This window comes from Ambystoma mexicanum, chromosome 4q, assembly GCF_040938575.1.
Source record: "Ambystoma mexicanum isolate Mex_15411 chromosome 4q, UKY_AmexF1_1, whole genome shotgun sequence".
Taxonomy (NCBI): domain Eukaryota; kingdom Metazoa; phylum Chordata; class Amphibia; order Caudata; family Ambystomatidae; genus Ambystoma; species Ambystoma mexicanum.
This window is the reverse complement of record NC_090928.1, coordinates 1,220,483-1,508,840: the sequence shown is the minus strand read 5'-3', so window position 1 is coordinate 1,508,840 and position 288,358 is coordinate 1,220,483.

Below are 288,358 nucleotides of genomic sequence, written 5' to 3'. Positions count from 1 at the left end.
TCCTGAGACCCTTCCTATAGCATGAGATGTGATATCTCAATGCTTATACCAAACCTGAGACCCTTCCTATAGCATGAGATGTGATATCCAACTTCTTCCCATTCCAATCCTGAGACCCTTCCTATAACATGAGATGTGATGTCTCAATGCTTCTAATACCAAACCTGAGACCGTTCCTATAGCTTGAGATGTGATATCCAACTCCTTCCCATTCCAATCCTGAGACCCTTCCTATAGCATGAGATGTGATATCTCAAGGCCTCTAATACCAAACCTGAGATCCTTCCTCTAATATGAAATGTGATATCCAACTCCTTCCCCTTCCAAACCTGAGAGCCTTCCTATAGCATGAGATATGATATCCAAGTCCTTCCCATTCCAATCCTGAGACCCTTCCTATATCATGAGATGGGATATCTCAATGCTTCTAATACCAAACCTGAGACCCTTCCTATAACATGAGATGGGAATATCCAACTCCTTCCCATTCCAATCCTGAGACCCTTCCGATAGCAGAGATGTGATATCTCAATGCTTATACCAAACCTGAGATCCTTCATATAACATGAGATGTGATATCCAACTCCTTCCCATTCCAATCCTGAGACACTTCCTATAGCATGAGATGTGATATCTCACTGCTTATACCAAACCTGAGACCCTTCCTACAGAATGAGATGTGATATCCAACTCCTTCCCATTCCAATCCTGAGACCCTTCCTATAGCATGAGATGTGATATCTCAATGCTTCTAATATCAAACTTGAGACCCTCCCTATAGCATGAGATGTGATACCCAAGTCCTTAGCCATTCCAATCCTGAGACACTTCCTATAGCATGAGATGTGATATCTCAATGCTTCTAATACCAAACCTGAGACTCTTCCTATAACATGAGATGGGATATCCAACTCCTTCCCATTCCAATCCTGAGACCCTTCCAATAGCAGAGATGTGATATCTCAATGCTTATACCAAACCTAAGACCCTTCCTATGGCATGAGATGTGATATCCAACTCCTTCCCATTCCAATCCCGAGACCCTTCCTATAGCATGAGATGTGATATCTCGATGCTTATACCAAATCTGAGACCCTTCCTATAGCATGAGATGTGATATCCAACTCCTTCCCATTCCAATCCTGAGGCCCTTCCTATAGCATGAGATGTGATGTCTCAATGCTTCTAATACCAAACCTGAGATCCTTCCTATAACATGAGATGTGATATCCAACTCCTTCCCATTCCAATCCTGAGACCCTTCCTATAGCATGAGATGTGATGTCTCAATGCTTCTAATACCAAACCTGAGAACCTTCCTACAGCATGCGATGTGATATCTCAATGCTTCTAATACCAAACCTGAGACCAGTCCTATAACATGAGATGTGATATCCAACTTCTTCCCATTCCAATCCTGAGACCCTTCCTATAACATGAGATGTGATGTCTCAATGCTTCTAATACCAAACCTGAGATCTTTCCTATAACATGAGATGTAATATCCAACTCCATCCCATTCCAATCCTGAGACCCTTCCTATAGCATGAGATGTGCTATCTCAATGCTTATACCAAACCTGAGACCCTTCCTAAAGCTTGAGATGTGATATCCAACTCCTTCCCATTCCAATCCTGAGACCCTTCCTATAGCATGATATGTGATATCTCAATGCCTCTAATACCAAACCTGAGATCCTTCCTCTAACATGAAATGTGATATCGAACTCCTTCCTTTTCCAAACCTGAGAGCCTACCTATAGCATGAGATGTGATATCTAAGTCCTTCCCATTCCAATCCTTAGACCCTTCCTACAGCATGCAATATGATATCTCAATGATTCTAATAACAAACCTGAGACCCGTCCTATAACATGAGATGTGATATCCAACTCCTTCCCGTTTCAAACCTGAGACCCTTCCTATAGTATGAGATGTGATATCCAACTTCTTCCCATTCCAATCCTGAGACCCTTCCTATAACATGAGATGTGATATCTCAAGGCCTCTAATACCAAACCTGAGATCCTTCCTCTAATATGAAATGTGATATCCAACTCCTTCCCCTTCCAAACCTGAGAGCCTTCCTATAGCATGAGATATGATATCCAAGTCCTTCCCATTCCAATCCTGAGACCCTTCCTATATCATGAGATGGGATATCTCAATGCTTCTAATACCAAACCTGAGACCCTTCCTATAACATGAGATGGGAATATCCAACTCCTTCCCATTCCAATCCTGAGACCCTTCCGATAGCAGAGATGTGATATCTCAATGCTTATACCAAACCTGAGATCCTTCCTATAACATGAGATGTGATATCCAACTCCTTCCCATTCCAATCCTGAGACACTTCCTATAGCATGAGATGTGATATCTCACTGCTTATACCAAACCTGAGACCCTTCCTACAGAATGAGATGTGATATCCAACTCCTTCCCATTCCAATCCTGAGACCCTTCCTATAGCATGAGATGTGATATCTCAATGCTTCTAATATCAAACTTGAGACCCTCCCTATAGCATGAGATGTGATACCCAAGTCCTTAGCCATTCCAATCCTGAGACACTTCCTATAGCATGAGATGTGATATCTCAATGCTTCTAATACCAAACCTGAGACTCTTCCTATAACATGAGATGGGATATCCAACTCCTTCCCATTCCAATCCTGAGACCCTTCCAATAGCAGAGATGTGATATCTCAATGCTTATACCAAACCTAAGACCCTTCCTATGGCATGAGATGTGATATCCAACTCCTTCCCATTCCAATCCCGAGACCCTTCCTATAGCATGAGATGTGATATCTCGATGCTTATACCAAATCTGAGACCCTTCCTATAGCATGAGATGTGATATCCAACTCCTTCCCATTCCAATCCTGAGGCCCTTCCTATAGCATGAGATGTGATGTCTCAATGCTTCTAATACCAAACCTGAGATCCTTCCTACAACATGAGATGTGATATCCAACTCCTTCCCATTCCAATCCTGAGACCCTTCCTATAGCATGAGATGTGATGTCTCAATGCTTCTAATACCAAACCTGAGAACCTTCCTACAGCATGCGATGTGATATCTCAATGCTTCTAATACCAAACCTGAGACCAGTCCTATAACATGAGATGTGATATCCAACTTCTTCCCATTCCAATCCTGAGACCCTTCCTATAACATGAGATGTGATGTCTCAATGCTTCTAATACCAAACCTGAGATCTTTCCTATAACATGAGATGTAATATCCAACTCCATCCCATTCCAATCCTGAGACCCTTCCTATAGCATGAGATGTGCTATCTCAATGCTTATACCAAACCTGAGACCCTTCCTAAAGCTTGAGATGTGATATCCAACTCCTTCCCATTCCAATCCTGAGACCCTTCCTATAGCATGATATGTGATATCTCAATGCCTCTAATACCAAACCTGAGATCCTTCCTCTAACATGAAATGTGATATCGAACTCCTTCCCTTTCCAAACCTGAGAGCCTACCTATAGCATGAGATGTGATATCCAAGTCCTTCCCATTCCAATCCTTAGACCCTTCCTACAGCATGCAATATGATATCTCAATGATTCTAATAACAAACCTGAGACCCGTCCTATAACATGAGATGTGATATCCAACTCCTTCCCGTTTCAAACCTGAGACCCTTCCTATAGTATGAGATGTGATATCCAACTTCTTCCCATTCCAATCCTGAGACCCTTCCTATAACATGAGATGTGATGTCTCAATGCTTCTAATACCAAACCTGAGATCTTTCCTATAACATGAGATGTAATATCCAACTCCTTCCCATTCCAATCCTGAGACACTTCCTATAGCATGAGATGTGCTATCTCAATGCTTATACCAAACCTGAGACCCTTCCTAAAGCTTGAGATGTGATATCCAACTCCTTCCCATTCCAATCCTGAGACCCTTCCTATAGCATGAGATGTGATATCTCAATGCTTCTAATATCAAACTTGAGACCCTCCCTATAGCATGAGATGTGATACCCAAGTCCTTCCCATTCCAATCCTGAGACACTTCCTATAGCATGAGATGTGATGTATCAATGCTTCTAATACCAAACCTGAGATCCTTCCTATAACATGAGATGTGATATCCAACTCCTTCCCATTCCAATCCCGGGACCCTTCCTATAGCATGAGATGTGATATCTCGATGTTTATACCAAACCTGAGATCCTTCCTCTAACATGAAATGTGATATCCAACTCCTTCCCTTTCCAAACATGAGAGCCTACCTATAGCATGAGATGTGATATCCAAGTCCTTCCCATTCCAATCCTTAGACCCTTCCTACAGCATGCAATATGATATCTCAATGATTCTAATAACAAACCTGAGACCCATCCTATAACATGAGATGGGATATCCAACTCCTTCCCATTCCAATCCTGAGACACTTCCGATAGCAGAGATGTGATATCTCAATGCTTATACCAAACCTGAGACCCTTCCTATAACATGAGATGTGATATCCAACTCCTTCCCGGTCCAAACCTGAGACCCTTACTATAGCATATGTGATATCCAACTCCTTCCCATTCCAAACATGAGACCCTTCCTATAGCAAGAATGTAATATCCAACTCCTTCCCATTCCAATCCTGAGACCATTCCTATAGCATGAGATGTGATATCTCAATGCTTCTAATACCAAACCTGAGATCCTTCCTATAACATGAGATGTGATATCCAACTCCTTCCCATTCCAATCCTGAGACCCTTCCTATAGCATGAGATGTGATGTCTCAATGCTTCTAATACCAAACCTGAGAACCTTCCTACAGCATGCGATGTGATATCTCAATGCTTCTAATACCAAACCTGAGACCAGTCCTATAACATGAGATTGGATATCCAACTCCTTCCCCTTCCAAACCTGAGACCCTTCCTATAGCATGAGATGTGATATCCAACTTCTTCCCATTCCAATCCTGAGACCCTTCCTATAACATGAGATGTGATGTTTCAATGCTTCTAATACCAAACCTGAGATCTTTCCTATAACATGAGATGTAATATCCAACTCCTTCCCATTCCAATCCTGAGACCCTTCCTATAGCATGAGATGTGATATCTCAATGCTTCTAATATCAAACTTGAGACCCTCCCTATAGCATGAGATGTGACACCCAAGTCCTTCCCATTCCAATCCTGAGACACTTCCTATAGCATGAGATGTGATATCTCAATGCTTATACCAAACCTGAGACCCTTCCTATAGCATGAGATGTGATATCCAACTCCTTCCCATTCCAATCCTGAGATCCTTCCTATAGCATGAGATGTGATGTCTCAATGCTTCTAATACCAAACCTGAGATCCTTCCTATAACATGAGATGTGATATCCAACTCCTTCCCATTCCAATCCTGAGACCCTTCCAATAGCAGAGATGTGATATCTCAATGCTTATACCAAACCTAAGACCCTTCCTATGGCATGAGATGTGATATCCAACTCCTTCCCATTCCAATCCCGAGACCCTTCCTATAGCATGAGATGTGATATCTCGATGCTTATACCAAATCTGAGACCCTTCCTATAGCATGAGATGTGATATCCAACTCCTTCCCATTCCAATACTGAGGCCCTTCCTATAGCATGAGATGTGATGTCTCAATGCTTCTAATACCAAACCTGAGATCCTTCCTATAACATGAGATGTGATATCCAACTCCTTCCCATTCCAATCCTGAGACCCTTCCTATAGCATGAGATGTGATGTCTCAATGCTTCTAATACCAAACCTGAGAACCTTCCTACAGCATGCGATGTGATATCTCAATGCTTCTAATACCAAACCTGAGACCCGTCCTATAACATGAGATGTGATATCCAACTCCTTCCCGTTTCAAACCTGAGACCCTTCCTATAACATGAGATGTGATATCCAATTCCTTCCCGTTTCAAACCTGAGACCCTTCCTATAGCATATGTGATATCCAACTCCTTCCCATTCTAAACATGAGACCCTTCCTATAGCAAGAATGTAATATCCAACTCCTTCCCATTCCAATCCTGAGACCATTCCTATAGCATGAGATGTGATATCTCAATGCTTCTAATACCAAACCTGAGATCCTTCCTATGACATGAGATGTGATATCCAATTCCTCCCCATTCCAAACCTGAGAACCTTCCTACAGCATGCGATGTGATATCTCAATGCTTCTAATACCAAACCTGAGACCAGTCCTATAACATGAGATTGGATATCCAACTCCTTCCCCTTCCAAACCTGAGACCCTTCCTATAGCATGAGATGTGATATCCAACTTCTTCCCATTCCAATCCTGAGACCCTTCCTATAACATGAGATGTGATGTCTCAATGCTTCTAATACCAAACCTGAGATCTTTCCTATAACATGAGATGTGATATCCAACTCCTTCCCATTCCAATCCTGAGACCCTTCCTATAGCATGAGATGTGCTATCTCAATGCTTTTCCCAAACCTGAGACCCTTCCTAAAGCTTGAGATGTGATATCCAACTCCTTCCCATTCCAATCCTGAGACCCTTCCTATAGCATGAGATGTGATATCTCAATGCCTCTAATACCAAACCTGAGATCCTTCCTATAACATGAGATGTGATATCCAACTCCTTCCCATTCCAATCCTGAGACCCTTCCTATAGCATGAGATGTGATATCTCAATGCTTCTAATACCAAACCTGAGACCAGTCCTATAACATGAGATTGGATATCCAACTCCTTCCCCTTCCAAACCTGAGACCCTTCCTATAGCATGAGATGTGATATCCAACTCCTTCCCATTCCAATCCTGAGGCCCTTCCTATAGCATGAGATGTGATGTCTCAATGCTTCTAATACCAAACCTGAGATCCTTCCTATAACATGAGATGTGATATCCAACTCCTTCCCATTCCAATCCTGAGACCCTTCCTATAGCATGAGATGTGATGTCTCAATGCTTCTAATACCAAACCTGAGAACCTTCCTACAGCATGCGATGTGATATCTCAATGCTTCTAATACCAAACCTGAGACCCGTCCTATAACATGAGATGTGATATCCAACTCCTTCCCGTTTCAAACCTGAGACCCTTCCTATAACATGAGATGTGATATCCAACTCCTTCCCGTTTCAAACCTGAGACCCTTCCTATAGCATATGTGATATCCAACTCCTTCCCATTCTAAACATGAGACCCTTCCTATAGCAAGAATGTAATATCCAACTCCTTCCCATTCCAATCCTGAGACCATTCCTATAGCATGAGATGTGATATCTCAATGCTTCTAATACCAAACCTGAGATCCTTCCTATGACATGAGATGTGATATCCAATTCCTCCCCATTCCAAACCTGAGAACCTTCCTACAGCATGCGATGTGATATCTCAATGCTTCTAATACCAAACCTGAGACCAGTCCTATAACATGAGATTGGATATCCAACTCCTTCCCCTTCCAAACCTGAGACCCTTCCTATAACATGAGATGTGATGTCTCAATGCTTCTAATACCAAACCTGAGATCTTTCCTATAACATGAGATGTGATATCCAACTCCTTCCCATTCCAATCCTGAGACCCTTCCTATAGCATGAGATGTGCTATCTCAATGCTTATACCAAACCTGAGACCCTTCCTATAGCATGAAATGTGATATCCAACTCCTTCCCTTTCCAAACATGAGAGCCTACCTATAGCATGAGATGTGATATCCAAGTCCTTCCCATTCCAATCCTTAGACCCTTCCTACAGCATGCAATATGATATCTCAATGATTCTAATAACAAACCTGAGACCCATCCTATAACATGAGATGGGATATCCAACTCCTTCCCATTCCAATCCTGAGACACTTCCGATAGCAGAGATGTGATATCTCAATGCTTATACCAAACCTGAGACCCTTCCTATAACATGAGATGTGATATCCAACTCCTTCCCGGTCCAAACCTGAGACCCTTACTATAGCATATGTGATATCCAACTCCTTCCCATTCCAAACATGAGACCCTTCCTATAGCAAGAATGTAATATCCAACTCCTTCCCATTCCAATCCTGAGACCATTCCTATAGCATGAGATGTGATATCTCAATGCTTCTAATACCAAACCTGAGATCCTTCCTATAACATGAGATGTGATATCCAACTCCTTCCCATTCCAATTCTGAGACCCTTCCTATAGCATGAGATGTGATGTCTCAATGCTTCTAATACCAAACCTATGAACCTTCCTACAGCATGCGATGTGATATCTCAATGCTTCTAATACCAAACCTGAGACCAGTCCTATAACATGAGATTGGATATCCAACTCCTTCCCCTTCCAAACCTGAGACCCTTCCTATAGCATGAGATGTGATATCCAACTTCTTCCCATTCCAATCCTGAGACCCTTCCTATAACATGAGATGTGATGTCTCAATGCTTCTAATACCAAACCTGAGATCTTTCCTATAACATGAGATGTAATATCCAACTCCTTCCCATTCCAATCCTGAGACCCTTCCTATAGCATGAGATGTGCTATCTCAATGCTTATACCAAACCTGAGACCCTTCCTAAAGCTTGAGATGTGATATCCAACTCCTTCCCATTCCAATCCTGAGACCCTTCCTATAGCATGAGATGTGATATCTCAATGCTTCTAATATCAAACTTGAGACCCTCCCTATAGCATGAGATGTGACACCCAAGTCCTTCCCATTCCAATCCTGAGACACTTCCTATAGCATGAGATGTGATATCTCAATGCTTATACCAAACCTGAGACCCTTCCTATAGCATGAGATGTGATATCCAACTCCTTCCCATTCCAATCCTGAGACCCTTCCTATAGCATGAGATGTGATGTCTCAATGCTTCTAATACCAAACCTGAGATCCTTCCTATAACATGAGATGTGATATCCAACTCCTTCCCATTCCAATCCTGAGACCCTTCCAATAGCAGAGATGTGATATCTCAATGCTTATACCAAACCTAAGACCCTTCCTATGGCATGAGATGTGATATCCAACTCCTTCCCATTCCAATCCCGAGACCCTTCCTATAGCATGAGATGTGATATCTCGATGCATATACCAAATCTGAGACCCTTCCTATAGCATGAGATGTGATATCCAACTCCTTCCCATTCCAATCCTGAGGCCGTTCCTATAGCATGAGATGTGATGTCTCAATGCTTCTAATACCAAACCTGAGATCCTTCCTATAACATGAGATGTGATATCCAACTCCTTCCCATTCCAATCCTGAGACCCTTCCTATAGCATGAGATGTGATGTCTCAATGCTTCTAATACCAAACCTGAGAACCTTCCTACAGCATGCGATGTGATATCTCAATGCTTCTAATACCAAACCTGAGACCCGTCCTATAACATGAGATGTGATATCCAACTCCTTCCCGTTTCAAACCTGAGACCCTTCCTATAACATGAGATGTGATATCCAACTCCTTCCCGTTTCAAACCTGAGACCATTCCTATAGCATATGTGATATCCAACTCCTTCCCATTCCAATCCTGAGACCATTCCTATAGCATGAGATGTGATATCTCAATGCTTCTAATACCAAACCTGAGATCCTTCCTATGACATGAGATGTGATATCCAATTCCTCCCCATTCCAAACCTGAGAACCTTCCTACAGCATGCGATGTGATATCTCAATGCTTCTAATACCAAACCTGCCAGTCCTATAACATGAGATTGGATATCCAACTCCTTCCCCTTCCAAACCTGAGACCCTTCCTATAGCATGAGATGTGATATCCAACTTCTTCCCATTCCAATCCTGAGACCCTTCCTATAACATGAGATGTGATGTCTCAATGCTTCTAATACCAAACCTGAGATCTTTCCTATAACATGAGATGTGATATCCGACTCCTTCCCATTCCAATCCTGAGACCCTTCCTATAGCATGAGATGTGCTATCTCAATGCTTATACCAAACCTGAGACCCTTCCTAAAGCTTGAGATGTGATATCCAACTCCTTCCCATTCCAATCCTGAGACCCTTCCTATAACATGAAATGTGATATCCAACTCCTTCCCATTCCAACCTGAGACCCTTCCTATAGCATGAGATGGGATATCCAACTCCTTCCAAATCCAATACTGATACCCTTCCAATAGCATGAGATGTGATATCCCAATGCTTCTACCAAACCTGAGAACCATACTATGGCATGAGATGTGATATCAAACTCCTTCCCATTCCAATCCTGAGACTCTTCCTATAGCTTGAGATGTGATATCCGAAATCCTTCCCATTCCAATTCTGAGACCCTTCCTATACGATGAGACTTGATATCTCAATGCTTCTAATACCAAACCTGAGACCCGTCCTATAACATGAGATGTGATATCCAAATCTTTCCCCTTCCAAACCTTAGACCCTTCCTTTATCATGAGATGTGATATCCAACTCCTTCCCATTCCGATCCTGAGACCCTTCCGATATCATGAGATTTGTTATCTCAATGCTTCTTATATCAAAATTGAGACCCGCCTATAACATGAGATGTGATATCCAAATCTTTCCCCTTCCAAACCTTAGACCCTTCCTTTATCATGAGATGGGATATCCAACTCCTTCCCATTCCAATCCTGAGACCCTTCCGATAGCAGAGATGTGATATCTCAATGCTTATACCAATCCTGAGACCCTTCCTATGGCCTGAGATGTCATATACAACTCCTTCCCAATCCAATCCTGAGACCCTTCCTATAGCATGAGATGTGATATCTCAATGCTTATACCAAATCTGAGACCCTTCCTATAGCATGAGATGTGATATCCAACTCCTTCCCATTCCAATCCTGAGACCCTTCCTATAGCATGAGATGTGATGTCTCAATGCTTCTAATACCAAACCTGAGATCCTTCCTATAACATGAGATGTGATATCCAACTCCTTCCCATTCCAATCCTGAGACCCTTCCTATAGCATGAGATGTGATGTCTCAATGCTTCTAATACCAAACCTGAGAACCTTCCTACAGCATGGAATGTGATATCTCAATGCTTCTAATACCAAACCTGAGACCAGTCCTATAACATGAGATTGGATATCCAACTCCTTCCCCTTCCAAACCTGAGACCCTTCCTATAGCATGAGATGTGATATCCAACTTCTTCCCATTCCAATCCTGAGACCCTTCCTATAACATGAGATGTGATGTCTCAATGCTTCTAATACCAAACCTGAGAACCTTCCTACAGCATGCGATGTGATATCTCAATGCTTCTAATACCAAACCTGAGACCCGTCCTATAACATGAGATGTGATATCCAACTCCTTCCCGTTTCAAACCTGAGACCCTTCCTATAACATGAGATGTGATATCCAACTCCTTCCCGTTTCAAACCTGAGACCCTTCCTATAGCATATGTGATATCCAACTCCTTCCCATTCCAAACATGAGACCCTTCCTATAGCAAGAATGTAATATCCAACTCCTTCCCATTCCAATCCTGAGACCATTCCTATAGCATGAGATGTGATATCTCAATGCTTCTAATACCAAACCTGAGATCCTTCCTATGACATGAGATGTGATATCCAATTCCTCCCAATTCCAAACCTGAGAACCTTCCTACAGCATGCGATGTGATATCTCAATGCTTCTAATACCAAACCTGAGACCAGTCCTATAACATGAGATTGGATATCCAACTCCTTCCCCTTCCAAACCTGAGACCCTTCCTATAGCATGAGATGTGATATCCAACTTCTTTCCATTCCAATCCTGAGACCCTTCCTATAACATGAGATGTGATGTCTCAATGCTTCTAATACCAAACCTGAGATCTTTCCTATAACATGAGATGTGATATCCGACTTCTTCCCATTCCAATCCTGAGACCCTTCCTATAGCATGAGATGTGCTATCTCAATGCTTATACCAAACCTGAGACCCTTCCTAAAGCTTGAGATGTGATATCCAACTCCTTCCCATTCCAATCCTGAGACCCTTCCTATAACATGAAATGTGATATCCAACTCCTTCCCATTCCAACCTGATACCCTTCCTATAGCATGAGATGGGATATCCAACTCCTTCCAAATCCAATACTGATACCCTTCCAATAGCATGAGATGTGATATCCCAATGCTTCTACCAAACCTGACAACCATACTATGGCATGAGATGTGATATCAAACTCCTTCCCATTCCAATCCTGAGACTCTTCCTATAGCATGAGATGTGATATCTCAATGCTTATACCAAATCTGAGACCCTTCCTATAGCATGAGATGTGATATCCAACTCCTTCCCATTCCAATCCTGAGACCCTTCCTATAGCATGAGATGTGATGTCTCAATGCTTCTAATACCAAACCTGAGATCCTTCCTATAACATGAGATGTGATATCCAACTCCTTCCCATTCCAATCCTGAGACCCTTCCTATAGCATGAGATGTGATGTCTCAATGCTTCTAATACCAAACCTGAGATCCTTCCTATGACATGAGATGTGATATCCAATTCCTCCCCATTCCAAACCTGAGAACCTTCCTACAGCATGCGATGTGATATCTCAATGCTTCTAATACCAAACCTGCCAGTCCTATAACATGAGATTGGATATCCAACTCCTTCCCCTTCCAAACCTGAGACCCTTCCTATAGCATGAGATGTGATATCCAACTTCTTCCCATTCCAATCCTGAGACCCTTCCTATAACATGAGATGTGATGTCTCAATGCTTCTAATACCAAACCTGAGATCTTTCCTATAACATGAGATGTGATATCCGACTCCTTCCCATTCCAATCCTGAGACCCTTCCTATAGCATGAGATGTGCTATCTCAATGCTTATACCAAACCTGAGACCCTTCCTAAAGCTTGAGATGTGATATCCAACTCCTTCCCATTCCAATCCTGAGACCCTTCCTATAACATGAAATGTGATATCCAACTCCTTCCCATTCCAACCTGAGACCCTTCCTATAGCATGAGATGGGATATCCAACTCCTTCCAAATCCAATACTGATACCCTTCCAATAGCATGAGATGTGATATCCCAATGCTTCTACCAAACCTGAGAACCATACTATGGCATGAGATGTGATATCAAACTCCTTCCCATTCCAATCCTGAGACTCTTCCTATAGCTTGAGATGTGATATCCGAAATCCTTCCCATTCCAATTCTGAGACCCTTCCTATACGATGAGACTTGATATCTCAATGCTTCTAATACCAAACCTGAGACCCGTCCTATAACATGAGATGTGATATCCAAATCTTTCCCCTTCCAAACCTTAGACCCTTCCTTTATCATGAGATGTGATATCCAACTCCTTCCCATTCCGATCCTGAGACCCTTCCGATATCATGAGATTTGTTATCTCAATGCTTCTTATATCAAAATTGAGACCCGCCTATAACATGAGATGTGATATCCAAATCTTTCCCCTTCCAAACCTTAGACCCGTCCTTTATCATGAGATGGGATATCCAACTCCTTCCCATTCCAATCCTGAGACCCTTCCGATAGCAGAGATGTGATATCTCAATGCTTATACCAATCCTGAGACCCTTCCTATGGCCTGAGATGTCATATACAACTCCTTCCCAATCCAATCCTGAGACCCTTCCTATAGCATGAGATGTGATATCTCAATGCTTATACCAAATCTGAGACCCTTCCTATAGCATGAGATGTGATATCCAACTCCTTCCCATTCCAATCCTGAGACCCTTCCTATAGCATGAGATGTGATGTCTCAATGCTTCTAATACCAAACCTGAGATCCTTCCTATAACATGAGATGTGATATCCAACTCCTTCCCATTCCAATCCTGAGACCCTTCCTATAGCATGAGATGTGATGTCTCAATGCTTCTAATACCAAACCTGAGAACCTTCCTACAGCATGGAATGTGATATCTCAATGCTTCTAATACCAAACCTGAGACCAGTCCTATAACATGAGATTGGATATCCAACTCCTTCCCCTTCCAAACCTGAGACCCTTCCTATAGCATGAGATGTGATATCCAACTTCTTCCCATTCCAATCCTGAGACCCTTCCTATAACATGAGATGTGATGTCTCAATGCTTCTAATACCAAACCTGAGAACCTTCCTACAGCATGCGATGTGATATCTCAATGCTTCTAATACCAAACCTGAGACCCGTCCTATAACATGAGATGTGATATCCAACTCCTTCCTGTTTCAAACCTGAGACCCTTCCTATAACATGAGATGTGATATCCAACTCCTTCCCGTTTCAAACCTGAGACCCTTCCTATAGCATATGTGATATCCAACTCCTTCCCATTCCAAACATGAGACCCTTCCTATAGCAAGAATGTAATATCCAACTCCTTCCCATTCCAATCCTGAGACCATTCCTATAGCATGAGATGTGATATCTCAATGCTTCTAATACCAAACCTGAGATCCTTCCTATGACATGAGATGTGATATCCAATTCCTCCCAATTCCAAACCTGAGAACCTTCCTACAGCATGCGATGTGATATCTCAATGCTTCTAATACCAAACCTGAGACCAGTCCTATAACATGAGATTGGATATCCAACTCCTTCCCCTTCCAAACCTGAGACCCTTCCTATAGCATGAGATGTGATATCCAACTTCTTTCCATTCCAATCCTGAGACCCTTCCTATAACATGAGATGTGATGTCTCAATGCTTCTAATACCAAACCTGAGATCTTTCCTATAACATGAGATGTGATATCCGACTTCTTCCCATTCCAATCCTGAGACCCTTCCTATAGCATGAGATGTGCTATCTCAATGCTTATACCAAACCTGAGACCCTTCCTAAAGCTTGAGATGTGATATCCAACTCCTTCCCATTCCAATCCTGAGACCCTTCCTATAACATGAAATGTGATATCCAACTCCTTCCCATTCCAACCTGAGACCCTTCCTATAGCATGAGATGGGATATCCAACTCCTTCCAAATCCAATACTGATACCCTTCCAATAGCATGAGATGTGATATCCCAATGCTTCTACCAAACCTGACAACCATACTATGGCATGAGATGTGATATCAAACTCCTTCCCATTCCAATCCTGAGACTCTTCCTATAGCATGAGATGTGATATCTCAATGCTTATACCAAATCTGAGACCCTTCCTATAGCATGAGATGTGATATCCAACTCCTTCCCATTCCAATCCTGAGACCCTTCCTATAGCATGAGATGTGATGTCTCAATGCTTCTAATACCAAACCTGAGATCCTTCCTATAACATGAGATGTGATATCCAACTCCTTCCCATTCCAATCCTGAGACCCTTCCTATAGCATGAGATGTGATGTCTCAATGCTTCTAATACCAAACCTGAGAACCTTCCTACAGCATGCGATGTGATATCTCAATGCTTCTAATACCAAACCTGAGACCAGTCCTATAACATGAGATTGGATATCCAACTCCTTCCCCTTCCAAACCTGAGACCCTTCCTATAGCATGAGATGTGATATCCAACTTCTTCCCATTCCAATCCTGAGACCCTTCCTATAACATGAGATGTGATGTCTCAATGCTTCTAATACCAAACCTGAGATCTTTCCTATAACATGAGATATAATATCCAACTCCTTCCCATTCCAATCCTGAGACCCTTCCTATAGCATGAGATGTGCTATCTCAATGCTTATACCAAAACTGAGACCCTTCCTAAAGCTTGAGATGTGATATCCAACTCCTTCCCATTCCAATCCTGAGACCCTTCCTATAGCATGAGATGTGATATCTCAATGCTTCTAATATCAAACTTGAGACCCTCCCTATAGCATGAGATGTGATACCCAAGTCCTTCCCATTCCAATCCTGAGACACTTCCTATAGCATGAGATGTGATGTCTCAATGCTTCTAATACCAAACCTGAGATCCTTCCTATAACATGAGATGTGATATCCAACTCCTTCCCATTCCAATCCCGGGACCCTTCCTATAGCATGAGATGTGATATCTCGATGTTTATACCAAACCTGAGACCCTTCCTATAGCATGAGATGTGATATCCAACTCCTTCCCATTCCAATCCTGAGACCCTTCCTATAGCATGAGATGTGATATCTCAATGCCTCTAATACCAAACCTGAGATCCTTCCTCTAACATGAAATGTGATATCCAACTCCTTCCCTTTCCAAACATGAGAGCCTACCTATAGCATGAGATGTGATATCCAAGTCCTTCCCATTCCAATCCTTAGACCCTTCCTACAGCATGCAATATGATATCTCAATGATTCTAATAACAAACCTGAGACCCATCCTATAACATGAGATGGGATATCAAACTCCTTCCCATTCCAATCCTGAGACACTTCCGATAGCAGAGATGTGATATCTCAATGCTTATACCAAACCTGAGACCCTTCCTATAACATGAGATGTGATATCCAACTCCTTCCTGGTCCCAACCTGAGACCCTTACTATAGCATATGTGATATCCAACTCCTTCCCATTCCAAACATGAGACCCTTCCTATAGCAAGAATGTAATATCCAACTCCTTCCCATTCCAATCCTGAGACCATTCCTATAGCATGAGATGTGATATCTCAATGCTTCTAATACCAAACCTGAGATCCTTCCTATGACATGAGATGTGATATCCAATTCCTCCCCATTCCAAACCTGAGAACCTTCCTACAGCATGCGATGTGATATCTCAATGCTTCTAATACCAAACCCGAGACCAGTCCTATAACATGAGATTGGATATCCAACTCCTTCCCCTTCCAAACCTGAGACCCTTCCTATAGCATGAGATGTGATATCCAACTTCTTCCCATTCCATTCCTGAGACCCTTCCTATAACATGAGATGCAATGTCTCAATGCTTCTAATACCAAACCTGAGATCTTTCCTATAACATGAGATGTGATATCCAACTCCTTCCCATTCCAATCTTGAGACCCTTCCTATAGCATGAGATGTGATATCTCAATGCTTATAACAAACCTGAGACCCTTCCTATAGCTTGAGATGTGATATCCAACTCCTTCCCATTCCAATCCTGAGACCCTTCCTATAGCATGAGATGTGATATCTCAAGGCCTCTAATACCAAACCTGAGATCCTTCCTCTAACATGAAATGTGATATCCAACTCCTTCCCTTTCCAAACATGAGAGCCTACCTATAGTGAGATGTGATATCCAAGTCCTTCCCATTCCAATCCTTAGACCCTTCCTACAGCATGCAATATGATATCTCAATGATTCTAATAACAAACCTGAGACCCTTCCTATAGCATGAGATGTGATATCCAACTTCTTCCCATTCCATTCCTGAGACCCTTCCTATAACATAAGATGCGATGTCTCAATGCTTCTAATACCAAACCTGAGATCTTTCCTATAACATGAGATGTGATATCCAACTCCTTCCCATTCCAATCCTGAGACCCTTCCTATAGCATGAAATGTGATATCTCAATGCTTATACCAAACCTGAGACCCTTCCTATAGCTTGAGATGTGATATCCAACTCCTTCCCATTCCAATCCTGAGACCCTTCCTATAGCATGAGATGTGATATCTCAAGGCCTCTAATACCAAACCTGAGATCCTTCCTCTAACATGAAATGTGATATCCAACTCCTTCCCTTTCCAAACATGAGAGCCTACCTATAGTGAGATGTGATATCCAAGTCCTTCCCATTCCAATCCTTAGACCCTTCCTACAGCATGCAATATGATATCTCAATGATTCTAATAACAAACCTGAGACCCATCCTATAACATGAGATGGGATATCCAACTCCTTCCCATTCCAATCCTGAGACACTTCTGATAGCAGAGATGTGATATCTCAATGCTTATACCAAACCTGAGACCCTTCCTATAACATGAGATGTGATATCCAACTCCTTCCCGGTCCAAACCTGAGACCCTTACTATAGCATATGTGATATCCAACTCCTTCCCATTCCAAACATGAGACCCTTCCTATAGCAAGAATGTAATATCCAACTCCTTCCCATTCCAATCCTGAGACCAGTCCTATAGCATGAGATGTGATATCTCAATGCTTCTAATACCAAACCTGAGATCCTTCCTATAACATGAGATGTGATATCCAACTCCTTCCCATTCCAATCCTGAGACCCTTCCTATAGCATGAGATGTGATGTCTCAATGCTTCTAATACCAAACCTGAGAACCTTCCTACAGCATGCGATGTGATATCTCAATGCTTCTAATACCAAACCTGAGACCAGTCCTATAACATGAGATTGGATATCCAACTCCTTCCCCTTCCAAACCTGAGACCCTTCCTATAGCATGAGATGTGATATCCAACTTCTTCCCATTCCAATCCTGAGACCCTTCCTATAACATGAGATGTGATGTCTCAATGCTTCTAATACCAAACCTGAGATCTTTCCTATAACATGAGATGTAATATCCAACTCCTTCCCATTCCAATCCTGAGACCCTTCCTATAGCATGAGATGTGCTATCTCAATGCTTATACCAAACCTGAGACCCTTCCTAAAGCTTGAGATGTGATATCCAACTCCTTCCCATTCCAATCCTGAGACCCTTCCTATAGCATGAGATGTGATGTCTCAATGCTTCTAATACCAAACCTGAGATCCTTCCTATAACATGAGATGTGATATCCAACTCCTTCCCATTCCAATCCTGAGACCCTTCCAATAGCAGAGATGTGATATCTCAATGCTTATACCAAACCTAAGACCCTTCCTATGGCATGAGATGTGATATCCAACTCCTTCCCATTCCAATCCCGAGACCCTTCCTATAGCATGAGATGTGATATCTCGATGCATATACCAAATCTGAGACCCTTCCTATAGCATGAGATGTGATATCCAACTCCTTCCTATAGCATGAGATGTGATGTCTCAATGCTTCTAATACCAAACCTGAGATCCTTCCTATAACATGAGATGTGATATCCAACTCCTTCCCATTCCAATCCTGAGACCCTTCCTATAGCATGAGATGTGATGTCTCAATGCTTCTAATACCAAACCTGAGAACCTTCCTACAGCATGCGATGTGATATCTCAATGCTTCTTCTACCAAACCTGAGACCCGTCCTATAACATGAGATGTGATATCCAACTCCTTCCCGTTTCAAACCTGAGACCCTTCCTATAACATGAGATGTGATATCCAACTCCTTCCCGTTTCAAACCTGAGACCCTTCCTATAGCATATGTGATATCCAACTCCTTCCCATTCCAAACATGAGACCCTTCCTATAGCAAGAATGTAATATCCAACTCCTTCCCATTCCAATCCTGGGACCATTCCTATAGCATGAGATGTGATATCTCAATGCTTCTAATACCAAACCTGAGATCCTTCCTATGACATGAGATGTGATATCCAATTCCTCCCCATTCCAAACCTGAGAACCTTCCTACAGCATGCGATGTGATATCTCAATGCTTCTAATACCAAACCTGAGACCAGTCCTATAACATGAGATTGGATATCCAACTCCTTCCCCTTCCAAACCTGAGACCCTTCCTATAGCATGAGATGTGATATCCAACTTCTTCCCATTCCAATCCTGAGACCCTTCCTATAACATGAGATGTGATGTCTCAATGCTTCTAATACCAAACCTGAGATCTTTCCTATAACATGAGATGTGATATCCAACTCCTTCCCATTCCAATCCTGAGACCCTTCCTATAGCATGAGATGTGCTATCTCAATGCTTATACCAAACCTGAGACCCTTCCTAAAGCTTGAGATGTGATATCCAACTCCTTCCCATTCCAATCCTGAGACCCTTCCTATAACATGAAATGTGATATCCAACTCCTTCCCATTCCAACCTGAGACCCTTCCTATAGCATGAGATGGGATATCCAACTCCTTCCAAATCCAATACTGATACCCTTCCAATAGCATGAGATGTGATATCCCAATGCTTCTACCAAACCTGAGAACCATACTATGGCATGAGATGTGATATCAAACTCCTTCCCATTCCAATCCTGAGACTCTTCCTATAGCTTGAGATGTGATATCCGAAATCCTTCCCATTCCAATTCTGAGACCCTTCCTATACGATGAGACTTGATATCTCAATGCTTCTAATACCAAACCTGAGACCCGTCCTATAACATGAGATATGATATCCAAATCTTTCCCCTTCCAAACCTTAGACCCTTCCTTTATCATGAGATGTGATATCCAACTCCTTCCCATTCCGATCCTGAGACCCTTCCGATATCATGAGATTTGTTATCTCAATGCTTCTTATATCAAAATTGAGACCCGCCTATAACATGAGATGTGATATCCAAATCTTTCCCCTTCCAAACCTTAGACCCTTCCTTTATCATGAGATGGGATATCCAACTCCTTCCCATTCCAATCCTGAGACCCTTCCGATAGCAGAGATGTGATATCTCAATGCTTATACCAATCCTGAGACCCTTCCTATGGCCTGAGATGTCATATACAACTCCTTCCCAATCCAATCCTGAGACCCTTCCTTTAGCATGAGATGTGATATCTCAATGCTTATACCAAATCTGAGACCCTTCCTATAGCATGAGATGTGATATCCAACTCCTTCACATTCCAATCCTGAGACCCTTCCTATAGCATGAGATGTGATGTCTCAATGCTTCTAATACCAAACCTGAGATCCTTCGTATAACATGAGATGTGATATCCAACTCCTTCCCATTCCAATCCTGAGACCCTTCCTATAGCATGAGATGTGATGTCTCAATGCTTCTAATACCAAACCTGAGAACCTTCCTACAGCATGCGATGTGATATCTCAATGCTTCTAATACCAAACCTGAGACCAGTCCTATAACATGAGATTGGATATCCAACTCCTTCCCCTTCCAAACCTGAGACCCTTCCTATAGCATGAGATGTGATATCCAACTTCTTCCCATTCCAATCCTGAGACCCTTCCTATAACATGAGATGTGATGTCTCAATGCTTCTAATACCAAACCTGAGATCTTTCCTATAACATGAGATGTAATATCCAACTCCTTCCCATTCCAATCCTGAGACCCTTCCTATAGCATGAGATGTGCTATCTCAATGCTTATACCAAACCTGAGACCCTTCCTAAAGCTTGAGATGTGATATCCAACTCCTTCCCATTCCAATCCTGAGACCCTTCCTATAGCATGAGATGTGATATCTCAATGCTTCTAATATCAAACTTGAGACCCTCCCTATAGCATGAGATGTGATACCCAAGTCCTTCCCATTCCAATCCTGAGACACTTCCTATAGCATGAGATGTGATGTCTCAATGCTTCTAATACCAAACCTGAGATCCTTCCTATAACATGAGATGTGATATCCAACTCCTTCCCATTCCAATCCCGGGACCCTTCCTATAGCATGAGATGTGATATCTCGATGTTTATACCAAACATGAGACCCTTCCTATAGCATGAGATGTGATATCCAACTCCTTCCCATTCCAATCCTGAGACCCTTCCTATAGCATGAGATGTGATATCTCAATGCCTCTAATACCAAACCTGAGATCCTTCCTCTAACATGAAATGTGATATCCAACTCCTTCCCTTTCCAAACATGAGAGCCTACCTATAGCATGAGATGTGATATCCAAGTCCTTCCCATTCCAATCCTTAGACCCTTCCTACAGCATGCAATACGATATCTCAATGATTCTAATAACAAACCTGAGACCCATCCTATAACATGAGATGGGATATCAAACTCCTTCCCATTCCAATCCTGAGACACTTCCGATAGCAGAGATGTGATATCTCAATGCTTATACCAAACCTGAGACCCTTCCTATAACATGAGATGTGATATCCAACTCCTTCCTGGTCCCAACCTGAGACCCTTACTATAGCATATGTGATATCCAACTCCTTCCCATTCCAAACATGAGACCCTTCCTATAGCAAGAATGTAATATCCAACTCCTTCCCATTCCAATCCTGAGACCATTCCTATAGCATGAGATGTGATATCTCAATGCTTCTAATACCAAACCTGAGATCCTTCCTATGACATGAGATGTGATATCCAATTCCTCCCCATTCCAAACCTGAGAACCTTCCTACAGCATGCGATGTGATATCTGAATGCTTCTAATACCAAACCCGAGACCAGTCCTATAACATGAGATTGGATATCCAACTCCTTCCCCTTCCAAACCTGAGACCCTTCCTATAGCATGAGATGTGATATCCAACTTCTTCCCATTCCATTCCTGAGACCCTTCCTATAACATGAGATGCGATGTCTCAATGCTTCTAATACCAAACCTGAGATATTTCCTATAACATGAGATGTGATATCCAACTCCTTCCCATTCCAATCCTAAGACCCTTCCTATAGCATGAGATGTGATATCTCAATGCTTATACCAAACCTGAGACCCTTCCTATAGCGTGAGATGTGATATCCAACTCCTTCCCATTCCAATCCTGAGACCCTTCCTATAGCATGAGATGTGATATCTCAATGCCTCTAATACCAAACCTGAGATCCTTCCTCTAACATGAAATGTGATATCCAACTCCTTCCCCTTCCAAACCTGAGAGCCTTCCTATAGCATGAGATATGATATCCAAGTCCTTCCCATCCAATCCTGAGACCCTTCCTATAACATGAAATGTGATATCCAACTCCTTCCCATTCCAACCTGAGACCCTTACTATAGCATGAGATGGGATATCCAACTCCTTCCAAATCCAATGCTGATACCCTTCCGATAGCATGAGATGTGATATCCCAATGCTTCTACCAAACCTGAGACCCATACTATGGCATGAGATGTGATATCAAACTCCTTCCCATTCCAATCCTGAGACCCTACCTATAGCTTGAGATGTGATATCCAACTCCTTCCCATTCCAATTCTGAGACCCTTCCTATACCATGAAACTTGATATCTCAATGCTTCTAATACAAAACCTGAGACCCGTCCTATAACATGAGATGTGATATCCAAATCCTTCCCCTTCCAAACCTTAGACCCTTCCTTTATCATGAGATGTGATATCCAATTCCTTCCCATTCCAATCCTGACACCCTTCCGATATCATGAGATTTGTTATCTCAATACTTCTAATATCAAACTTGAGACCCTCCCTATAGCATGAGATGTGACATCCAAGTCCTTTCCATTCCAATCCTGAGACTCTTCCTATAGCATGAGATGTGATATCTCAATGCTTCTAATACCAAACCTGAGACCCTTCCTATAACATGAGATGGGATATCCAACTCCTTCCCATTCCAATCCTGAGAGACCCTTCCGATAGCAGAGATGTGATATCTCAATGCTTATACCAAACCTGAGACCCTTCCTATGGCCTGATTTGTCATATACAACTCCTTCCCATTCCAATCCTGAGACCCTTCCTATAGCATGAGATGTGATATCTCAATGCTTATACCAAATCCGAGACCCTTCCTATATCATGAGATGTGATATCCAACTCCTTCCCATTCCAATCCTGAGACCCTTCCTATAGCATGAGATGTGATGTCTCAATGCTTCTAATACCAAACCTGAGATCCTTCCTATAATATGAGATGTGATATCCAACCCCTTCCCATTCCAATCCTGAGACCCTTATGATAGCATGAGATGTGCTATCTCAATGCCTCTAATACCAAACCTGAGATACTTCTGATAGCATGAGATGTGATATCTCAATGCTTCTAGTACCAAACCTGAGATCCTTCCTATAACATGAGATGTGATTTTTCAAATCCTTCCACTTCCAAACCTGAGACCCTCCCTTTAGCATGAGATGTGATATCCAACTCCTTCCCATTCCAATCCTGAGACCCTTCTGATAGCATGAGATGTGATATTTCAATGCCTCTAATACCAAACCTGAGATCCTACCTCTAACATGAAATGTGATATCCATCTCCTTCCCTTTCCAAACATGAGACCCTGCCTATAGCATGAGATGTGATATCAAAAGTCCTTCCCATTCCAATCCTGAGACCCTTCCTATAGCATGTGATGTGATATCTCAATGCTTATACCAAACCTGAGACCCTTCCTATGGCATGAGATGTCATATACAACTCCTTCCCATTCCAATCCTGAGACCCTTCCTATAGCATGAGATGTGATATCTCAATGCTTATACCAAACCTGAGACCCTTCCTATAGCATGAGATGTGATATCCAACTTCTTCCCATTCCAATCCTGAGACCCTTCCTATAACATGAGATGTGATGTCTCAATGCTTCTAATACCAAACCTGAGACCCTTCCTATAACATGAGATGGGATATCCAACTCCTTCCCATTCCAATCCTGAGACCCTTCCGATAGTAGAGATGTGATATCTCAATGCTTATACCAAACCTGAGACCCTTCCTATGGCCTGAGATGTCATATACAACTCCTTCCCATTCCAATCCTGAGACCGTTCCTATAGCATGAGATGTGATATCTCAATGCTTATACCAAATCTGAGACCCTTCCTATAGCATGAGATGTGATATCCAACTCCTTCCCATTCCAATCCTGAGACCCTTCCTATAGCATGAGATGCGATGTCTCAATGCTTCTAATACCAAACCTGAGATCCTTCCTATAACATGAGATGTGATATCCAACTCCTTCCCATTCCAATCCTGAGACCCTTATGATAGCATGAGATGTGATATCTCAATGCCTCTAATACCAAACCTGAGATACTTCCGATAGCATGAGATGTGATATCTCAATGCTTCTAATACCAAACCTGAGATCCTTCCTATAACATGAGATGTGATTTCCAAATCCTTCCCCTTCCAAACCTGAGACCCTCCCTTTAGCATGAGATGTGATATCCAACTCCTTCCCATTCCAATCCTGAGACCCTTCTGATAGCATGAGATGTGATATTTCAGTGCCTCTAATACCAAACCTGAGATCCTACCTCTAACATGAAATGTGATATCCATCTCCTTCGCTTTCCAAACCTGAGACCCTGCTTACAGCATGAGATGTGATATCCAAGTCCTTCCCATTACAATCCTGAGACCCTTCCTATAGCATGTGATGTGATATCTCAATGCTTATACCAAACCTGAGACCCTTCCTATGGCATGAGATGTCATATACAACTCCTTCCCATTCCAATCCTGAGACCCTTCCTATAGCATGAGATGTGATATCTCAATGCTTATACCAAACCTGAGACCCTTCCTATAGCATGAGATGTGATATCCAACTTCTTCCCATTCCAATCCTGAGACCCTTCCTATAACATGAGATGTGATGTCTCAATGCTTCTAATACCAAACCTGAGATCTTTCCTATAACATGAGATGTGATATCCAACTCCTTCCAATTCCAATCCTGAGACCCTTCCTATAGCATGAGATGTGATATCACAATGCTTATACCAAACCTGAGACCGTTCCTATAGCTTGAGATGTGATATCCAACTCCTTCCCATTCCAATCCTGAGACCCTTCCTATAGCATGAGATGTGATATCTCAAGGCCTCTAATACCAAACCTGAGATCGTTCCTCTAACATGAAATGTGATATCCAACTCCTTCCCCTTCCAAACCTGAGAGCCTTCCTATAGCATGAGATATGATAGCCAAGTCCTTCCAATTCCAATCCTGAGACCCTTCCTATAACATGAAATGTGATATCCAACTCCTTCCCATTCCAACCTGAGACCCTTCCTATAGCATGAGATGGGATATCACAATGCTTCTAATACCAAACCTGAGACTCTTCCTATAACATGAGATGGGATATCCAACTCCTTCCCATTCCAATCCTGAGACCCTTCCGATAGCAGAGATGTGATATCTCAATGCTTATACCAAACCTGAGACCGTTCCTATGGCCTGAGATGTGATATCCAACTGCTTCCCATTCCAATCCTGAGACCCTTCCTATAGCATGAGATGTGATATCTCAATGCTTATACCAAATCTGAGACCCTTCCTATAGCATGAGATGTGATATCCAACTTCTTCCCATTCCAATCCTGAGACCCTTCCTATAACATGAGATGTGATGTCTCAATGCTTCTAATACCAAACCTGAGATCTTTCCTATAACATGAGATGTGATATCCAACTCCTTCCCATTCCAATCCTGAGACCCTTCCTATAGCATGAGATGTGATATCTCAATGCTTATACCAAACCTGAGACCCTTCCTATAGCATGAGATGTGATATCCAACTTCTTCCCATTCCAATCCTGAGACCCTTCCTATAACATGAGATGTGATGTCTCAATGCTTCTAATACCAAACCTGAGACCCTTCCTATAACATGAGATGGGATATCCAACTCCTTCCCATTCCAATCCTGAGACCCTTCCGATAGTAGAGATGTGATATCTCAATGCTTATACCAAACCTGAGACCCTTCCTATGGCCTGAGATGTCATATACAACTCCTTCCCATTCCAATCCTGAGACCGTTCCTATAGCATGAGATGTGATATCTCAATGCTTATACCAAATCTGAGACCCTTCCTATAGCATGAGATGTGATATCCAACTCCTTCCCATTCCAATCCTGAGACCCTTCCTATAGCATGAGATGCGATGTCTCAATGCTTCTAATACCAAACCTGAGATCCTTCCTATAACATGAGATGTGATATCCAACTCCTTCCCATTCCAATCCTGAGACCCTTATGATAGCATGAGATGTGATATCTCAATGCCTCTAATACCAAACCTGAGATACTTCCGATAGCATGAGATGTGATATCTCAATGCTTCTAATACCAAACCTGAGATCCTTCCTATAACATGAGATGTGATTTCCAAATCCTTCCCCTTCCAAACCTGAGACCCTCCCTTTAGCATGAGATGTGATATCCAACTCCTTCCCATTCCAATCCTGAGACCCTTCTGATAGCATGAGATGTGATATTTCAGTGCCTCTAATACCAAACCTGAGATCCTACCTCTAACATGAAATGTGATATCCATCTCCTTCCCTTTCCAAACCTGAGACCCTGCTTACAGCATGAGATGTGATATCCAAGTCCTTCCCATTACAATCCTGAGACCCTTCCTATAGCATGTGATGTGATATCTCAATGCTTATACCAAACCTGAGACCCTTCCTATGGCATGAGATGTCATATACAACTCCTTCCCATTCCAATCCTGAGACCCTTCCTATAGCATGAGATGTGATATCTCAATGCTTATACCAAACCTGAGACCCTTCCTATAGCATGAGATGTGATATCCAACTTCTTCCCATTCCAATCCTGAGACCCTTCCTATAACATGAGATGTGATGTCTCAATGCTTCTAATACCAAACCTGAGATCTTTCCTATAACATGAGATGTGATATCCAACTCCTTCCAATTCCAATCCTGAGACCCTTCCTATAGCATGAGATGTGATATCACAATGCTTATACCAAACCTGAGACCGTTCCTATAGCTTGAGATGTGATATCCAACTCCTTCCCATTCCAATCCTGAGACCCTTCCTATAGCATGAGATGTGATATCTCAAGGCCTCTAATACCAAACCTGAGATCGTTCCTCTAACATGAAATGTGATATCCAACTCCTTCCCCTTCCAAACCTGAGAGCCTTCCTATAGCATGAGATATGATAGCCAAGTCCTTCCAATTCCAATCCTGAGACCCTTCCTATAACATGAAATGTGATATCCAACTCCTTCCCATTCCAACCTGAGACCCTTCCTATAGCATGAGATGGGATATCACAATGCTTCTAATACCAAACCTGAGACTCTTCCTATAACATGAGATGGGATATCCAACTCCTTCCCATTCCAATCCTGAGACCCTTCCGATAGCAGAGATGTGATATCTCAATGCTTATACCAAACCTGAGACCGTTCCTATGGCCTGAGATGTGATATCCAACTGCTTCCCATTCCAATCCTGAGACCCTTCCTATAGCATGAGATGTGATATCTCAATGCTTATACCAAATCTGAGACCCTTCCTATAGCATGAGATGTGATATCCAACTTCTTCCCATTCCAATCCTGAGACCCTTCCTATAACATGAGATGTGATGTCTCAATGCTTCTAATACCAAACCTGAGATCTTTCCTATAACATGAGATGTGATATCCAACTCCTTCCCATTCCAATCCTGAGACCCTTCCTATAGCATGAGATGTGATATCTCAATGCTTATACCAAACCTGAGACCCTTCCTAAGGCCTGAGATGTCATATACAACTCCTTCCCATTCCAATCCTGAGACCCTTCCTATAGCATGAGATGTGATATCTCAAGGCCTCTAATACCAAACCTGAGATCGTTCCTCTAACATGAAATGTGATATCCAACTCCTTCCCCTTCCAAACCTGAGAGCCTTCCTATAGCATGAGATATGATAGCCAAGTCCTTCCAATTCCAATCCTGAGACCCTTCCTATAACATGAAATGTGATATCCAACTCCTTCCCATTCCAACCTGAGACCCTTCCTATAGCATGAGATGGGATATCTCACTGCTTCTAATACCAAACCCGAGACTCTTCCTATAACATGAGATGGGATATCCAACTCCTTCCCATTCCAATCCTGAGACCCTTCCGATAGCAGAGATGTGATATCTCAATGCTTATACCAAACCTGAGACCCTTCCTATGGCCTGAGATGTGATATCCAACTGCTTCCCATTCCAATCCTGAGACCCTTCCTATAGCATGAGATGTGATATCTCAATGCTTATACCAAATCTGAGACCCTTCCTATAGCATGAGATGTGATATCCAACTCCTTCCCATTCCAATCCTGAGACCCTTCCTATAGCATGAGATGTGATGTCTCAATGCTTCTAATACCAAACCTGAGATCCTTCCTATAACATGAGATGTGATTTCCAAATCCTTCCCCTTCCAAACCTGAGACCCTCCCTTTAGCATGAGATGTGATATCCAACTCCTTCCCATTCCAATCCTGAGACCCTTCTGATAGCATGAGATGTGATATCTCAATGCCTCTAATACCAAACCTGAGATCCTACCTCTAACATGAAATGTGATATCCATCTCCTTCCCTTTCCAAACCTGAGACCCTGTCTATAGCATGAGATGTCATATACAACTCCTTCCATTCAATCCTGAGACCCTTCCTATAGCATGAGATGTGATATCTCAATGCTTATACCAAACCTGAGACCCTTCCTATAGCATGAGATGTGATATCCAACTTCTTCCCATTCCAATCCTGAGACCCTTCCTATAACATGAGATGTGATGTCGCAATGCTTCTAATACCAAACCTGAGATCTTTCCTATAACATGAGATGTGATATCCAACTCCTTCCCATTCCAATCCTGAGACCCTTCCTATAGCATGAGATGTGATATCACAATGCTTATACCAAACCTGAGACCGTTCCTATAGCTTGAGATGTGATATCCAACTCCTTCCCATTCCAATCCTGAGACCCTTCCTATAGCATGAGATGTGATATCTCAAGGCCTCTAATACCAAACCTGAGATCGTTCCTCTAACATGAAATGTGATATCCAACTCCTTCCCCTTCCAAACCTGAGAGCCTTCCTATAACATGAGATGTGATATCCAACTCCTTCCCATTCCAATCCTGAGACCCTTATGATGGCATGAGATGTGATATCTCAATGCCTCTAATACCAAACCTGAGATACATCCGATAGCATGAGATGTGATATCTCAATGCTTCTAATACCAAACCTGAGATCCTACCTCTAACATGAAATGTGATATCCATCTCCTTCCCTTTCCAAACCTGAGACCCTGCCTATTGCATGAGATGTGATATCCAAGTCCTTTCCATTCCAATCCTGAGACCCTTCCTATAGCATGTGATGTGATATCTCAATGCTTATACCAAACCTGAGACCCTTCCTATGGCATGAGATGTCATATACAACTCCTTCCCATTCCAAACCTGAGACCCTTCCTATAGCATGAGATGTGATATCTCAATGCTTATACCAAACCTGAGACCCTTCCTATAGCATGAGATGTGATATCCAACTCCTCCCCATTCCAATCCTGAGACCCTTCCTATAGCATGAGATGTGATATCACAATGCTTATACCAAACCTGAGACCGTTCCTATAGCTTGAGATGTGATATCCAACTCCTTCCCATTCCAATCCTGAGACCCTTCCTATAGCATGAGATGTGATATCTCAAGGCCTCTAATACCAAACCTGAGATCGTTCCTCTAACATGAAATGTGATATCCAACTCCTTCCCCTTCCAAACCTGAGAGCCTTCCTATAGCATGAGATATGATAGCCAAGTCCTTCCAATTCCAATCCTGAGACCCTTCCTATAACATGAAATGTGATATCCAACTCCTTCCCATTCCAACCTGAGACCCTCCCTATAGCATGAGATGGGATATCTCAATGCTTCTAATACCAAACCTGAGACTCTTCCTATAACATGAGATGGGATATCCAACTCATTCCCATTCCAATCCTGAGACCCTTCCGATAGCAGAGATGTGATATCTCAATGCTTATACCAAACCTGAGACCCTTCCTATGGCCTGAGATGTCATATACAACTCCTTCCCATTCCAATCCTGAGACCCTTCCTATAGCATGAGATGTGATATCTCAATGCTTATACCAAATCTGAGACCCTTCCTATAGCATGAGATGTGATATCCAACTCCTTCCCATTCCAATCCTGAGACCCTTCCTATAGCATGAGATGTGATGTCTCAATGCTTCTAATACCAAACCTGATATCCTTCCTATAACATGAGATGTGATATCCAACTCCTTCCCATTCCAATCCTGAGACCCTTATGATAGCATGAGATGTGATATCTCAATGCCTCTAATACCAAACCTGAGATACTTCCGATAGCATGAGATGTGATATCTCAATGCTTCTAATACCAAACCTGAGATCCTTCCTATAACATGAGATGTGATTTCCAAATCCTCCCGCTTCCAAACCTGAGACCCTCCCTTTAGCATGAGATGTGATATCCAACTCCTTCCCATTCCAATCCTGAAACCCTTCTGATAGCATAAGATGTGATATCTCAATGCCTCTAATTCCAAACCTGAGATCCTACCTCTAACATGAAATGTGATATCCATCTCCTTCCCATTCCAATCCCGAGACCCTTCCTATAGCATGAGATGTGATATCTCAATGCTTATACCAAACCTGAGACCCTTCCTATAGCATGAGATGTGATATCCAACTCCTTCCCATTCCAATCCTGAGACTCTTCCTAAAGCATGAGATGTGATATCTCAATGCCTCTAATACCAAACCTGAGATCCTTCCTCTAACGTGAAATGTGATATCCAACTCCTTCCCTTTCCAAACCTGAGAGCCTACCTATAGCATGAGATGTGATATCACAATGCTTATACCAAACCTGAGACCGTTCCTATAGCTTGAGATGTGATATCCAACTCCTTCCCATTCCAATCCTGAGACCCTTCCTATAGCATGAGATGTGATATCTCAAGGCCTCTAATACCAAACCTGAGATCGTTCCTCTAACATGAAATGTGATATCCAACTCCTTCCCCTTCCAAACCTGAGAGCCTTCCTATAACATGAGATGTGGCATCCAAGTCCTCCCCATTCCAATCCTGAGACCCTTCCTATAGCATGAGATGTGATATCTCAATGCTTCTAATACCAAACCTGAGACCCTTCCTATAACATGATTTGGGATATCCAACTCCTTCCCATTCCAATCCTGAGACCCTTCCGATAGCAGAGATGTGATATCTCAATGCTTATACCAAACCTGAGACCCTTCCTATGGCCTGAGATGTCATATGCAACTCCTTCCCATTCCAATCCTGAGACCCTTCCTATAGCATTAGATGTGATATCTCAATGCTTATACCAAATCTGAGACCCTTCCTATAGCATGAGATGTGATATCCAACTTCTTCCCATTCCAATCCTGAGACCCTTCCTATAGCATGAGATGTGATGTCTCAATTCTTCTAATACCAAACCTGAGATCCTTCCTATAACATGAGATGTGATATCCAACTCCTTCCCATTCCAATCCTGAGACCCTTATGATAGCATGAGATGTGATATCTCAATGCCTCTAATACCAAACCTGAGATACTTCTGATAGCATGAGATGTGATATCTCAATGCTTCTAATACCAAACCTGAGATCCTTCCTATAACATGAGATGTAATTTCCAAATCCTTCCACTTCCAAACCTGAGACCCTCCCTTTAGCATGAGATGTGATATCCAACTCCTTCCCATTCCAATCCTGAGACCCTTCTGATAGCATGAGATGTGATATTTCAATGCCTCTAATACCAAACCTGAGATCCTACCTCTAACATGAAATGTGATATCCATCTCCTTCCCTTTCTAAACCTGAGACCCTGCCTATAGCATGAGATGTGATATCCAAGTCCTTCCCATTCCAATCCTGAGACCCTTCCTATAGCATGTGATGTGATATCTCAATGCTTATACCAAACCTGAGACCCTTCCTATGGCATGAGATGTCATATACAACTCCTTCCCATTCCAATCCTGAGACCCTTCCTATAGCATGTGATGTGATATCTCAATGCTTATACCAAACCTGAGACCCTTCCTATAGCATGAGATGTGATGTCCAACTTCTTCCCATTCCAATCCTGAGACTCTTCCTATAACATGAGATGTGATGTCTCAATGCTTCTAATACCAAACCTGAGACCCTTCCTATAACATGAGATGGGATATCCAACTCCTTCCCATTCCAATCCTGAGACCCTTCCGATAGCAGAGATGTGATATCTCAATGCTTTTACCAAACCTGAGACCCTTCCTATGGCCTGAGATGTCATATACAACTCCTTCCCATTCCAATCCTGAGACCCTTCCTATAGCATGAGATGTGATATCTCAATGCTTATACCAAATCTGAGACACTTCCTATAGCATGAGATGTGATATCCAACTCCTTCCCATTCCAATCCTGACACCCTTCCTATAGCATGAGATGTGATGTCTCAATGCTTCTAATACCAAACCTGAGATCCTTCCTATAACATGAGTTGTGATATCCAACTCCTTCCCATTCCAATCCTGAGACCCTTATGATAGCATGAGATGTGATATCTCAATGCCTCTAATACCAAACCTGAGATACTTCCGATAGCATGAGATGTGATATCTCAATGCTTCTAATACCAAACCTGAGATCCTTCCTATAACATGAGATGTGATTTCCAAATCCTTCCCCTTCCAAACCTGAGACCCTCCCTTTAGCATGAGATGTGATATCAAACTCCTTCCCATTCCAATCCTGAGACCCATCTGATAGCATGAGATGTGATATTTCAATGCCTCTAATACCAAACCTGAGATCCTACCTCTAACATGAAATGTGATATCCATCTCCTTCCCTTTCCAAACCTGAGACCCTGCCTATAGCATGAGATGTGATATCCAAGTACTTTCCATTCCAATCCTGAGACCCTTCCTATAGCATGTGATGTGATATCTCAATTCTTATACCAAACCTGAGACCCTTCCTATGGCATGAGATGTCATATACAACTCCTTCCCATTCCAATCCTGAGACCCTTCCTGTAGCATGAGATGTGATATCTCAATGCTTATACCAAACCTGAGACCCTTCCTATAGCATGAGATGTGATATCCAACTTCTTCCCATTCCAATCCTGAGACCCTTCCTATAACATGAGATGTGATGTCGCAATGCTTCTAATACCAAACCTGAGATCTTTCCTATAACATGAGATGTGATATCCAACTCCTTCCCATTCCAATCCTGAGACCCTTCCTATAGCATGAGATGTGATATCACAATGCTTATACCAAACCTGAGACCGTTCCTATAGCTTGAGATGTGATATCCAACTCCTTCCCATTCCAATCCTGAGACCCTTCCTATAGCATGAGATGTGATATCTCAAGGCCTCTAATACCAAACCTGAGATCGTTCCTCTAACATGAAATGTGATATCCAACTCCTTCCCCTTCCAAACCTGAGAGCCTTCCTATAACATGAGATGTGATATCCAACTCCTTCCCATTCCAATCCTGAGACCCTTATGATGGCATGAGATGTGATATCTCAATGCCTCTAATACCAAACCTGAGATACATCCGATAGCATGAGATGTGATATCTCAATGCTTCTAATACCAAACCTGAGATCCTACCTCTAACATGAAATGTGATATCCATCTCCTTCCCTTTCCAAACCTGAGACCCTGCCTATTGCATGAGATGTGATATCCAAGTCCTTTCCATTCCAATCCTGAGACCCTTCCTATAGCATGTGATGTGATATCTCAATGCTTATACCAAACCTGAGACCCTTCCTATGGCATGAGATGTCATATACAACTCCTTCCCATTCCAAACCTGAGACCCTTCCTATAGCATGAGATGTGATATCTCAATGCTTATACCAAACCTGAGACCCTTCCTATAGCATGAGATGTGATATCCAACTCCTCCCCATTCCAATCCTGAGACCCTTCCTATAGCATGAGATGTGATATCACAATGCTTATACCAAACCTGAGACTGTTCCTATAGCTTGAGATGTGATATCCAACTCCTTCCCATTCCAATCCTGAGACCCTTCCTATAGCATGAGATGTGATATCTCAAGGCCTCTAATACCAAACCTGAGATCGTTCCTCTAACATGAAATGTGATATCCAACTCCTTCCCCTTCCAAACCTGAGAGCCTTCCTATAGCATGAGATATGATAGCCAAGTCCTTCCAATTCCAATCCTGAGACCCTTCCTATAACATGAAATGTGATATCCAACTCCTTCCCATTCCAACCTGAGACCCTCCCTATAGCATGAGATGGGATATCTCAATGCTTCTAATACCAAACCTGAGACTCTTCCTATAACATGAGATGGGATATCCAACTCATTCCCATTCCAATCCTGAGACCCTTCCGATAGCAGAGATGTGATATCTCAATGCTTATACCAAACCTGAGACCCTTCCTATGGCCTGAGATGTCATATACAACTCCTTCCCATTCCAATCCTGAGACCCTTCCTATAGCATGAGATGTGATATCTCAATGCTTATACCAAATCTGAGACCCTTCCTATAGCATGAGATGTGATATCCAACTCCTTCCCATTCCAATCCTGAGACCCTTCCTATAGCATGAGATGTGATGTCTCAATGCTTCTAATACCAAACCTGATATCCTTCCTATAACATGAGATGTGATATCCAACTCCTTCCCATTCCAATCCTGAGACCCTTATGATAGCATGAGATGTGATATCTCAATGCCTCTAATACCAAACCTGAGATACTTCCGATAGCATGAGATGTGATGTCTCAATTCTTCTAATACCAAACCTGAGATCCTTCCTATAACATGAGATGTGATATCCAACTCCTTCCCATTCCAATCCTGAGACCCTTATGATAGCATGAGATGTGATATCTCAATGCCTCTAATACCAAACCTGAGATACTTCTGATAGCATGAGATGTGATATCTCAATGCTTCTAATACCAAACCTGAGATCCTTCCTATAACATGAGATGTAATTTCCAAATCCTTCCACTTCCAAACCTGAGACCCTCCCTTTAGCATGAGATGTGATATCCAACTCCTTCCCATTCCAATCCTGAGACCCTTCTGATAGCATGAGATGTGATATTTCAATGCCTCTAATACCAAACCTGAGATCCTACCTCTAACATGAAATGTGATATCCATCTCCTTCCCTTTCTAAACCTGAGACCCTGCCTATAGCATGAGATGTGATATCCAAGTCCTTCCCATTCCAATCCTGAGACCCTTCCTATAGCATGTGATGTGATATCTCAATGCTTATACCAAACCTGAGACCCTTCCTATGGCATGAGATGTCATATACAACTCCTTCCCATTCCAATCCTGAGACCCTTCCTATAGCATGTGATGTGATATCTCAATGCTTATACCAAACCTGAGACCCTTCCTATAGCATGAGATGTGATGTCCAACTTCTTCCCATTCCAATCCTGAGACTCTTCCTATAACATGAGATGTGATGTCTCAATGCTTCTAATACCAAACCTGAGACCCTTCCTATAACATGAGATGGGATATCCAACTCCTTCCCATTCCAATCCTGAGACCCTTCCGATAGCAGAGATGTGATATCTCAATGCTTTTACCAAACCTGAGACCCTTCCTATGGCCTGAGATGTCATATACAACTCCTTCCCATTCCAATCCTGAGACCCTTCCTATAGCATGAGATGTGATATCTCAATGCTTATACCAAATCTGAGACACTTCCTATAGCATGAGATGTGATATCCAACTCCTTCCCATTCCAATCCTGACACCCTTCCTATAGCATGAGATGTGATGTCTCAATGCTTCTAATACCAAACCTGAGATCCTTCCTATAACATGAGTTGTGATATCCAACTCCTTCCCATTCCAATCCTGAGACCCTTATGATAGCATGAGATGTGATATCTCAATGCCTCTAATACCAAACCTGAGATACTTCCGATAGCATGAGATGTGATATCTCAATGCTTCTAATACCAAACCTGAGATCCTTCCTATAACATGAGATGTGATTTCCAAATCCTTCCCCTTCCAAACCTGAGACCCTCCCTTTAGCATGAGATGTGATATCAAACTCCTTCCCATTCCAATCCTGAGACCCATCTGATAGCATGAGATGTGATATTTCAATGCCTCTAATACCAAACCTGAGATCCTACCTCTAACATGAAATGTGATATCCATCTCCTTCCCTTTCCAAACCTGAGACCCTGCCTATAGCATGAGATGTGATATCCAAGTACTTTCCATTCCAATCCTGAGACCCTTCCTATAGCATGTGATGTGATATCTCAATTCTTATACCAAACCTGAGACCCTTCCTATGGCATGAGATGTCATATACAACTCCTTCCCATTCCAATCCTGAGACCCTTCCTGTAGCATGAGATGTGATATCTCAATGCTTATACCAAACCTGAGACCCTTCCTATAGCATGAGATGTGATATCCAACTTCTTCCCATTCCAATCCTGAGACCCTTCCTATAACATGAGATGTGATGTCGCAATGCTTCTAATACCAAACCTGAGATCTTTCCTATAACATGAGATGTGATATCCAACTCCTTCCCATTCCAATCCTGAGACCCTTCCTATAGCATGAGATGTGATATCACAATGCTTATACCAAACCTGAGACCGTTCCTATAGCTTGAGATGTGATATCCAACTCCTTCCCATTCCAATCCTGAGACCCTTCCTATAGCATGAGATGTGATATCTCAAGGCCTCTAATACCAAACCTGAGATCGTTCCTCTAACATGAAATGTGATATCCAACTCCTTCCCCTTCCAAACCTGAGAGCCTTCCTATAACATGAGATGTGATATCCAACTCCTTCCCATTCCAATCCTGAGACCCTTATGATGGCATGAGATGTGATATCTCAATGCCTCTAATACCAAACCTGAGATACATCCGATAGCATGAGATGTGATATCTCAATGCTTCTAATACCAAACCTGAGATCCTACCTCTAACATGAAATGTGATATCCATCTCCTTCCCTTTCCAAACCTGAGACCCTGCCTATTGCATGAGATGTGATATCCAAGTCCTTTCCATTCCAATCCTGATACCCTTCCTATAGCATGTGATGTGATATCTCAATGCTTATACCAAACCTGAGACCCTTCCTATGGCATGAGATGTCATATACAACTCCTTCCCATTCCAAACCTGAGACCCTTCCTATAGCATGAGATGTGATATCTCAATGCTTATACCAAACCTGAGACCCTTCCTATAGCATGAGATGTGATATCCAACTCCTCCCCATTCCAATCCTGAGACCCTTCCTATAGCATGAGATGTGATATCACAATGCTTATACCAAACCTGAGACCGTTCCTATAGCTTGAGATGTGATATCCAACTCCTTCCCATTCCAATCCTGAGACCCTTCCTATAGCATGAGATGTGATATCTCAAGGCCTCTAATACCAAACCTGAGATCGTTCCTCTAACATGAAATGTGATATCCAACTCCTTCCCCTTCCAAACCTGAGAGCCTTCCTATAGCATGAGATATGATAGCCAAGTCCTTCCAATTCCAATCCTGAGACCCTTCCTATAACATGAAATGTGATATCCAACTCCTTCCCATTCCAACCTGAGACCCTCCCTATAGCATGAGATGGGATATCTCAATGCTTCTAATACCAAACCTGAGACTCTTCCTATAACATGAGATGGGATATCCAACTCATTCCCATTCCAATCCTGAGACCCTTCCGATAGCAGAGATGTGATATCTCAATGCTTATACCAAACCTGAGACCCTTCCTATGGCCTGAGATGTCATATACAACTCCTTCCCATTCCAATCCTGAGACCCTTCCTATAGCATGAGATGTGATATCTCAATGCTTATACCAAATCTGAGACCCTTCCTATAGCATGAGATGTGATATCCAACTCCTTCCCATTCCAATCCTGAGACCCTTCCTATAGCATGAGATGTGATGTCTCAATGCTTCTAATACCAAACCTGATATCCTTCCTATAACATGAGATGTGATATCCAACTCCTTCCCATTCCAATCCTGAGACCCTTATGATAGCATGAGATGTGATATCTCAATGCCTCTAATACCAAACCTGAGATACTTCCGATAGCATGAGATGTGATATCTCAATGCTTCTAATACCAAACCTGAGATCCTTCCTATAACATGAGATGTGATTTCCAAATCCTCCCGCTTCCAAACCTGAGACCCTCCCTTTAGCATGAGATGTGATATCCAACTCCTTCCCATTCCAATCCTGAAACCCTTCTGATAGCATAAGATATGATATCTCAATGCCTCTAATTCCAAACCTGAGATCCTACCTCTAACATGAAATGTGATATCCATCTCCTTCCCATTCCAATCCCGAGACCCTTCCTATAGCATGAGATGTGATATCTCAATGCTTATACCAAACCTGAGACCCTTCCTATAGCATGAGATGTGATATCCAACTCCTTCCCATTCCAATCCTGAGACTCTTCCTAAAGCATGAGATGTGATATCTCAATGCCTCTAATACCAAACCTGAGATCCTTCCTCTAACGTGAAATGTGATATCCAACTCCTTCCCTTTCCAAACCTGAGAGCCTACCTATAGCATGAGATGTGATATCACAATGCTTATACCAAACCTGAGACCGTTCCTATAGCTTGAGATGTGATATCCAACTCCTTCCCATTCCAATCCTGAGACCCTTCCTATAGCATGAGATGTGATATCTCAAGGCCTCTAATACCAAACCTGAGATCGTTCCTCTAACATGAAATGTGATATCCAACTCCTTCCCCTTCCAAACCTGAGAGCCTTCCTATAACATGAGATGTGGCATCCAAGTCCTCCCCATTCCAATCCTGAGACCCTTCCTATAGCATGAGATGTGATATCTCAATGCTTCTAATACCAAACCTGAGACCCTTCCTATAACATGATTTGGGATATCCAACTCCTTCCCATTCCAATCCTGAGACCCTTCCGATAGCAGAGATGTGATATCTCAATGCTTATACCAAACCTGAGACCCTTCCTATGGCCTGAGATGTCATATGCAACTCCTTCCCATTCCAATCCTGAGACCCTTCCTATAGCATTAGATGTGATATCTCAATGCTTATACCAAATCTGAGACCCTTCCTATAGCATGAGATGTGATATCCAACTTCTTCCCATTCCAATCCTGAGACCCTTCCTATAGCATGAGATGTGATGTCTCAATTCTTCTAATACCAAACCTGAGATCCTTCCTATAACATGAGATGTGATATCCAACTCCTTCCCATTCCAATCCTGAGACCCTTATGATAGCATGAGATGTGATATCTCAATGCCTCTAATACCAAACCTGAGATACTTCTGATAGCATGAGATGTGATATCTCAATGCTTCTAATACCAAACCTGAGATCCTTCCTATAACATGAGATGTAATTTCCAAATCCTTCCACTTCCAAACCTGAGACCCTCCCTTTAGCATGAGATGTGATATCCAACTCCTTCCCATTCCAATCCTGAGACCCTTCTGATAGCATGAGATGTGATATTTCAATGCCTCTAATACCAAACCTGAGATCCTACCTCTAACATGAAATGTGATATCCATCTCCTTCCCTTTCTAAACCTGAGACCCTGCCTATAGCATGAGATGTGATATCCAAGTCCTTCCCATTCCAATCCTGAGACCCTTCCTATAGCATGTGATGTGATATCTCAATGCTTATACCAAACCTGAGACCCTTCCTATGGCATGAGATGTCATATACAACTCCTTCCCATTCCAATCCTGAGACCCTTCCTATAGCATGTGATGTGATATCTCAATGCTTATACCAAACCTGAGACCCTTCCTATAGCATGAGATGTGATGTCCAACTTCTTCCCATTCCAATCCTGAGACTCTTCCTATAACATGAGATGTGATGTCTCAATGCTTCTAATACCAAACCTGAGACCCTTCCTATAACATGAGATGGGATATCCAACTCCTTCCCATTCCAATCCTGAGACCCTTCCGATAGCAGAGATGTGATATCTCAATGCTTTTACCAAACCTGAGACCCTTCCTATGGCCTGAGATGTCATATACAACTCCTTCCCATTCCAATCCTGAGACCCTTCCTATAGCATGAGATGTGATATCTCAATGCTTATACCAAATCTGAGACACTTCCTATAGCATGAGATGTGATATCCAACTCCTTCCCATTCCAATCCTGACACCCTTCCTATAGCATGAGATGTGATGTCTCAATGCTTCTAATACCAAACCTGAGATCCTTCCTATAACATGAGTTGTGATATCCAACTCCTTCCCATTCCAATCCTGAGACCCTTATGATAGCATGAGATGTGATATCTCAATGCCTCTAATACCAAACCTGAGATACTTCCGATAGCATGAGATGTGATATCTCAATGCTTCTAATACCAAACCTGAGATCCTTCCTATAACATGAGATGTGATTTCCAAATCCTTCCCCTTCCAAACCTGAGACCCTCCCTTTAGCATGAGATGTGATATCAAACTCCTTCCCATTCCAATCCTGAGACCCATCTGATAGCATGAGATGTGATATTTCAATGCCTCTAATACCAAACCTGAGATCCTACCTCTAACATGAAATGTGATATCCATCTCCTTCCCTTTCCAAACCTGAGACCCTGCCTATAGCATGAGATGTGATATCCAAGTACTTTCCATTCCAATCCTGAGACCCTTCCTATAGCATGTGATGTGATATCTCAATTCTTATACCAAACCTGAGACCCTTCCTATGGCATGAGATGTCATATACAACTCCTTCCCATTCCAATCCTGAGACCCTTCCTGTAGCATGAGATGTGATATCTCAATGCTTATACCAAACCTGAGACCCTTCCTATAGCATGAGATGTGATATCCAACTTCTTCCCATTCCAATCCTGAGACCCTTCCTATAACATGAGATGTGATGTCGCAATGCTTCTAATACCAAACCTGAGATCTTTCCTATAACATGAGATGTGATATCCAACTCCTTCCCATTCCAATCCTGAGACCCTTCCTATAGCATGAGATGTGATATCACAATGCTTATACCAAACCTGAGACCGTTCCTATAGCTTGAGATGTGATATCCAACTCCTTCCCATTCCAATCCTGAGACCCTTCCTATAGCATGAGATGTGATATCTCAAGGCCTCTAATACCAAACCTGAGATCGTTCCTCTAACATGAAATGTGATATCCAACTCCTTCCCCTTCCAAACCTGAGAGCCTTCCTATAACATGAGATGTGATATCCAACTCCTTCCCATTCCAATCCTGAGACCCTTATGATAGCATGAGATGTGATATCTCAATGCCTCTAATACCAAACCTGAGATACTTCCGATAGCATGAGATGTGATATCTCAATGCTTCTAATACCAAACCTGAGATCCTTCCTATAACATGAGATGTGATTTCCAAATCCTTCCCCTTCCAAACCTGAGACCCTCCCTTTATCATGAGATGTGATATCCAACTCCTTCCCATTCCAATCCTGAGACCCTTCTGATAGCATGAGATGTGATATTTCAATGCCTCTAATACCAAACCTGAGATCCTACCCCTAACATGAAATGTGATATCCATCTCCTTCCCTTTCCAAACCTGAGACCCTGCCTATAGCATGAGATGTGATATCCAAGTCCTTTCCATTCCAATCCTGAGACCCTTCCTATAGCATGTGATGTGATATCTCAATGCTTATACCAAACCTGAGACCCTTCCTATGGCATGAAATGTCATATACAACTCCTTCCCATTCCAAACCTGAGACCCTTCCTATAGCATGAGATGTGATATCTCAATGCTTATACCAAACCTGAGACCCTTCCTATAGCATGAGATGTGATATCTCAATGCCTCTAATACCAAACCTGAGATCCTTCCTCTAACTTGAAATGTGATATCCAACTCCTTCCCTTTCCAAACCTGAGAGCCTACCTATAGCATGAGATGTGATATCACAATGCTTATACCAAACCTGAGACCGTTCCTATAGCTTGAGATGTGATATCCAACTCCTTCCCATTCTAATCCTGAGACCCTTCCTATAGCATGAGATGTGATATCTCAAGGCCTCTAATACCAAACCTGAGATCGTTCCTCTAACATGAAATGTGATATCCAACTCCTTCCCCTTCCAAACCTGAGAGCCTTCCTATAACATGAGATGTGGCATCCAAGTCCTCCCCATTCCAATCCTGAGACCCTTCCTATAGCATGAGATGTGATATCTCAATGCTTCTAATACCAATCCTGAGACCCTTCCTATAGCAAGAGATGTGATATCCAACTCCTTCCCCTTCCAAACTTGAGACCCTCCCTATAACATCAGATGTGACATCCAAGTCCTCCCCATTCCAATCCTGAGACCCTTCCTATAGCATGAGATGTGATATCTCAATGCTTCTAATACCAAACCTGAGACCCTTCCTCTAACATGATTTGGGATATCCAACTCCTTCCCATTCCAATCCTGAGACCCTTCCGATAGCAGAGATGTGATATCTCAATGCTTATACCAAACCTGAGACCCTTCCTATGGCCTGAGATGTCATATGCAACTCCTTCCCATTCCAATCCTGAGACCCTTCCTATAGCATTAGATGTGATATCTCAATGCTTATACCAAATCTGAGACCCTTCCTATAGCATGAGATGTGATATCCAACTTCTTCCCATTCCAATCCTGAGACCCTTCCTATAGCATGAGATGTGATGTCTCAATTCTTCTAATACCAAACTTGAGATCCTTCCTATAACATGAGATGTGATATCCAACTCCTTCCCATTCCAATCCTGAGACCCTTATGATAGCATGAGATGTGATATCTCAATGCCTCTAACACCAAACCTGAGATACTTCTGATAGCATGAGATGTGATATCTCAATGCTTCTAATACCAAACCTGAGATCCTTCCTATAACATGAGATGTGATTTCCAAATCCTTCCACTTCCAAACCTGAGACCCTCCCTTTAGCATGAGATGTGATATCCAACTCCTTCCCATTCCAATCCTGAGACCCTTCTGATAGCATGAGATGTGATATTGCAATGCCTCTAATATCAAACCTGAGATCCTACCTCTAACATGAAATGTGATATCCATCTCCTTCCCTTTCCAAACCTGAGACCCTGCCTATAGCATGAAATGTGATATCCAAGTCCTTCCCATTCCAATCCTGAGACCCTTCCTATAGCATGAGATGTGATATCCAACTCCTTCCCATTCCAATCCTGAGACCCTTCCTATAGCATGAGATGTGAGGTCTCAATGCTTCTAATACCAAACCTGAGATCCTTCCTATAACATGAGATGTGATATCCAACTCCTTCCCATTCCAATCCTGAGACCCTTGTGATAGCATGAGATGTGATATCTCAATGCCTCTAATACCAAACCTGAGATACTTCCGATAGCATGAGATGTGATATCTCAATGCTTCTAATACCAAACCTGAGATCCTTCCTATAATATGAGATGTGATTTCCAAATCCTTCCCCTTCCAAACCTGAGACCCTCCCTTTAGCATGAGATGTGATATCCAACTCCTTCCCATTCCAATCCTGAGACCCATCTGATAGCATGAGATGTGATATTTCAATGCCTCTAATACCAAACCTGAGATCCTACCTCTAACATGAAATGTGATATCCATCTCCTTCCCTTTCCAAACCTGAGACCCTGCCTATAGCATGAGATGTGATATCCAAGTCCTTTCCATTCCAATCCTGAGACCCTTCCTATAGCATGTGATGTGATATCTCAATGCTTATACCAAACCTGAGACCCTTCCTATGGCATGAGATGTCATATACAACTCCTTCCCATTCCAATCCTGAGACCCTTCCTATAGCATGAGATGTGATATCTCAATGCTTATACCAAACCTGAGACCCTTCCTATAGCATGAGATGTGATATCCAACTTCTTCCCATTCCAATCCTGACACCCTTCCTATAACATGAGATGTGATGTCGCAATGCTTGAATGGGAAGGAGTTGTATATGACATCTCATGCCATAGGAAGGGTCTCAGGTTTGGTATAAGAATTGAGATATCACATCACATGCTATAGGAAGGGTCTCAGGATTGGAATGGAAAGGACTTGGATATCACATCTCATGCTATAGGCAGGGTCTCAGGTTTGGAAAGGGAAGGAGATGGATATCACATTTCATGTTAGAGGTAGGATCTCAGGTTTGGTATTAGAGGCATTGAAATATCACATCTCATGCTATCAGATGGGTCTCAGGATTGGAATGGGAAGGAGTTTGATATCACATCTCATGCTAAAGGGAGGGTCTCAGCTTTCGAAGGGGAAGGATTTGGAAATCACATCTCATGTTATAGGAAGGATCTCAGGTTTGGTATTAGAAGCATTGAGATATCACATCTCATGCTATCGGAAGTATCTCAGGTTTGGTATTAGAGGCATTGAGATATCACATCTCATGCTATCATAAGGGTCTCAGGATTGGAATGGGAAGGAGTTGGATATCACATCTCATGTTATAGGAAGGATCTCAGGTTTGGTATTAGAAGCATTGAAACATCACATCTCAAGCTATAGGAAGGGTGTCAGGATTGGAATGGGAAGGAGTTGGATATCACATCTCATGCTATAGGAAGGGTCTCAGATTTGGTATAAGCATTGAGATATCACATCTCATGCTATAGGAAGGGTCTCAGGATTGGAATGGGAAGGAGTTGTATATGACATCTCAGGCCATGGGAAGGGTCTCAGGTTTGGTAAAAGCATTGAGATATCACATCTCTGCTATCGGAAGGGTCTCAGGATTGGAATGGGAAGGAGTTCGATATCCCATCTCATGTTATAGGAAGGGTCTCAGGTTTGGTATTAGAAGCATTGAGACATCACATCTCATGTTATAGGAAGGGTCTCAGGATTGGAATGGGAAGAAGTTGGATATCACATCTCATGCTATAGGAAGGGTCTCAGGTTTGGTATAAGCATTGAGATATCACATCTCATGCTATAGGAAGGGTCTCAGGATTGGAATGGGAAGGAGTTGTATATGACATCTCATGCCACAGGAAGGGTCTCAGGTTTGGTATAAGCATTGAGATATCACATCACATGCTATAGGAAGGGTCTCAGGATTGGAATGGGAAGGACTTGGATATCACATCTCATGCTATAGGCAGGGTCTCAGGTTTGGAAAGGGAAGGAGATGGATATCACATTTCATGTTAGAGGTAGGATCTCAGGTTTGGTATTAGAGGCATTGAAATATCACATCTCATGCTATCAGAAGGGTCTCAGGATTGGAATGGGAAGGAGTTGGATATCACATCTCATGCTAAAAGGAGGGTCTCAGGTTTGGAAGTGGAAGGATTTGGAAATCACATCTCATGTTGTAGGAAGGATCTCAGGTTTGGTATTAGAAGCATTGAGATATCACATCTCATGCTATCAGAAGTATCTCAGGTTTGGTATTAGAGGCATTGAGATATCACATCTCATGCTATCATAAGGGTCTCAGGATTGGAATGGGAAGGAGTTGGATATCACATCTCATGTTATAGGAAGGATCTCTGGTTTGGTATTAGAAGAATTGAGACATCACATCTCATGCTATAGGAAGGGTCTCAGGATTGGAATGGGAAGAAGTTGGATATCACATCTCATGCTATAGGAAGGGTCTCAGATTTGGTATAAGCATTGAGATATCACATCTAATGCTATAGGAAGGGTCTCAGGATTGGAATGGGAAGGAGTTGCATATGACATCTCAGGCCATAGGAAGGGTCTCAGGTTTGGTATAAGCATTGAGATATCACATCTCTGCTATCGGAAGGGTCTCAGGATTGGAATGGGAAGGAGTTGGATATCCCAAATCATGTTATAGGAAGGGTCTCAGGTTTGGTATTAGAAGCATTGAGATATCACATCTCATGCTATAGGAAGGGTCTCAGGATTGGAATGGGGAGGACTTGGATGTCACATCTCATGTTATAGGAAGGCTCTCAGGTTTGGAAGGGGAAGGAGTTGGATATCACATTTCATGTTAGAGGAACGATCTCAGGTTTGGTATTAGAGGCCTTGAGATATCACATCTCATGCTATAGGAAGGGTCTCAGGATTGGAATGGGAAGGAGTTGGATATCACATCTCAAGCTATAGGAACGGTCTCAGGTTTGGTATAAGCATTGTGATATCACATCTCATGCTATAGGAAGGGTCTCAGGATTGGAATGGGAAGGAGTTGGATATCACATCTCATGTTATAGGAAAGATCTCAGGTTTGGTATTAGAAGCATTGCGACATCACATCTCATGTTATAGGAAGGGTCTCAGGATTGGAATGGGAAGAAGTTGGATATCACATCTCATGCTATAGGAAGGGTCTCAGGTTTGGTATAAGCATTGAGATATCACATCTCATGCTATAGGAAGGGTCTCAGGATTGGAATGGGAAGGAGTTGTATATGACATCTCATGCCATAGGAAGGGTCTCAGGTTTGGTATAAGCATTGAGATATCACATCACATGCTATAGGAAGGGTCTCAGGATTGGAATGGAAAGGACTTGGATATCACATCTCATGCTATAGGCAGGGTCTCAGGTTTGGAAAGGGAAGGAGATGGATATCACATTTCATGTTAGAGGTAGGATCTCAGGTTTGGTATTAGAGGCATTGAAATATCACATCTCATGCTATCAGATGGGTCTCAGGATTGGAATGGGAAGGAGTTGGATATCACATCTCATGCTAAAGGGAGGGTCTCAGGTTTGGAAGGGGAAGGATTTGGAAATCACATCTCATGTTATAGGAAGGATCTCAGGTTTGGTATTAGAAGCATTGAGATATCACATCTCATGCTATCGGAAGTATCTCAGGTTTGGTATTAGAGGCATTGAGATATCACATCTCATGCTATCATAAGGGTCTCAGGATTGGAATGGGAAGGAGTTGGATATCACATCTCATGTTATAGGAAGGATCTCAGGTTTGGTATTAGAAGCATTGAGACATCACATCTCATGCTATAGGAAGGGTCTCAGGATTGGAATGGGAAGGAGTTGGATATCACATCTCATGCTATGGGAAGGGTCTCAGATTTGGTATAAGCATTGAGATATCACATCACATGCTATAGGAAGGGTCTCAGGATTGGAATGGGAAGGACTTGGATATCACATTTCATGCTATAGGCAGGGTCTCAGGTTTGGAAAGGGAAGGAGATGGATATCACATTTCATGTTAGAGGTAGGATCTCAGGTTTGGTATTAAAGGCATTGAAATATCACATCTCATGCTATCAGAAGGGTCTCAGGATTGGAATGGGAAGGAGTTGGATATCACATCTCATGCTAAAGGGAGGGTCTCAGGTTTGGAAGTGGAAGGATTTGGAAATCACATCTCATGTTATAGGAAGGATCTCAGGTTTGGTATTAGAAGCATTGAGATATCACATCTCATGCTATCAGAAGTATCTCAGGTTTGGTGTTAGAGGCATTGAGATATCACATCTCATGCTATCATAAGGGTCTCAGGATTGGAATGGGAAGGAGTTGGATATCACATCTCATGTTATAGGAAGGATCTCAGGTTTGGTATTAGAAGAATTGAGACATCACATCTCATGCTATAGGAAGGGTCTCAGGATTGGAATGGGAAGAAGTTGGATATCACATCTCATGCTATAGGAAGGGTCTCAGATTTGGTATAAGCATTGAGATATCACATCTAATGCTATAGGAAGGGTCTCAGGATTGGAATGGGAAGGAGTTGCATATGACATCTCAGGCCATAGGAAGGGTCTCAGGTTTGGTATAAGCATTGAGATATCACATCTCTGCTATCGGAAGGGTCTCAGGATTGGAATGGGAAGGAGTTGGATATCCCAAATCATGTTATAGGAAGGGTCTCAGGTTTGGTATTAGAAGCATTGAGATATCATATCGCATGCTATAGGAAGGGTCTCAGGATTGGAATGGGGAGGACTTGGATGTCACATCTGATGTTATAGGGAGGGTCTCAAGTTTGATATTAGAAGCATTGAGATAACAAATCTCATGATATCGGAAGGGTCTCAGGATTGGAATGGGAAGGAATTGGATATCACATCTCATGATAAAGGAAGGGTCTAAGGTTTGGAACTGGAAATATTTGGATATCACATCTCATGTTATAGGACGGGTCTCAGGTTTGGTATTAGAAGCATTGAGATATCAAGTCTCATGGTATAGGAAGGGTCTCAGAATTGGAATGGGAAGGAGTTGGATATCACATCTCAAGCTATAGGTAGGGTCTCAGGATTGGAATGGGAAGGAGTTTGATATCACATCTCATGCCATAGTATGGGTCTCAGGTTTTGTAGAAGCATTGGGATATCACATCTCATGCTATCGGAAGGGTATCAGTATTGGATTTGGAAGGAGTTGGATATCTCATCTCATGGTATAGGAAGGGTCTCAGGTTGGAATGGGAAGGAATTGGATATCACATTTCATGTTATAGGAAGGCTCTCAGGTTTGGAAGGGGAAGGAGTTGGATATCACATTTCATGTCAGAGGAAGGATCTCAGGTTTGGTATTAGAGGCCTTGAGATATCACACCTCATGCTATAGGAAGGGTCTCAGGATTGGAATGGGAAGGAGTTGGATATCACATCTCAAGCTATAGGAAGGGTCTCAGGTTTGGTATAAGCATTGAGATATCACATCTCATGCTATAGGAAGGGTCTCAGGATTGGAATGTGAAGGAGTTGGATATCACATCTCATGTTATAGGAATGATCTCATGTTTGGTATTAGAAGCATTGAGACATCACATCTCATGTTATAGGAAGGGTCTCAGGATTGGAATGGGAAGAAGTTGGATATCACATCTCATGCTATAGGAAGAGTCTCAGGTTTGGAAGGGGAAGGAGTTGGATATCCAATCTCATGTTATAGGACTGGTCTCGGGTTTGGTATTAGAAGCATTGAGATATCACATCGCATGCTGTAGGAAGGTTCTCAGGTTTGGAATGGGGAGGAATTGGATATCACATCTCATGTTCATAGGAAGGATCTCAGGTTTGGTATTAGAAGCATTGAGATATCACATCTCATGCTATAGGAATGGTCTCAGGATTGGAATGGGAAGGAGTTGGATATTACACTCTTGCTATAGGAAGGGTCTCATGTTTGGAATGGGAAGGAGTTGGATATCACATATGCTATAGGAAGGGTCTCAGGTTTGGACCGGGAAGGAGTTGGATATCACATCTCATGTTATAGGAAGGGTCTCAGGTTTGGTATAAGCATTGAGATATCACATCTCTGCTATCGGAAGTGTCTCAGGATTGCAATGGGAAGGAGTTGGATATCCCATCTCATGTTATAGGACGGGTCTCAGGTTTGTTATTAGAATCATTGAGATATCATATTGCATGCTGTAGGAAGGGTCTAAGGATTGGAATGGGAAGGACTTGGATATCACATCTCATGCTATAGGTAGGCTCTCAGGTTTGGAAAGGGAAGGAGTTGGATATCACATTTCACGTTAGAGGAAAGATCTCAGGTTTGGTATTAGAGGCATTGAGATATCACATCTCATGCTATAGGAAGAGTCTCAGGATTGGAATGGGAAGGAGTTGGATATCACATCTCATGCTATAGGAAGGGTCTCAGGTTTGGTATAAGCATTGAGATATCACATCTCATGCTATAGGAAGGGTCTCGGGATTGGAATGGGAAGGAGTTGGATATCACATCTCATGTTATAGGAAGGATCTCAGGTTTGGTATTAGAAGCATTGAGACATCACATCTCATGCTATAGGAAGGGTCTCAGGATTGGAATGCGAAGGAGTTGGATATCACATCTCATGCTATAGGAAGGGTCTCAGGATTGGAATGGGAAGGAGTTGTATATGACATCTCATGCCATAGGAAGGGTCTTACGTTTGGTATAAGCATTGAGATATCACATCTCTGCTATCGGAAGGGTCTCAGGATTGGAATGGGAAGGAGTTGGATATCCCATCTCATGTTATAGGAAGAGTCTCAGGTTTGGTATTAGAAGCATTGAGACATCACATCGCATGCTGTAGGAAGGGTCTCAGGATTGGAATGGGAAGGACTTGGGTATCACATCTCATGCTATAGGGAGGGTCTCAAGTTTGATATTAGAAGCATTGAGATATCACATCTCATGCTATAGGAAGGGTCTCAGGATTGGAATGGGAAGGAGTTGGATATCACATCTCATGCTATAGGAAGGGTCTCAGGTTTGGTATAAGCAGTGAGATATCACATCTCATGCTATAGGAAGTGTCTCAGGATTGGAATGGGAAGGAGTTGGATATCACATCTCATGTTATAGGAAGGATCTCACTTTTGGTATAAGCATTGAGATATCACATCTCTGCTATCGGAAGGGTCTCAGGATTGGAATGGGAAGGAGTTGGATATTCCCATCTCATGTTATAGGAAGGGTCTCAGGTAGGTTTGGTATTAGAAGCATTGAGATATCACATCTCATGCTATAGGAAGGGTCTCAGGATTGGAATGGGAAGGACTTGGATATCACATCTCATGCTATAGGGAGGGTCTCATGTTTGATATTAGAAGCATTGAGATATCACATCTCATGATATCGGAAGAGTCTCAGGATTGGAATGGGAAGGAGTTGGATATAACATCTCATGATAAAGGAAGGGTCTAAGGTTTGGAAGGGGAAGGATTTGGATATCACATCTCATGTTATAGGACGGGTCTCAGGTTTGGTATTAGAAGCATTGAGATATCAAGTCTCATTGTATAGGAAGGGTCTCAGAATTGGAATGGGAAGGAGTTGGATATCACATCTCAAGCTATAGGAAGGGTCTCAGGATTGGAATGGGAAGGAGTTTGATATCACATCTCATGCCATAGTATGGGTCTCAGGTTTGGTAGAAGCATTGGGATATCACATCTCATGCTATCGGAAGGGTATCAGGATTGGATTTGGAAGGAGTTGGATATCCCATCTCATGCTATAGGAAGGGTCTCAGGTTGGAATGGGAAGGGGTTGGATATCACATCTCATGTTATAGGAAGGGTCTCAGGATTGGAATGGGAAGGAGTTGGATATTACATTCTTGCTATAGGAAGGGTCTCATGTTTGGAATGGGAAGGAGTTGGATATCACATCTCATGCTATAGGAAGGGTCTCAGGTTTGGAATAGGCATTGAGATATCACATCTCTGCTATCGGAAGTGTCTCAGGATTGGAATGGGAAGGAGTTGGATATCACATCTCATGTTATAGGACGGGTCTCAGGTTTGTTATTAGAATCATTGAGATATCATATTGTATGCTGTAGGAAGGGTCTAAGGATTGGAATGGGAAGGTCTTGGATATCACATCTCATGCTATAGGTAGGCTCTCAGGTTTGGAAAGGGAAGGAGTTGGATATCACATTTCATGTTAGAGGAAGGATCTCAGGTTTGGTATTAGAGGCATTGAGATATCACATCTCATGCTATAGGAAGGGTCTCAGGATTGGAATGGGAAGGAGTTGGATATCACATCTCATGCTATAGGAAGGGTCTCATGTTTGCAATGGGAAGGAGTTGGATATCACATATGCTATAGGAAGGGTCTCAGGTTTGGAACGGGAAGGAGTTGGATATCACATCTCATGCTATAGGAAGGGTCTCAGATTTGGAATAAGCATTGAGATATCACATCTCTGCTATCGGAAGTGTCTCAGGATTGGAATAGGAAGGAGTTGGATATCATATCTCATGTTATAGGACGGGTCTCAGGTTTGTTATTAGAATCATTGAGATATCATATTGTATGCTGTAGGAAGGGTCTAAGGATTGGAATGGGAAGGTCTTGGATATCACATCTCATGCTATAGGTAGGCTCTCAGGTTTGGAAAGGGAAGGAGTAGGATATCACATTTCATGTTAGAGGAAGGATCTCAGATTTGGTATTAGAGGCATTGAGATATCACATCTCATGCTATAGGAAGGGTCTCAGGATTGGAATGGGAAGGAGTTGGATATCACATCTCATGCTATAGGAAGGGTCTCAGGTTTGGTATAAACATTGAGATATCACATCTCATGCTATAGGAAGGGTCTCAGGATTGGAATGGGAAGGAGTTGGATATCACATCTGATGTTATAGGAAGGATCTCAGGTTTGGTATTAGAAGCATTGAGACATCACATCTCATGCTATAGGAAGGGTCTCAGGATTGAAATGGGAAGGAGTTGGATATCACATCTCATGCTATAGGAAGGGTCTCAGGTTTGGTATAAGCATTGAGATATCACATCTCATGCTATAGGAAGGGTCTCAGGTTTGGTATTAGAAGCATTGAGATATCACATCTCATGCTATAGGAATGGTCTCAGGATTGGAATGGTAAGGAGTTTGATATCACATCTCATGCCATGTATGGTTCTCAGGTTTGGTATAAGCATTGAGATATCACATCTCATGCTATAGGAAGGGTCTCAGGATTGGAATGGGAAGGAGTTGTATATGACATCTCATGCCATAGGAAGGGTCTCAGGTTTGGTATAAGCATTGAGATATCACACCTCTGCTATCGGAAGGGTCTCAGGATTGGAATGGGAAGGAGTTGAATATCCCATCTCATGTTATAGGAAGAGTCTCAGGTTTGGTATTAGAAGCATTGAGATATCACATCTCATGCTATAGGAAGTGTCTCAGGATTGGAATGGGAAGGAGTTTGATATCACATCTCATGCCATGTATGGGTCTCAGGTTTTGTAGAAGCATTGGGATATCACATCTCATGCTATCGGAAGGGTATCAGGATTGGATTTGGAAGGATTTGGATATCACATTTAATGTTATAGGAAGGATCTCAGGTTTGGTATTAGAAGCATTGAGATATCACATCTCATGCTATCGGAAGGATCTCAGGTTTGGTATTATAGGCATTGAGATATCATATCTCATGCTATCAGAAGGGTCTCAGGATTGGAATGGGAAGGAGTCGGATATCACATCTCATGCTAAAGGGAGGGTCTCAGGTTTGGAAGTGGAAGGATTTGGATATCACATCTCATGTTATAGGAAGGATCTCAGGTTTGGTATTAGAAGCATTGAGATATCACATCTCATGCTATAGGAAGGGTCTCAGGATTGGAATGGGAAGGAGTTGGATATCACATCTCAAGCTATAGGAAGGTTCTCAGGATTGGAATGAGAAGGAGTTGGATATCACATCTCATGCTATAGGAAGGGTCTCAGGTCTGGAATCGGAAGGAGTTGTATATGACATTTCATGCCATAGGAAGGGTCTCAGGTTTGGTATAAGCATTGAGATATCACATCTCTGCTATTGGAAGGGTCTCAGGATTGGAATGGGAAGGAGTTGGATATCCCATCTCATTATAGGAAGGGTCTCAGGTTTGGTATTAGAAGCATTGAGATATCACATCTCATGGTATAGGACGGGTCTCAGGATTGGAATGGGAAGGACATGGATATCACATCTCTTGTTATAGGAAGGGTCTCAGGTTTGGTATTAGAAGCATTGAGATATCATATCTCATGCTATAGGAAGGGTCTCAGGATTGGAATGGGAAGGACTTGGATATCCCATCTCATGTTATAGGAAGGGTCCCAGGTTTGGTATTAGAAGCATTGAGATATCACATCTCATGCTATAGGAAGGGTCTCAGAATTGGAATGGGGAGGAGTTGGATATCACATCTCAAGCTATAGGAAGGGTCTCAGGATTGGAATGGGAAGGACTTGGATATCACATCTCATGCTATAGGAAGGCTCTCAGGTTTGGAAGGGGAAGGAGTTGGATATCACATTTCATGTTAGAGGTAGGATCTCAGGTTTGGTATTAGAGGCATTGAGATATCACATCTCATGCTATCAGAAGGATCTCAGGATTGGAATGGGAAGGAGTTGATTATCACATCTCATGCTAAAGGGAGGGTCTCAGGTTTGGAAGGGGAAGGATTTGGATATTACATCTCGTGTTATAGGAATGATCTCAGGTTTGGTATTAGAAGCATTGAGATATCACATCTCATGCTATCGGAAGGATCTCAGGTTTGGTGTTAGAAGCATTGAGATATCAAATCTCATGCTATAGGAAGGGTCTCAGGATTGGAATGGGAAGGAGTTGGATATCACATCTCATGCTATAGGAAGGGTCTCAGGATTGGAATGGGAAGGAGTTGTATATGACATCTCATGCCACAGGAAGGGTCTCAGGTTTGGTATAAGCATTGAGATATCACATCTCTGCTATCGGAAGGGTCTCAGGATTGGAATGGGAAGGAGTTGGATATCCCATCTTATGTTATAGGAAGGGTCTCAGATTTGGTATTAGAAGCATTGAGATATCACATCTCATGCTATCAGAAGGGTCTCAGGATTGGAATGGGAAGGAGTCGGATATCACATCTCATGCTAAACGGAGGGTCTCAGGTTTGGTATTAGAAGCATTGAGATATCACATCTCATGTTATAGGAAGAATCTCAGGTTTGGTATTAGAGGCATTGAGATATCACATCTCATGCTATCAGAAGGGTCTCAGGATTGGTATGGGAAGGAGTCGGATATCACATCTCATGCTAAAGGAAGGGTCTCAGGTTTGGTATTAGAAGCATTGAGATATCACATCTCATGTTATAGGAAGAATCTCTGGTTTGGTATTAGAGGCATTGAGATATCACATCTCATGCTATAGGAAGGGTCTCAGGATTGGAATGGGAAGGAGTTGGATATCACATCTCATGCTAAAGGAAGGGTCTCAGTTTTGGTAGAAGCATTGAGATATCACATCTCATGGTATAGGAAGGGTCTCAGTATTGGAATGGGAAGGAGTTGGATATCACATCTCATCTAATAGGAAGGATCTCAGGATTGGAATGGGAAGGATTTGGATGTCACATCTCTTGCTATAGGAAGGGTCTCAGTTTTTTTATTAGAAACATTGAGATATCACATCTCATGCTATAGGAAGGGTTTCAGGATTGGAATGGGAAGGATTTGTATATCACATCTCATGCTAAAGGAAGGGTCTCAGGTTTGGAAGGGGAAGGATTTGGATATCATATCTCATGTTATAGGACGGGTCGCAGGTTTGGTATTAGAAGCTTTGAGATATCACATCTCATGCTATAGGAAGGTCTCAGGATTGGAATGGGAAGGAGTTGGATATCCCTTCTCATGCTATAGGAAGGTTCTCAGGTTGGAATGGGAAGGAGTTGGATATCACATCTCATGTTATAGGAAGGGTCTCAGGATTGGAATGGGAAGGATTTGGATATCACATCTCTTGCTATAGGAAGGGTCTCAGGTTTTTTATTAGAAACATTGAGATATCACATCTCATGCTATAGGAAGGGTTTCAGGATTGGAATGGGAAGGATTTGGATATCACATCTCATGCTAAAGGAAGGGTCTCAGGTTTGGAAGGGGAAGGATTTGGATATCATATCTCATGTTATAGGACGGGTCCCAGGTTTGGTATTAGAAGCTTTGAGATATCACATCTCATGCTATAGGAAGGGTCTCAGGATTGGAATGGGAAGGAGTTGGATATCACATCTCATGCTAAAGGAAGGGACTCAGGTTTGATAGAAGCATTGAGATATCACATCTCATGCTATAGGAAGGGTCTCAGGATTGGAATGGGAAGGAGTTGGATATCACATCTCATGCCATAGGAAGGGTCTCAGGTTTGGTACAAGCATTGAGATATCACATCTCTGCTATCGGAAGGGTCTCAGGATAGGAATGGGAAGGAGTTGGATATCACATCTCAAGCTATCTCAGGATTGGAATGGGAAGGAGTTTGATATCACATCTCAAGCTATAGGAAGGTTCTCAGGTTTGGAAGGGGAAGGATTTGGATCTCACATCTCATGTTTTAGGACGGGTCTCAGGTTTGGTATTAGAAGCATTGAGATATCACATCTCATGGTATAGGAAGGGTCTCAGGATTGGAATGGGAAGGAGTTGGATATCACATCTCAAGCTATCACAGGATTGGAATGGGAAGGAGTTTGATATCACATCTCAAGCTATAGGAAGGGTCTCAGGTTTGGAAAGGGAAGGATTTGGATTTCACATCTCATGTTATAGGATGGTTCTCATGTTTGGTTTTAGAAGCATTGAGATATCACATCTAATGCTATCGGAAGGGTCTCAGGTTTGGAAAGGGAAGGATTTGGATTTCACATATGTTATTGGATGGTTCTCAGGTTTGGTTTTAGAAGCATTAAGATATCACATCTCATGCTATAGGAAGGGTCTCAGGTTTTGGAATGGGAAGGAGTTGGATACACATCTCATGTTATAGGAAGGATCTCAGGTTTGGTATTAGAAAAATTGTGATATCACATATCATGCTATAGGAAGGGTCTCAGGATTGGTATAAGCATTGAGATATCACACCTCTGCTATCGGAAGGGTCTCAGGATTGGAATGGGAAGGAGTTGGATATCCCATCTTATGTTATAGGAAGGGTCTCAGGTTTGGTGTTAGAAGCATTGAGATATCACATCTCATGCTATCAGAAGGGTCTCAGGATTGGAATGGGAAGGAGTCGGATATCACATCTCATGCTAAAGGGAGGGTCTCAGGTTTGGTATTAGAAGCAATAGAGATATCACATCTCATGTTATAGGAAGAATCTCTGGTTTGGTATTAGAGGCATTGAGATATCACATCTCATGCTATCAGAAGGGTCTCAGGATTGGAATGGGAAGGAGTCGGATATCACATCTCATGCTAAAGGGAGGGTCTCAGGTTTGGTATTAGAAGCATTGAGATATCACATCTCATGTTATAGGAAGAATCTCAGGTTTGGTATTAGAGGCATTGATATATCACATCTCATGTTATAGGAAGGGTCTCAGGATTGGAATGGGAAGGATTTGGATATCACATCTCTTGCTATAGGAAGACTCTCAGGTTTTTTATTAGAAACATTGAGATATCACATCTCATGCTATAGGAAGGGTTTCAGGATTGGAATGGGAAGGATTTGGATATCACATCTCATGCTAAAGGAAGGGTCTCAGGTTTGGAAGGGGAAGGATTTGGATATCATATCTCATGTTATAGGATGGGTCCCAGGTTTGGTATTAGAAGCTTTGAAATATCACATCTCATGCTATAGGAAGGGTCTCAGGATTGGAATGGGAAGGAGTTGGATATCACATCTCATGCTAAAGGAAGGGACTCAGGTTTGATAGAAGCATTGAGATATCACATCTCATGCTATAGGAAGTGTCTCAGGATTGGAATGGGAAGGAGTTGGATATCACATCTCATGTCATAGGAAGGGTCTCAGGTTTGGTCCAAGCATTGAGATATCACATCTCTGCTATCGGAAGGGTCTCAGGATAGGAATGGGAAGGACTTAGATATCACATCCCATGCTATAGGGAGGGTCTCAGGTTTGGAAAGGGAAGGATTTGGATTTCACATCTCATGTTATAGGATGGTTCTCATGTTTGGTTTTAGAAGCATTGAGATATCACATGTAATGCTATCGGAAGGGTCTCAGGTTTGGAAAGGGAAGGATTTGGATTTCACATATGTTATTGGATGGTTCTCAGGTTTGGTTTTAGAAGCATTAAGATATCACATCTCAAGCTATAGGAAGGGTCTCAGGTTTGGAATGGGAAGGAGGTGGATACACATCTCATGTTATAGGAAGGATCTCAGGTTTGGTATTAGAAAAATTGTGATATCACATATCATGCTATAGGAAGGGTCTCAGGATTGGAATGGGAAGGAGTTGGATATCACATCTCATGCTAAAGGAAAGATCTCAGGCTTGGAAGGGGAAGGATTTGGATCTCACATCTCATGTTTTAGGACGGGTGTCAGGTTTGGTATTAGAAGCATTGAGATATCACATCTCATGGTATAGGAAGGGTCTCAGGATTGGAATGGGAAGGAGTTGGATATCACATCTCAAGCTATCTCAGGATTGGAATGGGAAGGAGTTTGATATCACATCTCATGCAATCGGAAGGGTCTCAGGTTTGGAATGGGAAGGAGTTGGATATCACATCTCATGTTATAGGAAGGATCTCAGGTTTATTATTAGAAGCATTGAGATATCACATCTCATGCTATAGGAAGGGTCTCAGGATTGGAATCGGAAGGAGTTGTATTTGACATCTCATGCCATAGGAAGGGTCTCAGGTTTGGTATAAGCATTGAGATATCACATCTCTGCTATCGGCAGGGTCTCAGGATTGGAATGGGAAGGAGTTGGATATCCCATCTCATTATAGGAAGGGTCTCAGGTTTGGTATTAGAAGCATTGAGATATCACATCTCATGCTATAGGAAGGGTCTCAGGATTGGAATGGGAAGGACTTGAATATCACATCTCATGTTATAGCAAGGGTCTCAGGTTTGGTATTAGAAGCATTGAGATATCACATCTCATGCTATAGGAAGGGTCTCAGGATTGGAATGGGAATGACTTGGATATCATATCTCATGATAAAGGAAGGGTCTAAGGTTTGGAAGGGGAAGGATTTGGATATCACATCTCATGTTATAGGACCGGTCTCAGGTTTGGTATTAGAAGCATTGAGATATCAAGTCCCATGGTATAGGACGGGTCTCAGAATTGGAATGGGAAGGAGTTGGATATCACATCTCAAGCTATAGGAAGGGTGTCAGGATTGGAATGGGAAGGAGTTTGATATCACATCTCATGCCATGGTATGGGTCTCAGGTTTTGTAGAAGCATTGGGATATCACATCTCATGCTATCGGAAGGGTATCAGGATTGGATTTGGAAGGAGTTGGATATCCCATCTCATGCTATAGGAAGGGTCTCAGGTTGGAATGGGAAGGAATTGGATATCACATCTCATGTTATAGGAAGGGTATCAGGATTGGAATGGGAAGGACTTGGATAACACATCTCATGCTATAGGAAGGCTATCAGGTTTGGAAGGGGAAGGAGTTGCATATCAAATTTCATTTTAGAGGTAGGATCTCAGGTTTGGTATTAGAGGCATTGAGATATCACATCTCATGCTATAGGAAGGGTCTCACGATTGGAATGGGAAGGATTTGGATATCACATCTCATGCTATAGGAAGGGTCTCAGGTTTGGTATAAGCATTGAGATATCAAATCTCATGCTATAGAAACGGTCTCAAGATTGCAATGGGAAGGAGTTGGATATCACATCTCATGTTATAGGAAGGATCTCAGATTTGGTATTAGAAGCATTGAGACATCACATCTCATGCTATAGGAAGGGTCTCAGGATTGGAATGGGAAGGAGTTGGATATCACATCTCATGTTATAGGAAGGGTCTCAGGATTGGAATGGGAAGCACTTCGATATCACATCTCATGTTATAGGAAGGCTCCCAGGTTTAGAAGGGGAAGGAGCTGGATATCACATTTCATGTTAGAGGTAGGATCTCAGGTTTGGTATTAGAGGCATTGAGATATAACATCTCATGCTATCAGAAGGGTCTCAGGATTGGAATGGGAAGGAGTTGGATATCACATCTCATGCTAAAGGGAGGGTCTCAGGTTTGGAAGGGGAAGGATTTGGATATCACAACTCATGCTATAGGAAGGGTCTCAGGATTGGAATGGGAAGGATTTGGATATCACATCTCATGCTATAGGAAGGGTGTCAGGTTTGGTATAAGCATTGAGATATCACATCTCATGCTATAGGAAGGGTCTCAGGATTGGAATGGGAAGGAGTTGGATATCACATTTCATGCTATAGGTAGGCTCTCAGTTTTGGAAAGGGAAGGTTTTGGATATCACATCTCATGCTATAGGAAGGGTCTCACGATTGGAATGGGAAGGATTTGGATATCACATCTCATGCTATAGGAAGGGTCTCAGGATTGGAATGGGAAGGAGTTGGATATCACATCTCATGCTATAGGAAGGGTCTCAGGAATGGAATGGGGAGGAGTTTTATATGACATCTCATGCCATAGGAAGGATCTCAGGTTTGGTATTAGAAGCATTGAGACATCACATCTCATGTTATAGGAAGGGACTCAGGATTGGAATGGGAAGGAGTTGGATATCACATCTCATGCTATAGGAGGGGTCTCAGGTTTTGTATAAGCATTGAGATATCACATCTCATGCTATAGGAAGGGTCTCAGGATTGGAATGGGAAGGAGTTGTATATGACATCTCATGCCATAGGAAGGGTCTCAGGTTTGGTATCAGCATTGAGATATCACATCTCTGCTATCGGAAGGGTCTCAGGATTGGAATGGGAAGGAGTTGGATATCCCATCTTATGTTATAGGAAGGGTCTCAGGTTTGGTATTAGAAGCATTGAGATATCACATCTCATGCTATAGGAAGGGTCTCAGGATTGGAATGGGAAGGACTTGAATATCCCATCTCATGCTATAGGGAGGCTCTCACGTTTGGAAAGGGAAGGAGTTGGATATCACATTTCATGTTAGAGGTAGGATCTCAGGTTTGGTATTAGAGGCATTGAATATCACATCTCATGCTATCAGAAGGGTCTCAGGATTGGAATGGGAAGGAGTTGGATATCACATCTCATGCTAAAGGAAGGGTCTCAGTTTTGGTAGAAGCATTGAGATATCACATCTCATGGTATAGGAAGGGTCTCAGTATTGGAATGGGAAGGAGTTGGATATCACATCTCATCCAATAGGAAGGATCTCAGGATTGGAATGGGAAGGATTTGGATGTCACATCTCTTGCTATAGGAAGGGTCTCAGTTTTTTTATTAGAAACATTGAGATATCACATCTCATGCTATAGGAAGGGTTTCAGGATTGGAATGGGAAGGATTTGTATATCACATCTCATGCTAAAGGAAGGGTCTCAGGTTTGGAAGGGGAAGGATTTGGATATCATATCTCATGTTATAGGACGGGTCGCAGGTTTGGTATTAGAAGCTTTGAGATATCACATCTCATGCTATAGGAAGGTCTCAGGATTGGAATGGGAAGGAGTTGGATATCCCTTCTCATGCTATAGGAAGGTTCTCAGGTTGGAATGGGAAGGAGATGGATATCACATCTCATGTTATAGGAAGGGTCTCAGGATTGGAATGGGAAGGATTTGGATATCACATCTCTTGCTATAGGAAGGGTCTCAGGTTTTTTATTAGAAACATTGAGATATCACATCTCATGCTATAGGAAGGGTTTCAGGATTGGAATGGGAAGGATTTGGATATCACATCTCATGCTAAAGGAAGGGTCTCAGGTTTGGAAGGGGAAGGATTTGGATATCATATCTCATGTTATAGGACGGGTCCCAGGTTTGGTATTAGAAGCTTTGAGATATCACATCTCATGCTATAGGAAGGGTCTCAGGATTGGAATGGGAAGGAGTTGGATATCACATCTCATGCTAAAGGAAGGGACTCAGGTTTGATAGAAGCATTGAGATATCACATCTCATGCTATAGGAAGGGTCTCAGGATTGGAATGGGAAGGAGTTGGATATCACATCTCATGCCATAGGAAGGGTCTCAGGTTTGGTACAAGCATTGAGATATCACATCTCTGCTATCGGAAGGGTCTCAGGATAGGAATGGGAAGGAGTTGGATATCACATCTCAAGCTATCTCAGGATTGGAATGGGAAGGAGTTTGATATCACATCTCAAGCTATAGGAAGGTTCTCAGGTTTGGAAGGGGAAGGATTTGGATCTCACATCTCATGTTTTAGGACGGGTCTCAGGTTTGGTATTAGAAGCATTGAGATATCACATCTCATGGTATAGGAAGGGTCTCATGATTGGAATGGGAAGGAGTTGGATATCACATCTCAAGCTATCACAGGATTGGAATGGGAAGGAGTTTGATATCACATCTCAAGCTATAGGAAGGGTCTCAGGTTTGGAAAGGGAAGGATTTGGATTTCACATCTCATGTTATAGGATGGTTCTCATGTTTGGTTTTAGAAGCATTGAGATATCACATCTAATGCTATCGGAAGGGTCTCAGGTTTGGAAAGGGAAGGATTTGGATTTCACATATGTTATTGGATGGTTCTCAGGTTTGGTTTTAGAAGCATTAAGATATCACATCTCATGCTATAGGAAGGGTCTCAGGTTTTGGAATGGGAAGGAGTTGGATACACATCTCATGTTATAGGAAGGATCTCAGGTTTGGTATTAGAAAAATTGTGATATCACATATCATGCTATAGGAAGGGTCTCAGGATTGGTATAAGCATTGAGATATCACACCTCTGCTATCGGAAGGGTCTCAGGATTGGAATGGGAAGGAGTTGGATATCCCATCTTATGTTATAGGAAGGGTCTCAGGTTTGGTGTTAGAAGCATTGAGATATCACATCTCATGCTATCAGAAGGGTCTCAGGATTGGAATGGGAAGGAGTCGGATATCACATCTCATGCTAAAGGGAGGGTCTCAGGTTTGGTATTAGAAGCAATAGAGATATCACATCTCATGTTATAGGAAGAATCTCTGGTTTGGTATTAGAGGCATTGAGATATCACATCTCATGCTATCAGAAGGGTCTCAGGATTGGAATGGGAAGGAGTCGGATATCACATCTCATGCTAAAGGGAGGGTCTCAGGTTTGGTATTAGAAGCATTGAGATATCACATCTCATGTTATAGGAAGAATCTCAGGTTTGGTATTAGAGGCATTGATATATCACATCTCATGTTATAGGAAGGGTCTCAGGATTGGAATGGGAAGGATTTGGATATCACATCTCTTGCTATAGGAAGACTCTCAGGTTTTTTATTAGAAACATTGAGATATCACATCTCATGCTATAGGAAGGGTTTCAGGATTGGAATGGGAAGGATTTGGATATCACATCTCATGCTAAAGGAAGGGTCTCAGGTTTGGAAGGGGAAGGATTTGGATATCATATCTCATGTTATAGGATGGGTCCCAGGTTTGGTATTAGAAGCTTTGAAATATCACATCTCATGCTATAGGAAGGGTCTCAGGATTGGAATGGGAAGGAGTTGGATATCACATCTCATGCTAAAGGAAGGGACTCAGGTTTGATAGAAGCATTGAGATATCACATCTCATGCTATAGGAAGTGTCTCAGCTTTGGAATGGGAAGGAGTTGGATATCACATCTCATGTCATAGGAAGGGTCTCAGGTTTGGTCCAAGCATTGAGATATCACATCTCTGCTATCGGAAGGGTCTCAGGATAGGAATGGGAAGGACTTAGATATCACATCCCATGCTATAGGGAGGGTCTCAGGTTTGGAAAGGGAAGGATTTGGATTTCACATCTCATGTTATAGGATGGTTCTCATGTTTGGTTTTAGAAGCATTGAGATATCACATGTAATGCTATCGGAAGGGTCTCAGGTTTGGAAAGGGAAGGATTTGGATTTCACATATGTTATTGGATGGTTCTCAGGTTTGGTTTTAGAAGCATTAAGATATCACATCTCAAGCTATAGGAAGGGTCTCAGGTTTGGAATGGGAAGGAGGTGGATACACATCTCATGTTATAGGAAGGATCTCAGGTTTGGTATTAGAAAAATTGTGATATCACATATCATGCTATAGGAAGGGTCTCAGGATTGGAATGGGAAGGAGTTGGATATCACATCTCATGCTAAAGGAAAGATCTCAGGCTTGGAAGGGGAAGGATTTGGATCTCACATCTCATGTTTTAGGACGGGTGTCAGGTTTGGTATTAGAAGCATTGAGATATCACATCTCATGGTATAGGAAGGGTCTCAGGATTGGAATGGGAAGGAGTTGGATATCACATCTCAAGCTATCTCAGGATTGGAATGGGAAGGAGTTTGATATCACATCTCATGCAATCGGAAGGGTCTCAGGTTTGGAATGGGAAGGAGTTGGATATCACATCTCATGTTATAGGAAGGATCTCAGGTTTATTATTAGAAGCATTGAGATATCACATCTCATGCTATAGGAAGGGTCTCAGGATTGGAATCGGAAGGAGTTGTATTTGACATCTCATGCCATAGGAAGGGTCTCAGGTTTGGTATAAGCATTGAGATATCACATCTCTGCTATCGGCAGGGTCTCAGGATTGGAATGGGAAGGAGTTGGATATCCCATCTCATTATAGGAAGGGTCTCAGGTTTGGTATTAGAAGCATTGAGATATCACATCTCATGCTATAGGAAGGGTCTCAGGATTGGAATGGGAAGGACTTGAATATCACATCTCATGTTATAGCAAGGGTCTCAGGTTTGGTATTAGAAGCATTGAGATATCACATCTCATGCTATAGGAAGGGTCTCAGGATTGGAATGGGAATGACTTGGATATCATATCTCATGATAAAGGAAGGGTCTAAGGTTTGGAAGGGGAAGGATTTGGATATCACATCTCATGTTATAGGACCGGTCTCAGGTTTGGTATTAGAAGCATTGAGATATCAAGTCCCATGGTATAGGACGGGTCTCAGAATTGGAATGGGAAGGAGTTGGATATCACATCTCAAGCTATAGGAAGGGTGTCAGGATTGGAATGGGAAGGAGTTTGATATCACATCTCATGCCATGGTATGGGTCTCAGGTTTTGTAGAAGCATTGGGATATCACATCTCATGCTATCGGAAGGGTATCAGGATTGGATTTGGAAGGAGTTGGATATCCCATCTCATGCTATAGGAAGGGTCTCAGGTTGGAATGGGAAGGAATTGGATATCACATCTCATGTTATAGGAAGGGTATCAGGATTGGAATGGGAAGGACTTGGATAACACATCTCATGCTATAGGAAGGCTATCAGGTTTGGAAGGGGAAGGAGTTGCATATCAAATTTCATTTTAGAGGTAGGATCTCAGGTTTGGTATTAGAGGCATTGAGATATCACATCTCATGCTATAGGAAGGGTCTCACGATTGGAATGGGAAGGATTTGGATATCACATCTCATGCTATAGGAAGGGTCTCAGGTTTGGTATAAGCATTGAGATATCAAATCTCATGCTATAGAAACGGTCTCAAGATTGCAATGGGAAGGAGTTGGATATCACATCTCATGTTATAGGAAGGATCTCAGATTTGGTATTAGAAGCATTGAGACATCACATCTCATGCTATAGGAAGGGTCTCAGGATTGGAATGGGAAGGAGTTGGATATCACATCTCATGTTATAGGAAGGGTCTCAGGATTGGAATGGGAAGCACTTCGATATCACATCTCATGTTATAGGAAGGCTCCCAGGTTTAGAAGGGGAAGGAGCTGGATATCACATTTCATGTTAGAGGTAGGATCTCAGGTTTGGTATTAGAGGCATTGAGATATAACATCTCATGCTATCAGAAGGGTCTCAGGATTGGAATGGGAAGGAGTTGGATATCACATCTCATGCTAAAGGGAGGGTCTCAGGTTTGGAAGGGGAAGGATTTGGATATCACATCTCATGCTATAGGAAGGGTCTCAGGATTGGAATGGGAAGGATTTGGATATCACATCTCATGCTATAGGAAGGGTGTCAGGTTTGGTATAAGCATTGAGATATCACATCTCATGCTATAGGAAGGGTCTCAGGATTGGAATGGGAAGGAGTTGGATATCACATTTCATGCTATAGGTAGGCTCTCAGTTTTGGAAAGGGAAGGTTTTGGATATCACATCTCATGCTATAGGAAGGGTCTCACGATTGGAATGGGAAGGATTTGGATATCACATCTCATGCTATAGGAAGGGTCTCAGGATTGGAATGGGAAGGAGTTGGATATCACATCTCATGCTATAGGAAGGGTCTCAGGAATGGAATGGGGAGGAGTTTTATATGACATCTCATGCCATAGGAAGGATCTCAGGTTTGGTATTAGAAGCATTGAGACATCACATCTCATGTTATAGGAAGGGACTCAGGATTGGAATGGGAAGGAGTTGGATATCACATCTCATGCTATAGGAAGGGTCTCAGGTTTTGTATAAGCATTGAGATATCACATCTCATGCTATAGGAAGGGTCTCAGGATTGGAATGGGAAGGAGTTGTATATGACATCTCATGCCATAGGAAGGGTCTCAGGTTTGGTATCAGCATTGAGATATCACATCTCTGCTATCGGAAGGGTCTCAGGATTGGAATGGGAAGGAGTTGGATATCCCATCTTATGTTATAGGAAGGGTCTCAGGTTTGGTATTAGAAGCATTGAGATATCACATCTCATGCTATAGGAAGGGTCTCAGGATTGGAATGGGAAGGACTTGAATATCCCATCTCATGCTATAGGGAGGCTCTCACGTTTGGAAAGGGAAGGAGTTGGATATCACATTTCATGTTAGAGGTAGGATCTCAGGTTTGGTATTAGAGGCATTGAATATCACATCTCATGCTATCAGAAGGGTCTCAGGATTGGAATGGGAAGGAGTTGGATATCACATCTCATGCTAAAGGAAGGGTCTCAGTTTTGGTAGAAGCATTGAGATATCACATCTCATGGTATAGGAAGGGTCTCAGTATTGGAATGGGAAGGAGTTGGATATCACATCTCATCCAATAGGAAGGATCTCAGGATTGGAATGGGAAGGATTTGGATGTCACATCTCTTGCTATAGGAAGGGTCTCAGTTTTTTTATTAGAAACATTGAGATATCACATCTCATGCTATAGGAAGGGTTTCAGGATTGGAATGGGAAGGATTTGTATATCACATCTCATGCTAAAGGAAGGGTCTCAGGTTTGGAAGGGGAAGGATTTGGATATCATATCTCATGTTATAGGACGGGTCGCAGGTTTGGTATTAGAAGCTTTGAGATATCACATCTCATGCTATAGGAAGGTCTCAGGATTGGAATGGGAAGGAGTTGGATATCCCTTCTCATGCTATAGGAAGGTTCTCAGGTTGGAATGGGAAGGAGATGGATATCACATCTCATGTTATAGGAAGGGTCTCAGGATTGGAATGGGAAGGATTTGGATATCACATCTCTTGCTATAGGAAGGGTCTCAGGTTTTTTATTAGAAACATTGAGATATCACATCTCATGCTATAGGAAGGGTTTCAGGATTGGAATGGGAAGGATTTGGATATCACATCTCATGCTAAAGGAAGGGTCTCAGGTTTGGAAGGGGAAGGATTTGGATATCATATCTCATGTTATAGGACGGGTCCCAGGTTTGGTATTAGAAGCTTTGAGATATCACATCTCATGCTATAGGAAGGGTCTCAGGATTGGAATGGGAAGGAGTTGGATATCACATCTCATGCTAAAGGAAGGGACTCAGGTTTGATAGAAGCATTGAGATATCACATCTCATGCTATAGGAAGGGTCTCAGGATTGGAATGGGAAGGAGTTGGATATCACATCTCATGCCATAGGAAGGGTCTCAGGTTTGGTACAAGCATTGAGATATCACATCTCTGCTATCGGAAGGGTCTCAGGATAGGAATGGGAAGGAGTTGGATATCACATCTCAAGCTATCTCAGGATTGGAATGGGAAGGAGTTTGATATCACATCTCAAGCTATAGGAAGGTTCTCAGGTTTGGAAGGGGAAGGATTTGGATCTCACATCTCATGTTTTAGGACGGGTCTCAGGTTTGGTATTAGAAGCATTGAGATATCACATCTCATGGTATAGGAAGGGTCTCAGGATTGGAATGGGAAGGAGTTGGATATCACATCTCAAGCTATCACAGGATTGGAATGGGAAGGAGTTTGATATCACATCTCAAGCTATAGGAAGGGTCTCAGGTTTGGAAAGGGAAGGATTTGGATTTCACATCTCATGTTATAGGATGGTTCTCATGTTTGGTTTTAGAAGCATTGGGATATCACATCTAATGCTATCGGAAGGGTCTCAGGTTTGGAAAGGGAAGGATTTGGATTTCACATATGTTATTGGATGGTTCTCAGGTTTGGTTTTAGAAGCATTAAGATATCACATCTCATGCTATAGGAAGGGTCTCAGGTTTTGGAATGGGAAGGAGTTGGATACACATCTCATGTTATAGGAAGGATCTCAGGTTTGGTATTAGAAAAATTGTGATATCACATATCATGCTATAGGAAGGGTCTCAGGATTGGTATAAGCATTGAGATATCACATCTCTGCTATCGGAAGGGTCTCAGGATTGGAATGGGAAGGAGTTGGATATCCCATCTTATGTTATAGGAAGGGTCTCAGGTTTGGTGTTAGAAGCATTGAGATATCACATCTCATGCTATCAGAAGGGTCTCAGGATTGGAATGGGAAGGAGTCGGATATCACATCTCATGCTAAAGGGAGGGTCTCAGGTTTGGTATTAGAAGCATTGAGATATCACATCTAATGTTATAGGAAGAATCTCTGGTTTGGTATTAGAGGCATTGAGATATCACATCTCATGCTATCAGAAGGGTCTCAGGATTGGAATGGGAAGGAGTCGGATATCACATCTCATGCTAAAGGGAGGGTCTCAGGTTTGGTATTAGAAGCATTGAGATATCACATCTCATGTTATAGGAAGAATCTCAGGTTTGGTATTAGAGGCATTGATATATCACATCTCATGTTATAGGAAGGGTCTCAGGATTGGAATGGGAAGGATTTGGATATCACATCTCTTGCTATAGGAAGAGTCTCAGGTTTTTTATTAGAAACATTGAGATATCACATCTCATGCTATAGGAAGGGTTTCAGGATTGGAATGGGAAGGATTTGGATATCACATCTCATGCTAAAGGAAGGGTCTCAGGTTTGGAAGGGGAAGGATTTGGATATCATATCTCATGTTATAGGACGGGTCCCAGGTTTGGTATTAGAAGCTTTGAAATATCACATCTCATGCTATAGGAAGGGTCTCAGGATTGGAATGGGAAGGAGTTGGATATCACATCTCATGCTAAAGGAAGGGACTCAGGTTTGATAGAAGCATTGAGATATCACATCTCATGCTATAGGAAGTGTCTCAGGATTGGAATGGGAAGGAGTTGGATATCACATCTCATGTCATAGGAAGGGTCTCAGGTTTGGTCCAAGCATTGAGATATCACATCTCTGCTATCGGAAGGGTCTCAGGATAGGAATGGGAAGGACTTAGATATCACATCCCATGCTATAGGGAGGGTCTCAGGTTTGGAAAGGGAAGGATTTGGATTTCACATCTCATGTTATAGGATGGTTCTCATGTTTGGTTTTAGAAGCATTGAGATATCACATGTAATGCTATCGGAAGGGTCTCAGGTTTGGAAAGGGAAGGATTTGGATTTCACATATGTTATTGGATGGTTCTCAGGTTTGGTTTTAGAAGCATTAAGATATCACATCTCAGGCTCTAGGAAGGGTCTCAGGTTTGGAATGGGAAGGAGGTGGATACACATCTCATGTTATAGGAAGGGTGTCAGGTTTGGTATTAGAAGCATTGAGATATCACATCTCATGGTATAGGAAGGGTCTCAGGATTGGAATGGGAAGGAGTTGGATATCACATCTCAAGCTATCTCAGGATTGGAATGGGAAGGAGTTTGATATCACATCTCATGCAATCGGAAGGGTCTCAGGTTTGGAATGGGAAGGAGTTGGATATCACATCTCATGTTATAGGAAGGATCTCAGGTTTATTATTAGAAGCATTGAGATATCACATCTCATGCTATAGGAAGGGTCTCAGGATTGGAATCGGAAGGAGTTGTATTTGACATCTCATGCCATAGGAAGGGTCTCAGGTTTGGTATAAGCATTGAGATATCACATCTCTGCTATCGGAAGGGTCTCAGGATTGGAATGGGAAGGAGTTGGATATCCCATCTCATTATAGGAAGGGTCTCAGGTTTGGTATTAGAAGCAATGAGATATCACATCTCATGCTATAGGAAGGGTCTCAGGATTGGAATGGGAAGGACTTGAATATCACATCTCATGTTATAGCAAGGGTCTCAGGTTTGGTATTAGAAGCATTGAGATATCACATCTCATGCTATAGGAAGGGTCTCAGGATTGGAATGGGAACGACTTGGATATCATATCTCATGATAAAGGAAGGGTCTAAGGTTTGGAAGGGGAAGGATTTGGATATCACATCTCATGTTATAGGACCGGTCTCAGGTTTGGTATTAGAAGCATTGAGATATCAAGTCCCATGGTATAGGACGGGTCTCAGAATTGGAATGGGAAGGAGTTGGATATCACATCTCAAGCTATAGGAAGGGTGTCAGGATTGGAATGGGAAGGAGTTTGATATCACATCTCATGCCATGGTATGGGTCTCAGGTTTTGTAGAAGCATTGGGATATCACATCTCATGCTATCGGAAGGGTATCAGGATTGGATTTGGAAGGAGTTGGATATCCCATCTCATGCTATAGGAAGGGTCTCAGGTTGGAATGGGAAGGAATTGGATATCACATCTCATGTTATAGGAAGGGTATCAGGATTGGAATGGGAAGGACTTGGATAACACATCTCATGCTATAGGAAGGCTATCAGGTTTGGAAGGGGAAGGAGTTGCATATCAAATTTCATTTTAGAGGTAGGATCTCAGGTTTGGTATTAGAGGCATTGAGATATCACATCTCATGCTATAGGAAGGGTCTCACGATTGGAATGGGAAGGATTTGGATATCACATCTCATGCTATAGGAAGGGTCTCAGGTTTGGTATAAGCATTGAGATATCACATCTCATGCTATAGAAACGGTCTCAAGATTGCAATGGGAAGGAGTTGGATATCACATCTCATGTTATAGGAAGGATCTCAGATTTGGTATTAGAAGCATTGAGACATCACATCTCATGCTATAGGAATGGTCTCAGGATTGGAATGGGAAGGAGTTGGATATCACATCTCATGTTATAGGAAGGGTCGCAGGATTGGAATGGGAAGCACTTCGATATCACATCTCATGTTATAGAAAGGCTCCCAGGTTTAGAAGGGGAAGGAGTTGGATATCACATTTCATGTTAGAGGTAGGATCTCAGGTTTGGTATTAGAGGCATTGAGATATAACATCTCATGCTATCAGAAGGGTCTCAGGATTGGAATGGGAAGGAGTTGGATATCACATCTCATGCTAAAGGGAGGGTCTCAGGTTTGGAAGGGGAAGGATTTGGATATCACATCTCATGCTATAGGAAGGGTCTCAGGATTGGAATGGGAAGGATTTGGATATCACATCTCATGCTATAGGAAGGGTGTCAGGTTTGGTATAAGCATTGAGATATCACATCTCATGCTATAGGAAGGGTCTCAGGATTGGAATGGGAAGGAGTTGGATATCACATTTCATGCTATAGGTAGGCTCTCAGTTTTGGAAAGGGAAGGTTTTGGATATCACATCTCATGCTATAGGAAGGGTCTCACGATTGGAATGGGAAGGATTTGGATATCACATCTCATGCTATAGGAAGGGTCTCAGGATTGGAATGGGAAGGAGTTGGATATCACATCTCATGCTATAGGAAGGGTCTCAGGAATGGAATGGGGAGGAGTTTTATATGACATCTCATGCCATAGGAAGGATCTCAGGTTTGGTATTAGAAGCATTGAGACATCACATCTCATGTTATAGGAAGGGACTCAGGATTGGAATGGGAAGGAGTTGGATATCACATCTCATGCTATAGGAAGGGTCTCAGGTTTTGTATAAGCATTGAGATATCACATCTCATGCTATAGGAAGGGTCTCAGGATTGGAATGGGAAGGAGTTGTATATGACATCTCATGCCATAGGAAGGGTCTCAGGTTTGGTATCAGCATTGAGATATCACATCTCTGCTATCGGAAGGGTCTCAGGATTGGAATGGGAAGGAGTTGGATATCCCATCTTATGTTATAGGAAGGGTCTCAGGTTTGGTATTAGAAGCATTGAGATATCACATCTCATGCTATAGGAAGGGTCTCAGGATTGGAATGGGAAGGACTTGAATATCCCATCTCATGCTATAGGGAGGCTCTCACGTTTGGAAAGGGAAGGAGTTGGATATCACATTTCATGTTAGAGGTAGGATCTCAGGTTTGGTATTAGAGGCATTGAATATCACATCTCATGCTATCAGAAGGGTCTCAGGATTGGAATGGGAAGGAGTTGGATATCACATCTCATGCTAAAGGGAGGGTCTCAGGTTTGGAAGGGGAAGGATTTTGATATCACATCTCATGTTATAGGAAGGATCTCAGGTTTGGTATTAGAGGGATTGAGATATCACATCTCATGCTATCGGAAGGGTATCAGGATTGGATTTGGAAGTAGTTGGATATCCCATCTCATGCTATAGGAAGGGTCTCAGGTTGGAATGGGAAGGAGTTGGATATCACATCTCATGTTATAGGAAGGGTCTCAGGATTGGAATGGGAAATACTTCGATATCACATCTCATGCTATAGGAAGGCTCTCAGGTTTGCAAGGGGAAGGAGTTGGATATCACATTTCATGTTAGAGGTAGGATCTCAGGTTTGGTATTAGAGGCATTGAGATATCACATCTCATGCTATCAGAAATGTCTCAGGATTGGAATGGGAAGGAGTTGGATATCACATCTCATGCTAAAGGGAGGGTCTCTGGTTTGGAAGGGGAAGGATTTGGATATCACATCTCATGTTATAGGAAGGATCTCAGGTTTGGTATTAGAAGCATTGAGATATCACATCTCTGCTATCGGAAGTTTCTCAGGATTGAAATGGGAAGGAGTTGGATATCCCATCTCATGTTATAGGACGGGTCTCAGGTTTGGTAATAGAATCATTGAGATATCACATCTCATGCTGTAGGAAGTGTCTAAGGATTGGAATGGGAAGGACTTGGATATCACATCTCATGCTATAGGTAGACTCTCAGGTTTGGAAAGCGAAGGAGTGGGATATCACATTTCATGTTCAAGGAAGGATCTCAGGTTTGGTATTAGAGGCATTGAGATATCACATCTCATGCTATAGGAAGGGTCTCAGGATTGGAATGGGAAGGATTTGGATATCACATCTCATGCTATAGGAAGGGTCTCAGGTTTGGTATAAGCATTGAGATATCACATCTCATGCTATAGGAAGGGTCTCAGGATTGGAATGGGAAGGAGTTGGATATCACATCTCATGCTATAGGTAGGCTCTCAGGTTTGGAAAGGGAAGGATTTGGATATCACATTTCATGTTAGAGGAAGGATCTCAGGTTTGGTATTAGAGGCATTGAGATATCACATCTCATGCTATAGGAAGGGTCTCACGATTGGAATGGGAAGGATTTGGATATCACATCTCATGCTATAGGAAGGGTCTCAGGTTTGGTATAAGCATTGAAATATCACATCCCATGCTATAGGAAGGGTCTCAGGATTGGAATGGAAGGAGTTGGATATCACATCTCATGTTATAGGAATGATCTCAGATTTGGTATTAGAAGCATTGAGACATCACATCTCATGCTATAGGAAGGGTCTCAGAATTGGAATGGGAAGGAGTTGGATATCACATCTCATGTTATAGGAAGGGTCTCAGGATTGGAATGGGAAGGACTTCGATATCACATCTCGTGTTATAGGAAGGCTCCCAGGTTTGGAAGGGGAAGGAGTTGGATATCACATTTCATGTTAGAGGTAGAATCTCAGGTTTGGTATTAGAGGCATTGAGATATAACATCTCATGCTATCAGAAGGGTCTCAGGATTGGAATGGGAAGGAGTTGGATATCACATCTCATGCTAAAGGGAGGGTCTCAGGTTTGGATGGGGAAGGATTTAAATATCACATCTCGTATTATAGGAAGGATCTCAGGTTTGGTATTAGAAGAATTGAAATATCACATCTCATGCTATCGGAAGGATCTCAGGTTTGGTATTAGAAGCATTGAGATATCACATCTCATGCTATCAGAACGGTCTCAGGATTGGAATGGGAAGGAGTTGGATATCACATCTCATGCTAAAGGGAGGGTCTCTGGTTTGGAAGGGGAAGGATTTGGTTATCACATCTCATGTTATAGGAAGGATCTCAGGTTTGTTATTAGAAGCATTGAGATATCACATCTCATGCTATAGGACGGGTCTCAGGATTGGAATGGGAAGGAGTTGGATATCTTATCTCATGCTATAGGAAGGGTCTCAGGAATGGAATGGGAAGGAGTTGGATATCACATCTCATGTTATAGGAAGGATCTCATGTTTGGTATTAGAAGCATTGAGATATCACATCTCATGCTATAGGAAGGGTCTCAGGAATGGAATGGGAAGGACTTGGATATCACATCTCATGTTATAGGAAGGGTCTCAGGTTTGGTATAAGCATTGAGATATCACATCTCATGCTATAGGAAGGGTCTCAGGATTGGAATGGGAAGGAGTTGTATATGACATCTCATGCCATAGGAAGGGTCTCAGGTTTGGTATAAGCATTGAGATATCACATCTCATGCTATAGGAAGGGTCTCAGGATTGGAATGGGAAGGAGTTGTATATGACATCTCATGCCATAGGAAGGGTCTCAGGTTTGGTATAAGCATTGAGATATCACATCTCTGCTATCGGAAGGGTCTCAGGATTGGAATGGGAAGGACTAGGATATCACATCTCATGCTATAGGAAGGGTCTCAGGATTGGAATGGGAAGGACTTGGATATCACATCTCATGTTATAGGAAGGGTCTCAGGTTTGGTATTAGAAGCATTGAGATATCACATCTCATGCTATAGGAAGGGTCTCAGGAATGGAATGGGAAGGACTTGGATATCACATCTCATGATAAAGGAAGGGTCTAAGGTTTGGAAGGGGAAGAATTTGGATATCACATCTCATGTTATAGGACGGGTCTCAGGTTTGGTATTAGAAGCATTGTGATATCACATCTCATGCTATAGGAAGTGTCTCAGGATTGGAATGGGAAGGAGTTGGATATCACATCTCATGCTATAGGAAGGGTTTCAGGTTTGGTAGAAGCATTGAGATATCACATCTCATGCTATAGGAAGAGTCTCAGGTTTGGGAAGGGAAGGATTTGGATTTCACATCTCATGTTATAGGATGGTTCTCATGTTTGGTTTTTGAAGCATTGAGATATCACATCTCATGCTATCGGAAGGGTCTCAGGTTTGGAATGGGAAGGAGTTGGATATCACATCTCATGTTATAGGAAGGATCTCATGTTTGGTATTAGAAGCATTGAGATATCACATCTCATGCTATAGGAAGGGTCTCCGGATTGGAATGTGAAGGATTTGGATATTACATCTCATGCTAAAGGAAGGGTCTCAGGTTTGGAATGGGAAGGAGTTGGATATGACATCTCTTGTTATAGGGAGGGTCTCAGGATTTGAATGGCAAGGAGTTGGATATCACATCTCATGCCATAGGAAGGGTCTCAGGTTTGGTATAAGCATTGAGATATCACATCTCTGCTATCGGAAGGGTCTCAGGATTGGATTGGGAAGGAGTTGGATATCCCTTCTCATGCTATAGGAAGGGTCTCAGGTTGGAATGGGAAGGAGTTGGATATCACATCTCATGTTATAGGAAGGGTCTCAGGATTGGAATGGGAAGGATTTGGATATCGCATCTCTTGCTATAGGAAGGGTCTCAGGTTTTTTATTAGAAACATTGAGATATCACATCTCATGCTATAGGAAGGGTTTTAGGATTGGAATGGGAAGTATTTGGATATCACATCTCATGCTAAAGGAAGGGTCTCAGGTTTGGAAGGGGAAGGATTTGGATATCATATCTCATGTTATAGGACGGGACCCAGGTTTGGTATTAGAAGCATTGAGATATCACATCTCATGGTATAGGAAGGGTCTCAGGGTTGGAATGGGAAGGAGTTGGATATCACATCTCATCCAATAGGAAGGGTCTCAGGTTTGGAATGGGAAGGAATTGGATATCACATCTCATGTTATAGGAAGGGTCTCAGGTTTGGTAGAAGCGTTGAGATATCACATCTCTGCTATCGGAAGGGTCTAAGGATTGGATTGGGAAGGAGTTGGATATCCCTTCTCATGCTATAGGAAGGGTCTCAGGATTTGAATGGCAAGGAGTTGGATATCACATATCATGCCATAGGAAGGGTCTCAGGTTTGGCATAAGAAGGAGTTGGATATCCCATCTCATGCTATAGGAAGGGTCTCAGGTTGGAATGGGAAGGAGTTGGATATGACATCTCATGTTATAGGAAGGGTCTCAGGATTGGAATGGGAAGGACTTGGATATCACATCTCATGCTGTAGGAAGGCTCTCAGGTTTGGAAAGGGAAGGAATTGGATATCACATTTCATGTTAGAGGTAGGATCTCAGGTTTGGTATTAGAGGCATTGAGATATCACATCTCATTCTATCAGAAGGGTATCAGGATTGGAATGGGAAGGAGTTGGATATCACATCTCATGCTAAAGGGAGGGTCTCAGGTTCGGAAGGGGAAGGATTTGGATATCACATCTCATGTTATAGGAAGGATCTCAGGTTTGGTATTAGAAGCATTGAGATATCACATCTCATGCTATCGGAAGGATCTCAGGTTTGGTATTAGAAGCATTGAGATATCACATCTCATGCTATAGGAAGGGTCTCAGGAATGGAATGGGAAGGAGTTGGATATCACATCTCATGTTATAGGAAGGATCTCATGTTTGGTATTAGAAGCATTGAGACATCACATCTCATGTTATAGGAAGGGTATCAGGATTGGAATGGGAAGGAGTTGGATATCACATCTCATGCTATAGGAAGGGTCTCAGGTTTGGTATAAACATTGAGATATCACATCTCATGCTATAGGAAGGGTCTCAGGATTGGAATGGGAAGGAGTTGTATATGACATCTCATGCCATAGGAAGGGTCTCAGGTTTGGTATAAGCATTGAGATATCACATCTCTGCTATCGGAAGGGTCTCAGGATTGGAATGGGAAGGACTAGGATATCACATCTCATGCTATAGGAAGGGTCTCAGGATTGGAATGGGAAGGACTTGGATATCACATCTCATGTTATAGGAAGGGTCTCAGGTTTGGTATTAGAAGCATTGAGATATCACATCTCATGCTATAGGAAGGGTCTCAGGAATGGAATGGGAAGGACTTGGATATCACATCTCATGATAAAGGAAGGGTCTAAGGTTTGGAAGGGGAAGGATTTGGATATCACATCTCATGTTATAGGACGGGTCTCAGGTTTGGTATTAGAAGCATTGTGATATCACATCTCATGCTATAGGAAGTGTCTCAGGATTGGAATGGGAAGGAGTTGGATATCACATCTCATGCTATAGGAAGGGTTTCAGGTTTGGTAGAAGCATTGAGATATCACATCTCATGCTATAGGAAGAGTCTCAGGTTTGGGAAGGGAAGGATTTGGATTTCACATCTCATGTTATAGGATGGTTCTCATGTTTGGTTTTTGAAGCATTGAGATATCACATCTCATGCTATAGGAAGGGTCTCCGGATTGGAATGTGAAGGATTTGGATATTACATCTCATGCTAAAGGAAGGGTCTCAGGTTTGGAATGGGAAGGAGTTGGATATGACATCTCTTGTTATAGGGAGGGTCTCAGGATTTGAATGGCAAGGAGTTGGATATCACATCTCATGCCATAGGAAGGGTCTCAGGTTTGGTATAAGCATTGAGATATCACATCTCTGCTATCGGAAGGGTCTCAGGATTGGATTGGGAAGGAGTTGGATATCCCTTCTCATGCTATAGGAAGGGTCTCAGGTTGGAATGGGAAGGAGTTGGATATCACATCTCATGTTATAGGAAGGGTCTCAGGATTGGAATGGGAAGGATTTGGATATCGCATCTCTTGCTATAGGAAGGGTCTCAGGTTTTTTATTAGAAACATTGAGATATCACATCTCATGCTATAGGAAGGGTTTTAGGATTGGAATGGGAAGTATTTGGATATCACATCTCATGCTAAAGGAAGGGTCTCAGGTTTGGAAGGGGAAGGATTTGGATATCATATCTCATGTTATAGGACGGGACCCAGGTTTGGTATTAGAAGCATTGAGATATCACATCTCATGGTATAGGAAGGGTCTCAGGGTTGGAATGGGAAGGAGTTGGATATCACATCTCATCCAATAGGAAGGGTCTCAGGTTTGGAATGGGAAGGAATTGGATATCACATCTCATGTTATAGGAAGGGTCTCAGGTTTGGTAGAAGCGTTGAGATATCACATCTCTGCTATCGGAAGGGTCTAAGGATTGGATTGGGAAGGAGTTGGATATCCCTTCTCATGCTATAGGAAGGGTCTCAGGATTTGAATGGCAAGGAGTTGGATATCACATATCATGCCATAGGAAGGGTCTCAGGTTTGGCATAAGAAGGAGTTGGATATCCCATCTCATGCTATAGGAAGGGTCTCAGGTTGGAATGGGAAGGAGTTGGATATGACATCTCATGTTATAGGAAGGGTCTCAGGATTGGAATGGGAAGGACTTGGATATCACATCTCATGCTGTAGGAAGGCTCTCAGGTTTGGAAAGGGAAGGAATTGGATATCACATTTCATGTTAGAGGTAGGATCTCAGGTTTGGTATTAGAGGCATTGAGATATCACATCTCATTCTATCAGAAGGGTATCAGGATTGGAATGGGAAGGAGTTGGATATCACATCTCATGCTAAAGGGAGGGTCTCAGGTTCGGAAGGGGAAGGATTTGGATATCACATCTCATGTTATAGGAAGGATCTCAGGTTTGGTATTAGAAGCATTGAGATATCACATCTCATGCTATCGGAAGGATCTCAGGTTTGGTATTAGAAGCATTGAGATATCACATCTCATGCTATAGGAAGGGTCTCAGGATTGGAATGGGAAGGAGTTGGATATCACATCTCATGTTATAGGAAGGATCTCAGGTTTGGTATTAGAAGCATTGAGATATCACATCTCATGCTATAGGACTGGTCTCAGGATTGGAATGGGAAGGAGTTGCATATCACATCTCATGCTAAAGGAAGGGTCTCAGTTTTGGTAGAAGCATTGAGATTTCACATATCATGCTATAGGAAGGGTCTCAGGATTGGAATGGGAAGGAGTTGGATATCACATCTCATGCTATAGGAAGGGTCTCAGGTTTGGTATAAGCATTGAGATATCACATCTCTGCTATCGGAAGGGTCTCAGGATTGGAATGGGAAGGACTTAGATATCACATCTCATGCTATAGGGAGGGTCTCAGTATTGATATTAGAAGCATTGAGATATCACATCTCAAGCTATCGGAAGGGTCTCAGGATTGGAATGGGAAGGAGTTGGATATCACATCTCATGCTATAGGAAGGGTCTCAGGTTAGGAAGGGGAAGTTGTTGGATATCACATTTCATGTTAGAGGAAGGATCTCAGGTTTGGTATTAGAAGCCTTGAGATATCACATCTCATGCTATAGGAAGGGTCTCAGGATTGGAATGGGAAGGAGTTGGATATCACATCTCAAGCTATAGGAAGGGTCTCAGGTTTGGTATAAGCATTGAGATATCACATCTCATGCTATAGGAAGGGTCTTAGGATTGGAATGGGAAGGAGTTGGATATCACATCTCATGTTATAGGAAAGATCTCAGGTTTGGTATTAGAAGCATTGAGACATCACATCTCATGTTATAGGAAGGGTCTTAGGATTGGAATGGGAAGAAGTTGGATATCACATTTCATGCTATAGGAAGGGTCTCAGGTTTGGTATAAGCATTGAGATATCACATCTCATGCTATAGGAAGGGTCTCAGGATTGGAATGGGAAGGAGTTGTATATGAGATCTCATGCCATAGGAAGGGTCTCAGGTTTGGTATACGCATTGAGATATCACATCACATGCTATAGGAAGGGTCTCAGGATTGGAATGGGAAGGACTTGAATATCACATCTCATGCTATAGGCAGGGTCTCAGGTTTGGAAAGGGAAGGAGATGGATATCACATTTCATGTTAGAGGTAGGATCTCAGGTTTGGTATTAGAGGCATTGCGATATCACATCTCATGCTATCAGAAGGGTCTCAGGATTGGAATGGGAAGGAGTTGTATATCACATCTCATGCTAAAGGGAGGGTCTCAGGTTTGGAAGGGGAAGGATTTGGAAATCACATCTCATGTTATAGGAAGGATCTCAGGTTTGGTATTAAAAGCATTGAGATATCACATCTCATGCTATCGGAAGTATCTCAGGTTTGGTATTAGAGGCATTGAGATATCACATCTCATGCTATCATAAGGGTCTCAGGATTGGAATGGGAAGGAGTTGGATATCACATCTCATGTTATAGGAAGGATCTCAGGTTTGGTATTAGAAGCATTGAGATATCACATCTCATGCTATAGGAAGGGTCTCAGGATTGGAATGGGAAGGAGTTGGATATCACATTTTATGCTATAGGAAGGGTCTCAGATTTGGTATAAGCATTGAGATATCACATCTCATGCTATAGGAAGGGTCTCAGGATTGGAATGGGAAGGAGTTGGATATCACTTCTCATGCTATAGGAAGGGTCTCAGGTTTGGAACAGGAAGGAGTTAGATATCACATCTCATGCTATAGGAAGAGTCTCAGGTTTGGTATAAGCATTGAGATATCACATCTCTGCTATCGGAGGTGTCTCAGGATTGGGATGGGAAGGAATTGGATATCACATCTCATGCTAAAGGAAGGGTATCATGTTTGGAACGGGAAGGAGTTGGATATCCCATCTCATGTTATAGGACAGGTCTCAGGTTTGATATTAGAAGCATTGAGATATCACATCTCTGCTATTGGAAGGGTCTCAGGATTGGAATGGGAAGGACTTGGATATCAGAATTCATGTTATAGGAAGGGTCTCAGGTTTGGTATTAGAAGCATTGAGATATCACATCTCATGCTATAGGAAGGGTCTCAGGATTGAAATGGGAAGGACTTGGATATCACATCTCATGTTATAGGAAGGGTCTCAGGTTTGGTATTAGAAGCATTGAGATATCACATCTCATGCTATAGGAAGGGTCTCAGGAATGGAATGGGAAGGACTTGGATATCACATCTCATGATAAAGGAAGGGTCTAAGGTTTGGAAGGGGAAGGATTTGGATATCACATCTCATGTTATTGGACCGGTCTCAGGTTTGATATTAGAAGCATTGAGATATCAAGTCTCATGGTATAGGACGGGAGTTTGATATCACATCTCATGCCATGGTATGGGTCTCAGGTTTTGTAGAAGCATTGGGATATCATATCTCATGCTATCGGAAGGGTATCAGGATTGGATTTGGAAGGAGTTGGATATCCCATCTCATGCTATAGGAAGGGTCTCAGGTTGGAATGGGAAGGAGTTGGATATGACATCTCATGCTAAAGGAAGGGTCTCAGTTTTGGTAGAAGCATTGAGATTTCACATCTCATGCTATAGGAAGGGTCTCAGGATTGGAATGGGAAGGAGTTGGATATCACATCTCATGCTATAGGAAGGGTCTTAGGTTTGGTATAAGCATTGAGATATCACATCTCTGCTATCGGAAGGGTCTCAGGATTGGAATGGGAAGGACTTAGATATCACATCTCATGCTATAGGGAGGGTCTCAGTATTGATATTAGAAGCATTGAGATATCACATCTCAAGCTATCGGAAGGGTCTCAGGATTGGAATGGGAAGCAGTTGGATATCACATCTCATGCTATAGGATGGGTCTCAGGTTAGGAAGGGGAAGGAGTTGGATATCACATTTCATGTTAGAGGAAGGATCTCAGGTTTGGTATTAGAAGCCTTGAGATATCACATCTCATGCTATAGGAAGGGTCTCAGGATTGGAATGGGAAGGAGTTGGATATCACATCTCAAGCTATAGGAAGGGTCTCAGGTTTGGTATAAGCATTGAGATATCACATCTCATGCTATAGGAAGGGTCTCAGGATTGGAATGGGAAGGAGTTGGATATCACATCTCATGTTATAGGAAAGATCTCAGGTTTGGTATTAGAAGCATTGAGACATCACATCTCATGTTATAGGAAGGGTCTTAGGATTGGAATGGGAAGAAGTTGGATATCACATCTCATGCTATAGGAAGGGTCTCAGGTTTGGTATAAGCATTGAGATATCACATCTCATGCTATAGGAAGGGTCTCAGGATTGGAATGGGAAGGAGTTGTATATGACATCTCATGCCATAGGAAGGGTCTCAGGTTTGGTATACGCATTGAGATATCACATCACATGCTATAGGAAGGGTCTCAGGATTGGAATGGGAAGGACTTGAATATCACATCTCATGCTATAGGCAGGGTCTCAGGTTTGGAAAGGGAAGTAGATGGATATCACATTTCATGTTAGAGGTAGGATCTCAGGTTTGGTATTAGAGGCATTGCGATATCACATCTCATGCTATCAGAAGGGTCTCAGGATTGGAATGGGAAGGAGTTGTATATCACATCTCATGCTAAAGGGAGGGTCTCAGGTTTGGAAGGGGAAGGATTTGGAAATCACATCTCATGTTATAGGAAGGATCTCAGGTTTGGTATTAAAAGCATTGAGATATCACATCTCATGCTATCGGAAATATCTCAGGTTTGGTATTAGAGGCATTGAGATATCACATCTCATGCTATCATAAGGGTCTCAGGATTGGAATGGGAAGGAGTTGGATATCACATCTCATGTTATAGGAAGGATCTCAGGTTTGGTATTAGAAGCATTGAGATATCACATCTCATGCTATAGGAAGGGTCTCAGGATTGGAATGGGAAGGAGTTGGATATCACATCTTATGCTATAGGAAGGGTCTCAGATTTGGTATAAGCATTGAGATATCACATCTCATGCTATAGGAAGGGTCTCAGGATTGGAATGGGAAGGAGTTGGATATCACATCTCATGCTATAGGAAGGGTCTCAGGTTTGGAACGGGAAGGAGTTAGATATCACATCTCATGTTATAGGAAGAGTCTCAGGTTTGGTATAAGCATTGAGAAATCACATCTCTGCTATCGGAGGTGTCTCAGGATTGGGATGGGAAGGGATTGGATATCACATCTCATGCTATAGGAAGGGTATCAGGTTTGGAACGGGAAGGAGTTGGATATCCCATCTCATGTTATAGGACAGGTCTCAGGTTTGATATTAGAAGCATTGAGATATCACATCTCTGCTATTGGAAGGGTCTCAGGATTGGAATGGGAAGGACTTGGATATCAGAATTCATGTTATAGGAAGGGTCTCAGGTTTGGTATTAGAAGCATTGAGATATCACATCTCATGCTATAGGAAGGGTCTCAGGATTGAAATGGGAAGGGCTTGGATATCACATCTCATGTTATAGGAAGGGTCTCAGGTTTGGTATTAGAAGCATTGAGATATCACATCTCATGCTATAGGAAGGGTCTCAGGAATGGAATGGGAAGGACTTGGATATCACATCTCATGATAAAGGAAGGGTCTAAGGTTTGGAAGGGGAAGGATTTGGATATCACATCTCATGTTATTGGACCGGTCTCAGTTTTGGTATTAGAAGCATTGAGATATCAAGTCTCATGGTATAGGACGGGAGTTTGATATCACATCTCATGCCATGGTATGGGTCTCAGGTTTTGTAGAAGCATTTGGATATCACATCTCATGCTATCGGAAGGGTATCAGGATTGGATTTGGAAGGAGTTGGATATCCCATCTCATGCTATAGGAAGGGTCTCAGGTTGGAATGGGAAGGAGTTGGATATGACATCTCATGTTATAGGAAGGGTCTCAGGATTGGAATGGGAAGGACTTGGATATCACATCTCATGCTGTAGGAAGACTCTCAGGTTTGGAAAGGGAAGGAGTTGGATATCACATTTCATGTTAGAGGTAGGATCTCAGGTTTGGTATTAGAGGCATTGAGATATCACATCTCATGCTATCAGAAGGGTATCAGGATTGGAATGGGAAGGAGTTGGATATCACATCTCATGCTAAAGGGAGGGTCTCAGGTTCGGAAGGGGAAGGATTTGGATATCACATCTCATGTTATAGGAAGGATCTCAGGTTTGGTATTAGAAGCATTGAGATATCACATCTCATGCTATCGGAAGGATCTCAGGTTTGGTATTAGAAGCATTGAGATATCACATCTCATGCTATAGGAAGGGTCTCAGGATTGGAAAGGGAAGGAGTTGGATATCACATCTCATGTTATAGGAAGGATCTCAGGTTTGGTATTAGAAGCATTGAGATATCACATCTCATGCTATAGGACTGGTCTCAGGATTGGAATGGGAAGGAGTTGGATATCACATCTCATGCTAAAGGAAGGGTCTCAGTTTTGGTAGAAGCATTGAGATTTCACATATCATGCTATAGGAAGGGTCTCAGGATTGGAATGGGAAGGAGTTGGATATCACATCTCATGCTATAGGAAGGGTCTCAGGTTTGGTATAAGCATTGAGATATCACATCTCTGCTATCTGAAGGGTCTCAGGATTGGAATGGGAAGGACTTAGATATCACATCTCATGCTATAGGGAGGGTCTCAGTATTGATATTAGAAGCATTGAGATATCACATCTCAAGCTATCGGAAGGGTCTTAGGATTGGAATGGGAAGGAGTTGGATATCACATCTCATGTTATAGGAAGAGTCTCATGCTAAGACCTGATAGACCCTTCCTATAACATGAGATGGGAATATCCAACTCCTTCCCATTCCAATCCTGAGACCCTTCCGATAGCAGAGATGTGATATCTCAATGCTTATACCAAACCTGAGACCCTTCCTATAGCATGAGATGTGATATCCAACTCCTTCCCATTCCAATACTGAGACCTTTCCTATAGCATGAGATGTGATATCTCAATGCTTCTAATATCAAACTTGAGACCCTCCCTATAGCATGAGATGTGATATCCAAGTCCTTCCCATTCCAATCCTGAGACACTTCCTATAGCATGAGATGTGATATCTCAATGCTTCTAATACCAAACCTGAGACTCTTCCTATAACATGAGATGGGATATCCAACTCCTTCCCATTCCAATCCTGAGACCCTTCCGAAAGCAGAGATGTGATATCTCAATGCTTATACCAAACCTGAGACCCTTCCTATGGCATGAGATGTCATATACAGATCCTTCCCATTCCAATCCTGAGACCCTTCCTATAGCATGAGATGTGATATCTCAATGCTTATACCAAACCTAAAACCCTTCCTATAGCATGAGATGTGATATCCAACTCCTTCCCATTCCAATCCTGAGACCCTTCCTATAGCACGAGATGTGATTTCCAATGGCTCTAATACCAAACCTGAGATCCTTCCTCTAACATGAAATGTGATATCCAACTCCTTCCCTTTCCAAACCTGAGAGCCTACCTATAGCATGAGATGTGATATCCAAGTCCTTCCCATTCCAATCCTTAGACCCTTCCTACAGCATGCAATATGATATCTCAATGATTCTAATAACAAACCTGAGACCCGTCCTATAACATGAGATGTGATATCCAACTCCTTCCCATTCCAATCCTGAGACACTTCCGATAGCAGAGATGTGATATCTCAATGCTTATACCAAACCTGAGACCCTTCCTATAACATGAGATGTGATATCCAATTCCTTCCCATTCCAAACCTGAGACCCTTCCTACAGCATGTGATGTGATATCTCAATGCTTCTAATACCAAACCTGAGACCAGTCCTATAACATGAGATGGGATATCCAACTCCTTCCCGTTCCAAACCTGAGACCCTTCCTATAGCATGAGATGTGATATCCAACTCCTTCCCATCCCAATCCTGAGACACTTCCGATTGCAGAGATGTGATATCTCAATGCTTATACCAAATCTGAGACTCTTCCTATAACATGAGATGTGATATCCAACTCCTTCCCATTCCAAACCTGAGATCCTTCCTATAGCATGAGATGTGATATCCAACTCCTTCCCATTCCAATCCTGAGACCCTTATGATAGCATGAGATGTGATATCTCAATGCCTCTAATACCAAATCTGAGTTTCTTCCGATAGCATAAGATGTGATATCTCAATGCTTCTTATACCAAACCTGAGATCCTTCCTATAACATGAGATGTGATATCCAAATCCTTCCTCTTCCAAACCTGAGACCTTCCCTTTAGCATGAGATGTGATATCCAAGTCTTCCCATTCCAATCCTGAGACCCTTCCTATAGCATGTGATGTGATATCTCAATGCTTATACCAAACCTGAGACCCTTCCTATGGCATGAGATGTCATATACAACTCCTTCCCATTCCAATCCTGAGCCCTTCCTATATCATGAGATGTGATATCTCAATGCTTATACAAACCTGAGACTCTTCCTATAGCATGAGATGTGATATCCAACTTCTTCCCATTCCAATCCTGAGACCCTTCCTATAACATGAGATGTGATGTCTCAATGCTTCTAATACCAAACCTGAGATCTTTCCTATAACATGAGATGTGATATCCAACTCCTTCCCATTCCAATCCTGAGACCCTTCCTATAGCATGTGATGTGATATCTCAATGCTTATACCAAACCTGAGACCCTTCCTATAGCTTGAGATGTGACATCCAACTCCTTCCCATTCCAATCCTGAGACCCTTCCTATAGCATGAGATATGATATCGCAATACTTCTAAAGATGTGATATCCAACTCCTTCCCCTTCCAAACCTGAGACCCTCCCTTTAGCATGAGATGTGATATCCAACTCCTTCCCATTCCAATCCTAAGACCCTTCTGATAGCATGAGATGTGATATCTCAATGCTTCTAATACCAAACCTGAGATCCTTCCGATAGCATGAGATGTGATATCTCAATGCTTCTAATACCAAACCTGAGATACTTCCGATAGCATGAGATGTGATATCTCAATGCTTCTAATACCAAACCTGAGGCTCTTCCTATAACATGAGATGGGATATCCAACTCCTTCCCATTCCAATCCTGAGACCCTTCCTATAGCATGAGATGTGATATCCCAATGCTTATACCAAACCTAAAACCCTTCCTATAGCATGAGATGTGATATCCAACTCCTTCCCATTCCAATCCTGAGACCCTTCCTATAGCATGAGATGTGATATCCAATGGCTCTAATGCCAAACCTGAGATCCTTCCTCTAACATGAAATGTGATATCCAACTCCTTCCCTTTCCAAACCTGAGAGCCTACCTATAGCATGAGATGTGATATCCAAGTCCTTCCCATTCCAATCCTTAGACCCTTCCTACAGCATGCAATATGATATCTCAATGATTCTAATAACAAACCTGAGACCCGTCCTATAACATGAGATGTGATATCCAACTCCTTCCCATTCCAATCCTGAGACACTTCCGATAGCAGAGATGTGATATCTCAATGCTTATACCAAACCTGAGACCCTTCCTATAACATGAGATGTGATATCCAATTCCTTCCCATTCCAAACCTGAGACCCTTCCTACAGCATGTGATGTGATATCTCAATGCTTCTAATACCGAACCTGAGACCAGTCCTATAACATGAGATGGGATATCCAACTCCTTCCCGTTCCAAACCTGAGACCCTTCCTATAGCATGAGATGTGATATCCAACTCCTTCCCATCCCAATCCTGAGACACTTCCGATTGCAGAGATGTGATATCTCAATGCTTATACCAAATCTGAGACTCTTCCTATAACATGAGATGTGATATCCAACTTATTCCCGTTCCAAACCTGAGATCCTTCCTATAGCATGAGATGTGATATCCAACTCCTTCCCATTCCAATCCTGAGACCCTTATGATAGCATGAGATGTGATATCTCAATGCCTCTAATACCAAATCTGAGATTCTTCCGATAGCATGAGATGTGATATCTCAATGCTTCTTATACCAAACCTGAGATCCTTCCTATAACATGAGATGTGATATCCAATTCCTTCCCCTTCCAAACCTGAGACCTTCCCTTTAGCATGAGATGTGATATCCAAGTCCTTCCCATTCCAATCCTGAGACCTTCCAATAGCATGTGATGTGATATCTCAATGCTTATACCAAACCTGAGACCCTTCCTATGGCATGAGATGTCATATACAACTCCTTTCCATTCCAATCCTGAGCCCTTCCTATATCATGAGATGTGATATCTCAATGCTTATACCAAACCTGAGACTCTTCCTATAGCATGAGATGTGATATCCAACTTCTTCCCATTCCAATCCTGAGACCCTTCCTATAACATGAGATGTGATGTCTCAATGCTTCTAATACCAAACCTGAGATCTTTCCTATTACATGAGATGTGATATCCAACTCCTTCCCATTCCAATCCTGAAACCCTTCCTATAGCATGTGATGTGATATCTCAATGCTTATACCAAACCTGAGACCCTTCCTATAGCTTGAGATGTGATATCCAACTCCTTCCCATTCCAATCCTGAGACCCTTCCTATAGCATGAGATGTGATATCTCAATACTTCTAAAGATGTGATATCCAACTCCTTCCCCTTCCAAACCTGAGACCCTCCCTTTAGCATGAGATGTGATATCCAACTCCTTCCCATTCCAATCCTAAGACCCTTCTGATAGCATGAGATGTGATATCTCAATGCTTCTAACACCAAACCTGAGATACTTCCGATAGCATGAGATGTGATATCTCAATGCTTCTAATACCAAACCTGAGATCCTTCCTATAACATGAGATGTGATATCCAAATCCTTCCCCTTCCAAACCTGAGACCCTCCCTTTAGCATGAGATGTGATATCCAACTCCTTCCCATTCCAATCCTAAGACCCTTCTGATAGCATGAGATGTGATATCTCAATGCTTCTAATACCAAACCTGAGATACTTCCGATAGCATGAGATGTGATATCTCAATGCTTCTAATACCAAACCTCAGATCCTTCCGATAGCATGAGATGTGATATCTCAATGCTTCTAATACCAAACCTGAAATACTTCCGATAGCATGAGATGTGATATCTCAATGCTTCTAATACCAAACCTGAGATCCTTCCTATAACATGAGATGTGATATCCAAATCCTTCCCCTTCCAAACCTGAGACCCTACCTTTAGCATGAGATGTGATATCCAACTCCTTCCCATTCCAATCCTGAGACCCTTCTGATAGCATGAGATGTGATATCCAAGTCCTTCCCATTCCAATCCTGAGACCCTTCCTATAGCATGTGATGTGATATCTCAATGCTTATACCAAACCTGAGACCCTTCCTATGGCATGAGATGTCATATACAACTCCTTCCCATTCCAATCCTGAGACCCTTCCTATAGCATGAGATGTGATATCCAACTTCTTCCCATTCTAATCCTGAGACCCTCCCTATAACATGAGATGTGATGTCTCAACGCTTCTAATACCAAACCTGAAATCTTTCCTATAACATGAGATGTGATATCCAACTCCTTCCCATTCCAATCCTGAGACCCTTCCTATAGCATGAGATGTGATATCTCAATGCATATACCAAACCTGAGACCCTTCCTATAGCGTGAGATGTGATATCCAACTCCATCCAATTCCAATCCTGAGACCCTTCCTATAGCATGAGATGTGATATCTCAATACTTCTAATACCAAACCTGAGATCCTTCCGATAACATAAGATGTGATATCCAAATCCTTCCCCTTCCAAACCTGAGACCCTCCCTTTAGCATGAGATGTGATATCCAACTCCTTCCCATTCCAATCCTAAGACCCTTCCGATAGCATGAGATGTGATATCTCAATGCTTCTAATACCAAACCTGAGATCCTTCCTATAACATGAGATGTGATATCCAAATCCTTCCCCTTCCAAACCTGAGACCCTCCCTTTAGCATGAGATGTGATATCCAACTCCTTCCCATTCCAATCCTGAGACCCTTCTGATAGCATGAGATGTGATATCTCAATGCCTCTAATACCAAACCTGAGATCCTACCTCTAACATGAAATGTGATATCCAACTCTTTCCCCTTCCAAACCTGAGAGCCTACCTATAGCATGAGATGTGATATCCAAGTCCTTCCCATTCCAATCCTGAGACCCTTCCTATAACATGAGATGTGATATCCAACTCCTTCCCATTCCAACCTGAGACCCTTCCTGTAGCATGAGATGGGATATCCAACTCCTTCCAAATCCAATCCTGATAACCTTCCGATAGCATGAGATGTGATATCCCAATGCTTCTACCAAACCTGAGACCCATACTATGGCATGAGATGTGATATCAAACTCCTTCCCATTCCAAACCTGAGACCCTTCCTACAGCATGTGATGTGATATCTCAATGCTTCTAATACCAAACCTGAGACCAGTCCTATAACATGAGATGGGATATCCAACTCCTTCCCGTTCCAAACCTGAGACCCTTCCTATAGCATGAGATGTGATATCCAACTCCTTCCCATCCCAATCCTGAGACACTTCCGATTGCAGAGATGTGATATCTCAATGCTTATACCAAATCTGAGACTCTTCCTATAACATGAGATGTGATATCCAACTCCTTCCCGTTCCAAACCTGAGATCCTTCCTATAGCATGAGATGTGATATCCAACTTCTTCCCATTCCAATCCTGAGACCCTTATGATAGCATGAGATGTGATATCTCAATGCCTCTAATACCAAATCTGAGATTCTTCCGATAGCATGAGATGTGATATCTCAATGCTTCTTATACCAAACCTGAGATCCTTCCTATAACATGAGATGTGATATCCAAATCCTTCCCCTTCCAAACCTGAGACCTTCCCTTTAGCATGAGATGTGATATCCAAGTCCTTCCCATTCCAATCCTGAGACCTTCCTATAGCATGTGATGTGATATCTCAATGCTTATACCAAACCTGAGACCCTTCCTATGGCATGAGATGTCATATACAACTCCTTCCCATTCCAATCCTGAGCCCTTCCTATATCATGAGATGTGATGTCTCAATGCTTCTAATACCAAACCTGAGATCTTTCCTATAACATGAGATGTGATATCCAACTCCTTCCCATTCCAATCCTGAAACCCTTCCTATAGCATGTGATGTGATATCTCAATGCTTATACCAAACCTGAGACCCTTCCTATAGCTTGAGATGTGATATCCAACTCCTTCCCATTCCAATCCTGAGACCCTTCCTATAGCATGAGATGTGATATCTCAATACTTCTAAAGATGTGATATCCAACTCCTTCCCCTTCCAAACCTGAGACCCTCCCTTTAGCATGAGATGTGATATCCAACTCCTTCCCATTCCAATCCTAAGACCCTTCTGATAGCATGAGATGTGATATCTCAATGCTTCTAATACCAAACCTGAGATACTTCCGATAGCATGAGATGTGATATCTCAATGCTTCTAATACCAAACCTCAGATCCTTCCGATAGCATGAGATGTGATATCTCAATGCTTCTAATACCAAACCTGAGATACTTCCGATAGCATGAGATGTGATATCTCAATGCTTCTAATACCAAACCTGAGATCCTTCCTATAACATGAGATGTGATATCCAAATCCTTCCCCTTCCAAACCTGAGACCCTACCTTTAGCATGAGATGTGATATCCAACTCCTTCCCATTCCAATCCTGAGACCCTTCTGATAGCATGAGATGTGATATCCAAGTCCTTCCCATTCCAATCCTGAGACCCTTCCTATAGCATGTGATGTGATATCTCAATGCTTATACCAAACCTGAGACCCTTCCTATGGCATGAGATGTCATATACAACTCCTTCCCATTCCAATCCTGAGACCCTTCCTATAGCATGAGATGTGTTATCCAACTTCTTCCCATTCTAATCCTGAGACCCTCCCTATAACATGAGATGTGATGTCTCAACGCTTCCAATACCAAACCTGAAATCTTTCCTATAACATGAGATGTGATATCCAACTCCTTCCCATTCCAATCCTGAGACCCTTCCTATAGCATGAGATGTGATATCTCAATGCATATACCAAACCTGAGACCCTTCCTATAGCGTGAGATGTGATATCCAACTCCATCCCATTCCAATCCTGAGACCCTTCCTATAGCATGAGATGTGATATCTCAATACTTCTAATACCAAACCTGAGATCCTTCCGATAACATAAGATGTGATATCCAAATCCTTCCCCTTCCAAACCTGAGACCCTCCCTTTAGCATGAGATGTGATATCCAACTCCTTCCCATTCCAATCCTAAGACCCTTCTGATAGCATGAGATGTGATATCTCAATGCTTCTAATACCAAACCTGAGATCCTTCCAATAGCATGAGATGTGATATCCAACTCCTTCCCATTCCAATCCTGAGATCCTTCCTATAACATGAGATGTGATATCCAACTTCTTCCCATTCCAATCCTGAGACAGTTCCTATAGCATGAGATGTGATATCTCACTGCTTATACCAAACCTGAGACCCTTCCTATAGCATGAGATGTGATATCCAACTCCTTCCCATTCCAATCCTGAGATCCTTCCTATAACATGAGATGTGATATCCAACTTCTTCCCATTCCAATCCTGAGACAGTTCCTATAGCATGAGATGTGATATCTCACTGCTTATACCAAACCTGAGACTCTTCCTATAACATGAGATGGGATATCCAACTCCTTCCCATTCCAATCCTGAGACCCTTCCGATAGCAGAGATGTGATATCTCAATGCTTATACCAAACCTGAGACCCTTCCTACGGCATGAGATGTCATATACAACTCCTTCCCATTCCAATCCTGAGACCCTTCCTATAGCATGAGATGTGATATCTAAATGCTTATACCAAACCTGAGACCCTTATAGCATGAGATGTGATATCCAACTCCTTCCCATTCCAATCCTGAGACCCTTCCTATAGCATGAGATGTGATCTCTCAACGCTTCTAATACCAAACCTGAGATCCTTCCTAAAACATGAGATGTGATATCCAACTCCTTCCATTCCAATCCTGAGACCCTTCCTATAGCATGAGATGTGATATCCAACTCCTTCCCATTCCAATCCTGAGACCCTTCTGATAGCATGAGATGTGATATCTCAATGCCTCTAATACCAAACCTGAGATCCTACCTCTAACATGAAATGTGATATCCAACTCTTTCCCCTTCCAAACCTGAGAGCCTACCTATAGCATGAGATGTGATATCCAAGTCCTTCCCATTCCAATCCTGAGACCCTTCCTATAACATGAGATGTGATATCCAACTCCTTCCCATTCTAACCTGAGACCCTTCCTGTAGCATGAGATGGGATATCCAACTCCTTCCAAATCCAATCCTGATAACCTTCCGATAGCATGAGATGTGATATCCCAATGCTTCTACCAAACCTGAGACCCATACTATGGCATGAGATGTGATATCAAACTCCTTCCCATTCCAATCCTGAGACCCTTCCTATAGAATGAGATGTGATATCCAACTCCTTCCCATTCCAATTCTGAGACCCTTCCTATACCATGAGACTTGATATCTCAATGCTTCTAATACCAAACCTGAGACCCGTCCTATAACATGAGATGTGATATCCAAATCCTTCCCCTTCCAAACCTTAGACCCTTCCTTTATCATGAGATGTGATATCCAACTCCTTCCCATTCCAATCCTGAGACCCTCCCTATAGCATGAGATGTGATATCCAAGTCCTTCCCATTCCAATCCTGAGACCCTTCCTATAGCATGAGATGTGATATATCAATGCTTCTAATACCAAACCTGAGACCCTTCCTATAACATGAGATGGGAATATCCAACTCCTTCCCATTCCAATCCTGAGACCCTTCCGATAACAGAGATGTGATATATCAATGCTTATACCAAACCTGAGATCCTTCCTATAACATGAGATGTGATATCCAACTTCTTCCCATTCCAATCCTGAGACAGTTCCTATAGCATGAGATGTGATATCTCAATGCTTCTAATACCAAACCTGAGACTCTTCCTATAACATGAGATGGGATATCCAACTCCTTCCCATTCCAATCCTGAGACCCTTCCGATAGCAGAGATGTGATATCTCAATGCTTATACCAAACCTGAGACCCTTCCTACGGCATGAGATGTCATATACAACTCCTTCCCATTCCAATCCTGAGACCCTTCCTATAGCATGAGATGTGATATCTAAATGCTTATACCAAACCTGAGACCCTTCATATAGCATGAGATGTGATATCCAACTCCTTCCCATTCCAATCCTTAGACCCTTCCTATAGCATGAGATGTGATCTCTCAATGCTTCTAATACCAAACCTGAGATCCTTCCTAAAACATGAGATGTGATATCCAACTCCTTCCATTCCAATCCTGAGACCCTTCCTATAGCATGAGATGTGATATCTCAATGCTTCTAATATCAAACTTAAGACCCTCCCTATAGCATGAGATGTGATATCCAAGTCCTTCCCATTCCAATCCTGAGACCATTCCTATAGCATGAGATGTGATATCTCAATACTTCTAATACCAAACCTGAGATCCTTCCGATAACATGAGATGTGATATCCAAATCCTTCCCCTTCCAAACCTGAGACCCTACCTTTAGCATGAAATGTGATATCCAACTCCTTCCGATTCCAATCCTGAGACCATTCTGATAGCATGAGATGTGATATCTCAATGCTTCTAATACCAAACCTGAGATCCTTCCGATAGCATGAGATGTGATATCTCAATGCTTCTAATACCAAACCTGAGATCCTTCCTATAACATGAGATGTGATATCCAAATCCTTCCCCTTCCAAACCTGAGACCCTCCCTTTAGCATGAGATGTGATATCCAACTCCTTCCCATTCCAATCCTGAGACCCTTCTGATAGCATGAGATGTGATATCTCAATGCCTCTAATACCAAACCTGAGATCCTACCTCTAACATGAAATGTGATATCCAACTCTTTCCCCTTCCAAACCTGAGAGCCTTCCTATAGCATGAGATGTGATATCCAAGTCCTTCCCATTCCAATCCTGAGACCCTTCCTATAACATGAGATGTGATATCCAACTCCTTCCCATTCCAACCTGAGACCCTTCCTATAGCATGAGATGGGATATCCAACTCCTTGGAATTCCAATCCTGATACCCTTCCGATAGCATGAGATGTGATATCCCAATGCTTATACCAAACCTGAGACCCATACTATTGCATGAGATGTGATATCAAACTCCTTCCCATTCCAATCCTGAGACCCTTCCTATAGCTTGAGATGTGATATCCAACTCCTTCTCATTCCAATTCTGAGACCCTTCCTATACCATGAGACTTGATATCTCAGTGCTTCTAATACCAAACCTGAGACCCGTCCTATAACATGAGATGTGATATCCAAATCCTTCCCCTTCCAAACCTTAGACCCTTCCTTTATCATGAGATGTGATATCCAACTCCTTCCCATTCCAATCCTGAGACCCTTCCGATATCATGAGATGTGATATCTCAATGCTTCTAATATCAAACCTGAGACCCTCCCTATAGCATGAGATGTGATATCCAAGTCCTTCCCATTCCAATCCTGAGACCCTTCCTATAGCATGAGATGTGATATTTCAATGCTTCTAATACCAAACCTGAGACCCTTCCTATAACATGAGATGGGACTATCCAACTCCTTCCCATTCCAATCCTGAGACCCTTCCGATAGAAGAGATGTGATATCTCAATGCTTATACCAAACCTGAGATCCTTCCTATAGCATGAGATGTGATATCCTACTCCTTCCCATTCCAATCCTGAGACCCTTCCTATAGCATGAGATGTGATATCTCAATGCTTCTAATACCAAACCTGAGACTCTTCCTATAACATGAGACGGGATATCCAACTCCTTCCCATTCTAATCCTGAGACCCTTCCGATAGCAGAGATGTGATATCTCAAAGCTTATACCAAACCTGAGACCCTTCCTATGGCTTGAGATGTCATATACAACTCCTTCCCATTCCAATCCTGAGACCCTTCCGATAGCATGAGATGTGATATCTCAATGCTTATACCAAACCTGAGACCATTCCTATAGCATCAGATGTGATATCCAACTCCTTCCCATTCCAATCCTGAGACCATTCCTATAGCATGAGATGTGATGTCTCAATGCTTCTAATACCAAACCTGAGATCCTTCGTTTAACATGAGATGTGATATCCAACTCCTTCCATTCCAATCCTGAGACCCTTCCTATAGCATGAGATGTGATATCTCAATGCTTATACCAAACCTGAGACCCTTCCTATAGCATGAGATGTGATATCCAAGTCCTTCCCATTCCAATCCTGAGACCCTTCCTATAACATGAGATGTGATATCCAACTCCTTCCCATTCCAACCTGCGACCCTTCCTGTAGCATGAGATGGGATATCCAACTCCTTCCAAATCCAATCCTGATAACCTTCCGATAGCATGAGATGTGATATCCCAATGCTTCTACCAAACCTGAGACCCATACTATGGCATGAGATGTGATATCAAACTCCTTCCCATTCCAATCCTGAGACCCTTCCTATAGAATGAGATGTGATATCCAACTCCTTCCCATTCCAATTCTGAGACCCTTCCTATACCATGAGACTTGATATCTCAATGCTTCTAATACCAAACCTGAGACCCGTCCTATAACATGAGATGTGATATCCAAATCCTTCCCCTTCCAAACCTTAGACCCTTCCTTTATCATGAGATGTGATATCCAACTCCTTCCCATTCCAATCCTGAGACCCTCCCTATAGCATGAGATGTGATATCCAAGTCCTTCCCATTCCAATCCTGAGACCCTTCCTATAGCATGAGATGTGATATCTCAATGCTTCTAATACCAAACCTGAGACCCTTCCTATAACATGAGATGGGAATATCCAACTCCTTCCCATTCCAATCCTGAGACCCTTCCGATAACAGAGATGTGATATCTCAATGCTTATACCAAACCTGAGATCCTTCCTATAACATGAGATGTGATATCCAACTTCTTCCCATTCCAATCCTGAGACAGTTCCTATAGCATGAGATGTGATATCTCACTGCTTATACCAAACCTGAGACCCTTCCTATAGCATGAGATGTGATATCCAACTCCTTCCCATTCCAATCCTGAGACCCTTCCTATAGCATGAGATGTGATATCTCAATGCTTCTAATACCAAACCTGAGACTCTTCCTATAACATGAGATGGGATATCCAACTCCTTCCCATTCCAATCCTGAGACCCTTCCGATAGCAGAGATGTGATATCTCAATGCTTATACCAAACCTGAGACCCTTCCTACGGCATGAGATGTCATATACAACTCCTTCCCATTCCAATCCTGAGACCCTTCCTATAGCATGAGATGTGATATCTAAATGCTTATACCAAACCTGAGACCCTTCATATAGCATGAGATGTGATATCCAACTCCTTCCCATTCCAATCCTGAGACCCTTCCTATAGCATGAGATGTGATCTCTCAATGCTTCTAATACCAAACCTGAGATCCTTCCTAAAACATGAGATGTGATATCCAACTCCTTCCATTCCAATCCTGAGACCCTTCCTATAGCATGAGATGTGATATCCAACTCCTTCCCATTCCAATGCTGAGACCCTTCTGATAGCATGAGATGTGATATCTCAATGCCTCTAATACCAAACCTGAGATCCTACCTCTAACATGAAATGTGATATCCAACTCTTTCCCCTTCCAAACCTGAGAGCCTACCTATAGCATGAGATGTGATATCCAAGTCCTTCCCATTCCAATCCTGAGACCCTTCCTATAACATGAGATGTGATATCCAACTCCTTCCCATTCCAACCTGAGACCCTTCCTGTAGCATGAGATGGGATATCCAACTCCTTCCAAATCCAATCCTGATAACCTTCCGATAGCATGAGATGTGATATCCCAATGCTTCTACCAAACCTGAGACCCATACTATGGCATGAGATGTGATATCAAACTCCTTCCCATTCCAATCCTGAGACCCTTCCTATAGAATGAGATGTGATATCCAACTCCTTCCCATTCCAATTCTGAGACCCTTCCTATACCATGAGACTTGATATCTCAATGCTTCTAATACCAAACCTGAGACCCGTCCTATAACATGAGATGTGATATCCAAATCCTTCCCCTTCCAAACCTTAGACCCTTCCTTTATCATGAGATGTGATATCCAACTCCTTCCCATTCCAATCCTGAGACCCTCCCTATAGCATGAGATGTGATATCCAAGTCCTTCCCATTCCAATCCTGAGACCCTTCCTATAGCATGAGATGTGATATCTCAATGCTTCTAATACTAAACCTGAGACCCTTCCTATAACATGAGATGGGAATATCCAACTCCTTCCCATTCCAATCCTGAGACCCTTCCGATAACAGAGATGTGATATATCAATGCTTATACCAAACCTGAGATCCTTCCTATAACATGAGATGTGATATCCAACTTCTTCCCATTCCAATCCTGAGACAGTTCCTATAGCATGAGATGTGATATCTCAATGCTTCTAATACCAAACCTGAGACTCTTCCTATAACATGAGATGGGATATCCAACTCCTTCCCATTCCAATCCTGAGACCCTTCCGATAGCAGAGATGTGATATCTCAATGCTTATACCAAACCTGAGACCCTTCCTACGGCATGAGATGTCATATACAACTCCTTCCCATTCCAATCCTGAGACCCTTCCTATAGCATGAGATGTGATATCTAAATGCTTATACCAAACCTGAGACTCTTCATATAGCATGAGATGTGATATCCAACTCCTTCCCATTCCAATCCTGAGACCCTTCCTATAGCATGAGATGTGATCTCTCAATGCTTCTAATACCAAACCTGAGATCCTTCCTAAAACATGAGATGTGATATCCAACTCCTTCCATTCCAATCCTGAGACCCTTCCTATAGCATGAGATGTGATATCTCAATGCTTCTAATATCAAACTTAAGACCCTCCCTATAGCATGAGATGTGATATCCAAGTCCTTCCCATTCCAATCCTGAGACCATTCCTATAGCATGAGATGTGATATCTCAATACTTCTAATACCAAACCTGAGATCCTTCCGATAACATGAGATGTGATATCCAAATCCTTCCCCTTCCAAACCTGAGACCCTACCTTTAGCATGAGATGTGATATCCAACTCCTTCCGATTCCAATCCTGAGACCATTCTGATAGCATGAGATGTGATATCTCAATGCTTCTAATACCAAACCTGAGATCCTTCCGATAGCATGAGATGTGATATCTCAATGCTTCTAATACCAAACCTGAGATCCTTCCTATAACATGAGATGTGATATCCAAATCCTTCCCCTTCCAAACCTGAGACCCTCCCTTTAGCATGAGATGTGATATCCAACTCCTTCCCATTCCAATCCTGAGACCCTTCTGATAGCATGAGATGTGATATCTCAAAGCCTCTAATACCAAACCTGAGATCCTACCTCTAACATGAAATGTGATATCCAACTCTTTCCCCTTCCAAACCTGAGAGCCTTCCTATAGCATGAGATGTGATATCCAAGTCCTTCCCATTCCAATCCTGAGACCCTTCCTATAACATGAGATGTGATATCCAACTCCTTCCCATTCCAACCTGAGACCCTTCCTATAGCATGAGATGGGATATCCAACTCCTTGGAATTCCAATCCTGATACCCTTCCGATAGCATGAGATGTGATATCCCAATGCTTATACCAAACCTGAGACCCATACTATTGCATGAGATGTGATATCAAACTCCTTCCCATTCCAATCCTGAGACCCTTCCTATAGCTTGAGATGTGATATCCAACTCCTTCTCATTCCAATTCTGAGACCCTTCCTATACCATGAGACTTGATATCTCAGTGCTTCTAATACCAAACCTGAGACCCGTCCTATAACATGAGATGTGATATCCAAATCCTTCCCCTTCCAAACCTTAGACCCTTCCTTTATCATGAGATGTGATATCCAACTCCTTCCCATTCCAATCCTGAGACCCTTCCGATATCATGAGATGTGATATCTCAATGCTTCTAATATCAAACCTGAGACCCTCCCTATAGCATGAGATGTGATATCCAAGTCCTTCCCATTCCAATCCTGAGACCCTTCCTATAGCATGAGATGTGATATTTCAATGCTTCTAATACCAAACCTGAGACCCTTCCTATAACATGAGATGGGACTATCCAACTCCTTCCCATTCCAATCCTGAGACCCTTCCGATAGAAGAGATGTGATATCTCAATGCTTATACCAAACCTGAGATCCTTCCTATAGCATGAGATGTGATATCCTACTCCTTCCCATTCCAATCCTGAGACCCTTCCTATAGCATGAGATGTGATATCTCAATGCTTCTAATACCAAACCTGAGACTCTTCCTATAACATGAGACGGGATATCCAACTCCTTCCCATTCTAATCCTGAGACCCTTCCGATAGCAGAGATGTGATATCTCAAAGCTTATACCAAACCTGAGACCCTTCCTATGGCTTGAGATGTCATATACAACTCCTTCCCATTCCAATCCTGAGACCCTTCCGATAGCATGAGATGTGATATCTCAATGCTTATACCAAACCTGAGACCATTCCTATAGCATCAGATGTGATATCCAACTCCTTCCCATTCCAATCCTGAGACCCTTCCTATAGCATGAGATGTGATGTCTCAATGCTTCTAATACCAAACCTGAGATCCTTCGTTTAACATGAGATGTGATATCCAACTCCTTCCATTCCAATCCTGAGACCCTTCCTATAGCATGAGATGTGATATCTCAATGCTTATACCAAACCTGAGACCCTTCCTATAGCATGAGATGTGATATCCAACTCCTTCCCATTCCAATCCTGAGACCCTTCCTATAGCATGAGATGTGATATCTCAATGCCTCTAATACCAAACCTGAGATCCTTCCTCTAACATGAAATGTGATATCCAACTCCTTCCCTTTCCAAACCTGAGAGCCTATCCATAGCATGAGATGTGATATCCAAGTCCTTCCCATTCCAATCCTTAGACCCTTCCTACAGCATGCAATATGATATCTCAATGATTCTAATAACAATCCTGGACCCGTCCTACAACATGAGATGGGATATCCAAGTCCTTGCCGTCCCAATCCTGAGACACTTCCGATTGCAGAGATGTGATATCTCAATGCTTATACCAAACCTGAGACTCTTCCTATAACGTGAGATGTGATATCTGTTAGGAAAGATTTAATAATTGTAGGTAATTTTCCTTCCATGTGGCAACCCCTAAACTTTTTGCTGTTGTTTTTCACCTTGTTCTCGACTTTGCCAGAGAAGTGCAGCCTTCTGCCGCACTCCTCTGGGCTTTCGCTCCTTTCTTACGGGGAAACTGACATGCCCTTAAGACAGTCAGTACCGGGAAACGCTGTTTTCCGTAGTTTCTTTTATCATGTTGCGGCTTTCGTGCCATATGACGCAAGAGGGCACTGTAAGCTAAGTTGCTGCTCTCTTGGGATTCTAGCCTTCTACAGGCCCTAGATACTCTTTCAGGATTGTAACTGATCGGTGCAAGTGATTCATGGACGGGAATGGTGGCAGCGATCGTTTCTTGTGTTTTGAGCTCCTTTTGGCGTTCTAAGCACGTTTCTCGCACTTAACCCAAAATGGTGGCCTAGCTCCCAAAATGGCCAGACCACGAGGCTCCTTTGTCCTGTCCGCTGACCGTCTTGCTCCCTTCACCTTCTCCAGGTCAAGCCGACCCGGGGCCTTCCTTATTTGGGCATGTACTTTTCCTGCGAAACACGGATGCTTTCGCGGGCTTCTACATGTCTTGTGTGTGCCTCCAGTATGTGGGCTGGGATGTCTGGTCCCGTGTGAATGCCTGGGACCACCGTGGTCCGTGATAGGTCCACGAATGGTGTGAGTGTTGATGAGCGGATCTCCCATTGGGTCCCCACCGTTTTGGCGCGAAGGGAACCGTGGATAAGAGGGGGCTGGAAACACCACTACCATGTCGATCTCCTGAGTTCTCACGAACGAAGGAATACAGGAGCCAAGTATCCTGCAACCAAGAGGCTGAACCGAGGAATCGCTGGTGACCCGCTGAAGGACTGCTCCTCTGCACTGCTGTCACCTTGTGAAACCCTTTTCACCTTTGATCGAACCAGAAGGCCTGTACTAGTACTTCGACCCTTGGAATAGTGGGGACAGCTATTCTCGGCATCTTCACCATCTCCTGCTAGTAAGCCTTCGGAAGCGTCTCTGGGCCATCCAGCAGACTGACCAGCCTACACAGGAGTCTTGCTCTGTAACCGCCACCAGGTTGTGTAGTATATCGAGTCCTTGTCACTCTCACACGATTTGTACACTTGGCGTTCCCAGGTCTGAAGTGAGTAGTGTACATTTGGCTCAGATACACACCGCCGCTCCGTTGCCCTGCTGTGGTAACAAACTGTGCGGGTTCCTTCGTTTGGGACGTCTTTTACTCAACTCTGCTGCTGCAGACTCAACACGACGACGAGACGTCCCCTGCTCTTCTGAACCTGCCAGCGACTGAAACTGACGCGGAGAAGCCTGGGTCTGCTTGCATCGGGGTCTGGTGAGTAGCATAGCTAGGAACTGGTCGCCCTCCTGCAGGAGCCCATAGCTTTTCCCCGCTGTGTCAAAACAGCATGCCTTTCCGTACTCGCGCTCTGCTTCTGCCCACAGTGGAGGCTGTGCTTGAGTCGAGGAACACTGTTGTTCTTCGTTTGTGCACTAAACTGAACTGCCTGATCTCCCTCGAAGAGACTCCCCTTTTGCCCGTTGGCACCAGCGTGTGCAGGTACTTTTGAGCACAAGGCTCCACTCTTCGTAGGGCTCGGACTTCCTTTTAGTTAGGTGCCTCTGAAGGCGGACTGGGTCTAAGCATTATTTCGCACTGCCTGTTTTCCTTCCCTTTTAGGTGGACTACACATTTCGTGCATCTAACGCTTGAGACTTGTTTGTATTTGTATATATATTGTATTGGTATGGTATGTGTTGGTTTACTAGAGTTGTATTGTGATTTCTCGCTACGGTCATTGTTTTAAAGGCCTTGGAATAAATGTGTATATATTTTTAATATAGCACCTGTTTGGAGTAGTTTGTAAGTGTCCTTGCTTTGTGTGCTCATTGCAGGCTTTCAGTCACCCTCACCCCTCTTGAGACCTAGTCTTGACCGCCGCGATCGCTACCTTGATTGGTCTGGCTTGTCCAGAGGTTACCCTGTTCCAAGTAATTAGGTTGGCCTTCTGAACTTCTGCGCCACCAGGACAGAGTTCAGAAATCCGTCTTGACAAATTGGTGTACAGCGGTGGATACGACTGAAGGTATCCAGTGTTGCGCACGAACTAAGGCATTTCAAGTTATTCCTACCAGGACACGTAGTGAATTGTTGTAGTATAACTTTAAAAAGGCCATAGTCCTATCTAACAGTATGGAAACAAATACCTTGTTAACTTTAAATGCTTCCAAATCAGAAACATTGAAAAAAATGTGTGCGGAGAGAGGTGTTTCCTCTCAAGGCACGAAATTGGATATGATCCAAAGAATCGTGGCGTGGCAAGAAGCGCAGCTTGACGCTATAACTTCTGAGGACAGTGCGGAAGGAGGTGGGGCTGCTCTCACTGTTAGAACCGACGTTTCTGCCGCTGCACTGATCCACCGCGACCACGAGGACAGGGAGGATGAGATGTCTAATGTTTCCTCTGCCAGTGTTGATGGGGAGGCTATGCTTGAATTCAAGAAGCAAGAGCTGCGGTTTAGGCAGAAGGAGCTTGAATTCAGCATAGCCAAACTAAAAATCGAACAGTCAGAAAAACAGAAAGACAGGGATCACCAGTTGGAACTGGCCAAGCTTCAGGTTGCAAATGGGTCCAAGGGTCCTGGACATGGGTCTGGGGCCTCCTCTCATCCACGGTTTCCGAAAGATCTGGTCATTGTGTATGAGGAAAGGAATGACATTATGGACTGGATGAATGCGTTTGAGTATGCATGCGAAGTTCAACAAGTTGACAATGCTGATAAGATTGCCTGGTTACTCAGCAGACTGCCCCATTCTGGCTGTAGTGCCATTATGGAAATGTCGAAGGCTGAGCAAGCTGATTTCGCAATGTTAAAGCAAACTCTCATTTTAAAGTTTGGGAAGACTCCGGCCCAATATTTGAAACGATTCATAGAGTATAAGAAAAAGGAAGGTGGTACTTGGGTATCTTATGTCACTGAATCCTTGAAAAACTTAACTGGCTGGGTCGAAGGTTATAAGGTTTCTACCTTCGAAGGCATGATAAATCTTGTCATGCTGGAACACATTTTTGCATCTTCTTCCCCGGAGCTTAAGCAGCATTTGGCCGATTCAAAGGAGATAGATCCTAAGAAGCTGGCCATTGCAGCAGACTTATGGGTGTCACATCGAGTGTCCCATAAGGACAAAACTCATCCTGGTAAGCAGGAGGAAGGGAAAAAGTCCAAAGATAAGGAGGGTGGAGAATCTGATAAATCTTCTTCTCAAAAAGGCCACAAAAAGAAAAATAAGGGTAAGACACAAGAGAACTCACAGGGTAGTGGAGGTCAGCCTCCGAAACAGAACTCTGGTTACAATAAGCCTCCCTATGTAAACAGACCCAATGGATCTTGTTTTGCTTGTGGAGCAACTGACCACGTGAAGGGGGATCCCCGGTGTAAGGTTTGACCTTTGGGGGTCCACTCCGCTAATCTGGCCTTCTCCTCCTACGAGGAAGAAGAGATTACAGGAGCATCCTTCTCCTCAGACTCATTTCCCAGCGGGATAGAGGCTGAGGTAGTTTTAGTTTCCCTGGGTTCCTGGGAGCCTAAAGTCGCAGAGGCTTATGCTAGGATTACAGATAATACCAAGCACTACTTTAAAGACAGTGTGCTGATCAATGGAGTAGATACTCCAGCTCTTAGGGATAGTGGGTGCAGTCGAACTGTAGTGGATTCTACCTTGGTAGACTCAGAGGAAGTTGCCAGAGCTACTCTGATGCCCACTAAGTTGGCTGACGGCCCACTCCGTATGTTCCCAGTAATACCTGTAAATCTTACTTTAAATGGTACAGCAGTCAGGATTCCAGTGAGCATTCAGAGAAACGTCCCGGGAAAGGTCTTGTTAGGTAATGATCTCAGAGCTTTAGGGCTCGTAGGAGACACTGCCGAAAGACCCTACACACGGTCTCAAGCACGGGCAGCATTGGCCAAGACCAATACGCCGCCCCAGCCGAAGGGGAAACCCAAGGCGAAAGGAGTCAACAAGTCAAGACGAGGGAAAGAGAATATTCCCCCGAGCTCGCCTACCACTGCGGTGGAGGAAGTTGGTCAATCGCCCGGGCCTGACGAGGAGGTGGCGATGCCTGAAGTATTTGACCCCAACGACCATCCTGAACTAAAAGACTTGTTAGTTGAAGGAGGTCCTGATAGGGATGAATTCAGTAAAGGCCAACGTGAGTGCCCATCTCTGGAAGGCCTAAGGAGACAGGCCTGCTCCCAGCTTGAGGGTGAACCTCCTGGGACGCATAGGATTTATTGGGAAGGTGGACTCCTGTATAGTGAGCCCACAGAGTCTACAGAAGGAGACCATAGGAGGTTGGTGGTTCCCCTTGCTGTTAGGCCCTTCCTCCTGCAGTTGGCGCATGAAGTGCTCCTTGCTGGTCACCTTGGTATTAAGAGGAGCAAGCAAAGGTTATCCATGCACTTCTACTGGCCCAAGATGGGGGTGCAAGTAGAAAGTCACTGCAGGAGTTGTGCCTCCTGCCAGTTATCTGGTAAGGTTGGCTCGACAATCCAAGCTCCGTTGGTACCGCTCCCAGTTGTGGGGGTACCATTTGAAAGGGTAGGGATGGACATCGTTGGTCCCCTTGACCCGCAAACATCCTCGGGCAATAGGTTTATCCTGGTGCTGGTCGACCATGCAACCAGATATCCTGAGGCCATCCCATTGAAAACTGTAACTGCCAAGTCAGTTGCAAAAGCTTTACTTGGCATATTTACTAGGGTTGGCTTCCCTAAAGAAGTTGTGTCAGATCGTGGCAGCAACTTTATGTCGAAGTATATGCAGGCTATGTGGAAAGAATGTGGGGTCACCTACAAGTTCTCTTCTGCATACCACCCCCAGACCAATGGTCTGGTGGAACGTTTCAACAGAACGTTAAAAAGCATGATTGGGGCTCTGGAGAAGCTTCAGAGAAGACAATGGGATCTTCTTTTACCATGCTTACTGTTTGCCTACCGAGAGGTACCACAGGAGGGTGTTGGCTTCAGCCCCTTCAAACTTCTGTTTGGTCATCCTGTACGGGGACCCTTAGCCATAGTCAAAGAGGGATGGGAGATGCCCACTCCCCCTGTTACTACCAACGTAGTTGATTATGTGCTAGGGCTCAGAAAACGGATGGTACTTCTGATGGGCTTGGCTAGTGATAAATTGAAGGCAGGACAAGCACTGGTGAAACATTGGTACGACAAGAAAGCTACCCTCATCAACTTTACACCTGGTCAGAAAGTCCTGATCATGAATCCCATAAGGCCTTGAGCTTTACAGGACAAATGGTCAGGCCCTTACACAGTGGTGGAGCCCCTGGGTGAGGTTAACTATTTAGTGGACCCTGGAAGGCCTGGACAGGCTCCAAAAGTGTTTCACGTGAATAGGCTGAAGGCTTTCGTCCCAAGAGTCGAAATCGCAGCACTGTTACTGGCTTCAGATGTTGAGGAAGAGGAGTCTGAACCTCTCCCCGACCTGTTCCAAAGCGGTCCTTCAGATAGCTCCTTTGAGGGTGTCCGAGGGGCCCCTCACCTGACTTCTGATCAGCAGGCTGAGGTGAAAAGTTTGCTTAGGCAGTTTTCCCCCCTGTTTTCACAGTCGCCTGGTTTGACACCTTGGTGCTGTAAGGATATTTAGCAAACAGCACAGAGTACAGCGCTACTGCACAAGTAACAAAATTTTTTTTGCAGCACCACCACCACAAGGGTGCGGTGCATTGCTATATGGGTTAGCAGATTAACAAGGAAAGACAGACTATTCAGTCAAAAACGATTTTAACATATAAGATGCAAATCTATTTTTACAGTTAAAAGCACACGTACTCATTTAAAAATGCACACTATTTTTCACCTGAAATGCCTATATTGCTAGAGACACATTTGAAAATTAACAGCTAACCTATTAACCATTAACCTGACTAATAAAACCTTATTTTAATATAACCCACTAATAAAATGTGTTCTCCACTGCAGAATTAGGCATACTCTGAAAACCATTTAAATGTGTGTGCAGATTTTTTCTCTTCTCTTCTCTGCCTGATTCTCCGTGTTTTTGTGCACAGTAACTGCAGGAAGGAGGAAGTCAGATTTGCAACAATTGCAAATGTATAAGCGAAGCTATTGTTGAAGAGTAGGAGGATGAGAGATGATGGATTTCATTGGGACACGTCATACAGAGGGCTGAGAGGAAAGTTTTAGTGGGCAGTATCAGGGAAAAAGACAGGCAGACATCTTTCTGCACTACTGGGGAGAGGACCTGGCTGTGGGGTCCTGACTGAATGCAGATTCCTGTGTCCTGCTGCAGTCGAGATTGGGGAGAGCTGAAAGAAAAACCTTTCCACTGGCTGAGGCATTCCTATCTGAAAAAGCTGAGAATTCCAGGCAATGACCCCGGCTTGAGAAGGCAAGCGTTCCTTTTTGCTGGAGTTAATCCAAGAGAGCCACATTCACAAAGAGAACAACTAAAAAGATAAGGTAATGAGAAGTGTGGGAGCTGAGTGTGTACGGTAATATGCAGTCAGTGTAGGATTCCTGTGCGTGTCTTAATCAAATACCAATGTTGCAATTTGAGTTCTGTTCTCCGCCACGCTCTTAGCAGTGTGTCATAGACAATGCTTTGACTGTACCATTTTATTTATTTCTGTAAAGAATGAGATCGTGTCTAAATGCAGCTTTTATAATACAGAAAATATTTGAAAACAGACGGGTGTTTTATTTTCTATTTACCATTACAATGCCGATGATGTGGGGAGATTTTTAAACAGTGCAATGGTCATTTTAAGACAGATGTGTGCATGTCAGAATCAGTATGAATAATTGTGAGTGACTGTAGCATAGCTTGTTGGAGGTACATGAGCCAACGGGAAGAGAGACTCTCTGAACATAGCTCCCTACCGTATATAAGGTAGTGGAAATTACCACAAGACTACCACATATAGCTCTCTGTCGTAAATAAGTCAGTGAGTTCGCCCATGGTGGCACACCAACACTATCACTGGAAATGTGGTATTCCTAGAATGCAGGTCTGAGGTCTCTCTAGTGATCACACGAAAAATCTAAGCAAAGATAAGGGATTCTGGACATTGGGGCCACAAATAAAACAAGGGAATTATGCTCACCAAAATACCACCAACCACGTATACCAAATATGCAGGTCTGGGTGCTGAAATAATGCATGTCCATTGTATTATTGTTGCACATGGCCAAATCTGAATACAAAGAGTGATTATTGCTAAGTTATTTTTCGGCGGTAATAAAATACCGTCAGGCCCCAAATCTCCACAAAATACCCTACATATTTATGGTGCGTTGGCCGGGAAAGTGATCACAGAGTACCTACTGGGCGTGGCAAGCGTGTCTCACACTGCCATTTGCACATTAAAGGGAACCCATTTTATAATAGCAGTGTGCCACTAAAAACGAATTTCAGAATGTCACAAAGGGAAACCACATTCTCAGATCTAGTGCAATATTTAGAGGCAAAGTTATTTGCACATGGGAATTGGTCTTCGAATAGCACGTTAGAATGGAGTAACCGCATTCAGGGTGAGGTGCAGAAAGAAAAACTAGACAATATTTTTGCAGAAGGCAGCATAATTCAGGTCTGCCTTACAAGATTATTGAATGCAGCCGATAAAAGTGCAGAGAAAGACTGTTTAATACGGCTATGCGGCAAAATATGGTTTATTTTAAACAAGTCCCTGCGAATGCAAGAGAATGATACTCAGCTAATTAACAGGTTAAAGACTGAATTAGATGGGGCAAGTAGAAATCAGGAAATGTTGAGAGCAGAATTGGATGTATGCCAAAAAGACATGCAATTAAAATGCAGAGACTTTGATACTCAGTTATCCAAAAGCAAGAAACAATTTGAAGATAGTGAGCAAGAATTGACACACTTAAAAGCCTTAGTGGATCACATTAGGCAGGATAAAGATGAGGTTGTTTCAGAAATGCAGATTTTACAAAAAGAACATTGTGAAAAAGAAGGTGATCTCCAGAGTGCAGAACAAGAAATGATTAAAATGATTCAAGAAAGAGACAAAAGAAATAAAGAGTTCAATGAATGCCAAATGCAAATGTGCGACATGCAGGAGGCGATTAATAAAATGAGCGATGAAAATAGTTATTTGCAGAATGAAGCAACTAGACTCCTTAAAAAGTGTAAGGACTTAGAACAGCAAATGTGCATTCCCAGGTCCCAGGAGAGGCGGCAGGGTACCACATTCAATGGAGTGGAGGTGAATTCTAGCTCTGCCCAAAGAGCTAGTGCCCCAGTGACTGGGCCGGTGACTGAACTTGGTTGCAGCGCCCTTGGGGGATTTGATACTCCCATTGGGGGCAGCCACCAATCTCATACACCTGAAAACAGGATTGAATCACAAAATAGTGCAATTCCATGCATTGCAACAAGTAGCCCCATAAAAATAATGAAATCCATTAAAGCCCTGATCAAACCATTTAAAAAGGGAGGTGAATGCTGCATTGAGGATCACTTAGAAGCGGTACATGACATTTTTAAAGCACTCCAGATACCTAAGGAACAGTACAGACAATATTTTCATTTAACTTTAGATGCCCCGACGGCCAGCATCATAAGGGGATTAAATGAACAGCAGAATATGACATGGCTGGAGTTTGAAAAAGAAATTAGGCGTCATTTTTCTCCTTTTCAGTCATTGCAGGAGGCAAAGAAAGTCGCGTACACTATTACTGCTGGACCTAATACATCCCCTCGCCAATTTTTACAAGACTTAAAAAGAGCATTCTCTCGCTTTGATGTATCTTTTGACTCAAATTCCAATGAGTTTAAAACCGCATACTTCTATGGGCTACAGAAAGACATCATATCCCAATTGGTCCGTGAATTTGACCGTGACAAGTCCCTTGAATGGATTGTACATCAAAGCACCAAGCTATATGAGGTACTCTATTGTCAGGGTAGAGAAAGTGATAAAATGAAAGATACTAGGCCTAAATCTAAAGAACCCTCAGCCACAGTAATGGAAATCAGGTCAGCCAAAATGTCCCTTGAGTCTGCTCAAAGCCAAGGTAAAAATAATGTGACACCTGAACAAAGGGGTAATCAACAAAGATCGCCATTTCCTGTACCAATGTTCCAAACACATGATCCTAGTAATAGAGAGAGCTACATCAGCCCTAGATATTTAGGGGATAGACCCCGGGTAAGATATCGGCCTGATATGGCAGGTATGAACAATAACCAGAGACAAAATCAAGATCAAAGAAATGATGGTCCCTACCAGTCATTGGGGACACAGAGTAGGTTTGATCCCAACACCATGATATATGGTAATCAGGATAGGCCCCGATATGTGGATCGATTTACTGATAATGGAAATCAACATAGGGGCCAGTACCCACAATCTGAGAGACAGGACATGAGGCAAAACGTGAACTACAGTCCACGCCAGTACAATGATTCCCCACCAGGGGACTATAATCAAAGGATGGGTGCAACCCGCTCCCCTCCACAAATGAATCAAGAGTTCAGAAACCATCCCAACCGGTATCAATCACCTGAGAGGTATCAGAATAGATCCAATCAGGGGGAAAACAACCAATATCGACCTAGGCCACAGAAAGAGGATCCTAGAGAGATGGAAAGGTTCCAGTGCCTTGAGGCCCAAGTGAAAATGTTAGCTGAGCAAATAGGAAAGCTCTATACAGCGCAAAAACAACCTTCCAAAGAGGGGGCTGATGACCATAGCAATGACCGGGGGGCTTCCGAAAAGTGACTAAGTACTCAGGATAATCGCAGTGCCAAAATGACAGATTGCTCTGATATAATTTTGCATGACAACTCTGAGGTGACTAATGGATTAAAAATGAAAGTACCAGTAAATGAAATTGTGATAGAAAGTGCAAATACTTCTAAAAAAGAGGTACGGTTTAACTTAGAGCTAAATAAAACAGTAAAGATTTGCACAAATGAAAAAGAAACATTAGGAATTCCAAAAGAACAAAGGGACAGATTTAAGAAAAATGACTCATGCATGGGGAATACCAGTGAACAGGGAGTAAGTGGGGATGCCATAGCTCCTTCCCTGGGCAAGCAAAACAATGACCAAACACAGACAGAAAAAGGAAATACTCACAAGGAGGGTACAAGTCAATCACCTGAAAAATTCTTTGAGCCACATATTTTTGAAGAGGCTGCAAGGGCTGGTATTACACTAAATGATCACAAATGCACAGAATTAAAAAATGACAAATTGCTGAACGATGTTGTTACACATGTTCAGTTGGGAGGTTGTAATGTGGTCTCTGATGTTACCCAGATGGATGGGCGAACAGTGGCCACACTCCAAAAAACTTCTAATCATGGAGAAATGAATAAAATATCTCGCACAGAAATGGGTAAAAAGGAGGGAAAAATGTCTTTTCATTTACCAATGTGCTTAGCCAAAAGTGAAAAAGACCTGAGAAAGGTGAGCCCTGAAATCAGTAAGAATTCACATTTCTTATGTGTATTAGAGGAAGTTGAGGACAGATATTATGCACCCATCACTGTAGAAGAAAAATGCCACACCTTCGCTATGATTGACACTGGCGCACAGGCCACAATTATGTCCAAGGAGCTGGTAAAGAGTATCAATGAAGGGAGGCCTCCACAGAGTCAGATCACAGTGAAGGCAAATCAAGGCCCAGTGCATAACTTTAATGGGGAGGAGGTGCCCATCATAGGTGTAACTGAGGTTGACATAAAAATAGGAAAGCACAGAATGAAACAAGAGGTATTGGTCACATCTATTTGTGAAATTCCATTTCTGATGGGGACAGATTGCCTGAAAAGATTGTCTCCTCTCATAGATGGGGTGAATGGAGTACTGTGGTCCTTAACCAAAAAACCATTGAGGCCTAAGAAACTAAAATCACAAAACAACAATATAAAAGAATGTCACACCGTTGCCAAAACAAATGATGCTGTGGAGGTATATCTCCAGAATAGCTGCATACCTAGTGTCACTGTTATATTAATGTGTCAAGACAAAGATCAGAGCAACAATGAAAAACTACCTGTACAAATATACTTGGACCCAAGGAAAGATTGGCAGACTGCCATAGACGAACACACATTACGTTTCTATTTAAAAGAGAAAACATGCAAACAGAATATTGTTCCTAAAACAGATTCAGAAAAACACATTACCACTCTGGCAGAAATACACATGGAAGATGAGCAACCATGGGTTCACGTTGGTATAAATGATTATCTTAAAACAATAAAAGCCACTTTAGCGCTTGAACATGAAAGGAGTTTCATTAATGAGAAATTGTTGCAAAAAATTATGGAGAGGGAAGAAATCCCGAAATTTAGGATTAAAAACCAATATGTTTCTGGGTTGGACAGTCCAGACTTTGAAAACCGAATTGCAGGCAGATGCATGCTTAAAATTAGCATTGGGCAGAAAATAATTTACCATAATGTATGGATAGTGAGTGGAGCACAAAATGAATTTTACATGGGCAATGACATCATGCACAGAATGTGTATGGTGTTAGATTTCCTTAATCAAAAAATATGGTCACGCCTAGGTGGTCCGGCACCTGAATTTGAAGACAAAAGAAGGGCTTATCATTGTGCACAACTAGTTCCTTATGCAGTCGAATTACAAATGAGGAAAAATACTATTGTTCCTGCATTTACAAAACAGTTTGCAATAACACTGAAATGCAAAAATGGACAGCAGATGAAAGGCTCTGATGCATTTGTATGCCTGAATGAATCCATAAAACAGCAAGGCCTGGATTATGAATACAAACCTGAGACCCTTCCTAAAGCTTGAGATGTGATATCCAACTCCTTCCCATTCCAATCCTGAGACCCTTCCTATAACATGAAATGTGATATCCAACTCCTTCCCATTCCAACCTGAGACCCTTCCTATAGCATGAGATGGGATATCCAACTCCTTCCAAATCCAATACTGATACCCTTCCAATAGCATGAGATGTGATATCCCAATGCTTCTACCAAACCTGACAACCATACTATGGCATGAGATGTGATATCAAACTCCTTCCCATTCCAATCCTGAGACTCTTCCTATAGCTTGAGATGTGATATCCGAAATCCTTCCCATTCCAATTCTGAGACCCTTCCTATACGATGAGACTTGATATATCAATGCTTCTAATACCAAACCTGAGACCCGTCCTATAACATGAGATATGATATCCAAATCTTTCCCCTTCCAAACCTTAGACCCTTCCTTTATCATGAGATGTGATATCCAACTCCTTCCCATTCCGATCCTGAGACCCTTCCGATATCATGAGATTTGTTATCTCAATGCTTCTTATATCAAAATTGAGACCCGCCTATAACATGAGATGTGATATCCAAATCTTTCCCCTTCCAAACCTTAGAACCTTCCTTTATCATGAGATGGGATATCCAACTCCTTCCCATTCCAATCCTGAGACCCTTCCGATAGCAGAGATGTGATATCTCAATGCTTATACCAATCCTGAGACCCTTCCTATGGCCTGAGATGTCATATACAACTCCTTCCCAATCCAATCCTGAGACCCTTCCTATAGCATGAGATGTGATATCTCAATGCTTATACCAAATCTGAGACCCTTCCTATAGCATGAGATGTGATATCCAACTCCTTCCCATTCCAATCCTGAGACCCTTCCTATAGCATGAGATGTGATGTCTCAATGCTTCTAATACCAAACCTGAGATCCTTCCTATAACATGAGATGTGATATCCAACTCCTTCCCATTCCAATCCTGAGACCCTTCCTATAGCATGAGATGTGATGTCTCAATGCTTCTAATACCAAACCTGAGAACCTTCCTACAGCATGCGATGTGATATCTCAATGCTTCTAATACCAAACCTGAGACCAGTCCTATAACATGAGATTGGATATCCAACTCCTTCCCCTTCCAAACCTGAGACCCTTCCTATAGCATGAGATGTGATATCCAACTTCTTCCCATTCCAATCCTGAGACCCTTCCTATAACATGAGATGTGATGTCTCAATGCTTCTAATACCAAACCTGAGATCTTTCCTATAACATGAGATGTAATATCCAACTCCTTCCCATTCCAATCCTGAGACCCTTCCTATAGCATGAGATGTGCTATCTCAATGCTTATACCAAACCTGAGACCCTTCCTAAAGCTTGAGATGTGATATCCAACTTCTTCCCATTCCAATCCTGAGACCCTTCCTATAGCATGAGATGTGATATCTCAATGCTTCTAATATCAAACTTGAGACCCTCCCTATAGCATGAGAAGTGATACCCAAGTCCTTCCCATTCCAATCCTGAGACACTTCCTATAGCATGAGATGTGATGTCTCAATGCTTCTAATACCAAACCTGAGATCCTTCCTATAACATGAGATGTGATATCCAACTCCTTCCCATTCCAATCCCGGGACCCTTCCTATAGCATGAGATGTGATATCTCGATGTTTATACCAAACCTGAGACCCTTCCTATAGCATGAGATGTGATATCCAACTCCTTCCCATTCCAATCCTGAGACCCTTCCTATAGCATGAGATGTGATATCTCAATGCCTCTAATACCAAACCTGAGATCCTTCCTCTAACATGAAATGTGATATCCAACTCCTTCCCTTTCCAAACATGAGAGCCTACCTATAGCATGAGATGTGATATCCAAGTCCTTCCCATTCCAATCCTTAGACCCTTCCTACAGCATGCAATAGGATATCTCAATGATTCTAATAACAAACCTGAGACCCATCCTATAACATGAGATGGGATATCAAACTCCTTCCCATTCCAATCCTGAGACACTTCCGATAGCAGAGATGTGATATCTCAATGCTTATACCAAACCTGAGACCCTTCCTATAACATGAGATGTGATATCCAACTCCTTCCTGGTCCCAACCTGAGACCCTTACTATAGCATATGTGATATCCAACTCCTTCCCATTCCAAACATGAGACCCTTCCTATAGCAAGAATGTAATATCCAACTCCTTCCCATTCCAATCCTGAGACAATTCCTATAGCATGAGATGTGATATCTCAATGCTTCTAATACCAAACCTGAGATCCTTCCTATGACATGAGATGTGATATCCAATTCCTCCCCATTCCAAACCTGAGAACCTTCCTACAGCATGCGATGTGATATCTCAATGCTTCTAATACCAAACCCGAGACCAGTCCTATAACATGAGATTGGATATCCAACTCCTTCCCCTTCCAAACCTGAGACCCTTCCTATAGCATGAGATGTGATATCCAACTTCTTCCCATTCCATTCCTGAGACCCTTCCTATAACATGAGATGCGATGTCTCAATGCTTCTAATACCAAACCTGAGATCTTTCCTATAACATGAGATGTGATATCCAACTCCTTCCCATTCCAATCCTGAGACCCTTCCTATAGCATGAGATGTGATATCTCAATGCGTATACCAAACCTGAGACCCTTCCTATAGCGTGAGATGTGATATCCAACTCCTTCCCATTCCAATCCTGAGACCCTTCCTATAGCATGAGATGTGATATCTCAAGGCCTCTAATACCAAACCTGAGATCCTTCCTCTAACATGAAATGTGATATCCAACTCCTTCCCCTTCCAAACCTGAGAGCCTTCCTATAGCATGAGATATGATATCCAAGTCCTTCCCATCCAATCCTGAGACCCTTCCTATAACATGAAATGTGATATCCAACTCCTTCCCATTCCAACCTGAGACCCTTACTATAGCATGCGATGGGATATCCAACTCCTTCCAAATCCAATGCTGATACCCTTCCGATAGCATGAGATGTGATATCCCAATGCTTCTACCAAACCTGAGACCCATACTATGGCATGAGATGTGATATCAAACTCCTTCCCATTCCAATCCTGAGACCCTACCTATAGCTTGAGATGTGATATCCAACTCCTTCCCATTCCAATTCTGAGACCCTTCCTATACCATGAAACTTGATATCTCAATGCTTCTAATACAAAACCTGAGACCCGTCCTATAACATGAGATGTGATATCCAAAACCTTCCCCTTCCAAACCTTAGACCCTTCCTTTATCATGAGATGTGATATCCAATTCCTTCCCATTCCAATCCTGACACCCTTCCGATATCATGAGATTTGTTATCTCAATACTTCTAATATCAAACTTGAGACCCTCCCTATAGCATGAGATGTGACATCCAAGTCCTCCCCATTCCAATCCTGAGACTCTTCCTATAGCATGAGATGTGATATCTCAATGCTTCTAATACCAAACCTGAGACCCTTCCTATAACATGAGATGGGATATCCAACTCCTTCCCATTCCAATCCTGAGAGACCCTTCCGATAGCAGAGATGTGATATCTCAATGCTTATACCAAACCTGAGACCCTTCCTATGGCCTGATTTGTCATATACAACTCCTTCCCATTCCAATCCTGAGACCCTTCCTATAGCATGAGATGTGATATCTCAATGCTTATACCAAATCCGAGACCCTTCCTATAGCATGAGATGTGATATCCAACTCCTTCCCATTCCAATCCTGAGACCCTTCCTATAGCATGAGATGTGATGTCTCAATGCTTCTAATACCAAACCTGAGATCCTTCCTATAACATGAGATGTGATATCCAACCCCTTCCCATTCCAATCCTGAGACCCTTATGATAGCATGAGATGTGATATCTCAATGCCTCTAATACCAAACCTGAGATACTTCTGATAGCATGAGATGTGATATCTCAATGCTTCTAGTACCAAACCTGAGATCCTTCCTATAACATGAGATGTGATTTCCAAATCCTTCCACTTCCAAACCTGAGACCCTCCCTTTAGCATGAGATGTGATATCCAACTCCTTCCCATTCCAATCCTGAGACCCTTCTGATAGCATGAGATGTGATATTTCAATGCCTCTAATACCAAACCTGAGATCCTACCTCTAACATGAAATGTGATATCCATCTCCTTCCCTTTCCAAACATGAGACCCTGCCTATAGCATGAGATGTGATATCAAAAGTCCTTCCCATTCCAATCCTGAGACCCTTCCTATAGCATGTGATGTGATATCTCAATGCTTATACCAAACCTGAGACCCTTCCTATGGCATGAGATGTCATATACAACTCCTTCCCATTCCAATCCTGAGACCCTTCCTATAGCATGAGATGTGATATCTCAATGCTTATACCAAATCTGAGACCCTTCCTATAGCATGAGATGTGATATCCAACTTCTTCCCATTCCAATCCTGAGACCCTTCCTATAACATGAGATGTGATGTCTCAATGCTTCTAATACCAAACCTGAGACCCTTCCTATAACATCAGATGGGATATCCAACTCCTTCCCATTCCAATCCTGAGACCCTTCCGATAGTAGAGATGTGATATCTCAATGCTTATACCAAACCTGAGACCCTTCCTATGGCCTGAGATGTCATATACAACTCCTTCCCATTCCAATCCTGAGACCGTTCCTATAGCATGAGATGTGATATCTCAATGCTTATACCAAATCTGAGACCCTTCCTATAGCATGAGATGTGATATCCAACTCCTTCCCATTCCAATCCTGAGACCCTTCCTATAGCATGAGATGGGATGTCTCAATGCTTCTAATACCAAACCTGAGATCCTTCCTATAACATGAGATGTGATATCCAACTCCTTCCCATTCCAATCCTGAGACCCTTATGATAGCATGAGATGTGATATCTCAATGCCTCTAATACCAAACCTGAGATACTTCCGATAGCATGAGATGTGATTTCCAAATCCTTCCCCTTCCAAACCTGAGACCCTCCCTTTAGCATGAGATGTGATATCCAACTCCTTCCCATTCCAATCCTGAGACCCTTCTGATAGCATGAGATGTGATATTTCAGTGCCTCTAATACCAAACCTGAGATCCTACCTCTAACATGAAATGTGATATCCATCTCCTTCCCTTTCCAAACCTGAGACCCTGCTTACAGCATGAGATGTGATATCCAAGTCCTTCCCATTACAATCCTGAGACCCTTCCTATAGCATGTGATGTGATATCTCAATGCTTATACCAAACCTGAGACCCTTCCTATGGCATGAGATGTCATATACAACTCCTTCCCATTCCAATCCTGAGACCCTTCCTATAGCATGAGATGTGATATCTCAATGCTTATACCAAACCTGAGACCCTTCCTATAGCATGAGATGTGATATCCAACTTCTTCCCATTCCAATCCTGAGACCCTTCCTATAACATGAGATGTGATGTCTCAATGCTTCTAATACCAAACCTGAGATCTTTCCTATAACATGAGATGTGATATCCAACTCCTTCCAATTCCAATCCTGAGACCCTTCCTATAGCATGAGATGTGATATCACAATGCTTATACCAAACCTGAGACCGTTCCTATAGCTTGAGATGTGATATCCAACTCCTTCCCATTCCAATCCTGAGACCCTTCCTATAGCATGAGATGTGATATCTCAAGGCCTCTAATACCAAACCTGAGATCGTTCCTCTAACATGAAATGTGATATCCAACTCCTTCCCCTTCCAAACCTGAGAGCCTTCCTATAGCATGAGATATGATAGCCAAGTCCTTCCAATTCCAATCCTGAGACCCTTCCTATAACATGAAATGTGATATCCAACTCCTTCCCATTCCAACCTGAGACCCTTCCTATAGCATGAGATGTGATATCTCAATGCTTCTAATACCAAACCTGAGACCCTTCCTATAACATGAGATGTGATTTCCAAATCCTTCCCCTTCCAAACCTGAGACCCTCCCTTTAGCATGAGATGTGATATACAACTCCTTCCCATTCCAATCCTGAGACCCTTCTGATAGCATGAGATGTGATATCTCAATGCCTCTAATACCAAACCTGAGATCCTATCTCTAACATGAAATGTGATATCCATCTCCTTCCCTTTCCAAACCTGAGACCCTGCCTATAGCATGAGATGTGATATCCAAGTCCTTCCCATTCCAATCCTGAGACCCTTTCTATAGCATGTGATGTGATATCTCAATGCTTATACCAAACCTGAGACCCTTCCTATGGCATGAGATGTCATATACAACTCCTTCCCATTCCAATCCTGAGACCCTTCCTATAGCATGAGATGTGATATCTCAATGCATATACCAAACCTGAGACCCTTCCTATAGCATGAGATGTGATATCCAACTTCTTCCCATTCCAATCCTGAGACCCTTCCTATAACATGAGATGTGATGTCTCAATGCTTCTAATACCAAACCTGAGATATTTCCTATAATATGAGATGTGATATCCAACTCCTTCCCATTCCAATCCTGAGACCCTTCCTATAGCATGAGATGTGATATCTCAATGCTTATACCAAACCTGAGACCCTTCCTATAGCTTGAGATGTGATATCCAACTCCTTCCCATTCCAATCCAGAGACCCTTCCTATAGCATGAGATGTGATATCTCAAGGCCTCTAATACCAAACCTGAGATCCTTCCTCTAACATGAAATGTGATATCCAACTCCTTCCCCTTCCAAACCTGAGAGCCTTCCTATAGCATGAGATATGATATCCAAGTCCTTCCCATTCCAATCCCGAGACCCTTCCGATAGCAGAGATGTGATATCTCAATGCTTATACCAAACCTGAGACCCTTCCTATGGCCTGAGATGTGATATCCAACTGCTTCCCATTCCAATCCTGAGACCCTTCCTATAGCATGAGATGTGATATCTCAATGCTTATACCAAATCTGAGACCCTTCCTATAGCATGAGATGTGATATCCAACTTCTTCCCATTCCAATCCTGAGACCCTTCCTATAACATGAGATGTGATGTCTCAATGCTTCTAATACCAAACCTGAGATCTTTCCTATAACATGAGATGTGATATCCAACTCCTTCCCATTCCAATCCTGAGACCCTTCCTATAGCATGAGATGTGATATCTCAATGCTTATACCAAACCTGAGACCCTTCCTAAGGCCTGAGATGTCATATACAACTCCTTCCCATTCCAATCCTGAGACCCTTCCTATAGCATGAGATGTGATATCTCAAGGCCTCTAATACCAAACCTGAGATCGTTCCTCTAACATGAAATGTGATATCCAACTCCTTCCCCTTCCAAACCTGAGAGCCTTCCTATAGCATGAGATATGATAGCCAAGTCCTTCCAATTCCAATCCTGAGACCCTTCCTATAACATGAAATGTGATATCCAACTCCTTCCCATTCCAACCTGAGACCCTTCCTATAGCATGAGATGGGATATCTCAATGCTTCTAATACCAAACCTGAGACTCTTCCTATAACATGAGATGGGATATCCAACTCCTTCCCATTCCAATCCTGAGACCCTTCCGATAGCAGAGATGTGATATCTCAATGCTTATACCAAACCTGAGACCCTTCCTATGGCCTGAGATGTGATATCCAACTGCTTCCCATTCCAATCCTGAGACCCTTCCTATAGCATGAGATGTGATATCTCAATGCTTATACCAAATCTGAGACCCTTCCTATAGCATGAGATGTGATATCCAACTCCTTCCCATTCCAATCCTGAGACCCTTCCTATAGCATGAGATGTGATGTCTCAATGCTTCTAATACCAAACCTGAGATCCTTCCTATAACATGAGATGTGATTTCCAAATCCTTCCCCTTCCAAACCTGAGACCCTCCCTTTAGCATGAGATGTGATATCCAACTCCTTCCCATTCCAATCCTGAGACCCTTCTGATAGCATGAGATGTGATATCTCAATGCCTCTAATACCAAACCTGAGATCCTACCTCTAACATGAAATGTGATATCCATCTCCTTCCCTTTCCAAACCTGAGACCCTGTCTATAGGATGAGATGTCATATACAACTCCTTCCCATTCCAATCCTGAGACCCTTCCTATAGCACGAGATGTGATATCTCAATGCTTATACCAAACCTGAGACCCTTCCTATAGCATGAGATGTGATATCCAACTCCTTCCCATTCCAATCCTGAGACCCTGCCTATAGCATGAGATGTGATATCCAACTCCTTCCCATTCCAATCCTGAGACCCTTCCTATAGCCTGAGATGTGATATCTCAATGCCTCTAATACCAAACCTGAGATCCTTCCTCTAACATGAAATGTGATATCCAACTCCTTCCCTTTCCAAACCTGAGAGCCTATCTATAGCATGAGATGTGATATCCAAGTCCTTCCCATTCCAATCTTGAGACACTTCCGATAGCAGAGATGTGATATCTCAATGCTTATACCAAACCTGAGACCCTTCCTATAACATGAGATGTGATATCCAACTCCTTCCCGTTCCAAACCTGAGACCCTTCCTTTAGCATGAGATGTGATATCTCAATGCTTCTAATACCAAACCTGAGACCAGTCCTATAACATGAGATTGGATATCCAACTCCTTCCCCTTCCAAACCTGAGACCCTTCCTATAGCATGAGATGTGATATCCAACTTCTTCCCATTCCAATCCTGAGACCCTTCCTATAACATGAGATGTGATGTCTCAATGCTTCTAATACCAAACCTGAGACCCTTCCTATAACATGAGATGTGATATCCAACTCCTTCCCGTTTCAAACCTGAGACCCTTCCTATAGCATATGTGATATCCAACTCCTTCCCATTCCAAACATGAGACCCTTTCTATAGCAAGAATGTAATATCCAACTCCTTCTAATTCCAATCCTGAGACCATTCCTATAGCATGAGATGTGATATCTCAATGCTTGTAATACCAAACCTGAGATCCTTCCTATGACATGAGATGTGATATCCAATTCCTCCCCATTCCAAACCTGAGAACCTTCCTACAGCATGCGATGTGATATCTCAATGCTTCTAATACCAAACCTGAGACCAGTCCTATAACATGAGATTGGATATCCAACTCCTTCCCCTTCCAAACCTGAGACCCTTCCTATAGCATGAGATGTGATATCCAACTTCTTCCCATTCCAATCCTGAGACCCTTCCTATAACATGAGATGTGATGTCTCAATGCTTCTAATACCAAACCTGAGATCTTTCCTATAACATGAGATGTGATATCCAACTCCTTCCCATTCCAATCCTGAGACCCTTCCTATAGCATGAGATGTGCTATCTCAATGCTTATACCAAACCTGAGACCCTTCCTAAAGCTTGAGATGTGATATCCAACTCCTTCCCATTCCAATCCTGAGACCCTTCCTATAACATGAAATGTGATATCCAACTCCTTCCCATTCCAACCTGAGACCCTTCCTATAGCATGAGATGTGATATCCCAATGCTTCTACCAAACCTGAGAACCATACTATGGCATGAGATGTGATATCAAACTCCTTCCCATTCCAATCCTGAGACTCTTCCTATAGCTTGAGATGTGATATCCAAATCCTTCCCATTCCAATTCTGAGACCCTTCCTATACCATGAGACTTGATATCTCAATGCTTCTAATGCCAAACCTGAGACCCGTCCTATAACATGAGATGTGATATCCAAATCTTTCCCCTTCCAAACCTTAGACCCTTCCTTTATCATGAGATGTGATATCCAACTCCTTCCCATTCCAATCCTGAGACCCTTCCGATATCATGAGATTTGTTATCTCAATGCTTCTAATATCAAAATTGAGACCCGTCCTATAACATGAGATGTGATATCCAAATCTTTCCCCTTCCAAACCTTAGACCCTTCCTTTATCATGAGATGGGATATCCAACTCCTTTCCATTCCAATCCTGAGACACTTCCGATAGCAGAGATGTGATATCTCAATGCTTATACCAATCCTGAGACCCTTCCTATGGCCTGAGATGTCATATACAACTCCTTCCCAATCCAATCCTGAGACCCTTCCTATATCATGAGATGTGATATCTCAATGCTTATACCAAATCTGAGACCCTTCCTATAGCATGAGATGTGATATCCAACTCCTTCAAATTCCAATCCTGAGACCCTTCCTATAGCATGAGATGTGATGTCTCAATGCTTCTAATACCAAACCTGAGATCCTTCCTATAACATGAGATGTGATATCCAACTCCTTCCCATTCCAATCCTGAGACCCTTCCTATAGCATGAGATGTGATGTCTCAATGCTTCTAATACCAAACCTGAGAACCTTCCTACAGCATGCGATGTGATATCTCAATGCTTCTAATACCAAACCTGAGACCAGTCCTATAACATGAGATTGGATATCCAACTCCTTCCCCTTCCAAACCTGAGACCCTTCCTATAGCATGAGATGTGATATCCAACTTCTTCCCATTCCAATCCTGAGACCCTTCCTATAACATGAGATGTGATGTCTCAATGCTTCTAATACCAAACCTGAGATCTTTCCTATAACATGAGATGTAATATCCAACTCCTTCCCATTCCAATCCTGAGACCCTTCCTATAGCATGAGATGTGCTATCGCAATGCTTATACCAAACCTGAGACCCTCCCTTTAGCATGAGATGTGATATCCAACTCCTTCCCATTCCAATCCTGAGACCCTTCTGATAGCATGAGATGTGATATTTCAGTGCCTCTAATACCAAACCTGAGATTATCCAAGTCCTTCCCATTCCAATCCTGAGACACTTCCTATAGCATGAGATGTGATATCTCAATGCTTCTAATACCAAACCTGAGACTCTTCCTATAACATGAGATGGGGAATCCAACTCCTTCCCATTCCAATCCTGAGACTCTTCTGATAGCATGAGATGTGATATCTCAATGCTTCTAATACCAAACCTGAGATCCTTCCGATAGCATGAGATGTGATATCTCAATGCTTCTAATACTAAACCTGAGATCCTTCCTATAACATGAGATGTGATATCCAAATCCTTCCCCTTCCAAACCTGAGACCCTCCCTTTAGCATGAGATGTGATATCAAACTCCTTCCCATTCCAATCCTGAGACCCTTCCGATATCATGAGATGTGATATCTCAAAGCTTCTAATATCAAACTTGAGACCCTCCCTATAGCGTGAGATGTGATATCCAAGTCCTTCCCATTCCAATCCTGAGACCCTTCCTATAGCATGAGATATGATATCTCAATGCTTCTAATACCAAACCTGAGACCCTTCCTATAACATGAGATGGGAATATCCAACTCCTTCCCATTCCAATCCTGAGACCCTTCCGATAGCAGAGATGTGATATCTCAATGCTTATACCAAACCTGAGATCCTTCCTATAACATGAGATGTCCTGAGACACTTCCTATAGCATGAGATGTGATATCTCACTGCTTATACCAAACCTGAGACCCTTCCCATAGCATGAGATGTGATATCCAAGTCCTTCCCATTCCAATCCTGAGACACTTCCTATAGCATGAGATGTGATATCTCAATGCTTCTAATACCAAACCTGAGACTCTTCCTATAACATGAGATGGGGAATCCAACTCCTTCCCATTCCAATCCTGAGACCCTTTTGATAGCAGAGATGTGATATCTCAATGTTTATACCAAACCTGAAACCCTTCCTACGGCATGAGTTGTCATATTCAACTCCTTCCCATTCCAATCCTGAGACCCTTCCTATAGCATGAGATGTGATATCCAACTCCTTCCCATTCCAATCCTGAGACCCTTCCTATAGCATGAGATGTGATGTCTCAATGCTTCTAATACCAAACCTGAGACCCTTCCTATAACATGAGATGGGAATATCCAACTCCTTCCCATTCCAATCCTGAGACCCTTCCGATAGCAGAGATGTGATATCTCAATGCTTATACCAAACCTGAGATCCTTCCTATAACATGAGATGTCCTGAGACACTTCCTATAGCATGAGATGTGATATCTCACTGCTTATACCAAACCTGAGACCCTTCCCATAGCATGAGATGTGATATCCAAGTCCTTCCCATTCCAATCCTGAGACACTTCCTATAGCATGAGATGTGATATCTCAATGCTTCTAATACCAAACCTGAGACTCTTCCTATAACATGAGATGGGGAATCCAACTCCTTCCCATTCCAATCCTGAGACTCTTCTGATAGCATGAGATGTGATATCTCAATGCTTCTAATACCAAACCTGAGATCCTTCCGATAGCATGAGATGTGATATCTCAATGCTTCTAATACCAAACCTGAGATCCTTCCTATAACATGAGATGTGATATCCAAATCCTTCCCCTTCCAAACCTGAGACCCTCCCTTTAGCATGAGATGTGATATCCAACTCCTTCCCATTCCAATCCTGAGACCCTTCCGATATCATGAGATGTGATATCTCAAAGCTTCTAATATCAAACTTGAGACCCTCCCTATAGCGTGAGATGTGATATCCAAGTCCTTCCCATTCCAATCCTGAGACCCTTCCTATAGCATGAGATATGATATCTCAATGCTTCTAATACCAAACCTGAGACCCTTCCTATAACATGAGATGGGAATATCCAACTCCTTCCCATTCCAATCCTGAGACCCTTCCGATAGCAGAGATGTGATATCTCAATGCTTATACCAAACCTGAGATCCTTCCTATAACATGAGATGTCCTGAGACACTTCCTATAGCATGAGATGTGATATCTCACTGCTTATACCAAACCTGAGACCCTTCCCATAGCATGAGATGTGATATCCAAGTCCTTCCCATTCCAATCCTGAGACACTTCCTATAGCATGAGATGTGATATCTCAATGCTTCTAATACCAAACCTGAGACTCTTCCTATAACATGAGATGGGGAATCCAACTCCTTCCCATTCCAATCCTGAGACCCTTTTGATAGCAGAGATGTGATATCTCAATGTTTATACCAAACCTGAAACCCTTCCTACGGCATGAGTTGTCATATTCAACTCCTTCCCATTCCAATCCTGAGACCCTTCCTATAGCATGAGATGTGATATCCAACTCCTTCCCATTCCAATCCTGAGACCCTTCCTATAGCATGAGATGTGATGTCTCAATGCTTCCAATACCAAACCTGATATCCTTCCTATAACATGAGATGTGATATCCAACTCCTTCCATTCCAATCCTGAGACCCTTCCTATAGCATGAGATGTGATATCTCAATGGTTCTACCAAACCTGAGACCCTTCCTATAGCATGAGATGTGATATCCAACTCCTTCCCATTCCAATCCTGAGACCCTTCCTATAGCCTGAGATGTGATATCTCAATGCCCCTAATTCCAAACCTGAGATCCTTCCTCTAACATGAAATGTGATATCCAACTCCTTCACTTTCCAAACCTGAGAGCCTATCTATAGCATGAGATGTGAGATCTAAGTCCTTCCCATTCCAATCCTTTGACCCTCCCTACATCATGCAATATGATATCTCAATGATTCTAATAAAAAACCTGAGACCCGTCCTATAACATGAGATGGGATATTCAACTCCTTCCCATTCCAATCCTGAGACACTTCCGATAGCAGAGATGTGATATCTCAATGTTTATACCAAACCTGAGACCCTTCCTATAACATGAGATGTGATATCCAACTCCTTCCCGTTCCAAACCTGAGACCCTTCCTTTAGCATGAGATGTTATATCCAGCTCCTTCCCATTCCAATCCTGAGACACTTCCGATAGCATGAGATGTGATATCTCAATGCTTCTAATATCAAAACTGAGACCCTCCCTATAGCATGATATGTGATATCTAAATCCTTCCCATTCCAATCCTGAGAGCCTTCCTATAGCATGAGATGTGATACCTCAATGCTTCTACGAAACCTGAGATCCTTCCGATAGCATGAGATGTGATATCTCAATACTTCTAATACCAAACCTGAGATCCTTCCTATAACATGAGATGTGATATCCAAATCCTTATCTTCCAAACCTGAGACCCTTCCTTTACCATGAGATGTGATATCCAACTCCTTCCCATTCCAATCCTGAGACTCTTCTGATAGCATAAGATATGATATCTCAATGCTTCTATACCAAACCTGAGATCCTTCTGATAGCATGAGATGTGATATCTCAATACTTCTAATACCAAACCTGAGAACCTACCTCTAACATGAAATGTGATATCCAACTCTTTCCCCTTGCAAACCTGAGAGCCTTCCTATAGCATGAGATGTGATATCCAAGTCCTTCCCATTCCAATCCTGAGACCCGTCCTATAACATGAGATGTGATATCCAAATCCTTCCCATTCCAATCCTGAGACCCTTCCTATAACATGAGATGTGATATCCAACGCCTTCCCATTCCAACCTGAGACACTTCCTATAGCATGAGAAGGGATATCCAACTCCTTCCCAATCCAATCCTGAGACCCTTCCGATAGCAGAGATGTGATATCTCAATGCTTATACCAAACCTGAGACCCTTCCTATGGCATGAGATGTGATATCCAACTCCTTGCCATTCAAATCCTGAGACCCTTCCTATAGCATGAGATGTGATATCTCAATGCTTATACCAAACCTGAGACCCTTCCTATAACATGAGATGGGATATCCAACTCCTTCCCATTCCAATCCTGAGACCCTTCCGATAGCAGAGATGTGATATCTCAATGCTTATACCAAACCTGAGAACCTTCCTATGGCCTGAGATGTCGTATACAACTCCTTCCCATTCCAATCCTGAGACCCTTCCTTTAGCATGAGATGTGATATCTCAATGCTTATACCAAATCTGAGACCCTTCCTATAGCATGAGATGTGATATCCAATTCCTTCCCATTCCAATCCTGAGACCCTTCCTATAGCATGAGATGTGATATCTCAATGCTTATACCAAACCACCTGAGAGCCTACCTATAGCATGAGATGTGATATCCAAGTCCATCCCATTCCAATCCTTAGACCCTTCCTACAGCATGCGATGTGATATCTCAATGATTCTAATACCAAACCAGAGACTCTTCCTATAACATGAGATGGGATATCCAACTCCTTCCCATTCCAATCCTGAGCCGCTTCCGATAGCAGAGATGTGATATCTCAATGCTTATACCAAACCTGAGACCCTTCCTATAACATGAGATGTGATATCCAACTCCTTCCCGTTGCAAACCTGAGACACTAACTATAGCATATGTGATATCCAACTCCTTCCCATTCCAAACATGAGACCCCTCCTATAGCAAGAAAGTAATATCCAACTCCTACCCATTCCAATCCTGAGACCCTTCCTATAGCAAGAGATGTGATATCCAAATCCTTCCCATTCCAATCCTGAGACCCTTCCTATAACATGAATGAGATGTGATACTCCTTCCCATTCCAACCTGAGACACTTCCTATAGCATGAGAAGGGATATCCAACTCCTTCCCAATCCAAACCTGAGACCCTTCCGATAGCAGAGATGTGATATCTCAATGCTTATACCAAACCTGAGACCCTTCCTATGGCATGAGATGTGATATCCAACTCCTTCCCAATCCAATCCTGAGACCCTTCCGATAGCAGAGGCGTGATATCTCAATGCTTCTACCAAACCTGAGACCCTTCCTTTAGCATGAGATGTGATATCCAAATCCTTCACATTCCAATCCTGAGACCCTTCCTATAGCATGAGATGTGATATCTCAATGCTTCTAATACCAAACCTGAGATCCTTCCTATAACATGAGATGTGATATCCAATTCCTTCCCATTCCAAACCTGAGGCCCTTCCTATTGGATGAGATGTGATATCCAACTCCTTCCCATTCCAACCCTGAGACCCTTCCTATAGCATGAGATGTGATGTCTCAATGCTTCTAATACCAAACCTGAGATCCTTCCTATAACATGAGATGTGATATCCAACTCCTTCCATTCCAATCCTGAGACCCGTCCTATAGCATGAGATGTGATATCTCAATGCTTATACCAAACCTGAGACCCTTCCTATAGCATGAGATGTGATATCCAATTGCTTCCCATTCCAATCCTGAGACCCTTCCTATAGCATGAGATGTGATATCTCAATGCTTCTAATACCAAACCTGAGATCCTTCCTCTAACATGAAATGTGATATCCAACTCCTTCCCTTTCCAAACCTAAGAGCCTATCTATAGCATGAGATGTGATATCCAAGTCCTTCCCATTCCAACCCTTAGACCCTTCCAACAGCATGCAATATGATATCTAAATGATTCTAATAACAAACCTGAGACCCGTCCTATAACATGAGATGGGATATCCAACTCCTTCCCATTCCAATCCTGAGGCACTTCCGATAGCAGAGATGTGATATCTCAATGCTTATACCAAACCTGAGAACCTTCCTATGTCCTGAGATGTCATATACAACTCCTTCCCATTCCAATCCTGAGACCCTTCCTTTAGCATGAGATGTGATATCTCAATGCTTATACCAAATCTGAGACCCTTCCTATAGCATGATGTGATATCCAATTCCTTCCCATTCCAATCCTGAGACCCTTCCTATAGCATGAGATGTGATATCTCAATGCTTATACCAAACCTGAGAGCCTACCTATAGCATGAGATGTGATATCCAAGTCCATCCCATTCCAATCCTTAGACCCTTCCTACAGCATGCGATGTGATATCTCAATGATTCTAATACCAAACCAGAGACTCTTCCTATAACATTAGATGGGATATCCAACTCCTTCCCATTCCAATCCTGAGCCGCTTCCGATAGCAGAGATGTGATATCTCAATGCTTATACCAAACCTGAGACCCTTCCTATAACATGAGATGTGATATCCAACTCCTTCCCGTTCCAAACCTGAGACACTAACTATAGCATATGTGATATCCAACTCCTTCCCATTCCAAACATGAGACCCTTCCAATAGCAAGAAAGTAATATCCAACTCCTACCCATTCCAATCCTGAGACCCTTCCTATAGCAAGGGATGTGATATCCAAATCCTTCCCATTCCAATCCTGAGACCCTTCCTATAACATGAGATGTGATATCCAACTCCTTCCCATTCCAACCTGAGACACTTCCTATAGCATGAGAAGGGATATCCAACTCCTTCCCAATCCAATCCTGAGACCCTTCCGATAGCAGAGATGTGATATCTCAATGCTTATAACAAACCTGAGACCCTTCCTATGGCATGAGATGTGATATCCAACTCCTTGCCATTCAAATCCTGAGACTCTTCCTATAGCATGAGAAGGGATATCCAACTCCTTCCCAATCCAATCCTGAGACCCTTCCGATAGCAGAGACGTGATATCTCAATGCTTCTACCAAACCTGAGACCCTTCCTTTAGCATGAGATGTGATATCCAAATCCTTCACATTCCAATCCTGAGACCCTTCCTATAGCATGAGATGTGATATCTCAATGCTTCTAATACCAAACCTGAGATCCTTCCTATAACATGAGATGTGATATCCAATTCCTTCCCATTCCAAACCTGAGACCCTTCCTATTGGATGAGATGTGATATCCAACTCCTTCCCATTCCAACCCTGAGACCCTTCCTATAGCATGAGATGTGATGTCTCAATGCTTCTAATACCAAACCTGAGATCCTTCCTTATAACATGAGATGTGATATCCAACTCCTTCCATTCCAATCCTGAGACCTGTCCTATAGCATGAGATGTGATATCTCAATGCTTATACCAAACCTGAGACCCTTCCTATAGCATGAGATGTGATATCCAACTGCTTCCCATTCCAATCCTGAGACCCTTCCTATAGCATGAGATGTGATATCTCAATGCTTCTAATATCAAAACTGAGACCCTCCCTATAGCATGATATGTGATATCTAAGTCCTTCCCATTCCAATCCTGAGACCCTCCCTATAGCATGAGATGTGATATCCAACTCCTTCCCATTCCAATCCTGAGACCCTTCCTATAGCATGAGATATGATATCTCAATACTTCTAATACCAAACGTGAGATACTTCCGATAACATGAGATGTGATATCCAAATCCTTCCCCTTCCAAACCTGAGACCCTCCCTTTAGCATGAGATGTGATATCCAACTCCTTCCTATTCCAATCCTGAGACTCTTCTGATAGCATGAGATGTGATATCTCAATGCTTCTAATACCAAACCTGAGATCCTTCCGATAGCATGAGATGTGATATCTCAATGCTTCTAATACCAAACCTGAGATCCTTCCTATAACATGAGATGTGATATCCAAATCCTTCCCCTTCCAAACCTGAGACCCTCCCTTTAGCATGAGATGTGATATCCAACTCCTTCCCATTCCAATCCTGAGACCCTTCCGATATCATGAGATGTGATATCTCAAAGCTTCTAATATCAAACTTGAGACCCTCCCTATAGCGTGAGATGTGATATCCAAGTCCTTCCCATTCCAATCCTGAGACCCTTCCTATAGCATGAGATATGATATCTCAATGCTTCTAATACCAAACCTGAGACCCTTCCTATAACATGAGATGGGAATATCCAACTCCTTCCCATTCCAATCCTGAGACCCTTCCGATAGCAGAGATGTGATATCTCAATGCTTATACCAAACCTGAGATCCTTCCTATAACATGAGATGTCCTGAGACACTTCCTATAGCATGAGATGTGATATCTCACTGCTTATACCAAACCTGAGACCCTTCCCATAGCATGAGATGTGATATCCAAGTCCTTCCCATTCCAATCCTGAGACACTTCCTATAGCATGAGATGTGATATCTCAATGCTTCTAATACCAAACCTGAGACTCTTCCTATAACATGAGATGGGGAATCCAACTCCTTCCCATTCCAATCCTGAGACTCTTCTGATAGCATGAGATGTGATATCTCAATGCTTCTAATACCAAACCTGAGATCCTTCCGATAGCATGAGATGTGATATCTCAATGCTTCTAATACCAAACCTGAGATCCTTCCTATAACATGAGATGTGATATCCAAATCCTTCCCCTTCCAAACCTGAGACCCTCCCTTTAGCATGAGATGTGATATCAAACTCCTTCCCATTCCAATCCTGAGACCCTTCCGATATCATGAGATGTGATATCTCAAAGCTTCTAATATCAAACTTGAGACCCTCCCTATAGCGTGAGATGTGATATCCAAGTCCTTCCCATTCCAATCCTGAGACCCTTCCTATAGCATGAGATATGATATCTCAATGCTTCTAATACCAAACCTGAGACCCTTCCTATAACATGAGATGGGAATATCCAACTCCTTCCCATTCCAATCCTGAGACCCTTCCGATAGCAGAGATGTGATATCTCAATGCTTATACCAAACCTGAGATCCTTCCTATAACATGAGATGTCCTGAGACACTTCCTATAGCATGAGATGTGATATCTCACTGCTTATACCAAACCTGAGACCCTTCCCATAGCATGAGATGTGATATCCAAGTCCTTCCCATTCCAATCCTGAGACACTTCCTATAGCATGAGATGTGATATCTCAATGCTTCTAATACCAAACCTGAGACTCTTCCTATAACATGAGATGGGGAATCCAACTCCTTCCCATTCCAATCCTGAGACCCTTTTGATAGCAGAGATGTGATATCTCAATGTTTATACCAAACCTGAAACCCTTCCTACGGCATGAGTTGTCATATTCAACTCCTTCCCATTCCAATCCTGAGACCCTTCCTATAGCATGAGATGTGATATCCAACTCCTTCCCATTCCAATCCTGAGACCCTTCCTATAGCATGAGATGTGATGTCTCAATGCTTCTAATACCAAACCTGAGACCCTTCCTATAACATGAGATGGGAATATCCAACTCCTTCCCATTCCAATCCTGAGACCCTTCCGATAGCAGAGATGTGATATCTCAATGCTTATACCAAACCTGAGATCCTTCCTATAACATGAGATGTCCTGAGACACTTCCTATAGCATGAGATGTGATATCTCACTGCTTATACCAAACCTGAGACCCTTCCCATAGCATGAGATGTGATATCCAAGTCCTTCCCATTCCAATCCTGAGACACTTCCTATAGCATGAGATGTGATATCTCAATGCTTCTAATACCAAACCTGAGACTCTTCCTATAACATGAGATGGGGAATCCAACTCCTTCCCATTCCAATCCTGAGACTCTTCTGATAGCATGAGATGTGATATCTCAATGCTTCTAATACCAAACCTGAGATCCTTCCGATAGCATGAGATGTGATATCTCAATGCTTCTAATACCAAACCTGAGATCCTTCCTATAACATGAGATGTGATATCCAAATCCTTCCCCTTCCAAACCTGAGACCCTCCCTTTAGCATGAGATGTGATATCCAACTCCTTCCCATTCCAATCCTGAGACCCTTCCGATATCATGAGATGTGATATCTCAAAGCTTCTAATATCAAACTTGAGACCCTCCCTATAGCGTGAGATGTGATATCCAAGTCCTTCCCATTCCAATCCTGAGACCCTTCCTATAGCATGAGATATGATATCTCAATGCTTCTAATACCAAACCTGAGACCCTTCCTATAACATGAGATGGGAATATCCAACTCCTTCCCATTCCAATCCTGAGACCCTTCCGATAGCAGAGATGTGATATCTCAATGCTTATACCAAACCTGAGATCCTTCCTATAACATGAGATGTCCTGAGACACTTCCTATAGCATGAGATGTGATATCTCACTGCTTATACCAAACCTGAGACCCTTCCCATAGCATGAGATGTGATATCCAAGTCCTTCCCATTCCAATCCTGAGACACTTCCTATAGCATGAGATGTGATATCTCAATGCTTCTAATACCAAACCTGAGACTCTTCCTATAACATGAGATGGGGAATCCAACTCCTTCCCATTCCAATCCTGAGACCCTTTTGATAGCAGAGATGTGATATCTCAATGTTTATACCAAACCTGAAACCCTTCCTACGGCATGAGTTGTCATATTCAACTCCTTCCCATTCCAATCCTGAGACCCTTCCTATAGCATGAGATGTGATATCCAACTCCTTCCCATTCCAATCCTGAGACCCTTCCTATAGCATGAGATGTGATGTCTCAATGCTTCCAATACCAAACCTGATATCCTTCCTATAACATGAGATGTGATATCCAACTCCTTCCATTCCAATCCTGAGACCCTTCCTATAGCATGAGATGTGATATCTCAATGGTTCTACCAAACCTGAGACCCTTCCTATAGCATGAGATGTGATATCCAACTCCTTCCCATTCCAATCCTGAGACCCTTCCTATAGCCTGAGATGTGATATCTCAATGCCCCTAATTCCAAACCTGAGATCCTTCCTCTAACATGAAATGTGATATCCAACTCCTTCACTTTCCAAACCTGAGAGCCTATCTATAGCATGAGATGTGAGATCTAAGTCCTTCCCATTCCAATCCTTTGACCCTCCCTACATCATGCAATATGATATCTCAATGATTCTAATAAAAAACCTGAGACCCGTCCTATAACATGAGATGGGATATTCAACTCCTTCCCATTCCAATCCTGAGACACTTCCGATAGCAGAGATGTGATATCTCAATGTTTATACCAAACCTGAGACCCTTCCTATAACATGAGATGTGATATCCAACTCCTTCCCGTTCCAAACCTGAGACCCTTCCTTTAGCATGAGATGTTATATCCAGCTCCTTCCCATTCCAATCCTGAGACACTTCCGATAGCATGAGATGTGATATCTCAATGCTTCTAATATCAAAACTGAGACCCTCCCTATAGCATGATATGTGATATCTAAATCCTTCCCATTCCAATCCTGAGAGCCTTCCTATAGCATGAGATGTGATACCTCAATGCTTCTACGAAACCTGAGATCCTTCCGATAGCATGAGATGTGATATCTCAATACTTCTAATACCAAACCTGAGATCCTTCCGATAACATGAGTTGTGATATCTCAATACTTCTAATACCAAACCTGAGATCCATCCTATAACATGAGATGTGATATCCAAATCCTTCCCCTTCCAAACCTGAGACCCTCCCTTTAGCATGAGATGTGATATCCAACTCCTTCCCATTCCAATCCCGAGACCCTTCTGATAGCATGATATATCTCAATGCTTCTATACCAAACCTGAGATCCTTCCGATAGCATGAGATGTGATATCTCAATACTTCTAATACCAAACCTGAGATCCTTCCTATAACATGAGATGTGATATCCAAATCCTTATCTTCCAAACCTGAGACCCTTCCTTTACCATGAGATGTGATATCCAACTCCTTCCCATTCCAATCCTGAGACTCTTCTGATAGCATAAGATATGATATCTCAATGCTTCTATACCAAACCTGAGATCCTTCTGATAGCATGAGATGTGATATCTCAATACTTCTAATACCAAACCTGAGAACCTACCTCTAACATGAAATGTGATATCCAACTCTTTCCCCTTGCAAACCTGAGAGCCTTCCTATAGCATGAGATGTGATATCCAAGTCCTTCCCATTCCAATCCTGAGACCCGTCCTATAACATGAGATGTGATATCCAAATCCTTCCCATTCCAATCCTGAGACCCTTCCTATAACATGAGATGTGATATCCAACGCCTTCCCATTCCAACCTGAGACACTTCCTATAGCATGAGAAGGGATATCCAACTCCTTCCCAATCCAATCCTGAGACCCTTCCGATAGCAGAGATGTGATATCTCAATGCTTATACCAAACCTGAGACCCTTCCTATGGCATGAGATGTGATATCCAACTCCTTGCCATTCAAATCCTGAGACCCTTCCTATAGCATGAGATGTGATATCTCAATGCTTATACCAAACCTGAGACCCTTCCTATAACATGAGATGGGATATCCAACTCCTTCCCATTCCAATCCTGAGACCCTTCCGATAGCAGAGATGTGATATCTCAATGCTTATACCAAACCTGAGAACCTTCCTATGGCCTGAGATGTCGTATACAACTCCTTCCCATTCCAATCCTGAGACCCTTCCTTTAGCATGAGATGTGATATCTCAATGCTTATACCAAATCTGAGACCCTTCCTATAGCATGAGATGTGATATCCAATTCCTTCCCATTCCAATCCTGAGACCCTTCCTATAGCATGAGATGTGATATCTCAATGCTTATACCAAACCACCTGAGAGCCTACCTATAGCATGAGATGTGATATCCAAGTCCATCCCATTCCAATCCTTAGACCCTTCCTACAGCATGCGATGTGATATCTCAATGATTCTAATACCAAACCAGAGACTCTTCCTATAACATGAGATGGGATATCCAACTCCTTCCCATTCCAATCCTGAGCCGCTTCCGATAGCAGAGATGTGATATCTCAATGCTTATACCAAACCTGAGACCCTTCCTATAACATGAGATGTGATATCCAACTCCTTCCCGTTGCAAACCTGAGACACTAACTATAGCATATGTGATATCCAACTCCTTCCCATTCCAAACATGAGACCCCTCCTATAGCAAGAAAGTAATATCCAACTCCTACCCATTCCAATCCTGAGACCCTTCCTATAGCAAGAGATGTGATATCCAAATCCTTCCCATTCCAATCCTGAGACCCTTCCTATAACATGAATGAGATGTGATACTCCTTCCCATTCCAACCTGAGACACTTCCTATAGCATGAGAAGGGATATCCAACTCCTTCCCAATCCAAACCTGAGACCCTTCCGATAGCAGAGATGTGATATCTCAATGCTTATACCAAACCTGAGACCCTTCCTATGGCATGAGATGTGATATCCAACTCCTTCCCAATCCAATCCTGAGACCCTTCCGATAGCAGAGGCGTGATATCTCAATGCTTCTACCAAACCTGAGACCCTTCCTTTAGCATGAGATGTGATATCCAAATCCTTCACATTCCAATCCTGAGACCCTTCCTATAGCATGAGATGTGATATCTCAATGCTTCTAATACCAAACCTGAGATCCTTCCTATAACATGAGATGTGATATCCAATTCCTTCCCATTCCAAACCTGAGGCCCTTCCTATTGGATGAGATGTGATATCCAACTCCTTCCCATTCCAACCCTGAGACCCTTCCTATAGCATGAGATGTGATGTCTCAATGCTTCTAATACCAAACCTGAGATCCTTCCTATAACATGAGATGTGATATCCAACTCCTTCCATTCCAATCCTGAGACCCGTCCTATAGCATGAGATGTGATATCTCAATGCTTATACCAAACCTGAGACCCTTCCTATAGCATGAGATGTGATATCCAATTGCTTCCCATTCCAATCCTGAGACCCTTCCTATAGCATGAGATGTCATATCTCAATGCTTCTAATACCAAACCTGAGATCCTTCCTCTAACATGAAATGTGATATCCAACTCCTTCCCTTTCCAAACCTAAGAGCCTATCTATAGCATGAGATGTGATATCCAAGTCCTTCCCATTCCAACCCTTAGACCCTTCCAACAGCATGCAATATGATATCTAAATGATTCTAATAACAAACCTGAGACCCGTCCTATAACATGAGATGGGATATCCAACTCCTTCCCATTCCAATCCTGAGGCACTTCCGATAGCAGAGATGTGATATCTCAATGCTTATACCAAACCTGAGAACCTTCCTATGTCCTGAGATGTCATATACAACTCCTTCCCATTCCAATCCTGAGACCCTTCCTTTAGCATGAGATGTGATATCTCAATGCTTATACCAAATCTGAGACCCTTCCTATAGCATGATGTGATATCCAATTCCTTCCCATTCCAATCCTGAGACCCTTCCTATAGCATGAGATGTGATATCTCAATGCTTATACCAAACCTGAGAGCCTACCTATAGCATGAGATGTGATATCCAAGTCCATCCCATTCCAATCCTTAGACCCTTCCTACAGCATGCGATGTGATATCTCAATGATTCTAATACCAAACCAGAGACTCTTCCTATAACATTAGATGGGATATCCAACTCCTTCCCATTCCAATCCTGAGCCGCTTCCGATAGCAGAGATGTGATATCTCAATGCTTATACCAAACCTGAGACCCTTCCTATAACATGAGATGTGATATCCAACTCCTTCCCGTTCCAAACCTGAGACACTAACTATAGCATATGTGATATCCAACTCCTTCCCATTCCAAACATGAGACCCTTCCAATAGCAAGAAAGTAATATCCAACTCCTACCCATTCCAATCCTGAGACCCTTCCTATAGCAAGGGATGTGATATCCAAATCCTTCCCATTCCAATCCTGAGACCCTTCCTATAACATGAGATGTGATATCCAACTCCTTCCCATTCCAACCTGAGACACTTCCTATAGCATGAGAAGGGATATCCAACTCCTTCCCAATCCAATCCTGAGACCCTTCCGATAGCAGAGATGTGATATCTCAATGCTTATAACAAACCTGAGACCCTTCCTATGGCATGAGATGTGATATCCAACTCCTTGCCATTCAAATCCTGAGACTCTTCCTATAGCATGAGAAGGGATATCCAACTCCTTCCCAATCCAATCCTGAGACCCTTCCGATAGCAGAGACGTGATATCTCAATGCTTCTACCAAACCTGAGACCCTTCCTTTAGCATGAGATGTGATATCCAAATCCTTCACATTCCAATCCTGAGACCCTTCCTATAGCATGAGATGTGATATCTCAATGCTTCTAATACCAAACCTGAGATCCTTCCTATAACATGAGATGTGATATCCAATTCCTTCCCATTCCAAACCTGAGACCCTTCCTATTGGATGAGATGTGATATCCAACTCCTTCCCATTCCAACCCTGAGACCCTTCCTATAGCATGAGATGTGATGTCTCAATGCTTCTAATACCAAACCTGAGATCCTTCCTTATAACATGAGATGTGATATCCAACTCCTTCCATTCCAATCCTGAGACCTGTCCTATAGCATGAGATGTGATATCTCAATGCTTATACCAAACCTGAGACCCTTCCTATAGCATGAGATGTGATATCCAACTGCTTCCCATTCCAATCCTGAGACCCTTCCTATAGCATGAGATGTGATATCTCAATGCTTCTAATATCAAAACTGAGACCCTCCCTATAGCATGATATGTGATATCTAAGTCCTTCCCATTCCAATCCTGAGACCCTCCCTATAGCATGAGATGTGATATCCAACTCCTTCCCATTCCAATCCTGAGACCCTTCCTATAGCATGAGATATGATATCTCAATACTTCTAATACCAAACGTGAGATACTTCCGATAACATGAGATGTGATATCCAAATCCTTCCCCTTCCAAACCTGAGACCCTCCCTTTAGCATGAGATGTGATATCCAACTCCTTCCTATTCCAATCCTGAGACTCTTCTGATAGCATGAGATGTGATATCTCAATGCTTCTAATACCAAACCTGAGATCCTTCCGATAGCATGAGATGTGATATCTCAATGCTTCTAATACCAAACCTGAGATCCTTCCTATAACATGAGATGTGATATCCAAATCCTTCCCCTTCCAAACCTGAGACCCTCCCTTTAGCATGAGATGTGATATCCAACTCCTTCCCATTCCAATCCTGAGACCCTTCCGATATCATGAGATGTGATATCTCAAAGCTTCTAATATCAAACTTGAGACCCTCCCTATAGCGTGAGATGTGATATCCAAGTCCTTCCCATTCCAATCCTGAGACCCTTCCTATAGCATGAGATATGATATCTCAATGCTTCTAATACCAAACCTGAGACCCTTCCTATAACATGAGATGGGAATATCCAACTCCTTCCCATTCCAATCCTGAGACCCTTCCGATAGCAGAGATGTGATATCTCAATGCTTATACCAAACCTGAGATCCTTCCTATAACATGAGATGTCCTGAGACACTTCCTATAGCATGAGATGTGATATCTCACTGCTTATACCAAACCTGAGACCCTTCCCATAGCATGAGATGTGATATCCAAGTCCTTCCCATTCCAATCCTGAGACACTTCCTATAGCATGAGATGTGATATCTCAATGCTTCTAATACCAAACCTGAGACTCTTCCTATAACATGAGATGGGGAATCCAACTCCTTCCCATTCCAATCCTGAGACTCTTCTGATAGCATGAGATGTGATATCTCAATGCTTCTAATACCAAACCTGAGATCCTTCCGATAGCATGAGATGTGATATCTCAATGCTTCTAATACCAAACCTGAGATCCTTCCTATAACATGAGATGTGATATCCAAATCCTTCCCCTTCCAAACCTGAGACCCTCCCTTTAGCATGAGATGTGATATCAAACTCCTTCCCATTCCAATCCTGAGACCCTTCCGATATCATGAGATGTGATATCTCAAAGCTTCTAATATCAAACTTGAGACCCTCCCTATAGCGTGAGATGTGATATCCAAGTCCTTCCCATTCCAATCCTGAGACCCTTCCTATAGCATGAGATATGATATCTCAATGCTTCTAATACCAAACCTGAGACCCTTCCTATAACATGAGATGGGAATATCCAACTCCTTCCCATTCCAATCCTGAGACCCTTCCGATAGCAGAGATGTGATATCTCAATGCTTATACCAAACCTGAGATCCTTCCTATAACATGAGATGTCCTGAGACACTTCCTATAGCATGAGATGTGATATCTCACTGCTTATACCAAACCTGAGACCCTTCCCATAGCATGAGATGTGATATCCAAGTCCTTCCCATTCCAATCCTGAGACACTTCCTATAGCATGAGATGTGATATCTCAATGCTTCTAATACCAAACCTGAGACTCTTCCTATAACATGAGATGGGGAATCCAACTCCTTCCCATTCCAATCCTGAGACCCTTTTGATAGCAGAGATGTGATATCTCAATGTTTATACCAAACCTGAAACCCTTCCTACGGCATGAGTTGTCATATTCAACTCCTTCCCATTCCAATCCTGAGACCCTTCCTATAGCATGAGATGTGATATCCAACTCCTTCCCATTCCAATCCTGAGACCCTTCCTATAGCATGAGATGTGATGTCTCAATGCTTCTAATACCAAACCTGAGACCCTTCCTATAACATGAGATGGGAATATCCAACTCCTTCCCATTCCAATCCTGAGACCCTTCCGATAGCAGAGATGTGATATCTCAATGCTTATACCAAACCTGAGATCCTTCCTATAACATGAGATGTCCTGAGACACTTCCTATAGCATGAGATGTGATATCTCACTGCTTATACCAAACCTGAGACCCTTCCCATAGCATGAGATGTGATATCCAAGTCCTTCCCATTCCAATCCTGAGACACTTCCTATAGCATGAGATGTGATATCTCAATGCTTCTAATACCAAACCTGAGACTCTTCCTATAACATGAGATGGGGAATCCAACTCCTTCCCATTCCAATCCTGAGACTCTTCTGATAGCATGAGATGTGATATCTCAATGCTTCTAATACCAAACCTGAGATCCTTCCGATAGCATGAGATGTGATATCTCAATGCTTCTAATACCAAACCTGAGATCCTTCCTATAACATGAGATGTGATATCCAAATCCTTCCCCTTCCAAACCTGAGACCCTCCCTTTAGCATGAGATGTGATATCCAACTCCTTCCCATTCCAATCCTGAGACCCTTCCGATATCATGAGATGTGATATCTCAAAGCTTCTAATATCAAACTTGAGACCCTCCCTATAGCGTGAGATGTGATATCCAAGTCCTTCCCATTCCAATCCTGAGACCCTTCCTATAGCATGAGATATGATATCTCAATGCTTCTAATACCAAACCTGAGACCCTTCCTATAACATGAGATGGGAATATCCAACTCCTTCCCATTCCAATCCTGAGACCCTTCCGATAGCAGAGATGTGATATCTCAATGCTTATACCAAACCTGAGATCCTTCCTATAACATGAGATGTCCTGAGACACTTCCTATAGCATGAGATGTGATATCTCACTGCTTATACCAAACCTGAGACCCTTCCCATAGCATGAGATGTGATATCCAAGTCCTTCCCATTCCAATCCTGAGACACTTCCTATAGCATGAGATGTGATATCTCAATGCTTCTAATACCAAACCTGAGACTCTTCCTATAACATGAGATGGGGAATCCAACTCCTTCCCATTCCAATCCTGAGACCCTTTTGATAGCAGAGATGTGATATCTCAATGTTTATACCAAACCTGAAACCCTTCCTACGGCATGAGTTGTCATATTCAACTCCTTCCCATTCCAATCCTGAGACCCTTCCTATACCATGAGATGTGATATCCAACTCCTTCCCATTCCAATCCTGAGACCCTTCCTATAGCATGAGATGTGATGTCTCAATGCTTCCAATACCAAACCTGATATCCTTCCTATAACATGAGATGTGATATCCAACTCCTTCCATTCCAATCCTGAGACCCTTCCTATAGCATGAGATGTGATATCTCAATGGTTCTACCAAACCTGAGACCCTTCCTATAGCATGAGATGTGATATCCAACTCCTTCCCATTCCAATCCTGAGACCCTTCCTATAGCCTGAGATGTGATATCTCAATGCCCCTAATTCCAAACCTGAGATCCTTCCTCTAACATGAAATGTGATATCCAACTCCTTCACTTTCCAAACCTGAGAGCCTATCTATAGCATGAGATGTGAGATCTAAGTCCTTCCCATTCCAATCCTTTGACCCTCCCTACATCATGCAATATGATATCTCAATGATTCTAATAAAAAACCTGAGACCCGTCCTATAACATGAGATGGGATATTCAACTCCTTCCCATTCCAATCCTGAGACACTTCCGATAGCAGAGATGTGATATCTCAATGTTTATACCAAACCTGAGACCCTTCCTATAACATGAGATGTGATATCCAACTCCTTCCCGTTCCAAACCTGAGACCCTTCCTTTAGCATGAGATGTTATATCCAGCTCCTTCCCATTCCAATCCTGAGACACTTCCGATAGCATGAGATGTGATATCTCAATGCTTCTAATATCAAAACTGAGACCCTCCCTATAGCATGATATGTGATATCTAAATCCTTCCCATTCCAATCCTGAGAGCCTTCCTATAGCATGAGATGTGATACCTCAATGCTTCTACGAAACCTGAGATCCTTCCGATAGCATGAGATGTGATATCTCAATACTTCTAATACCAAACCTGAGATCCTTCCGATAACATGAGATGTGATATCTCAATACTTCTAATACCAAACCTGAGATCCATCCTATAACATGAGATGTGATATCCAAATCCTTCCCCTTCCAAACCTGAGACCCTCCCTTTAGCATGAGATGTGATATCCAACTCCTTCCCATTCCAATCCCGAGACCCTTCTGATAGCATGATATATCTCAATGCTTCTATACCAAACCTGAGATCCTTCCGATAGCATGAGATGTGATATCTCAATACTTCTAATACCAAACCTGAGATCCTTCCTATAACATGAGATGTGATATCCAAATCCTTATCTTCCAAACCTGAGACCCTTCCTTTACCATGAGATGTGATATCCAACTCCTTCCCATTCCAATCCTGAGACTCTTCTGATAGCATAAGATATGATATCTCAATGCTTCTATACCAAACCTGAGATCCTTCTGATAGCATGAGATGTGATATCTCAATACTTCTAATACCAAACCTGAGAACCTACCTCTAACATGAAATGTGATATCCAACTCTTTCCCCTTGCAAACCTGAGAGCCTTCCTATAGCATGAGATGTGATATCCAAGTCCTTCCCATTCCAATCCTGAGACCCGTCCTATAACATGAGATGTGATATCCAACTCCTTCCCTTTCCAACCTGAGACCCTTCCTATAGCATGAGATGGGATATCCAACTCCTTCCAAATCCAATCCTGATAACCTTCCGATAGCATGAGATGTGATATCCCAATGCTTCTACCAAACCTGAGACCCATACTATGGCATGAGATGTGATATCAAACTCCTTCCCATTCTAATCCTTAGACCCTTCCTATAGCTTGAGATGTGATATCCAACTCCTTCCCATTCCAATTCTGAGACCCTTCCTATACCATGAGACTTGATATCTCAATGCTTCTAATACCAAACCTGAGACCCGTCCTATAACATGAGATGTGATATCCAAATCCTTCCCCTTCCAAACCTTAGACCCTTCCTTTATCATGAGATGTGATATCCAACTCCTTCCCATTCCAATCTTGAGACCCTTCCGATATCATGAAATGTGATATCTCAATGCTTCTAATATCAAACTTGAGACCCTCCTTATAGCATGAGATGTGATATCCAAGTCCTTCCCATTCCAATCCTGAGACCCTTCCTATAGCATGAGATGTGATATCTCAATGCTTCTAATACCAAACCTGAGATCCTTCCTATAACATGAGATGGGAATATCCAATGTGATATCCAACTCCTTCCCATTCCAATCCTGAGACCCTTCCTATAGCATGAGATGTGATATCCAACTCCTTCCCATTCCAATCCTGAGACCCTTCCTATAGCCTGAGATGTGATATCTCAATGTTTATATCATACCTGAGGCTCTTCCTATAACATGAGATGTGATATCCAACTCCTTCCCGTTCCAAACCTGAGACCCTTCCTTTAGCATGAGATGTGATATCCAGCTCCTTCCCATTCCAATCCTGAGACACTTCCGATAGCATGAGATGTGATATCTCAATGCTTCTAATATCTAAACTGAGACCCTCCCTATAGCATGATATATGATATCTAAGTCCTTCCCATTCCAATCCTGAGACCCTTCCTATAGCATGAGATGTGATATCTCAATGCTTATCCTTGATTCCTGTAGTAAATTGATTTCCTTTGCAGGCCGACTCCTGTCTCGAATGCCTTGTCTGCATGCATTCTCTCCTGGCCATTCTCTCACCGTGGCTATTTGCCTACCCCCTTCCTCTCTCAGTGGATGGACTTCTCCATCCTAGCCTCCTACCACTCAACTCCGCCTACTTGGAGAATTCAACATGAACCTGTATGCTTCCTGACCTGGACTTTTACGAGATCTGCAACTCTTCATGTCGCTGGCCCTACACACTGCAGGGAATACTCAGGATTTTCTGATCTCAGACCTCCCCCTCTGTAACCCTCTCAACAATCCTCTCCCGTGGTGATCAAGTTCTCATCTTCAAAGAAGGCTAACTGCCAGCTGTTCCTCCTCAGAGGAGTTCTCCCTTTCTGTCCCTGCTCCCTGCACCGTTTCGCGTTGCAAACACTCGCTTCCCTGCTCTCTTGTTTAGACGCTTTTCCTTCTCAGAGGCCTTCTTGCTTTCTGCCCTTTTCGCGTTGCAAGTACTCGCTTCCCAGCTCTCTGGTTTAGACGCGTGTTCCCTGCCTTCTCTCCTCTTCCCGCTGCCTTCAAATCAAAAAATGAGCTCCAAAAGATATACAGTTCTCAGAATGCTCTATAACACCCATTATTCAACATATAGCCGTAACCCGCTAGACGTATTGATACGTGCTGTAAACTAGCAAAAACAGCTAGAAAATGTACTTTCCTCGCGTTTTTGTAAATGCTAATTCTGATGGGTTCCCATGTATACTGTCCGTGCGTTTGTTGTCGAATGCTGAAGTTTTTAACCACTGTTCTCCCATACAAGGGGGAGGGGGTCAACGTCTACTGCTGTTCATAGGATGAATGTATACGGCTGAAATCTTCAAGGCATTATCAGCTTTCCTGACTGTTTTGGAACGTGTATTTGCCATCTGTTAATGCAGTCGCCCTGTGTTCATAGTCCCTTCTACTTTACAGGCTGCACTCCCCTGGTGATCACATTCTCCTCTCCAGAGCAGGCTGACTACCAGCTGCTCCTCCTCATAGGCGTTCATCCTTTCTGTCCCTGCTCCCTGCACCGTTTCGCGTTGCATGTACTCGCTTCCCAGCTCTCTGGTTTAGATGCGTGTTCCCTGCCTTCTCTCCTCTTCCTACAGCCTTCCAATAAGCTCCACAAGATACAGTGTTCAGAATGCTTTATAACACCCATTATTCAACATATAGCTGTAACCCGCTAGACGTATTGAAACGTGCTAAAAACGAGCAGAAACAGCTAGAACATGTACTTTCCTCGGGTTTTGGTAAATGCGAATTCTGGTGGATTCCCATTTTGTACTCTGTTCGTGCGTTTGTTCAGTCGAATCCTGGTCTTTTGAACCACTCTTCTCCCATACAAGGGAGGGTCAAAATGTGTTGTTCACAGGCTGAATTTATACTGCTGAAATGCTCGCTTCCCTGCTCTCTGGTTTAGACGCGTGTACCCTGCATTTACCAAAACGCGAGGGAAGTACATTTTCTAGCTGTTTTTGCTAGTTTTTAGCACGTTTCAATACGTCTATCGGGTTACAGCTATATGTTGAATAATGGGTGTTATAAAGCATTCTGAACACTGTATCTTGTGGAGCAAATTGGAAGGCTGTAGCAAGAGGAGAGAAGGCAGGGAACAAGCATCTCAACCAGAGAGCTGGGAAGCGAGTACATGCAACGCGAAACGGTGCAGGGAGCAGGGACAGAAAGGATGAACACCTATGAGGAGGAGCAGCTGGTAGTTAGCCTGCATAGGAGAGAAGAATGTGATCACTAGGGGAGTGCAGCCTGTAAACTAGAAGGAACGATGAACAAAGGGCGACTGCATTAACAGATGGCAAATACACGTTCCAAAACAGTCAGGAAAGCTGATAATGCCTTGAAGATTTCAGCCGTATACATTCAGCCTGTGAACAGCAGATGTTGACCCCCCCCTCCCTAGTATGGGAGAACAGTGGTTAAAAACGTCAGGATTCGACACAAACGCACGGACACAGTACATACAACATGGGAACCCACCAGAATTCGCATTTACAAAAACGCGAGGGAAGTACATTTTCTAGCTATTTTTGCTAGTTTTTAGCACGTTTCAATACGTCTAGCGGGTTACAGCTATATGTTGAATAATGGGGTTATAAAGCATTCTGAACACTATCTAGTGGAGCTCATTGGAAGGCTGTAGGAAGAGGAGAGAAGGCAGGGAACAGGCATCTAAACCAGAGAGCAGGGAAGCGAGCATTTCAGCAGTATAAATTCAGCCTGTGAACAACACATTTTGACCCTCCTTTGTATGGGAGAAGAGTGGTTCAAAAGACCAGGATTCGACTGAACAAACGCACGAACAGAGTACAAAATGGGAATCCACCAGAATTCGCATTTACCAAAACGCGAGAAAAGTACATTTTCGAGCTGTTTCTGCTCGTTTTTAGCACGTTTCAATACGTCTAGCGGGATACAGCTATATGTTGAATAATGGGGTTATAAAGCATTCTGAACACTATCTTGTGGAGCTCATTGGAAGGCTGTAGGAAGAGGAGAGAAGGCAGGGAACACGCATCTAAACCAGAGAGCTGGGAAGCGAGTACATGCAACGCGGAACGGTGCAGGGAGCAGGGACAGAAAGGATGAACGCCTATGAGGAGGAGCAGCTGGTAGTCAGCCTGCTCTGGAGAGGAGAATGTGATCACCAGTGGAGTGCAGCCTGTGAAGTAGAAGGGACGATGAACACAGGGGGACTGCATTAACAGATGGCAAATACACGTTCCAAAACAGTCAGGAAAGCTGATAATGCCTTGAAGATTTCAGCCGTATACATTCAGCCTGTGAACAGCAGTAGACGTTGACCCCCCCTTGTATGGGAGAACAGTGGTTAAAAACTTCAGGATTCAACAACAAACGCACGGACAGTACATACATGGGAACCCATCAGAATTAGCATTTACAAAAACGCGAGGAAAGTACATTTTCTAGCTGTTTTTGCTAGTTTACAGCACGTTTCAATACGTCTAGCGGGTTACGGCTATATGTTGAATAATGGGTGTTATAGAGCATTCTGAGCACTGTGTATCTTTTGGAGCTCATTTTTTGATTTGAAGACAGCGGGAAGAGGAGAGAAGGCAGGGAACACGCGTCTAAACCAGAGAGCTGGGAAGCGAGTACTTGCACGCGAAAAGGGCAGAAAGGAAGAAGGCCTCTGAGAAGGAAAAGCGTCTAAGCCAGAGAGCAGGAAAGCGAGTGTTTGCATCGCGAAACTGTGCAGGGAGCAGGGACAGAAAGGGAGAACTCCTCTGAGGAGGAATAGCTGGCAGTTAGCCTTCTTTGGAGATGAGAACTTGATCACCACGGGAGAGGATTGTTGAGAGGGTTACAGAGGGGGAGGTCTGAGATCAGAAAATCCTGAGTATTCCCTGCAGTGTGTAGGGCCAGCGACATGAAGAGTTGCAGATCTCGTAAAAGTCCAGGTCAGGAAGCATACAGGTTCATGTTGAATTCTCCAAGTAGGCGGAGTTGAGTGGTAGGAGGCTAGGATGGAGAAGTCCATCCACTGAGAGAGGAAGGGGGTAGGCAAATAGCCACGGTGAGCAAATGGCCAGGAGAGAATGCATGCAGACAAGGCATTCGTGACAGGAGTCGGCCTGCAAAGGAAATCAATTTACTACAGGAATCAAGGATAAGCATTGAGATAGCACATCTCATGCTATAGGGTCTCAGGATTGGAATGGGAAGGATTTAGATATCACATATGCTATAGGGAGGGTCTCAGTTTTGATATTAGAAGCATTAAGATATCACATCTCATGCTATCGGAAGTTTCTCAGGATTGGAATGGGAAGGAGCTGGATATAACATCTCATGCTAAAGGAAGGGTCTCAGGTTTGGAACGGGAAGGAGTTGGATATCACATCTCATGTTATAGGAAGGGTCTCAGGTTTGGTATAAACATTGAGATATCACATCTCTGCTATCGGAAGTGTCTCAGGATTGGAATGGGAAGGAGTTGGATATCCCATCTCATGTTATAGGACGGGTCTCAGGTTTTTTATTAAAATCATTGAGATATCATATTGCATGCTGTAGGAAGGGTCTAAGGATTGGAATGGGAAGGAGTTGGATATTCCCATCTCATGTTATAGGAAGGGTCTCAGGTTTGGTATTAGAAGCATTGAGATATCACATCTCATGCTATAGGAAGGGTCTCAGGATTGGAATGGGAAGGACTTGGATATCACATCTCATGCTATAGGGAGGGTCTCAAGTTTGATAGAAGCATTGAGATATCACATTTCATGATATCGGAAGGGTCTCAAGATTGGAATGGGAAGGAGTTGGATATCACATCTCATGATAAAGGAAGGGTCTAAGGTTTGGAAGGGGAAGGATTTGGATATCACATCTCATGTTATAGGACGGGTCTCAGGTTTGGTATTAGAAGCATTGAGATATCAAGTCTCATGGTATAGGAAGGGTCTCAGAATTGGAATGGGAAGGAGTTGGATATCACATTTCAAGCTATAGGAAGGGTCTCAGGATTAGAATGGGAAGGAGTTTGATATCACATCTCATGCCATAATATGGGTCTCAGGTTTGGTAGAAGCATTGGGTTATCACATCTCATGCTATCGGAAGGGTATCGGGATTGGATTTGGAAGGAGTTGGATATCCCATCTCATGCTATAGGAAGGGTCTCAGGTTGGAATGGGAAGGAGTTGGATATCACATCTCATGTTATAGGAAGGGTCTCAGGATTGGAATGGGAAGGACTTGGATATCACATCTCATGCTATAGGAAGGCTCTCAGGTTTGCAAGGGGAAAGAGTTGGATATCACATTTCATGTTAGAGGTAGGATCTCAGGTTTGGTATTAGAAGCATTGAGATATCACATCTCATGCTATCAGAAGGATCTCAGGTTTGGTATAGAAGCATTGAGATATCATATCTTATGCTATCAGAAGAGTCTCAGGATTGGAATGGGAAGGAGTTGAATATCACATCTCATGGTAAAGGGAGGGTCTCAGGTTTGGAAGATAAGGATTTGGATATCACATCTCATGTTATAGGAAGGATCTCAGGTTTGGTATTGGAAGTATTGAGATATCACATCTCATGCTATCAGAAGGATCTCAGGTTTGGTATAGAAGCATTGAGATATCATATCTTATGCTATCAGAAGGGTCTCAGGATTGGAATGGGAAGGAGTTGGATATCACATCTCATGCTATAGGGAGGGTCTCAAGTTTGATAGAAGCATTGAGATATCACATTTCATGATATCGGAAGGGTCTCAAGATTGGAATGGGAAGGAGTTGGATATCACATCTCATGATAAAGGAAGGGTCTAAGGTTTGGAAGGGGAAGGATTTGGATATCACATCTCATGTTATAGGACGGGTCTCAGGTTTGGTATTAGAAGCATTGAGATATCAAGTCTCATGGTATAGGAAGGGTCTCAGAATTGGAATGGGAAGGAGTTGGATATCACATTTCAAGCTATAGGAAGGGTCTCAGGATTAGAATGGGAAGGAGTTTGATATCACATCTCATGCCATAATATGGGTCTCAGGTTTGGTAGAAGCATTGGGTTATCACATCTCATGCTATCGGAAGGGTATCGGGATTGGATTTGGAAGGAGTTGGATATCCCATCTCATGCTATAGGAAGGGTCTCAGGTTTGGTATTAGAAGTATTGAGATATCACATCTCATGCTATCGGAAGGATCTCAGGTTTGGTATAGAAGCATTGAGATATCATATCTTATGCTATCAGAAGGGTCTCAGGATTGGAATGGGAAGGAGTTGGATATCACATCTCATGCTAAAGGGAGGGTCTCAGGTTTGGAAGGGGAAGGATTTGGATATCACATCTCATGTTATAGGATGGATCTCAGGTTTGGTATTAGAAGTATTGAGATATCACATCTCATGTTATCGGAAGGATCTCAGGTTTGGTAGAAGTATTTAGATATCACATCTCATGCTATAGGAAGGGTCTCAGGATTGGAATGGGAAGGACTTAGATATCACATAGCATGCTATAGGGAGGGTCTCAGTTTTGATATTAGAAGCATTGAGATATCACATCTCATGCTATCGGAAGTGTCTCAGGATTGGAATGGGAAGGAGCTGGATATCACATCTCATGCTAAAGGAAGGGTCTCAGGTTTGGAACGGGAAGGAGTTGGATATCACATCTCATGTTATAGGAAGGGTCTCAGGTTTGGTATAAACATTGAGATATCACATCTCTGCTATCAGAAGTGTCTCAGGATTGGAATGGGAAGGAGTTGGATATCCCATCTCATGTTATAGGACGGGTCTCAGGTTTTTTATTAGAATCATTGAGATATCATATTGCATGCTGTAGGAAGGGTCTAAGGATTGGAATGCGAAGGACTTGGATATCACATCTCATGCTATAGATAGGCTCTCAGGTTTGGAAAGTGAAGGAGTTGGATATGACATTTCATGTTAGAGGAAGGATCTCAGGTTTGGTATTAGAGGCATTGAGATATCACATCTCAGGCTATAGGAAGGGTCTCAGGATTGGAATGGGAAGGAGTTGGATATCACATCTCATGCTATAGGAAGGGTTTCAGGTTTGGTATAAGCATTGAGATATCACATCTCATGCTATAGGAAGGGTCTCAGGATTGGAATGGAAGGAGTTGGATATCACATCTCATGTTATAGGAAGGATCTGAGGTTTGGTATTAGAAGCATTGAGACATCACATCTCATGCTATAGGAAGGGTCTCAGGATTGGAATGGGAAGGAGTTGGATATCAAATCTCATGCTATAGGAAGGGTCTCAGGATTGGGATGGGAAGGAGTTGAATATGACATCTCATGCCGTAGGAAGGGTCTCAGGTTTGGTATAACCATTGAGATATCACATCTCTGCTATCAAAAGGGTCTCAGGATTGGAATTGGAAGGAGTTGGATAACCCATCTCATGTTATAGGAAGAGTCTCAGGTTTGGTATTAGAAGCATTGAGATATCACATCTCATGCTATAGGAAGTGTCTCAGGATTGGAATGGGAAGGACTTGGATATCACATCTCATGCTATAGGTAGGGTCTCAAGTTTGTCATTAGAAGCATTGAGATATCACATCTCATGCTATAGGAAGGGTCTGAGGATTGGAATGGGAAGGAGTTGGATATCACATCTCCTGCTATGGGAAGGGTCTCAGGTTTGGTATAAGCAGTGAGATATCACATCTCATGCTATAGGAAGTGTCTCAGGATTGGAATGGGAAGGAGTTGGATATCACATCTCATGTTATAGGAAGGATCTCAGGTGTGGTATAAGCATTGAGATATCACATCTCTGCTATCGGAAGGGTCTCAAGATTGGAATGGGAAGGAGTTGGATATTCCCATCTCATGTTATAGGAAGGGTCTCAGGTTTGGTATTAGAAGCATTGAGATATCACATCTCATGCTATAGGAAGGGTCTCAGGATTGGAATGGGAAGGACTTGGATATCACATCTCATGCTATAGGGAGGGTCTCAAGTTTGATATTAGAAGCTTTGAGATATCACATCTCATGATATCGGAAGGGTCTCAGGATTGGAATGGGAAGGAGTTGGATATCACATCTCATGATAAAGGAAGGGTCTAAGGTTTGGAAGGGGAAGGATTTGGATATCACATCTCATGTTATATTACGGGTCTCAGGTTTGGTATTAGAAGCATTGAGATATCAAGTCTCATAGTATAGGAAGGGTCTCAGAATTGGAATGGGAAGGAGTTGGATATCCCATCTCATGTCTCATGAAGAGTCTCTGGTTTGGTATTAGAATCATTGAGATATCACATCGCATGCTGTAGGAAGGGTCTAAGGATTGGAATGGGATGGACTTGGATATCACATCTCATGCTATAGGTAGGCTCTCAGGTTTGGTATAAGCATTGAGATATCACATCTCATGCTATAGGAAGGGTCTCAGAATTGGAATGGGAAGGAGTTGGATATCACATCTCAAGCTGTAGGAAGGGTCTCAGTATTGGAATGGGAAGGACTTGGATATCACATCTCATGCTATAGGAAGGCTCTCAGGTTTGGAAGGGGAAAGAGTTGGATATCTCATTTCATGTTAGAGGTAGGATCTCAGGTTTGGTATTAGAGGCATTGAGATATCACATCTCATGCTATCAGAAGGGTCTCAGGAATGGAATGGGAAGGAGTTAGATATCACATCTCATGCTAAAGGGAGGGTCTCAGGTTTGGAAGGGGAAGGATTTGGATATCACATCTCATGTTATAGGAAGGATCTCAGGTTTGGTATTAGAAGCATTGAGATATCACATCTCATGCTATCAGAAGAGTCTCAGGATTGGAATAGGAAGGAGTTGGATATCACATTTCATGCTAAAGGGAGGGTCTCAGGTTTGGAAGGGGAAGGATTTGGATATCACATCTCATGTTATCGGAAGGATCTCATGTTTGGTATTAGAAGTATTGAGATATCATATCTCATGCTATAGGAAGGGTCTCAGGATTGGAATGGGAAGGAGTTGGATATCACATATCATGCTATAGGGAGGGTCTCAGTTTTGATATTAGAAGCATTGAGATATCACATCTCATGCTATCGGAAGTGTCTCAGGATTGGAATGGGAAGGAGCTGGATATCACATCTCATGCTAAAGGAAGGGTCTCAGGTTTGGAACGGGAAGGATTTGGATATCACATCTCATGTTATAGGAAGGGTCTCAGGTTTGGTATAAGCATTGAGATATCACATCTCTGCTATCGGAAGTGTCTCAGGATTGGAATGGGAAGGAGTTGGATATCCCATCTCATGTTATAGGACGGGTCTCAGGTTTGTTATTAGAATCATTGAGATATCATATTGCATGCTGTAGGAAGGGTCTAAGGGTTGGAATGTGAAGGACTTGGATATCACATCTCATGCTATAGATAGGCTCTTAGGTTTGGAAAGGGAAGGAGTTGGATATCACATTTCATGTTAGAGGAAGGATCTCAGGTTTGGTATTAGAAGCATTGAGATATCACATCTCATGCTATAGGAAGGGTCTCAGGATTGGAATGGGAAGCAGTTGGATATCACATCTCATGCTATAGGAAGGGTCTCAGGTTTGGTATAAGCATTGAGATATCACATCTCATGCTATAGGACGGGTCTCAGGATTGGAATGGAAGGAGTTGGATATCACATCTCATGTTATAGGAAGGATCTCAGGTTTGGTATTAGACGCATTGAGACATCACATCTCATGCTATAGGAAGGGTCTCAGGGTTGGAATGGAAAGGAGTTGGATATCCCATCTCATCCAATAGGAAGGGTCTCAGGTTTGGAATGGGAAGGAATTGGATATCACATCTCATGTTATAGGAAGGATCTCAGGTTTGGTATTAGAAGCATTGAGATATCACATCTCATGCTATAGGAAGGGTCTCAGGATTGGAATGTGAAGGATTTGGATATCACATCTCATGCTAAAGGAAGGGTCTCAGTTTTGGTAGAAGCATTGAGATATCACGTCGCTGCTATCGGAAGGGTCTCAGGATTGGATTGGGAAGGAGTTGGATATCCCTTCTCATGCTATAGGAAGGGTCTCAGGATTTGAATGGCAAGGAGTTGGATATCACATCTCATGCCATAGGAAGGGTCTCAGGTTTGGTATAAGCATTGAGATATCACATCTCTGCTATCGGAAGGGTCTCAGGATTGGATTGGGAAGGAGTTGGATATCCCTTCTCATGCTTTAGGAAGTGTCTCAGGTTGGAATGGGAGGAGTTGGATATCACATCTCATGTTATAGGAAGGGTCTCAGGATTGGAATGGGAAGGATTTGGATATCACATCTCTTGCTATAGGAAGGGTCTCAGGATTGGAATGGGTAGGAGTTGGATATTACTTTCTTGCTATAGGAAGGGTCTCATGTTTGGAATGGGAAGGAGTTGGATATCACATATGCTATAGTTAGTGTCTCAGGTTTGGAACGGGAAGGAGTTGGATATCACATCTCATGTTATAGGAAGGGTCTCAGGTTTGGTATAAGCATTGAGATATCACATCTCTGCTATCGGAAGCGGCTCAGGATTGGAATGGGAAGGAGTTGGATATCCCATCTCATGTTATAGGAAGAGTCTCTGGTTTGGTATTAGAATCATTGAGATATCACATCGCATGCTGTAGGAAGGGTCTAAGGATTGGAATGGGATGGACTTGGATATCACATCTCATGTTATAGGTAGGCTCTCAGGTTTGGTATAAGCATTGAGATATCACATCTCATGCTATAGGGAGGGTCTCAGGATTGGAATGGGAAGGAATTGGATATCAAATCTCATGCTATAGGAAGGGTCTCAGATTTGGTATAAGCATTGAGATATCACATCTCATGCTAAAGGAAGGGTCTCAGGATTGGAATGGGAAGGAGTTGTATATGACATCTCAGGCCATGACATCTCAGGCCATAGGAAGGTTCTCAGGTTTGGTATAAGCATTGAGATATCATATTGCATGCTGTAGGAAGGGTCTAAGGATTGGAATGGGAAGGACCTGGATATCACATCTCATGCTATAGAACGGCTCTCAGGTTTGGAAAGGGAAGGAGTTGGATATCACATCTCATGTTATAGGATGGATCTCAGGTTTGGTATTAGAAGTATTGAGATATCACATCTCATGTTATCGGAAGGATCTCAGGTTTGGTATTAGAAGTATTGAGATATCACATCTCATGCTATAGGAAGGGTCTCAAGATTGGAATGGGAAGGAGTTGGATATCACATCTCATGCTAAAGGAAGGGTCTCAGGTTTGGTAGAAGCATTGAGATATCACATCTCATGCTATAGGAAGGGTCTCAGGATTGGAATGGGAAGGACTTAGATATCACATATCATGCTATAGGGAGGGTCTCAGTTTTGATATTAGAAGCATTGAGATATCACATCTCATGCTATCGGAAGTGTCTCAGGATTGGAATGGGAAGGAGCTGGATATCACATCTCATGCTAAAGGAAGGGTCTCAGGTTTGGAACGGGAAGGAGTTGGATATCACATCTCATGTTATAGGAAGGGTCTCAGGTTTGGTATAAACATTGAGATATCACATCTCTGCTATCGGAAGTGTCTCAGGATTGGAATGGGAAGGAGTTGGATATCCCATCTCATGTTATAGGACGGGTCTCAGGTTTGTTATTGGAATCATTGAGATATCATATTGCATGCTGTAGGAAGGGTCTAAGGGTTGGAATGTGAAGGACTTGGATATCACATCTCATGCTATAGATAGGCTCTTAGGTTTGGAAAGGGAAGGAGTTGGATCTCACATTTCATGTTAGAGGAAGGATCTCAGGTTTGGTATTAGAAGCATTGAGATATCACATCTCATGCTATAGGAAGGGTCTCAGGATTGGAATGGGAAGGAGTTGGATATCACATCTCATGCTATAGGAAGGGTCTCAGGTTTGGTATAAGCATTGAGATATCACATCTCATGCTATAGGAAGGGTCTCAGGATTGGAATGGAAGGAGTTGGATATCACATCTCATGTTATAGGAAGGATCTCAGGTTTGGTATTAGAAGCATTGAGACATCACATCTCATGCTATAGGAAGGGTCTCAGGATTGGAATGGGAAGGAGTTGGATATCAAATCTCATGCTATAGGAAGGGTCTCAGGATTGGAATGGGAAGGAGTTGAATATGACATCTCATGCCGTAGGAAGGGTCTCAGGTTTGGTATAAACATTGAGATATCACATCTCTGCTATCAAAAGGGTCTCAGGATTGGAATGGGAAGGAGTTGGATATCCCATCTCATGTTATAGGAAGAGTCTCAAGTTTGGTATTAGAAGCATTGAGATATCACATCTCATGCTATAGGAAGTGTCTTAGGATTGGAATGGGAAGGACTTGGATATCACATCTCATGCTATAGGTAGGGTCTCAAGTTTGACATTAGAAGCATTGAGATATCACATCTCATGCTATAGGAAGGGTCTGAGGATTGGAATGGGAAGGAGTTGGATATCACATCTCCTGCTATGGGAAGGGTCTCAGGTTTGGTATAAGCAGTGAGATATCACATCTCATGCTATAGGAAGTGTCTCAGGATTGGAATGGGAAGGAGTTGGATATCACATCTCATGTTATAGGAAGGATCTCAGGTTTGGTATAAGCATTGAGATATCACATCTCTGCTATCGGAAGGGTCTCAAGATTGGAATGGGAAGGAGTTGGATATTCCCATCTCATGTTATAGGAAGGGTCTCAGGTTTGGTATTAGAAGCATTGAGATATCACATCTCATGCTATAGGAAGGGTCTCAGGATTGGAATGGGAAGGACTTGGATATCACATCTCTTGCTATAGGGAGGGTCTCAAGTTTGATATTAGAAGCTTTGAGATATCACATCTCATGATATCGGAAGGGTCTCAGGATTGGAATGGGAAGGAGTTGGATATCACATCTCATGATAAAGGAAGGGTCTAAGGTTTGGAAGGGGAAGGATTTGGATATCACATCTCATGTTATATTACGGGTCTCAGGTTTGGTATTAGAAGCATTGAGATATCAAGTCTCATAGTATAGGAAGGGTCTCAGAATTGGAATGGGAAGGAGATGGATATCCCATCTCATGTTATAGGAAGAGTCTCTGGTTTGGTATTAGAATCATTGAGATATCACATCGCATGCTGTAGGAAGGGTCTAAGGATTGGAATGGGATGGACTTGGATATCACATCTCATGCTATAGGTAGGCTCTCAGGTTTGGTATAAGCATTGAGATATCACATCTCATGCTATAGGAAGGATCTCAGGTTTGGAAGGGGAAGGATTTGGATATCACATCTCATGTTATAGGAATGATCTCAGGTTTGGTATTAGAAGCATTGAGATATCACATCTCATGCTATCGGAAGGATCTCAGGTTTGGTATTAGAAGCATTGAGATATCACATCTCATGCTATCAGAAGAGTCTCAGGATTGGAATAGGAAGGAGTTGGATATCACATTTCATGCTAAAGGGAGGGTCTCAGGTTTGGAAGGGGAAGGATTTGGATATCACATTTCATGCTATAGGAAGGGTCTCAGGTTTGGTATAAGCATTGAGATATCACATCTCATGCTATAGGACGGGTCTCAGGATTGGAATGGAAGGAGTTGGATATCACATCTCATGTTATAGGAAGGATCTCAGGTTTGGTATTAGACGCATTGAGACATCACATCTCATGCTATAGGAAGGGTCTCAGGGTTGGAATGGGAAGGAGTTGGATATCACATCTCATCCAATAGGAAGGGTCTCAGGTTTGGAATGGGAAGGAATTGGATATCACATCTCATGTTATAGGAAGGATCTCAGGTTTGGTATTAGAAGCATTGAGATATCACATCTCATGCTATAGGAAGGGTCTCAGGATTGGAATGGGAAGGACTTGGATATCACATCTCATGCTATAGGTAGGGTCTCAAGTTTGACATTAGAAGCATTGAGATATCACATCTCATGCTATAGGAAGGGTCTGAGGATTGGAATGGGAAGGAGTTGGATATCACATCTCCTGCTATGGGAAGGGTCTCAGGTTTGGTATAAGCAGTGAGATATCACATCACATGCTATAGGAAGTGTCTCAGGATTGGAATGGGAAGGAGTTGGATATCACATCTCATGTTATAGGAAGGATCTCAGGTTTGGTATAAGCATTGAGATATCACATCTCTGCTATCGGAAGGGTCTCAAGATTGGAATGGGAAGGAGTTGGATATTCCCATCTCATGTTATAGGAAGGGTCTCAGGTTTGGTATTAGAAGCATTGAGATATCACATCTCATGCTATAGGAAGGGTCTCAGGATTGGAATGGGAAGGACTTGGATATCACATCTCATGCTATAGGGAGGGTCTCAAGTTTGATATTAGAAGCTTTGAGATATCACATCTCATGATATCGGAAGGGTCTCAGGATTGGAATGGGAAGGAGTTGGATATCACATCTCATGATAAAGGAAGGGTCTAAGGTTTGGAAGGGGAAGGATTTGGATATCACATCTCATGTTATATTACGGGTCTCAGGTTTGGTATTAGAAGCATTGAGATATCAAGTCTCATAGTATAGGAAGGGTCTCAGAATTGGAATGGGAAGGAGTTGGATATCCCATCTCATGTTATAGGAAGAGTCTCTGGTTTGGTATTAGAATCATTGAGATATCACATCGCATGCTGTAGGAAGGGTCTAAGGATTGGAATGGGATGGACTTGGATATCACATCTCATGCTATAGGTAGGCTCTCAGGTTTGGTATAAGCATTGCGATATCACATCTCATGCTATAGGAAGGGTCTCAGAATTGGAATGGGAAGGAGTTGGATATCACATCTCAAGCTATAGGAAGGGTCTCAGTATTGGAATGGGAAGGACTTGGATATCACATCTCATGCTATAGGAAGGCTCTCAGGTTTGGAAGGGGAAAGAGTTGGATATCTCATTTCATGTTAGAGGTAGGATCTCAGGTTTGGTATTAGAGGCATTGAGATATCACATCTCATGCTATCAGAAGGGTCTCAGGAATGGAATGGGAAGGAGTTAGATATCACATCTCATGCTAAAGGGTGGGTCTCAGGTTTGGAAGGGGAAGGATTTGGATATCACATCTCATGTTATAGGAAGGATCTCAGGTTTGGTATTAGAAGCATTGAGATATCACATCTCATGCTATCGGAAGGATCTCAGGTTTGGTATTAGAAGCATTGAGATATCACATCTCATGCTATCAGAAGAGTCTCAGGATTGGAATAGGAAGGAGTTGGATATCACATTTCATGCTAAAGGGAGGGTCTCAGGTTTGGAAGGGGAAGGATTTGGATATCACATCTCATGTTATCGGAAGGATCTCACGTTTGGTATTAGAAGTATTGAGATATCATATCTCATGCTATAGGAAGGGTCTCAGGATTGGAATGGGAAGGAGTTGGATATCACATCTCATGCTATAGGGAGGGTCTCAGGATTGGAATGGGAAGGACTTAGATATCACATATCATGCTATAGGGAGGGTCTCAGTTTTGATATTAGAAGCATTGAGATATCACATCTCATGCTATCGGAAGTGTCTCAGGATTGGAATGGGAAGGAGCTGGATATCACATCTCATGCTAAAGGAAGGGTCTCAGGTTTGGAACGGGAAGGATTTGGATATCACATCTCATGTTATAGGAAGGGTCTCAGGTTTGGTATGAGCATTGAGATATCACATCTCTGCTATCGGAAGTGTCTCAGGATTGGAATGGGAAGGAGTTGGATATCCCATCTCATGTTATAGGACGGGTCTCAGGTTTGTTATTAGAATCATTGAGATATCATATTGCATGCTGTAGGAAGGGTCTAAGGGTTGGAATGTGAAGGACTTGGATATCACATCTCATGCTATAGATAGGCTCTTAGGTTTGGAAAGGGAAGGAGTTGGATATCACATTTCATGTTAGAGGAAGGATCTCAGGTTTGGTATTAGAAGCATTGAGATATCACTTCTCATGCTATAGGAAGGGTCTCAGGATTGGAATGGGAAGCAGTTGGATATCACATCTCATGCTATAGGAAGGGTCTCAGGTTTGGTATAAGCATTGAGATATCACATCTCATGCTATAGGACGGGTCTCAGGATTGGAATGGAAGGAGTTGGATATCACATCTCATGTTATAGGAAGGATCTCAGGTTTGGTATTAGACGCATTGAGACATCACATCTCATGCTATAGGAAGGGTCTCAGGGTTGGAATGGGAAGGAGTTGGATATCACATCTCATCCAATAGGAAGGGTCTCAGGTTTGGAATGGGAAGGAATTGGATATCACATCTCATGTTATAGGAAGGATCTCAGGTTTGGTATTAGAAGCATTGAGATATCACATCTCATGCTATAGGAAGGGTCTCAGGATTGGAATGTGAAGGATTTGGATATCACATCTCATGCTAAAGGAAGGGTCTCAGGTTTGGTAGAAGCATTGAGATATCAAGTCGCTGCTATCGGAAGGGTCTCAGGATTGGATTGGGAAGGAGTTGGATATCCCTTCTCATGCTATAGGAAGGGTCTCAGGATTTGAATGGCAAGGAGTTGGATATCACATCTCATGCCATAGGAAGGGTCTCAGGTTTGGTATAAGCATTGAGATATCACATCTCTGCTATCGGAAGGGTCTCAGGCTTGGATTGGGAAGGAGTTGGATATCCCTTCTCATGCTATAGGAAGTGTCTCAGGTTGGAATGGGAAGGAGTTGGATATCACATCTCCTGCTATGGGAAGGGTCTCAGGTTTGGTATAAGCAGTGAGATATCACATCTCTGCTATCGGAAGGGTCTCAAGATTGGAATGGGAAGGAGTTGGATATTCCCATCTCATGTTATAGGAAGGGTCTCAGGTTTGGTATTAGAAGCATTGAGATATCACATCTCATGCTATAGGAAGGGTCTCAGGATTGGAATGGGAAGGACTTGGATATCACATCTCATGCTATAGGGAGGGTCTCAAGTTTGATATTAGAAGCTTTGAGATATCACATCTCATGATATCGGAAGGGTCTCAGGATTGGAATGGGAAGGAGTTGGATATCACATCTCATGATAAAGGAAGGGTCTAAGGTTTGGAAGGGGAAGGATTTGGATATCACATCTCATGTTATATTACGGGTCTCAGGTTTGGTATTAGAAGCATTGAGATATCAAGTCTCATAGTATAGGAAGGGTCTCAGAATTGGAATGGGAAGGAGTTGGATATCCCATCTCATGTTATAGGAAGAGTCTCTGGTTTGGTATTATAATCATTGAGATATCACATCGCATGCTGTAGGAAGGGTCTAAGGATTGGAATGGGATGGACTTGGATATCACATCTCATGCTATAGGTAGGCTCTCAGGTTTGGTATAAGCATTGAGATATGACATCTCATGCTATAGGAAGGGTCTCAGAATTGGAATGGGAAGGAGTTGGATATCACATCTCAAGCTATAGGAAGGGTCTCAGTATTGGAATGGGAAGGACTTGGATATCACATCTCATGCTATAGGAAGGCTCTCAGGTTTGGAAGGGGAAAGAGTTGGATATCTCATTTCATGTTAGAGGTAGGATCTCAGGTTTAGTATTAGAGGCATTGAGATATCACATCTCATGCTATCAGAAGGGTCTCAGGAATGGAATGGGAAGGATTTGGATATCACATCTCATGTTATAGGAATGATCTCAGGTTTGGTATTAGAAGCATTGAGATATCACATCTCATGCTATCGGAAGGATCTCAGGTTTGGTATTAGAGGCATTGAGATATCACATCTCATGCTAAAGGGAGGGTCTCAGGTTTGGAAGGGGAAGGATTTGGATATCACATCTCATGTTATAGGAAGGATCTCAGGTTTGGTATTAGAAGCATTGAGATATCACATCTCATGCTATCGGAAGTGTCTCAGGATTGGAATGGGAAGGAGCTGGATATCACATCTCATGCTAAAGGAAGGGTCTCAGGTTTGGAACGGGAAGGAGTTGGATATCACATCTCATGTTATAGGAAGGATCTCAGGTTTGGTATTAGACGCATTGAGACATCACATCTCATGCTATAGGAAGGGTCTCAGGGTTGGAATGGGAAGGAGTTGGATATCACATCTCATCCAATAGGAAGGGTCTCAGGTTTGGAATGGGAAGGAATTGGATATCACATCTCATGTTATAGGAAGGATCTCAGGTTTGGTATTAGAAGCATTGAGATATCACATCTCATGCTATAGGAAGGGTCTCAGGATTGGAATGTGAAGGATTTGGATATCACATCTCATGCTAAAGGAAGGGTCTCAGGTTTGGTAGAAGCATTGAGATATCAAGTCGCTGCTATCGGAAGGGTCTCAGGATTGGATTGGGAAGGAGTTGGATATCCCTTCTCATGCTATAGGAAGGGTCTCAGGATTTGAATGGCAAGGAGTTGGATATCACATCTCATGCCATAGGAAGGGTCTCAGGTTTGGTATAAGCATTGAGATATCACATCTCTGCTATCGGAAGGGTCTCAGGCTTGGATTGGGAAGGAGTTGGATATCCCTTCTCATGCTATAGGAAGTGTCTCAGGTTGGAATGGGAAGGAGTTGGATATCATATCTCCTGCTATGGGAAGGGTCTCAGGTTTGGTATAAGCAGTGAGATATCACATCTCTGCTATCGGAAGGGTCTCAAGATTGGAATGGGAAGGAGTTGGATATTCCCATCTCATGTTATAGGAAGGGTCTCAGGTTTGGTATTAGAAGCATTGAGATATCACATCTCATGCTATAGGAAGGGTCTCAGGATTGGAATGGGAAGGACTTGGATATCACATCTCATGCTATAGGGAGGGTCTCAAGTTTGATATTAGAAGCTTTGAGATATCACATCTCATGATATCGGAAGGGTCTCAGGATTGGAATGGGAAGGAGTTGGATATCACATCTCATGATAAAGGAAGGGTCTAAGGTTTGGAAGGGGAAGGATTTGGATATCACATCTCATGTTATATTACGGGTCTCAGGTTTGGTATTAGAAGCATTGAGATATCAAGTCTCATAGTATAGGAAGGGTCTCAGAATTGGAATGGGAAGGAGTTGGATATCCCATCTCATGTTATAGGAAGAGTCTCTGGTTTGGTATTATAATCATTGAGATATCACATCGCATGCTGTAGGAAGGGTCTAAGGATTGGAATGGGATGGACTTGGATATCACATCTCATGCTATAGGTAGGCTCTCAGGTTTAGTATAAGCATTGAGATATGACATCTCATGCTATAGGAAGGGTCTCAGAATTGGAATGGGAAGGAGTTGGATATCACATCTCAAGCTATAGGAAGGGTCTCAGTATTGGAATGGGAAGGACTTGGATATCACATCTCATGCTATAGGAAGGCTCTCAGGTTTGGAAGGGGAAAGAGTTGGATATCTCATTTCATGTTAGAGGTAGGATCTCAGGTTTAGTATTAGAGGCATTGAGATATCACATCTCATGCTATCAGAAGGGTCTCAGGAATGGAATGGGAAGGATTTGGATATCACATCTCATGTTATAGGAATGATCTCAGGTTTGGTATTAGAAGCATTGAGATATCACATCTCATGCTATCGGAAGGATCTCAGGTTTGGTATTAGAGGCATTGAGATATCACATCTCATGCTAAAGGGAGGGTCTCAGGTTTGGAAGGGGAAGGATTTGGATATCACATCTCATGTTATAGGAAGGATCTCAGGTTTGGTATTAGAAGCATTGAGATATCACATCTCATGCTATCGGAAGGATCTCAGGTTTGGTATTAGAAGCATTGAGATATCACATCTCATGCCATCAGAAGAGTCTCAGGATTGGAATAGGAAGGAGTTGGATATCACATTTCATGCTAAAGGGAGGGTCTCAGGTTTGGAAGGGGAAGGATTTGGATATCACATCTCATGTTATCGGAAGGATCTCACGTTTGGTATTAGAAGTATTGAGATATCATATCTCATGCTATAGGAAGGGTCTCAGGATTGGAATGGGAAGGAGTTGGATATCACATCTCATGCTATAGGGAGGGTCTCAGGATTGGAATGGGAAGGACTTAGATATCACATATCATGCTATAGGGAGGGTCTCAGTTTTGATATTAGAAGCATTGAGATATCACATCTCATGCTATCGGAAGTGTCTCAGGATTGGAATGGGAAGGAGCTGGATATCACATCTCATGCTAAAGGAAGGGTCTCAGGTTTGGAACGGGAAGGATTTGGATATCACATCTCATGTTATAGGAAGGGTCTCAGGTTTGGTATAAGCATTGAGATATCACATCTCTGCTATCGGAAGTGTCTCAGGATTGGAATGGGAAGGAGTTGGATATCCCATCTCATGTTATAGGAAAGGTCTCAGGTTTGTTATTAGAATCATTGAGATATCATATTGCATGCTGTAGGAAGGGTCTAAGGGTTGGAATGTGAAGGACTTGGATATCACATCTCATGCTATAGATAGGCTCTTAGGTTTGGAAAGGGAAGGAGTTGGATATCACATTTCATGTTAGAGGAAGGATCTCAGGTTTGGTATTAGAAGCATTGAGATATCACATCTCATGCTATAGGAAGGGTCTCAGGATTGGAATGGGAAACAGTTGGATATCACATCTCATGCTATAGGAAGGGTCTCAGGTTTGGTATAAGCATTGAGACATCACATCTCATGCTATAGGAAGGGTCTCAGGGTTGGAATGGGAAGGAGTTGGATATCACATCTCATCCAATAGGAAGGGTCTCAGGTTTGGAATGGGAAGGAATTGGATATCACATCTCATGTTATAGGAAGGATCTCAGGTTTGGTATTAGAAGCATTGAGATATCACATCTCATGCTATAGGAAGGGTCTCAGGATTGGAATGTGAAGGATTTGGATATCAGATCTCATGCTAAAGGAAGGGTCTCAGGTTTGGTAGAAGCATTGAGATATCACGTCGCTGCTATCGGAAGGGTCTCAGGATTGGATTGGGAAGGAGTTGGATATCCCTTCTCATGATATAGGAAGGGTCTCAGGATTTGAATGGCAAGGAGTTGGATATCACATCTCATGCCATAGGAAGGGTCTCAGGTTTGGTATAAGCATTGAGATATCACATCTCTGCTATCGGAAGGGTCTCAGGATTGGATTGGGAAGGAGTTGGATATCCCTTCTCATGCTATAGGAAGTGTCTCAGGTTGGAATGGGAAGGAGTTGGATATCACATCTCATGTTATAGGAAGGGTCTCAGGATTGGAATGGGAAGGATTTGGATATCACATCTCTTGCTATAGGAAGGGTCTCAGGATTGGAATGGGTAGGAGTTGGATATTACTTTCTTGCTATAGGAAGGGTCTCATGTTTGGAATGGGAAGGAGTTGGATATCACATATGCTATAGTTAGTGTCTCAGGTTTGGAACGGGAAGGAGTTGGATATCACATCTCATGTTATAGGAAGGGTCTCAGGTTTGGTATAAGCATTGAGATATCACATCTCTGCTATCGGAAGCGGCTCAGGATTGGAATGGGAAGGAGTTGGATATCCCATCTCATGTTATAGGAAGAGTCTCTGGTTTGGTATTAGAATCATTGAGATATCACATCGCATGCTGTAGGAAGGGTCTAAGGATTGGAATGGGATGGACTTGGATATCACATCTCATGTTATAGGTAGGCTCTCAGGTTTGGTATAAGCATTGAGATATCACATCTCATGCTATAGGAAGGGTCTCAGGATTGGAATGGGAAGGAATTGGATATCACATCTCATGCTATAGGAAGGGTCTCAGATTTGGTATAAGCATTGAGATATCACATCTCATGCTAAAGGAAGGGTCTCAGGATTGGAATGGGAAGGAGTTGTATATGACATCTCAGGCCATGACATCTCAGGCCATAGGAAGGTTCTCAGGTTTGGTATAAGCATTGAGATATCATATTGCATGCTGTAGGAAGGGTCTAAGGATTGGAATGGGAAGGACCTGGATATCACATCTCATGCTATAGAACGGCTCTCAGGTTTGGAAAGGGAAGGAGTTGGATATCACATCTCATGTTATAGTATGGATCTCAGGTTTGGTATTAGAAGTATTGAGATATCACATCTCATGTTATCGGAAGGATCTCAGGTTTGGTATTAGAAGTATTGAGATATCACATCTCATGCTATAGGAAGGGTCTCAGGATTGGAATGGGAAGGAGTTGGATATCACATCTCATGCTAAAGGAAGGGTCTCAGGTTTGGTAGAAGCATTGAGATATCACATCTCATGCTATAGGAAGGGTCTCAGGATTGGAATGGGAAGGACTTAGATATCACATATCATGCTATAGGGAGGGTCTCAGTTTTGATATTAGAAGCATTGAGATATCACATCTCATGCTATCGGAAGTGTCTCAGGATTGGAATGGGAAGGAGCTGGATATCACATCTCATGCTAAAGGAAGGGTCTCAGGTTTGGAACGGGAAGGAGTTGGATATCACATCTCATGTTATAGGAAGGGTCTCAGGTTTGGTATAAACATTGAGATATCACATCTCTGCTATCGGAAGTGTCTCAGGATTGGAATGGGAAGGAGTTGGATATCCCATCTCATGTTATAGGACGTGTCTCAGGTTTGTTATTGGAATCATTGAGATATCATATTGCATACTGTAGGGAGGGTCTAAGGGTTGGAATGTGAAGGACTTGGATATCACATCTCATGCTATAGATAGGCTCTTAGGTTTGGAAAGGGAAGGAGTTGGATCTCACATTTCATGTTAGAGGAAGGATCTCAGGGTTGGTATTAGAAGCATTGAGATATCACATCTCATGCTATAGGAAAGGTCTCAGGATTGGAATGGGAAGGAGTTGGATATCACATCTCATGCTATAGGAAGGGTCTCAGGTTTGGTATAAGCATTGATATATCACATCTCATGCTATAGGAAGGGTCTCAGGATTGGAATGGAAGGAGTTGGATATCACATCTCATGTCATAGGAAGGATCTCAGGTTTGGTATTAGAATCATTGAGATATCATATTGCATGCTGTAGGAAGGGTCTAAGGATTGGAATAGGAAGGACCTGGATATCACATCTCATGCTATAGATAGGCTCTTAGGTTTGGAAAGGGAAGGAGTTGGATATCACATTTCATGTTAGAGGAAGGATCTCAGGTTTGGTATAAGAAGCATTGAGATATCACATCTCATGCTATAGGAAGGGTCTCAGGATTGGAATGGGAAGTAGTTGGATATCACATCTCATGCTATAGGAAGGGTCTCAGGTTTGGTATAAGCATTGCGATATCACATCTCATGCTATAGGACGGGTCTCAGGATTGGAATGGAAGGAGTTGGATATCACATCTCATGTTATAGGAAGGATCTCAGGTTTGGTATTAGAATCATTGAGACATTACATCTCATGCTATAGGAAGGGTCTCAGGGTTGGAATGGGAAGGAGTTGGATATCACAACTCATCCAATAGGAAGGGTCTCAGGTTTGGAATGGGAAGGAATTGGATATCACATCTCATGTTATAGGAAGGATCTCAGGTTTGGTATTAGAAGCATTGAGATATCACATCTCATGCTATAGGAAGGGTCTCAGGATTGGAATGTGAAGGATTTGGATATCACATCTCATGCTAAAGGAAGGGTCTCAGGTTTGGTAAAAGCATTGAGATATCACGTCTCTGCTATCGGAAGGGTCTCAGGATTGGATTGGGAAGGAGTTGGATATCCCTTCTCATGCTATAGGAAGGGTCTCAAGATTTGAATGGCAAGGAGTTGGATATCACATCTCATGCCATACGAAGGGTCTCAGGTTTGGTATAAGCATTGAGATATCACATCTCTGCTATCGGAAGGGTCTCAGGATTGGAATGGGAAGGAGTTGGATATTCCCATCTCATGTAATAGGAAGGGTCTCAGGTTTGGTATTAGAAGCATTGAGATATCACATCTCATGCTATCGGAAGTGTCTCAGGATTGGAATGGGAAGGAGCTGGATATCACATCTCATGCTAAAGGAAGGGTCTCAGGTTTGGAACGGGAAGGAGTTGGATATCACATCTCATGTTATAGGAAGGGTCTCAGGTTTGGTATAAACATTGAGATATCACATCTCTGCTATCGGAAGTGTCTCAGGATTGGAATGGGAAGGAGTTGGATATCCCATCTCATGTTATAGGACGGGTCTCAGGTTTGTTATTGGAATCATTGAGATATCATATTGCATGCTGTAGGAAGGGTCTAAGGGTTGGAATGTGAAGGACTTGGATATCACATCTCATGCTATAGATAGGCTCTTAGGTTTGGAAAGGGAAGGAGTTGGATCTCACATTTCATGTTAGAGGAAGGATCTCAGGTTTGGTATTAGAAGCATTGAGATATCACATCTCATGCTATAGGAAGGGTCTCAGGATTGGAATGGGAAGGAGTTGGATATCACATCTCATGCTATAGGAAGGGTCTCAGGTTTGGTATAAGCATTGAGATATCACATCTCATGCTATAGGAAGGGTCTCAGGATTGGAATGGAAGGAGTTGGATATCACATCTCATGTTATAGGAAGGATCTCAGGTTTGGTATTAGAAGCATTGAGACATCACATCTCATGCTATAGGAAGGGTCTCAGGATTGGAATGGGAAGGAGTTGGATATCAAATCTCATGCTATAGGAAGGGTCTCAGGATTGGAATGGGAAGGAGTTGAATATGACATCTCATGCCGTAGGAAGGGTCTCAGGTTTGGTATAAACATTGAGATATCACATCTCTGCTATCAAAAGGGTCTCAGGATTGGAATGGGAAGGAGTTGGATATCCCATCTCATGTTATAGGAAGAGTCTCAAGTTTGGTATTAGAAGCATTGAGATATCACATCTCATGCTATAGGAAGTGTCTTAGGATTGGAATGGGAAGGACTTGGATATCACATCTCATGCTATAGGTAGGGTCTCAAGTTTGACATTAGAAGCATTGAGATATCACATCTCATGCTATAGGAAGGGTCTGAGGATTGGAATGGGAAGGAGTTGGATATCACATCTCCTGCTATGGGAAGGGTCTCAGGTTTGGTATAAGCAGTGAGATATCACATCTCATGCTATAGGAAGTGTCTCAGGATTGGAATGGGAAGGAGTTGGATATCACATCTCATGTTATAGGAAGGATCTCAGGTTTGGTATAAGCATTGAGATATCACATCTCTGCTATCGGAAGGGTCTCAAGATTGGAATGGGAAGGAGTTGGATATTCCCATCTCATGTTATAGGAAGGGTCTCAGGTTTGGTATTAGAAGCATTGAGATATCACATCTCATGCTATAGGAAGGGTCTCAGGATTGGAATGGGAAGGACTTGGATATCACATCTCTTGCTATAGGGAGGGTCTCAAGTTTGATATTAGAAGCTTTGAGATATCACATCTCATGATATCGGAAGGGTCTCAGGATTGGAATGGGAAGGAGTTGGATATCACATCTCATGATAAAGGAAGGGTCTAAGGTTTGGAAGGGGAAGGATTTGGATATCACATCTCATGTTATATTACGGGTCTCAGGTTTGGTATTAGAAGCATTGAGATATCAAGTCTCATAGTATAGGAAGGGTCTCAGAATTGGAATGGGAAGGAGTTGGATATCCCATCTCATGTTATAGGAAGAGTCTCTGGTTTGGTATTAGAATCATTGAGATATCACATCGCATGCTGTAGGAAGGGTCTAAGGATTGGAATGGGATGGACTTGGATATCACATCTCATGCTATAGGTAGGCTCTCAGGTTTGGTATAAGCATTGAGATATCACATCTCATGCTATAGGAAGGATCTCAGGTTTGGAAGGGGAAGGATTTGGATATCACATCTCATGTTATAGGAAGGATCTCAGGTTTGGTATTAGAAGCATTGAGATATCACATCTCATGCTATCGGAAGGATCTCAGGTTTGGTATTAGAAGCATTGAGATATCACATCTCATGCTATCAGAAGAGTCTCAGGATTGGAATAGGAAGGAGTTGGATATCACATTTCATGCTAAAGGGAGGGTCTCAGGTTTGGAAGGGGAAGGATTTGGATATCACATTTCATGCTATAGGAAGGGTCTCAGGTTTGGTATAAGCATTGAGATATCACATCTCATGCTATAGGACGGGTCTCAGGATTGGAATGGAAGGAGTTGGATATCACATCTCATGTTATAGGAAGGATCTCAGGTTTGGTATTAGACGCATTGAGACATCACATCTCATGCTATAGGAAGGGTCTCAGGGTTGGAATGGGAAGGAGTTGGATATCACATCTCATCCAATAGGAAGGGTCTCAGGTTTGGAATGGGAAGGAATTGGATATCACATCTCATGTTATAGGAAGGATCTCAGGTTTGGTATTAGAAGCATTGAGATATCACATCTCATGCTATAGGAAGGGTCTCAGGATTGGAATGGGAAGGACTTGGATATCACATCTCATGCTATAGGTAGGGTCTCAAGTTTGACATTAGAAGCATTGAGATATCACATCTCATGCTATAGGAAGGGTCTGAGGATTGGAATGGGAAGGAGTTGGATATCACATCTCCTGCTATGGGAAGGGTCTCAGGTTTGGTATAAGCAGTGAGATATCACATCACATGCTATAGGAAGTGTCTCAGGATTGGAATGGGAAGGAGTTGGATATCACATCTCATGTTATAGGAAGGATCTCAGGTTTGGTATAAGCATTGAGATATCACATCTCTGCTATCGGAAGGGTCTCAAGATTGGAATGGGAAGGAGTTGGATATTCCCATCTCATGTTATAGGAAGGGTCTCAGGTTTGGTATTAGAAGCATTGAGATATCACATCTCATGCTATAGGAAGGGTCTCAGGATTGGAATGGGAAGGACTTGGATATCACATCTCATGCTATAGGGAGGGTCTCAAGTTTGATATTAGAAGCTTTGAGATATCACATCTCATGATATCGGAAGGGTCTCAGGATTGGAATGGGAAGGAGTTGGATATCACATCTCATGATAAAGGAAGGGTCTAAGGTTTGGAAGGGGAAGGATTTGGATATCACATCTCATGTTATATTACGGGTCTCAGGTTTGGTATTAGAAGCATTGAGATATCAAGTCTCATAGTATAGGAAGGGTCTCAGAATTGGAATGGGAAGGAGTTGGATATCCCATCTCATGTTATAGGAAGAGTCTCTGGTTTGGTATTAGAATCATTGAGATATCACATCGCATGCTGTAGGAAGGGTCTAAGGATTGGAATGGGATGGACTTGGATATCACATCTCATGCTATAGGTAGGCTCTCAGGTTTGGTATAAGCATTGCGATATCACATCTCATGCTATAGGAAGGGTCTCAGAATTGGAATGGGAAGGAGTTGGATATCACATCTCAAGCTATAGGAAGGGTCTCAGTATTGGAATGGGAAGGACTTGGATATCACATCTCATGCTATAGGAAGGCTCTCAGGTTTGGAAGGGGAAAGAGTTGGATATCTCATTTCATGTTAGAGGTAGGATCTCAGGTTTGGTATTAGAGGCATTGAGATATCACATCTCATGCTATCAGAAGGGTCTCAGGAATGGAATGGGAAGGAGTTAGATATCACATCTCATGCTAAAGGGAGGGTCTCAGGTTTGGAAGGGGAAGGATTTGGATATCACATCTCATGTTATAGGAAGGATCTCAGGTTTGGTATTAGAAGCATTGAGATATCACATCTCATGCTATCGGAAGGATCTCAGGTTTGGTATTAGAAGCATTGAGATATCACATCTCATGCTATCAGAAGAGTCTCAGGATTGGAATAGGAAGGAGTTGGATATCACATTTCATGCTAAAGGGAGGGTCTCAGGTTTGGAAGGGGAAGGATTTGGATATCACATCTCATGTTATCGGAAGGATCTCACGTTTGGTATTAGAAGTATTGAGATATCATATCTCATGCTATAGGAAGGGTCTCAGGATTGGAATGGGAAGGAGTTGGATATCACATCTCATGCTATAGGGAGGGTCTCAGGATTGGAATGGGAAGGACTTAGATATCACATATCATGCTATAGGGAGGGTCTCAGTTTTGATATTAGAAGCATTGAGATATCACATCTCATGCTATCGGAAGTGTCTCAGGATTGGAATGGGAAGGAGCTGGATATCACATCTCATGCTAAAGGAAGGGTCTCAGGTTTGGAACGGGAAGGATTTGGATATCACATCTCATGTTATAGGAAGGGTCTCAGGTTTGGTATGAGCATTGAGATATCACATCTCTGCTATCGGAAGTGTCTCAGGATTGGAATGGGAAGGAGTTGGATATCCCATCTCATGTTATAGGACGGGTCTCAGGTTTGTTATTAGAATCATTGAGATATCATATTGCATGCTGTAGGAAGGGTCTAAGGGTTGGAATGTGAAGGACTTGGATATCACATCTCATGCTATAGATAGGCTCTTAGGTTTGGAAAGGGAAGGAGTTGGATATCACATTTCATGTTAGAGGAAGGATCTCAGGTTTGGTATTAGAAGCATTGAGATATCACTTCTCATGCTATAGGAAGGGTCTCAGGATTGGAATGGGAAGCAGTTGGATATCACATCTCATGCTATAGGAAGGGTCTCAGGTTTGGTATAAGCATTGAGATATCACATCTCATGCTATAGGACGGGTCTCAGGATTGGAATGGAAGGAGTTGGATATCACATCTCATGTTATAGGAAGGATCTCAGGTTTGGTATTAGACGCATTGAGACATCACATCTCATGCTATAGGAAGGGTCTCAGGGTTGGAATGGGAAGGAGTTGGATATCACATCTCATCCAATAGGAAGGGTCTCAGGTTTGGAATGGGAAGGAATTGGATATCACATCTCATGTTATAGGAAGGATCTCAGGTTTGGTATTAGAAGCATTGAGATATCACATCTCATGCTATAGGAAGGGTCTCAGGATTGGAATGTGAAGGATTTGGATATCACATCTCATGCTAAAGGAAGGGTCTCAGGTTTGGTAGAAGCATTGAGATATCAAGTCGCTGCTATCGGAAGGGTCTCAGGATTGGATTGGGAAGGAGTTGGATATCCCTTCTCATGCTATAGGAAGGGTCTCAGGATTTGAATGGCAAGGAGTTGGATATCACATCTCATGCCATAGGAAGGGTCTCAGGTTTGGTATAAGCATTGAGATATCACATCTCTGCTATCGGAAGGGTCTCAGGCTTGGATTGGGAAGGAGTTGGATATCCCTTCTCATGCTATAGGAAGTGTCTCAGGTTGGAATGGGAAGGAGTTGGATATCACATCTCCTGCTATGGGAAGGGTCTCAGGTTTGGTATAAGCAGTGAGATATCACATCTCTGCTATCGGAAGGGTCTCAAGATTGGAATGGGAAGGAGTTGGATATTCCCATCTCATGTTATAGGAAGGGTCTCAGGTTTGGTATTAGAAGCATTGAGATATCACATCTCATGCTATAGGAAGGGTCTCAGGATTGGAATGGGAAGGACTTGGATATCACATCTCATGCTATAGGGAGGGTCTCAAGTTTGATATTAGAAGCTTTGAGATATCACATCTCATGATATCGGAAGGGTCTCAGGATTGGAATGGGAAGGAGTTGGATATCACATCTCATGATAAAGGAAGGGTCTAAGGTTTGGAAGGGGAAGGATTTGGATATCACATCTCATGTTATATTACGGGTCTCAGGTTTGGTATTAGAAGCATTGAGATATCAAGTCTCATAGTATAGGAAGGGTCTCAGAATTGGAATGGGAAGGAGTTGGATATCCCATCTCATGTTATAGGAAGAGTCTCTGGTTTGGTATTATAATCATTGAGATATCACATCGCATGCTGTAGGAAGGGTCTAAGGATTGGAATGGGATGGACTTGGATATCACATCTCATGCTATAGGTAGGCTCTCAGGTTTGGTATAAGCATTGAGATATGACATCTCATGCTATAGGAAGGGTCTCAGAATTGGAATGGGAAGGAGTTGGATATCACATCTCAAGCTATAGGAAGGGTCTCAGTATTGGAATGGGAAGGACTTGGATATCACATCTCATGCTATAGGAAGGCTCTCAGGTTTGGAAGGGGAAAGAGTTGGATATCTCATTTCATGTTAGAGGTAGGATCTCAGGTTTAGTATTAGAGGCATTGAGATATCACATCTCATGCTATCAGAAGGGTCTCAGGAATGGAATGTGAAGGACTTGGATATCACATCTCATGCTATAGATAGGCTCTTAGGTTTGGAAAGGGAAGGAGTTGGATATCACATTTCATGTTAGAGGAAGGATCTCAGGTTTGGTATTAGAAGCATTGAGATATCACATCTCATGCTATAGGAAGGGTCTCAGGATTGGAATGGGAAACAGTTGGATATCACATCTCATGCTATAGGAAGGGTCTCAGGTTTGGTATAAGCATTGAGACATCACATCTCATGCTATAGGAAGGGTCTCAGGGTTGGAATGGGAAGGAGTTGGATATCACATCTCATCCAATAGGAAGGGTCTCAGGTTTGGAATGGGAAGGAATTGGATATCACATCTCATGTTATAGGAAGGATCTCAGGTTTGGTATTAGAAGCATTGAGATATCACATCTCATGCTATAGGAAGGGTCTCAGGATTGGAATGTGAAGGATTTGGATATCAGATCTCATGCTAAAGGAAGGGTCTCAGGTTTGGTAGAAGCATTGAGATATCACGTCGCTGCTATCGGAAGGGTCTCAGGATTGGATTGGGAAGGAGTTGGATATCCCTTCTCATGATATAGGAAGGGTCTCAGGATTTGAATGGCAAGGAGTTGGATATCACATCTCATGCCATAGGAAGGGTCTCAGGTTTGGTATAAGCATTGAGATATCACATCTCTGCTATCGGAAGGGTCTCAGGATTGGATTGGGAAGGAGTTGGATATCCCTTCTCATGCTATAGGAAGTGTCTCAGGTTGGAATGGGAAGGAGTTGGATATCACATCTCATGTTATAGGAAGGGTCTCAGGATTGGAATGGGAAGGATTTGGATATCACATCTCTTGCTATAGGAAGGGTCTCAGGATTGGAATGGGTAGGAGTTGGATATTACTTTCTTGCTATAGGAAGGGTCTCATGTTTGGAATGGGAAGGAGTTGGATATCACATATGCTATAGTTAGTGTCTCAGGTTTGGAACGGGAAGGAGTTGGATATCACATCTCATGTTATAGGAAGGGTCTCAGGTTTGGTATAAGCATTGAGATATCACATCTCTGCTATCGGAAGCGGCTCAGGATTGGAATGGGAAGGAGTTGGATATCCCATCTCATGTTATAGGAAGAGTCTCTGGTTTGGTATTAGAATCATTGAGATATCACATCGCATGCTGTAGGAAGGGTCTAAGGATTGGAATGGGATGGACTTGGATATCACATCTCATGTTATAGGTAGGCTCTCAGGTTTGGTATAAGCATTGAGATATCACATCTCATGCTATAGGAAGGGTCTCAGGATTGGAATGGGAAGGAATTGGATATCACATCTCATGCTATAGGAAGGGTCTCAGATTTGGTATAAGCATTGAGATATCACATCTCATGCTAAAGGAAGGGTCTCAGGATTGGAATGGGAAGGAGTTGTATATGACATCTCAGGCCATGACATCTCAGGCCATAGGAAGGTTCTCAGGTTTGGTATAAGCATTGAGATATCATATTGCATGCTGTAGGAAGGGTCTAAGGATTGGAATGGGAAGGACCTGGATATCACATCTCATGCTATAGAACGGCTCTCAGGTTTGGAAAGGGAAGGAGTTGGATATCACATCTCATGTTATAGTATGGATCTCAGGTTTGGTATTAGAAGTATTGAGATATCACATCTCATGTTATCGGAAGGATCTCAGGTTTGGTATTAGAAGTATTGAGATATCACATCTCATGCTATAGGAAGGGTCTCAGGATTGGAATGGGAAGGAGTTGGATATCACATCTCATGCTAAAGGAAGGGTCTCAGGTTTGGTAGAAGCATTGAGATATCACATCTCATGCTATAGGAAGGGTCTCAGGATTGGAATGGGAAGGACTTAGATATCACATATCATGCTATAGGGAGGGTCTCAGTTTTGATATTAGAAGCATTGAGATATCACATCTCATGCTATCGGAAGTGTCTCAGGATTGGAATGGGAAGGAGCTGGATATCACATCTCATGCTAAAGGAAGGGTCTCAGGTTTGGAACGGGAAGGAGTTGGATATCACATCTCATGTTATAGGAAGGGTCTCAGGTTTGGTATAAACATTGAGATATCACATCTCTGCTATCGGAAGTGTCTCAGGATTGGAATGGGAAGGAGTTGGATATCCCATCTCATGTTATAGGACGTGTCTCAGGTTTGTTATTGGAATCATTGAGATATCATATTGCATACTGTAGGGAGGGTCTAAGGGTTGGAATGTGAAGGACTTGGATATCACATCTCATGCTATAGATAGGCTCTTAGGTTTGGAAAGGGAAGGAGTTGGATCTCACATTTCATGTTAGAGGAAGGATCTCAGGGTTGGTATTAGAAGCATTGAGATATCACATCTCATGCTATAGGAAAGGTCTCAGGATTGGAATGGGAAGGAGTTGGATATCACATCTCATGCTATAGGAAGGGTCTCAGGTTTGGTATAAGCATTGATATATCACATCTCATGCTATAGGAAGGGTCTCAGGATTGGAATGGAAGGAGTTGGATATCACATCTCATGTCATAGGAAGGATCTCAGGTTTGGTATTAGAATCATTGAGATATCATATTGCATGCTGTAGGAAGGGTCTAAGGATTGGAATAGGAAGGACCTGGATATCACATCTCATGCTATAGATAGGCTCTTAGGTTTGGAAAGGGAAGGAGTTGGATATCACATTTCATGTTAGAGGAAGGATCTCAGGTTTGGTATTAGAAGCATTGAGATATCACATCTCATGCTATAGGAAGGGTCTCAGGATTGGAATGGGAAGTAGTTGGATATCACATCTCATGCTATAGGAAGGGTCTCAGGTTTGGTATAAGCATTGCGATATCACATCTCATGCTATAGGACGGGTCTCAGGATTGGAATGGAAGGAGTTGGATATCACATCTCATGTTATAGGAAGGATCTCAGGTTTGGTATTAGAATCATTGAGACATTACATCTCATGCTATAGGAAGGGTCTCAGGGTTGGAATGGGAAGGAGTTGGATATCACAACTCATCCAATAGGAAGGGTCTCAGGTTTGGAATGGGAAGGAATTGGATATCACATCTCATGTTATAGGAAGGATCTCAGGTTTGGTATTAGAAGCATTGAGATATCACATCTCATGCTATAGGAAGGGTCTCAGGATTGGAATGTGAAGGATTTGGATATCACATCTCATGCTAAAGGAAGGGTCTCAGGTTTGGTAGAAGCATTGAGATATCACGTCTCTGCTATCGGAAGGGTCTCAGGATTGGATTGGGAAGGAGTTGGATATCCCTTCTCATGCTATAGGAAGGGTCTCAAGATTTGAATGGCAAGGAGTTGGATATCACATCTCATGCCATACGAAGGGTCTCAGGTTTGGTATAAGCATTGAGATATCACATCTCTGCTATCGGAAGGGTCTCAGGATTGGAATGGGAAGGAGTTGGATATTCCCATCTCATGTAATAGGAAGGGTCTCAGGTTTGGTATTAGAAGCATTGAGATATCACATCTCATGCTATCGGAAGTGTCTCAGGATTGGAATGGGAAGGAGCTGGATATCACATCTCATGCTAAAGGAAGGGTCTCAGGTTTGGAACGGGAAGGAGTTGGATATCACATCTCATGTTATAGGAAGGGTCTCAGGTTTGGTATAAACATTGAGATATCACATCTCTGCTATCGGAAGTGTCTCAGGATTGGAATGGGAAGGAGTTGGATATCCCATCTCATGTTATAGGACGGGTCTCAGGTTTGTTATTGGAATCATTGAGATATCATATTGCATGCTGTAGGAAGGGTCTAAGGGTTGGAATGTGAAGGACTTGGATATCACATCTCATGCTATAGATAGGCTCTTAGGTTTGGAAAGGGAAGGAGTTGGATCTCACATTTCATGTTAGAGGAAGGATCTCAGGTTTGGTATTAGAAGCATTGAGATATCACATCTCATGCTATAGGAAGGGTCTCAGGATTGGAATGGGAAGGAGTTGGATATCACATCTCATGCTATAGGAAGGGTCTCAGGTTTGGTATAAGCATTGAGATATCACATCTCATGCTATAGGAAGGGTCTCAGGATTGGAATGGAAGGAGTTGGATATCACATCTCATGTTATAGGAAGGATCTCAGGTTTGGTATTAGAAGCATTGAGACATCACATCTCATGCTATAGGAAGGGTCTCAGGATTGGAATGGGAAGGAGTTGGATATCAAATCTCATGCTATAGGAAGGGTCTCAGGATTGGAATGGGAAGGAGTTGAATATGACATCTCATGCCGTAGGAAGGGTCTCAGGTTTGGTATAAACATTGAGATATCACATCTCTGCTATCAAAAGGGTCTCAGGATTGGAATGGGAAGGAGTTGGATATCCCATCTCATGTTATAGGAAGAGTCTCAAGTTTGGTATTAGAAGCATTGAGATATCACATCTCATGCTATAGGAAGTGTCTTAGGATTGGAATGGGAAGGACTTGGATATCACATCTCATGCTATAGGTAGGGTCTCAAGTTTGACATTAGAAGCATTGAGATATCACATCTCATGCTATAGGAAGGGTCTGAGGATTGGAATGGGAAGGAGTTGGATATCACATCTCCTGCTATGGGAAGGGTCTCAGGTTTGGTATAAGCAGTGAGATATCACATCTCATGCTATAGGAAGTGTCTCAGGATTGGAATGGGAAGGAGTTGGATATCACATCTCATGTTATAGGAAGGATCTCAGGTTTGGTATAAGCATTGAGATATCACATCTCTGCTATCGGAAGGGTCTCAAGATTGGAATGGGAAGGAGTTGGATATTCCCATCTCATGTTATAGGAAGGGTCTCAGGTTTGGTATTAGAAGCATTGAGATATCACATCTCATGCTATAGGAAGGGTCTCAGGATTGGAATGGGAAGGACTTGGATATCACATCTCTTGCTATAGGGAGGGTCTCAAGTTTGATATTAGAAGCTTTGAGATATCACATCTCATGATATCGGAAGGGTCTCAGGATTGGAATGGGAAGGAGTTGGATATCACATCTCATGATAAAGGAAGGGTCTAAGGTTTGGAAGGGGAAGGATTTGGATATCACATCTCATGTTATATTACGGGTCTCAGGTTTGGTATTAGAAGCATTGAGATATCACATCGCATGCTGTAGGAAGGGTCTAAGGATTGGAATGGGATGGACTTGAATATCACATCTCATGCTATAGGTAGGCTCTCAGGTTTGGTATAAGCATTGAGATATCACATCTCATGCTATAGGAAGGATCTCAGGTTTGGAAGGGGAAGGATTTGGATATCACATCTCATGTTATAGGAAGGATCTCAGGTTTGGTATTAGAAGCATTGAGATATCACATCTCATGCTATCGGAAGGATCTCAGGTTTGGTATTAGAAGCATTGAGATATCACATCTCATGCTATCAGAAGAGTCTCAGGATTGGAATAGGAAGGAGTTGGATATCACATTTCATGCTAAAGGGAGGGTCTCAGGTTTGGAAGGGGAAGGATTTGGATATCACATTTCATGCTATAGGAAGGGTCTCAGGTTTGGTATAAGCATTGAGATATCACATCTCATGCTATAGGACGGGTCTCAGGATTGGAATGGAAGGAGTTGGATATCACATCTCATGTTATAGGAAGGATCTCAGGTTTGGTATTAGACGCATTGAGACATCACATCTCATGCTATAGGAAGGGTCTCAGGGTTGGAATGGGAAGGAGTTGGATATCACATCTCATCCAATAGGAAGGGTCTCAGGTTTGGAATGGGAAGGAATTGGATATCACATCTCATGTTATAGGAAGGATCTCAGGTTTGGTATTAGAAGCATTGAGATATCACATCTCATGCTATAGGAAGGGTCTCAGGATTGGAATGGGAAGGACTTGGATATCACATCTCATGCTATAGGTAGGGTCTCAAGTTTGACATTAGAAGCATTGAGATATCACATCTCATGCTATAGGAAGGGTCTGAGGATTGGAATGGGAAGGAGTTGGATATCACATCTCCTGCTATGGGAAGGGTCTCAGGTTTGGTATAAGCAGTGAGATATCACATCACATGCTATAGGAAGTGTCTCAGGATTGGAATGGGAAGGAGTTGGATATCACATCTCATGTTATAGGAAGGATCTCAGGTTTGGTATAAGCATTGAGATATCACATCTCTGCTATCGGAAGGGTCTCAAGATTGGAATGGGAAGGAGTTGGATATTCCCATCTCATGTTGTAGGAAGGGTCTCAGGTTTGGTATTAGAAGCATTGAGATATCACATCTCATGCTATAGGAAGGGTCTCAGGATTGGAATGGGAAGGACTTGGATATCACATCTCATGCTATAGGGAGGGTCTCAAGTTTGATATTAGAAGCTTTGAGATATCACATCTCATGATATCGGAAGGGTCTCAGGATTGGAATGGGAAGGAGTTGGATATCACATCTCATGATAAAGGAAGGGTCTAAGGTTTGGAAGGGGAAGGATTTGGATATCACATCTCATGTTATATTACGGGTCTCAGGTTTGGTATTAGAAGCATTGAGATATCAAGTCTCATAGTATAGGAAGGGTCTCAGAATTGGAATGGGAAGGAGTTGGATATCCCATCTCATGTTATAGGAAGAGTCTCTGGTTTGGTATTAGAATCATTGAGATATCACATCGCATGCTGTAGGAAGGGTCTAAGGATTGGAATGGGATGGACTTGGATATCACATCTCATGCTATAGGTAGGCTCTCAGGTTTGGTATAAGCATTGCGATATCACATCTCATGCTATAGGAAGGGTCTCAGAATTGGAATGGGAAGGAGTTGGATATCACATCTCAAGCTATAGGAAGGGTCTCAGTATTGGAATGGGAAGGACTTGGATATCACATCTCATGCTATAGGAAGGCTCTCAGGTTTGGAAGGGGAAAGAGTTGGATATCTCATTTCATGTTAGAGGTAGGATCTCAGGTTTGGTATTAGAGGCATTGAGATATCACATCTCATGCTATCAGAAGGGTCTCAGGAATGGAATGGGAAGGAGTTAGATATCACATCTCATGCTAAAGGGAGGGTCTCAGGTTTGGAAGGGGAAGGATTTGGATATCACATCTCATGTTATAGGAAGGATCTCAGGTTTGGTATTAGAAGCATTGAGATATCACATCTCATGCTATCGGAAGGATCTCAGGTTTGGTATTAGAAGCATTGAGATATCACATCTCATGCTATCAGAAGAGTCTCAGGATTGGAATAGGAAGGAGTTGGATATCACATTTCATGCTAAAGGGAGGGTCTCAGGTTTGGAAGGGGAAGGATTTGGATATCACATCTCATGTTATCGGAAGGATCTCACGTTTGGTATTAGAAGTATTGAGATATCATATCTCATGCTATAGGAAGGGTCTCAGGATTGGAATGGGAAGGAGTTGGATATCACATCTCATGCTATAGGGAGGGTCTCAGGATTGGAATGGGAAGGACTTAGATATCACATATCATGCTATAGGGAGGGTCTCAGTTTTGATATTAGAAGCATTGAGATATCACATCTCATGCTATCGGAAGTGTCTCAGGATTGGAATGGGAAGGAGCTGGATATCACATCTCATGCTAAAGGAAGGGTCTCAGGTTTGGAACGGGAAGGATTTGGATATCACATCTCATGTTATAGGAAGGGTCTCAGGTTTGGTATGAGCATTGAGATATCACATCTCTGCTATCGGAAGTGTCTCAGGATTGGAATGGGAAGGAGTTGGATATCCCATCTCATGTTATAGGACGGGTCTCAGGTTTGTTATTAGAATCATTGAGATATCATATTGCATGCTGTAGGAAGGGTCTAAGGGTTGGAATGTGAAGGACTTGGATATCACATCTCATGCTATAGATAGGCTCTTAGGTTTGGAAAGGGAAGGAGTTGGATATCACATTTCATGTTAGAGGAAGGATCTCAGGTTTGGTATTAGAAGCATTGAGATATCACTTCTCATGCTATAGGAAGGGTCTCAGGATTGGAATGGGAAGCAGTTGGATATCACATCTCATGCTATAGGAAGGGTCTCAGGTTTGGTATAAGCATTGAGATATCACATCTCATGCTATAGGACGGGTCTCAGGATTGGAATGGAAGGAGTTGGATATCACATCTCATGTTATAGGAAGGATCTCAGGTTTGGTATTAGACGCATTGAGACATCACATCTCATGCTATAGGAAGGGTCTCAGGGTTGGAATGGGAAGGAGTTGGATATCACATCTCATCCAATAGGAAGGGTCTCAGGTTTGGAATGGGAAGGAATTGGATATCACATCTCATGTTATAGGAAGGATCTCAGGTTTGGTATTAGAAGCATTGAGATATCACATCTCATGCTATAGGAAGGGTCTCAGGATTGGAATGTGAAGGATTTGGATATCACATCTCATGCTAAAGGAAGGGTCTCAGGTTTGGTAGAAGCATTGAGATATCAAGTCGCTGCTATCGGAAGGGTCTCAGGATTGGATTGGGAAGGAGTTGGATATCCCTTCTCATGCTATAGGAAGGGTCTCAGGATTTGAATGGCAAGGAGTTGGATATCACATCTCATGCCATAGGAAGGGTCTCAGGTTTGGTATAAGCATTGAGATATCACATCTCTGCTATCGGAAGGGTCTCAGGCTTGGATTGGGAAGGAGTTGGATATCCCTTCTCATGCTATAGGAAGTGTCTCAGGTTGGAATGGGAAGGAGTTGGATATCACATCTCCTGCTATGGGAAGGGTCTCAGGTTTGGTATAAGCAGTGAGATATCACATCTCTGCTATCGGAAGGGTCTCAAGATTGGAATGGGAAGGAGTTGGATATTCCCATCTCATGTTATAGGAAGGGTCTCAGGTTTGGTATTAGAAGCATTGAGATATCACATCTCATGCTATAGGAAGGGTCTCAGGATTGGAATGGGAAGGACTTGGATATCACATCTCATGCTATAGGGAGGGTCTCAAGTTTGATATTAGAAGCTTTGAGATATCACATCTCATGATATCGGAAGGGTCTCAGGATTGGAATGGGAAGGAGTTGGATATCACATCTCATGATAAAGGAAGGGTCTAAGGTTTGGAAGGGGAAGGATTTGGATATCACATCTCATGTTATATTACGGGTCTCAGGTTTGGTATTAGAAGCATTGAGATATCAAGTCTCATAGTATAGGAAGGGTCTCAGAATTGGAATGGGAAGGAGTTGGATATCCCATCTCATGTTATAGGAAGAGTCTCTGGTTTGGTATTATAATCATTGAGATATCACATCGCATGCTGTAGGAAGGGTCTAAGGATTGGAATGGGATGGACTTGGATATCACATCTCATGCTATAGGTAGGCTCTCAGGTTTGGTATAAGCATTGAGATATGACATCTCATGCTATAGGAAGGGTCTCAGAATTGGAATGGGAAGGAGTTGGATATCACATCTCAAGCTATAGGAAGGGTCTCAGTATTGGAATGGGAAGGACTTGGATATCACATCTCATGCTATAGGAAGGCTCTCAGGTTTGGAAGGGGAAAGAGTTGGATATCTCATTTCATGTTAGAGGTAGGATCTCAGGTTTAGTATTAGAGGCATTGAGATATCACATCTCATGCTATCAGAAGGGTCTCAGGAATGGAATGGGAAGGATTTGGATATCACATCTCATGTTATAGGAATGATCTCAGGTTTGGTATTAGAAGCATTGAGATATCACATCTCATGCTATCGGAAGGATCTCAGGTTTGGTATTAGAGGCATTGAGATATCACATCTCATGCTAAAGGGAGGGTCTCAGGTTTGGAAGGGGAAGGATTTGGATATCACATCTCATGTTATAGGAAGGATCTCAGGTTTGGTATTAGAAGCATTGAGATATCACATCTCATGCTATCGGAAGTGTCTCAGGATTGGAATGGGAAGGAGCTGGATATCACATCTCATGCTAAAGGAAGGGTCTCAGGTTTGGAACGGGAAGGAGTTGGATATCACATCTCATGTTATAGGAAGGATCTCAGGTTTGGTATTAGACGCATTGAGACATCACATCTCATGCTATAGGAAGGGTCTCAGGGTTGGAATGGGAAGGAGTTGGATATCACATCTCATCCAATAGGAAGGGTCTCAGGTTTGGAATGGGAAGGAATTGGATATCACATCTCATGTTATAGGAAGGATCTCAGGTTTGGTATTAGAAGCATTGAGATATCACATCTCATGCTATAGGAAGGGTCTCAGGATTGGAATGTGAAGGATTTGGATATCACATCTCATGCTAAAGGAAGGGTCTCAGGTTTGGTAGAAGCATTGAGATATCAAGTCGCTGCTATCGGAAGGGTCTCAGGATTGGATTGGGAAGGAGTTGGATATCCCTTCTCATGCTATAGGAAGGGTCTCAGGATTTGAATGGCAAGGAGTTGGATATCACATCTCATGCCATAGGAAGGGTCTCAGGTTTGGTATAAGCATTGAGATATCACATCTCTGCTATCGGAAGGGTCTCAGGCTTGGATTGGGAAGGAGTTGGATATCCCTTCTCATGCTATAGGAAGTGTCTCAGGTTGGAATGGGAAGGAGTTGGATATCATATCTCCTGCTATGGGAAGGGTCTCAGGTTTGGTATAAGCAGTGAGATATCACATCTCTGCTATCGGAAGGGTCTCAAGATTGGAATGGGAAGGAGTTGGATATTCCCATCTCATGTTATAGGAAGGGTCTCAGGTTTGGTATTAGAAGCATTGAGATATCACATCTCATGCTATAGGAAGGGTCTCAGGATTGGAATGGGAAGGACTTGGATATCACATCTCATGCTATAGGGAGGGTCTCAAGTTTGATATTAGAAGCTTTGAGATATCACATCTCATGATATCGGAAGGGTCTCAGGATTGGAATGGGAAGGAGTTGGATATCACATCTCATGATAAAGGAAGGGTCTAAGGTTTGGAAGGGGAAGGATTTGGATATCACATCTCATGTTATATTACGGGTCTCAGGTTTGGTATTAGAAGCATTGAGATATCAAGTCTCATAGTATAGGAAGGGTCTCAGAATTGGAATGGGAAGGAGTTGGATATCCCATCTCATGTTATAGGAAGAGTCTCTGGTTTGGTATTATAATCATTGAGATATCACATCGCATGCTGTAGGAAGGGTCTAAGGATTGGAATGGGATGGACTTGGATATCACATCTCATGCTATAGGTAGGCTCTCAGGTTTAGTATAAGCATTGAGATATGACATCTCATGCTATAGGAAGGGTCTCAGAATTGGAATGGGAAGGAGTTGGATATCACATCTCAAGCTATAGGAAGGGTCTCAGTATTGGAATGGGAAGGACTTGGATATCACATCTCATGCTATAGGAAGGCTCTCAGGTTTGGAAGGGGAAAGAGTTGGATATCTCATTTCATGTTAGAGGTAGGATCTCAGGTTTAGTATTAGAGGCATTGAGATATCACATCTCATGCTATCAGAAGGGTCTCAGGAATGGAATGGGAAGGATTTGGATATCACATCTCATGTTATAGGAATGATCTCAGGTTTGGTATTAGAAGCATTGAGATATCACATCTCATGCTATCGGAAGGATCTCAGGTTTGGTATTAGAGGCATTGAGATATCACATCTCATGCTAAAGGGAGGGTCTCAGGTTTGGAAGGGGAAGGATTTGGATATCACATCTCATGTTATAGGAAGGATCTCAGGTTTGGTATTAGAAGCATTGAGATATCACATCTCATGCTATCGGAAGGATCTCAGGTTTGGTATTAGAAGCATTGAGATATCACATCTCATGCCATCAGAAGAGTCTCAGGATTGGAATAGGAAGGAGTTGGATATCACATTTCATGCTAAAGGGAGGGTCTCAGGTTTGGAAGGGGAAGGATTTGGATATCACATCTCATGTTATCGGAAGGATCTCACGTTTGGTATTAGAAGTATTGAGATATCATATCTCATGCTATAGGAAGGGTCTCAGGATTGGAATGGGAAGGAGTTGGATATCACATCTCATGCTATAGGGAGGGTCTCAGGATTGGAATGGGAAGGACTTAGATATCACATATCATGCTATAGGGAGGGTCTCAGTTTTGATATTAGAAGCATTGAGATATCACATCTCATGCTATCGGAAGTGTCTCAGGATTGGAATGGGAAGGAGCTGGATATCACATCTCATGCTAAAGGAAGGGTCTCAGGTTTGGAACGGGAAGGATTTGGATATCACATCTCATGTTATAGGAAGGGTCTCAGGTTTGGTATAAGCATTGAGATATCACATCTCTGCTATCGGAAGTGTCTCAGGATTGGAATGGGAAGGAGTTGGATATCCCATCTCATGTTATAGGAAAGGTCTCAGGTTTGTTATTAGAATCATTGAGATATCATATTGCATGCTGTAGGAAGGGTCTAAGGGTTGGAATGTGAAGGACTTGGATATCACATCTCATGCTATAGATAGGCTCTTAGGTTTGGAAAGGGAAGGAGTTGGATATCACATTTCATGTTAGAGGAAGGATCTCAGGTTTGGTATTAGAAGCATTGAGATATCACATCTCATGCTATAGGAATGGTCTCAGGATTGGAATGGGAAACAGTTGGATATCACATCTCATGCTATAGGAAGGGTCTCAGGTTTGGTATAAGCATTGAGACATCACATCTCATGCTATAGGAAGGGTCTCAGGGTTGGAATGGGAAGGAGTTGGATATCACATCTCATCCAATAGGAAGGGTCTCAGGTTTGGAATGGGAAGGAATTGGATATCACATCTCATGTTATAGGAAGGATCTCAGGTTTGGTATTAGAAGCATTGAGATATCACATCTCATGCTATAGGAAGGGTCTCAGGATTGGAATGTGAAGGATTTGGATATCAGATCTCATGCTAAAGGAAGGGTCTCAGGTTTGGTAGAAGCATTGAGATATCACGTCGCTGCTATCGGAAGGGTCTCAGGATTGGATTGGGAAGGAGTTGGATATCCCTTCTCATGATATAGGAAGGGTCTCAGGATTTGAATGGCAAGGAGTTGGATATCACATCTCATGCCATAGGAAGGGTCTCAGGTTTGGTATAAGCATTGAGATATCACATCTCTGCTATCGGAAGGGTCTCAGGATTGGATTGGGAAGGAGTTGGATATCCCTTCTCATGCTATAGGAAGTGTCTCAGGTTGGAATGGGAAGGAGTTGGATATCACATCTCATGTTATAGGAAGGGTCTCAGGATTGGAATGGGAAGGATTTGGATATCACATCTCTTGCTATAGGAAGGGTCTCAGGATTGGAATGGGTAGGAGTTGGATATTACTTTCTTGCTATAGGAAGGGTCTCATGTTTGGAATGGGAAGGAGTTGGATATCACATATGCTATAGTTAGTGTCTCAGGTTTGGAACGGGAAGGAGTTGGATATCACATCTCATGTTATAGGAAGGGTCTCAGGTTTGGTATAAGCATTGAGATATCACATCTCTGCTATCGGAAGCGGCTCAGGATTGGAATGGGAAGGAGTTGGATATCCCATCTCATGTTATAGGAAGAGTCTCTGGTTTGGTATTAGAATCATTGAGATATCACATCGCATGCTGTAGGAAGGGTCTAAGGATTGGAATGGGATGGACTTGGATATCACATCTCATGTTATAGGTAGGCTCTCAGGTTTGGTATAAGCATTGAGATATCACATCTCATGCTATAGGAAGGGTCTCAGGATTGGAATGGGAATGAATTGGATATCACATCTCATGCTATAGGAAGGGTCTCAGATTTGGTATAAGCATTGAGATATCACATCTCATGCTAAAGGAAGGGTCTCAGGATTGGAATGGGAAGGAGTTGTATATGACATCTCAGGCCATGACATCTCAGGCCATAGGAAGGTTCTCAGGTTTGGTATAAGCATTGAGATATCATATTGCATGCTGTAGGAAGGGTCTAAGGATTGGAATGGGAAGGACCTGGATATCACATCTCATGCTATAGAACGGCTCTCAGGTTTGGAAAGGGAAGGAGTTGGATATCACATCTCATGTTATAGTATGGATCTCAGGTTTGGTATTAGAAGTATTGAGATATCACATCTCATGTTATCGGAAGGATCTCAGGTTTGGTATTAGAAGTATTGAGATATCACATCTCATGCTATAGGAAGGGTCTCAGGATTGGAATGGGAAGGAGTTGGATATCACATCTCATGCTAAAGGAAGGGTCTCAGGTTTGGTAGAAGCATTGAGATATCACATCTCATGCTATAGGAAGGATCTCAGGATTGGAATGGGAAGGACTTAGATATCACATATCATGCTATAGGGAGGGTCTCAGTTTTGATATTAGAAGCATTGAGATATCACATCTCATGCTATCGGAAGTGTCTCAGGATTGGAATGGGAAGGAGCTGGATATCACATCTCATGCTAAAGGAAGGGTCTCAGGTTTGGAACGGGAAGGAGTTGGATATCACATCTCATGTTATAGGAAGGGTCTCAGGTTTGGTATAAACATTGAGATATCACATCTCTGCTATCGGAAGTGTCTCAGGATTGGAATGGGAAGGAGTTGGATATCCCATCTCATGTTATAGGACGTGTCTCAGGTTTGTTATTGGAATCATTGAGATATCATATTGCATACTGTAGGGAGGGTCTAAGGGTTGGAATGTGAAGGACTTGGATATCACATCTCATGCTATAGATAGGCTCTTAGGTTTGGAAAGGGAAGGAGTTGGATCTCACATTTCATGTTAGAGGAAGGATCTCAGGGTTGGTATTAGAAGCATTGAGATATCACATCTCATGCTATAGGAAAGGTCTCAGGATTGGAATGGGAAGGAGTTGGATATCACATCTCATGCTATAGGAAGGGTCTCAGGTTTGGTATAAGCATTGATATATCACATCTCATGCTATAGGAAGGGTCTCAGGATTGGAATGGAAGGAGTTGGATATCACATCTCATGTCATAGGAAGGATCTCAGGTTTGGTATTAGAATCATTGAGATATCATATTGCATGCTGTAGGAAGGGTCTAAGGATTGGAATAGGAAGGACCTGGATATCACATCTCATGCTATAGATAGGCTCTTAGGTTTGGAAAGGGAAGGAGTTGGATATCACATTTCATGTTAGAGGAAGGATCTCAGGTTTGGTATTAGAAGCATTGAGATATCACATCTCATGCTATAGGAAGGGTCTCAGGATTGGAATGGGAAGTAGTTGGATATCACATCTCATGCTATAGGAAGGGTCTCAGGTTTGGTATAAGCATTGCGATATCACATCTCATGCTATAGGACGGGTCTCAGGATTGGAATGGAAGGAGTTGGATATCACATCTCATGTTATAGGAAGGATCTCAGGTTTGGTATTAGAATCATTGAGACATTACATCTCATGCTATAGGAAGGGTCTCAGGGTTGGAATGGGAAGGAGTTGGATATCACAACTCATCCAATAGGAAGGGTCTCAGGTTTGGAATGGGAAGGAATTGGATATCACATCTCATGTTATAGGAAGGATCTCAGGTTTGGTATTAGAAGCATTGAGATATCACATCTCATGCTATAGGAAGGGTCTCAGGATTGGAATGTGAAGGATTTGGATATCACATCTCATGCTAAAGGAAGGGTCTCAGGTTTGGTAGAAGCATTGAGATATCACGTCTCTGCTATCGGAAGGGTCTCAGGATTGGATTGGGAAGGAGTTGGATATCCCTTCTCATGCTATAGGAAGGGTCTCAAGATTTGAATGGCAAGGAGTTGGATATCACATCTCATGCCATACGAAGGGTCTCAGGTTTGGTATAAGCATTGAGATATCACATCTCTGCTATCGGAAGGGTCTCAGGATTGGAATGGGAAGGAGTTGGATATTCCCATCTCATGTAATAGGAAGGGTCTCAGGTTTGGTATTAGAAGCATTGAGATATCACATCTCATGCTATAGGAAGGGTCTCAGGATTGGAATGGGAAGGACTTGGATATCACATCTCATGCTATAGGGAGGGTCTCAAGTTTGATATTAGAAGCTTTGAGATATCACATCTCATGATATCGGAAGGGTCTCAGGATTGGAATGGGAAGGAGTTGGATATCACATCTCATGATAAAGGAAGGGTCTAAGGTTTGGAAGGGGAAGGATTTGGATATCACATCTCATGTTATATTACGGGTCTCAGGTTTGGTATTAGAAGCATTGAGATATCAAGTCTCAGAGTATAGGAAGGGTCTCAGAATTGGAATGGGAAGGAGTTGGATATCACATCTCAAGCTATAGGAAGGGTCTCAGGATTGGAATGGGAAGGACTTGGATATCACATCTCATGCTATAGGAAGGCTCTCAGGTTTGGAAAGGGAAAGAGTTGGATATCACATTTCATGTTAGAGGTAGGATCTCAGGTTTGGTATTAGAGGCATTGAGATATCACATCTCATGCTATCAGAAGGGTCTCGGGAATGGAATGGGAAGGAGTTGGATATCACATCTCATGCTAAAGGGAGGGTCTCAGGTTTGGAAGGGGAAGGATTTGGATATCACATCTCATGTTATAGGAAGGATCTCAGGTTTGGTATTAGAAGCATTGAGATATCACATCTCATGCTATCGGAAGGATCTCAGGTTTGGTATTAGAAGCATTGAGATATCACATCTCATGCTATAGGAAGTGTCTCAGGATTGTAATGGGAAGGACTTGGATATCACATCTCATGCTATAGGTAGGGTCTCAAGTTTGATATTAGAAGCATTGAGATATCACATCTCATGCTATAGGAAGGGTCTGAGGATTGGAATGGGAAGGAGTTGGATATCACATCTCATGCTATGGGAAGGGTCTCAGGTTTGGTATAAGCAGTGAGATATCACATCTCATGCTATAGGAAGTGTCTCAGGATTGGAATGGGAAGGAGTTGGATATCACATCTCATGTTATAGGAAGGATCTCAGGTTTGGTATAAGCATTGAGATATCACATCTCTGCTATCGGAAGGGTCTCAGGATTGGAATGGGAAGGAGTTGGATATTCCCATCTCATGTTATAGGAAGGGTCTCAGGTTTGGTATTAGAAGCATTGAGATATCACATCTCATGCTATAGGAAGGGTCTCAGGATTGGAATGGGAAGGACTTGGATATCACATCTCATGCTATAGGGAGGGTCTCAAGTTTGATATTAGAAGCTTTGAGATATCACATCTCATGATATCGGAAGGGTCTCAGGATTGGAATGGGAAGGAGTTGGATATCACATCTCATGATAAAGGAAGGGTCTAAGGTTTGGAAGGGGAAGGATTTGGATATCACATCTCATGTTATATTACGGGTCTCACGTCTGTATTAGAAGCATTGAGATATCAAGTCTCATAGTATAGGAAGGGTCTCAGAATTGGAATGGGAAGGAGTTGGATATCACATCTCAAGTTATAGGAAGGGTCTCAGGATTGGAATGGGAAGGACTTGGATATCACATCTCATGCTATAGGAAGGCTCTCAGGTTTGCAAGGGGAAAGAGTTGGATATCACATTTCATGTTAGAGGTAGAATCTCAGGTTTGGTATTAGAGGCATTGAGATATCACATCTCATGCTATCAGAAGGGTCTCAGGTTTGGTATTAGAAGCATTGAGATATCACATCTCATGCTATCAGAAGAGTCTCAGGATTGGAATAGGAAGGAGTTCGATATCACATCTCATGCTAAAGGGAGGGTCTCAGGATTGGAAGGGGAAGGATTTGGATATCACATCTCATGTTATCGGAAGGATCTCACGTTTGGTATTAGAAGTATTGAGATATCATATCTCATGCTATAGGAAGGGTCTCAGGATTGGAATGGGAAGGAGTTGGATATCACATCTCATGCTATAGGGAGGGTCTCAGGATTGGAATGGGAAGGACTTAGATATCACATATCATGCTATAGGGAGGGTCTCAGTTTTGATATTAGAAGCATTGAGATATCACATCTCATGCTATAGGAAGTGTCTCAGGATTGGAATGGGAAGGTGCTGGATATCACATCTCATGCTAAAGGAAGGGTCTCAGGTTTGGAACGGGAAGGATTTGGATATCACATCTCATGTTTTAGGAAGGGTCTCAGGTTTGGTATAAGCATTGAGATATCACATCTCTGCTATCGGAAGTGTCTCAGGATTGGAATGGGAAGGAGTTGGATATCCCATCTCATGTTATAGGACGGGTCTCAGGTTTGTTATTAGAATCATTGAGATATCATATTGCATGCTGTAGGAAGGGTCTAAGGGTTGGAATGGGAAGGACTTGGATATCACATCTCATGCTATAGATAGGCTCTTAGGTTTGGAAAGGGAAGGAGTTGGATATCACATTTCATGTTAGAGGAAGGATCTCAGGTTTGGTATTAGAAGCATTGAGATATCACATCTCATGCTATAGGAAGGGTCTCAGGATTGGAATGGGAAGCAGTTGGATATCACATCTCATGCTATAGGAAGGGTCTCAGGTTTGGTATAAGCATTGAGATATCACATCTCATGCTATAGGACGGGTCTCAGGATTTGAATGGAAGGAGTTGGATATCACATCTCATGTTATAGGAAGGATCTCAGGTTTGGTATTAGAAGCATTGAGACATCACATCTCATGCTATAGGAAGGGTCTCAGGGTTGGAATGGGAAGGAGTTGGATATCACATCGCATCCAATAGGAAGGGTCTCAGGTTTGGAATGGGAAGGAATTGGATATCACATCTCATGTTATAGGAAGGATCTCAGGTTTGGTATTAGAAGCATTGAGATATCACATCTCATGCTATAGGAAGGGTCTCAGGATTGGAATGTGAAGGATTTGGATATCACATCTCATGCTAAAGGAAGGGTCTCAGGTTTGGTAGAAGCATTGAGATATCACGTCTCTGCTATCGGAAGGGTCTCAGGATTGGATTGGGAAGGAGTTGGATATCACATCTCATGCCATAGGAAGGGTCTCAGGTTTGGTATAAGCATTGAGATATCACATCTCTGCTATCGGGAGGGTCTCAGGATTGGATTGGGAAGGAGTTGGATATCCCTTCTCATGCTATAGGAAGTGTCTCAGGTTGGAATGGGAAGGAGTTGGATATCACATCTCATGTTATAGGAAGGGTCTCAGGATTGGAATGGGAAGGATTTGGATATCACATCTCTTGCTATAGGAAGGGTCTCAGGATTGGAATGGGTAGGAGTTGGATATTACTTTCTTGCTATAGGAAGGGTCTCATGTTTGGAATGGGAAGGAGTTGGATATCACATATGCTATAGTTAGTGTCTCAGGTTTGGAACGGAAGGAGTTGGATATCACATCTCATGTTATAGGAAGGGTCTCAGGTTTGGTATAAGCATTGAGATATCACATCTCTGCTATCGGAAGCGGCTCAGGATTGGAATGGGAAGGAGTTGGATATCCCATCTCATGTTATAGGAAGAGTCTCTGGTTTGGTATTAGAATCATTGAGATATCACATTGCATGCTGTAGGAAGGGTCTAAGGATTGGAATGGGATGGACTTGGATATCACATCTCATGCTATAGGTAGGCTCTCAGGTTTGGTATAAGCATTGAGATATCACATCTCATTCTATAGGAAGGGTCTCAGGATTGGAATGGGAAGGAATTGGATATCACATCTCATGCTATAGGAAGGGTCTCAGATTTGGTATAAGCATTGAGATATCACATCTCATGCTAAAGGAAGGGTCTCAGGATTGGAATGGGAAGGAGTTGTATATGACATCTCAGGCCATAGGAAGGTTCTCAGGTTTGGTATAAGCATTGAGATATCACATCTCATGCTATCGGAAGTGTCTCAGGATTGGAATGGGAAGGAGCTGGATATCACATCTCATGCTAAAGGAAGGGTCTCAGGTTTGGAACGGGAAGGATTTGGATATCACATCTCATGTTATAGGAAGGGTCTCAGGTTTGGTATAAGCATTGAGATATCACATCTCTGCTATCGGAAGTGTCTCAGGATTGGAATGGGAAGGAGTTGGATATCCCATCTCATGTTATAGGACGGGTCTCAGGTTTGTTATTAGAATCATTGAGATATCATATTGCATGCTGTAGGAAGGGTCTAAGGGTTGGAATGTGAAGGACTTGGATATCACATCTCATGCTATAGATAGGCTCTTAGGTTTGGAAAGGGAAGGAGTTGGATATCACATTTCATGTTAGAGGAAGGATCTCAGGTTTGGTATTAGAAGCATTGAGATATCACTTCTCATGCTATAGGAAGGGTCTCAGGATTGGAATGGGAAGCAGTTGGATATCACATCTCATGCTATAGGAAGGGTCTCAGGTTTGGTATAAGCATTGAGATATCACATCTCATGCTATAGGACGGGTCTCAGGATTGGAATGGAAGGAGTTGGATATCACATCTCATGTTATAGGAAGGATCTCAGGTTTGGTATTAGACGCATTGAGACATCACATCTCATGCTATAGGAAGGGTCTCAGGGTTGGAATGGGAAGGAGTTGGATATCACATCTCATCCAATAGGAAGGGTCTCAGGTTTGGAATGGGAAGGAATTGGATATCACATCTCATGTTATAGGAAGGATCTCAGGTTTGGTATTAGAAGCATTGAGATATCACATCTCATGCTATAGGAAGGGTCTCAGGATTGGAATGTGAAGGATTTGGATATCACATCTCATGCTAAAGGAAGGGTCTCAGGTTTGGTAGAAGCATTGAGATATCAAGTCGCTGCTATCGGAAGGGTCTCAGGATTGGATTGGGAAGGAGTTGGATATCCCTTCTCATGCTATAGGAAGGGTCTCAGGATTTGAATGGCAAGGAGTTGGATATCACATCTCATGCCATAGGAAGGGTCTCAGGTTTGGTATAAGCATTGAGATATCACATCTCTGCTATCGGAAGGGTCTCAGGCTTGGATTGGGAAGGAGTTGGATATCCCTTCTCATGCTATAGGAAGTGTCTCAGGGTGGAATGGGAAGGAGTTGGATATCACATCTCCTGCTATGGGAAGGGTCTCAGGTTTGGTATAAGCAGTGAGATATCACATCTCTGCTATCGGAAGGGTCTCAAGATTGGAATGGGAAGGAGTTGGATATTCCCATCTCATGTTATAGGAAGGGTCTCAGGTTTGGTATTAGAAGCATTGAGATATCACATCTCATGCTATAGGAAGGGTCTCAGGATTGGAATGGGAAGGACTTGGATATCACATCTCATGCTATAGGGAGGGTCTCAAGTTTGATATTAGAAGCTTTGAGATATCACATCTCATGATATCGGAAGGGTCTCAGGATTGGAATGGGAAGGAGTTGGATATCACATCTCATGATAAAGGAAGGGTCTAAGGTTTGGAAGGGGAAGGATTTGGATATCACATCTCATGTTATATTACGGGTCTCAGGTTTGGTATTAGAAGCATTGAGATATCAAGTCTCATAGTATAGGAAGGGTCTCAGAATTGGAATGGGAAGGAGTTGGATATCCCATCTCATTTTATAGGAAGAGTCTCTGGTTTGGTATTATAATCATTGAGATATCACATCGCATGCTGTAGGAAGGGTCTAAGGATTGGAATGGGATGGACTTGGATATCACATCTCATGCTATAGGTAGGCTCTCAGGTTTGGTATAAGCATTGAGATATGACATCTCATGCTATAGGAAGGGTCTCAGAATTGGAATGGGAAGGAGTTGGATATCACATCTCAAGCTATAGGAAGGGTCTCAGTATTGGAATGGGAAGGACTTGGATATCACATCTCATGCTATAGGAAGGCTCTCAGGTTTGGAAGGGGAAAGAGTTGGATATCTCATTTCATGTTAGAGGTAGGATCTCAGGTTTAGTATTAGAGGCATTGAGATATCACATCTCATGCTATCAGAAGGGTCTCAGGAATGGAATGGGAAGGATTTGGATATCACATCTCATGTTATAGGAATGATCTCAGGTTTGGTATTAGAAGCATTGAGATATCACATCTCATGCTATCGGAAGGATCTCAGGTTTGGTATTAGAGGCATTGAGATATCACATCTCATGCTAAAGGGAGGGTCTCAGGTTTGGAAGGGGAAGGATTTGGATATCACATCTCATGTTATAGGAAGGATCTCAGGTTTGGTATTAGAAGCATTGAGATATCACATCTCATGCTATCGGAAGTGTCTCAGGATTGGAATGGGAAGGAGCTGGATATCACATCTCATGCTAAAGGAAGGGTCTCAGGTTTGGAACGGGAAGGAGTTGGATATCACATCTCATGTTATAGGAAGGATCTCAGGTTTGGTATTAGACGCATTGAGACATCACATCTCATGCTATAGGAAGGGTCTCAGGGTTGGAATGGGAAGGAGTTGGATATCACATCTCATCCAATAGGAAGGGTCTCAGGTTTGGAATGGGAAGGAATTGGATATCACATCTCATGTTATAGGAAGGATCTCAGGTTTGGTATTAGAAGCATTGAGATATCACATCTCATGCTATAGGAAGGGTCTCAGGATTGGAATGTGAAGGATTTGGATATCACATCTCATGCTAAAGGAAGGGTCTCAGGTTTGGTAGAAGCATTGAGATATCAAGTCGCTGCTATCGGAAGGGTCTCAGGATTGGATTGGGAAGGAGTTGGATATCCCTTCTCATGCTATAGGAAGGGTCTCAGGATTTGAATGGCAAGGAGTTGGATATCACATCTCATGCCATAGGAAGGGTCTCAGGTTTGGTATAAGCATTGAGATATCACATCTCTGCTATCGGAAGGGTCTCAGGCTTGGATTGGGAAGGAGTTGGATATCCCTTCTCATGCTATAGGAAGTGTCTCAGGTTGGAATGGGAAGGAGTTGGATATCATATCTCCTGCTATGGGAAGGGTCTCAGGTTTGGTATAAGCAGTGAGATATCACATCTCTGCTATCGGAAGGGTCTCAAGATTGGAATGGGAAGGAGTTGGATATTCCCATCTCATGTTATAGGAAGGGTCTCAGGTTTGGTATTAGAAGCATTGAGATATCACATCTCATGCTATAGGAAGGGTCTCAGGATTGGAATGGGAAGGACTTGGATATCACATCTCATGCTATAGGGAGGGTCTCAAGTTTGATATTAGAAGCTTTGAGATATCACATCTCATGATATCGGAAGGGTCTCAGGATTGGAATGGGAAGGAGTTGGATATCACATCTCATGATAAAGGAAGGGTCTAAGGTTTGGAAGGGGAAGGATTTGGATATCACATCTCATGTTATATTACGGGTCTCAGGTTTGGTATTAGAAGCATTGAGATATCAAGTCTCATAGTATAGGAAGGGTCTCAGAATTGGAATGGGAAGGAGTTGGATATCCCATCTCATGTTATAGGAAGAGTCTCTGGTTTGGTATTATAATCATTGAGATATCACATCGCATGCTGTAGGAAGGGTCTAAGGATTGGAATGGGATGGACTTGGATATCACATCTCATGCTATAGGTAGGCTCTCAGGTTTGGTATAAGCATTGAGATATGACATCTCATGCTATAGGAAGGGTCTCAGAATTGGAATGGGAAGGAGTTGGATATCACATCTCAAGCTATAGGAAGGGTCTCAGTATTGGAATGGGAAGGAGCTGGATATCACATCTCATGCTATCAGAAGGGTCTCAGGAATGGAATGGGAAGGATTTGGATATCACATCTCATGTTATAGGAATGATCTCAGGTTTGGTATTAGAAGCATTGAGATATCACATCTCATGCTATCGGAAGGATCTCAGGTTTGGTATTAGAGGCATTGAGATATCACATCTCATGCTAAAGGGAGGGTCTCAGGTTTGGAAGGGGAAGGATTTGGATATCACATCTCATGTTATAGGAAGGATCTCAGGTTTGGTATTAGAAGCATTGAGATATCACATCTCATGCTATCGGAAGGATCTCAGGTTTGGTATTAGAAGCATTGAGATATCACATCTCATGCCATCAGAAGAGTCTCAGGATTGGAATAGGAAGGAGTTGGATATCACATTTCATGCTAAAGGGAGGGTCTCAGGTTTGGAAGGGGAAGGATTTGGATATCACATCTCATGTTATCGGAAGGATCTCACGTTTGGTATTAGAAGTATTGAGATATCATATCTCATGCTATAGGAAGGGTCTCAGGATTGGAATGGGAAGGAGTTGGATATCACATCTCATGCTATAGGGAGGGTCTCAGGATTGGAATGGAAAGGACTTAGATATCACATATCATGCTATAGGGAGGGTCTCAGTTTTGATATTAGAAGCATTGAGATATCACATCTCATGCTATCGGAAGTGTCTCAGGATTGGAATGGGAAGGAGCTGGATATCACATCTCATGCTAAAGGAAGGGTCTCAGGTTTGGAACGGGAAGGATTTGGATATCACATCTCATGTTATAGGAAGGGTCTCAGGTTTGGTATAAGCATTGAGATATCACATCTCTGCTATCGGAAGTGTCTCAGGATTGGAATGGGAAGGAGTTGGATATCCCATCTCATGTTATAGGATGGGTCTCAGGTTTGTTATTAGAATCATTGAGATATCATATTGCATGCTGTAGGAAGGGTCTAAGGGTTGGAATGTGAAGGACTTGGATATCACATCTCATGCTATAGATAGGCTCTTAGGTTTGGAAAGGGAAGGAGTTGGATATCTCATTTCATGTTAGAGGAAGGATCTCAGGTTTGGTATTAGAAGCATTGAGATATCACATCTCATGCTATAGGAAGGGTCTCAGGATTGGAATGGGAAACAGTTGGATATCACATCTCATGCTATAGGAAGGGTCTCAGGTTTGGTATAAGCATTGAGACATCACATCTCATGCTATAGGAAGGGTCTCAGGGTTGGAATGGGAAGGAGTTGGATATCACATCTCATCCAATAGGAAGGGTCTCAGGTTTGGAATGGGAAGGAATTGGATATCACATCTCATGTTATAGGAAGGATCTCAGGTTTGGTATTAGAAGCATTGAGATATCACATCTCATGCTATAGGAAGGGTCTCAGGATTGGAATGTGAAGGATTTGGATATCACATCTCATGCTAAAGGAAGGGTCTCAGGTTTGGTAGAAGCATTGAGATATCACGTCGCTGCTATCGGAAGGGTCTCAGGATTGGATTGGGAAGGAGTTGGATATCCCTTCTCATGATATAGGAAGGGTCTCAGGATTTGAATGGCAAGGAGTTGGATATCACATCTCATGCCATAGGAAGGGTCTCAGGTTTGGTATAAGCATTGAGATATCACATCTCTGCTATCGGAAGGGTCTCAGGATTGGATTGGGAAGGAGTTGGATATCCCTTCTCATGCTATAGGAAGTGTCTCAGGTTGGAATGGGAAGGAGTTGGATATCACATCTCATGTTATAGGAAGGGTCTCGGGATTGGAATGGGAAGGATTTGGATATCACATCTCTTGCTATAGGAAGGGTCTCAGGATTGGAATGGGTAGGAGTTGGATATTACTTTCTTGCTATAGGAAGGGTCTCATGTTTGGAATGGGAAGGAGTTGGATATCACATATGCTATAGTTAGTGTCTCAGGTTTGGAACGGGAAGGAGTTGGATATCACATCTCATGTTATAGGAAGGGTCTCAGGTTTGGTATAAGCATTGAGATATCACATCTCTGCTATCGGAAGCGGCTCAGGATTGGAATGGGAAGGAGTTGGATATCCCATCTCATGTTATAGGAAGAGTCTCTGGTTTGGTATTAGAATCATTGAGATATCACATCGCATGCTGTAGGAAGGGTCTAAGGACTGGAATGGGATGGACTTGGATATCACATCTCATGTTATAGGTAGGCTCTCAGGTTTGGTATAAGCATTGAGATATCACATCTCATGCTATAGGAAGGGTCTCAGGATTGGAATGGGAAGGAATTGGATATCACATCTCATGCTATAGGAAGGGTCTCAGATTTGGTATAAGCATTGAGATATCACATCTCATGCTAAAGGAAGGGTCTCAGGATTGGAATGGGAAGGAGTTGTATATGACATCTCAGGCCATGACATCTCAGGCCATAGGAAGGTTCTCAGGTTTGGTATAAGCATTGAGATATCATATTGCATGCTGTAGGAAGGGTCTAAGGATTGGAATGGGAAGGACCTGGATATCACATCTCATGCTATAGAACGGCTCTCAGGTTTGGAAAGGGAAGGAGTTGGATATCACATCTCATGTTATAGTATGGATCTCAGGTTTGGTATTAGAAGTATTGAGATATCACATCTCATGTTATCGGAAGGATCTCAGGTTTGGTATTAGAAGTATTGAGATATCACATCTCATGCTATAGGAAGGGTCTCAGGATTGGAATGCGAAGGAGTTGGATATCACATCTCATGCTAAAGGAAGGGTCTCAGGTTTGGTAGAAGCATTGAGATATCACATCTCATGCTATAGGAAGGGTCTCAGGATTGGAATGGGAAGGACTTAGATATCACATATCATGCTATAGGGAGGGTCTCAGTTTTGATATTAGAAGCATTGAGATATCACATCTCATGCTATCGGAAGTGTCTCAGGATTGGAATGGGAAGGAGCTGGATATCACATCTCATGCTAAAGGAAGGGTCTCAGGTTTGGAACGGGAAGGAGTTGGATATCACATCTCATGTTATAGGAAGGGTCTCAGGTTTGGTATAAACATTGAGATATCACATCTCTGCTATCGGAAGTGTCTCAGGATTGGAATGGGAAGGAGTTGGATATCCCATCTCATGTTATAGGACGTGTCTCAGGTTTGTTATTGGAATCATTGAGATATCATATTGCATACTGTAGGAAGGGTCTAAGGGTTGGAATGTGAAGGACTTGGATATCACATCTCATGCTATAGATAGGCTCTTAGGTTTGGAAAGGGAAGGAGTTGGATCTCACATTTCATGTTAGAGGAAGGATCTCAGGGTTGGTATTAGAAGCATTGAGATATCACATCTCATGCTATAGGAAAGGTCTCAGGATTGGAATGGGAAGGAGTTGGATATCACATCTCATGCTATAGGAAGGGTCTCAGGTTTGGTATAAGCATTGATATATCACATCTCATGCTATAGGAAGGGTCTCAGGATTGGAATGGAAGGAGTTGGATATCACATCTCATGTCATAGGAAGGATCTCAGGTTTGGTATTAGAATCATTGAGATATCATATTGCATGCTGTAGGAAGGGTCTAAGGATTGGAATAGGAAGGACCTGGATATCACATCTCATGCTATAGATAGGCTCTTAGGTTTGGAAAGGGAAGGAGTTGGATATCACATTTCATGTTAGAGGAAGGATCTCAGGTTTGGTATTAGAAGCATTGAGATATCACATCTCATGCTATAGGAAGGGTCTCAGGATTGGAATGGGAAGTAGTTGGATATCACATCTCATGCTATAGGAAGGGTCTCAGGTTTGGTATAAGCATTGCGATATCACATCTCATGCTATAGGACGGGTCTCAGGATTGGAATGGAAGGAGTTGGATATCACATCTCATGTTATAGGAAGGATCTCAGGTTTGGTATTAGAATCATTGAGACATTACATCTCATGCTATAGGAAGGGTCTCAGGGTTGGAATGGGAAGGAGTTGGATATCACAACTCATCCAATAGGAAGGGTCTCAGGTTTGGAATGGGAAGGAATTGGATATCACATCTCATGTTATAGGAAGGATCTCAGGTTTGGTATTAGAAGCATTGAGATATCACATCTCATGCTATAGGAAGGGTCTCAGGATTGGAATGTGAAGGATTTGGATATCACATCTCATGCTAAAGGAAGGGTCTCAGGTTTGGTAGAAGCATTGAGATATCACGTCTCTGCTATCGGAAGGGTCTCAGGATTGGATTGGGAAGGAGTTGGATATCCCTTTTCATGCTATAGGAAGGGTCTCAAGATTTGAATGGCAAGGAGTTGGATATCACATCTCATGCCATACGAAGGGTCTCAGGTTTGGTATAAGCATTGAGATATCACATCTCTGCTATCGGAAGGGTCTCAGGATTGGAATGGGAAGGAGTTGGATATTCCCATCTCATGTAATAGGAAGGGTCTCAGGTTTGGTATTAGAAGCATTGAGATATCACATCTCATGCTATAGGAAGGGTCTCAGGATTGGAATGGGAAGGACTTGGATATCACATCTCATGCTATAGGGAGGGTCTCAAGTTTGATATTAGAAGCTTTGAGATATCACATCTCATGATATCGGAAGGGTCTCAGGATTGGAATGGGAAGGAGTTGGATATCACATCTCATGATAAAGGAAGGGTCTAAGGTTTGGAAGGGGAAGGATTTGGATATCACATCTCATGTTATATTACGGGTCTCAGGTTTGGTATTAGAAGCATTGAGATATCAAGTCTCAGAGTATAGGAAGGGTCTCAGAATTGGAATGGGAAGGAGTTGGATATCACATCTCAAGCTATAGGAAGGGTCTCAGGATTGGAATGGGAAGGACTTGGATATCACATCTCATGCTATAGGAAGGCTCTCAGGTTTGGAAGGGGAAAGAGTTGGATATCACATTTCATGTTAGAGGTAGGATCTCAGGTTTGGTATTAGAGGCATTGAGATATCACATCTCATGCTATCAGAAGGGTCTCGGGAATGGAATGGGAAGGAGTTGGATATCACATCTCATGCTAAAGGGAGGGTCTCAGGTTTGGAAGGGGAAGGATTTGGATATCACATCTCATGTTATAGGAAGGATCTCAGGTTTGGTATTAGAAGCATTGAGATATCACATCTCATGCTATCGGAAGGATCTCAGGTTTGGTATTAGAAGCATTGAGATATCACATCTCATGCTATCAGAAGGGTCTCAGGATTGGAATGGGAAGGAGTTGGATATCACATCTCATGCTAAAGGGAGGGTCTCAGGTTTGGAAGGGGAAGGATTTGGATATCACATCTCATGTTATCGGAAGGATCTCACGTTTGGTATTAGAAGTATTGAGATATCATATCTCATGCTATAGGAAGGGTCTCAGGATTGGAATGGGAAGGAGTTGGATATCACATCTCATGCTATAGGAAGTGTCTCAGGATTGTAATGGGAAGGACTTGGATATCACATCTCATGCTATAGGTAGGGTCTCAAGTTTGATATTAGAAGCATTGAGATATCACATCTCATGCTATAGGAAGGGTCTGAGGATTGGAATGGGAAGGAGTTGGATATCACATCTCATGCTATGGGAAGGGTCTCAGGTTTGGTATAAGCAGTGAGATATCACATCTCATGCTATAGGAAGTGTCTCAGGATTGGAATGGGAAGGAGTTGGATATCACATCTCATGTTATAGGAAGGATCTCAGGTTTGGTATAAGCATTGAGATATCACATCTCTGCTATCGGAAGGGTCTCAGGATTGGAATGGGAAGGAGTTGGATATTCCCATCTCATGTTATAGGAAGGGTCTCAGGTTTGGTATTAGAAGCATTGAGATATCACATCTCATGCTATAGGAAGGGTCTCAGGATTGGAATGGGAAGGACTTGGATATCACATCTCATGCTATAGGGAGGGTCTCAAGTTTGATATTAGAAGCTTTGAGATATCACATCTCATGATATCGGAAGGGTCTCAGGATTGGAATGGGAAGGAGTTGGATATCACATCTCATGATAAAGGAAGGGTCTAAGGTTTGGAAGGGGAAGGATTTGGATATCACATCTCATGTTATATTACGGGTCTCACGTCTGTATTAGAAGCATTGAGATATCAAGTCTCATAGTATAGGAAGGGTCTCAGAATTGGAATGGGAAGGAGTTGGATATCACATCTCAAGTTATAGGAAGGGTCTCAGGATTGGAATGGGAAGGACTTGGATATCACATCTCATGCTATAGGAAGGCTCTCAGGTTTGGAAGGGGAAAGAGTTGGATATCACATTTCATGTTAGAGGTAGAATCTCAGGTTTGGTATTAGAGGCATTGAGATATCACATCTCATGCTATCAGAAGGGTCTCAGGAATGGAATGGGAAGGAGTTGGATATCACATCTCATGCTAAAGGGAGGGTCTCAGGTTTGGAAGGGGAAGGATTTGGATATCACATCTCATGTTATAGGAAGGATCTCAGGTTTGGTATTAGAAGCATTGAGATATCACATCTCATGCTATCGGAAGGATCTCAGGTTTGGTATTAGAAGCATTGAGATATCACATCTCATGCTATCAGAAGAGTCTCAGGATTGGAATAGGAAGGAGTTCGATATCACATCTCATGCTAAAGGGAGGGTCTCAGGATTGGAAGGGGAAGGATTTGGATATCACATCTCATGTTATCGGAAGGATCTCACGTTTGGTATTAGAAGTATTGAGATATCATATCTCATGCTATAGGAAGGGTCTCAGGATTGGAATGGGAAGGAGTTGGATATCACATCTCATGCTATAGGGAGGGTCTCAGGATTGGAATGGGAAGGACTTAGATATCACATATCATGCTATAGGGAGGGTCTCAGTTTTGATATTAGAAGCATTGAGATATCACATCTCATGCTATAGGAAGTGTCTCAGGATTGGAATGGGAAGGTGCTGGATATCACATCTCATGCTAAAGGAAGGGTCTCAGGTTTGGAACGGGAAGGATTTGGATATCACATCTCATGTTATAGGAAGGGTCTCAGGTTTGGTATAAGCATTGAGATATCACATCTCTGCTATCGGAAGTGTCTCAGGATTGGAATGGGAAGGAGTTGGATATCCCATCTCATGTTATAGGACGGGTCTCAGGTTTGTTATTAGAATCATTGAGATATCATATTGCATGCTGTAGGAAGGGTCTAAGGGTTGGAATGGGAAGGACTTGGATATCACATCTCATGCTATAGATAGGCTCTTAGGTTTGGAAAGGGAAGGAGTTGGATATCACATTTCATGTTAGAGGAAGGATCTCAGGTTTGGTATTAGAAGCATTGAGATATCACATCTCATGCTATAGGAAGGGTCTCAGGATTGGAATGGGAAGCAGTTGGATATCACATCTCATGCTATAGGAAGGGTCTCAGGTTTGGTATAAGCATTGAGATATCACATCTCATGCTATAGGACGGGTCTCAGGATTTGAATGGAAGGAGTTGGATATCACATCTCATGTTATAGGAAGGATCTCAGGTTTGGTATTAGAAGCATTGAGACATCACATCTCATGCTATAGGAAGGGTCTCAGGGTTGGAATGGGAAGGAGTTGGATATCACATCGCATCCAATAGGAAGGGTCTCAGGTTTGGAATGGGAAGGAATTGGATATCACATCTCATGTTATAGGAAGGATCTCAGGTTTGGTATTAGAAGCATTGAGATATCACATCTCATGCTATAGGAAGGGTCTCAGGATTGGAATGTGAAGGATTTGGATATCACATCTCATGCTAAAGGAAGGGTCTCAGGTTTGGTAGAAGCATTGAGATATCACGTCTCTGCTATCGGAAGGGTCTCAGGATTGGATTGGGAAGGAGTTGGATATCACATCTCATGCCATAGGAAGGGTCTCAGGTTTGGTATAAGCATTGAGATATCACATCTCTGCTATCGGGAGGGTCTCAGGATTGGATTGGGAAGGAGTTGGATATCCCTTCTCATGCTATAGGAAGTGTCTCAGGTTGGAATGGGAAGGAGTTGGATATCACATCTCATGTTATAGGAAGGGTCTCAGGATTGGAATGGGAAGGATTTGGATATCACATCTCTTGCTATAGGAAGGGTCTCAGGATTGGAATGGGTAGGAGTTGGATATTACTTTCTTGCTATAGGAAGGGTCTCATGTTTGGAATGGGAAGGAGTTGGATATCACATATGCTATAGTTAGTGTCTCAGGTTTGGAACGGAAGGAGTTGGATATCACATCTCATGTTATAGGAAGGGTCTCAGGTTTGGTATAAGCATTGAGATATCACATCTCTGCTATCGGAAGCGGCTCAGGATTGGAATGGGAAGGAGTTGGATATCCCATCTCATGTTATAGGAAGAGTCTCTGGTTTGGTATTAGAATCATTGAGATATCACATTGCATGCTGTAGGAAGGGTCTAAGGATTGGAATGGGATGGACTTGGATATCACATCTCATGCTATAGGTAGGCTCTCAGGTTTGGTATAAGCATTGAGATATCACATCTCATTCTATAGGAAGGGTCTCAGGATTGGAATGGGAAGGAATTGGATATCACATCTCATGCTATAGGAAGGGTCTCAGATTTGGTATAAGCATTGAGATATCACATCTCATGCTAAAGGAAGGGTCTCAGGATTGGAATGGGAAGGAGTTGTATATGACATCTCAGGCCATAGGAAGGTTCTCAGGTTTGGTATAAGCATTGAGATATCACATCTCTGCTATCGGAAGGGTCTCAGGATTGGAATGGGAAGGAGTTGGATATCCCATCTCATGTTATAGGAAGGGTCTCAGGTTTGGTATTAGAAGCATAGAGATATCACATCTCATGCTATAGGAAGGGTCTCAGGATTTGAATGGCAAGGAGTTGGATATCACATCTCATGCCATAGGAAGGGTCTCAGGTTTGGTATAAGCATTCAGATATCACATCTCTGCTATCGGAAGGGTCTCAGGATTGGATTGGGAAGGAGTTAGATATCCCTTCTCATGCTATAGGAAGTGTCTCAGGTTGGAATGGGAAGGAGTTGGATATCACATCTCATGTTATAGGAAGGGTCTCGGGATTGGAATGGGAAGGACTTGGATGTCACATCTCATGCTTTAGGGAGGGTCTCAAGTTTGATATTAGAAGCATTGAGATAACAAATCTCATGATATCGGAAGGGTCTCAGGATTGGAATGGGAAGGAGTTGGATATCACATCTCAAGCTATAGGAAGGGTCTCAGGATTGGAATGGGAAGGATTTGGATATCACATCTCATGTTATAGGACGGGTCTCAGGTTTGGTATTAGAAGCATTGAGATATCAAGTCTCATGGTATAAGAAGGGTCTCAGAATTGGAATGGGAAGGAGTTGGATATCACACCTCAAGCTATAGGAAGGGTCTCAGGATTGGAATGGGAAGGACTTGGATATCACATCTCATGCTATAGGGAGGGTCTCAAGTTTGATATTAGAAGCTTTGAGATATCACATCTCATGATATCGGAAGGGTCTCAGGATTGGAATGGGAAGGAGTTGGATATCACATCTCATGATAAAGGAAGGGTCTAAGGTTTGGAAGGGGAAGGATTTGGATATCACATCTCATGTTATATTACGGGTCTCACGTCTGTATTAGAAGCATTGAGATATCAAGTCTCATAGTATAGGAAGGGTCTCAGAATTGGAATGGGAAGGAGTTGGATATCACATCTCAAGTTATAGGAAGGGTCTCAGGATTGGAATGGGAAGGACTTGGATATCACATCTCATGCTATAGGAAGGCTCTCAGGTTTGGAAGGGGAAAGAGTTGGATATCACATTTCATGTTAGAGGTAGAATCTCAGGTTTGGTATTAGAGGCATTGAGATATCACATCTCATGCTATCAGAAGGGTCTCAGGAATGGAATGGGAAGGAGTTGGATATCACATCTCATGCTAAAGGGAGGGTCTCAGGTTTGGAAGGGGAAGGATTTGGATATCACATCTCATGTTATAGGAAGGATCTCAGGTTTGGTATTAGAAGCATTGAGATATCACATCTCATGCTATCGGAAGGATCTCAGGTTTGGTATTAGAAGCATTGAGATATCACATCTCATGCTATCAGAAGAGTCTCAGGATTGGAATAGGAAGGAGTTCGATATCACATCTCATGCTAAAGGGAGGGTCTCAGGATTGGAAGGGGAAGGATTTGGATATCACATCTCATGTTATCGGAAGGATCTCACGTTTGGTATTAGAAGTATTGAGATATCATATCTCATGCTATAGGAAGGGTCTCAGGATTGGAATGGGAAGGAGTTGGATATCACATCTCATGCTATAGGGAGGGTCTCAGGATTGGAATGGGAAGGACTTAGATATCACATATCATGCTATAGGGAGGGTCTCAGTTTTGATATTAGAAGCATTGAGATATCACATCTCATGCTATAGGAAGTGTCTCAGGATTGGAATGGGAAGGTGCTGGATATCACATCTCATGCTAAAGGAAGGGTCTCAGGTTTGGAACGGGAAGGATTTGGATATCACATCTCATGTTATAGGAAGGGTCTCAGGTTTGGTATAAGCATTGAGATATCACATCTCTGCTATCGGAAGTGTCTCAGGATTGGAATGGGAAGGAGTTGGATATCCCATCTCATGTTATAGGACGGGTCTCAGGTTTGTTATTAGAATCATTGAGATATCATATTGCATGCTGTAGGAAGGGTCTAAGGGTTGGAATGGGAAGGACTTGGATATCACATCTCATGCTATAGATAGGCTCTTAGGTTTGGAAAGGGAAGGAGTTGGATATCACATTTCATGTTAGAGGAAGGATCTCAGGTTTGGTATTAGAAGCATTGAGATATCACATCTCATGCTATAGGAAGGGTCTCAGGATTGGAATGGGAAGCAGTTGGATATCACATCTCATGCTATAGGAAGGGTCTCAGGTTTGGTATAAGCATTGAGATATCACATCTCATGCTATAGGACGGGTCTCAGGATTTGAATGGAAGGAGTTGGATATCACATCTCATGTTATAGGAAGGATCTCAGGTTTGGTATTAGAAGCATTGAGACATCACATCTCATGCTATAGGAAGGGTCTCAGGGTTGGAATGGGGAGGAGTTGGATATCACATCGCATCCAATAGGAAGGGTCTCAGGTTTGGAATGGGAAGGAATTGGATATCACATCTCATGTTATAGGAAGGATCTCAGGTTTGGTATTAGAAGCATTGAGATATCACATCTCATGCTATAGGAAGGGTCTCAGGATTGGAATGTGAAGGATTTGGATATCACATCTCATGCTAAAGGAAGGGTCTCAGGTTTGGTAGAAGCATTGAGATATCACGTCTCTGCTATCGGAAGGGTCTCAGGATTGGATTGGGAAGGAGTTGGATATCACATCTCATGCCATAGGAAGGGTCTCAGGTTTGGTATAAGCATTGAGATATCACATCTCTGCTATCGGGAGGGTCTCAGGATTGGATTGGGAAGGAGTTGGATATCCCTTCTCATGCTATAGGAAGTGTCTCAGGTTGGAATGGGAAGGAGTTGGATATCACATCTCATGTTATAGGAAGGGTCTCAGGATTGGAATGGGAAGGATTTGGATATCACATCTCTTGCTATAGGAAGGGTCTCAGGATTGGAATGGGTAGGAGTTGGATATTACTTTCTTGCTATAGGAAGGGTCTCATGTTTGGAATGGGAAGGAGTTGGATATCACATATGCTATAGTTAGTGTCTCAGGTTTGGAACGGAAGGAGTTGGATATCACATCTCATGTTATAGGAAGGGTCTCAGGTTTGGTATAAGCATTGAGATATCACATCTCTGCTATCGGAAGCGGCTCAGGATTGGAATGGGAAGGAGTTGGATATCCCATCTCATGTTATAGGAAGAGTCTCTGGTTTGGTATTAGAATCATTGAGATATCACATTGCATGCTGTAGGAAGGGTCTAAGGATTGGAATGGGATGGACTTGGATATCACATCTCATGCTATAGGTAGGCTCTCAGGTTTGGTATAAGCATTGAGATATCACATCTCATTCTATAGGAAGGGTCTCAGGATTGGAATGGGAAGGAATTGGATATCACATCTCATGCTATAGGAAGGGTCTCAGATTTGGTATAAGCATTGAGATATCACATCTCATGCTAAAGGAAGGGTCTCAGGATTGGAATGGGAAGGAGTTGTATATGACATCTTAGGCCATAGGAAGGTTCTCAGGTTTGGTATAAGCATTGAGATATCACATCTCTGCTATCGGAAGGGTCTCAGGATTGGAATGGGAAGGAGTTGGATATCCCATCTCATGTTATAGGAAGGGTCTCAGGTTTGGTATTAGAAGCATAGAGATATCACATCTCATGCTATAGGAAGGGTCTCAGGATTTGAATGGCAAGGAGTTGGATATCACATCTCATGCCATAGGAAGGGTCTCAGGTTTGGTATAAGCATTCAGATATCACATCTCTGCTATCGGAAGGGTCTCAGGATTGGATTGGGAAGGAGTTAGATATCCCTTCTCATGCTATAGGAAGTGTCTCAGGTTGGAATGGGAAGGAGTTGGATATCACATCTCATGTTATAGGAAGGGTCTCGGGATTGGAATGGGAAGGACTTGGATGTCACATCTCATGCTTTAGGGAGGGTCTCAAGTTTGATATTAGAAGCATTGAGATAACAAATCTCATGATATCGGAAGGGTCTCAGGATTGGAATGGGAAGGAGTTGGATATCACATCTCAAGCTATAGGAAGGGTCTCAGGATTGGAATGGGAAGGATTTGGATATCACATCTCATGTTATAGGACGGGTCTCAGGTTTGGTATTAGAAGCATTGAGATATCAAGTCTCATGGTATAAGAAGGGTCTCAGAATTGGAATGGGAAGGAGTTGGATATCACACCTCAAGCTATAGGAAGGGTCTCAGGATTGGAATGGGAAGGACTTGGATATCACATCTCATGCTATAGGGAGGGTCTCAAGTTTGATATTAGAAGCTTTGAGATATCACATCTCATGATATCGGAAGGGTCTCAGGATTGGAATGGGAAGGAGTTGGATATCACATCTCATGATAAAGGAAGGGTCTAAGGTTTGGAAGGGGAAGGATTTGGATATCACATCTCATGTTATATTACGGGTCTCACGTTTGTATTAGAAGCATTGAGATATCAAGTCTCATAGTATAGGAAGGGTCTCAGAATTGGAATGGGAAGGAGTTGGATATCACATCTCAAGCTATAGGAAGGGTCTCAGGATTGGAATGGGAAGGACTTGGATATCACATCTCATGCTATAGGAAGGCTCTCAGGTTTGGAAGGGGAAAGAGTTGGATATCACATTTCATGTTAGAGGTAGAATCTCAGGTTTGGTATTAGAGGCATTGAGATATCACATCTCATGCTATCAGAAGGGTCTCAGGAATGGAATGGGAAGGAGTTGGATATCACATCTCATGCTAAAGGGAGGGTCTCAGGTTTGGAAGGGGAAGGATTTGGATATCACATCTCATGTTATAGGAAGGATCTCAGGTTTGGTATTAGAAGCATTGAGATATCACATCTCATGCTATCGGAAGGATCTCAGGTTTGGTATTAGAAGCATTGAGATATCACATCTCATGCTATCAGAAGGGTCTCAGGATTGGAATGGGAAGGACTTGGATATCACATCTCATGCTATAGGGAGGGTCTCAAGTTTGATATTAGAAGCTTTGAGATATCACATCTCATGATATCGGAAGGGTCTCAGGATTGGAATGGGAAGGAGTTGGATATCACATCTCATGATAAAGGAAGGGTCTAAGGTTTGGAAGGGGAAGGATTTGGATATCACATCTCATGTTATATTACGGGTCTCACGTCTGTATTAGAAGCATTGAGATATCAAGTCTCATAGTATAGGAAGGGTCTCAGAATTGGAATGGGAAGGAGTTGGATATCACATCTCAAGTTATAGGAAGGGTCTCAGGATTGGAATGGGAAGGACTTGGATATCACATCTCATGCTATAGGAAGGCTCTCAGGTTTGGAAGGGGAAAGAGTTGGATATCACATTTCATGTTAGAGGTAGAATCTCAGGTTTGGTATTAGAGGCATTGAGATATCACATCTCATGCTATCAGAAGGGTCTCAGGAATGGAATGGGAAGGAGTTGGATATCACATCTCATGCTAAAGGGAGGGTCTCAGGTTTGGAAGGGGAAGGATTTGGATATCACATCTCATGTTATAGGAAGGATCTCAGGTTTGGTATTAGAAGCATTGAGATATCACATCTCATGCTATCGGAAGGATCTCAGGTTTGGTATTAGAAGCATTGAGATATCCCATCTCATGCTATCAGAAGAGTCTCAGGATTGGAATAGGAAGGAGTTCGATATCACATCTCATGCTAAAGGGAGGGTCTCAGGATTGGAAGGGGAAGGATTTGGATATCACATCTCATGTTATCGGAAGGATCTCACGTTTGGTATTAGAAGTATTGAGATATCATATCTCATGCTATAGGAAGGGTCTCAGGATTGGAATGGGAAGGAGTTGGATATCACATCTCATGCTATAGGGAGGGTCTCAGGATTGGAATGGGAAGGACTTAGATATCACATATCATGCTATAGGGAGGGTCTCAGTTTTGATATTAGAAGCATTGAGATATCACATCTCATGCTATAGGAAGTGTCTCAGGATTGGAATGGGAAGGTGCTGGATATCACATCTCATGCTAAAGGAAGGGTCTCAGGTTTGGAACGGGAAGGATTTGGATATCACATCTCATGTTATAGGAAGGGTCTTGTCACATCTCTGCTATCGGAAGTGTCTCAGGATTGGAATGGGAAGGAGTTGGATATCCCATCTCATGTTATAGGACGGGTCTCAGGTTTGTTATTAGAATCATTGAGATATCATATTGCATGCTGTAGGAAGGGTCTAAGGGTTGGAATGGGAAGGACTTGGATATCACATCTCATGCTATAGATAGGCTCTTAGGTTTGGAAAGGGAAGGAGTTGGATATCACATTTCATGTTAGAGGAAGGATCTCAGGTTTGGTATTAGAAGCATTGAGATATCACATCTCATGCTATAGGAAGGGTCTCAGGATTGGAATGGGAAGCAGTTGGATATCACATCTCATGCTATAGGAAGGGTCTCAGGTTTGGTATAAGCATTGAGATATCACATCTCATGCTATAGGACGGGTCTCAGGATTTGAATGGAAGGAGTTGGATATCACATCTCATGTTATAGGAAGGATCTCAGGTTTGGTATTAGAAGCATTGAGACATCACATCTCATGCTATAGGAAGGGTCTCAGGGTTGGAATGGGAAGGAGTTGGATATCACATCGCATCCAATAGGAAGGGTCTCAGGTTTGGAATGGGAAGGAATTGGATATCACATCTCATGTTATAGGAAGGATCTCAGGTTTGGTATTAGAAGCATTGAGATATCACATCTCATGCTATAGGAAGGGTCTCAGGATTGGAATGTGAAGGATTTGGATATCACATCTCATGCTAAAGGAAGGGTCTCAGGTTTGGTAGAAGCATTGAGATATCACGTCTCTGCTATCGGAAGGGTCTCAGGATTGGATTGGGAAGGAGTTGGATATCACATCTCATGCCATAGGAAGGGTCTCAGGTTTGGTATAAGCATTGAGATATCACATCTCTGCTATCGGGAGGGTCTCAGGATTGGATTGGGAAGGAGTTGGATATCCCTTCTCATGCTATAGGAAGTGTCTCAGGTTGGAATGGGAAGGAGTTGGATATCACATCTCATGTTATAGGAAGGGTCTCAGGATTGGAATGGGAAGGATTTGGATATCACATCTCTTGCTATAGGAAGGGTCTCAGGATTGGAATGGGTAGGAGTTGGATATTACTTTCTTGCTATAGGAAGGGTCTCATGTTTGGAATGGGAAGGAGTTGGATATCACATATGCTATAGTTAGTGTCTCAGGTTTGGAACGGAAGGAGTTGGATATCACATCTCATGTTATAGGAAGGGTCTCAGGTTTGGTATAAGCATTGAGATATCACATCTCTGCTATCGGAAGCGGCTCAGGATTGGAATGGGAAGGAGTTGGATATCCCATCTCATGTTATAGGAAGAGTCTCTGGTTTGGTATTAGAATCATTGAGATATCACATTGCATGCTGTAGGAAGGGTCTAAGGATTGGAATGGGAAGGAATTGGATATCACATCTCATGCTATAGGAAGGGTCTCAGATTTGGTATAAGCATTCAGATATCACATCTCTGCTATCGGAAGGGTCTCAGGATTGGATTGGGAAGGAGTTAGATATCCCTTCTCATGCTATAGGAAGTGTCTCAGGTTGGAATGGGAAGGAGTTGGATATCACATCTCATGTTATAGGAAGGGTCTCGGGATTGGAATGGGAAGGACTTGGATGTCACATCTCATGCTTTAGGGAGGGTCTCAAGTTTGATATTAGAAGCATTGAGATAACAAATCTCATGATATCGGAAGGGTCTCAGGATTGGAATGGGAAGGAGTTGGATATCACATATGCTATAGTTAGTGTCTCAGGTTTGGAACGGAAGGAGTTGGATATCACATCTCATGTTATAGGAAGGGTCTCAGGTTTGGTATAAGCATTGAGATATCACATCTCTGCTATCGGAAGCGGCTCAGGATTGGAATGGGAAGGACTTGGATATCACATCTCATGCTATAGGTAGGCTCTCAGGTTTGGTATAAGCATTGAGATATCACATCTCATTCTATAGGAAGGGTCTCAGGATTGGAATGGGAAGGAATTGGATATCACATCTCATGCTATAGGAAGGGTCTCAGATTTGGTATAAGCATTGAGATATCACATCTCATGCTAAAGGAAGGGTCTCAGGATTGGAATGGGAAGGAGTTGTATATGACATCTCAGGCCATAGGAAGGTTCTCAGGTTTGGTATAAGCATTGAGATATCACATCTCTGCTATCGGAAGGGTCTCAGGATTGGAATGGGAAGGAGTTGGATATCCCATCTCATGTTATAGGAAGGGTCTCAGGTTTGGTATTAGAAGCATAGAGATATCACATCTCATGCTATAGGAAGGGTCTCAGGATTTGAATGGCAAGGAGTTGGATATCACATCTCATGCCATAGGAAGGGTCTCGGGTTTGGTATAAGCATTCAGATATCACATCTCTGCTATCGGAAGGGTCTCAGGATTGGATTGGGAAGGAGTTAGATATCCCTTCTCATGCTATAGGAAGTGTCTCAGGTTGGAATGGGAAGGAGTTGGATATCACATCTCATGTTATAGGAAGGGTCTCGGGATTGGAATGGGAAGGACTTGGATGTCACATCTCATGCTTTAGGGAGGGTCTCAAGTTTGATATTAGAAGCATTGAGATAACAAATCTCATGATATCGGAAGGGTCTCAGGATTGGAATGGGAAGGAGTTGGATATCACATCTCAAGCTATAGGAAGGGTCTCAGGATTGGAATGGGAAGGATTTGGATATCACATCTCATGTTATAGGACGGGTCTCAGGTTTGGTATTAGAAGCATTGAGATATCAAGTCTCATGGTATAAGAAGGGTCTCAGAATTGGAATGGGAAGGAGTTGGATATCACACCTCAAGCTATAGGAAGGGTCTCAGGATTGGAATGGGAAGGACTTGGATATCACATCTCATGCTATAGGGAGGGTCTCAAGTTTGATATTAGAAGCTTTGAGATATCACATCTCATGATATCGGAAGGGTCTCAGGATTGGAATGGGAAGGAGTTGGATATCACATCTCATGATAAAGGAAGGGTCTAAGGTTTGGAAGGGGAAGGATTTGGATATCACATCTCATGTTATATTACGGGTCTCACGTTTGTATTAGAAGCATTGAGATATCAAGTCTCATAGTATAGGAAGGGTCTCAGAATTGGAATGGGAAGGAGTTGGATATCACATCTCAAGCTATAGGAAGGGTCTCAGGATTGGAATGGGAAGGACTTGGATATCACATCTCATGCTATAGGAAGGCTCTCAGGTTTGGAAGGGGAAAGAGTTGGATATCACATTTCATGTTAGAGGTAGAATCTCAGGTTTGGTATTAGAGGCATTGAGATATCACATCTCATGCTATCAGAAGGGTCTCAGGAATGGAATGGGAAGGAGTTGGATATCACATCTCATGCTAAAGGGAGGGTCTCAGGTTTGGAAGGGGAAGGATTTGGATATCACATCTCATGTTATAGGAAGGATCTCAGGTTTGGTATTAGAAGCATTGAGATATCACATCTCATGCTATCGGAAGGATCTCAGGTTTGGTATTAGAAGCATTGAGATATCACATCTCATGCTATCAGAAGAGTCTCAGGATTGGAATAGGAAGGAGTTCGATATCACATCTCATGCTAAAGGGAGGGTCTCAGGATTGGAAGGGGAAGGATTTGGATATCACATCTCATGTTATCGGAAGGATCTCACGTTTGGTATTAGAAGTATTGAGATATCATATCTCATGCTATAGGAAGGGTCTCAGGATTGGAATGGGAAGGAGTTGGATATCACATCTCATGCTATAGGGAGGGTCTCAGGATTGGAATGGGAAGGACTTAGATATCACATATCATGCTATAGGGAGGGTCTCAGTTTTGATATTAGAAGCATTGAGATATCACATCTCATGCTATAGGAAGTGTATCAGGATTGGAATGGGAAGGTGCTGGATATCACATCTCATGCTAAAGGAAGGGTCTCAGGTTTGGAACGGGAAGGATTTGGATATCACATCTCATGTTATAGGAAGGGTCTCAGGTTTGGTATAAGCATTGAGATATCACATCTCTGCTATCGGAAGTGTCTCAGGATTGGAATGGGAAGGAGTTGGATATCCCATCTCATGTTATAGGACGGGTCTCAGGTTTGTTATTAGAATCATTGAGATATCATATTGCATGCTGTAGGAAGGGTCTAAGGGTTGGAATGGGAAGGACTTGGATATCACATCTCATGCTATAGATAGGCTCTTAGGTTTGGAAAGGGAAGGAGTTGGATATCACATTTCATGTTAGAGGAAGGATCTCAGGTTTGGTATTAGAAGCATTGAGATATCACATCTCATGCTATAGGAAGGGTCTCAGGATTGGAATGGGAAGCAGTTGGATATCACATCTCATGCTATAGGAAGGGTCTCAGGTTTGGTATAAGCATTGAGATATCACATCTCATGCTATAGGACGGGTCTCAGGATTTGAATGGAAGGAGTTGGATATCACATCTCATGTTATAGGAAGGATCTCAGGTTTGGTATTAGAAGCATTGAGACATCACATCTCATGCTATAGGAAGGGTCTCAGGGTTGGAATGGGAAGGAGTTGGATATCACATCGCATCCAATAGGAAGGGTCTCAGGTTTGGAATGGGAAGGAATTGGATATCACATCTCATGTTATAGGAAGGATCTCAGGTTTGGTATTAGAAGCATTGAGATATCACATCTCATGCTATAGGAAGGGTCTCAGGATTGGAATGTGAAGGATTTGGATATCACATCTCATGCTAAAGGAAGGGTCTCAGGTTTGGTAGAAGCATTGAGATATCACGTCTCTGCTATCGGAAGGGTCTCAGGATTGGATTGGGAAGGAGTTGGATATCACATCTCATGCCATAGGAAGGGTCTCAGGTTTGGTATAAGCATTGAGATATCACATCTCTGCTATCGGGAGGGTCTCAGGATTGGATTGGGAAGGAGTTGGATATCCCTTCTCATGCTATAGGAAGTGTCTCAGGTTGGAATGGGAAGGAGTTGGATATCACATCTCATGTTATAGGAAGGGTCTCAGGATTGGAATGGGAAGGATTTGGATATCACATCTCTTGCTATAGGAAGGGTCTCAGGATTGGAATGGGTAGGAGTTGGATATTACTTTCTTGCTATAGGAAGGGTCTCATGTTTGGAATGGGAAGGAGTTGGATATCACATATGCTATAGTTAGTGTCTCAGGTTTGGAACGGAAGGAGTTGGATATCACATCTCATGTTATAGGAAGGGTCTCAGGTTTGGTATAAGCATTGAGATATCACATCTCTGCTATCGGAAGCGGCTCAGGATTGGAATGGGAAGGAGTTGGATATCCCATCTCATGTTATAGGAAGAGTCTCTGGTTTGGTATTAGAATCATTGAGATATCACATTGCATGCTGTAGGAAGGGTCTAAGGATTGGAATGGGATGGACTTGGATATCACATCTCATGCTATAGGTAGGCTCTCAGGTTTGGTATAAGCATTGAGATATCACATCTCATGCTATAGGAAGGGTCTCAGGATTGGAATGGGAAGGAATTGGATATCACATCTCATGCTATAGGAAGGGTCTCAGATTTGGTATAAGCATTGAGATATCACATCTCATGCTAAAGGAAGGGTCTCAGGATTGGAATGGGAAGGAGTTGTATATGACATCTCAGGCCATAGGAAGGTTCTCAGGTTTGGTATAAGCATTGAGATATCACATCTCTGCTATCGGAAGGGTCTCAGGATTGGAATGGGAAGGAGTTGGATATCCCATCTCATGTTATAGGAAGGGTCTCAGGTTTGGTATTAGAAGCATAGAGATATCACATCTCATGCTATAGGAAGGGTCTCAGGATTTGAATGGCAAGGAGTTGGATATCACATCTCATGCCATAGGAAGGGTCTCAGGTTTGGTATAAGCATTCAGATATCACATCTCTGCTATCGGAAGGGTCTCAGGATTGGATTGGGAAGGAGTTAGATATCCCTTCTCATGCTATAGGAAGGGTCTCAGGATTGGAATGGGTAGGAGTTGGATATTACTTTCTTGCTATAGGAAGGGTCTCATGTTTGGAATGGGAAGGAGTTGGATATCACATATGCTATAGTTAGTGTCTCAGGTTTGGAACGGAAGGAGTTGGATATCACATCTCATGTTATAGGAAGGGTCTCAGGTTTGGTATAAGCATTGAGATATCACATCTCTGCTATCGGAAGCGGCTCAGGATTGGAATGGGAAGGAGTTGGATATCCCATCTCATGTTATAGGAAGAGTCTCTGGTTTGGTATTAGAATCATTGAGATATCACATTGCATGCTGTAGGAAGGGTCTAAGGATTGGAATGGGATGGACTTGGATATCACATCTCATGCTATAGGTAGGCTCTCAGGTTTGGTATAAGCATTGAGATATCACATCTCATGCTATAGGAAGGGTCTCAGGATTGGAATGGGAAGGAATTGGATAGCACATCTCATGCTATAGGAAGGGTCTCAGATTTGGTATAAGCATTGAGATATCACATCTCATGCTAAAGGAAGGGTCTCAGGATTGGAATGGGAAGGAGTTGTATATGACATCTCAGGCCATAGGAAGGTTCTCAGGTTTGGTATAAGCATTGAGATATCACATCTCTGCTATCGGAAGGGTCTCAGGATTGGAATGGGAAGGAGTTGGATATCCCATCTCATGTTATAGGAAGGGTCTCAGGTTTGGTATTAGAAGCATAGAGATATCACATCTCATGCTATAGGAAGGGTCTCAGGATTTGAATGGCAAGGAGTTGGATATCACATCTCATGCCATAGGAAGGGTCTCAGGTTTGGTATAAGCATTCAGATATCACATCTCTGCTATCGGAAGGGTCTCAGGATTGGATTGGGAAGGAGTTAGATATCCCTTCTCATGCTATAGGAAGTGTCTCAGGTTGGAATGGGAAGGAGTTGGATATCACATCTCATGTTATAGGAAGGGTCTCGGGATTGGAATGGGAAGGACTTGGATGTCACATCTCATGCTTTAGGGAGGGTCTCAAGTTTGATATTAGAAGCATTGAGATAACAAATCTCATGATATCGGAAGGGTCTCAGGATTGGAATGGGAAGGAGTTGGATATCACATCTCAAGCTATAGGAAGGGTCTCAGGATTGGAATGGGAAGGATTTGGATATCACATCTCATGTTATAGGACGGGTCTCAGGTTTGGTATTAGAAGCATTGAGATATCAAGTCTCATGGTATAAGAAGGGTCTCAGAATTGGAATGGGAAGGAGTTGGATATCACACCTCAAGCTATAGGAAGGGTCTCAGGATTGGAATGGGAAGGACTTGGATATCACATCTCATGCTATAGGGAGGGTCTCAAGTTTGATATTAGAAGCTTTGAGATATCACATCTCATGATATCGGAAGGGTCTCAGGATTGGAATGGGAAGGAGTTGGATATCACATCTCATGATAAAGGAAGGGTCTAAGGTTTGGAAGGGGAAGGATTTGGATATCACATCTCATGTTATATTACGGGTCTCACGTTTGTATTAGAAGCATTGAGATATCAAGTCTCATAGTATAGGAAGGGTCTCAGAATTGGAATGGGAAGGAGTTGGATATCACATCTCAAGCTATAGGAAGGGTCTCAGGATTGGAATGGGAAGGACTTGGATATCACATCTCATGCTATAGGAAGGCTCTCAGGTTTGGAAGGGGAAATAGTTGGATATCACATTTCATGTTAGAGGTAGGATCTCAGGTTTGGTATTAGAGGCATTGAGATATCACATCTCATGCTATCAGAAGGGTCTTAGGAATGGAATGGGAAGGAGTTGGATATCACATCTCATGCTAAAGGGAGGGTCTCAGGTTTGGAAGGGGAAGGATTTGGATATCACATCTCATGTTATAGGAAGGATCTCAGGTTTGGTATTAGAAGCATTGAGATATCACATCTCATGCTATCGGAAGGATCTCAGGTTTGGTATTAGAAGCATTGAGATATCACATCTCATGCTATTAGAAGAGTCTCAGGATTGGAATAGGAAGGAGTTGGATATCACATCTCATGCTAAAGGGAGGGTCTCAGGATTGGAAGGGGAAGGATTTGGATATCACATCTCATGTTATCGGAAGGATCTCACGTTTGGTATTAGAAGTATTGAGATATCATATCTCATGCTATAGGAAGGGTCTCAGGATTGGAATGGGAAGGACTTAGATATCACATATCATGCTATAGGGAGGGTCTCAGTTTTGATATTAGAAGCATTGAGATATCACATCTCATGCTATAGGAAGTGTCTCAGGATTGGAATGGGAAGGTGCTGGATATCACATCTCATGCTAAAGGAAGGGTCTCAGGTTTGGAACGGGAAGGATTTGGATATCACATCTCATGTTATAGGAAGGGTCTCAGGTTTGGTATAAGCATTGAGATATCACATCTCTGCTATCGGAAGTGTCTCAGGATTGGAATGGGAAGGAGTTGGATATCCCATCTCATGTTATAGGACGGGTCTCAGGTTTGTTATTAGAATCATTGAGATATCATATTGCATGCTGTAGGAAGGGTCTAAGGGTTGGAATGGGAAGGACTTGGATATCACATCTCATGCTATAGATAGGCTCTTAGGTTTGGAAAGGGAAGGAGTTGGATATCACATTTCATGTTAGAGGAAGGATCTCAGGTTTGGTATTAGAAGCATTGAGATATCACATCTCATGCTATAGGAAGGGTCTCAGGATTGGAATGGGAAGCAGTTGGATATCACATCTCATGCTATAGGAAGGGTCTCAGGTTTGGTATAAGCATTGAGATATCACATCTCATGCTATAGGACGGGTCTCAGGATTGGAATGGAAGGAGTTGGATATCACATCTCATGTTATAGGAAGGATCTCAGGTTTGGTATTAGAAGCATTGAGACATCACATCTCATGCTATAGGAAGGGTCTCAGGGTTGGAATGGGAAGGAGTTGGATATCACATCTCATCCAATAGGAAGGGTCTCAGGTTTGGAATGGGAAGGAATTGGATATCACATCTCATGTTATAGGAAGGATCTCAGGTTTGGTATTAGAAGCATTGAGATATCACATCTCATGCTATAGGAAGGGTCTCAGGATTGGAATGTGAAGGATTTGGATATCACATCTCATGCTAAAGGAAGGGTCTCAGGTTTGGTAGAAGCATTGAGATATCACGTCTCTGCTATCGGAAGGGTCTCAGGATTGGATTGGGAAGGAGTTGGATATCACATCTCATGCCATAGGAAGGGTCTCAGGTTTGGTATAAGCATTGAGATATCACATCTCTGCTATCGGAAGGGTCTCAGGATTGGATTGGGAAGGAGTTGGATAATCCTTCTCATGCTATAGGAAGTGTCTCAGGTTGGAATGGGAAGGAGTTGGATATCACATCTCATGTTATAGGAAGGGTCTCAGGATTGGAATGGGAAGGATTTGGATATCACATCTCTTGCTATAGGAAGGGTCTCAGGATTGGAATGGGTAGTAGTTGGATATTACTTTCTTGCTATAGGAAGGGTCTCATGTTTGGAATGGGAAGGAGTTGGATATCACATATGCTATAGTTAGTGTCTCAGGTTTGGAACGGGAAGGAGTTGGATATCACATCTCATGTTATAGGAAGGGTCTCAGGCTTGGTATAAGCATTGAGATATCACATCTCTGCTATCGGAAGCGGCTCAGGATTGGAATGGGAAGGAGTTGGATATCCCATCTCATGTTATAGGAAGAGTCTCTGGTTTGGTAGAATCATTGAGATATCACATCGCATGCTGTAGGAAGGGTCAAAGGATTGGAATGGGATGGACTTGGATATCACATCTCATGCTATAGGTAGGCTCTCAGGTTTGGTATAAGCATTGAGATATCACATCTCATGCTATAGGAAGGGTCTCAGGATTGGAATGGGAAGGAATTGGATATCACATCTCATGCTATAGGAAGGGTCTCAGATTTGGTATAAGCATTGAGATATCACATCTCATGCTAAAGGAAGAGTCTCAGGATTGGAATGTGAAGGATTTGGATATCACATCTCATGCTAAAGGAAGGGTCTCAGGTTTGGTAGAAGCATTGAGATATCACGTCGCTGCTATCGGAAGGGTCTCAGGATTGGATTGGGAAGGAGTTGGATATCCCTTCTCATGCTATAGGAAGGGTCTCAGGATTTGAATGGCAAGGAGTTGGATATCACATCTCATGCCATAGGAAGGGTCTCAGGTTTGGTATAAGCATTGAGATATCACATCTCTGCTATCGGAAGGGTCTCAGGATTGGATTGGGAAGGAGTTGGATATCCCTTCTCATGCTATAGGAAGTGTCTCAGGTTGGAATGGGAAGGAGTTGGATATCACATCTCATGCTATAGGAAGGGTCTCAGGTTTGGTATAAGCATTGAGATATCACATCTCATGCTATAGGACGGGTCTCAGGATTGTAATGGAAGGAGTTGGATATCACATCTCATGTTATAGGAAGGATCTCAGGTTTGGTATTAGAATCATTGAGACATCACATCTCATGCTATAGGAAGGGTCTCAGGGTTGGAATGGGAAGGAGTTGGATATCACAACTCATCCAATAGGAAGGGTCTCAGGTTTGGAATGGGAAGGAATTGGATATCACATCTCATGTTATAGGAAGGATCTCAGGTTTGGTATTAGAAGCATTGAGATATCACATCTCATGCTATAGGAAGGGTCTCAGGATTGGAATGTGAAGGATTTGGATATCACATCTCATGCTAAAGGAAGGGTCTCAGGTTTGGTAGAAGCATTGAGATATCACGTCTCTGCTATCGGAAGGGTCTCAGGATTGGATTGGGAAGGAGTTGGATATCCCTTTTCATGCTATAGGAAGGGTCTCAGGATTTGAATGGCAAGGAGTTGGATATCACATCTCATGCCACAGGAAGGGTCTCAGGTTTGGTTTAAGCATTGAGATATCACATCTCTGCTATCGGAAGGGTCTCAGGATTGGATTGGGAAGGAGTTGGATATCCCTTCTCATGCTATAGGAAGTGTCTCAGGTTGGAATGGGAAGGAGTTGGATATCACATCTCATGTTATAGGAAGGGTCTCAGGATTGGAATGGGAAGGATTTGGATATCACATCTCTTGCTATAGGAAGGGTCTCAGGATTGGAATGGGTAGGAGTTGGATATTACTTTCTTGCTATAGGAAGGGTCTCATGTTTGGAATGGGAAGGAGTTGGATATCACATATGCTATAGTTAGTGTCTCAGGTTCGGAACGGGAAGGAGTTGGATATCACATCTCATGTTATAGGAAGGGTCTCAGGTTTGGTATAAGCATTGAGATATCACATCTCTGCTATCGGAAGCGGCTCAGGATTTGAATGGGAAGGAGTTGGATATCCCATCTCATGTTATAGGAAGAGTCTCTGGTTTGGTATTAGAATCATTGAGATATCACATCGCATGCTGTAGGAAGGGTCTAAGGATTGGAATGGGGTGGACTTGGATATCACATCTCATGCTATAGGTAGGCTCTCAGTTTTGGTATAAGCATTGAGATATCACATCTCATGCTATAGGAAGGGTCTCAGGATTGGAATGGGAAGGAATTGGATATCACATCTCATGCTATAGGAAGGGTCTCAGATTTGGTATAAGCATTGAGATATCACATCTCATGCTAGAGGAAGGGTCTCAGGATTGGAATGGGAAGGAGTTGTATATGACATCTCAGGCCATAGGAAGGTTCTCAGGTTTGGTATAAGCATTGAGATATCACATCTCTGCTATCGGAAAGGTCTCAGGATTGGAATGGGAAGGAGTTGGATATCCCATCTCATGTTATAGGAAGGGTCTCAGGTTTGGTATTAGAAGCATAGAGATATCACATCTCATGCTATAGGAAGGGTCTCAGGATTGGAATGGGAAGGACTTGGATGTCACATCTCATGCTATAGGGAGGGTCTCAAGTTTGATATTAGAAGCATTGAGATAACAAATCTCATGATATCGGAAGGGTCTCAGGATTGGAATGGGAAGGAGTTGGATATCACATCTCATGATAAAGGAAGGGTCTAAGGTTTGGAAGGGGAAGGATTTGGATATCACATCTCATGTTATAGGACGGGTCTCAGGTTTGGTATTAGAAGCATTGAGATATCAAGTCTCATGGTATACGAAGGGTCTCAGGATTGGAATGGGAAGGATTTGGATATCACATCTCTTGCTATAGGAAGGGTCTCAGGATTGGAATGGGTAGGAGTTGGATATTACTTTCTTGCTATAGGAAGGGTCTCATGTTTGGAATGGGAAGGAGTTGGATATCACATATGCTATAGTTAGTGTCTCAGGTTCGGAACGGGAAGGAGTTGGATATCACATCTCATGTTATAGGAAGGGTCTCAGGTTTGGTATAAGCATTGAGATATCACATCTCTGCTATCGGAAGCGGCTCAGGATTTGAATGGGAAGGAGTTGGATATCCCATCTCATGTTATAGGAAGAGTCTCTGGTTTGGTATTAGAATCATTGAGATATCACATCGCATGCTGTAGGAAGGGTCTAAGGATTGGAATGGGGTGGACTTGGATATCACATCTCATGCTATAGGTAGGCTCTCAGTTTTGGTATAAGCATTGAGATATCACATCTCATGCTATAGGAAGGGTCTCAGGATTGGAATGGGAAGGAATTGGATATCACATCTCATGCTATAGGAAGGGTCTCAGATTTGGTATAAGCATTGAGATATCACATCTCATGCTAAAGGAAGGGTCTCAGGATTGGAATGGGAAGGAGTTGTATATGACATCTCAGGCCATAGGAAGGTTCTCAGGTTTGGTATAAGCATTGAGATATCACATCTCTGCTATCGGAAAGGTCTCAGGATTGGAATGGGAAGGAGTTGGATATCCCATCTCATGTTATAGGAAGGGTCTCAGGTTTGGTATTAGAAGCATAGAGATATCACATCTCATGCTATAGGAAGGGTCTCAGGATTGGAATGGGAAGGACTTGGATGTCACATCTCATGCTATAGGGAGGGTCTCAAGTTTGATATTAGAAGCATTGAGATAACAAATCTCATGATATCGGAAGGGTCTCAGGATTGGAATGGGAAGGAGTTGGATATCACATCTCATGATAAAGGAAGGGTCTAAGGTTTGGAAGGGGAAGGATTTGGATATCACATCTCATGTTATAGGACGGGTCTCAGGTTTGGTATTAGAAGCATTGAGATATCAAGTCTCATGGTATACGAAGGGTCTCAGAATTGGAATGGGAAGGAGTTGGATATCACACCTCAAGCTATAGGAAGGGTCTCAGGATTGGAATGGGAAGGAGTTTGATATCACATCTCATGCCATAGTATGGGTCTCAGGTTTGGTAGAAGCATTGGGATATCACATCTCATGCTATCGGAAGGGTATCAGTATTGGATTTGGAAGAAGTTGGATATCCCATCTCATGCTATAGGAAGGGTCTCAGGTTGGAATGGGAAGGAGTTGGATATCACATTTCATGTTATAGGAAGGGTCTCAAGATTGGAATGGGAAGGACTTGGATATCATATCTCATGCTATAGGACGGGTCTCAGGTTTGTTATTAGAATCATTGAGATATCATATTGCATGCTGTAGGAAGGGTCTAAGGATTGGAATGGGAAGGACCTGGATATCACATCTCATGCTATAGATAGGCTCTTAGGTTTGGAAAGGGAAGGAGTTGGATATCACATCTCATGTTATAGGATGGATCTCAGGTTTGGTATTAGAAGTATTGAGATATCACATCTCATGTTATCGGAAGGATCTCAGGTTTGGTATTAGAAGTATTGAGATATCACATCTCATGCTATAGGAAGGGTCTCAGGATTGGAATGGGAAGGAGTTGGATATCACATCTCATGCTAAAGGAAGGGTCTCAGGTTTGGTAGAAGCATTGAGATATCACATCTCATGCTATAGGAAGGGTCTCAGGATTGGAATGGGAAGGACTTAGATATCACATATCATGCTATAGGGAGGGTCTCAGTTTTGATATTAGAAGCATTGAGATATCACATCTCATGCTATCGGAAGTGTCTCAGGATTGGAATGGGAAGGACATCACATCTCATGCTAAAGGAAGGGTCTCAGGTTTGGAACGGGAAGGAGTTAAATTTCACATCTCATGTTATAGGAAGGGTCTCAGGTTTGGTATAAACATTGAGATATCACATCTCTGCTATCGGAAGTGTCTCAGGATTGGCATGGGAAGGAGTTGGATATCCCATCTCATGTTATAGGACGGGTCTCAGGTTTGTTATTAGAATCATTGAGATATCATATTGCATGCTGTAGGAAGGGTCTAAGGGTTGGAATGTGAAGGACTTGGATATCACATCTCATGCTATAGATAGGCTCTTAGGTTTGGAAAGGGAAGGAGTTGGATATCACATTTCATGTTAGAGGAAGGATCTCAGGTTTGGTATTAGAAGCATTGAGATATCACATCTCATGCTATAGGAAGGGTCTCAGGATTGGAATGGGAAGGAGTTGGATATCACATCTCATGCTATAGGAATGGTCTCAGGTTTGGTATAAGCATTGAGATATCACATCTCATGCTATAGGACGGGTCTCAGGATTGGAATGGAAGGAGTTGGATATCACATCTCATGTTATAGGAAGGATCTCAGGTTTGGTATTAGAAGCATTGAGACATCACATCTCATGCTATAGGAAGGGTCTCAGGGTTGGAATGGGAAGGAGTTGGATATCACATCTCATCCAATAGGAAGGGTCTCAGGTTTGGAATGGGAAGTAATTGGATATCACATCTCATGTTATAGGAAGGATCTCAGGTTTGGTATTAGAAGCATTGAGATATCAAATCTCATGCTATAGGAAGGGTCTCAGGATTGGAATGTGAAGGATTTGGATATCACATCTCATGCTAAAGGAAGGGTCTCAGGTTTGGTAGAAGCATTGAGATATCACGTCTCTGCTATCGGAAGGGTCTCAGGATTGGATTGGGAAGGAGTTGGATATCCCTTTTCATGCTATAGGAAGGGTCTCAGGTTTGGTATAAGCATTGAGATATCACATCTCTGCTATCGGAAGGGTCTCAGGATTGGATTGGGAAGGAGTTGGATATCCCTTCTCATGCTATAGGAAGTGTCTCAGGTTGGAATGGGAAGGAGTTGGATATCACATCTCATGTTATAGGAAGGGTCTCAGGATTGGAATGGGAAGGATTTGGATATCACATCTCTTGATATAGGAAGGGTATCAGGATTGGAATGGGTAGGAGTTGGATATTACTTTCTTGCTATAGGAAGGGTCTCATGTTTGGAATGGGAAGGAGTTGGATATCACATATGCTATAGTTAGTGTCTCAGGTTTGGAACGGGAAGGAGTTGGATATCACATCTCATGTTATAGGAAGGGTCTCAGGTTTGGTATAAGCATTGAGATATCACATCTCTGCTAACGGAAGCGGCTCAGGATTGGAATGGGAAGGAGTTGGATATCCCATCTCATGTTATAGGAAGAGTCTCTGGTTTGGTATTAGAATAATTGAGATATCACATTGCATGTTGTAGGAAGGGTCTAAGGATTGGAATGGGATGGACTTGGATATCACATCTCATGCTATAGGTAGGCTCTCAGGTTTGGTATAAGCATTGAGATATCACATCTCATGCTATAGGAAGGGTCTCAGGATTGGAATGGGAAGGAATTGGATATCACATCTCATGCTATAGGAAGGGTCTCAGATTTGGTATAAGCATTGAGATATCACATATCATGCTAAAGGAAGGGTCTCAGGATTGGAATGGGAAGGAGTTGTATATGACATCTCAGGCCATAGGAAGGTTCTCAGGTTTGGTATAAGCATTGAGATATCACATCTCTGCTATCGGAAAGGTCTCAGGATTGGAATGGGAAGGAGTTGGATATCCCATCTCATGTTATAGGAAGGATCTCAGGTTTGGTATTAGAAGCATAGAGATATCACATCTCATGCTATAGGAAGGGTCTCAGGATTGGAATGGGAAGGAGTTGGATATCCCATCTCATGTTATAGGAAGGATCTCAGGTTTGGTATTAGAAGCATAGAGATATCACATCTCATGCTATAGGAAGGGTCTCAGGATTGGAATGGGAAGGACTTGGATGTCACATCTCATGATAAAGGAAGGGTCTAAGGTTTGGAAGGGGAAGGATTTGGATATCACATCTCATGTTATAGGACGGGTCTCAGGTTTGGTATTAGAAGCATTGAGATATCAAGTCTCATGGTATAAGAAGGGTCTCAGAATTGGAATGGGAAGGAGTTGGATATCACACCTCAAGCTATAGGAAGGGTCTCAGGATTGGAATGGGAAGGAGTTTGATATCACATCTCATGCCATAGTATGGGTCTCAGGTTTGGTAGAAGCATTGGGATATCACATCTCATGCTATCGGAAGGGTATCAGTATTGGATTTCGAAGAAGTTGGATATCCCATCTCATGCTATAGGAAGGGTCTCAGGTTGGAATGGGAAGGAGTTGGATATCACATTTCATGTTATAGGAAGGGTCTCAGGATTGGAATGGGAAGGACTTGGATATCATATCTCATGCTATAGGACGGGTCTCAGGTTTGTTATTAGAATCATTGAGATATCATATTGCATGCTGTAGGAAGGGTCTAAGGATTGGAATAGGAAGGACCTGGATATCACATCTCATGCTATAGATAGGCTCTTAGGTTTGGAAAGGGAAGGAGTTGGATATCACATTTCATGTTAGAGGAAGGATCTCAGGTTTGGTATTAGAAGCACTGAGATATCACATCTCATGCTATAGGAAGGGTCTCAGGATTGGAATGGGAAGTAGTTGGATATCACATCTCATGCTATAGGAAGGGTCTCAGGTTTGGTATAAGCATTGAGATATCACATCTCATGCTATAGGACGGGTCTCAGGATTGGAATGGAAGGTGTTGGATATCACATCTCATGTTATAGGAAGGATCTCAGGTTTGGTATTAGAATCATTGAGACATCACATCTCATGCTATAGGAAGGGTCTCAGGGTTGGAATGGGAAGGAGTTGGATATCACAACTCATCCAATAGGAAGGGTCTCAGGTTTGGAATGGGAAGGAATTGGATATCACATCTCATGTTATAGGAAGGATCTCAGGTTTGGTATTAGAAGCATTGAGATATCACATCTCATGCTATAGGAAGGGTCTCAGGATTGGAATGTGAAGGATTTGGATATCACATCTCATGCTAAAGGAAGGGTCTCAGGTTTGGTAGAAGCATTGAGATATCACGTCTCTGCTATCGGAAGGGTCTCAGGATTGGATTGGGAAGGAGTTGGATATCCCTTCTCATGCTATAGGAAGGGTCTCAGGATTTGAATGGCAAGGAGTTGGATATCACATCTCATGCCATACGAAGGGTCTCAGGTTTGGTATAAGCATTGAGATATCACATCTCTGCTATCGGAAGGGTCTCAGGATTGGAATGGGAAGGAGTTGGATATTCCCATCTCATGTAATAGGAAGGGTCTCAGGTTTGGTATTAGAAGCATTGAGATATCACATCTCATGCTATAGGAAGGGTCTCAGGATTGGAATGGGAAGGACTTGGATATCACATCTCATGCTATAGGGAGGGTCTCAAGTTTGATATTAGAAGCTTTGAGATATCACATCTCATGATATCGGAAGGGTCTCAGGATTGGAATGGGAAGGAGTTGGATATCACATCTCATGATAAAGGAAGGGTCTAAGGTTTGGAAGGGGAAGGATTTGGATATCACATCTCATGTTATATTACAGGTCTCAGGTTTGGTATTAGAAGCATTGAGATATCAAGTCTCAGAGTATAGGAAGGGTCTCAGAATTGGAATGGGAAGGAGTTGGATATCACATCTCAAGCTATAGGAAGGGTCTCAGGATTGGAATGGGAAGGACTTGGATATCACATCTCATGCTATAGGAAGGTTCTCAGGTTTGGAAGGGGAAAGAGTTGGATATCACATTTCATGTTAGAGGTAGGATCTCAGGTTTGGTATTAGAGGCATTGAGATATCACATCTCATGCTATCAGAAGGGTCTCGGGAATGGAATGGGAAGGAGTTGGATATCACATCTCATGCTAAAGGGAGGGTCTCAGGTTTGGAAGGGAAAGGATTTGGATATCACATCTCATGTTATAGGAAGGATCTCAGGTTTGGTATTAGAAGCATTGAGATATCACATCTCATGCTATCAGAAGGGTCTCAGGATTGGAATGGGAAGGAGTTGGATATCACATCTCATGCTAAAGGGAGGGTCTCAGGTTTGGAAGGGGAAGGATTTGGATATCACATCTCATGTTATCGGAAGGATCTCACGTTTGGTATTAGAAGTATTGAGATATCATATCTCATGCTATAGGAAGGGTCTCAGGATTGGAATGGGAAGGAGTTGGATATCACATCTCAAGTTATAGGAAGTGTCTCAGGATTGTAATGGGAAGGACTTGGATATCACATCTCATGCTATAGGTAGGGTCTCAAGTTTGATATTAGAAGCATTGAGATATCACATCTCATGCTATAGGAAGGGTCTGAGGATTGGAATGGGAAGGAGTTGGATATCACATCTCATGCTATGGGAAGGGTCTCAGGTTTGGTATAAGCAGTGAGATATCACATCTCATGCTATAGGAAGTGTCTCAGGATTGGAATGGGAAGGAGTTGGATATCACATCTCATGTTATAGGAAGGATCTCAGGTTTGGTATAAGCATTGAGATATCACATCTCTGCTACCGGAAGGGTCTCAGGATTGGAATGGGAAGGAGTTGGATATTCCCATCTCATGTTATAGGAAGGGTCTCAGGTTTGGTATTAGAAGCATTGAGATATCACATCTCATGCTATAGGAAGGGTCTCAGGATTGGAATGGGAAGGACTTGGATATCACATCTCATGCTATAGGGAGGGTCTCAAGTTTGATATTAGAAGCTTTGAGATATCACATCTCATGATATCGGAAGGGTCTCAGGATTGGAATGGGAAGGAGTTGGATATCACATCTCATGATAAAGGAAGGGTCTAAGGTTTGGAAGGGGAAGGATTTGGATATCACATCTCATGTTATATTACGGGTCTCACGTTTGTATTAGAAGCATTGAGATATCAAGTCTCATAGTATAGGAATTGTCTCAGAATTGGAATGGGAAGGAGTTGGATATCACATCTCAAGCTATAGGAAGGGTCTCAGGATTGGAATGGGAAGGACTTGGATATCACATCTCATGCTATAGGAAGGCTCTCAGGTTTGGAAGGGGAAAGAGTTGGATATCACATTTCATGTTAGAGGTAGGATCTCAGGTTTGGTATTAGAGGCATTGAGATATCACATCTCATGCTATCAGAAGGGTCTCAGGAATGGAATGGGAAGGAGTTGGATATCACATCTCATGCTAAAGGGAGGGTCTCAGGTTTGGAAGGGGAAGGATTTAGATATCACATCTCATGTTATAGGAAGGATCTCAGGTTTGGTATTAGAAGCATTGAGATATCACATCTCATGCTATCGGAAGGATCTCAGGTTTGGTATTAGAAGCATTGAGATATCACATCTCATGCTATCAGAAGAGTCTCAGGATTGGAATAGGAAGGAGTTGGATATCACATCTCATGCTAAAGGGAGGGTCTCAGGATTGGAAGGGGAAGGATTTGGATATCACATCTCATGTTATCGGAAGGATCTCACGTTTGGTATTAGAAGTATTGAGATATCATATCTCATGCTATAGGAAGGGTCTCAGGATTGGAATGGGAAGGAGTTGGATATCACATCTCATGCTATAGGGAGGGTCTCAGGATTGGAATGGGAAGGACTTAGATATCACATATCATGCTATAGGGAGGGTCTCAGTTTTGATATTAGAAGCATTGAGATATCACATCTCATGCTATAGGAAGTGTCTCAGGATTGGAATGGGAAGGTGCTGGATATCACATCTCATGCTAAAGGAAGGGTCTCAGGTTTGGAACGGGAAGGGTTTGGATATCACATCTCATGTTATAGGAAGGGTCTCAGGTTTGGTATAAGCATTGAGATATCACATCTCTGCTATCGGAAGTGTCTCAGGATTGGAATGGGAAGGAGTTGGATATCCCATCTCATGTTATAGGACGGGTCTCAGGTTTGTTATTAGAATCATTGAGATATCATATTGCATGCTGTAGGAAGGGTCTAAGGGTTGGAATGGGAAGGACTTGGATATCACATCTCATGGTATAGATAGGCTCTTAGGTTTGGAAAGGGAAGGAGTTGGATATCACATTTCATGTTAGAGGAAGGATCTCAGGTTTGGTATTAGAAGCATTGAGATATCACATCTCATGCTATAGGAAGGGTCTCAGGATTGGAATGGGAAGCAGTTGGATATCACATCTCATGCTAAAGGGAGGGTCTCAGGTTTGGAAGGGGAAGGATTTGGATATCACATCTCATGTTATAGGAAGGATCTCAGGTTTGGTATTAGAAGCATTGAGATATCACATCTCATGCTATCGGAAGGATCTCAGGTTTGGTATTAGAAGCATTGAGATATCACATCTCATGCTATCAGAAGAGTCTCAGGATTGGAATAGGAAGGAGTTGGATATCCCATCTCATGTTATAGGACGGGTCTCAGGTTTGTTATTGGAATCATTGAGATATCATATTGCATGCTGTAGGAAGGGTCTAAGGGTTGGAATGTGAAGGACTTGGATATCACATCTCATGCTATAGATAGGCTCTTAGGTTTGGAAAGGGAAGGAGTTGGATCTCACATTTCATGTTAGAGGAAGGATCTCAGGTTTGGTATTAGAAGCATTGAGATATCACATCTCATGCTATAGGAAGGGTCTCAGGATTGGAATGGGAAGGAGTTGGATATCACATCTCATGCTATAGGAAGGGTCTCAGGTTTGGTATAAGCATTGAGATATCACATCTCATGCTATAGGAAGGGTCTCAGGATTGGAATGGAAGGAGTTGGATATCAGATCTCATGTTATAGGAAGGATCTCAGGTTTGGTATTAGAAGCATTGAGATATCACATCTCATGCTATAGGAAGGGTCTCAGGATTGGAATGTGAAGGATTTGGATATCACATCTCATGCTAAAGGAAGGGTCTCAGGTTTGGTAGAAGCATTGAGATATCACGTCGCTGCTATCGGAAGGGTCTCAGGATTGGATTGGGAAGGAGTTGGATATCCCTTCTCATGCTATAGGAAGGGTCTCAGGATTTGAATGGCAAGGAGTTGGATATCACATCTCATGCCATAGGAAGGGTCTCAGGTTTGGTATAAGCATTGAGATATCACATCTCTGCTATCGGAAGGGTCTCAGGATTGGATTGGGAATGAGTTGGATATCCCTTCTCATGCTATAGGAAGTGTCTCAGGTTGGAATGGGAAGGAGTTGGATATCACATCTCATGTTATAGGAAGGGTCTCAGGATTGGAATGGGAAGGAGTTGGATATTACTTTCTTGCTATAGGAAGGGTCTCATGTTTGGAATGGGAAGGAGTTGGATATCACATATGCTATAGTTAGTGTCTCAGGTTTGGAACGGGAAGGAGTTGGATATCACATCTCATGTTATAGGAAGGGTCTCAGGTTTGGTATAAGCATTGAGATATCACATCTCTGCTATCGGAAGCGGCTCAGGATTGGAATGGGAAGGAGTTGGATATCCCATCTCATGTTATAGGAAGAGTCTCTGGTTTGGTATTAGAATAATTGAGATATCACATTGCATGTTGTAGGAAGGGTCTAAGGATTGGAATGGGATGGACTTGGATATCACATCTCATGCTATAGGTAGGCTCTCAGGTTTGGTATAAGCATTGAGATATCACATCTCATGCTATAGGAAGGGTCTCAGGATTGGAATGGGAAGGAATTGGATATCACATCTCATGCTATAGGAAGGGTCTCAGATTTGGTATAAGCATTGAGATATCACATATCATGCTAAAGGAAGGGTCTCAGGATTGGAATGGGAAGGAGTTGTATATGACATCTCAGGCCATAGGAAGGTTCTCAGGTTTGGTATAAGCATTGAGATATCACATCTCTGCTATCGGAAAGGTCTCAGGATTGGAATGGGAAGGAGTTGGATATCCCATCTCATGTTATAGGAAGGATCTCAGGTTTGGTATTAGACGCATAGAGATATCACATCTCATGCTATAGGAAGGGTCTCAGGATTGGAATGGGAAGGACTTGGATGTCACATCTCATGCTATAGGGAGGGTCTCAAGTTTGATATTAGAAGCATTGAGATAACAAATCTCATGATATCGGAAGGGTCTCAGGATTGGAATGGGAAGGAGTTGGATATCACATCTCATGATAAAGGAATGGTCTAAGGTTTTGGAAGGGGAAGGATTTGGATATCACATCTCATGTTATAGGACGGGTCTCAGGTTTGGTATTAGAAGCATTGAGATATCAAGTCTCATGGTATAAGAAGGGTCTCAGAATTGGAATGGGAAGGAGTTGGATATCACACCTCAAGCTATAGGAAGGGTCTCAGGATTGGAATGGGAAGGAGTTTGATATCACATCTCATGCCATAGTATGGGTCTCAGGTTTGGTAGAAGCATTGGGATATCACATCTCATGCTATCGGAAGGGTATCAGTATTGGATTTTGAAGAAGTTGGATATCCCATCTCATGCTATAGGAAGGGTCTCAGGTTGGAATGGGAAGGAGTTGGATATCACATTTCATGTTATAGGAAGGGTCTCAGGATTGGAATGGGAAGGACTTGGATATCATATCTCATGCTATAGGACGGGTCTCAGGTTTGTTATTAGAATCATTGAGATATCATATTGCATGCTGTAGGAAGGGTCTAAGGATTGGAATAGGAAGGACCTGGATATCACATCTCATGCTATAAATAGGCTCTTAGGTTTGGAAAGGGAAGGAGTTGGATATCACATTTCATGTTAGAGGAAGGATCTCAGGTTTGGTATTAGAAGCACTGAGATATCACATCTCATGCTATAGGAAGGGTCTCAGGATTGGAATGGGAAGTAGTTGGATATCACATCTCATGCTATAGGAAGGGTCTCAGGTTTGGTATAAGCATTGAGATATCACATCTCATGCTATAGGACGGGTCTCAGGATTGGAATGGAAGGAGTTGGATATCACATCTCATGTTATAGGAAGGATCTCAGGTTTGGTATTAGAATCATTGAGACATCACATCTCATGCTATAGGAAGGGTCTCAGGGTTGGAATGGGAAGGAGTTGGATATCACAACTCATCCAATAGGAAGGGTCTCAGGTTTGGAATGGGAAGGAATTGGATATCACATCTCATGTTATAGGAAGGATCTCAGGTTTGGTATTAGAAGCATTGAGATATCACATCTCATGCTATAGGAAGGGTCTCAGGATTGGAATGTGAAGGATTTGGATATCATATCTCATGCTAAAGGAAGGGTCTCAGGTTTGGTAGAAGCATTGAGATATCACGTCTCTGCTATCGGAAGGGTCTCAGGATTGGATTGGGAAGGAGTTGGATATCCCTTCTCATGCTATAGGAAGGGTCTCAGGATTTGAATGGCAAGGAGTTGGATATCACATCTCATGCCATACGAAGGGTCTCAGGTTTGGTATAAGCATTGAGATATCACATCTCTGCTATCGGAAGGGTCTCAGGATTGGAATGGGAAGGAGTTGGATATTCCCATCTCATGTAATAGGAAGGGTCTCAGGTTTGGTATTAGAAGCATTGAGATATCACATCTCATGCTATAGGAAGGGTCTCAGGATTGGAATGGGAAGGACTTGGATATCACATCTCATGCTATAGGGAGGGTCTCAAGTTTGATATTAGAAGCTTTGAGATATCACATCTCATGATATCGGAAGGGTCTCAGGATTGGAATGGGAAGGAGTTGGATATCACATCTCATGATAAAGGAAGGGTCTAAGGTTTGGAAGGGGAAGGATTTGGATATCACATCTCATGTTATATTACGGGTCTCAGGTTTGGTATTAGAAGCATTGAGATATCAAGTCTCAGAGTATAGGAAGGGTCTCAGAATTGGAATGGGAAGGAGTTGGATATCACATCTCAAGCTATAGGAAGGGTCTCAGGATTGGAATGGGAAGGACTTGGATATCACATCTCATGCTATAGGAAGGCTCTCAGGTTTGGAAGGGGAAAGAGTTGGATATCACATTTCATGTTAGAGGTAGGATCTCAGGTTTGGTATTAGAGGCATTGAGATATCACATCTCATGCTATCAGAAGGGTCTCGGGAATGGAATGGGAAGGAGTTGGATATCACATCTCATGCTAAAGGGAGGGTCTCAGGTTTGGAAGGGAAAGGATTTGGATATCACATCTCATGTTATAGGAAGGATCTCAGGTTTGGTATTAGAAGCATTGAGATATCACATCTCATGCTATCAGAAGGGTCTCAGGATTGGAATGGGAAGGAGTTGGATATCACATCTCATGCTAAAGGGAGGGTCTCAGGTTTGGAAGGATTTGGATATCACATCTCATGTTATCGGAAGGATCTCACGTTTGGTATTAGAAGTATTGAGATATCATATCTCATGCTATAGGAAGGGTCTCAGGATTGGAATGGGAAGGAGTTGGATATCACATCTCATGTTATAGGAAGTGTCTCAGGATTGTAATGGGAAGGACTTGGATATCACATCTCATGCTATAGGTAGGGCCTCAAGTTTGATATTAGAAGCATTGAGATATCACATCTCATGCTATAGGAAGGGTCTGAGGATTGGAATGGGAAGGAGTTGGATATCACATCTCATGCTATGGGAATGGTCTCAGGTTTGGTATAAGCAGTGAGATATCGTATCTCATGCTATAGGAAGTGTCTCAGGATTGGAATGGGAAGGAGTTGGATATCACATCTCATGTTATAGGAAGGATCTCAGGTTTGGTATAAGCATTGAGATATCACATCTCTTCTACCGGAAGGGTCTCAGGATTGGAATGGGAAGGAGTTGGATATTCCCATCTCATGTTATAGGAAGGGTCTCAGGTTTGGTATTAGAAGCATTGAGATATCACATCTCATGCTATAGGAAGGGTCTCAGGATTGGAATGGGAAGGACTTGGATATCACATCTCATGCTATAGGGAAGGTCTCAAGTTTGATATTAGAAGCTTTGAGATATCACATCTCATGATATCGGAAGGGTCTCAGGATTGGAATGGGAAGGAGTTGGATATCACATCTCATGATAAAGGAAGGGTCTAAGGTTTGGAAGGGGAAGGATTTGGATATCACATCTCATGTTATATTACGGGTCTCACGTTTGTATTAGAAGCATTGAGATATCAAGTCTCATAGTATAGGAAGGGTCTCAGAATTGGAATGGGAAGGAGTTGGATATCACATCTCAAGCTATAGGAAGGGTCTCAGGATTGGAATGGGAAGGACTTGGATATCACATCTCATGCTATAGGAAGGCTCTCAGGTTTGGAAGGGGAAAGAGTTGGATATCACATTTCATGTTAGAGGTAGGATCTCAGGTTTGGTATTAGAGGCATTGAGATATCACATCTCATGCTATCAGAAGGGTCTCAGGAATGGAATGGGAAGGAGTTGGATATCACATCTCATGCTAAAGGGAGGGTCTCAGGTTTGGAAGGGGAAGGATTTGGATATCACATCTCATGTTATAGGAAGGATCTCAGGTTTGGTATTAGAAGCATTGAGATATCACATCTCATGCTATCGGAAGGATCTCAGGTTTGGTATTAGAAGCATTGAGATATCACATCTCATGCTATCAGAAGAGTCTCAGGATTGGAATAGGAAGGAGTTGGATATCACATCTCATGCTAAAGGGAGGGTCTCAGGATTGGAAGGGGAAGGATTTGGATATCACATCTCATGTTATCGGAAGGATCTCACGTTTGGTATTAGAAGTATTGAGATATCATATCTCATGCTATAGGAAGGGTCTCAGGATTGGAATGGGAAGGAGTTGGATATCACATCTCATGCTATAGGGAGGGTCTCAGGATTGGAATGGGAAGGACATAGATATCACATATCATGCTATAGGGAGGGTCTCAGTTTTGATATTAGAAGCATTGAGATATCACATCTCATGCTATAGGAAGTGTCTCAGGATTGGAATGGGAAGGTGCTGGATATCACATCTCATGCTAAAGGAAGGGTCTCAGGTTTGGAACGGGAAGGATTTGGATATCACATCTCATGTTATAGGAAGGGTCTCAGGTTTGGTATAAGCATTGAGATATCACATCTCTGCTATCGGAAGTGTCTCAGGATTGGAATGGGAAGGAGTTGGATATCCCATCTCATGTTATAGGACGGGTCTCAGGTTTGTTATTAGAATCATTGAGATATCATATTGCATGCTGTAGGAAGGGTCTAAGGGTTGGAATGGGAAGGACTTGGATATCACATCTCATGGTATAGATAGGCTCTTAGGTTTGGAAAGGGAAGGAGTTGGATATCACATTTCATGTTAGAGGAAGGATCTCAGGTTTGGTATTAGAAGCATTGAGATATCACATCTCATGCTATAGGAAGGGTCTCAGGATTGGAATGCGAAGCAGTTGGATATCACATCTCATGCTAAAGGGAGGGTCTCAGGTTTGGAAGGGGAAGGATTTGGATATCACATCTCATGTTATAGGAAGGATCTCAGGTTTGGTATTAGAAGCATTGAGATATCACATCTCATGCTATCGGAAGGATCTCAGGTTTGGTATTAGAAGCATTGAGATATCACATCTCATGCTATCAGAAGAGTCTCAGGATTGGAATAGGAAGGAGTTGGATATCACATCTCATGCTAAAGGGAGGGTCTCAGGATTGGAAGGGGAAGGATTTGGATATCACATCTCATGTTATCGGAAGGATCTCACGTTTGGTATTAGAAGTATTGAGATATCATATCTCATGCTATAGGAAGGGTCTCAGGATTGGAATGGGAAGGAGTTGGATATCACATCTCATGCTATAGGGAGGGTCTCAGGATTGGAATGGGAAGGACTTAGATATCACATTTCATGCTATAGGGAGGGTCTCAGTTTTGATATTAGAAGCATTGAGATATAACATCTCATGCTATAGGAAGTGTCTCAGGATTGGAATGGGAAGGTGCTGGATATCACATCTCATGCTAAAGGAAGGGTCTCAGGTTTGGAACGGGAAGGATTTGGATATCACATCTCATGTTATAGGAAGGGTCTCAGGTTTGGTATAAGCATTGAGATATCACATCTCTGCTATCGGAAGTGTCTCAGGATTGGAATGGGAAGGAGTTGGATATCCCATCTCATGTTATAGGACGGGTCTCAGGTTTGTTATTAGAATCATTGAGATATCATATTGCATGCTGTAGGAAGGGTCTAAGGGTTGGAATGGGAAGGACTTGGATATCACATCTCATGGTATAGATAGGCTCTTAGGTTTGGAAAGGGAAGGAGTTGGATATCACATTTCATGTTAGAGGAAGGATCTCAGGTTTGGTATTAGAAGCATTGAGATATCACATCTCATGCTATAGGAAGGGTCTCAGGATTGGAATGGGAAGCAGTTGGATATCACATCTCATGCTATAGGAAGGGTCTCAGGTTTGGTATAAGCATTGAGATATCACATCTCATGCTATAGGACGGGTCTCAGGATTGGAATGGAAGGAGTTGGATATCACATCTCATGTTATAGGAAGGATCTCAGGTTTGGTATTAGAAGCATTGAGACATCACATCTCATGCTATAGGAAGGGTCTCAGGGTTGGAATGGGAAGGAGTTGGATATCACATCTCATCCAATAGTAAGGGTCTCAGGTTTGGAATGGGAAGGAATTGGATATCACATCTCATGTTATAGGAAGGATCTCAGGTTTGGTATTAGAAGCATTGAGATATCACATCTCATGCTATAGGAAGGGTCTCAGGATTGGAATGTGAAGGATTTGGATATCACATCTCATGCTAAAGGAAGGGTCTCAGGTTTGGTAGAAGCATTGAGATATCACGTCTCTGCTATCGGAAGAGTCTCAGGATTGGATTGGGAAGGAGTTGGATATCACATCTCATGCCATAGGAAGGGTCTCAGGTTTGGTATAAGCATTGAGATATCACATCTGTGCTATCGGAAGGGTCTCAGGATTGGATTGGGAAGGAGTTGGATATCCCTTCTCATGCTATAGGAAGTGTCTCAGGTTGGAATGGGAAGGAGTTGGATATCACATCTCATGTTATAGGAAGTGTCTCAGGATTGGAATGGGAAGGATTTGGATATCACATCTCTTGCTATAGGAAGGGTCTCAGGATTGGAATGGGTAGGAGTTGGATATTACTTTCTTGCTATAGGAAGGGTCTCATGTTTGGAATGGGAAGGTGTTGGATATCACATATGCTATAGTTAGTGTCTCAGGTTTGGAACGGGAAGGAGTTGGATATCACATCTCATGTTATAGGAAGGGTCTCAGGTTTGGTATAAGCATTGAGATATCACATCTCTGCTATCGGAAGCGGCTCAGGATTGGAATGGGAAGGAGTTGGATATCCCATCTCATGTTATAGGAAGAGTCTCTGGTTTGGTATTAGAATCATTGAGATATCACATCGCATGCTGTAGGAAAGGTCTAACGATTGGAATGGGATGGACTTGGATATCACATCTCATGCTATAGGTAGGCTCTCAGGTTTGGTATAAGCATTGAGATATCACATCTCATGCTATAGGAAGGGTCTCAGGATTGGAATGGGAAGGAATTGGATATCACATCTCATGCTATAGGAAGGGTCTCAGATTTGGTATAAGCATTGAGATATCACATCTCATGCTAAAGGAAGGGTCTCAGGATTGGAATGGGAAGGAGTTGTATATGACATCTCAGGCCATAGGAAGGTTCTCAGGTTTGGTATAAGCATTGAGATATCACATCTCTGCTATCGGAAGGGTCTCAGGATTGGAATGGGAAGCAGTTGGATATCCCATCTCATGTTATAGGAAGGGTCTCAGGTTTGGTATTAGAAGCATAGAGATATCACATCTCATGCTATAGGAAGGATCTCAGGATTTGAATGGCAAGGAGTTGGATATCACATCTCATGCCATAGGAAGGGTCTCAGGTTTGGTATAAGCATTGAGATATCACATCTCTGCTATCGGAAGGGTCTCGGGATTGGATTGGGAAGGAGTTAGATATCCCTTCTCATGCTATAGGAAGTGTCTCAGGTTGGAATGGGAAGGAGTTGGATATCACATCTCATGTTATAGGAAGGGTCTCAGGATTGGAATGGGAAGGACTTGGATGTCACATCTCATGCTATAGGGAGGGTCTCAAGTTTGATATTAGAAGCATTGAGATAACAAATCTCATGATATCGGAAGGGTCTCAGGATTGGAATGGGAAGGAGTTGGATATCACATCTCATGATAAAGGAAGGGTCTAAGGTTTGGAAGGGGAAGGATTTGGATATCACATCTCATGTTATAGGACGGGTCTCAGGTTTGGTATTAGATGCATTGAGATATCAAGTCTCATGGTATAAGAAGGGTCTCAGAATTGGAATGGGAAGGAGTTGGATATCACACCTCAAGCTATAGGAAGGGTCTCAGGATTGGAATGGGAAGGAGTTTGATATCACATCTCATGCCATAGTATGGGTCTCAGGTTTGGTAGAAGCATTGGGATATCACATCTCATGCTATCGGAAGGGTATCAGTATTGGATTTGGAAGAAGTTGGATATCCCATCTCATGCTATAGGAAGGGTCTCAGGTTGGAATGGGAAGGAGTTGGATATCACATTTCATGATATAGGAAGGGTCTCAGGATTGGAATGGGAAGGACTTGGATATCATATCTCATGCTATAGGACGGGTCTCAGGTTTGTTATTAGAATCATTGAGATATCATATTGCATGCTGTAGTAAGGGTCTAAGGATTGGAATGGGAAGGACTTGGATATCACATCTCATGCTATAGATAGGCTCTTAGGTTTGGAAAGGGAAGGAGTTGGATATCACATTTCATGTTAGAGGAAGGATCTCAGGTTTGGTATTAGAAGCATTGAGATATCACATCTCATGCTATATGAAGGGTCTCAGGATTGGAATGGGAAGTAGTTGGATATCACATCTCATGCTATAGGAAGGGTCTCAGGTTTGGTATAAGCATTGAGATATCACATCTCATGCTATAGGACAGGTCTCAGGATTGGAATGGAAGGAGTTGGATATCACATATCATGTTATAGGAAGGATCTCAGGTTTGGTATTGGAAGCATTGAGACATCACATCTCATGCTATAGGAAGGGTCTCAGGGTTGGAATGGGAAGGAGTTGGATATCACATCTCATCCAATAGGAAGGGTCTCAGGTTTGGAATGGGAAGGAATTGGATATCACATCTCATGTTATAGGAAAGATCTCAGGTTTGGTATTAGAAGCATTGAGATATCACATCTCATGCTATAGGAAGGGTCTCAGGATTGGAATGTGGAGGATTTGGATATCACATCTCATGCTAAAGGAAGGGTCTCAGGTTTGGTAGAAGCATTGAGATATCACGTCTCTGCTATCGGAAGGGTCTCAGGATTGGATTGGGAAGGAGTTGGATATCCCTTCTCATGCTATAGGAAGGGTCTCAGGATTTGAATGGCAAGGAGTTGGATATCACATCTCATGCCATAGGAAGGGTCTCAGGTTTGGTATAAGCATTGAGATATCACATCTCTGCTATCGGAAGGGTCTCAGGATTGGAATGGGATGGAGTTGGATATTCCCATCTCATGTTATAGGAAGGGTCATTGGTTTGGTATTAGAAGCATTGAGATATCACATCTCATGCTATAGGAAGGGTCTCAGGATTGGAATGGGAAGGACTTGGATATCACATCCCCTGCTATAGGGAGGGTCTCAAGTTTGATATTAGAAGCTTTGAGATATCACATCTCATGATATCGGAAGGGTCTCAGGATTGGAATGGGAAGGAGTTGGATATCACATCTCATGATAAAGGAAGGGTCTAAGGTTTGGAAGGGGAAGGATTTGGATATCACATCTCATGTTATATTACGGGTCTCAGGTTTGGTATTAGAAGCATTGAGATATCAAGTCTCAGAGTATAGGAAGGGTCTCAGAATTGGAATGGGAAGGAGTTGGATATCACATCTCAAGCTATAGGAAGGGTCTCAGGATTGGAATGGGAAGGACTTGGATATCACATCTCATGCTATAGGAAGGCTCTCAGGTTTGGAAGGGGAAAGAGTTGGATATCACATTTCATGTTAGAGGTAGGATCTCAGGTTTGGTATTAGAGGCATTGAGATATCACATCTCATGCTTTCAGAAGGGTCTCAGGAATGGAATGGGAAGGAGTTGGATATCACATCTCATGCTAAAGGGAGGGTCTCAGGTTTGGAAGGGGAATGATTTGGATATCACATCTCATGTTATAGGAAGGATCTCAGGTTTGGTATTAGAAGCATTGAGATATCACATCTCATGCTATCGGAAGGATCTCAGGTTTGGTATTAGAAGCATTGAGATATCACATCTCATGCTATCAGAAGGGTCTCAGGATTGGAATGGGAAGGAGTTGGATATCACATCTCATGCTAAAGGGAGGGTCTCAGGTTTGGAAGGGGAAGGATTTGGATATCACATCTCATGTTATCGGAAGGATCTCACGTTTGGTATTAGAAATATTGAGATATCATATCTCATACTATAGGAAGGGTCTCAGGAGTGGAATGGGAAAGAGTTGGATATCACATCTCATGCTATAGGGAGTGTCTCAGGATTGGAATGGGAAGGACTTAGATATCACATATCATGCTATAGGGAGGGTCTCAGTTTTGATATTAGAAGCATTGAGATATCACATCTCATGCTATCGGAAGTGTCTCAGGATTGGAATGGGAAGGAGCTGGATATCACATCTCATGCTAAAGGAAGGGTCTCAGGTTTGGAACGGGAAGGATTTGGATATCACATCTCATGTTATAGGAAGGGTCTCAGGTTTGGTATAAGCATTGAGATATCACATCTCTGCTATCGGAAGTGTCTCAGGATTGGAATGGGAAGGAGTTGGATATCACATCTCATGTTATAGGACGGGTCTCAGGTTTGTTATTAGAATCATTGAGATATCATATTGCATGCTGTAGGAAGGGTCTAAGGGTTGGAATGGGAAGGACTTGGATATCACATCTCATGCTATAGATAGGCTCTTAGGTTTGGAAAGGGAAGGAGTTGGATATCACATTTCATGTTAGAGGAAGGATCTCAGGTTTGGTATTAGAAGCATTGAGATATCACATCTCATGCTATAGGAAGGGTCTCAGGATTGGAATGGGAAGTAGTTGGATATCACATCTCATGCTATAGGAAGGGTCTCAGGTTTAGTATAAGCATTGAGATATCACATCTCATGCTATAGGACGGGTCTCAGGATTGGAATGGAAGGAGTTGGATATCACATCTCATGTTATAGGAAGGATCTCAGGTTTGGTATTAGAAGCATTGAGACATCACATCTCATGCTATAGGAAGGGTCTCAGGGTTGGAATGGGAAGGAGTTGGATATCACATCTCATCCAATAGGAAGGGTCTCAGGTTTGGAATGGGAAGTAATTGGATATCACATCTCATGTTATAGGAAGGATCTCAGGTTTGGTATTAGAAGCATTGAGATATCACATCTCTTGCTATAGGAAGGGTCTCAGGAATGGAATGTGAAGGATTTGGATATCACATCTCATGCTAAAGGAAGGGTCTCAGGTTTGGTAGAAGCATTGAGATATCACGTCTCTGCTATCGAAAGGGTCGCAGGATTGGATTGGGAAGGAGTTGGATATCCCTTCTCATGCTATACGAAGGGTCTCAGGATTTGAATGGCAAGGAGTTGGATATCACATCTCATGCCATAGGAAGGGTCTCAGGTTTGGTATAAGCATTGAGATATCACATCTCTGCTATCGGAAGGGTCTCAGGATTGGATTGGGAAGGAGTTGGATATCCCTTCTCATGCTATAGGAAGTGTCTCAGGTTGGAATGGGAAGGAGTTGGATATCACATCTCATGTTATAGGAAGGGTCTCAGGATTGGAATGGGAAGGATTTGGATATCACATCTCTTGCTATAGGAAGGGTCTCAGGATTGGAATGGGTAGGAGTTGGATATTACTTTCTTGCTATAGGAAGGGTCTCATGTTTGGAATGGGAAGGAGTTGGATATCACATATGCTATAGTTAGTGTCTCAGGTTTGGAACGGGAAGGAGTTGGATATCACATCTCATGTTATAGGAAGGGTCTCAGGTTTGGTATAAGCATTGAGATATCACATCTCTGCTATCGGAAGCGGCTCAGGATTGGAATGGGAAGGAGTTGGATATCACATCTCATGTTATAGTAAGAGTCTCTGGTTTGGTATTAGAATCATTGAGATATCACATCGCATGCTGTAGGAAGGGTCTAAGGATTGGAATGGGATGGACTTGGATATCACATCTCATGCTATAGGTAGGCTCTCAGGTTTGGTATAAGCATTGAGATATCACATCTCATGCTATAGGAAGGGTCTCAGGATTGGAATGGGAAGGATTTGGATATCACATCTCATGCTATAGGAAGGGTCTCAGATTTGGTATAAGCATTGAGATATCACATCTCATGCTAAAGGAAGGGTCTCAGGATTGGAATGGGAAGGAGTTGTGTATGACATCTCAGGCCATAGGAAGGGTCTCAGGTTTGGTATAAGCATTGAGATATCACATCTCTGCTATCGGAAGGGTCTCAGGATTGGAATGGGAAGGAGTTGGATATCCCATCTCATGTTATAGGAAGGGTCTCAGGTTTGGTATTAGAAGCATAGAGATATCACATCTCATGCTATAGGAAGGGTCTCAGGATTGGAATGGGAAGGACTTGGATGTCAAATCTCATGCTATAGGGAGGATCTCAAGTTTGATATTAGAAGCATTGAGATAACAAATCTCATGATATCGGAAGGGTCTCAGGATTGGAATGGGAAGGAGTTGGATACCACATCTCATGATAAAGGAAGGGTCTAAGGTTTGGAAGGGGAAGGATTTGGATATCACATCTCATGTTATAGGACGGGTCTCAGGTTTGGTATTAGAAGCATTGAGATATCAAGTCTCATGGTATAAGAAGGGTCTCAGAATTGGAATGGGAAGGAGTTGGATATCACACCTCAAGCTATAGGAAGGGTCTCAGGATTGGAATGGGAAGGAGTTTGATATCACATCTCATGCCATAGTATGGGTCTCAGGTTTGGTAGAAGCATTGGGATATCACATCTCATGCTATCGGAAGGGTATCAGTATTGGATTTTGAAGAAGTTGGATATCCCATCTCATGCTATAGGAAGGGTCTCAGGTTGGAATGGGAAGGAGTTGGATATCACATTTCATGTTATAGGAAGGGTCTCAGGATTGGAATGGGAAGGACTTGGATATCATATCTCATGCTATAGGACGGGTCTCAGGTTTGTTATTAGAATCATTGAGATATCATATTGCATGCTGTAGGAAGGGTCTAAGGATTGGAATAGGAAGGACCTGGATATCACATCTCATGCTATAGATAGGCTCTTAGGTTTGGAAAGGGAAGGAGTTGGATATCACATTTCATGTTAGAGGAAGGATCTCAGGTTTGGTATTAGAAGCATTGAGATATCACATCTCATGCTATATGAAGGGTCTCAGGATTGGAATGGGAAGTAGTTGGATATCACATCTCATGCTATAGGAAGGGTCTCAGGTTTCGTATAAGCATTGCGATATCACATCTCATGCTATAGGACGGGTCTCAGGATTGGAATGGAAGGAGTTGGATATCACATCTCATGTTATAGGAAGGATCTCAGGTTTGGTATTAGAATCATTGAGACATCACATCTCATGCTATAGGAAGGGTCTCAGGGTTGGAATGGGAAGGAGTTGGATATCACAACTCATCCAATAGGAAGGGTCTCAGGTTTGGAATGGGAAGGAATTGGATATCACATCTCATGTTATAGGAAGGATCTCAGGTTTGGTATTAGAAGCATTGAGATATCACATCCCATGCTATAGGAAGGGTCTCAGGATTGGAATGTGAAGGATTTGGATATCACATCTCATGCTAAAGGAAGGGTCTCAGGTTTGGTAGAAGCATTGAGATATCACGTCTCTGCTATCGGAAGGGTCTCAGGATTGGATTGGGAAGGAGTTGGATATCCCTTCTCATGCTATAGGAAGGGTCTCAGGATTTGAATAGCAAGGAGTTGGATATCACATCTCATGCCATACGAAGGGTCTCAGGTTTGGTATAAGCATTGAGATATCACATCTCTGCTATCGGAAGGGTCTCAGGATTGGAATGGGAAGGAGTTGGATATTCCCATCTCATGTAATAGGAAGGGTCTCAGGTTTGGTATTAGAAGCATTGAGATATCACATCTCATGCTATAGGAAGGGTCTCAGGATTGGAATGGGAAGGACTTGGATATCACATCTCATGCTATAGGGAGGGTCTCAAGTTTGATATTAGAAGCTTTGAGATATCACATCTCATGATATCGGAAGGGTCTCAGGATTGGAATGGGAAGGAGTTGGATATCACATCTCATGATAAAGGAAGGGTCTAAGGTTTGGAAGGGGAAGGATTTGGATATCACATCTCATGTTATATTACGGGTCTCAGGTTTGGTATTAGAAGCATTGAGATATCAAGTCTCAGAGTATAGGAAGGGTCTCAGAATTGGAATGGGAAGGAGTTGGATATCACATCTCAAGCAATAGGAAGGGTATCAGGATTGGAATGGGAAGGACTTGGATATCAGATCTCATGCTATAGGAAGGCTCTCAGGTTTGGAAGGGGAAAGAGTTGGATATCACATTTCATGTTAGAGGTAGGATCTCAGGTTTGGTATTAGAGGCATTGAGATATCACATCTCATGCTATCAGAAGGGTCTCGGGAATGGAATGGGAAGGAGTTGGATATCACATCTCATGCTAAAGGGAGGGTCTCAGGTTTGGAAGGGGAAGGATTTGGATATCACATCTCATGTTATAGGAAGGATCTCAGGTTTGGTATTAGAAGCATTGAGATATCACATCTCATGCTATCGGAAGGATCTCAGGTTTGGTATTAGAAGCATTGAGATATCACATCTCATGCTATCAGAAGGGTCTCAGGATTGGAATGGGAAGGAGTTGGATATCACATCTCATGCTAAAGGGAGGGTCTCAGGTTTGGAAGGGGAAGGATTTGGATATCACATCTCATGTTATCGGAAGGATCTCACGTTTGGTATTAGAAGTATTGAGATATCATATCTCATGCTATAGGAAGGGTCTCAGGATTGGAATGGGAAGGAGTTGGATATCACATCTCATGCTATAGGAAGTGTCTCAGGATTTTAATGGGAAGGACTTGGATATCACATCTCATGCTATAGGTAGGGTCTCAAGTTTGATATTAGAAGCATTGAGATATCACATCTCATGCTATAGGAAGGGTCTGAGGATTGGAATGGGAAGGAGTTGGATATCACATCTCATGCTATGGGAAGGGTCTCAGGTTTGGTATAAGCAGTGAGATATCACATCTCATGCTATAGGAAGTGTCTCAGGATTGGAATGGGAAGGAGTTGGATATCACATCTCATGTTATAGGAAGGATCTCAGGTTTGGTATAAGCATTGAGATATCACATCTCTGCTATCGGAAGGGTCTCAGGATTGGAATGGGAAGGAGTTGGATATTCCCATCTCATGTTATAGGAAGGGTCTCAGGTTTGGTATTAGAAGCATTGAGATATCACATCTCATGCTATAGGAAGGGTCTCAGGATTGGAATGGGAAGGACTTGGATATCACATCTCATGCTATAGGGAGGGTCTCAAGTTTGATATTAGAAGCTTTGAGATATCACATCTCATGATATCGGAAGGGTCTCAGGATTGGAATGGGAAGAAGTTGGATATCACATCTCATGATAAAGGAAGGGTCTAAGGTTTGGAAGGGGAAGGATTTGGATATCACATCTCATGTTATATTACGGGTCTCACGTTTGTATTAGAAGCATTGAGATATCAAGTCTCATAGTATAGGAAGGGTCTCAGAATTGGAATGGGAAGGAGTTGGATATCACATCTCAAGTTATAGGAAGGGTCTCAGGATTGGAATGGGAAGGACTTGGATATCACATCTCATGCTATAGGAAGGCTCTCAGGTTTGGAAGGGGAAAGAGTTGGATATCACATTTCATGTTAGAGGTAGGATCTCAGGTTTGGTATTAGAGGCATTGAGATATCACATCTCATGCTATCGGAAGGATCTCAGGTTTGGTATTAGAAGCATTGAGATATCACATCTCATGCTATCAGAAGAGTCTCAGGATTGGAATAGGAAGGAGTTGGATATCACATCTCATGCTAAAGGGAGGGTCTCAGGATTGGAAGGGGAAGGATTTGGATATCACATCTCATGTTATCGGAAGGATCGCACGTTTGGTATTAGAAGTATTGAGATATCATATCTCATGCTATAGGAAGGGTCTCAGGATTGGAATGGGAAGGAGTTGGATATCACATATCATGCTATAGGGAGGGTCTCAGTTTTGATATTAGAAGCATTGAGATATCACATCTCATGCTATAGGAAGTGTCTCAGGATTTGAATGGGAAGGTGCTGGATATCACATCTCATGCTAAAGGAAGGGTCTCAGGTTTGGAACGGGAAGGATTTGGATATCATATCTCATGTTATAGGAAGGGTCTCAGGTTTGGTATAAGCATTGAGATATCACATCTCTGCTATCGGAAGTGTCTCAGGATTGGAATGGGAAGGAGTTGGATATCCCATCTCATGTTATAGGACGGGTCTCAGGTTTGTTATTAGAATCATTGAGATATCATATTGCATGCTGTAGGAAGGGTCTAAGGGTTGGAATGGGAAGGAGTTGGATATCCCATCTCATGTTATAGGACGGGTCTCAGGTTTGTTATTAGAATCATTGAGATATCACATCTCATGCTATCAGAAGGGTCTCAGGATTGGAATGGGAAGGAGTTGGATATCACATCTCATGCTAAAGGGAGGGTCTCAGGTTTGGAAGGGGAAGGATTTGGATATCACATCTCATGTTATCGGAAGGATCTCACGTTTGGTATTAGAAGTATTGAGATATCATATCTCATGCTATAGGAAGGGTCTCAGGATTGGAATGGGAAGGAGTTGGATATCACATCTCATGCTATAGGAAGTGTCTCAGGATTGTAATGGGAAGGACTTGGATATCACATCTCATGCTATAGGTAGGGTCTCAAGTTTGATATTAGAAGCATTGAGATATCACATCTCATGCTATAGGAAGGGTCTGAGGATTGGAATGGGAAGGAGTTGGATATCACATCTCATGCTATGGGAAGGGTCTCAGGTTTGGTATAAGCAGTGAGATATCACATCTCATGCTATAGGAAGTGTCTCAGGATTGGAATGGGAAGGAGTTGGATATCACATCTCATGTTATAGGAAGGATCTCAGGTTTGGTATAAGCATTGAGATATCACATCTCTGCTATCGGAAGGGTCTCAGGATTGGAATGGGAAGGAGTTGGATATTCCCATCTCATGTTATAGGAAGGGTCTCAGGTTTGGTATTAGAAGCATTGAGATATCACATCTCATGCTATAGGAAGGGTCTCAGGATTGGAATGGGAAGGACTTGGATATCACATCTCATGCTATAGGGAGGGTCTCAAGTTTGATATTAGAAGCTTTGAGATATCACATCTCATGATATCGGAAGGGTCTCAGGATTGGAATGGGAAGGAGTTGGATATCACATCTCATGATAAAGGAAGGGTCTAAGGTTTGGAAGGGGAAGGATTTGGATATCACATCTCATGTTATATTACGGGTCTCACGTTTGTATTAGAAGCATTGAGATATCAAGTCTCATAGTATAGGAAGGGTCTCAGAATTGGAATGGGAAGGAGTTGGATATCACATCTCAAGTTATAGGAAGGGTCTCAGGATTGGAATGGGAAGGACTTGGATATCACATCTCATGCTATAGGAAGGCTCTCAGGTTTGGAAGGGGAAAGAGTTGGATATCACATTTCATGTTAGAGGTAGGATCTCAGGTTTGGTATTAGAGGCATTGAGATATCACATCTCATGCTATCGGAAGGATCTCAGGTTTGGTATTAGAAGCATTGAGATATCACATCTCATGCTATCAGAAGAGTCTCAGGATTGGAATAGGAAGGAGTTGGATATCACATCTCATGCTAAAGGGAGGGTCTCAGGATTGGAAGGGGAAGGATTTGGATATCACATCTCATGTTATCGGAAGGATCGCACGTTTGGTATTAGAAGTATTGAGATATCATATCTCATGCTATAGGAAGGGTCTCAGGATTGGAATGGGAAGGAGTTGGATATCACATCTCATGCTATAGGGAGGGTCTCAGGATAGGAATGGGAAGGACTTAGATATCACATATCATGCTATAGGGAGGGTCTCAGTTTTGATATTAGAAGCATTGAGATATCACATCTCATGCTATAGGAAGTGTCTCAGGATTTGAATGGGAAGGTGCTGGATATCACATCTCATGCTAAAGGAAGGGTCTTAGGTTTGGAACGGGAAGGATTTGGATATCATATCTCATGTTATAGGAAGGGTCTCAGGTTTGGTATAAGCATTGAGATATCACATCTCTGCTATCGGAAGTGTCTCAGGATTGGAATGGGAAGGAGTTGGATATCCCATCTCATGTTATAGGACGGGTCTCAGGTTTGTTATTAGAATCATTGAGATATCATATTGCATGCTGTAGGAAGGGTCTAAGGGTTGGAATGGGAAGGAGTTGGATATCCCATCTCATGTTATAGGACGGGTCTTAGGTTTGTTATTAGAATCATTGAGATATCACATCTCATGCTATAGGAAGGGTCTCAGGATTGGAATGGGAAGCAGTTGGATATCACATCTCATGCTATAGGAAGGGTCTCAGGTTTGGTATAAGCATTGAGATATCACATCTCATGCTATAGGACGGGTCTCAGGATTGGAATGGAAGGAGTTGGATATCACATCTCATGTTATAGGAAGGATCTCAGGTTTGGTATTAGAAGCATTGAGACATCACATCTCATGCTATAGGAAGGGTCTCAGGGTTGGAATGGGAAGGAGTTGGATATCACATCGCATCCAATAGGAAGGGTCTCAGGTTTGGAATGGGAAGGAATTGGATATCACATCTCATGTTATAGGAAGGATCTCAGGTTTGGTATTAGAAGCATTGAGATATCACATCTCATGCTATAGGAAGGGTCTCAGGATTGGAATGTGAAGGATTTGAATATCACATCTCATGCTAAAGGAAGGGTCTCAGGTTTGGTAGAAGCATTGAGATATCACGTCTCTGCTATCGGAAGGGTCTCAGGATTGGATTGGGAAGGAGTTGGATATCACATCTCATGCCATAGGAAGGGTCTCAGGTTTGGTATAAGCATTGAGATATCACATCTCTGCTATCGGAAGGGTCTCAGGATTGGATTGGGAAGGAGTTGGATATCCCTTCTCATGCTATAGGAAGTGTCTCAGGTTGGAATGGGAAGGAGTTGGATATCACATCTCATGTTATAGGAAGGGTCTCAGGATTGGAATGGGAAGGATTTGGATATCACATCTCTTGCTATAGGAAGGGTCTCAGGATTGGAATGGGTAGGAGTTGGATATTACTTTCTTGCTATAGGAAGTGTCTCATGTTTGGAATGGGAAGGAGTTGGATATCACATATGCTATAGTTAGTGTCTCAGGTTTGGAACGGGAAGGAGTTGGATATCACATTTCATGTTATAGGAAGGGTCTCAGGTTTGGTATAAGCATTGAGATATCACATCTCTGCTATCGGAAGCGGCTCAGGATTGGAATGGGAAGGAGTTGGATATCCCATCTCATGTTATAGGAAGAGTCTCTGGTTTGGTATTAGAATCATTGAGATATCACATTGCATGCTGTAGGAAGGGTCTAAGGATTGGAATGGGATGGACTTGGATATCACATCTCATGCTATAGGTAGGCTCTCAGGTTTGGTATAAGCATTGAGATATCACATCTCATGCTATAGGAAGGGTCTCAGGATTGGAATGGGAAGGAATTGGATATCACATCTCATGCTATAGGAAGGGTCTCAGATTTGGTATAAGCATTGAGATATCACATCTCATGCTAAAGGAAGGGTCTCAGGATTGGAATGGGAAGGAGTTGTATATGACATCTCAGGCCATAGGAAGGTTCTCAGGTTTGGTATAAGCATTGAGATATCACATCTCTGCTATCGGAAGGGTCTCAGGATTGGAATGGGAAGGAGTTGGATTTCCCATCTCATGTTATAGGAAGGGTCTCAGGTTTGGTATTAGAAGCATAGAGATATCACATCTCATGCTATAGGAAGGGTCTCAGGATTTGAATGGCAAGGAGTTGGATATCACATCTCATGCCATAGGAAGGGTCTCAGGTTTGGTATAAGCATTCAGATATCACATCTCTGCTATCGGAAGGGTCTCAGGATTGGATTGGGAAGGAGTTAGATATCCCTTCTCATGCTATAGGAAGCGTCTCAGGTTGGAATGGGAAGGAGTTGGATATCACATCTCATGTTATAGGAAGGGTCTCAGGATTGGAATGGGAAGGACTTGGATGTCACATCTCATGCTATAGGGAGGGTCTCAAGTTTGATATTAGAAGCATTGAGATAACAAATCTCATGATATCGGAAGGGTCTCAGGATTGGAATGGGAAGGAGTTGGATATCACATCTCATGATAAAGGAAGGGTCTAAGGTTTGGAAGGGGAAGGATTTGGATATCACATCTCATGTTATAGGACGGGTCTCAGGTTTGGTATTAGAAGCATTGAGATATCAAGTCTCATGGTATAAGAAGGGTCTCAGAATTGGAATGGGAAGGAGTTGGATATCACACCTCAAGCTATAGGAAGGGTCTCAGGATTGGAATGGGAAGGACTTGGATATCACATCTCATGCTATAGGGAGGGTCTCAAGTTTGATATTAGAAGCTTTGAGATATCACATCTCATGATATCGGAAGGGTCTCAGGATTGGAATGGGAAGGAGTTGGATATCACATCTCATGATAAAGGAAGGGTCTAAGGTTTGGAAGGGGAAGCATTTGGATATCACATCTCATGTTATATTACGGGTCTCACGTTTGTATTAGAAGCATTGAGATATCAAGTCTCATAGTATAGGAAGAGTCTCAGAATTGGAATGGGAAGGAGTTGGATATCACATCTCAAGCTATAGGAAGGGTCTCAGGATTGGAATGGGGAGGACTTGGATATCACATCTCATGCTATAGGAAGGCTCTCAGGTTTGGAAGGGGAAATAGTTGGATATCACATTTCATGTTAGAGGTAGGATCTCAGGTTTGGTATTAGAGGCATTGAGATATCACATCTCATGCTATCAGAAGGGTCTCAGGAATGGAATGGGAAGGAGTTGGATATCACATCTCATGCTAAAGGGAGGGTCTCAGGTTTGGAAGGGGAAGGATTTGGATATCACATCTCATGTTATAGGAAGGATCTCAGGTTTGGTATTAGAAGCATTGAGATATCACATCTCATGCTATCGGAAGGATCTCAGGTTTGGTATTAGAAGCATTGAGATATCACATCTCATGCTATCAGAAGAGTCTCAGGATTGGAATAGGAAGGAGTTGGATATCACATCTCATGCTAAAGGGAGGGTCTCAGGATTGGAAGGGGAAGGATTTGGATATCACATCTCATGTTATCGGAAGGATCTCACGTTTGGTATTAGAAGTATTGAGATATCATATCTCATGCTATAGGAAGGGTCTCAGGATTGGAATGGGAAGGAGTTGGATATCACATCTCATGCTATAGGGAGGGTCTCAGGATTGGAATGGGAAGGACTTAGATATCACATATCATGCTATAGGGAGGGTCTCAGTTTTGATATTAGAAGCATTGAGATATCACATCTCATGCTATAGCAAGTGTCTCAGGATTGGAATGGGAAGGTGCTGGATATCACATCTCATGCTAAAGGAAGGGTCTCAGGTTTGGAACGGGAAGGATTTGGATATCACATCTCAGGTTATAGGAAGGGTCTCAGGTTTGGTATAAGCATTGAGATATCACATCTCTGCTATCGGAAGTGTCTCAGGATTGGAATGGGAAGGAGTTGGATATCCCATCTCATGTTATAGGACGGGTCTCAGGTTTGTTATTAGAATCATTGAGATATCATATTGCATGCTGTAGGAAGGGTCTAAGGGTTGGAATGGGAAGGACTTGGATATCACATCTCATGCTATAGATAGGCTCTTAGGTTTGGAAAGGGAAGGAGTTGGATATCACATTTCATGTTAGAGGAAGGATCTCAGGTTTGGTATTAGAAGCATTGAGATATCACATCTCATGCTATAGGAAGGGTCTCAGGATTGGAATGGGAAGCAGTTGGATATCACATCTCATGCTATAGGAAGGGTCTCAGGTTTGGTATAAGCATTCAGATATCACATCTCATGCTATAGGACGGGTCTCAGGATTGGAATGGAAGGAGTTGGATATCACATCTCATGTTATAGGAAGGATCTCAGGTTTGGTATTAGAAGCATTGAGACATCACATCTCATGCTATAGGAAGGGTCTCAGGGTTGGAATGGGAAGGAGTTGGATATCACATCTCATCCAATAGGAAGGGTCTCAGGTTTGGAATGGGAAGGAATTGGATATCACATCTCATGTTATAGGAAGGATCTCAGGTTTGGTATTAGAAGCATTGAGATATCACATCTCATGCTATAGGAAGGGTCTCAGGATTGGAATGTGAAGGATTTGGATATCACATCTCATGCTAAAGGAAGGGTCTCAGGTTTGGTAGAAGCATTGAGATATCACGTCTCTGCTATCGGAAGGGTCTCAGGATTGGATTGGGAAGGAGTTGGATATCACATCTCATGCCATAGGAAGGGTCTCAGGTTTGGTATAAGCATTGAGATATCACATCTCTGCTATCGGAAGGGTCTCAGGATTGGATTGGGAAGGAGTTGGATATCCCTTCTTATGCTATAGGAAGTGTCTCAGGTTGGAACGGGAAGGATTTGGATATCACATCTCAGGTTATAGGAAGGGTCTCAGGTTTGGTATAAGCATTGAGATATCACATCTCTGCTATCGGAAGTGTCTCAGGATTGGAATGGGAAGGAGTTGGATATCCCATCTCATGTTATAGGACGGGTCTCAGGTTTGTTATTAGAATCATTGAGATATCATATTGCATGCTGTAGGAAGGGTCTAAGGGTTGGAATGGGAAGGACTTGGATATCACATCTCATGCTATAGATAGGCTCTTAGGTTTGGAAAGGGAAGGAGTTGGATATCACATTTCATGTTAGAGGAAGGATCTCAGGTTTGGTATTAGAAGCATTGAGATATCACATCTCATGCTATAGGAAGGGTCTCAGGATTGGAATGGGAAGCAGTTGGATATCACATCTCATGCTATAGGAAGGGTCTCAGGTTTGGTATAAGCATTCAGATATCACATCTCATGCTATAGGACGGGTCTCAGGATTGGAATGGAAGGAGTTGGATATCACATCTCATGTTATAGGAAGGATCTCAGGTTTGGTATTAGAAGCATTGAGACATCACATCTCATGCTATAGGAAGGGTCTCAGGGTTGGAATGGGAAGGAGTTGGATATCACATCTCATCCAATAGGAAGGGTCTCAGGTTTGGAATGGGAAGGAATTGGATATCACATCTCATGTTATAGGAAGGATCTCAGGTTTGGTATTAGAAGCATTGAGATATCACATCTCATGCTATAGGAAGGGTCTCAGGATTGGAATGTGAAGGATTTGGATATCACATCTCATGCTAAAGGAAGGGTCTCAGGTTTGGTAGAAGCATTGAGATATCACGTTGCTGCTATCGGAAGGGTCTCAGGATTGGATTGGGAAGGAGTTGGATATCCCTTCTCATGCTATAGGAAGGGTCTCAGGATTTGAATGGCAAGGAGTTGGATATCACATCTCATGCCATAGGAAGGGTCTCAGGTTTGGTATAAGCATTGAGATATCACATCTCTGCTATCGGAAGTGTCTCAGGATTGGATTGGGAAGGAGTTGGATATCCCTTCTCATGCTATAGGAAGTGTCTCAGGTTGGAATGGGAAGGAGTTGGATATCACATCTCATGTTATAGGAAGGGTCTCAGGATTGGAATGGAAAGGATTTGGATATCACATCTCTTGCTATAGGAAGGGTCTCAGGATTGGAATGGGTAGGAGTTGGATATTACTTTCTTGCTATAGGAAGGGTCTCATGTTTGGAATGGGAAGGAGTTGGATATCACATATGCTATAGTTAGTGTCTCAGGTTTGGAACGGGAAGGAGTTGGATATCACATCTCATGTTATAGGAAGGGTCTCAGATTTGGTATAAGCATTGAGATATCACATCTCTGCTATCGGAAGCGGCTCAGGATTGGAATGGGAAGGAGTTGGATATCCCATCTCATGCTAAAGGGAGGGTCTCAGGTTTGGAAGGGGAAGGATTTGGATATCACATCTCATGTTATCGGAAGGATCTCAGGTTTGGTATTAGAAGCATAGAGATATCACATCTCATGCTATAGGAAGGGTCTCAGGATTGGAATGGGAAGGAGTTGGATATCCCATCTCATGTTATAGGAAGGATCTCAGGTTTGGTATTAGAAGCATTGAGATATCAAATCTCATGCTATAGGAAGGGTCTCAGGATTGGAATGTGAAGGATTTGGATATCCCTTCTCATGCTATAGGAAGTGTCTCAGGTTGGAATGGGAAGGAGTTGAATATCACATCTCATGTTATAGGAAGGGTCTCAGGATTGGAATGGGAAGGATTTGGATATCACATCTCTTGCTATAGGAAGGGTCTCAGGATTGGAATGGGAAGGATTTGGATATTTCCCATTCCAATCCTGAGACCCTTCCTATAACATGAGATGTGATATCCAACTCCTTCCCATTCCAACCTGAGACACTTCCTATAGCATGAGAAGGGATATCCAACTCCTTCCCAATCCAATCCTGAGACCCTTCCGATAGCAGAGATGTGATATCTCAATGCTTATACCAAACCTGAGACCCTTCCTATGGCATGAGATGTGATATCCAACTCCTTGCCATTCAAATCCTGAGACCCTTCCTATAGCATGAAAAGGGATATCCAACTCCTTCCCAATCCAATCCTGAGACCCTTCCGATAGCAGAGACGTGAAATCTCAATGCTTCTACCAAACCTGAGACCCTTCCTTTAGCATGAGATGTGATATCCAAATCCTTCACATTCCAATCCTGAGACCCTTCCTATAGCATGAGATTTGATATCTCAATGCTTCTAATACCAAACGTGAGATCCTTCCTATAACATGAGATGTGATATCCAAATCCTCCCCTTCCAAACCTGAGACCCTCCCTTTAGCATGAAATGTGATATCCAACTCCTTCCTATTCCAATCCTGAGACTCTTCTGATAGCATGAGATGTGATATCTCAATGCTTCTAATACCAAACCTGAGATCCTTCCGATAGCATGAGATGTGATATCTCAATGCTTCTAATACCAAACCTGAGATCCTTCCTATAACATGAGATGTGATATCCAAATCCTTCCCCTTCCAAACCTGAGACCCTCCCTTTAGCATGAGATGTGATATCTAACTCCTTCCCATTCCATTCCTGAGACCCTTCTGATAGCATGAGATGTGATATCTCAATGCCTCTAATACCAAACCTGAGATCCTACCTCTAACATGAAATGAGATATCCAACTCTTTCCCCTTCCAAACCTGAGAGCCTTCCTATGGCATGAGATGTGATATCCAAGTCCTTCCCATTTCAATACTGAGACCCTTCCTATAGCTTGAGATGTGATAACCAACTCCTTCCCATTCCAATTCTGAGACCTTTCCTATAGCATGAGATGTGATATCTCAATGCTTATACCAAACCTGAGAGCCTACCTATAACATGAGATGTGATATCCAAGTCCATCCCATTCCAATCCTTAGACCCTTCCTACAGCATGCGATGTGATATCTCAATGATTTTAATACCAAACCAGAGACTCTTCCTATAACATGAGATGGGATATCCAACTCCTTCCCATTCCAATTCTGAGACCCTTCCTATACTATGAGACTTGATATCTCAATGCTTCTAATACCAAACCTGAGACCCGTAATATAACATGAGATGTGATATCCAAATCCTTCCCCTTCCAAACCTTAGACCCTTCCTTTATCATGAGATGTGATATCCAACTCATTCCCATTCCAATCCTGAGACCCTTCCGATATCATGAGATGTGATATCTCAAAGCTTCTAATATCAAACTTGAGACCCTCCCTATAGCATGAGATGTGATATCCAAGTCCTTCCCATTCCAATCCTGAGACCCTTCCTATAGCATGAGATGTGATATCTCGATGCTTCTAATACCAAACCTGAGACCCTTCCTATAACATGAGATGGGAATATCCAACTCCTTCCCATTCCAATCTTGAGACCCTTCCGATAGCAGAGATGTGATATCTCAATGCTTATACCAAACCTGAGATCCTTCCTATAACATGAGATGTGATATCCAACTCCTTCCCATTCCAATCCTGAGACACTTCCTATAGCATGAGATGTGATATCTCACTGCTTATACCAAACCTGAGACCCTTCCCATAGCAGGAGATGTGATATCCAACTCATTCCCATTCCAATCCTCAGACCCTTCCTATAGCATGAGATGTGATATCTCAATGCTTCTAATGTCAAACTTGAGACCCTACCTATAGCATGAGATGTGATATCCAAGTCCTTCCCATTCCAATCCTGAGACACTTCCTATAGCATGAGATGTGATATCTCAATGCTTCTAATACCAAACCTGAGACTCTTCCTATAACATGAGATGGGATATCCAACTCCTTCCCATTCCAATCCTGAGACCCTTTTGATACCAGAGATGTGATATCTCAATGTTTATACCAAACCTGAGACCCTTCCTACGGCATGAGATGTCATATTCAACTCCTTCCCATTCCAATCCTGAGACCCTTCCTATAGCATGAGATTTGATATCCAACTCCTTCCCATTCCAATCCTGAGACCCTTCCTATAGCATGAGATGTGATGTCTCAATGCTTCTAATACCAAACCTGAGATCCTTCCTATAACATGAGATGTGATATCCAACTCCTTCCATTCCAATCCTGAGACCCTTCCTATAGCATGAGATGTGATATCTCAATGCTTATACCAAACCTGAGACCCTTCCTATAGCATGAGATGTGATATCCAACTCCTTCCCATTCCAATCATGAGACCCTTCCTATAGCATGAGATGTGATATCTCAATGCTTCTAATACCAAACCTGAGATCCTTCCTCTAACATGAAATGTGAGATCCAACTCCTTCCCTTTCCAAACCTAAGAGCCTATCTATAGCATGAGATGTGATATCCAAGTCCTTCACATTCCAACCCTTAGACCCTTCCTACAGCATGCAATATGATATCTCAATGATTCTAATAACAAACCTGAGACCCGTCCTATAACATGAGATGGGATATCCAACTCCTTCCCATTCCAATCCTGAGACACTTCCGATAGCAGAGATGTGATATCTCAATGTTTATACCAAACCTGAGACCCTTCCTATAACATGAGATGTGATATCCAACTCCTTCCCGTTCCAAACCTGAGACCCTTCCTTTAGCATGAGATGTGATATCCAGCTCCTTCCCATTCCAATCCTGAGACACTTCCGATAGCATGAGATGTGATATCTCAATGCTTCTAATATCAAAACTGAGACCCTCCCTATAGCATGATATGTGATATCTAAGTCCTTCCCATTCCAATCCTGAGACCCTTCCTATAGCATGAGATGTGATATCTCAATGCTTCTACCAAACCTGAGACCCTTCCTTTAGCATGAGATGTAATATCCAACTCCTTCCCATTCCAATCCTGAGACCCTTCCTATAGCATGAGATGTGATATCTCAATACTTCTAATACCAAACCTGAGATCCATCCTATAACATGAGATGTGATATCCAACTCCTTCCCTTTCCAAACCTGAGAGCCGTTCTATAGCATGAGATGTGATATCCAGGTCCTTCCCATTCCAATCCTTAGACCCTTCCTACAGCATGCAATATGATATCTCAATGATTCTAATAACAAACCTGAGACCTGTCCTATAGCATGAGATATGATATCCAAGTCCTTCCCATTCCAATCCTGAGACCCTTCCTATAACATGAAATGTGATATCCAACTCCTTCCCATTCCAACCTGAGACCCTTCCTATAGCATGAGATGGGATATCCAACTTCTTCCAAATCCAATACTGATACCCTTCCGATAGCATGAGATGTGATATCCCAATGCTTCTACCAAACCTGAGACCCATACTATGGCATGAGATGTGATATCAAACTCCTTCCCATTCCAATCCTGAGACCCTTCCTATAGCTTGAGGTGTGATATCCAACTCCTTCCCATTCCAATTCTGAGACCCTTCTTATACCATGAGACTTGATATCTCAATGCTTCTAATATTAAACCTGAGACCCGTCCTATAACATGAGATGTGATATCCAAATCCTTCCCCTTCCAAACCTTAGACCCTTCCTTTATCATGAGATGTGATATCCAACTCCTTCCCATTCCAATCCTGAGACCCTTCCGATATCATGAGATTTGTTATCTCAATGCTTCTAATATCAAACTTGAGACCCTCCCTATAGCATGAGATGTGACATCCAAGTCCTTCCCATTCCAATCCTGAGACCCTTCCTATAGCATGAGATGTGATATCTCTATGCTTCTAATACCAAACCTGAGACCCTTCCTATAACATGAGATGGGATATCCAACTCCTTCCCATTCCAATCCTGAGACCTTTCCGATAGCAGAGATGTGATATCTCAATGCTTATACCAAACCTGAGAACCTTCCTATGGCCTGAGATGTCATATACAACTCCTTCCCATTCCAATCCTGAGACCCTTCCTTTAGCATGAGATGTGATATCTCAATGCTTATACCAAATCTGAGACCCTTCCTATAGCATGAGATGTGATATCCAATTCCTTCCCATTCCAATCCTGAGACCCTTCCTATAGCATGAGATGTGATATCTCAATGCTTATACCAAACCTGAGAGCCTACCTATAACATGAGATGTGATATCCAAGTCTATCCCATTCCAATCCTTAGACCCTTCCTACAGCATGCGATGTGATATCTCAATGATTCTAATACCAAACCAGAGACTCTTCCTATAACATGAGATGGGATATCCAACTCCTTCCCATTCCAATCCTGAGCCGCTTCCGATAGCAGAGATGTGATATCTCAATGCTTATACCAAACCTGAGACCCTTCCTATAACATGAGATGTGATATCCAACTCCTTCCCGTTCCAAACCTGAGACACTAACTATAGCATATGTGATATCCAACTCCTTCCCATTCCAAACATGAGACCCTTCCTATAGCAAGAAAGTAATATCCAACTCCTACCCATTCCAATCCTGAGACCCTTCCTATAGCAAGAGATGTGATATCCAAATCCTTCCCATTCCAATCCTGAGACCCTTCCTATAACATGAGATGTGATATCCAACTCCTTCCCATTCCAACCTGAGACACTTCCTATAGCATGAGAAGGGATATCCAACTCCTTCCCAATCCAATCCTGAGACCCTTCCGATAGCAGAGATGTGATATCTCAATGCTTATACCAAACCTGAGACCCTTCCTATGGCATGAGATGTGATATCCAACTCCTTGCCATTCAAATCCTGAGACCCTTCCTATAGCATGAGAAGGGATATCCAACTCCTTCCCAATCCAATCCTGAGACCCTTCCGATAGCAGCGACGTGATATCTCAGTGCTTCTACCAAACCTGAGACCCTTCCTTTAGCATGAGATGTGATATCCAAATCCTTCACATTCCAATCCTGAGACCCTTCCTATAGCATGAGATGTGATATCTCAATGCTTCTAATACCAAACCTGAGATCCTTCCTATAACATGAGATGTGATATCCAATTCCTTCCCATTCCAAACCTGAGACCCTTCCTATTGGATGAGATGTGATATCCAACTCCTTCCCATTCCAACCTTGAGACCCTTCCTATAGCATGAGATGTGATGTCTCAATGCTTCTAATACCAAACCTGAGATCCTTCCTATAACATGAGATGTGATATCCAACTCCTTCTATTCCAATCCTGAGACCCGTCCTATAGCATGAGATGTGATATCTCAAGGCTTATACCAAACCTGAGACCCTTCCTATAGCATGAGATGTGATATCCAACTGCTTCCCATTCCAATCCTGAGACCCTTCCTATAGCATGCAATATGATATCTCAATGATTCTAATAACAAACCTGAGACCCGTCCTATAGCATGAGATATGATATCCAAGTCCTTCGCATTCCAATCCTGAGACCCTTCCTATAACATGAAATGTGATATCCAACTCCTTCCCATTCCAACCTGAGACCATTCCTATAGCATGAGATGGGATATCCAACTTCTTCCAAATCCAATACTGATACCCTTCCGATAGCATGAGATGTGATATCCCAATGCTTCTACCAAACCTGAGACCCATACTATGGCATGAGATGTGATATCAAACTCCTTCCCATTCCAATCCTGAGACCCTTCCTATAGCTTGAGGTGTGATATCCAACTCCTTCCCATTCCAATTCTGAGACCCTTCTTATACCATGAGACTTGATATCTCAATACTTCTAATATTAAACCTGAGACCCGTCCTATAACATGAGATGTGATATCCAAATCCTTCCCCTTCCAAACCTTAGACCCTTCCTTTATCATGAGATGTGATATCCAACTCCTTCCCATTCCAATCCTGAGACCCTTCCGATATCATGAGATTTGTTATCTCAATGCTTCTAATATCAAACTTGAGACCCTCCCTATAGCATGAGATGTGACATCCAAGTCCTTCCCATTCCAATCCTGAGACCCTTCCTATAGCATGAGATGTGATATCTCTATGCTTCTAATACCAAACCTGAGACCCTTCCTATAACATGAGATGGGATATCCAACTCCTTCCCATTCCAATCCTGAGACCTTTCCGATAGCAGAGATGTGATATCTCAATGCTTATACCAAACCTGAGAACCTTCCTATGGCCTGAGATGTCATATACAACTCCTTCCCATTCCAATCCTGAGACCCTTCCTTTAGCATGAGATGTGATATCTCAATGCTTATACCAAATCTGAGACCCTTCCTATAGCATGAGATGTGATATCCAATTCCTTCCCATTCCAATCCTGAGACCCTTCCTATAGCATGAGATGTGATATCTCAATGCTTATACCAAACCTGAGAGCCTACCTATAACATGAGATGTGATATCCAAGTCTATCCCATTCCAATCCTTAGACCCTTCCTACAGCATGCGATGTGATATCTCAATAATTCTAATACCAAACCAGAGACTCTTCCTATAACATGAGATGGGATATCCAACTCCTTCCCATTCCAATCCTGAGCCGCTTCCGATAGCAGAGATGTGATATCTCAATGCTTATACCAAACCTGAGACCCTTCCTATAACATGAGATGTGATATCCAACTCATTCCCGTTCCAAACCTGAGACACTAACTATAGCATATGTGATATCCAACTCCTTCCCATTCCAAACATGAGACCCTTCCTATAGCAAGAAAGTAATATCCAACTCCTACCCATTCCAATCCTGCGACCCTTCCTATAGCAAGAGATGTGATATCCAAATCCTTCCCATTCCAATCCTGAGACCCTTCCTATAACATGAGATGTGATATCCAACTCCTTCCCATTCCAACCTGAGACACTTCCTATAGCATGAGAAGGGATATCCAACTCCTTCCCAATCCAATCCTGAGACCCTTCCGATAGCAGAGATGTGATATCTCAATGCTTATACCAAACCTGAGTCCCTTCCTATGGCATGAGATGTGATATCCAACTCCTTGCCATTCAAATCCTGAGACCCTTCCTATAGCATGAGAAGGGATATCCAACTCCTTCCCAATCCAATCCTGAGACCCTTCCGATAGCAGCGACGTGATATCTCAATGCTTCAACAAAACCTGAGACCCTTCCTTTAGCATGAGATGTGATATCCAAATCCTTCACATTCCAATCCTGAGACCCTTCCTATAGCATGAGATGTGATATCTCAATGCTTCTAATACCAAACCTGAGATCCTTCCTATAACATGAGATGTGATATCCAATTCCTTCCCATTCCAAACCTGAGACCCTTCCTATTGGATGAGATGTGATATTCAACTCCTTCCCATTCCAACCTTGAGACCCTTCCTATAGCATGAGATGTGATGTCTCAATGCTTCTAATACCAAACCTGAGATCCTTCCTATAACATGAGATGTGATATCCAACTCCTTCCATTCCAATCCTGAGACCCGTCCTATAGCATGAGATGTGATATCTCGAGGCTTATACCAAACCTGAGACCCTTCCTATAGCATGAGATGTGATATCCAACTGCTTCCCATTCCAATCCTGAAACCCTTCCTATAGCATGAGATGTGATATCTCAATGCTTCTAATACCAAACCTGAGATCCTTCCTCTAACATGAAATGTGATATCCAACTCCTTCCCTTTCCAAACCTAAGAGCCTATCTATAGCATGAGATGTGATATCCAAGTCCTTCACATTCCAACCCTTAGACCCTTCCTACAGCATGCAATATGATATCTCAATGATTCTAATAACAAACCTGAGACCCGTCCTATAACATGAGATGGGATATCCAACTCCTTCCCATTCCAATCCTGAGACACTTCCGATAGCAGAGATGTGATATCTCAATGCTTATACCAAACCTGAGACCCTTCCTATAACATGAGATGTGATATCCAAATCCTTCCCGTTCCAAACCTGAGACCCTTCCTTTAGCATGAGATGTGATATCCAGCTCCTTCCCATTCCAATCCTGAGACACTTCCGATAGCATGAGATGTGATATCTCAATGCTTCTAATATCAAAACTGAGACCCTCCCTATAGCATGATATGTGATATCTAAGTCCTTCCCATTCCAATCCTGAGACCCTCCCTATAGCATGAGATGTGATATCCAACTCCTTCCCATTCCAATCCTGAGACCCTTCCTATAGCATGAGATATGATATCTCAATACTTCTAATACCAAAAGTGAGATCCTTCCGATAACATGAGATGTGATATCCAAATCCTTCCCCTTCCAAACCTGAGACCCTCCCTTTAGCATGAAATGTGATATCCAACTCCTTCCTATTCCAATCCTGAGACTCTTCTGATAGCATGAGATGTGATATCTCAATGCTTCTAATACCAAACCTGAGATCCTTCCGATAGCATGAGATGTGATATCTCAATGCTTCTAATACCAAACCTGAGATCCTTCCTATAACATGAGATGTGATATCCAAATCCTTCCCCTTCCAAACCTGAGACCCTCCCTTTAGCATGAGATGTGATATCTAACTCCTTCCCATTCCATTCCTGAGACCCTTCTGATAGCATGAGATGTGATATCTCAATGCCTCTAATACCAAACCTGAGATCCTACCTCTAACATGAAATGAGATATCCAACTCTTTCCCCTTCCAAACCTGAGAGCCTTCCTATAGCATGAGATGTGATATCCAAGTCCTTCCCATTCCAATACTGAGACCCTTCCTATAGCTTGAGATGTGATATCCAACTCCTTCCCATTCCAATTCTGAGACCCTTCCTATAGCATGAGATGTGATATCTCAATGCTTATACCAAACCTGAGAGCCTACCTATAACATGAGATGTGATATCCAAGTCCATCCCATTCCAATCCTTAGACCCTTCCTACAGCATGCGATGTGATATCTCAATGATTCTAATACCAAACCAGAGACTCTTCCTATAACATGAGATGGGATATCCAACTCCTTCCCATTCCAATTCTGAGACCCTTCCTATACTATGAGACTTGATATCTCAATGCTTCTAATACCAAACCTGAGACCCGTAATATAACATGAGATGTGATATCCAAATCCTTCCCCTTCCAAACCTTAGACCCTTCCTTTATCATGAGATGTGATATCCAACTCCTTCCCATTCCAATCCTGAGACCCTTCCGATATCATGAGATGTGATATCTCAAAGCTTCTAATATCAAACTTGAGACCCTCCCTATAGCATGAGATGTGATATCCAAGTCCTTCCCATTCCAATCCTGAGACCCTTCCTATAGCATGAGATGTGATATCTCAATGCTTCTAATACCAAACCTGAGACCCTTCCTATAACATGAGATGGGAATATCCAACTCCTTCCCATTCCAATCTTGAGACCCTTCCGATAGCAGAGATGTGATATCTCAATGCTTATACCAAACCTGAGATCCTTCCTATAACATGAGATGTGATATCCAACTCCTTCCCATTCCAATCCTGAGACACTTCTTATAGCATGAGATGTGATATCTCACTGCTTATACCAAACCTGAGACCCTTCCCATAGCAGGAGATGTGATATCCAACTCCTTCCCATTCCAATCCTCAGACCCTTCCTATAGCATGAGATGTGATATCTCAATGCTTCTAATGTCAAACTTGAGACCCTACCTATAGCATGAGATGTGATATCCAAGTCCTTCCCATTCCAATCCTGAGACACTTCCTATAGCATGAGATGTGATATCTCAATGCTTCTAATACCAAACTTGAGACTCTTCCTATAACATGAGATGGGATATCCAACTCCTTCCCATTCCAATCCTGAGACCCTTTTGATAGCAGAGATGTGATATCTCAATGTTTATACCAAACCTGAGACCCTTCCTACGGCATGAGATGTCATATTCAACTCCTTCCCATTCCAATCCTGAGACCCTTCCTATAGCATGAGATTTGATATCCAACTCCTTCCCATTCCAATCCTGAGACCCTTCCCATAGCATGAGATGTGATGTCTCAATGCTTCTAATACCAAACCTGAGATCCTTCCTATAACATGAGATCTGATATCCAACTCCTTCCATTCCAATCCTGAGACCCTTCCTATAGCATGAGATGTGATATCTCAATGCTTATACCAAACCTGAGACCCTTCCTATAGCATGAGATGTGATATCCAACTCCTTCCCATTCTAATCCTGAGACCCTTCCTATAGCATGAGATGTGATATCTCAATGCTTCTAATACCAAACCTGAGATCCTTCCTCTAACATGAAATGTGAGATCCAACTCCTTCCCTTTCCAAACCTAAGAGCCTATCTATAGCATGAGATGTGATATCCAAGTCCTTCACATTCCAACCCTTAGACCCTTCCTACAGCATGCAATATGATATCTCAATGATTCCAATAACAAACCTGAGACCCATCCTATAACATGAGATGGGATATCCAACTCCTTCCCATTCCAATCCTGAGACACTTCCGATAGCAGAGATGTGATATCTCAATGTTTATACCAAACCTGAGACCCTTCCTATAACATGAGATGTGATATCCAACTCCTTCCCGTTCCAAACCTGAGACCTTTCCTTTAGCATGAGATGTGATATCCAGCTCCTTCCCATTCCAATCCTGAGACACTTCTGATAGCATGAGATGTGATATCTCAATGCTTCTAATATCAAAACTGAGACCCTCCCTATAGCATGATATGTGATATCTAAGTCCTTCCCATTCCAATCCTGAGACCCTTCCTATAGCATGAGATGTGATATCTCAATGCTTCTACCAAACCTGAGACCCTTCCTTTAGCATGAGATGTGATATCCAACTCCTTCCCATTCCAATCCTGAGACCCTTCCTATAGCATGAGATGTGATATCTCAATACTTCTAATACCAAACCTGAGATCCTTCCGATAACATGAGATGTGATATCTCAATACTTCTAATACCAAACCTGAGATCCATCCTATAACATGAGATGTGATATCCAACTCCTTCCCTTTCCAAACCTGAGAGCCGTTCTATAGCATGAGATGTGATAACCAGGTCCTTCCCATTCCAATCCTTAGACCCTTCCTACAGCATGCAATATGATATCTCAATGATTCTAATAACAAACCTGAGACCCGTCCTATAGCATGAGATATGATATCCAAGTCCTTCCCATTCCAATCCTGAGACCCTTCCTATAACACGAAATGTGATATCCAACTCCTTCCCATTCCAACCTGAGACCCTTCCTATAGCATGAGATGGGATATCCAACTTCTTCCAAATCCAATACTGATACCCTTCCGATAGCATGAGATGTGATATCCCAATGCTTCTACCAAACCTGAGACCCATACTATGGCATGAGATGTGATATCAAACTCCTTCCCATTCCAATCCTGAGACCCTTCCTATAGCTTGAGGTGTGATATCCAACTCCTTCCCATTCCAATTCTGAGACCCTTCTTATACCATGAGACTTGATATCTCAATGCTTCTAATATTAAACCTGAGACCCGTCCTATAACATGAGATGTGATATCCAAATCCTTCCCCTTCCAAACCTTAGACCCTTCCTTTATCATGAGATGTGATATCCAACTCCTTCCCATTCCAATCCTGAGACCCTTCCGATATCATGAGATTTGTTATCTCAATGCTTCTAATATCAAACTTGAGACCCTACCTATAGCATGAGATGTGACATCCAAGTCCTTCCCATTCCAATCCTGAGACCCTTCCTATAGCATGAGATGTGATATCTCTATGCTTCTAATACCAAACCTGAGACCCTTCCTATAACATGAGATGGGATATCCAACTCCTTCCCATTCCAATCCTGAGACCTTTCCGATAGCAGAGATGTGATATCTCAATGCTTATACCAAACCTGAGAACCTTCCTATGGCCTGAGATGTCATATACAACTCCTTCCCATTCCAATCCTGAGACCCTTCCTTTAGCATGAGATGTGATATCTCAATGCTTATACCAAATCTGAGACCCTTCCTATAGCATGAGATGTGATATCCAATTCCTTCCCATTCCAATCCTGTGACCCTTCCTATAGCATGAGATGTGATATCTCAATGCTTATAGCAAACCTGAGAGCCTACCTATAACATGAGATGTGATATCCAAGTCCATCCCATTCCAATCCTTAGACCCTTCCTACAGCATGCTATGTGATATCTCAATGATTCTAATACCAAACCAGAGACTCTTCCTATAACATGAGATGGGATATCCAACTCCTTCCCATTCCAATCCTGAGCCGCTTCCGATAGCAGAGATGTGATATCTCAATGCTTATACCAAACCTGAGACCCTTCCTATAACATGAGATGTGATATCCAACTCCTTCCCGTACCAAACCTGAGACACTAACTATAGCATATGTGATATCCAACTCCTTCCCATTCCAAACATGAGACCCTTCCTATAGCAAGAAAGTTATATCCAACTCCTACCCATTCCAATCCTGAGACCCTTCCTATAGCAAGAGATGTGATATCCAAATCCTTTCCATTCCAATCCTGAGACCCTTCCTATAACATGAGATGTGATATCCAACTCCTTCCCATTCCAACCTGAGACACTTCCTATAGCATGAGAAGGGATATCCAACTTCTTCCCAATCCAATCCTGAGACCCTTCCGATAGCAGAGATGTGATATCTCAATGCTTATACCAAACCTGAGACCCTTCCTATGGCATGAGATGTGATATCCAACTCCTTGCCATTCAAATCCTGAGACCCTTCCTATAGCATGAGAAGGGATATCCAACTCCTTCCCAATCCAATCCTGAGACCCTTCCGATAGCAGCGACGTGATATCTCAATGCTTCTACCAAACCTGAGACCCTTCCTTTAGCATGAGATGTGATATCCAAATCCTTCACATTCCAATCCTGAGACCCTTCCTATAGCATGAGATGTGATATCTCAATGCTTCTAATACCAAACCTGAGATCCTTCCTATAACATGAGATGTGATATCCAATTCCTTCCCATTCCAAACCTGAGACCCTTCCTATTGGATGAGATGTGATATCCAACTCCTTCCCATTCCAACCCTGAGACCCTTCCTATAGCATGAGATGTGATGTCTCAATGCTTCTAATACCAAACCTGAGATCCTTCCTATAACATGAGATGTGATATCCAACTCCTTCCATTCAAATCCTGAGACCCGTCCTATAGCATGAGATGTGATATCTCAATGCTTATACCAAACCTGAGACCCTTCCTATAGCATGAGATGTGATATCCAACTGCTTCCCATTCCAATCCTGAGACCCTTCCTATAGCATGAGATGTGATATCTCAATGCTTCTAATACCAAACCTGAGATCCTTCCTCTAACATGAAATGTGATATCCAACTCCTTCCCTTTCCAAACCTAAGAGCCTATCTATAGCATGAGATGTGATATCCAAGTCCTTCACATTCCAACCCTTAGACCCTTCCTACAGCATGCAATATGATATCTCAATGATTCTAATAACAAACCTGAGACCCGTCCTATAACATGAGATGGGATATCTAACTCCTTCCCATTCCAATCCTGAGACACTTCCGATAGCAGAGATGTGATATCTCAATGCTTATACCAAACCTGAGACCCTTCCTATAACATGAGATGTGATATCCAAATCCTTCCCGTTCCAAACCTGAGACCCTTCCTTTAGCATGAGATGTGATATCCAGCTCCTTCCCATTCCAATCCTGAGACACTTCCGATAGCATGAGATGTGATATCTCAATGCTTCTAATATCAAAACTGAGACCCTTCCTATAGCATGATATGTGATATCTAAGTCCTTCCCATTCCAATCCTGAGACCCTCCCTATAGCATGAGATGTGATATCCAACTCCTTCCCATTCCAATCCTGAGACCCTTCCTATAGCATGAGATATGATATCTCAATACTTCTAATACCAAACGTGAGATCCTTCCGATAACATGAGATGTGATATCCAAATCCTTCCCCTTCCAAACCTGAGACCCTCCCTTTAGCATGAAATGTGATATCCAACTCCTTCCTATTCCAATCCTGAGACTCTTCTGATAGCATGAGATGTGATATCTCAATGCTTCTAATACCAAACCTGAGATCCTTCCGATAGCATGAGATGTGATATCTCAATGCTTCTAATACCAAACCTGAGATCCTTCCTATAACATGAGATGTGATATCCAAATCCTTCCCCTTCCAAACCTGAGACCCTCCCTTTAGCATGAGATGTGATATCTAACTCTTTCCCATTCCATTCCTGAGACCCTTCTGATAGCATGAGATGTGATATCTCAATGCCTCTAATACCAAACCTGAGATCCTACCTCTAACATGAAATGAGATATCCAACTCTTTCCCCTTCCAAACCTGAGAGCCTTCCTATAGCATGAGATGTGATATCCAAGTCCTTCCCATTCCAATACTGAGACCCTTCCTATAGCTTGAGATGTGATATCCAACTCCTTCCCATTCCAATTCTGAGACCCTTCCTATAGCATGAGATGTGATATCTCAATGCTTATACCAAACCTGAGAGCCTACCTATAGCATGAGATGTGATATCCAAGTCCATCCCATTCCAATCCTTAGACCCTTCCTACAGCATGCGATATGATATCTCAATGATTCTAATACCAAACCAGAGACTCTTCCTATAACATGAGATGGGATATCCAACTCCTTCCCATTCCAATTCTGAGACCCTTCCTATACTATGAGACTTGATATCTCAATGCTTCTAATACCAAACCTGAGACCCGTAATATAACATGAGATGTGATATCCAAATCCTTCCCCTTCCAAACCTTAGACCCTTCCTTTATCATGAGATGTGATATCCAACTCCTTCCCATTCCAATCCTGAGACCCTTCCGATATCATGAGATGTGATATCTCAAAGCTTCTAATATCAAACTTGAGACCCTCCCTATAGCATGAGATGTGATATCCAAGTCCTTCCCATTCCAATCCTGAGACCCTTCCTATAGCATGAGATGTGATATCTCAATGCTTCTAATACCAAACCTGAGACCCTTCCTATAACATGAGATGGGAATATCCAACTCCTTCCCATTCCAATCTTCAGACCCTTCCGATAGCAGAGATGTGATATCTCAATGCTTATACCACACCTGAGATCCTTCCTATAACATGAGATTTGATATCCAACTCCTTCCCATTCCAATCCTGAGACACTTCCTATAGCATGAGATGTGATATCTCACTGCTTATACCAAACCTGAGACCCTTCCCATAGCAGATGTGATATCCAACTCCTTCCCATTCCAATCCTCAGACCCTTCCTATAGCATGAGATGTGATATCTCAATGCTTCTAATGTCAAACTTGAGACCCTACCTATAGCATGAGATGTGATATCCAAGTCCTTCCCATTCCAATCCTGAGACACTTCCTATAGCATGAGATGTGATATCTCAATGCTTCTAATACCAAACCTGAGACTCTTCCTATAACATGAGATGGGATATCCAACTCCTTCCAATTCCAATCCTGAGACCCTTTTGATAGCAGAGATGTGATATCTCAATGTTTATACCAAACCTGAGACCCTTCCTACGGCATGAGATGTCATATTCAACTCCTTCCCATTCCAATCCTGAGACCCTTCCTATAGCATGAGATTTGATATCCAACTCCTTCCCATTCCAATCCTGAGACCCTTCCTATAGCATGAGATGTGATGTCTCAATGCTTCTAATACCAAACCTGAGATCCTTCCTATAACATGAGATGTGATATCCAACTCCTTCCATTCCAATCCTGAGACCCTTCCTATAGCATGAGATGTGATATATCAATGCTTATACCAAACCTGAGACCCTTCCTATAGCATGAGATGTGATATCCAACTCCTTCCCATTCCAATCCTGAGACCCTTCCTATAGCCTGAGATGTGATATCCAATTCCTTCCCATTCCAATCCTGAGACCCTTCCTATAGCATGAGATGTGATATCTCAATGCTTATACCAAACCTGAGAGCCTACCTATAACATGAGATGTGATATCCAAGTCCATCCCATTCCAATCCTTAGACCCTTCCTACAGCATGCGATGTGATATCTCAATGATTCTAATACCAAACCAGAGACTCTTCCTATAACATGAGATGGGATATCCAACTCCTTCCCATTCCAATCCTGAGCCGCTTCCGATAGCAGAGATGTGATATCTCAATGCTTATACCAAACCTGAGACCCTTCCTATAACATGAGATGTGATATCCAACTCCTTCCCGTTCCAAACCTGAGACACTAACTATAGCATATGTGATATCCAACTCCTTCCCATTCCAAACATGAGACCCTTCCTATAGCAAGAAAGTAATATCCAACTCCTACCCATTCCAATCCTGAGACCCTTCCTATAGCAAGAGATGTGATATCCAAATCCTTCCCATTCCAATCCTGAGACCCTTCCTATAACATGAGATGTGATATCCAACTCCTTCCCATTCCAACCTGAGACACTTCCGATAGCAGAGATGTGATATCTCAATGCTTATACCAAACCTGAGACCCTTCCTATGGCATGAGATGTGATATCCAACTCCTTGCCATTCAAATCCTGAGACCCTTCCTATAGCATGAGAAGGGATATCCAACTCCTTCCCAATCCAATCCTGAGACCCTTCCGATAGCAGCGACGTGATATCTCAATGCTTCTACCAAACCTGAGACCCTTCCTTTAGCATGAGATGTGATATCCAAATCCTTCACATTCCAATCCTGAGACCCTTCCTATAGCATGAGATGTGATATCTCAATGCTTCTAATACCAAACCTGAGATCCTTCCTATAACATGAGATGTGATATCCAATTCCTTCCCATTCCAAACCTGAGACCCTTCCTATTGGATGAGATGTGATATCCAACTCCTTCCCATTCCAACCCTGAGACCCTTCCTATAGCATGAGATGTGATGTCTCAATGCTTCTAATACCAAACCTGAGATCCTTCCTATAACATGAGATGTGATATCCAACTCCTTCCATTCGAATCCTGAGACCCGTCCTATAGCATGAGATGTGATATCTCAATGCTTATACCAAACCTGAGACCCTTCCTATAGCATGAGATGTGATATCCAACTGCTTCCCATTCCAATCCTGAGACCCTTCCTATAGCATGAGATGTGATATCTCAATGCTTCTAATACCAAACCTGAGATCCTTCCTCTAACATGAAATGTGATATCCAACTCCTTCCCTTTCCAAACCTAAGAGCCTATCTATAGCATGAGATGTGATATCCAAGTCCTTCACATTCCAACCCTTAGACCCTTCCTACAGCATGCAATATGATATCTCAATGATTCTAATAACAAACCTGAGACCCGTCCTATAACATGAGATGGGATATCCAACTCCTTCCCATTCCAATCCTGAGACACTTCCGATAGCAGAGATGTGATATCTCAATGCTTATACCAAACCTGAGACCCTTCCTATAACATGAGATGTGATATCCAAATCCTTCTCGTTCCAAACCTGAGACCCTTCCTTTAGCATGAGATGTGATATCCAGCTCCTTCCCATTCCAATCCTGAGACACTTCCGATAGCATGAGATGTGATATCTCAATGCTTCTAATATCAAAACTGAGACCCTCCCTATAGCATGATATGTGATATCTAAGTCCTTCCCATTCCAATCCTGAGACCCTCCCTATATCATGAGATGTGATATCCAACTCCTTCCCATTCCAACCCTGAGACCCTTCCTATAGCATGAGATGTGATGTCTCAATGCTTCTAATACCAAACCTGAGATCCTTCCTATAACATGAGATGTGATATCCAACTCCTTCCATTCGAATCCTGAGACCCGTCCTATAGCATGAGATGTGATATCTCAATGCTTATACCAAACCTGAGACCCTTCCTATAGCATGAGATGTGATATCCAACTGCTTCCCATTCCAATCCTGAGACCCTTCCTATAGCATGAGATGTGATATCTCAATGCTTCTAATACCAAACCTGAGATCCTTCCTCTAACATGAAATGTGATATCCAACTCCTTCCCTTTCCAAACCTAAGAGCCTATCTATAGCATGAGATGTGATATCCAAGTCCTTCACATTCCAACCCTTAGACCCTTCCTACAGCATGCAATATGATATCTCAATGATTCTAATAACAAACCTGAGACCCGTCCTATAACATGAGATGGGATATCCAACTCCTTCCCATTCCAATCCTGAGACACTTCCGATAGCAGAGATGTGATATCTCAATGCTTATACCAAACCTGAGACCCTTCCTATAACATGAGATGTGATATCCAAATCCTTCTCGTTCCAAACCTGAGACCCTTCCTTTAGCATGAGATGTGATATCCAGCTCCTTCCCATTCCAATCCTGAGACACTTCCGATAGCATGAGATGTGATATCTCAATGCTTCTAATATCAAAACTGAGACCCTCCCTATAGCATGATATGTGATATCTAAATCCTTCCCATTCCAATCCTGAGACCCTTCCTATAGCATGAGATATGATATCTCAATACTTCTAATACCAAACGTGAGATCCTTCCGATAACATGAGATGTGATATCCAAATCCTTCCCCTTCCAAACCTGAGACCCTCCCTTTAGCATGAAATGTGATATCCAACTCCTTCCTATTCCAATCCTGAGACTCTTCTGATAGCATGAGATGTGATATCTCAATGCTTCTAATACCAAACCTGAGATCCTTCCGATAGCATGAGATGTGATATCTCAATGCTTCTAATACCAAACCTGAGATCCTTCCTATAACATGAGATGTGATATCCAAATCCTTCCCATTCCATTCCTGAGACCCTTCTGATAGCATGAGATGTGATATCTCAATGCCTCTAATACCAAACCTGAGATCCTACCTCTAACATGAAATGAGATATCCAACTCTTTCCCCTTCCAAACCCGAGAGCCTTCCTATAGCATGAGATGTGATATCCAAGTCCTTCCCATTCCAATACTGAGACCCTTCCTATAGCTTGAGATGTGATATCCAACTCCTTCCCATTCCAATTCTGAGACCCTTCCTATAGCATGAGATGTGATATCTCAATGCTTATACCAAAACTGAGAGCCTACCTATAGCATGAGATGTGATATCCAAGTCCATCCCATTCCAATCCTTAGACCCTTCCTACAGCATGCGATGTGAATATCTCAATGATTCTATTACCAAACCAGAGACTCTTCCTATAACATGAGATGGGATATCCAACTCCTTCCCATTCCAATTCTGAGACCCTTCCTATACTATGAGACTTGATATCTCAATGCTTCTAATACCAAACCTGAGACCCGTAATATAACATGAGATGTGATATCCAAATCCTTCCCCTTCCAAACCTTAGACCCGTTCTTTATCATGAGATGTGATATCCAACTCCTTCCCATTCCAATCCTGAGACCCTTCCGATATCATGAGATGTGATATCTCAAAGCTTCTAATATCAAACTTGAGACCCTCCCTATAGCATGAGATGTGATATCCAAGTCCTTCCCATTCCAATCCTGAGACCCTTCCTATAGCATGAGATGTGATATCTCAATGCTTCTAATACCAAACCTGAGACCCTTCCTATAACATGAGATGGGAATATCCAACTCCTTCCCATTCCAATCTTGAGACCCTTCCGATAGCAGAGATGTGATATCTCAATGCTTATACCACACCTGAGATCCTTCCTATAACATGAGATGTGATATCCAACTCCTTCCCATTCCAATCCTGGAACACTTCCTATAGCATGAGATGTGATATCTCACTGCTTATACCAAACCTGAGACCCTTCCCATAGCAGGAGATGTGATATCCAACTCCTTCCCATTCCAATCCTCAGACCCTTCCTATAGCATGAGATGTGATATCTCAATGCTTCTAATGTCAAACTTGAGACCCTACCTATAGCATGAGATGTGATATCCAAGTCCTTCCCATTCCAATCCTGAGACACTTCCTATAGCATGAGATGTGATATCTCAATGCTTCTAATACCAAACCTGAGACTCTTCCTATAACATGAGATGGGATATCCAACTCCTTCCAATTCCAATCCTGAGACCCTTTTGATAGCAGAGATGTGATATCTCAATGTTTATACCAAACCTGAGACCCTTCCTACGGCATGAGATGTCATATTCAACTCCTTCCCATTCCAATCCTGAGACCCTTCCTATAGCATGAGATTTGATATCCAACTCCTTCCCATTCCAATCCTGAGACCCTTCCTATAGCATGAGATGTGATGTCTCAATGCTTCTAATACCAAACCTGAGATCCTTCCTATAACATGAGATGTGATATCCAACTCCTTCCATTCCAATCCTGAGACCCTTCCTATAGCATGAGATGTGATATCTCAATGCTTATACCAAGCCTGAGACCCTTCCTATAGCATGAGATGTGATATCCAACTCCTTCCCATTCCAATCCTGAGACCCTTCCTATAGCCTGAGATGTGATATCCAATTCCTTCCCATTCCAATCCTGAGACCCTTCCTATAGCATGAGATGTGATATCTCAATGCTTATACCAAACCTGAGAGCCTACCTATAACATGAGATGTGATATCCAAGTCCATCCCATTCCAATCCTTAGACCCTTCCTACAGCATGCGATGTGATATCTCAATGATTCTAATACCAAACCAGAGACTCTTCCTATAACATGAGATGGGATATCCAACTCCTTCCCATTCCAATCCTGAGCCGCTTCCGATAGCAGAGATGTGATATCTCAATGCTTATACCAAACCTGAGACCCTTCCTATAACATGAGATGTGATATCCAACTCCTTCCCGTTCTAAACCTGAGACACTAACTATAGCATATGTGATATCCAACTCCTTCCCATTCCAAACATGAGACACTTCCTATAGCAAGAAAGTAATATCCAACTCCTACCCATTCCAATCCTGAGACCCTTCCTATAGCAAGAGATGTGATATCCAAATCCTTCCCATTCCAATCCTGAGACCCTTCCTATAACATGAGATGTGATATCCAACTCCTTCCCATTCCAACCTGAGACACTTCCTATAGCATGAGAAGGGATATCCAACTCCTTCCCAATCCAATCCTGAGACCCTTCCGATAGCAGAGATGTGATATCTCAATGCTTATACCAAACCTGAGACCCTTCCTATGGCATGAGATGTGATATCCAACTCCTTGCCATTCAAATCCTGAGACCCTTCCTATAGCATGAGAAGGGATATCCAACTCCTTCCCAATCCAATCCTGAGACCCTTCCGATAGCAGCGACGTGATATCTCAATGCTTCTACCAAACCTGAGACCCTTCCTTTAGCATGAGATGTGATATCCAAATCCTTCACATTCCAATCCTGAGACCCTTCCTATAGCATGAGATGTGATATCTCAATGCTTCTAATACCAAACCTGAGATCCTTCCTATAACATGAGATGTGATATCCAATTCCTTCCCATTCCAAACCTGAGACCATTCCTATTGGATGAGATGTGATATCCAACTCCTTCCCATTCCAACCCTGAGACCCTTCCTATAGCATGAGATGTGATGTCTCAATGCTTCTAATACCAAACCTGAGATCCTTCCTATAACATGAGATGTGATATCCAACTCCTTCCATTCCAATCCTGAGACCCGTCCTATAGCATGAGATGTGATATCTCAATGCTTATACCAAACCTGAGACCCTTCCTATAGCATGAGATGTCATATCCAACTGCTTCCCATTCCAATCCTGAGACCCTTCCTATAGCATGAGATGTGATATCTCAATACTTCTAATACCAAACCTGAGATCCTTCCTCTAACATGAAATCTGATATCCAACTCCTTCCCTTTCCAAACCTAAGAGCCTATCTATAGCATGAGATGTGATATCCAAGTCCTTCACATTCCAACCCTTAGACCCTTCCTACAGCATGCAATATGATATCTCAATGATTCTAATAACAAACCTGAGACCCGTCCTATAACATGAGATGGGATATCCAACTCCTTCCCATTCCAATCCTGAGACACTTCCGATAGCAGAGATGTGATATCTCAATGCTTATACCAAACCTGAGACCCTTCCTATAACATGAGATGTGATATCCAAATCCTTCTCGTTCCAAACCTGAGACCCTTCCTTTAGCATGAGATGTGATATCCAGCTCCTTCCCATTCCAATCCTGAGACACTTCCGATAGCATGAGATGTGATATCTCAATGCTTCTAATATCAAAACTGAGACCCTCCCTATAGCATGATATGTGATATCTAAGTCCTTCCCATTCCAATCCTGAGACCCTCCCTATAGCATGAGATGTGATATCCAACTCCTTCCCATTCCAATCCTGAGACCCTTCCTATAGCATGAGATATGATATCTCAATACTTCTAATACCAAACGTGAGATCATTCCGATAACATGAGATGTGATATCCAAATCCTTCCCCTTCCAAACCTGAGACCCTCTCTTTAGCATGAAATGTGATATCCAACTCCTTCCTATTCCAATCCTGAGACTCTTCTGATAGCATGAGATGTGATATCTCAATGCTTCTAATACCAAACCTGAGATCCTTCCGATAGCATGAGATGTGATATCTCAATGCTTCTAATACCAAACCTGAGATCCTTCCTATAACATGAGATGTGATATCCAAATCCTTCCCCTTCCAAACCTGAGACCCTCCCTTTAGCATGAGATGTGATATCTAACTCCTTCCCATTCCATTCCTGAGACCCTTCTGATTGCATGAGATGTGATATCTCAATGCCTCTAATACCAAACCTGAGATCCTACCTCTAACATGAAATGAGATATCCAACTCTTTCCCCTTCCAAACCTGAGAGCCTTCCTATAGCATGAGATGTGATATCCAAGTCCTTCCCATTCCAATACTGAGACCCTTCCTATAGCTTGAGGTGTGATATCCAACTCCTTCCCATTCCAATTCTGAGACCCTTCCTATAGCATGAGATGTGATATCTCAATGCTTATACCAAACCTGAGAGCCTACCTATAGCATGAGATGTGATATCCAAGTCCATCCCATTCCAATCCTTAGACCCTTCCTACAGCATGCGATGTGAATATCTCAATGATTCTAATACCAAACCAGAGACTCTTCCTATAACATGAGATGGGATATCCAACTCCTTCCCATTCCAATTCTGAGACCCTTCCTATACTATGAGACTTGATATCTCAATGCTTCTAATACCAAACCTGAGACCCATAATATAACATGAGATGTGATATCCAAATCCTTCCCCTTCCAAACCTAGACCCTTCCTTTATCATGAGATGTGATATCCAACTCCTTCCCATTCCAATCCTGAGACCCTTCCAAACCTGAGACCCTTCCTATGGCATGAGATGTGATATCCAACTCCTTGCCATTCAAATCCTGAGACCCTTCCTATAGCATGAGAAGGGATATCCAACTCCTTCCCAATCCAATCCTGAGACCCCTCCGATAGCAGAGACGTGATATCTCAATGCTTCTACCAATCCTGAGACCCTTCCTTTAGCATGAGATGTGATATCCAAATCCTTCACATTCCAATCCTGAGACCCTTCCTATAGCATGAGATGTGATATCTCAATGCTTCTAATACCAAACCTGAGATTCTTCCTATAACATGAGATGTGATATCCAATTCCTTCCCATTCCAAACCTGAGACCCTTCCTATTGGATGAGATGTGATATCCAACTCCTTCCCATTCCAACCCTGAGACCCTTGCTATAGCATGAGATGTGATGTCTCAATGCTTCTAATACCAAACCTGAAATCCTTCCTATAACATGAGATGTGATATCCAACTCCTTCCATTCCAATCCTGAGACCCTTCCTATAGCATGAGATGTGATATCTCAATGCTTCTAATACCAAACCTGAGCTCCTTCCTCTAACATGAAATGTGATATCCAACTCCTTCCCTTTCCAAACCTAAGAGCCTATCTATAGCATGAGATGTGATATCCAAGTCCTTCCCGTTCCAATCCTTAGACCCTTCCTACAGCATGCAATATGATATCTCAATGATTCTAATAACAAACCTGAGACCTGTCCTATAGCATGAGATATGATATCCAAGTCCTTCCCATTCCAATCCTGCGACCCTTCCTATAACATGAAATGTGATATCCAACTCCTTCCCATTCCAACCTGAGACCCTTCCTATAGCATGAGATGGGATATCCAACTTCTTCCAAATCCAATACTGATACCCTTCCGATAGCATGAGATGTGATATCCCAATGCTTCTACCAAACCTGAGACCCATACTATGGCATGAGATGTGATATCAAACTCCTTCCCATTCCAATCCTGAGACCCTTCCTATAGCTTGAGGTGTGATATCCAACTCCTTCCCATTCCAATTCTGAGACCCTTCTTATACCATGAGACTTGATATCTCAATGCTTCTAATACCAAACCTGAGACCCGTCCTATAACATGAGATGTGATATCCAAATCCTTCCCCTTCCAAACCTTAGACCCTTCCTTTATCATGAGATGTGGTATCCAACTCCTTCCCATTCCAATCCTGAGACCCTTCCGATATCATGAGATTTGTTATCTCAATGCTTCTAATATCAAACTTGAGACCCTCCCTATAGCATGAGATGTGACATCCAGTTCCTTCCCATTCCAATCCTGAGACCCTTCCTATAGCATGAGATGTGATATCTCTATGCTTCTAATACCAAACCTGAGACCCTTCCTATAACATGAGATGGGATATCCAACTCCTTCCCATTCCAATCCTGAGACCCTTCCGATAGCAGAGATGTGATATCTCAATGCTTATACCAAACATGAGACCCTTCCTATGGCCTGAGATGTCATATACAACTCCTTCCCATTCCAATCCTGAGACCCTTCCTTTAGCATGAGATGTGATATCTCAATGCTTATACCAAATCTGAGACCCTTCCTATAGCATGAGATGTGATATCCAAATCCTTCCCATTCCAATCCTGAGACCCTTCCTATAGCATGAGATGGGATATCCAACTTCTTCCAAATCCAATACTGATACCCTTCCGATAGCATGAGATGTGATATCCCAATGCTTCTACCAAACCTGAGACCCATACTATGGCATGAGATGTGATATCAAACTCCTTCCCATTCCAATCCTGAGACCCTTCCTATAGCTTGAGGTGTGATATCCAACTCCTTCCCATTCCAATTCTGAGACCCTTCTTATACCATGAGACTTGATATCTCAATGCTTCTAATACCAAACCTGAGACCCGTCCTATAACATGAGATGTGATATCCAAATCCTTCCCCTTCCAAACCTTAGACCCTTCCTTTATCATGAGATGTGGTATCCAACTCCTTCCCATTCCAATCCTGAGACCCTTCCGATATCATGAGATTTGTTATCTCAATGCTTCTAATATCAAACTTGAGACCCTCCCTATAGCATGAGATGTGACATCCAAGTCCTTCCCATTCCAATCCTGAGACCCTTCCTATAGCATGAGATGTGATATCTCTATGCTTCTAATACCAAACCTGAGACCCTTCCTATAACATGAGATGGGATATCCAACTCCTTCCCATTCCAATCCTGAGACCCTTCCGATAGCAGAGATGTGATATCTCAATGCTTATACCAAACATGAGACCCTTCCTATGGCCTGAGATGTCATATACAACTCCTTCCCATTCCAATCCTGAGACCCTTCCTTTAGCATGAGATGTGATATCTCAATGCTTATACCAAATCTGAGACCCTTCCTATAGCATGAGATGTGATATCCAAATCCTTCCCATTCCAATCCTGAGACCCTTCCTATAGCATGAGATGTGATATCTCAATGCTTATATCAAACCTGAGAGCCTACCTATAGCATGAGATGTGATATCCAAGTCCATCCCATTCCAATCCTTAGACCCTTCCTACAGCATGCGATGTGATATCTCAATGATTCTAATACCAAACCAGAGACTCTTACTATAACATGAGATGGGATATCCAACTCCTTCCCATTCCAATCCTGAGCCGCTTCCGATAGCAGAGATGTGATATCTCAATGCTTATAACAAACCTGAGACCCTTCCTATAACATGAGATGTGATATCCAACTCCTTCCCGTTCCAAACCTGAGACACTAACTATAGCATATGTGATATCCAACTCATTCCCATTCCAAACATGAGACCCTTCCTATAGCAAGAAAGTAATATCCAACTCCTACCCATTCCAATCCTGAGACCCTTCCTATAGCAAGAGATGTGATATCCAAATCCTTCCCATTCCAATCCTGAGACCCTTCCTATAACATGAGATGTGATATCCAACTCCTTCCCATTCCAACCTGAGACACTTCCTATAGCATGAGAAGGGATATCCAACTCCTTCCCAATCCAATCCTGAGACCCTTCCGATAGCAGAGATGTGATATCTCAATGCTTATACCAAACCTGAGACCCTTCCTATGGCATGAGATGTGATATCCAACTCCTTGCCATTCAAATCCTGAGACCCTTCCTATAGCATGAGAAGGGATATCCAACTCCTTCCCAATCCAATCCTGAGACCCTTCCGATAGCAGAGACGTGATATCTCAATGCTTCTACCAAACCAGAGACCCTTCCTTTAGCATGAGATGTGATATCCAAATCCTTCACATTCCAATCCTGAGACCCTTCCTATAGCATGAGATGTGATATCTCAATGCTTCTAATACCAAACCTGAGATCCTTCCTATAACATGAGATGTGATATCCAATTCCTTCCCATTCCAAACCTGAGACCCTTCCTATTGGATGAGATGTGATATCCAACTCCTTCCCATTCCAACCCTGAGACCCTTCCTATAGCATGAGATGTGATGTCTCAATGCTTCTAATACCAAACCTGAGATCCTTCCTATAACATGAGATGTGATATCCAACTCCTTCCATTCCAATCCTGAGACCCGTCCTATAGCATGAGATGTGATATCTCAATGCTTATACCAAACCTGAGACACTTCCTATAGCATGAAATGTGATATCCAACTACTTCCCATTCCAATCCTGAGACCCTTCCTATAGCATGAGATGTGATGTCTCAATGCTTCTAATACCAAACCTGAGATCCTTCCTCTAACATGAAATGTGATATCCAACTCCTTCCCTTTCCAAACCTAAGAGCCTATCTATAGCATGAGATGTGATATCCAAGTCCTTCCCATTCCAACCCTTAGACCCTTCCTACAGCATGCAATATGATATCTCAATGATTCTAATAACAAACCTGAGACCCGTCCTATAACATGAGATGGGATATCCAACTCCTTCCCATTCCAATCCTGAGACACTTCCGATAGCAGAGATGTGATATCTCAATGCTTATACCAAACCTGAGACCCTTCCTATAACATGAGATGTGATATCCAAATCCTTCCCGTTCCAAACCTGAGACCCTTCCTTTAGCATGAGATGTGATATCCAGCTCCTTCCCATTCCAATCCTGAGACACTTCCGATAGCATGAGATGTGATATCTCAATGCTTCTAATATCAAAACTGAGACCCTCCCTATAGCATGATATGTGATATCTAAGTCCTTCCCATTCCAATCCTGAGACCCTTCCTATAGCATGAGATATGATATCTCAATACTTCTAATACCAAACGTGAGATCCTTCCGATAACATGAGATGTGATATCCAAATCCTTCCCCTTCCAAACCTGAGACCCTCCCTTTAGCATGAGATGTGATATCCAACTCCTTCCCATTCCAATCCTGAGACCCTTCTGATAGCATGAGATGTGATATCTCAATGCTTCTAATACAAACCTGAGATCCTTCCGATAGCATGAGATGTGATATCTCAATGGTTCTAATACCAAACCTGAGATCCTTCCTATAACATGAGATGTGATATCCAAATCCTTCCCCTTCCAAACCTGAGACCCTCCCTTTAGCATGAGATGTGATATCCAACTCCTTCCCATTCCAATCCTGAGACCCTTCCTATAGCATGAGATGTGATATCTCAATGCTTCTAATACCAAACCTGAGATCCTTCCTCTAACATGAAATGTGATATCCAACTCCTTCCCTTTCCAAACCTAAGAGCCTATCTATAGCATGAGATGTGATATCCAAGTCCTTCCCATTCCAACCCTTAGACCCTTCCTACAGCATGCAATATGATATCTCAATGATTCTAATAACAAACCTGAGACCCGTCCTATAACATGAGATGGGATATCCAACTCCTTCCCATTCCAATCCTGAGACACTTCCGATAGCAGAGATGTGATATCTCAATGCATATACCAAACCTGAGACCCTTCCTATAACATGAGATGTGATATCCAAATCCTTCCCGTTCCAAACCTGAGACCCTTCCTTTAGCATGAGATGTGATATCCAGCTCCTTCCCATTCCAATCCTGAGACACTTCCGATAGCATGAGATGTGATATCTCAATGCTTCTAATATCAAAACTGAGACCCTCCCTATAGCATGATATGTGATATCTAAGTCCTTCCCATTCCAATCCTGAGACCCTTCCTATAGCATGAGATATGATATCTCAATACTTCTAATACCAAACGTGAGATCCTTCCGATAACATGAGATGTGATATCCAAATCCTTCCCCTTCCAAACCTGAGACCCTCCCTTTAGCATGAGATGTGATATCCAACTCCTTCCCATTCCAATCCTGAGACCCTTCTGATAGCATGAGATGTGATATCTCAATGCTTCTAATACCAAACCTGAGATCCTTCCGATAGCATGAGATGTGATATCTCAATGGTTCTAATACCAA